General features: G+C 44.6%; 13 protein-coding genes and 1 long non-coding RNA gene across 33 annotated transcripts; 10 read left to right on the top strand and 4 right to left on the bottom strand.

Annotated features, from left to right (window-relative positions):
* The first annotated feature begins 475 nt into the window (after nucleotides 1–475).
* Nucleotides 476–16,024, top strand: LOC310768200 (ly6/PLAUR domain-containing protein 3-like). The gene is made up of 5 exons (XM_083625956.1): nucleotides 476–734; nucleotides 8,944–9,075; nucleotides 9,518–9,688; nucleotides 10,530–10,670; nucleotides 11,707–16,024. The coding sequence occupies exons 1-5, from the start codon at nucleotides 671–673 to the stop codon at nucleotides 12,237–12,239; spliced, it is 1,041 nt and encodes a 346-aa protein (XP_083482082.1). The 5' UTR covers nucleotides 476–670; the 3' UTR covers nucleotides 12,240–16,024.
* Nucleotides 16,025–27,741: 11,717 nt separating this feature from the next.
* Nucleotides 27,742–31,887, top strand: LOC310768866 (chemerin-like receptor 1). Its single transcript, XM_083627746.1, has 2 exons — nucleotides 27,742–28,293; nucleotides 30,448–31,887. Exon 2 carries the CDS (start codon nucleotides 30,456–30,458, stop codon nucleotides 31,497–31,499), a length of 1,044 nt encoding a protein of 347 aa, XP_083483872.1. The 5' UTR covers nucleotides 27,742–28,293; nucleotides 30,448–30,455; the 3' UTR covers nucleotides 31,500–31,887.
* Nucleotides 31,888–34,903: 3,016 nt separating this feature from the next.
* On the bottom strand, nucleotides 34,904–72,611 carry PHLDB3 (pleckstrin homology like domain family B member 3). 8 transcript variants are annotated; one of them, XM_083627265.1, is made up of 16 exons: nucleotides 72,407–72,611; nucleotides 59,375–59,646; nucleotides 56,876–57,016; nucleotides 56,333–56,470; nucleotides 53,730–53,858; nucleotides 52,836–52,991; nucleotides 51,943–52,053; nucleotides 50,948–51,034; nucleotides 48,939–49,037; nucleotides 46,735–46,828; nucleotides 45,409–45,577; nucleotides 43,919–44,006; nucleotides 42,391–42,447; nucleotides 39,812–40,031; nucleotides 37,326–37,411; nucleotides 34,904–35,979 (listed from the first exon to the last, which is right to left on the bottom strand). In XM_083627265.1, the coding sequence occupies exons 2-16, from the start codon at nucleotides 59,621–59,623 to the stop codon at nucleotides 35,845–35,847; spliced, it is 1,959 nt and encodes a 652-aa protein (XP_083483391.1). In that variant the 5' UTR covers nucleotides 59,624–59,646; nucleotides 72,407–72,611; the 3' UTR covers nucleotides 34,904–35,844. The 8 variants fall into 8 exon arrangements, with proteins under 8 accessions (XP_083483391.1, XP_083483389.1, XP_083483392.1 ...); XM_083627263.1 differs by having other exon boundaries at nucleotides 56,333–56,473; nucleotides 72,407–72,582; XM_083627266.1 differs by lacking the exon at nucleotides 72,407–72,611 and adding an exon at nucleotides 71,994–72,278.
* Nucleotides 72,612–88,381: 15,770 nt separating this feature from the next.
* On the bottom strand, nucleotides 88,382–101,800 carry ETHE1 (ETHE1 persulfide dioxygenase). 2 transcript variants are annotated; one of them, XM_083627895.1, is made up of 7 exons: nucleotides 101,765–101,800; nucleotides 94,988–95,132; nucleotides 93,426–93,574; nucleotides 93,032–93,161; nucleotides 91,594–91,683; nucleotides 89,909–90,025; nucleotides 88,382–88,881 (listed from the first exon to the last, which is right to left on the bottom strand). In XM_083627895.1, the coding sequence occupies exons 1-7, from the start codon at nucleotides 101,783–101,785 to the stop codon at nucleotides 88,829–88,831; spliced, it is 705 nt and encodes a 234-aa protein (XP_083484021.1). In that variant the 5' UTR covers nucleotides 101,786–101,800; the 3' UTR covers nucleotides 88,382–88,828. The 2 variants fall into 2 exon arrangements, with proteins under 2 accessions (XP_083484021.1, XP_083484020.1); XM_083627894.1 differs by lacking the exon at nucleotides 101,765–101,800 and adding an exon at nucleotides 99,395–99,611.
* A 323-nt stretch (nucleotides 101,801–102,123) lies between these two features.
* On the top strand, nucleotides 102,124–113,564 carry ZNF575 (zinc finger protein 575). 6 transcript variants are annotated; one of them, XM_083627831.1, is made up of 3 exons: nucleotides 102,124–102,244; nucleotides 107,985–108,098; nucleotides 109,360–113,564. In XM_083627831.1, exons 1-3 carry the CDS (start codon nucleotides 102,166–102,168, stop codon nucleotides 110,055–110,057), a joined length of 891 nt encoding a protein of 296 aa, XP_083483957.1. In that variant the 5' UTR covers nucleotides 102,124–102,165; the 3' UTR covers nucleotides 110,058–113,564. The 6 variants fall into 6 exon arrangements, with proteins under 6 accessions (XP_083483957.1, XP_083483962.1, XP_083483958.1 ...); XM_083627836.1 differs by having other exon boundaries at nucleotides 102,211–103,338; XM_083627832.1 differs by lacking the exon at nucleotides 102,124–102,244 and adding an exon at nucleotides 102,648–104,507.
* XRCC1 (X-ray repair cross complementing 1) lies at nucleotides 112,502–132,545 on the bottom strand. The gene is made up of 17 exons (XM_083627261.1): nucleotides 132,416–132,545; nucleotides 131,399–131,491; nucleotides 129,202–129,309; nucleotides 127,297–127,455; nucleotides 126,198–126,278; nucleotides 125,988–126,099; nucleotides 124,192–124,313; nucleotides 122,581–122,704; nucleotides 121,570–121,795; nucleotides 120,533–120,649; nucleotides 120,193–120,292; nucleotides 119,263–119,455; nucleotides 118,400–118,454; nucleotides 117,901–118,046; nucleotides 116,865–116,955; nucleotides 115,776–115,851; nucleotides 112,502–115,166 (listed from the first exon to the last, which is right to left on the bottom strand). The coding sequence occupies exons 1-17, from the start codon at nucleotides 132,464–132,466 to the stop codon at nucleotides 115,053–115,055; spliced, it is 1,968 nt and encodes a 655-aa protein (XP_083483387.1). The 5' UTR covers nucleotides 132,467–132,545; the 3' UTR covers nucleotides 112,502–115,052.
* A 2,174-nt stretch (nucleotides 132,546–134,719) lies between these two features.
* PINLYP (phospholipase A2 inhibitor and LY6/PLAUR domain containing) lies at nucleotides 134,720–143,011 on the top strand. The gene is made up of 6 exons (XM_083627994.1): nucleotides 134,720–134,913; nucleotides 138,016–138,104; nucleotides 139,952–140,068; nucleotides 141,169–141,321; nucleotides 141,947–142,090; nucleotides 142,400–143,011. Exons 1-6 carry the CDS (start codon nucleotides 134,855–134,857, stop codon nucleotides 142,549–142,551), a joined length of 714 nt encoding a protein of 237 aa, XP_083484120.1. The 5' UTR covers nucleotides 134,720–134,854; the 3' UTR covers nucleotides 142,552–143,011.
* Nucleotides 143,012–148,597: 5,586 nt separating this feature from the next.
* Nucleotides 148,598–155,980, top strand: LOC310769047 (protein RoBo-1-like). Of its 2 annotated transcripts, none has more exons than XM_083628114.1 (6): nucleotides 148,598–148,685; nucleotides 151,208–151,329; nucleotides 152,240–152,350; nucleotides 152,970–153,122; nucleotides 154,171–154,314; nucleotides 155,712–155,980. In XM_083628114.1, exons 2-6 carry the CDS (start codon nucleotides 151,284–151,286, stop codon nucleotides 155,861–155,863), a joined length of 606 nt encoding a protein of 201 aa, XP_083484240.1. In that variant the 5' UTR covers nucleotides 148,598–148,685; nucleotides 151,208–151,283; the 3' UTR covers nucleotides 155,864–155,980. The 2 variants fall into 2 exon arrangements, with proteins under 2 accessions (XP_083484240.1, XP_083484239.1); XM_083628113.1 differs by lacking the exon at nucleotides 148,598–148,685 and adding an exon at nucleotides 148,899–148,915.
* A 2,016-nt stretch (nucleotides 155,981–157,996) lies between these two features.
* On the top strand, nucleotides 157,997–170,637 carry LOC310768846 (uncharacterized protein). The gene is made up of 7 exons (XM_083627704.1): nucleotides 157,997–158,066; nucleotides 163,042–163,154; nucleotides 164,548–164,649; nucleotides 167,287–167,454; nucleotides 168,157–168,297; nucleotides 169,387–169,569; nucleotides 169,684–170,637. Exons 2-7 carry the CDS (start codon nucleotides 163,109–163,111, stop codon nucleotides 170,139–170,141), a joined length of 1,098 nt encoding a protein of 365 aa, XP_083483830.1. The 5' UTR covers nucleotides 157,997–158,066; nucleotides 163,042–163,108; the 3' UTR covers nucleotides 170,142–170,637.
* Nucleotides 169,443–169,816, bottom strand: LOC310769178. The gene is made up of 3 exons (XR_014551489.1): nucleotides 169,736–169,816; nucleotides 169,601–169,654; nucleotides 169,443–169,567 (listed from the first exon to the last, which is right to left on the bottom strand). It is a non-coding gene; the product is annotated as an uncharacterized lncRNA (long non-coding RNA).
* Nucleotides 170,638–178,024: 7,387 nt separating the features above from the next.
* LOC310769006 (phospholipase A2 inhibitor and Ly6/PLAUR domain-containing protein-like) lies at nucleotides 178,025–192,341 on the top strand. The gene is made up of 6 exons (XM_083628035.1): nucleotides 178,025–178,159; nucleotides 183,734–183,847; nucleotides 185,443–185,556; nucleotides 187,152–187,310; nucleotides 190,859–190,987; nucleotides 191,955–192,341. Exons 2-6 carry the CDS (start codon nucleotides 183,802–183,804, stop codon nucleotides 192,179–192,181), a joined length of 675 nt encoding a protein of 224 aa, XP_083484161.1. The 5' UTR covers nucleotides 178,025–178,159; nucleotides 183,734–183,801; the 3' UTR covers nucleotides 192,182–192,341.
* Nucleotides 192,342–196,437: 4,096 nt separating this feature from the next.
* LOC310769031 (phospholipase A2 inhibitor CNF-like) lies at nucleotides 196,438–242,326 on the top strand. Of its 6 annotated transcripts, XM_083628084.1 has the most exons (7): nucleotides 196,438–196,958; nucleotides 205,342–205,432; nucleotides 207,747–207,863; nucleotides 208,613–208,768; nucleotides 209,314–209,451; nucleotides 210,259–210,480; nucleotides 242,302–242,326. In XM_083628084.1, the coding sequence occupies exons 2-6, from the start codon at nucleotides 205,384–205,386 to the stop codon at nucleotides 210,432–210,434; spliced, it is 636 nt and encodes a 211-aa protein (XP_083484210.1). In that variant the 5' UTR covers nucleotides 196,438–196,958; nucleotides 205,342–205,383; the 3' UTR covers nucleotides 210,435–210,480; nucleotides 242,302–242,326. The 6 variants fall into 6 exon arrangements, 4 of the variants coding, with proteins under 4 accessions (XP_083484210.1, XP_083484208.1, XP_083484211.1 ...); XR_014551406.1 differs by lacking the exon at nucleotides 242,302–242,326 and having other exon boundaries at nucleotides 207,602–207,863; nucleotides 210,259–210,643; XM_083628082.1 differs by lacking the exon at nucleotides 242,302–242,326 and having other exon boundaries at nucleotides 210,259–210,643.
* Nucleotides 215,942–223,965, top strand: LOC310768066 (phospholipase A2 inhibitor and Ly6/PLAUR domain-containing protein-like). Its single transcript, XM_083625768.1, has 5 exons — nucleotides 215,942–216,115; nucleotides 217,623–217,739; nucleotides 219,928–220,083; nucleotides 222,735–222,872; nucleotides 223,512–223,965. Exons 1-5 carry the CDS (start codon nucleotides 216,067–216,069, stop codon nucleotides 223,685–223,687), a joined length of 636 nt encoding a protein of 211 aa, XP_083481894.1. The 5' UTR covers nucleotides 215,942–216,066; the 3' UTR covers nucleotides 223,688–223,965.
* A 7,261-nt stretch (nucleotides 242,327–249,587) lies between the features above and the next one.
* LOC310768048 (phospholipase A2 inhibitor and Ly6/PLAUR domain-containing protein-like) lies at nucleotides 249,588–257,422 on the top strand. Its single transcript, XM_083625747.1, has 5 exons — nucleotides 249,588–249,761; nucleotides 251,146–251,262; nucleotides 253,452–253,607; nucleotides 256,154–256,291; nucleotides 256,969–257,422. The coding sequence occupies exons 1-5, from the start codon at nucleotides 249,713–249,715 to the stop codon at nucleotides 257,142–257,144; spliced, it is 636 nt and encodes a 211-aa protein (XP_083481873.1). The 5' UTR covers nucleotides 249,588–249,712; the 3' UTR covers nucleotides 257,145–257,422.
* Nucleotides 257,423–279,554: the final 22,132 nt, after the last annotated feature.

The following is a 279,554-nucleotide window of genomic DNA, read 5'->3' on the forward strand; positions in this document are numbered from 1 at the left end:
CTGACCTTGCCTGGTTTCCTGCCTCGTGTCCTGCCTTGGCCCTGTCGGACTGACTCCTCGCGGAACCCTTGGATTCGGGACCGGACCTGGATCGCGTTACATGGGTTACCCCCGGGCCCAGCACACAGACCTTCCAACCACCCCCCTCTCCCAATGCTGCACCACTCAAGGAGACAGTGGAACTCCTTATCCGGGTAGCCTTACGACAGCATCTTCTGTAACCTCTGCAAGAGCGGTGCTTTCTCCAGGTCCCACTCGCTGCCCAGACTTGCCCACAATTATCTTCCCCTGCCTCGAAGCCCTGGGCTAACAGCATCAAAAGATATCCCACAACTGGCTCTTCAGGTTTCCCCGATGGAGACACCTTCCCAATAACCGGCCTTAAAATGCTGAGGAAGGGAAGTGATGGGCCCTGGGCTGGAGAGGAAACATGAAGAAAGGAGGGCGGAGGGCGGGGTGGAGTGGAGATGCCTTGGGCCATCATCGAAATACTGAGCATCGCAGCTTAGAGGAGGTGTGTCTCATGGGGGAGCCTGAGACGCCCCGCCCAAGCTGTCTGCTCATATTTAATGTCTTAGCTTCATCTTTCAGACATTGACGGCAGCAAGACGCACCCAGCACAGGTGGGGAAGATCTGAAACAAGGCCTGGAGGATTTACCGAGCAGAGCAATGGGCACTCACTTTCTCCTCCATGCATCTGTCTTTCTAGTGGCGGTGACATTCTTCATGAAAGGTAGGGGTGATAGAAGACTCATTCGTTTGGCTGTGGCAACAGGATCATGCCAACATGGAACCCCAAAGAATCTGGGGTGGGCCTGGATGAGTGGCAATGCTGTAGAATGGGGGGGCCCGGGATGATGAAGTCAGGTAGGGTCTCTCTTGTAGGATCTGTGAAAAGTGTATCTGTTTCATCATGATCTCTGTGGGGGGAAATAGGAATTGAAAATATCAATAGCAGAGTGTCTGGCATGAGATACTCCTGTATTATGGAAGAAGCGATTAAGGTACATAGATGTGCATTGCCTGCATTTGTACGTCACATACACCTATTTACCCATGCCTAAATCCTAGCAGAGGACTAAAGAAACCCTCTAGATTTCAGCTGAATAATCATATGACTCAATTGATTCATTGATAAACACTGCATCAATAATATAGAAAGCCTGAGGGATCAGCCCAATGGCCCATCTTGTCTAGCATCCTGGCCTCACAGTGGCCACCCAGATACTTGTGAGAAACTGGCAAGCAGGAACTGAGCAGTTGCCCCTCCAGTAGCTTCCTGAAACTGGTAATCAGAGGAGGCAGCTAATAGTAATCATGGTATAGCATGTAGTAATCATGGCAATCTAAAGATAAAGCACACCTTGTGTTTAGATAACGCATACATGCGACACTGAAAGCTTTATCTTAGACGACGCATTTCCTGTTTAGGAAGATAACGCCTCCAGTAATGGCGGGGGGTGCAAGGAAGCACAGATCTGGGACTTTTTTCAGAGCAGGAGTGATGATGGCACCTGTCACCTGAGTACCAGAGTAACCTAGGGACTTTCCTTGCTCCAACAAGTGAATGAGGCGATAACAAGGCTTTCAAGTTGTTTGTGACAGATTAGCACAGAGGAAGTCAGAGAACGAGATTCAAACAGATATTTCTTTTATTTTCTGTGGGGTTCTTAACTCGTGCTAGCAGTTTCATTGCTTTGAGCATGAGCTAAACACTTCATTGCAGCTGAATAGGGGTCTTTTGTGGACGCTTATTGTGTTTTACAAGTCAAACCTATGAAGTCTTACTCTGTGAAGACTATGCATAATAATCCACTGGACATTATGCTGTTGCTGTGTATGCAACATGCACACACGCATCTATACCAACCTATCTATCATGGATCAAGACCTGCATCAGGGAAGGACTGTGGCTTAGTGGTAGAGCATCTGTTTTGCCTGCAGGAGGTTCCTGGGTTCATTTTATGGCATCTCCAAGTAGGTCTGGGAGAGAAAATCTGGAGGGATGCTGCCAGCCTGTGTGGACAATGCTGAGCTAGATGGCGCAATGGTCCCACTCTGTATAAAGCTTCTCTGCTCCATTTTTTTACTCTGTCATGAAAATTTGATGAGAATAGTAAGGTTGTTGCACTTCATCATTTAACACTACACCACTGAAGGACACATAAGATGGAGCTTGCAGCCCACAGCCACATTAACACAATTTACTTGTTAAAATAAAAGCATGTGGCCTTATGAACTGGGAGCACCTTTTTAACCTCTCAAAATGTTAGCCACCAATGAGTCTAACCACCTCACAGGAGAACTTGTATCCTTAATTATGGCTCTGGTCTGGGCCATAATTACCCTTGGCTAGTCTTATGCAACCTCTTCTTGATGTAGGAGAAGCTGTTGTCTGCTCTCAAGGATGGTATGTAAGTGGCTACTGAAGTTTGACTTGGTAGACCTGGGTTCAGATCTCTCCTAGCTCTTAAGCTTGTTGTGGGGCATTAGGCCAAGGGCAGGGAACCAGTCCCTTGCCCTCAAATGTTTTGGGACTCCCAGCTCCCATCAGCCTCAGCCATCTCAGTCAATCTCAGGGATGATGGGAGATAGAGTTCAACAACATCCACAAGTTCCTCGCCTTATCACAATTTCTCTGCCTAACCTACCTCACAGGGTTGCTGTGAGGATAAACTGGGAGGATTGCCTCATGTCTGTCACCATGAGCTTCTTAAAAGAAGGGTGGAACGTAAGGCTGGTAATTAAACAGCCCTGACCGAGGGCACAATATGGAGACGATTGGCTTAGGTTTCTTTTCCCAGCCCATCACAAAGGCCCATCGGGGCTGGTTGTGAATCCATCCAAGGGTTTCATTTTATCCTCATCACATCTTTGGGAACGCCAAGAGGTGTGGCGAAAGCAGGAAGCCATGAAACAAGCGCAGACTTGTTCCAGTGTACGGTCTGAAGGCACCCAAGGCCACCACCTTGCTGGAACTATGCAGGTCTGCCTCTGGTCAGGGCCTGGATGGGAGCATAGCTGTCAACTTTTCCCCTTTCTTGCGGGGAATCCTATTCAGAATAAGGAAATTTCCCTTTTAAAAAGGGAAACGTTGACAGCTATGGATAGGAGTCTGCCTCAGAAACAACATGTCTGCCACTTTGGGTTCCATGATGGAAGAAAGGCAGGATACAAATGAAAGGGAGGAAATACGTGAGCTTATCAGGCTGGACCTAACAATCCTAAAAGGGCGCTGAACATCTGTAGTGTCCATCCATGTGTGAGGAGAATTTTACCACAAAACATCTGGAGGAGCGAAAGCCTGCCAAGATTCTCCTCACCTCATGGGCAGACAGCAGAAGCTACAGCTCCCAACATGGATAAGTTAGGCTCTCCTCAACAGGGCAAGTGCAAGGCATTGCACTACCTCTGTCTCTGCCCTATTCCCCTCCTTTTCCTCTCCTCTCCTGATCCCTTCCCTGCTTTTGCCATCACAAAAGAACCAATGCTGGTTCTTCCCTCCCTCCGTGTCTTGCTTCAAGAAGGGCCATGGGGGTCCTTCCACAGTGTGAGGCATTCTGGGCAAGGTGGCTGGGAGACATTTTGTGCCCTTCCAATGTTTACATGGTACTTGAGGCTTTCCCCTCCCTATGTTTAAAGAGCGTTTATAGCGACCATTGAAAAAAACCACAATGGCAGCACAGACACTGGTGGAGGGCGGGGGCAGCAGTGCCCGGAAGTCAATGATGCAAGCAATTGGGAGGTCCTGGGGTGGGGTGCCAGTTCAGATACAGTGGTACGCTTCAGGTTCCAGACTCCGCTAACCCAGAAATAGTACCTCAGGTTAAGAACTTTGCTTCAGGATGTGAACAACAAATGCACGGTGGTGGCGTGGTGGCAGTGGGAGGCCCCATTAGCTAAAGTGGTACCTCAGGTTAAGAACAGTTTCAGGTTAAGAATGGACCTCCAGAATGAATTAAGTTCTTAACCTGAGGTACCACTGTACTTGCCACCCGAGACAACTGTTGCAGCTTCCCTCATGAAAGGACCTGCCCTGCCCCTCAGTAAGTTACAGCTTGGCCATTTGTATTGAGTGCCACACAGAGAGAGACAGCTGAGGACAGCTTTCAGCTTAGGCCACTCATGGTCAAACCCAGCCTGTCCTCTTCTGTTTAAATGTCAAAGAGAAAAAGTCAAGGTCAAGAAGGAAGTCTATAATTACGCCTGTGGCCTGTTTGAATAGATTATTTGTAAATAAAAAATGAAAGCAGCATTTTTATTGACAGTTCCAGGGGTTTTTCTTCCCAAGAGGCGGACTTGTAAAAGGAACCTTCCATGGGCCACACTGAGTTTGCATGTCTACCCACTCACTGTTGCCAGCTGCTGTGGCTTCTCTACCTCTTCACTGCTGCCAACTGTTTGCTTGCCAAGTAGAGCCAATGAGCCGCCAGGCAGTGGCAACTGCATCCCTTCTTCCTCACCCCTTGCTTGCTCTTGACCTCTGGGCCAGAGTGAGAGGCAGGTGACAAATCAGGTCACTATGGTGAGGAGGAGAAGGAGGGAGTCCAGAAGCATTTTGCCAGTGGCCTTCCTGCTGCAATGTGGGTTCTCAGCAGCTGCCCAATCTCACTGGCATTAAATGGGGCCAAACATGTATTTATCTGTCGCATTTATACCCCACCTTTCCTCCAAGGAGCTCCAGGTAGCATACAGAGTTTTCTTCTCACAACAACCCTGTAGGGTAGGCTAGGGCAGGAGAGAGTGATTGATTGGCCCATGTGAGCCAGTGAGCTTCATGGCTGTGAGCTTCATGGGATTGGAACTCTGTTCTCTGAAGCCCCAGCACAACACTCTAACCACTTCTCTGCACTGGCTCTTCACTATCCATTACAAAGAAACCTGTCTGCATGCTCTCCCCGGGGGCTTCTCACCTGGTGTCTAATCTGATGAGTTTCAGGCACCAGACTAAGAGTTTTATTTGACTGGGCATTTAATGAACAGAAAGTTTGATGTTGCCATTTGAGGCTTTATTGACAGGGGTTGTGGTTTACTGATGCTAACTGTTTCTTCTCATTCAATTTTTAATTAATTTATTTTTTTACTAAGGGTCAATATCATTTGACTGATGGTTGATTTTGCTTGTTGTAAACAAAACCTGCTTCAGAAGGGGGAGATTTTGCATGGAGAAGCAGTAAGGGGAGGAGTTGCTTAACCCACTCTTCCTCCAGCTCTTCTTCTTCTTCCTCCTCTTCTTCTTCTTCTTCTTCTTGTCCCCCCCCCCTCAAAAAAAAGGGTGTCCCACAAAACTGGAAAGCTGCATGTTTAGCCTGGTTTTCAGAGAGAGAGGAAAACAGTGGCTTTTGCTCTCAGGGCTTAATTTGTCTCTGGGAGAATTACAGTGGTGGATTATTCAAGTCTCACTGGTATTATGCTTTGCAACACACACCCAGCTGCCCAGTAAACCAGGAGCTGGGGAATTTTTCCCAGCCCAACAGCCGCATTCCCTTCCAGGCAACCTTCTAGCCACATGCCAGGATGGGCGGGGCTGCAAGAAGCAGAAGTGGGCAGAACAACAGATGATAATTTAAGCTTTGGGCAGTGGACCAGTTTCTGCGGACGCTCTCAGCACATGCCTCTTTGTCCTCCATCCAGGCAAGCAAAGGGTTCAAAGGCACCTTCCAGCCAGGCAAAAACACTAAAGGAGGATTCAAAGCCACAGCCAGTGAGGAGTGTCACCTGAGGGGATAGGTGCAATTGGTTGGAGCTGTCAGTTTGGGAATGTGCCCCTTCAAAGACAAGCTACCCCATATTCACACCCTCCAACATTTCTCCTATGAAAATAGGGACATCCAATTCTTTTAGAAAAGAGTAACTGATTACACACACACACACACACACAATCAATATAGGGCTGCCTTCAGATGTCTTCTAAAGGTTGTATCTCCTTGGTTCGAGGGACTCATAACTCCATACCCTCCAACATTTTTCTGATAAAAATAGGGATGTCTTAAGGAAAAGCGGGACATTCCAGGATCAAATTAGAAACTGGGATGGCTTCTATAAATCTCAGATTGTCCCTGGAAAATGGGGATACTTGGAAGGTCTGCATATTTCATATCCTTCCAGAAGGCCTGGAGTTTTGGAGGAGCAGCCGTGGATGCCATGGGGAGAACAGAGAGTGCAGTGGAGCTTGTGACTGAAAGCTGTCCGGGCAGGCCCTGGGGTGCTATTACACAGCTGGGAGCATCTCTATTAATATTAGCCCCACCCTAGGGTGGGGTCTTCTCAGAACCGGAGCAGACACGGCCCTGCAGGAAGAGGGATGGAGGAAAGACAAGGAAGAAGGAACTGGGAGAAGGGAGTGGATGGGGAAGATGACTGCAATGCAAGCAGGATCAATTTGCAGGTGGTCGTTGCAGGGTGGGCAGAAGCAGGCAGAGCCGAGACTGACAAAGGGGCAAAAGCACAGGGGAATGAGGCATAAAGTGAAATGACACTTTAAAAAAAAAACCCTCCTCAGATTTTAGGTTGAGGAAGTATGCACACAAAGGCAGCACAGTGACACACTTTTGCGGGCCTGAGCATGTGCCTGACCTGGCAGACTGCTGGCGCCACCCATGACGTGGAACCGAAATCTGCACTTTGCTCAGCGGCACATTCCTTGCCTGGTGTTAGCGCCCTGTCCAGAGAGAGGGGTGGGGGAGAGAAAAGGAAAGTCCACACAGGGCACAAGGTCAGCACAGGCTTGGTTTGTTTATCGGCCATTTTCCTTTCCCAGGGAAGTTTTTAATGTGTGATATTTTAGTGTTTTTTGGTTTCTATGGAAGCCGCCCAGAGTGGCTGGGGAAACCCAGCCAGATGGGCGGGGTACAAATAATAAATTATTATTATTATATTATTATTCCCAGGGAACTGTTGTTCCGCCGAAAGGCTTAGGGCAGGGCAAGCTGACCTGGGGCCCTCCTAGTGCCCCAGTTCCCATCAGCCCCAGCCATCAACTCAGTGGGCAGGGAAGGGGGGAATCATAGTCCAAAACATCTGGATGACATTTGGCTACCTCTGAGCTAGCAGTATCAGAGAATCCTCTAGCAGAATTCTCAACATGGTTGCAGCTTGGTAAACAAACAGAGCTGCTATGCAGAAAATAATTCCCGATCTCTGTTTATTATCAGAGCCAATAAACTCAGTTTCCAGAGGCAGCTCATGAGAAGAAACCACAGAATAAATAAAAGAATGAGTACAATTTGTTATGCTGCCTCTTTATCATATTAGTGCATGTTTATCACTGCCCTAGCCTTCCCTGTGACACAGGGTGCTGCAGAAATCAAGTTGTTGTTGTTCCTCACATGAGGTAAAGCAAAGCAAAACAGTTACAAGGACAACATGTCTGCTCACAGGTAAATCCCATTGAGTACAATGGGCCTTACCCCTGGGCCAGTGGGTATAGCAGGAAATATAGGAAACGTTGCTGGACTCCAACTCCCATTATCCCCAGCCAGAATGGCCAGTGATCAGGGATGATGGCAGCTGTAGTCCAGCAACATCTGGAAGGCCACAGGTTCCTCATCCCTGGAGTATTGGATTGTGCCTTCCAATATATAAAAAGAACAAAAGCAGCACAGGTTGTCCAAACCCTCGCCAACCAAACAAAATACTCTCTCAGAGAATAAAATATTTAAAACCATCTGCAAATCTTGCTGGATGAGAGTCTCTATGATAAAAAAAAAAATCCATTAAGATTATTGTCAGTCCCCCTTTGACCCTGTGTGGGATTGCCTCCCTATTACTGGAATTTGCCTGCTGGGAGAGACACGAGCTACGGTAGTTTATTTGTTCCGTAAAGTGGTAAGATGTTCCCTGCCCTGTACCACTTCAGACTGCAGAGGGCAGTGTAGTATGCTGAGGTTTGCAAGTTTGAAATTGACTCTTACAGCACACAGAAAACAGGCGTCAGGGAGAAAGGTTCAGGCTGGTGCCTTTTGGACACATTGCAACCCAGTCGCAGCAGCAATGATGTCCTGTTCCACCATGTGTGCATGTTCTAAGATGACAGAGTTGTGCAGAGGACTGTGCTGCATGCTTCCCCCCCCACCCCAAATGCTTTGTATCAGATCTCTGCGCCAGATGTTCCTTCAATCATTTGTATCAGTGTCCAATTCTGTTTGGTATTGAAACAGGAACAGATCGATTCTTTATACACTTGGAGCTGTACTTTACTGACTTCTTAATTAAACAGAACTAATAAATAATATTGCTAAAGTACATAGTACACCCTCCTAAAGTATGTCTTACAACTTACGTGATATCCCAAGAACAGAGTTTGGGAGTACTTGGGTTTTATAGCTAGCCATATATCTGATCTGTTTCAGGGTTTCTTGCCAAATGTCTTCCAGCAGAACATATGAAAGTTGTCAGATGTCAGCGTAAAGGGTCCCGCTCTTTTAACACCAGTCATTCTGCAAATTATAAAAACATGTTTTTGTAGTGTGGGAAACCGATACCAACAGAGCTAGAGGTGTGTTTTTTAATATAAAAAAATTAAGCATTACATTAGCCAAAGGAGGAATTGTTTTGTTCTTTTGCAATGTTATCTCACAACCATCTCTTTCATCAAACATCATTTCTTCAGAAATGCTTGATATCAATTATTTTTGTTGTTGTGGGGCAGTAATGCCTCTGAATACAACTTGCTGGAAACCAAAGGAGAAGGAAAGTGCTGTGTTTCTTGGGTCCTGCATGTGGTTGGCCACTGTGAAAACAGGATGCTGGACTTGATGGGCCAATGACCTGGGCCAATCTTGTTTTCCATTGAGAAAATCAAATGACACCATTTTTTAAAAAAAATTTTTTTTGCTTGGTAATCCTCTCAGTCTAAGAGACATACTAGTTCTGCTACAGGAGAATCGTAAATCTACTTTTCTTTTTGTACATCTTCCCCCTCCCTGCCCTCTCCTTTACAGATGCCCTGGCACTGGAGTGCCACAGCTGCGTCGACTTGGGCGATGGTGGATGCAATGCAGAGAATATGAAGAAAGTGGAGTGCCCGGCATCTACCCACGTCTGCGTGGAAACGGTGGCAGCTGTGGAATGGAGTAAGTAGGCAGCCCGTCATCTTCAGGCTCTAAACCAGGGTCGGGGAAATTTGTGACCTTCCTGCTGTTGGACTTCAGATCCCATCAACCCCAACAGCATGGAGATGGTCAAGGATGATATCTCTATCTTCCACAAAAGGAGAAGCGCCAGAAAAGTTCGGCACTCCAATCCCTTTCCTCTGTTCCAAGTTGGACTGGAGGTGCTGGTTGTAATTGCTCCATGCTCAAAGGAACCGAGCTATTTCACACCTTCCAGGGAGAAGCTGTTGGAGTGAAATCTGAACTACTAACTACTGGCTCAGATTTGAGCTGGACACCCAAAGTTGCTGAGTCCTGCCTTTTGCTCCCTTGAAATGTGCAGTTTAGCCCTCTGAGTAGATCAGCCTTTGGGAAGTGCCTCTTTGTTGTCTCCCTGTGTAACCTCTGCTTGTCCCGTTTGCAGGCCATGGGAAGTTCTCGGTTGGCGAAAAAGGCTGCGGGTTGGGCATGCCAGGTACCAACGACAAAGCAGTAGATGTGCACGGCATTCTGGCCTTCTCTCAGCTGCACCAGTGCAACAGCAGCCACTGCAACACCAAACTGGACATCAAAAACCTGGAGCTGGAACCCATCGGTGAGAATCTGAGTCCCGTGCAGGAATGAAGGTCCTCCTTTGGATGAGAAATGGAGCTTATACCTTCTCATCCTGTTGGGACAAGGAGTTGAGTCAGAATACTGTTGTGAGTTTGGGGAGGGGAGATTAGGCAGTGGCGTAGGAAGGGAGGTGCGGTGGGTGCGGACCGCCCTGGGTGTCATCACTGAGGGGGTGACAAAATGGCTATGGGCTATGTGAGTCTGTGGCATTTTTAACTGTCAGGTTAATTCAGAGAAGCAGTCAGCCCAAAATGAATGCAGAACAGAACAACAAACTATATTGCTGGAATCAAGAGCAAAGACACTGGGTGCCACACCACAGGGGGCAGCATTTACTGTGGGGCCTGCAGCGTGCCCAAGCCACGGATCTCTCCTGGGAGTGACACAGTGGCTCGGGCACCTGCAGGCTCCACACTGCCCAAAATGGCAGCATGGGGCTTGCATCCACTCGCCTCCTCTCCCTCAGCCACCCTGCAGCTGGGGGGGCGGACGGTGGCGAGGCTCAATGCAGTGCGCCCTGCCTCAGTTCGCCCCACCCAATGGGTGGCTTGCCCCGTCCCCGGGCAGAGGGCACATGCGACACTGTGGGCACCTTAGCGGCTAGCTACGCCGCTGGGGTTAGGCTGTATGCCTGATTCCTGATTCCTGGATCCAGCAAGGATTCAGTTGTTGGAATAGCTAGGCCAGCACTGGCTGGAGCAGATGAGAGTTGTAGTCCCAGGTTGGCAAAGTTTGATTTACAGTATGCAGCCAGGTGTTTCATCCATGCTAGTGCCTGTTGCTTTTAAAATATATGTATATGCATCCTTGGTTGCTTCTAGGTAACGAGAGTGCCAGGGTTGCAAATGGCGTGGAATGTTACAGCTGTTACGGCAATGAGTGTTCACTGGACAACTCTACCACAGTCAAATGTTATGACTCTTTCCGGGGCTGTTTCCATGGAAATGTCACAATGAAAGCAGGTAAGGGCTCCGTCGGGGATCTAATCTAGCTATCATTGAATCTGGCTCCACTATGCATTTGCAGGGTGAAGTTCTCACCCTGGACCAGCAGGGGGATATTGTAGATAGTTTTCACTCAGGTCCGCATATGCAAATAAGGGATTGAAAGTGACGTTCAGTGATTAGATAGTTACAGAAAATGGTTACTGTTGCGTTCTAGTGGAGCTCTATATAAGCAGGCTGGCTGAACCCTTCAGTTCAGTTCTGTTCTAGCCTGTGAATAAACAAGAGCTGTTTGAAGAATCACTGTGTCGTCTGATGTGTTCACCCACAACTTAACAGGCCTGGAGAAATTTGGCAGGTCAGATGCTGAAGGTTCGATCGATCAATCTCTTTGGGACAGTCAAGGACCAGCAGTATTCAAAAATGAAACTATAAAAATAGTACCTAACGAAACAAAACAGGGGACCATAACAATACAATTACTAGGAACTGCATCAGGCAATAGAACACTAGGCATCAAAAGCAAAATTATGACTTTGCTAGAATTAGTCCCTGGCAAGTTTTACATGCAGCGGTACAATATCTAGCCACCCTGGAAGGAGTGGATACATTATTCTGATCTGAAATGAGTTTTAAAAAAGGGCTAAAATGCATCCAGACGCCTGGGAGTTTCTGTAAGAGGGTTTCCATAAAACTCTCAAGTGCTGGAGTTTCTTACCTGTAAGTAATCTTGTTGATTTTGCTGGTTTAAGGGGTATGTTGTACCCCAGAGCAAGGGAGGACTTGACTGATGCCTCTTGTTTTTGGGGTGAGAGAAAAACACTGGAGTAAGAGGGTCAGACCTCATGATGTGTTTGACACTGGACTGGATAGATTTGGGCTGAATCAAGCATGTGCAAAAGAGATCAGTTACCCCTCTTCATGCTGCCATTATTTTTATTTATTTATTGAAGTTCTATGCCGCTCTTCATCTGAGGAAAACAGGGCGGTTTACAATATTTTAAAAAACCACAACCCAAAATGAATAACATAGTAACATCGCGATCTTTTCCAGGCAACTTCTCACTGACCAGGCCCCTCAAGGGCTGTGTCCAAGATGAGGACTGCACCAAGGTCACAAAAGGTAGCCCAGCTATCACCGTCATGGGTTCCTGTTGCTCTGGAAGCCTCTGCAATGTCGACCTCTCCAACAAAACTTACTTCGCTCCCAAGATCCCACGACTTGCAGTCATGCCCGGGCAAGGTACCAACGCAACTGTGGCTGCCACCACTGCCGCCACCACCACCACCACAACTTCCGCACGCACTCGCAACAGTGCGCCAGCCCCTTCCACGGCCGGCAAGCCAATCCGTTCCGTTGCTGTGAGCCCACCTTCAAGTAGTCGTGACAACCATGACCATGACCACGACCATGACCACGACCATGACCATGATCATGACCACAGTGAGAGCCCAGTGAGAGATGGGAACAGAGACACTGCTGTGAAAGTTGAAGGGCGTCAGAGCCAACATCCTACAAAGGGGGGTGCTGCAGGCTTGGGGGCGTCAGTCTTCCTGTCCTTGTTGCTGGCTGGGTTGCTCCTTTGAATGAAAGGAGAAGAGATAGTGTTCAACCTCCTTCCTTTCCCCCTTGCTGTTTCAGTCTTGCCCAAATACATTTGGCCCTTGTCTTTTCATACAACTTCCCCTACTCGAATTAGGCTTCTGCCTACACATGCTTTGAAACCACCGGTTTTGCAGTTCACATGATAAATGCTCTTGCATAACACACTTTGCTTATTGGAAGCATGCCCTTATTTGCACACTTCTTCTTCATATTTTTTTAAACCTTGCTTTCCTCGCAGACACCTTGTAGCACATGACAAGGGGTAGCTGGAACTTGCAGCCATTTTACAAGGCAAAGTTCTTCTGTGTTATGCTTAATGTGTATCCTAAGTCAGTTCTGCACTGAGAAAGCAAAATCGAGTTCCATTTGTGTGAGAGCCTTTTCATGGGCTCATGACATTGTGTTTGGTGCCAAAACAATGGCAGCCATTTTGTACCCATCTTTCTCGATGGCGTTTACCTTGAGTCATTCTTTAGCTCACCAAATAAGTTTTCTCTCATGGTCGAGAGGCACTGCTCTCCTATGCTCCACCTGTATCAGTGTACACTATCAGATTGTTATCAGAGGGCTGTATTATCTCATGCGGGCTTTGGGGGCTGACAGAGGGCTGCTAAGTTGGCCTCCAGTGGCCAGACAAATGCAAGTCTTAAGGCAAGATAGTCTGATGGACTGCCAGATTTCCTTGGAATCCATGAAGATAATTTGCCTTTTCCAGAGTGTGATATGAATAGTTCCTGGAGGTCTATATATAACCATTCTAGGGCTGGGCGATATATCAATATATAATCCAAAACTGGCTTGAAGTCCATATCATGATATCAGCTTCATAGTTTTTGATCTGGCAATATATTGCAAATCATGGTGTGTGTGTGTGTGCTATGCAAAAATCGCAATGGGGGAAAACCGTGAAGCCAGCCAGTGCCTCTACGTAGCTCCATCCTTATTTCAGCCATTGGGATATATCCGTATATCGCAATGTCTACTTGGTGATATATTGCGATGTTGAAAACCAGATATCGCCCAGCCCTAAACCATGCTGAACTCTTCCAACTTTTAGCGTTTGAGCATCGGTTGGGTTAGGAACCAGCTAGAGTGACTGCTTCCTTTCTCTCCCAATTCTGTGCATTGCTGAGTAACAGTGCATCCCCATTCGCTCTCATGCATATGTTCTCCCTTTCTCTAATGAAGGCCACCAACTTGGATGGCTTCAAAAGAGAATTGGACAACTTCATGGAGGGTAAGGTAATGTTCTACCTCCAGTGTTGGCCACTGTGAGAATAGGGTGCTGGAGCAGATGGACCTTTAGCCTAATCCTGCAGGGCTCTTCTTATGTTCAGCTAGATGCTATGGAAATCTTTCATAGTAACAGTAATAATTTAGATCAAAGGGCCACTGTTTCCATTTCCTTTCCTTCCCAGTATTTTATCTTTTTAGCATTTGACAGAGGTCAGAAAAAATATGTTTTGGGTTAACAACAAAAACACAAAGCTATGAAAAAGACTGAGCTGTTGATATGGGACCCAGCGATTTAGCTATTATTATTATTAATGCTGGATTTCAAAATACATCTGCAATCCTGGATGCAGAGAGGATTGAGTCCAGTTTAGGGCTGAAACAATAAAGCTGCCTTCGCCAACCTGGTGCCCTCCAGATGTTTGGGGTAGAAATTCCCATGAGCCTCAGCCAGCACATGTAATCCAAGCTGGAGGGCAACAGGCTGGCAAAGTTTGAGATAAAGAAATGGCAAGATTTCAAAATTAGGAGCTCTTTCCCTTGGGGGTTTGATCCTGAAATATGACAAGTTCGCAAATCATAATCTGAAATATATTGAGTTCAGCTTTTCACCTGTTCAAGGGAAACTTTCCTGACTGGTTCAATTAATGACGCTCATCTAAATTTTGCTAAAGTGAAGTCAGGTGCTGTCATATACTGACGGCCACCGAATTGAGTGCTGCTCCTACTTGTGTGGATATAAATTGAAATGATGATGATAACAATGCAGAATTTTCAGAAACTTATACTCAAATATTTTCACATCCAGAGAATATACATCATCATTGGGACACGATTCCTGCATTGCAGGGGATTGGAGTAGATGACTCTTGGCGTCTCGTCCAACTCTACGATTCTATGATTTGCAGAGGGTCATTGTGAGGTGCTGAGGGGAAAAGTCCACTCCAGTTGTTGTTGGATTCAAACATGAACCAACAAAAAACACACATTTAAACTCAGACCAAGTCAGTGCAGCCCCAGATCAACGGATCAGACCATCAGTTGCATTTGGAGAAGATTCAGATAGTTGCCTCACCCCCAACCTCACCTCACTCACATACATGTACAGTAGCCCTTAATTTAGGAATTCCCTCTGTTAAAATGTTTGACGCTCTCTTCCAGAACACTGTTTTATGCCATATTCTCATGGGGAAACATATCAGATTTCCAGCAGTTCTTTAAAATGTAGCCAGTTTCATAGCTATAAGTCAGGAATGGGGACCTGTGACCTTCCAGGTGTTGTGGAGTTCCAACTCCCATCAGCCTCAGCCAGCGTGTCTGGTGGTCAGTGATGGTGGGTGTTGTAGTCTGCCAACATCTGGACAGCCAAACGCTACCCAGCCCTGCTCCAAGTGGTAGGAAAGGTTGCTGCTCCTTTCTCCCACATGTAGAAAGCTTTTTATGTTTTTGTGGTGCTTTTTAATATATATAAATATTATTGCAAGTCTCACATTGTGTATTTGAAGGGTAGATTATAAACATAAATAGTAAATCGATAAATGCAGAGTAAGCCCATTAAGGGTGGTAGACCACACCCTCCAACATTTCATCAATGAAGACAGGGATGTCCTATTCCATAATAATAATAATTTTACTATTTATATCCCAACCATTAGACTGGGTTGCTCCAGCCACTCTGGGCAGCTTCCAACATATATAAAAACATAATAAAACATTAAACTTTTAAAAAAGACCTTCGCTATATAGGGCTGCCTTCAGATGACTCGGGGGGCAGATAACATCATACCTTCCAACATTTCTCTGATGAAAATAGGGAAACATGGGACATTCTGGGATCAAATCAGAAACTGGGATGGCTTCTGTAAATCCAGGATTGTCTCTGGAAAACAGGAACAATTGGAGGGTCTGGACTGGAAGGAATGTAGGCACACAGCACATCAGAAAGTTCTCTCAAGAAAACGCCACAGAAATGGAAGAGAGAGGCACCAAACTGGGGCCAGGCAAGACACACAAGATGGTGGGAAAGCTGTGACTTTTGGACACTAGTTCCCATCAGCCCCGGCCAACATGGCCAGTGTTCAGGGGTGATGGGAATTGGAGTCAAACAACAGCTGGGGGTCCAGAGGTTTCCCACTCCTACTGTTCTGTTTGCTATAAAGCCCTCAGAGTCTTAAGATAATTTTCCTAAAGACCCCCAAGCTGCCTCTTCAAAAAGGGTTGCTCACATCCAAGAGAAATATTGCACTGAAGAAGTATTTTAACCATAAGTTCCTGGACTATACTTTTTAAATAATGCTTTCTGCAGGCCATATCCACCACTTGTTGAATCTCTCTGACAACCCTTTGCTGTGTAACACAGTCCTTCCTGATCTCAGTTTCTTGGGGTCCTCAGGGATCTAGACATGTAAATGAATCAGCAGCTTGTCTTCTATTGCAATTAGTTTCTGATTCCTCTCTTGTCAAGGTTGGGAATATCAAGGGAAGCATGAGCTGGAGAAGGTGGAACAAATAAAGATATTGCACTTTGGCTGATGGAAGTCTGCAGTCTACCATTTTTTTAAAAAGAAAAAAATTAAATGTGTGGGGAGCTGGGAGACCCATATCAAGCTACAAGGAAGGGCTGCCCACTTGTGGCAGGCTGAGGGCAAGTCAGGTCGAGGGAGCAATTTTGGAAGGGAGCTGGGTAGAATCAACATCAGACTTCAAGGAAGGCCTGCACAGGCCATGGAGTGCTCACCTGTGCCCTAAAGAGTGGTTTTCACATGATGGGCTGGTGAAACGATGTTGAGAAGCTTGTTTGTATTGTTCCATGCACTCCAATCTCTGAGTGGTTAGACTCCAGAGCAAACCCAGGGTTTCCATGGAATGAAGGTCCATGGAGACTGTGATGCTTTTATACATATATACATACATACATACATACATACATACATACATACATACAGCCTGAGCATAGAATAGAGGGGAATCATGGTAGATCTTGGCTCCCCATGACTATACATTCACAAGGAGATCTCCAAGCCACAACTGTGGGTCCAGGACTGAGGAAGACAAGCTTATGTGTCTCCAGCTTCCAAAAACAGCCCAAACTCTCACACACTGCCTCCCATTCTATTGTTCTCCATCCTAGGATGATGTGACAGGTGAGGTGGGAAATGGCCCAGCCATTTGTCTCTATGGCAGCAGGGCAACACTTTTGGTCATGTAAATGGTGGTACCTTTATCTTACAGCTGGTTGGACTGGTTCAGTAGGTTTCCTCATAGATTCTAAACTCGCAGAGACATGATCACAGGTTTGGAAGAAACCCATGGGAAGAACCCCACCCAGAAATCTTATAACAATGTTATATGTCTTACCTGACCTCTATGCTGTCAAGGACAGTATACACACTCGTTTTATATTGTAAGTGAGGTTAGGGTGATTGACAGCGAGAGAGAAAAGTTCCCCACCTTGATCGAGAAGGTGTTGTCAGTTCTCTCCTGAAACACACCAAAGCTTCAGGATTTGGGTGGGGGGGCGTTGAACAGTTCCTTGGCAAACGGAGCAATGCTGGATCCATTCCCTTGAGGTAGAAATTGCTGATATCCAGTTCCAGTGCAAACCTGCCTCCCCCGCTCAAGTTTCAGTTTCACACCTTTTGCTTTTAATGTGGCCTGTGGTTGACAGACCCCTGCTGCGTCCTCACACTTCACACAAGCCAGCGCAGCTGAATAGAGGAGACTATTCAAACCACTTCCTGAGCAAGTTTCAGGTCTCGACATGAGTTTAACTAGTATATGTATATAAATAAACACAGAGACACAAACACAAACACAATAATCAAAAAAAGAAAAGTTTAGCTAGATCTCAGGTGCTGGGTCCTTTTTTGAAAGGGGTAGAAGCACACAGTGCTTTTTCTGGGGGGGACACAGGGGTACGCATACCCCTAAACATTTCGTGAATCTAAGTCTGGCCTCATTGACGGGAAATATTTCAATATGAGTAGGAAAATGAGATAGAGAAAACACAGGAAGCATACTTTTTTGTTTTGTTTTATTTTGTTTTGTTTTGTTTTGTTCTGTTTTAGCAAGCAGCTGATGTGGCAATGGGAACTGGTCGTTTTTTCCCATTGGATCAAGAGTAGCTTGGGGATGATTCAGAGCTGGCAGAGAGGAAAGGCTTAAAATAATGCCCCACCCACCCGTAATTCTCACACCAATCTCCTGGTGCGGGTTGGGAAAAAAGGAAACAAATAAAATTGACAGATTTGCCCATCCTTAGTTGTGGCACATGTGTGGTGTCCTCCATTAACAGTTTCTACAGTTTGCAGGTGTGCCCATGGTCCGCAAAGGGTTGGCAACCCCAGTGTGTCCCATTAGTGCTTCTAAAGTAAGGACCAGCAATTTCATTTTATTTACTATGCTTATATCTTCCTTTCCTTCCACCATGGAACTCAAGTTAACATAGACAGAGTTCCTGGCTGGCCTCCCAACCAGGCACTGATCAGACACCGGACCAGCTTACCTTGACCAAGGGTTGCTGCATTAAGGTCCCCGAAGAGCCCACCTTGGTCACCAGTGGGATGGAACCTCCTCACTGAGAGGTGCCACCAGATCCCTCAATGGCCCTGTTTAATGACAGAACGAGGGTATGGGAAAATACATAAGAAGATCCATTCGCTACCATTCTGCTCCCCACAGTAGCCAATGAGGTGCCTCCAGGGAGTCCACAAAAATAGCCCCCACCCCATATTGTATCTGAAGTTAGAGGCTCCAATGAGCTCTCATGAATCTGTCTAATCCCTTGAAAACTAATGGAACTAGTCACCATTGCATCTTGTGGCAGGGAGTTCCATAGGTTAAAGCCCACAAGACTCCTGCCTTCCTCATGGCGAAGGCTCCACAATCCCCTGATCATTTCATTTGCTCTTTTCAGCACCTTTCCAGCTTGGGATGGGGTGTTCCCAATTGTGCACGCTATTCCAAATTTGGTCACAACAACCTTTCATTGGGTCAAATGTCGGTAAAGACAAACTAAACAAATCCCAGGGTGATTCTTCACAGGACAAGCCTGATTTATATGACTTTTACAAAGATTAAGGTGAGCAGGAATTATTGGCAAGATTCAAATAGCTCCCAAAGAGGGCAGAACAATCTCAGGCTCACATTAAGCCAGGAATGGAGATCAGCTAACATATTGGCTGCAATATCAAAAGAGCGCTTAGCTAAGGAAGAGGGAAAGAGACAACAGGGTAAATACAAAAAGGGGGTAAAAATGAATGACATGCCCACAGCGTACCTGGAAACTCTGCCATGGCCAACCAATCAGAGACTGTGCTGCTGCTGCTGCCCAAATGCTGTCCACCAATGGAGGGAGCCAATGAGCTTACAATGACGGAGAAACACATCAGGCACACAACCCTTTATCACAGGAGAGAGGATCCTATGATCCTCCAGGAGTTATTGGACTCCAAGTCCCATCAGCCCCGACCAGCACAGCCAATCAGGGATGATGGGAGTTGGAGTCAAACAAGATCTGGAGGGCCACAGGTTTCCACCCCAAAAAATAATATGGTGCATTACATCAGCCCTCATGACATAGCCAACAATGGCCCTAGTACTGCCTGTCCCCAACTATCCCTAAGGCAGGGACTGGCAGAAAAAGGCAACCAAAATCCATTAATTTGTGTGATATATTTGTCGTTATTCTACTGCATTAATTGTATGATTCCAGTTACCGCAATCTGGTTCATCTGGAAAAGAAGCAAAGCATTGGAGGCTCTCTGATTGGCTTGATTTATGTATGACACAGGTGGTTAAGGGGCTGTCAGGAGGGACTTGCTGGATCAGACCAAAGGCATCCTGGTCTCAGTGGCCAGCCTGGGGGAAGGCCTGCAGGCAGGAGCTGAGTGCAACAATGCTTGTCTCACCTGTGATTCCTAGCAGCTGGTTTTCAGAGGCAGGCTGCCTCCGACAGTGGAAGTAGCATGGCTAGTAGCAAATAGCCATTGACAGCCTTAGCCCACCCCTGAGGAGGAAAATGGTATAGTAGGAAATAAGAGCATAAGGCCAAACTGGACCATGGTCTACAGGGAGGGCTGGGAATGCCCCCTGCCTGAAACCCCGCAGCCAGGGGTTTATTTATTTACTTACCGGTATTTATACATACGTACATACATACATACATACACTACCCATCTGGCTGGGTTCCCCCAGCCACATTGGGCAGCCCCCAACAGAATATTAAAAACACAATCAAACATCAAACATTAAAAACTTCCCTAAAAAGGGCTGCCTTCAGATGTCTTCTAAAAGTCAGATAGTTGTTTCTTTCCTTGACATCTGATGGGAGGGCTTTCCACAGGGTGGGCACCACTACCAAGAAGGCCCTCTGCCTGGTTCCCTGTAACCTCACTTCTCGCAGTGAGGGAACCGCCAGAAGGCCCTCAGAGCTGGACCTCAGTGTCCAGGCTGAATGATGGGGGTGGAGATGCTCCTTCAGGTATACTGGGCTGCATAAGACAAACCGTAAAACAATTTTATAAAAATAAAAAAATCAAGAAAATTTTAAAAAATGAACTTTTATTGTAACATGCAGCAAAACCCAAATTCCTCACATTCTTTCATTTTATGGTAGTAGGACACTTCCTAGTTTAGGTGGGGAAAGTAATAAAAGGAGAGCAGCGAAATGCGGGAAGAGTGTAATGAAGTCTAACAAAGCGTAACCTCCAACATTTCTCCGATGAAAATAGGGATGTCCCAAGGAAAAGCAGGAGATCCTGGGATCAAATCAGAAACTGTGACAGCTTTTGTAAATCTGGGAATCATTGGAGACAACTCCTAGGGGCCGTGGGGGCTTTGACCCCCCCCCCAAAGTTGATAGGAATTCCCATTCAAATGCTGTGTGCACACTGTGTTGTGTGATCAATTATGTGGGGCAGGGCTTACCTGCCCCCCCACAATATTTTATTCAGGTTGGCACCCCTGCCAGGAATGTCCCTGGAAAATAGGGAAACTTGGAATAACTGACAAAGTTCTGGCTTTTCCCATGATGGCTATTATATTAGGTTTTCTTGTTGTTTTGAAATATCATATATCAAATTCTTCTTTTTCTTTAAGGCTGGGTGTGAGTGTGCCCCTGCCTTGCTGGTGCCCTAAGCACTTGCTTAGCCTGCCTATTGGGTACCCCAACATGGCTGCAGTCAGAACTGGCGGCGCCAATCACTTTGGCCACTGCTGAGATAGATGCGCCCTTGGCCTGAATGGGTAAAAGGAATCTTCCCATGTCCCTGTACTAACTGGGGTAGAAAGAGGAAGGAAGAGAAAAGGCCAGCAAAACAGAACAAAGCATGATGGGGGGGGGGGGAGTTGCAATGCTGCCTTGGCTTGATCTAGAAGTGCTTCTCCATCCTATTTATAGGGATGTGTGTGGGCTGGCTGTTGTTACTCAAGCTCAAACTACACATGACTTCAGCAGGACTTCCAGTCATGTGTTGGGATTTTTCTTCTTCCTCCTAGTCTCTCTCTGTCTTTCTCTATCTTACTTGCCTAGTAAGAGAGGCTTGCCTAGGCTGCAATCATGATTGAGAGACTAATCTGGGGATGAGGGTTGATAGAGAGGCATCTCAACCCTCTCCCTTCTGCCTCTTTTCTATCTCTGGCTGCTACACGAGGAGAACAATAATGGGTACCAGTCAATTTCTCCCATTAACTCAAGAGTAGCTATGGGGTCGTTTGGTGCCGGCAGAGAGAAAAGGGTTAAAGCACCACCGCCATCGACAGCACTTGTGGGTACCTTGCTTGAGATAAGAAAACGCTGTTGGGGAGAACAGGGAGGGGAATCCGATATGAATAATCTCATGCGTAGTTTGAGATTAATCATCTCAGTAGTGATGAGGTGGAAAGAGCAATATTTATATCTTATGTCTCCCAGAGCAGAGCCCTGGCATTAGGAAAAGGTCCTAGGGTTAAGCCTTTGCCATAACAAAAGCCGTTCTGTTCCTGTGAAAAGTCTACACCCAAGCAAGGAGAGAGAGAGTGTGTGCGCTAGGCAACATCCCTTGGTCACCATCCCCGTCACTCTCCAATTTGTAGAGGGCAAAGTTCAAGAAGGGCTGTAGCTTGGTTGGAGACCATCTGCTCTGCATGTACATCTCAGGTTCAATTTTCAGAAATTTCAGGTATGGATGGGTGACTCCAACCATTTCTGTTTCTCTTAGTTTCTCATTTTCCCCATCTTAAGTCCAGTTCTCTACATTTCCACCTCAGTTTGTGGCAACTCAAAAAAGGGGCCTTTACAGTGGTGGCTCCCTGCTTATGAAATGCTCTCCCCAGGGAGGCACGCTTGGCTCCATCACTTCCAACTTTGAGTCACCAGGCAAAAACATTTCTATTCAGCCAAACATTTAGATAATTTTAGATAGTGCAGCCTCCTTTAATGGGCATGTGTTAGATCGGCTTTTATGTATATGAATGTTCTGAGATTATAGTTGTTTTAATTTTTGTATTGTTTACTTTTTGTAAAAAGAGAAAGGGACTAATAAGTGTAATAAATCATAATCTATGACTTAGATGGGCTCCCCCTTTTTATCAATTTACTCTATCAGTTGGGTGTAGGTTTTTCATGTGAGCAGAAAGCTCATATAGGACTGAAGCCAAAACCAAACCCACATGTCTGACTGACACCCCCCTCATCTCTGTTCTCCATTAGTAGAAAGAGCTGAGCAGTCTCCTTGCTATTTTGGGATGGGGCAGCCAGGGGAGGATGTCACGCTGAGTTCACAGCATCTCTCTGTGAGGCGCAACTGTTGGGTAGCTAGGAGCTTTCTTCTCAGGACATGAAAAAGGAAGTAGCTACGGAGCAGCTTCCTGGATGGTGAAGGTTTCACAGAGTGAGATGGAGCAACCAGACTTCCTTTTTCTCTACCTGGAAAGTTTGCGGAACCACAGAAAAAGATAGCAAAAATATGTTGGTATTGCATGAGCAGGGTACGAGAGGTAACCTTCCAGAAAAAAACCCAACCCTCAGTCTTGGGATCAAGTTACAGGTAGGTAGCCATGTTGGTCTGCCGTAGTCGAAACAAAATAAAAAAAAATCCTTCCAGTAGCACCTTAGAGACCAACTAAGTTTGTTATTGGTAGGAGCTATCTGAAGAAGTGTGCATGCACATGAAAGCTCATACCAATAACAAACTTAGTTGGTCTCTAAGGTGCTACTGGAAGGATTTTTTTTTTAATCTTTGGATCAAGCTTTGCATGCACACCAGTCTGGGGTAATTCAAGCCAATGCTTGACCCTATGACCTGTTTTCCAGGCCAACAAAAGCCCTGTCCAATGAGAGTATTCCTGAGGACAAGCAGAGTGACTTTCTGTCTTCGCTGGCTGGCTCCAACCTGCCCCATCACTTCTGTGATGAGGGGCAAAGGATCTGCAGGTGAACTTAAACCCAGAGGGCTTCTTGCTTAGGTGTTTCATTTCCTACTGAGCTTTAGCTCTCCTGGAGCACTGTGAGCCTAGAAGTGTGTATGAGAAAGAGCAATGCATGCTGGGAATCTTCTCTCAGCAGGGCTGCCCTAGAGCAGGGCATGCTGGGAATTATCTTACTTAGCTCTGGCAGAGCAATACATTTTGGGTTCTCTCTCTGTACAAGTTCCAATGATCAGGCAGCCATTGCCACTGCCTTCCGGTGAGGTGGAGCCATTTACAAATATTACCTGCTGCTGCCAAGCACCAGCAGTTTTGACCCCATTTTACTGTCCCGCTCTTTCCCCCTGCCAAGATGCACAGGCTGATGCTGTTTGGATGCCCACCAAATGAGACATCTCGTTTCTTCTTGAGTGTCTCTCTAAAGACCTGAGAGAACTTTCAGAGAGCGCCACCACCTCCTTCCTTCCACATCATTGGAGGTTGTTTTGAATTTCCAGGTCTGGTATTTATTGTCTATTCTGACTGGTAGCAGTCCCACACGGTCTCAGAAAGAGAAGGGTCTTTTCCAACAGCTACTGTCTGATCCCTCCAACTGAAGGCAGAGCTGTCCTTAGGCAGAGGGAGGTGGCTGCCTCAGGTGGCAACTGTAAAGGGGCTGGGCAACAGAAGCAAAGCCTTGAAGGAGAGGGCTTTCACTCGGTCTGCCCAGCAACCGTCTAAACTAGCCTGTCGCCTTCAGGCACAAGGAAGGATGCTTCCTCATTGCCAGTATTGAAGAAATATTTAACTGTCAGTCGAGCCAGTTTCTGTACGTGAAAGTTGTTGTGCCCTTTCCTCGGGCAACTAAATGTCTTGGGCTAGCCCTTTGGAGATTTTATCTCCACGGTTTTAAAAGGCACATGCTCCCCACCCCTTTGTAGTTTGATGCTTTGCTCTGGATCATGAACAATAGGTTAAAAGGTAAGTAAAGGACCCCAGTCAAAAGCAACCATGGGGTTGTGGCGCTCATTTTGCTTTCAGGCCGAGAGAGCCGGCGTTTGTCCACAGACAGCTTTCTGTGTCACTTGGCCAGCATGACTAAGCCACTTCTGGTGCAATGGGACACCGTGACGGAAGCAAGAGCCCACGGAACGCCGTTTAGCTTTCCGTCACAGAGGTACCTATTTATCTACTTGCACTGGCATGCTTTCGAAGGTTGCAGGAGCTGGGACAGAGCAATGGGAGCTCACCCTGTCATGGGGATTCAAACCGCCAACCTTCCGATCGGCAAGCCCAAGAGGCTCAGTGGTTTAGACCACAGTGCCACCCACATCCTCATGAACAATACAATCAAGGTGAATCACATATTCATGGCAAGTCTGCCTGTCAGTCACAGACACATGCAAACACATGCCATTCTGCTCCAGCTCCAAAAGTTGGCATTTCATGGGAATGCTGGGGTGGGGGACCTCTGAGTAATCTTGTTTTAATTTGCTTGTGACAAAACATCCTAAAAGTAAACAGCTGCAGTTTTTTTGGCATCAGCCCTCTATGCAATGACACTTTCTTATAAACAGTGAGAGACCCTAGGAAAGCTTTCTCTTGTGCACTAGCTGTCTTCCCCCTTCCCTTCCATAACAGCTGGAGGGGGCTCTGGACTTTGCTCAGGCAGCTGCACCAAAGCTTTCCTAGCTTTAAATATCACCCTTATTTGTCATTGCATTTATATCCCACCAGGAGCTCAAAGTCGCATGCAGAGTTCTCCCTCCCCACTCTTTTTTTCCCTTCACAACAACCCTGTGAGGTAGATTAGGCTGAGAGACTAGCTCCATGAGGGTAATAGGACTCTCCTTATGACTCTCAGCACACTTAACAAATTACAGCTCCCAGAATTCTCTGGGGGAAACCCTGGCTGCTTAAAAGTGGTATCATAGTGCTTTATATGGATTGTGTGAATATGGCCTTAGACAATCTCCATTACCGTTTACTCCAGCTCCAGTGTGTTGCTGATTGTAATAATAAAATTTAAGGTCTTATATATATAATAAATGTTCATAAATGTACCAACCAAGCACGTACATAGATCAGCACAGGAAGACCGACCTGAAACCATTTTGACTCCCAAACTGACCAAATGTTTTCTCTGCAAGGAGGGAGGGGGTCAGGGAGCCTTCCCATTGTCTCAGGAATTGGGAAATCACTATCTCAAAGGAATGGGCAGACTACCAGGAAAGGGAATCAGATAAGGCATTATCAGATAACCTGACAGACAGGAAAAACAACAACATTCAAATGTCTGTTGTAGACCACCTTTTCTTTGATGTAGGTATGGTGTTTGTGGGGGGTGGTCTTGGGTTACACTTGGGTTACACCCCTTCTGTGATGTACGTATGATGTATGGAGGGGTGGTCTTGAGCTCCAGGGCCGGGAATTTAAAATGTCTATATAAGGGCAGGCACACCTTTGTTCTGGGTCCTCCTCCTTTCCTGCGTATGAGGGGAGCACCCTGTTGCAACAGATCAATAAAGATCAAACTTACTAGCTGCTTTGCTTCTCAATATTCTCTGGTTGGCCTTTGTTATTTTCTCCGACTGTTGGAGAACCTACAAAGGGCTCTTGTGTCCCCCATAAGGGAATAAGGGCAGATTTTTGTTTATAACACTGGTGATGATGTCTGAACACACATGGCATTGACCCCAACCCATGTGCATCCTGCAGTTTGCTTGGAAATACCCTATATCACAGAATCATTGTGTTGGAAGGGACCCTGAGGATCATCTAAGTCTAACCCCCTGCAATTCCAGAATATGCAGTTGTCGCATACGGATGATCCAACCTGCAACCTTGGCATTATAAGCACCATGCTCTAACCAGCTGAGCTATCCAGGCTGACTCGTGTCTGATGTGTTTTCCCTCACACCAGCTTCCATCTGATTTGAAAATGTCAGCCACAGTTAAGCTAAGGTGTGAACATTTGAAACAGCCAATGAACAATGAAACAGCCGAGGACAACTTCAATGAAGGAAGTTCAGCTCAACAAAACAAATTAGGTAATGCACAGCGAGTGAAGACATACTTGACTTTCTCTCCGGTGCATATAGCAACATTAAAAATAGAAACTCAAAATGCAGTGGGGGGAAACAGAGAGTTATGTTTTAAGTTACAAATGTGTGCATAGCCTCAGACTGCAAGCAGACCTCATAACTCTAACATGCAGCCTAATCTTCAGCTATTACAGCAACAGGAAAGAGGAGCTGCTATCTAGTTTGACTGCCTATTCAATTTAGCTGCATTATCAGTCAAACTAGATAGCGGCTTCGGTTTCCTGTGAGAGCTGTCAAAAGGAGGTTTGTTTTTTTAGGGTCGTCCTTATCTGTGTTGCATTACATCTGACAGTTTATACCTGTAAATCTGTAATGCTTGAAACGACTATGTGTTTGTGACACACTCCTTGAAATTAATTTTAAAATTGAAATGTTAAAATGTTAAAATAAAAATAATAAGCAGAGAGCCCGAGTCCGCTGTCTCCAATGCATTCATTATGTAATGGAACAGCAGCATCACCTCTTCCATAAAGTATCCCTAACAGTGGCTAAGGCTGAACAACCTCCGAAAGGACGAAGGGGCTGCTGGATCAATGGAACATACCAAACATTACTAACACAGAGACACTCCTGTCCTGGTTGTTCATTTGGTGTATGTTGCATTTGTTGAATCTACAACTGCCGCTCTGTGTTGGCACCATAGTTTTAGTAAAATTACCATTTTTTTTGGCCCCATCTGCCCAACACACTGAAAACAGTGTCATACTACTTTAAAGAGTCATAGCTTCTCCCCAAAGAATCCTGGGAACTATAATTTATTCTGGATAGTAGTAGTAGTATAATTATAATTAGTGGTATTATTATTATTATTATTATTAATTACTTATACCGCACCCATCTCGCTGGGCCTCCCCAGCCACATTGGGCAGCCCCTGACAGAATATTAAAAACACAATAAAACATCAAAAATTAAAAACTTCCCGAAACGGCTGCCTTCAGATGTCTTCTAAAAGTCAGATAGTTGTTTATTTCCTTGACATCCGAAGGGAGGGTGTTCCACAAGGTGAACACCACCACTGAGAAGGCCCTCTGTCTGGTGCCCTGTAGCTTCACTTCTTGCAGGGAGGAAACTGCCATAAGGCCCTCAGAGCTGGACCTCAGTGTCCAGGCTGAACGATGGGGGTGGAGACTCTCCTTCAGATATACTGGTGTTGAGAGTCGCTAGGAAGCTCCTATTCAGAAAGCTGCAACCCCCAACGTTTTCCAGGGAACTGTTAAACTTCTTCTGAGAACTGTAGCTCTGTGAGGGGAATAAGGTCTCCTAACATCTGTCAGCACCCTTAAGAAACTCCAGGACCCAGAATTCTTTGAGGGAAGCTAGGACTTTTTTAGAATGATGCTGCTTTTAGTGTATAGTGCAGAGGGGGGGGGGTTGTACTATTTCTTTCAGACAGCTTTGCCTCCTTGGAGGCCTGATTGTCATAGAATCGTAGAGTTGGAAGGAACCCCAAGGGTCATCTAGTCCAACCCCCCTGCAACTCAGGAGTTTCCTTACAGGATATGTGCAATGCAGACACATTCAGCAACATTTGCTATGTGGCTGGGTGCTTATGGGGAGGGGTGAGCTAAAATGAAACGTGCAAGAATTGTCTCTGTATGTGTGATATCTGGAGGGTCGGACCTTTCCCAGCCTCATAACTAAGAGCAGAATACAGAACCAATTACAGAATAAATCAGGCAAATGTGCTTTCATTCAAGTTGCAGAATCCAGCTTTTCCTTGTTGCAGAAGAAAAAAAAATACGGACTAAATCAGGTTGCGGAATTTAGCTGTTTCTCATAGCAGAACTTGGCTGAACTTTTGCAAAGAGTGCACATCCAGCCCTGCCCACTGTCGACTCTGCAAACCCGCTCTCTACTACAAAAGGAACAGCTCACTCCTGAGAGAAAGAATTCCTCTTCAAGACAAGCATCGGGTGAAATCTCTGACTCCCATGAATCATTACACCCTGCAGCTTTAGGAGAGCAATTGGATTTTTTTCTTTCTTTTTATGGATGCCTCGCCTTGCTTCCACAGAACTCTTCGTTAGAGGGGTTCCTGCCTTTCCTGGTGCCTCAATTGGCCGCTGTTATCTCGGTCTACAAGCAGAGCTTCCCAAACACACACCAGCCTCTGTGTTCCCCCCTCTTCCACGCAAAATGAAGTAAACATATCACCGAGTTCCCCTTTTCATCAGGAGCTAATCTTTGTGTTGGCCAGAGACCAAGGTCTTAGCCCAGCAAGGAAGACAAGCAGCAACCAAGAAGTCTGCAGTTTCATGCACAAGGACACCAACGAAGGACCATAGAAGACCAGAGTCCTACAACCTCTGACAGGTAAGAGTTGGGTCCAAGATGCTTCATCTCCTTGGACATTGTCCTTACATTTTCAAATCAGATGGAAGCTAGTGTGGGGGAAAACACATCACAATGGTCTTTCTCGTCTCTGCGGCTGTTCCAGTTGCTTTGGTCTTTTGAAGCAAGGTAAATGTGCCTTTATCGTCCATCTGGCGAGATTGTTTCTTCCCTGCATAGATTGCACCTCTGTTGCGGTCTGTGGCCACCAACATTGTGCTCTGTCTGCATTGTGGTTTGCATCGCAATGTGTGTCATAATGGCATCCCAATGTGATTTAGGTGTGTGGCCTCAGCGGTGTGCTTAGGATGGAGTGTTTGCCTCTCACTTTCCCTGTATGTGGTTCATACCTTCGTGTAGAGAAAGCTCAGCTGAGTGGAGGCAGCAACAAGGTCCCGGGTTCCAATCCTGTCATTCCCGATTAAAAACAACCTCATATGGCAGAGCTGGGAAGGATCTGTGCCAGAGACAGTGGGGAGCCATAGGCTGAATGAACACCATACATTTAAAGCACCCCACCACCAAAGAATCCTGGGAATTGTAGTGTTTGAAGGGTGCTGAGAATTCCAGCTCTGTCAGGGTTAAACTACAGCTTCCAGGGCTATTGCAGGAGGTGCTTTAAATGTACTTTAAATGTATGATGTGTATGCAGCCTAAGTCAATCAAAGCAGATGGATATTTCCCACTGTTCTAATAACAGAGGCACTCCCTTTTTCTAGGAAAATAAAGATACCATTTGGCAAAGTGAGACAGCCACTTCAGGTGGCAGATTTTTTTCCTCCACTTTTCTTCCTGAGGCCCCTCCCTCCCAGTCATTTCCCTCTGTTATCACCAGTTCTCCACATTTCCACATCAGTATGTGATTTTAAAAAAACAAAACTTGTGAAAATCCATCAGTGTTTTAGTGTGAATTTCTCTCAATAGACATTTTTCTTTTTCTTTTTTACAAAGTCATTTTGCCTACTATAATAGATTTTGGTATTTGGTGTTCACTAATCTCTGCATTTGCACACACACCCTTATCCTAGCGTATGCATTGCTGTACGCATTACTTGCCTGAAAAACTGCATTGCAAAATTCAGATAAATTTCAAAGGATGGTAGTGTTTGGGTTTGTATGTTGTTTATGAAAATGCAGATTAGGCAGGCTCATCTTGAAATGTGAGCTGGATTGGTTTTCTGGGTGAGGACGTAAATTCAGTTCACATTTACAGGCAAATTGTATCAAATTTGCACATTGTGAAACAATATGAAAAACAAAATGCAGCTCTCCTTCTAGATATGCACTTATATGAATTTTGCAATGCAGTTTTTCAGCCAAGTAATGTGTACAGAAATTACCCGCTCTAGATCGCACAGCTAATTCTCCCCTGGTCTCCTCACTGGCCCAAATAGGACTAATTTAGCCAGCTAGCCCTGGTGATCATCTAATGTTTATTGGATGGATTTTCCCCCTAAATTGATTTTTGAATTCTGAATTTATTGTTATTCACGTTTTATACTGTATTTTATGCTGTTTTTTGTTGCATCAATTAAGTGTTTTAAATTTGTTGTTAGCCACCCTGAGCCCGGTTTTCTGAACTGGGAAGGGCAGGGTATAAATAAAAATTATTATTAATTATTATTATTATTATTATTATTATTATTATTATTATTATTGCATGCAGTCCCTGGGAAATGCAGAAGCCCTTCAGATGATGGAGGGCTGTGGGCAGGGGAGGGGAGACCTTCCTGCTTCTTGCCATGATTTGTTCCTGCTCCTCAAAGTTCCTACCTAATGCAGAGAGGGGTTGAGGAATTGGCAAGTGGGGGGGGGGCAATTTGGAGAAATGAATCTGAGGCGTGGGCTGCATTTTGATTGGCTTTCATAGCTTGACAGGCAGGCTTGAATCTGTGAAGAGTTCACTCAGCATTCGTTTGCAAGGATAATTATTTCTTTCTGCTTCTCTCTTCTTTTTTATCATTTTTAAAAATAATAATAAAAATATTTTTAAAAACTCTCTTTCTCAAGTCACCTATAGCAGGGGCAGCTAATCTGTGGCCCTGCAGATGTTGCTGGGGCACAAGTCCTCTCCTTTCGAGGTTCACATACCTGCCTCAGGAACACCTGACTTCCTATTTCTCTCTCTTTTCAAAGGTTCCATCATGGACGTCAATGCCACTGCCCTGTGGCCTACCAGTGTCTCCTTGCAGCTGCCTTCCAAAGCTAGAAGCGAAGAGAGCAAAATAATGGACGCGATCCAGATCTTCTTCTACAGCGTGGTTTTCCTGCTTGGCTCCCTCGGCAACGGGACCGTGATCTGGATCACAGCGCGCCAGGTCTTACGTACTGTCAATTGTGTTTGGTTCTTCCACCTTGCCTTGGCCGACTTCCTGTTCTCAGTCAGCCGGATAGTGCCGCTGCTGAAGAACGCCTTCTACGAGGGGTGGCCCTTTGGGAGCTTCCTGTGCCAAGCCAACAGCTTCATCAAGTACCTCAACATGTTCTGCAGCGTCTTCCTCCTGGCTGCTATCAGCTTGGACCGAGCCGTTTCCGTGTCCTACCCGGTGTGGTTCAAAAACCACCGGGGCCCCCGCATGGCGTGGCTGGCTGCTGCTGGGGCCTGGTTTGTGGCTACTGCCGCAAGCCTCCCTTTCTATCTTTACCGAAGAGTGGTAGCAGAGAAAGGTAGCACCAAGTGTTCGCTTGCCCTGGGGGACCAGGTTTCAGTGAAGTGGGCCTTGTATCTTCTGAGGTTGATCTGTGGGTTCCTGGCTCCCTTTGCCATCATTGTAGTCTGCTACGGGATCATCACGGTGAAATTGAGGAAGCGACAGACCACCTTTCGCTCCAACAAACCCTTCAAGGTCATCTTGGCTATTGTGGTCACCTTCTTTCTCTGCTGGGCACCGTACCACATATTCCTCATCCTCAAGCTGGTGGAAGTGAAGGGTCAAGGGATGTCCATTGGCCTTCCCCTCACGTCTTCTCTGGCCTACCTCAACAGCTGTGCCAACCCCATCCTTTACTTCTTCCTGGGCCTGGACTTCCGCAGGAAGCTGAGCCGTTTCAACTTGGTTGGGGCTTTCAGGAGAACTTTGCTCGAAGAGAGCGGCTACTCCTTCAGAAGGCCTAGCAGATACCAGAAGGAAGCTGCTTCATCCGTCGCTGAGCCGGTCCAATCCATGGTGGTTGATAGAGTGTTGTGAGCAAATTCAAGGTTCTGGAGACTTGTTGGCTTGTGAGGTCCATGAGTCATCGTTTGCTGAAACAGTATTAATCCATCACATTCCTTACCAAATCAAATTTTGGACTGCCCGTTTCTGCCCCCAAATTGCGGAGTAGAATGAAACTTCACCTTGTGGTACACAGCAATGTTTTCTGAACATTTTCAACTGCGGATAGCAGGTGTGAGGTTCATGGCAGATCCATTTCTTTATCCAGGTCAGGTTTTTCATAATGCCCCGGACTAAGGACAGATAAGTCCACCCCAGGATTTATACTAGACTGACAGGGCAAGGGCAGTTCTGGAAAGAAGAATGAGAGTGCACCCTGGGGCAAGGAAGGAACTCTAGAATAAATCCCTATACCTACTAAGCTTAGTCTGAATGCTGATTCTTACAGTCTCAGGTCTCTGAACATAACTTGTGTGTGTGGTTGTTTGTGGTCTTTTGTCCTATCATTGGGTCTGAAAGCAAATGTGGAGTCACTTGAGGGACAAACAGAGTTCTGCTTTTGAGAACCAGGCTCTGGAAATGGATTGAGGAAAAGTTTCCGTAGTTCAGCTTAGCAAAGCGGGAAAACCAAGACCCTTAAAAACCTGGGGAGAATGTTTGCATGGTATTGCAGACTCCCCCCCCCTTCCCTGAGCAGTGAGACTATCCAGGGAACCAGGGCTTCCTGGGTTTAGGTGAGTCAGCATTGGAGACTTAAGGTGTCTTTGCAATAGATGCCTGCAACAACAGCCCTGCAGAATCAAAGAGTTGGAAGACCTGCTCTGGTTGACAGAAGCACGTGTGGTCTGTACCTGTGATGTACCTGTGATGGTGCAAAAATTTATTAAATACAGTCATCAAACAGGCTTCCTAATCCTGGGATTGTAGAAGTTGCTCAAAAGAGACACACCTCTCCCGAGGATTAAGCGACAGCTTTGCTCAACGTTTCCTAGTGCACAAAACAAGTTATTCATCCAGCTTCCCCAGCCCAAATAGGAGACAGGCAGTCTTAATCATGCAGGCTCTATTTCTGAGCTGTTTTGTTGTAGGTGTTGCTGTCTCAAGGAGTGCTGCTGGGTCACATCTAATCCAGCATTTTGTTCTCACAGTGGCCATCCGGATGCCTATTAAGGAAAGCCTGCAACAAGGATGCAAGGACAGTAGCCCTAGTACACCATTGTTTCACAGTGATATATAGGCAGTATAACCTGGCTGCAATATAACCACCATGTCTGATAACCTATTTGACCGTCTTAATCGCCTACTGAAGCTACCCAGCTGGTGGCTGGGTACCCACCACACCCTGTATCAGAAAATTCCATATTTTAACTAGGCGCTATATATGGAGCTTCCTTTAGTCTGTTCTGAATCTCCCAACATTCAGCTTCATTGGACAGGCCTGGGTTCAAGTCCCACAGCAATGGGTTACTGGAGAGGAAAAACTAGTCGAGTGACCAGGGTCACCTTCACACCAAGCCAGATACCACCTTAAACAGTCATGGCTTCCCCCAAAGAATTATGGGAGCTGGAAATTGTTAAGGGTGCTGAGAGTTGCTAGGAGGAACCTAATCCCCTCTCAGAATTACCAATTCTCACGCGCGGCTTAACATTCAATCCCACTTCACAGGGAACTCTGGGGACTGAAGTTCTGTGAGAAGAGACTCGGGGACCTTAACTACAGCTCCCATAATGCTTTGGGGAGTTCATTAACTGCTTAAGGTGGTATCATAGTGCTTTAACTTGGTGTGAATGCAGCCTAGGACTAAACCAGGCATAGGCAAACTCGGCCCTCCCCATGTTTTGGGACTAGAGTTTCCATCATCCCTGACCACTGGTCCTGCTAGCTAGGGATCATGGGAGTTGTAGGCCAAAAACATCTGGAGGGCCAGAGTTTGCCTATGCCTGGACTAAACCATCCCCATTTCTCGGCACTATATGTAGGTGGTGATATTGTATGTGCTGGGTATATGCATTTCACTGAATATTCTTCAGAGGTGGACGAAAATTCTTCGACAGGTCAGGGAAAAGACAATTTTCGCCTCCCCCATCTTTCAGAATGTTGAAGGAAGCTGTTTTGCTGGCTCATATTGGGGGATGAAGGGAGTTGTGATCGAAGAGAGGGCAGGAAGGAAAAGGGGCAAAGTCTGTTGAGCAAAAGCAAATTGCCTATAAACGAGGCTGTTTGGGGTCAGTTAAAGATGTGACTGAGCCAAAGGGGGTTTGCAGGTCCTCTGTGCAGTGCAATGCAAGGGCCAACAATCAGCTGTTTGTCAGGGCTTGCGACACGCTATCTGTGGACCTTGCAAACAGTGACGATCAGCTGATTGCTGAGGCTTGCACAGTGACATGTGGCGTTTCACAAGCTGCAGCATCATCCGCATGGGCAGGAAAAAGGCATCACTCAGACATCTGGCAATTGACAGGTATGAGAGGAGCCATGGGACACTCACAGGAATGTGGGAAGCTATCTTATAAACTGCTTTTAGGCTCTTTTCCAAGAGGCGTACTACTTTTATGAAATAAATAAATACTGAATGAGGCTGTGGGTCCATCCAGCTCAGTACTGCTGCCACTCACAACACTTAGGTAGGAGTTTCTCCCACTCCTACCTGGAGATTGGACCTTGTACATGCAAAGTTGATGCTCTGCCACTGAGCTACGCTCCTTCCTCAGCTGCTGCTGCTCCTTCTACTTGTCACTGTGCTTGGAGAAAGCAGCTGACCAGGCACCAGAAAAGACTGAAGAGGAGCAAAACTAGCAGCCCACTGTTGGGGAGTGGGCCTGGGCAGGTGTCTCATGATTCCAAGCCCTGATGACATCAACCTTGATATCAGTCACTTGTGCACGGCAGATACGTAGTCATGGGAACAACTGGATATTCCATATAAAGTAAAGGTAAAGGGACCCCTGACCATTAGGTCCAGTCGTGACCGACTCTTGGGTTGCGGCGCTCATCTCGCTTTATTGGCCGGGGGAGCCAGCGTACAGCTTCCGGGTCATGTAGCCAGCATGACTAAGCCGCTTATGGCGAACCAGAGCAGCGCACGGAAACGCCGTTTACCTTCCCGCCGGAGTGGTACCTATTTATCTACTTGCACTTTGACGTGCTTTTGAACTGCTAGGTTGGCAGGAGCAGGGACCGAGCAACGGGAGCTCACCCTGTTGCAGGGATTCGAACCGCCCACCTTCTGATTGGCAAGTCCTAGGCTCTGTGCCACGGTGCCACAGTGCCACGTGGGTACCAAAATAGGCTCTGGCTAGTGCCTGGTGTACTTCCAGGCAGGTGCAGGAGAAGAGCAGGATTCGACACAGAGAAGTTTGCAGGGGGAAGGAGGCTGGGCAACTTAATTATCACAAGTGAAACCTTCTTATTGCAGGAGGGAATAACTTGAGTGACATTCAGATCTGTTTCCACTTTAAAGGTTGACATAATAAATAGCCCACAGTTTTATACATGGTTGCCCCTTTAAGCAGTGTCCCAGGTATTCCAACAAAAGAAAGAAAGACCGAAGCACACAATAAATACTAGGAGGTGTATACAGCGTGGGCAAGATGCCTTGCTTTTCCGCATAGGGGGTGCAGCAGAGTTTTACCCCCCAAACACACATATTAAGAACCTCTTCCACAATCCAGTCAAACCCACGTGAATGCAGTGTGACAAAAACACTACTGGGTAGGGGTGGAAATGCCACATGGTTGAGCGAGTCTAAACAAGTAGCAATGATGGAAATAAGATGTACTCCTAAGGGTTCCAACCAGGACCAAATCTCAGCTGGTTGGGGCTAGTGCAAGCCCTGACTTCTACAAAACCAGCAGGAGTCTACTTGTGACTCATGGAACGTCCAGCCAACTCATAAAATCCACATGAAGTCCAGATGATTTGCTTTGTTCGGCAGGAGCTACAAGTTCCAGAGAAGTTGGTTTTTATCCTTCGGAATGGAAGTCACTTTTATTTATAGAAGAGTTTCCATCTGCCAAGACATCGCCCTAAGTCTTTTCTGATAGAGGGGATACTCAAAACTCTCTTTGGAGCTGGTCCATTAAAAAACAAACATCAGTATTCAGGCAATTAGTATGAACAAAACAGGCACGGCCAACCATTCTTATTGACTGATTATCCTGTTATAAGGTACTTGGATTCCACCCTGTTGTTCCAAAGATCAGACAGGCTGCACAGCCTTCTGACTGAACATGAAAACACTTGGCCTCTCCTGTCTTGCCATCAGTCTCTGTACTGGGGAGGAGCCATATTTTACAGCAGAGGAGTCCTCCTTGGAAAGAAGTGCCAGGCCCCATAGTCAAGCATGGGGAGCCACGTGTCCACAGCAATCAAGGCCCATCAGTAGCGAACATTTTCCTCTGCCGCTGTGACAATCGCATCCATCCAGATACGCATCGCCTCCGGGCTGGGCGCCACCATGCAGAAAAGGCGGTCATAAGTCTTGACACAGAAGGTCATCTTGGGGCTGGGGCTCTGGCGGAGAGGAGAGTCGAAAGAACAATGGAAACACAAAACTTTCTCATGATGCGCTTTTTAGAAATCCAACCCTTCCTCCTCCAAGGACCTCGCGGCAGGGCACGTGGTGCTCTTTCAACACCTCCCCCCCCCACTTTCATTTTATCCTCATTGCCATTTTGTGGGGGGGCTCAATTACAGGAGAGCAGCTTTGCAAAGCCACCACATCTCAGTGGTTAGAGCAGGTGCTTTGCACAAACCCAATTTCTGTAGACTCCATGAAAAAAAATGGATCTAATATATTTGCATTTGTTAATATCATCCACTCTTTAAGCCATATTATGCATGCTGCTTCATAATACAATTTGAGGTCTGGTAGTGCAAACCTTTCTCTTTCTTTTATTTCCGTTGGCAGTTTGTACTTTATCCTCGGTTTTTTGCCCTGCCGTAGAAATCTTGCCAAATCTCTCTGCCATTCTTTAAAGCAATTTAGTCCACTTATTACTGGGATTGTTTGAAAAAGAAACAACATTTTCGGTAGCACAGTCATCTTTACTGTAGCTATCCTTCCCCATAATGATAAATTTAGCCTACTCCCGATTACACTGGGGTAGCTAAGGGGCAGAGAACTGAAAGTGGCTCACCTAGCCTCTCTTATTTCACCCCGGGATTCTCCCTAGGTCACCCTCACCCCCATTTGCCCTGCTTCACACTGTCCTTGGGTGGTTTTTGCTTAGCTAGAATGTGTCCATTTGTTTGGTTATTTGTTTATTATCCTGCCCAAAGGAACCTAGGGTGGCAAAGAACAACTCTTCCCAGTTTACAAACCTTCACCCCCAGAGCTACACTCCTCAATGACCCCTGCTCCGTGACTTCCTGACATGCTTTTGGCTGCCATTTGCCTGAATAGAGAGAGCCACCGGCCATTTGCTTGAATGGAGAGAGGCCACCGGCTACTGTAAGCAAAGGTTAAGGGTCACACCTGTGGCTCCACCCACTTTTGCCCCCCTGGTCCTGCCCAACGCTGGCATATGGGCCCCAGAATTTTGCCCGTGATGGAACTTAGTAACATAAGAACCTATAGCCCACATGGTCCGGCATCCTGTTCTCACAGGGGCCGGCCAGATTCCCCCAAGCACAAAAACACTCTCCCCTCCTGCTGTTTCCAGAAGTGTTACTGCCTCCAAATGGCTAGTAAAGCCATCGATAGCCGTCTCTTCCACGAATTTGTCTAATCCCCTTTTAAAGCCATCGGAGCTGGTGGCTATCGCTGCTTCCTGTGGCAACTAGTTCCAACTATGCTCTGCATCAGGGGATTTCACGGCGAAGAGAGTTTTAAGGGGGGGGTCTGTGCTTTTTGGTACCTTGAAAGCACTGCGGAGATGGTCGTAGTACACCTCTTCGATGGCCTGGAAGTAAATGACGCCTTTAAGCTTGGTCTCCTCTTTGTCTGCAACGAGAAAGAAGCAGAGGGAGACATTAGGAAGCTGAGAGCGGCAGGGAAAATACCAAACAGAGGACAGGCATGAATTTCTAGGGCACATCACATTGACCCCTCCACAACACAAGCATAGAGGCATTCTCTAAGGGAATCTCGGACATTCCAGGATTGGGTGCCAGCTGCAATTCCTTAGGGAAAATAGTACTGGGTTGCAGACTGCAAAACTTTAATTTCTTCATTTTTATTTTTTTATTTTAAAGAGAGAGTTTCTAGTCCTTACAGATGTGAAACAAGTGAATGGCTATGGCTTAAGAGAGGAAGCCTGGTGGAATTCAAGAGCCTGAGAGGGAGATGAATATGCTTTCCAGTATATTTCATTTTTGTTAGCAACTTGCTTTCCCCATGGATGATGATGATGATTTTCATTTTTTATGCTTATATGCAAATTCTCACATGCAAATAAGAAATATGCAAACAGACTTGATTTGTATGTTCTACACATACCAGCGGTTTGAGCTTCAATCGGCATGGGGAGATTTAATGCTGTGTACAGACTTTCGGGATCAAAGGAAGGTGCTTTGTTGCAATAAATGGATGCTTCTGCCACACACACACACACACGCACACACACGCAACACAAATTGTGCAGGATCTGGATCAGTGCTGTGGCAGAGTCAAAGGGATAAAGCCCACCCCAAGGTCCTGATCCAGATTGGAGCCATGCACTGTCAATTTCTGAAAGAAGAAAAGGCTGCTCATATGATTAACACCACATGCAGTTTGGCTCTAAGTCTGCCCATTGAGCCTAAAACTTTCTGCCCTGGATGGCAACAGCTCTCTTTCCTGTTTCTGCTGCCTGAGACCCCTTTGACTGGAGATGCAAGGGAGGAATTAAAACAGGGACCTTCTACAGGCAGAGCAACTGTACTCCAACAGTACATAGCTTTCAGAACTGGGGGAGGCAAGAGCCATCCCAAGCAGCAGGTTCCGATAACAGGTGAGCACCCAAGTAGCTAATCGGGGGATAAGCAGGCTCACCCTACTGTAATCAAAACCCCAAATTACCCCATCCTCTAAAAGGTGCCAGTCTTTTAAATCTCAGCAACAAACCTATGATTACATGAAACATACTCAGTAAACACACAAGACGTAACCGGCTGTACTTTTGAATAAATAAGGTATTCTGTTCATTGTATCAAATTGTAGATTTCAACGGAAGTTTCATAAAGTTCAACAAAAAAAGCAGAAGACCCAGTGGATCAGTTCATTCTCTAGTCTGTTCATGCATAAGGTCCATACAGGCATAAGTGTCTATTGCACCTGTCTGTTCATAGAGTCCAATAATCCACATGAAGGGTAATATTACAGGATAGTGGATCTTATAGCATAGTAGTGGTTACATATGAGCTTGTTCTTCTGATGGATGGCGAAACAACACTAATATTCCGGAAAGCCTTGCCTTAGACTCTGTGAAAGGATTCTGTGGAACTGTAACAAAAGCTCTTCTGCTTTTGAACTTTATGAGACTTCCGTTGAAATCTACAATTTGATACCTTATTCATTCAAAAGTACAGCTGGTTACATCTTGTGTGTTTATTGAGTCTTTTAAACCTCTGCATGCAAATGAAATAAAGGTAAAGGGAGCCCTGATCGTTAGGTCCAGTCGCGGACGACTCTGGGGTTGCGCGCTCATCTCGCTCTATAGGCCGAGGGAGCCGGCATTTGTCTGGGTCATGTGGCCAGCATGACTAAGCCGCTTCTGGCAAACCAGAGCAGCCACGGAAACGCTTTTTACCTTCCCTCCGGAGCGGTACCTATTTATCTACTTGCACTTTGACGTGCTTTCAAACTGCTAGGTTGGCAGAGCTGGGACCGAGCAACGGGAGCTCACCCTGTTGCAGGGATTCAAACCGCCGACCTTCCGATCGGCAAGCCCTAGGCTTTAGACCACAGCGCCACCCGCGTCCCATTGCAAATGAAATAAATACATCCAATTTTTTTTTTTAGCTTTTCATTTCTCCAGAGAACATTTATTTCAAGTTGGACAGCTCCGTAAATGCAACATAAGACAGGGTCATGGGTTCAAGGCCCACACTGGGAAAAGATTCCTGTATTGCAGGGGGTCAGACTAGATGAATCCTCATGGCCCCTTCAATTCTCTACAATTCTGACTCTATGGACATTTTTGCATGCACTTCATGCATGTTTGGGAGTTTTGCTCCCAGGTGAGAAAGCCTTTCTTCCACCCCACTTCAAGCCATAAAAAGTGGGAGCAACCTCACAGGACCAGCCTGTTGGATCAGGCCACTGTGAGAACAGGATGCTGATCTAGGTGGGCCTCTGGCATGATCCAGCAGGGCTACTCTTACATTTTTTACATGGCGGTCGGTCGTGGACTCTCCTTCTCACCTGCATAGTAAGCCAGGACACGTTTCTGACGGTCAAAGGTGAACCACCGCTTCTTCCAGGTCTTGATCCTGCCACCCATCTTGACCAGGTAGCCTTTGCAGGACTTGTTGGTCACCCGCACCTGGGAGCAGGTGTCTACGCTGTGCCCCGATGCCTCCAGGTGTTTGCGCAGGTCGAATGTGGCTGGTTTTTGCTCCTGGATCTCGGCTGGGTTAGGATCCTGCAGGACAGCAAGCATGGCAAGGGTTAAATTTGGAAGTGGGTTTTTTTGGGGGGGGTGCGCGTTCAGAGCAGCCTGTACTCTGCGACTGCACCATGTAAGCACAAGAAGCCAAACCGGGCACAGAATTCAGTTTCCTAAGGTTCTCGGCTTTATGCTTTTGCCAAAGCAAGTTTCTAGTCCTTATGGAGGCAAAGAGAAGCTTGAAATACATGTGAGGGAAGGTTGACTGTCTAGAGCTGCTTTGTATGCTTCATGAAAGCCAACAGTTACCCGGCAGAACACCCAGGGAGTTATACCAGCGACGCTGGGACAAAAAGAACAGGAGAGGACTGTTGTCTTCAAATCTAGTACACCAGCTTACTGTAAGTATCTGATCTGGTCACTGTGGGAAACCGGCTAGATGGACTTTTGGCAGAGCTGTTCTTGCAGTCTTATAATGAAGCCTCACATTCTCAGGCTAGTGGATGGGAGCTGAGCAGAATTTGCATTTGAAGCTTGAGTGCCTTGTAGAACACATCTCTCCTCACTTCCTATATGCAAATGGTGTTTCTCATGCGGAATGGTCCAGCACTCTCCCCTCTAGAAATTGGCAGTTCCCTCGCTACGAGAAGCCAAGTTACAGGGAACCAGGCAGAGGGCCTTCTCGGTAGTGGCACTCGCCCTGTGGAACGCCCTCCCACCCGATGTCAAAGAGAAAAACAACTACCAGACTTTTAGAAGACAACTGAAGGCAGCCCTGTTTAGGGAAGCTTTTAATGTTTAACAGACCATTGTATTTTTAATATTTTGTTGGAAGCTGCCCAGAGTGGATGGGGAAACCCAGCTAGATGGGTGGGGTATAAATTATTATTATTATTATTATTATTATTATTATTATTATTATTATCAGAAGCATTACTGCCTCCAACCAGGGAGGCAGAGCACAGCCATCTTGGCTAGCAGCCAATGATAGCCTTCTCCTTCAAGAATTTGTATAATTCTCTTTTAAAGCCATCCAAGTTGGTGGTCATCACTGCCTCTTGTGGAAGAGAGTTCCCCAGGTTAACTATGTGCTCCATGAAGAAGTACTTTTGTTTATCTCTCTATAATAGAATTCAAATTGCAATACAATAAAAGAAACAAAGGGAGCACTATAATTACTATTGTTATTATTATTATTTATTAATTTACATACCACTTACATGCCAAATGGCTTCTAAGTCATATTTAACTACATAACCATTAGAAGACATCTGGAGACAACCTGGTTTAGGGAAGCATTTTATAGTTTTATTATGTTTTTATATATGTTGGAAGCCTCCCAGAGTAGCTAGGGCAACTATTATTATTATTATTATTATTATTATTATTATTATTATTATACTATAAAATCAATAAATAATTAAATTACACAGTCATAGTTCCATTGGGGCATTACAACATCCTTAATTAAAATATCTCCGCTTCTGGCATCTTCAAGCAGGACTGGGAAACAGACTCTCAACTAAACCTCTGGACAGGAGCTACTTAAATAAAAAGCCGATTAAGAGATTTAAAAAAATAAATAAAATAAAATAAAGCATCTGCCACAGAAACATTGCTTCCGCAGAATTCAAATTGCAACGCCATGAAATACAATGTAAGAAATGAAAGAAGCAATAGTGAAAAATCAATGTGAGCGTTTAATGAGGGCATGCCACGGACCACTTGAAGGATGCTTGTGGGCCACTCATGGTCCACGGACCACAGTTTGGGAACCCCTGACGTAAGCTAAGGCTATCAATGGCTACGATCGCATGATCTCTATTTGCTAACTGCAGCTCGGCTCTGAATACCAGCTGCAAGGCAGCAAGAATGAAAGTGTGTTATTTACACTCCTGTCCTCCTTGTGAGTTTCCCGTAAGCGCCTGCTTGGGCACTGAAGGAAACAGAATGCCAAAGAGCAGATCAGCCTTTGGTTTGACTCAGCTCTTAGGAAGAAGCACGGGCTTGCTCACATGTTCACAGAAGCTACCTCCTCTGCTCAAAAAGCTGAATTGTTGTGCAACAAGCACACAGAGTGCAATGAGACAGTGTTTGCGGGAGGGAGGCTTGATTAATTTCATTGTACACAGGTTGTACATTGACAATAAAGGTATTATTATTCTTAAATCATTTCCCCATCCCCCTGAGGTGTATGGTGGCTGTCCGGAATGCGCTCTGTGCATGCTCAAAGTCCTTCCCAGTTCACAAGATGCATACCAGAAGCAAATTTGCAACAGGCTCCAGGCTTAGTCTTGGCAAAGCCTGTTTGAGCTCAAGCCACCTTCCCGCCTGGGATCCAAAGACGAAAAGGGATTGTAAAAGCTCGTTTTTGATTTTGCAGAAGTTCTCCTACCTTGGTGGACGGGGGCACCTCCATGCGTTTTGCCTCCTCGGCTGCTTTCTTGGCCTCCTGCAAGGAAAGAGGGTTGAGCGGGCGATAGGCAGCGAAGCGCCAGCAGCCACAGGCATACCCCAAAAAAGACAAACATCACATGGGCACATGCACACAACCCCAAACCGCAAAAGATAAAAACCAAACGGACTCCCAGACTCCTCCCCTCACGCTCTCTCTCCGTGAAGACCAGGCGAGCAGAGAGCTGACATAGTGAAACCTGCAACTTCCTTGTCCTCAGAGGCACATGTCAGGCAACTGAGGTTACTGTGATTTATGTTCGCTTTCCCCCACTGCCTGCCCACCGGCTAGACCTCACTACTAACAAGATGTTGCGGTGTTCCGTCTCAAGAAAAGAAAAGGGAGTTGAGCAGAACAATGATGTTGTTAGTTAATGTTAGATTCTGGACTTGACGCTCTATCGCCAAGGCTTCCTGCAGCTGTTACTGGGGAGTTTTGTGTTATGTTTGTTTTGTTTTCATGGCACAATATATTTATAGTCCTATTCTTCTTCTTTTTTAATGTGCCACAAGTTGCTTGGAGCCCTTCCGGTAACAAGTGGCTAACAGACCTATTCATTCATTCATTAGCTAATGAATAGCAACCAATATGCAACTCCTAGTCATTTTTTAAACAATGCTTTGACATTCCTGCGTTCTAGGGGGTTGGGCTAGATGTCCCTTGGCAGTCCCTTCCAACTCTGCAATTCTATGATTTTCTCTACATTGAAACGAATAGCAGAGAAAGCATTACGTCATTAATTATGTTAAATCCGTAAAGTTGTGTAGCTTAGCATAAATAATTCCCCAAATTACATGAAAGAGCAGGCTACGAGAGCCGCATTTGGCAGAAACCGAACTGCAGCAGAACGGAAAGGGCGTCTCTTGCGACAGAGATAGGTCGGAAGGAAAACTGCTACCTTCTTCTCTTCCCAACTTCAACACCCATTACCCAGATCTAGTGGTAGTCTGGCAGTCTGATTCCCTCTGAGCTTCATGGCTAAGTGAGGATTTGAACCCTGATCTCTCCAACCCTGGCCTGATGCTCTGCCACTCTACAACTCTGAATTGCATTTAGGTGCTTTAGCATTTATGGCCTCATATGCAAAGAGTATATGGGTGATATTGTGCGACGAAACCCCATAATGCTGCTAATAGGGGAATCAGGTCCAGTAGATTTCATGGACCTGAGTATGCATGTCAGTTTATTAACCCACCCACCCCACTGCCTTGGCCCCTACCAAATTCTGCCTCATCCCCAAGCTCTTTTTACATCAGAGAAAAATGCAGGCGATGTACATAATGTTTAGCTTGGTCCTCATGCTCTTACACTTTGGGGAATGCGTGTGTGTGTTTGTGTTGGGAGAGCTGGAGAGACTTGTGGTATGTATACATGAGTGACATCTTCCCACCCCAAATACCAGGGATTATTCTGAAACCAGAGGAAGGCCAACAATCTTGGCCTGGAATTCGTTGATCTGACTTCTTACCCTTTCCTGCAGCAGCCGCTCTCTCTCGGCCATTGCCTCCCGCACCCTCCGTTCCATCTCGGCCAACTGGGTGACACAGTTCCCAAGGCTGTCAGGAGACATTTCTGGTTAGTGACGGTGGAAATGAGCAAGCAGATATCAGGGTGTCAGCCTGAGCCTGTAGTTCAGGACTGGCTGACATGCTTAGTCCCTCCAGATGTCGCTAGACTACAATTCCCATGAGCCCTAGAGAGCACGGCCAATGTTGTAGCTGTAGTCAGAAACATCTGGAGGGGACCACATTGGCTGCCCTGTGGTGGTGCATCAACATCTGGCGGGCCACACACAGTTCTAAGTATTTCAAGAGACACAGCGCCTCTCTCCACCTCTCTCTCTTCCGCAGGAGGGCAAGTGGGAGATCTCATGAGTCCTGCTGGATCTGGTCAAAGGACCGTCTAGTCCAGCATCCTGTCCTCACAGTGACCAACCAAATGAGAAACCCACAAGCAGGACATGAGTGTGACAGCTCTTCCCCCTCCTGCGATTCTCAACAATTGGTATTAGAGGCATACTGCCTCAAATGATGGAGGGAAGAACATAGTCACTGATCAAGCCAAGTAGACTTGCTAAGATGTATAAGACTGAATCAGATAAGTGCTGGAGATGCAATGAGGTTAAGGGTACGTTCTGTCATATGTGTTGGACCTGTAAAAGGGTAAAAGAGTATTGGGAAATAATTCATAATGAATTGAAAAAAATGTTGAAAAACACTTTTCCCAAAAAAAACAACAACCCCAGTGTCCTTTTCATTGGGGATAATTCAGACGGAATTTCCCAGGTGCCCAAAAAAGTTATTTATGTATGCCACCACTGCGGCCCCTGGTTTGTCAGCCCCCAAATGGAAAATGAGCAGGGTGCCAGCTAAAGAAGAATGGCAACTTAAACTGATGGAATATGAGCAGCTTGCGGAACTAACAAATAGAATAAGAGAACAAGAAGAACTTACGTTTAAAGAAGATTGGAAAATGCTTGTTGAATATATGGGGGGGGGGATAGTGTACACTTGAAAACGTTGGCAGCAATAAGATAAATTCAACAGTGTAAATAAGTTTCAATGGATGTAATAATGGAATACTGAATGGTTTAGTTTATGTAAAATATGCAGGGATTTATGTTATGCAAAATGAACCATGGAAAAAGAAGAAGGGAAGTCATTGATATTTTAAGGTTGTTCAAATGAATATTCTAAATTGCAAAACAGAAAATTTAATAAAAATTATTTTTAAAAAAGAACATAGCCACTGACGTTCTCCACAAATTTGTTCAATCCTCTTTTAAAGCCATCTAAGTCTGGGGCCATCACTGCCTCATGTGGATTCCCATGGTTTAATGTACTAATGGAATGGCACCTGCTGAGTGGAGAAGGCCGGACTGCCAAGGAAAAGGCAGCTGTCAACTGGGGAGGTGTTTGTTGGGACAGGCTGAGATTAAGGAAAAACGGATGTGCTCACCTATAGGCTCCTTGGCTGGACCCTCCTAGCTGCCCCACAGCTCCTTGGCCGGCCAGCAGCTGGTAGAGGGGGTTGTTGAGACGTGAATATTGCAGGTTTGGGCTGCCTAGGTAGGGCCTGTTGCCCCCACCTGAGAGCTGTGCTGCCAGCATGCTGGGATCCAGAGCACCTGGAGGGAGAGAGGAGGAAAGTGATTGGTTCAGCATCTCCCGAAAGACACAGGGCACATGGTCCTCATCAGAAGACAGTGAAACAGACCATTGATCCTCTAGCTCAGTACACTGATTGGCAACGACTTGAACCAGGGAAATTCTGCATGCAGGGCAGATGCTCTCTCTCTCTGAGCTATGGCCCAATACCCCCCCCCCAAAAAAAACCCTCTCTGGAAATTTTGGATATAATTGGTCACAACATAGGGTTCAAATCGCCACCCAGCCAGGATGCTCCCTGGGGAGCCTTGGACCAGTAACTATCTCTCAACCCTGTCCTACCTCACAGGGTTGTTGTGAGGTTAAAATGAGAGGGGAGAACCATGCGCACACCACATTGAGCTCCTTGGAGGAACAGTGGAGTATAAATGTACTAAACAGATAACAGGTCCATTTGTTTTCCTGCCTCACCATTTAGGTAAAAGAGATCGAGTTCCTGTAAAACATCTTATTTCAAACCTCTTGGTTCACTGCTTAGGTGTGGTTTGTTTGTGTTTTTGCCAGCCACTATGAAGTTCAAACCATGCCATCAGTGAAAGAATGGCTGATGAAAGGCTAAGAGTTGCCTCCCCCTGGAAACATCGTGGCTTTAGGTGGTTTTGGACTACAATTCCCATCATCCCTACCAAGGATCATGCTGGCTGGGGCTGATAGGAGTTGTATTCTAAAATGCCTGGAGGGCAGAGATAGGTTTACCACTGGCTCATACTTTTTGGAGGTGAAAGGGGCTTTTCACATCAATGGGTAAGGTGGATAGCATTCACTGTTTACTGGAATGGGTGTTGTACTTTTCACTGGATAGAAGTCAGTTTTTTGTGCTAAAGTGATAACAACAACCTCTGCAACCAAAATGTCATGTATATGAACCTTACCCACCCACCTCCAAAAACAGTATTCCTTGAATTTTCCCCTTTTTCTTGTCTCATGCTTTACGCCCACTCCAAATAACTGGTTGCTAGCTCATTTCTGGGCCCAATCCAAGGTGCTCACATTCATGTTTAAAGCTGTAATTGACTTAGGCCCCAAATACCTGAAAGACCACCTCCTTCTTTGATTGTTGTAACCCATCCTAGAACCTTAGGGTGAAGGGTAGGTAATTAATAATAATAATCCGTACCATGCATAGAAAGGGGGCGCTGTGCAGTCCTGGTCATGAGGCGTTCTCCTCTCCTACGGGGGAGACTTGCGGTCCTCTGCAATCCAATTGATCCCTGGGCAGAGAAAACAGGAAGGTAAAAATTAGGGTCGAAGCTCCCACTCCACTTCTCCCCTCATGCTTTGCAAAGAGCCAGGTTTTCGTTTGTTCGTTTGTCTGTCTGTTTGTCTGGTAATTTCTTAGGCAACTTTATGAGAATTACATCCAGTAAAATCCATCACACATAAGCAACAGCACTTACCTCTTGAGCACCAGAAATAGAGGGAATGATTCAACAACGTGGAGGAAGGGTCTATTAGCCACAAGTGGCATCTAACTTAACTTCTTCCTTCAATGGAAGGATTTAGAGCAAAATATACTGTGCATCAGGAGGCTTGGTTTGGTCAGAATCAAGTAATCACTTCTGCTAAATGAGCCACCACAGCTGCTAGAAGGCCATGAAAATTTGTGCCCTGGGCTTTTTAGATTTGTCTGCCCACATACTACCTGGAACTAAGGGGACGCATTGGGTGCCAGATGTGAAATATATTGGCATTATTTTCAGCTCTCCTACCCCACTGGGTTCCCTTGCTCCAAATCCTTTACAGGGGCTTCCACAGCAGCTAAACCAATGTTTACAAATTGTTTCCCCAAGGCAGTGCCTTCGAAAATCACTGCTTTGAAAAGAACCCCTTGTTTCTACTTTCCTTGTTGTTTGGTTAATGATTCCTTGCCAGAAGGAGGTGCTGGAACTTGGTGTGTGAAGTTCCCCATAGAATGATCCATTTAAACCCCAGGGGATAGCTTTGCAGTGAAGATGCCTTCAGGTTTTGACTCCACCTACCCTGGTTGACCACTGGATTCCTCTGGCCAGGGAGAGAGTTTCCTGTGCTGGCTGAGACTCACAAGAGCTCCTTGGGGCCTGAGCAATAGCATATTCCTGAACTACGGATTATTTGTTGATCCTAGCTTGCTCCTCGCACCTTACTCTGGTTCGCCCTCTGGCTGCAATTTGCTCTTTGGTCTTGACTGACTGACTGATCTCATGGCCCCTGGTTCACCTCCTACTGCCTTGCAAGGCTCAGCCCCAATTTTCCCCTAGCAAAGGGCAATCTCATATTCCCAAGTCTCTGTCCTTTTGCCCCTTGAGTCACTGCCATGTCTACTAGCCACGATGACAATGCACTACCCCCAGTTGGAGACAGTAATGTTTCTGAACATCAGCAGCTGGAAACCACAGGAGGGGAGAGTGCTCTTGCGCTCAGTTCCTGTTTGCAGGTTTTGGCCACTGCAAGAACAGGAAGGTGGGCTGGATCCAGCCTGATCCAGCAGGTTCTACTTGTGTTCTTATGCCAACATGCCATCTTTGTTCCAGAATCTACCTTGCAGTGGTGGCTGGTGCCCATTGGAACTGGTAGGGCAGGAGGGCAACAGTGGAACCACAGCCAGAAGGCAGGCATGTGAGGACTGGATAAGGGCAGGCTGAGGTTCCTGAATGTGTCCTATTTGCCCTAACAGACCTCCACTGCAGCAGTTAAGCCATTGGATATCTGCTGCCTCTACTGCTGGGACGCGGGTGGCGCTGTGGGTTAAACCACAGAACCTAGGGCTTGCTGATCAGAAGGTTGGTGGTTCAAATCCCCACGACGGGGTGAGCTCCCGTTGCTCAGTCCCTGCTCCTGCCAACCTAGCAGTTCAAAGGCACGTCAAAGTGCAAGTAGATAAATAGATACCGCTCCTGCGGGAAGGTAAATGGCGTTTCCGTGCGCTGCTCTGGTTCGCCAGAAGCGGCTTAGTCATGCTAGCCACATGACCCAGAAGCTGCACGTCAGCTCCCTCGGCCTACAGAGTGAGATGAGCGCCGCAACCCCAGAGTCGGCCATGACTGGACCTAATGGTCAGGGGTCCCTTTACCTTTACCTTACTGCTGGTCCATGATCCAAAGCACCCTGAAAAGATGCAGATGCCCCATTCTCTCCCATCAAAGACAATGCAGATCCAAAGGAGCTATAGCAAACATCTCACATAACCTGGTGCCCTATGGATGTTTGGGAGTTGTAGTCTGCTAACATCCAGGGGGCACTAGGTTGGGGGGTGGGGGAAGCACAGCTGCAGAATCACGTCTGTACACATAAAAGGAAGATAAGACACTGAAAATCAGCACAGACCAACAGGACAAGACAGACCTTGACAGAACTGCGGACGGAGAAGACACAGGAGGAGGAGTCTGATTGGTCGGAACCCAACACAATGACCTTCCGGTCCGTCTTTTGGGTGAAAGTGAGCTGCAGGGAGAGACAGACACAGATAAAAGGATGGAAGCGGTGTTTCTCCTTCCCCCCCCCCCAAAAAAAAACACACCTGAAATACTAAGTCAATCCTCTGTTGCTTTTACCACCAGAACCAATCAAAAAGGTGTGAGATTTTTCAGCACAGTCCCAGAAAGCTTTTCTCATGTGGTCTGGCAGCATACACGGTAGTTTACATTCCCCTGCCCTCCTCCCCTGCAAGGTTGGAGAGGCTGAGTTGACTCACAAAAATTTAACCTGGTTAAACTTCCCTAAACAGGGCTGCCTTCAGATGTCTTCTAAAAGTCAGGTAGTTGTTTATCTCTTTGACATCTGATGGGAGGGCGCCACTACCGAGAAGGCCCTCTGCCTGTTTCCCTGTAACCTCACTTCTCGCAGTGAGGGAACCGCCAGAAGGTCCTCGGCGCTGGACCTCAGTGTCTGGGCTGTTTGATGGGGGTGAAGACGTTCCTTCAGGTATACTGGACCAAGGCCGTTTAGGGCTTTAAAGGTCAGCACCAACACTCTGAATTGTGCTCAGAAACGTGCTGGGAACCAATGGTAGGTCTTTCAGGACCAGTGTTATATGGTCTTGGCAGCCACTCCCAGTCACCAGTCTAGCTGCCGCATTCTGGATTAGTTGTAGTTTCTGGGTCACCCCTAGCCCTTAAATATAGGTTTTGCTTGGTGCCCACACAACACACTCCTCAAAATGATGTTTCATTGTATATTCCTGTTTAACTGGGATTTAACATTTCTGTAGAAAATCAGATCAGCACATAGAAATGGTGAATCCAGATTGAACAGGGAATAAGACTATAAAGATGGCATTTTGGGGAGTACTAAAAAAAATGAGCATGCCAGAGCAGCACCAAGTCTTACATTTCAGAAGGCTGCCCCCCTCTCCATGACACTTGTGTTTGGTTCATGCACTAAAGGGGCTAACTAGGAGTGGCACCTTTTCTCTTGCCCTGGTTTCTGTGTTGTATGCAACAGGCAGAAATTCAACAGGCACAGCCTCCCTTAGATTTGCACCATTTGTTTATTCAAGTTATTTATATGCCACTTCTTTCAAAATGTTTCCAGATTGCTTTGAATACATTTTATTTTATTTTATTCTATTCTATTTTACACTGCATTGTTTTACTGTGTGGTTACTTGCAGCCCTGGGCTTCTTTGAGGATGTCAGGTGCACAGATAGATAATGAATAAATAAGTAACTTTGAATAAATAATAAAATTCATCCCGGAGTAGTTTATAATGCAATCTAAAACACAGCAATAATAATAAGTAAGATCAGATCAATTAAAAGAAATACATTAACATAATGCACAGATTAAAGCAGGAATTAAAACAGCCATGCAAATACTTCAATGGCAATGTTTTAAAATGTGGGATCGCTAGGCTGGAGGAATGTTGAATTTCTGCCTGTTATACAGCAGCAACTTTAGAGCTGAGATCTGGGGTCCCCCTCTGCCACCCCTGTGAATTTGCACCCACCTGGGTACAAAAACACACACAGAATCCTGGCTGATGGGAAACTTGGGTCACTCTCATACTGTCACTATTTGCAGGTGGGATCCCATCACCAGTTGCGCTATTAAAATAGATTTGGAGCTCTTGTAAAACAAACCCTTTCCCAAAAATAACTGGACTTTTTACAGTAAGGAAAGTGACGAGGAAATGCACCAGAAGGGAATAAATAACATTTGCTTGAGGTAATGTTGCAAAACCTCCCTGTAAAAAAAATCAGAACGAATGCTCAAGAAACCCTATAACATCCCCACAAAATTTTATGCACACAAATCTGGATGACCACTCAATAAGCAGGCTGTCTGGAAGCGGATTTGGTCTTGGATGGACACTGGCGGATGGAGAGACAAAAGGGAGCACCTGAAAGGGCTTACCTGAGTGACACCCTGCTTACTTTCAGAGGAGTCTTCTCCACCCTCCTCCGAATACTCCGGGCCCATGTCCATTAGGCGATTTTTCTCCTACACCAAGAACGACAACAATTCATATATATATAAGGGTCTGGTGACTTCTGTTTCAGTGTATCTAAAGAAGTGTGCATGCACAAGAAAGTTCACACTTATAACAAACTTAGTTGGTCTCTAAGATGCTACTGGAAGTAATTTTTTTATTTTGTTTCGACAACAAGTCAGTTTTGTAGACAGGTAAATTCCAGATGCAAAAGTTGCTTCAGGTCAGCTTGACCCATGAATGGATCTGGTGCCCCATTCATTTCACCTCCTCCCACCACCCCACATATTCCTACTATCAGTTCACCCACAAAAAATAGGTACTCTTCAACTGTCCCAGTAAAACTGGAATACCCACTTTTTTTCATGCGAGAACACAATGCTCGTTTTGGGTGCCATAATCTTGCTCCCCCCCCAAAAAAAAAAAACTGCCATGATCTCACTCAGCACCCCATGCAGGAGCACAGCCCTGGAAAAACTGTGTCTTTCAGGGGCCCAATCTCATGCACGTAACGTGACTCGCATGGACACACACCCTGGTTTTTCACCTTGCCGTGCTGGAAGGTATGAGAATAGCATCACGGTGTATTTAGTGCCCTCCCTCCTCACAATAAAACCCCTGGTCTCCTCCATTGCCATTGGGTCTAGCGCCACCTGCTGCTGGGTTTCCTTGTCTTCAGCACCACCGAGTCCCAATGGGAACCAGCCACCACTGAAGCCTAGGAACCAAAACCTCTGGTTTCCACCCCCAGAAAGTAGCTTAGTGGCAGGGAACTGAAAGCAAGACTTTGCATTAGTTGTTATCGTTGGGCATGGGAAGAAGACTGGTGTGGGAGAACAGGGAACCTGGGATCCTGGGTGTTTGCCTGGCTTTCAGCCAGAAATTCCTTGCTGCGCCAAGATTCCTGGGAATTCCTTACCGCGTTGAGATTCCTGACAGCCTCGCCTTTCTCTTGCGCAAATCGCTGGCTCTCGCCCACCATTTGCTCCTGTGTCAAACGGGCCTGTCCTTCCAGCCTCTGCACCGTCCTCTGGATACGGGGGAGAGAACCTGGTTAGAATCCTCAGGCTTCAGGGCAACACAGAGCTCTATTGCACCTAGAATAATTATACACAGGGAGCCCCTCTTGTGTCGTGGTCAGGTGCAGTAGATGCAAAAACACAACCCCAAGGTTATTGACTAATTAAATAACGCTTAGCTGATGACTCATCTGCCTTTTCACAGATTTAACTATCACGTGTGCAGAATACCCAAGCTAAACATGGATCTTTTTTAGATAGCAAACAGGTGAATTTTGTGCTCCTTTACTGAAAGGAAAGACTATCTTCTTTTTCATCCTTTATTTTATACATATCACAGCAGGTGGGGGGAGGAGACAAATAACACCCTTCAAAAATATACTTAAGAGCCTCTAAGTCTTGATCCCTCTGATTAAAAGTAGGCACCACTAGTTCAAAGGTGACTCCTGCATCAATTGAGCAACTAAAATTTCAGTTGGTTGATCTACTGATTGGACCAGATTTAAGTGTGCAGTCAAAAGAAAACAAAAGGAAAACAGAAGTACCAGATCTGTTTGCCGTTGCCTTGGCAAAGCAGCTTGGAGCACACAAAAAACCACCCATGCTACTTTTCAAAGAATAAATGTGTAAGAAATAAATGCTGTGCACATGAAAATGGCAGGATAGGAATGTCCCTCCTCATCCTGAAAAGAAAAACACTACAGCCCTGTCAGGGCCCCAGGTCAGAGAAGGCTACTATAGAGTGAGACAAACCCTGGAACTCTATTTATGGGTCATCAGGACTGCCACTTACCTTCCTTTGGTTGATGCTGTTCTGCAGCTGAGTGATCTCTTGGGCCAGAGCCTGGCAGATGGCCTCCTTCTCCTCTTCCAACCGGCTTTCCCGCTCCAATTGCTGGAACTCCAGATCTTCATAGCATCTCAGGGCTCCATCTAGCATCTCAGATGTCTGGGTAGAGAACCAGAGTCAAGATAGACTTCTGGGTCCCATCGCTTATTGCCAGAAGGACCCAGTGGTCAGGGAACTTATGCTACCTGCCAGATTCCCACAATTTGCAAGCCAGTAGAAGTTTCTTCCTGGCTTGGATTTTTTTAGGCCTGCATTGTGGAGACCAGCCTTCCCCAACCTCCTGGTGCCTTCCAGATGTTTTGGACCACAACTCCCACCCAACCCAGCTGTGGTATTGGGGGCTGATAGCACTTCAAAGCCCCCTAATTAGGGGAGCCTGTCCTAGATTTCACCACTTGAGATCGTAGGTTGGGAGAAACCACATTTTGAAATGCACACGGCACAGAGAACCCTATTAGAAACATGCAAACACATGGAGCTGCTGCCTTATACATCAAGCTCAGCATGACCCACACTGACTGGCAGCAGCTCCCCAAGGCAGGAGGTGTCTCCCAACTGTACCTGGAGACACTGGGGGTTGAACCTGTGATCTTTTGCACGCATGTGTTCTGCCAGTGAACCACTGCCCTTCCCTAAAGGTCTAGGCTAGAGCCCTTCTCTCCCTGATGCCTATCTTCCTATAAGCAGAGAGTTTGATGCATGCCTTCAAATCGCACCATCTGCCCCACTTGCAATCTGAAGTGGTAGAAACCAAAGAGAGAAATCACACAATCTGACCTGCTTTTCGCACGCCGCCATACCAGACCTGTTTCTGGCAGCTCCTTGCTGCACACTCACCTCCTGAAGCTGCTTCTGCATCCGTTCCCGCATGGATTCGGGCTGGTTGTCCAGGTGGATCTGTGATTCAGCGTGCTGCCGCTGTAGCTCCTCTACCTTGTGACGCTCTCTCTGCAGCCGCGCCTTCTCCTGCCGAAAAAGAGGGCAGGGAGAGCATTACTACATCTCCATGGGCAGCAAATATCCAGCCACTTTTGCTCCACCTAGCAAGTTACCAGATTAGGCGTTCCTTTCCCAACTGTGATCGGCGCTGCGATAAGCGCCGCTTGGGAGGCCAAGTTCTCACTGATGAAATAAAGGTGAAGTCCAGGCTGCAACACTTCAGAGTGCAGGCAAGCGTGCAGTTCAGGGTAGGGTCACCTGGGTTCAGTCTACCCATCACTTTTGCCAGCATGGGAAGATTGGAAGCTGCCTTGTGCTAAGTCAGACACATTGGTCCATCACATTGGTGACACTGCCCAGCAGTGGTTTTCCAGGAGTCCCTCCCAGTCCTACCTGAAGATGCTGGGATTCGAACCTGAGACCTGCATGCAAAGCAGATGCTCTACCGCTGAGCTATGGCCCTTCCTCTTCTCCCACTGGGGAATGGAAAGATATAACTAGTCGCTAAATAATCAACATTTTCCTCCTTCCCTGTGTTCTCTTCCTTCTCGTTGTGCTGTTATTCCTCACTGCTTCAGGCACTTTGACCTCCCAGCCCATCAACAAGGTGTTGTGCTCTGCTAGGAGCAGACTTTGGACATCAAGGTGGAGATTTAGCGCCCTCCTGTGTGTCAGCTACCTGTTAAGTTCCTTGCACTATTTAATTACAGGTACTTTTGAAGATTTTGGAAGGACTGCTTTTTACGCACATATATTCCTGGCAACAGCTTGTTGTTGTTATGCAGAAGTCCTGTGATGTGGGCTACTTGATGACAGCATTGGATATTTATTTATATAGGAAGAAAATATCTATTGCACCTGTCATCATAAATGATCTCAGGGCAGGACGCAACCATTTGCCATTTCTTCCCCCTACCACACACACAAAAAGCTGAGAGACCTAAGACAAGCAGGGAGACAGTGGGGGTGGCCTGCGTTGCAAGGGGCTGAGCTAGATGACCCCTGGGTTCCCTTCCTACTTTAAGTTCTATGAGTCTAGGACAAGAAAATGCATAAGGAGGAATATAGACAGCTGCCTTACACTGGTTTATCTAGCCCAGTATTGTCTTCACTGATTGGCAGTGGCTCTCTAGGGTTTCAGGCAGGAGTTTTGCCAGCCCTACCTGGAGATGCCAGGAATTGAACCCGGGACCTTGTGCCTATAAGGCAAATGTTCTACCAATGAGCTACAGTCCTTCCTCCATTCTGTGTGTAGGTGTGGTGGGTTTTTGTTTTTGTTTAGCCAAACACCGCTTTTCTGTCAACTTAAGCTTTGCTTTACTGTATTATATAACACTAAAAAGCCCAAAGTGGTGAACAATAATAGGGATGATGAGAAAGCCTTTGAATTTCAGTTTCAGTCTCCAAATACAGACAAACAAAGAGCCTCGTGGCACTTTAAAGGCTAACAAATTTATTATGGCATAAGCTTTCCTGACCAACAATGCGCTTCATCAGATGTGGAAGGTATATACATCCATAACATGTGTGTGTGTGTTTTAAAAGGAATGTGCATTGAGAGGTTAATGTGCATAGCAAATGGCCATTGTGCACATTAACCAGGCCTCATAGGGAATGTGCATATAATCTTTCCAAGAAGAGGCAATAATGTACATTTCCCATCAACAGACATACTCGCCAACTGCCCTTGCGGAATGTGCATATGTTGACTACATTTTGCACATTCTCTGGTCAGAGGTGTGCAATCGGTCCGCTGCCCAGGCTGCTTCCAGACCACTGCCTGATCTTACATGACACACAACATACCCTCCCACTGATCAGCAGAGCAGTAAGAAGGACAGGAGGCTCCAGATACAGATTAACTTTTTTCTGCAGTCCATCCTCCGCCACCTTTTTTCACCTGTTCACCAATCAACTGAGGAGCAGAAGGAGGATTGCAGGGAGATGAAGAATGCAAAACTTCCCTCCCCTTTCCACAGTCGTGATGGACCTTCCCACCATCACACAGTAGGGAAGAGTCATCCAACTGGAAGAGTTACCCAGCAGGGAAAACAAAGCTGGCAGAGAAAGGGTGTGATCCTACCCATCCTACCTGTGCCATTCATCATCAGCTCAGGATGATGCTATCAGGGCGACCACACATGATCTGACTTTCAGGGAGGTCGCACTGTTTCATTTCCAATCGGTGCATATCCTGCAACTTCCTACTGAAATCACATAACAAATATTCCTGCACTGCAGGGGTGGGTTGGGCTAGATGACCCTCAGGGTCCCTTCCAACTCTGCAATCCTATGATTCTGTGTCCCAGTTGATTTTTGCCCTGCTTTTGTTGCACTTCCACCCTTCCGGACAGCAATCATGCAGAGGCATCCAAGGAGCACCTCAGAACAAACGAAAGCAGGAGAAATCCACATGTTGCAAAACACACCCGCAATAAATCACCAGCCTGAAGAGGCCCCTGGAGGCTGACGAGAGGAAGACTTAAGAGAGGAGGCCTCACCTTCTCTCTTTCGGCGTGGCACCTGCGCTCCGTCTCCACGAGGCGTTTCTGCAGCTCCAGCAGCCGCTCCTCTTCCCTTCTCAGCTCCTGCCTCTCCTCCTTTAGTTCTCCTTGCAGCAAGGCTCCTTCCAGGTCCATCTGCTGGGGAAGGGGGCCATGTCAGAGGCGAGGTGCCCAAACATCCTGAATGGCAGCCAGCCAACCACTGCACAGCCACCAGGGGGCAGACGGGCAAGCGGAATCATGGGATAAGAGCAATCGAGGAATGCAGGGGAAGTTCTAACTTCCAGGCTCATCTGATCTGACCATTAGAGAACGCTCCTGAGAGCACCTTGGGAACTAAACACCGTGCGGCGAGGGATGCCCCGTTCTGCAGAACCAGCAGGTCCTGCTCTCTATGTATCTGTGACGTGCCTCAAGCCTTTCCCCACCTGCCTGGGTGTGGTGCCTCCACCATACCGGTTTTACAGGTGCCAATTGTCACCCATCAGACACCCCTTTCCTCGTGAAACAGGGAGGGGATTATAGGAGACTGAGGCGTACCTCAATGTTCACCTCCTTCTTCCGGTGATGCAGCTCCTTGATCCGATTCTCAAGAGCCGAGATCTTGCTCACAGTGTGAGTCGGCCGCAACTGCTTCTCCTTCGTGCTGCAGCCGATTCTTCCTGTTTGGGGACTCTCATACTGGGAAGGGAAACACGATATATAAATCAGGGTTTGCGTGTACACATGCAGGCTGCATTCGCACAAACGAAACCCTGTGGGTGGTTCTGATCCCCACACTGTAAGAGCTTAAGAAGGGCCTATATCTAGCTGCTGGAAATGTGGCAAGGATAATGCTTCAGATAAAACATACATTTGTACAACGTCCTACATTGAAAAAATTCTGGCAGGAGGTAATAGAGCCAATCAACATGACTGTATGGAGCAATCTTAAATTTGCAGAGGAAAAATATCCTTTTGAATTATGTACGCAACACATGGAATCTAACAAAGGGACTCTATGTGCCCTTACTATGGCAAAAAGACTGGTCTTGATGATCTGGAAAAATAAAAATGCAGCTCCCTTTAATGATTGGATTGAAGACATGTACAAACTTGCTGCACATGAGCAAGTTGTGTACAAACACAGATTTGCCATGGACAAATTTAATGATATTTGTTATAAATGCCATATTAGATGAAGGTCTGGTTAACTACAATAACAACAACCCCCCCTTTTTTTGTAATGTACATAATATCTTTTGTTGTTGCTGTTCTGTTTTGTTTCCTACATGGGTACTATTTCTTGTTTCTTCTTTTTGTGTCTTCTTTTACTTTGAGCACTTGTAATTTGAATATGAAATAATATGAATATGAAATAAATAAAGAACTTAAGAAGAAGTTGGGAAGCCTGCAAGCAGGATCTGAGCTCAAGAGCATCTTTCCCCTCCTGTGCTTTCCAGCAACTTGTATTCAGAAGCTTTGCTGCTGCGTCTAACCATGGACTTCCTTTTCACTGGAGGTACCAGGTGCAAATCAAAACAGTGACCATCTTTGTTCAAATGAGGTGCTCCAGCACTGAGCTACGGTGTGTTCCAATAACTGTGCCAAAAGGTGTGGCTGAGATTCCCTACCAGGGTTGCAAAACTGAAACTGAAAATGTCAGCTTGGGAGGCAAGAGATTAACACTAGTCCCTTCGCGAGAGGAGAGATTTTGTTCTATCTGAACTCTTCCTCCCAGCCCTGTTCACATCCTTTAGCCCTTTGTCCAATTGGTACTTAACTAGGAGCTATGAAGACCTAAGCATACCTGAAAACCAAAACTTCTGTTTTGGGAATCCTTCCAGTGACTACTTACAGTCGTATCTTGGTTCTCGAACGCCTTGCGACATGAACGTTTTGGTTCCCAAATGCTGCAAACCCGGAAGTGAGTGTTCTGGTTTGCAAATGTTTTTTAGAAGCCAAACATCCGATATGGTTTCCGTGGCTTCCGATTGAGTGCAGGAAGTTCCTTGGTTTTCGAATGTTTTTGGAAGTTAAACGGACTTCCAGAACGGATTCCGTTCGAGAACCAAGGTACGACTATAGTAGGAAACTAAGAGGAGGTGTTGACCATTCACCACAAAGATGCGCTTCGTAGAGGGAGGAGGAAAAACCTGCTCACTTCCCTCTCTATAGCAACACCCAGACTAATGGTTTTAGGCACCAGTGGCAAAAGGGCTTCTGGTTAGCTGCCACATAAGAACTTAAGAAGAGTCCTGCTGGATCTGGCCGAGGGCCCACCAAGTCCAGCATCCTGTCCTCACAGTAGCCATGCAAAGCTGATGCTCTACCATTGAGCTCCCAAACTATATAACTCTAATGCTCAAAAATTTGCACCGGCAGCCCCAATCTCTGCCCAAACACTGAGTCTCCTGGGTCACTGTTTGTGGCCCCTATGGCTTGGATGCATGGTTTGTATTCATTGGGAGCTGTGCAGTTAATATTGTGGGCCCAACTCCCTTCTAGTTGGGGTTAGCAGGCCTCATCCCTGTTGATCTTCCGGTGTCTACTGAAGACTTTCCCCCCATTAGCTGATTGTGTCGTTTTAGTAAAAGGTGAAAGATTTGTACGATCTGAAGAGAAACCAGAGTATCTGATTGTGTGGTTTTAACTACCTTTTCTGTATTGCATTGCTTGTGCACCGCTTAGAGACGATTGCACTTCTCTACCCGTTGTTTGATTAAAAGAAAAACATTGGGAGCTGCCTATAGACATTGGTCCGTCTATAGCTCAGTATTGTCAACACTGACTGGCAGCAGCTGTCCAAGGTTTTGGGCAGGGCACATTCCCAGCCCTGCCTGGGGTTATTAGGGATTGAACCTGGGACCTTCCGCTTGCAAAGCATATGGGGCTGGCGAGCAGAGAAAACAGAGGAGGCAACCCTAGCAAATACATATGCATATTTACCCCTGTCATTTCTGTTAAAAACACCCCTCTCCCACTTGATGAAGGAAAAGGCTCAAAAGCCAATTAAGCCTCAGATGAGAAATGAGACCCTAGACATTTGCTGCCACTCACCCCATTCTGGGCACTCTCTGTGCTGCTGGCTTCATCCTCCTCCATCCCGTCACTGGAGTTTCCACCTGGACTGGAGCCGCCTTCCAAAGAAAGGGCATCTTCTATGCTACACTGGGCTGGGGACCCCTCCTTGTCTGGTGACTGGCACTTGGGCATATCCTCCAGGCGATCCTTCTCCGATTTGGTTGAAAAGGGGCACAGCTGCGCTTGGCTCAGCACCCCCATGGCATCCGAGTTCTGGAGCACCATCACTCAACAAGGCATGATATCCGCTGCGAGGATAAACGATAATAACAAAGACCCCTTGTTATTTAGTCACCAGCATCGTCTATTTCTTTACTGACTTATGATTCTGTTTGGGAATCGTTTTCCGTGGTTTTGTAGCAGGAGAGAGTCACGCTAAAAATAATCCCGCATGTGAAAAGCAACAGAGAAACAGTTCCGTGTATATAAAAACAACAACTCATGCATGAAAACAATTTCAAATCCAACACAGGTACAGACAGGGATAAAGATCTCCGCTTGAAATGATCTTCAACAGGTGCCAGAAAGACCACAGAGGTGGTTTTTGCTTGATATATAACTGCCAAAGGATTGGTGTCACCAAAGGCTGCATTTAATGTAGAGCTAAGATGCGCTTTGCATGAGCAGAACGATTTCTACTGCATGGCGGGGGCGGTGTCCCCCTCCAGGTACCCCGTAAACCTGTCCTGAGTTTTTCCCCAAGCCCCAAGCCTAAAGTGGATTCGGCGACAGTGAGGGGGTGCCTTTTGTTGCAGTGTGGTTTTAGCTTGCTGTTGTTCATTCTTTTCTTTGTGTAATTTTTTTTAAAAAAGCATTATCTGTCATTTAGTACATTCTGGACCCCAAAGGTGTGGTACAAGTATTTTAAGGCATGAAAAACAGGTGTAATGCCCTGAACTTCTGAAACACACCCCATGAATGCTAAGTATTTTTCCCCTCCCTGTCTTACGCAAAGGTAGAAGGCCAGCCCTGTTTATTGCAACTCATTACCATAAGTTGGGCCCAAGCCCTCAGGGACTTCATATGTCAAAGTCAGCATCCCATAATGGACTCCCTGCAATTCATTCTTTTTAGGGGAAAGAAGAAGAAAAGCTTACCAGGAGCCTGGAAGCGGAAAGGAAAGGAAATTCCTATTGCACCAAAGGCCAAGGGAATCCCAACTGCTTCTCAGCCTGCTGTCGCCTTTCCTTTGCCTGACATAATCCAGTGGCAGGGCTAGGCACCATGTTACCTTGAATGCACCAATGCCAAATTGCCCCTAAGGGGCCCAGCATGCACATGTGATGCCACATGTCACCTGTGACGTCCCATGCATCTCCAAATGCTGGGTAGACCGGTGCCACCTTCCGCTAAAGTGTGCCAGTCCCTGTAGCATCAGGAGATGCTGTGCAAGCCGGTGTGACCTCGTGCCATGCCCGCTGGTCCCCTTGGCATCTCGAGACACAGTGCAGGCCAGTGCAGCCTTCCGCTGGCTGCAGGTAGGCCTGGCAGGGCCCAACACAGCTGTGGGAAATAATAATAATAATTTATTATTTATACCCTGCCCATCAGGCTGAGTTTCCCCAGCCACTCTGGGTGGGTTTCAATCGAGTGTTAAAAACAACAAAGCATTAAATATTAAAAACTTCCCTAAACAGATGTCTTTTAATTCAGATGTCTTTTAAAAATAGGATAGCTGCTAATTTCCTTGACAAATGATGGGAGGGCGTTCCACAGGGTGGGCACTACTACTGAGAAGACCCTCTGTCTGGTTCCCTGTAACCTCACTTCTTGCAATGAGAGAACTGGCAGAAGGCCCTCGGAGCTGGATCTCAGTGTCCGGGCTGAACGATGGGGGTGGAGACGCTCCTTCAGGTATACAGGACCGAGGCCGTTTAGGGCTTTATAGGTCAGCACCAACATTTTGAATTGTGCTCAGAAATGTACTGGGAGCCAATGCAGATCTCTCAGGACCAGTGTTATGTGGACCCGGCAGCCACTCCCAGTCACCAGTCTACCTGTCCCATGTAGAGTGCATTACAGTTGTCTAAGCAGGAGATAACTAGAGCATGCACCACTCTGGCGAGACAGTCCGTGGGCAGGTAGTGTCTCAGCCTATGTACCAGATGGAGCTGATAAACAGCTGCCCTGGACACAGATTTGACCTGTGCCTCCATGGACAGCTGTGAGTCCAAAATGACTCCCAGGCTGCACACCTGGTCCTTCAGGGGCACAGTTACCCTATTCAAGAACAGAGAGTCCTCCACACCTGCCCGCCTCCTGTCCCCCCAAAACAGTACTTCTGTCTTGTCAGGATTCAGCCTCAATCTGTTAGCCGCCCTCCATCCTCCAACCGCCTCCAGACACTCACACAGGACCTTCACTGCCTTCACTGGTTCTGATTTAAAAGAGAGGTAGAGATGGGTGTCATTTGCATACTGATGAACACCCAGCCCAAATCCCCTGATGATCTCTCCCAGCAGCTTCATATAGATATTAAAAAGCATTGGGGGAGAGGACGGAACCCTGAAGCACCCCACAAGTGAGAGCCCAGGGGTCTGAATACTCATCCCCCAACACCACTTTCTGGAAGCAGGGTCACTGAGGGACGTGGTTTGAGGAAAGGAGGTGTGGCCTAGATTGAGCTGTGGAGGCCATAGAGAGAGTCCTGCAGGGCCACATTTGCACCCCAGACATGGGACACCCTATCCCTGACAGGTATATTGTGCTCACGTACGCAGGGCAGGACATTACACACCACATCAGCGACAGGACTGGCTTAAGATATTTCATTGCCTGAGGCAGAAAATGAAATTGTTTCTGTTCATTAGAGTTTATTAAATATTTCTAGATTTGCATTAATACATAAACATCAGCACGCGCACATTCCATGCAAATCTGCATCCTCTTTCGGCATCTTCTTTGGTGACGCCTTTCCGATTTTTGGGTGACACATGAGCAGCCGCTTTCGTTGAAAAGAGTGGCTGGGAAAGTGTCACAGCCTCACACCTTTCGGGAGCTGCTGCTGCCAGTCAGAGTAGTCAGCACTGGGCCAGACAGTCTGGCCTAGTCTGAAGCAGCTTCCTGTGTAATAGCAGAGGAGGAACTCTGGTTGGCCAAGTCTTCATTGGTGTGAGAATAATAAAGATGTTTCCTCTGCAAGATATGTGGGGTTGGGGGAGGGGGGAAGGTATGAACCTCTTAGATAACTGTAGACCCTCCAAGTGTCCCTATTTTCAAGGGACAGTCCTGGATTTACAGAAGCCATTCTGGTTTCTGATTTGATTCTGGAATGTTCCGCTTTTCCTAAGGATGTCCCTATTTTCATCAGAGGGTATGGAGTTGTGAGACCCCCAAGCTAAGGAGATAAGTAATGATACAACCTTTAGAAGACACCTGAAGGCAGCCCTATTTAGGGAAGTTTTTTTTAAATGTTTAATGTTTTATTATGGTTTTATATAAGTTGGAAGCCACCCAGCGTGGCTAGGGCAACCCAGTCAGATGGGCGGGGTATTATTATTATTATTAATCAGTGCTTTTTTTCCTTTAAAATGTTTAGGGGTACTCTCATTTTCCTACTCATATTGAAATACTGTCCCTCAATGAGGCCAAACTTAGATTCACAAAATGTTTAGGGGTATGCATACCCGTGCGTCCCCCCAGAAAAAAGCACTCATGATGATGATGGTGGTGGTGATTGAATAGGACGTCCATATTTTCATCAGAGAAATGTTGGTGGGTATGCAACTGATGACCTAATAACAACATCCAGTTTGCTTTAGATGTCTAGTGAGAGAATTTAAGACAGGCATCCCCAAACTTGGCCCTCCAGATGTTTTGGGACTACAATTCCCATCATCCCTGACCGCTGGTCCTGTTAGCTAGGGATGATGGGAGTTGTAGTCCCAAAACATCTGGAGGGCGAGTTTTGGGGGTGCCTGACTTAAGAAGAGTCTGGCTTCTGGATCAGGCCGCAGGCCCATCTAGTCCAGCATTCTGTTCTCACAACAGCCAACCCACAAGAAGCCCCCCAGCACAGCTGCATCTTCCTCACTTGTGACACCCAGCAATTGGCATTCAAATGCCCAGTGCCACATTCAGTAGAGGTGGAGAGCATTTCCATTGCGGCTGGTAGTCATCCAATAGCTTTCTCCTCCATGAATTTGTCCAGTGCCGTTTGAAAGCCTTCCAAGCTGTGGGCTGTTGCTACCTCAAGTGGGAATGCGGAGGCAGAGACCCACCACTTCAGCAGCCCACTTATCTCTCCTAGTTCTCTCTCCCAGCTTGTTTCCCTCTTCGCTAAGAGACACTTTCACATCAGACCAAAATAACAGCAAGGTCAGGTTTTTCCACAGAAGCGGGTAAGATGCCAATGAAAAGGAACTGAACACAGCCAGGAGGTCTGCTGAGGCAGCACATGGGCTTGCCAACAGCCAGAGCGTGCCTTCAGAGACACTTCGTTTCTCATCGTTCCAGCTCACAAATGAAGAAGGGTTGTAGCTCAGTGGAAGAACATCTCCTTTGCATGCAGAAAATCCTGGGTTCAGTCCCCCTGGAGACCAGCAGTGGGGAAGGCAAGGAGGTCAACAGCGGATGGAGACAGGGCTAATAATAAGCAGAGCCAACTAATTGTAGATTGACCCCAACTCTCCTGCCTGCTGAGTTCTGCAAAAGCAACACTGAGGTTAAGGAGGAAGAAGCTGACAGCCAAAGCCACCCCTTGGACTGGCTGTAAATAAGAAGGCAGGTGGATGAGGCAGAATGAGACTGATGAGGAAGAGCTCCTTTTGTCCTAATGGATGGTGCTCCCTTGCTATGCTACCTGAGGGAAACTTCTCCTATTTTTCAGGACGTTTGTTGCAAGGCCGGCTGCATATCCTGTGATCACACAGCAAACGAGTTCCATGGTCCTTAACAGCTACAGGTCTCTTCCCAGCCTTTGGAATGACACGTCTTTCTGCTTGCATTTGGTCAGAGAGGGCCTGAAAGCGGGATTTGAGCTGGAGTTTGGGAAATTGGGAATAATCTTGGGCCAGGCCTGGAGCCGTTCCACCCCACCCCCTCACCCCAAAAACCTGCTGCAGAGTAATGTTTGTGCCGTCTGTATTATTATTATTATTATTATTATTATTATTATTATTATTTTGTATTCATCTGAAAATCACACAGTGGTTCACAGCATGAAAATGCAACATGTGAACACAAGATACATAATACATAATAAAACAAAAATCCAATAATCCCCGCCTCTCACAAACTCATTAAAAAAGAACGCCTGGTTGAAGAGAAACGTTTTTGCCCGGTGCCTAAAGATATGCAATGAAGAAGCCTGCTGCCTGTTTCCAATATACTTTGCCTGGGTTGATATTAAAAGGGCACCACAGCTTTGCTCAGGCATTTTAAAGTTTGTGATGTAGATTTTAATATTATATTCTGAAAACGGGATTTCATCTGGAGCTCACTAGATCTCAGCTCTGGCACCTCTCAGGTGGGCACTACAGTGGTACCTCTATGGTCACCTCCGGTTACGTATCCTTCGGGATACGTACACGGCAAACCCAGAAGTATTTTTCCAGGTTTCGCCACCCGCGCATGCGCAGAAGTGACCCCTCTGGTTGCGGAAACCTCGGGATCTGAATGGAAGTCCGGAACGGATCCCACCCACAACCTGAGGTACCACTGTACTGCCATTCTAGGAGAACAAGGGGAAAGTTCATAGTGAGCTCCGGCACCTCTTTTTATAGAAAAATATCATGGGGATTTTAGCTGGGCAAAACTGAGATTAAGGTGGAGGAGGCAGACAGGCAGAGCCAGGTGGGTGAGAGCTGGCGGAGGGCACAGTCTTAGCAGACTAGTCCATACATATGTAGCAAGCTGCTAACCCTTCCCAAACATGCCTCCTCCGCGGCTTCTTTTATATGGTAAGAAAGGTAAATTGTTTTATGTAAGTTCTTCTGTCAGCAATCTCGCTCAGTGCCTCACCCACAATTAGGTGGGGCCCGCCTTATTAAGTCCTGTTTTTCCAGAAGGAAGAAGTGGAATCAAACGAGAGGAAGGAGAGTGGACTCGGCAGAAACTACATGAAAATGGGGCAGAAGCCTGGAGTTGCATCCAACATTAGTCATACTCAGAGAAGACCCATTGGAATCAGTGGGCATGGCCAATTTAGCCCCAGTAATTTTTTAGCAGCTCCGCTTAATTGGATACAATCCCTGGTTCCCAGAAGCCTTCGCGGGGTGTTCACACATTACATTCTTTGAGTGTACAATCTGTGCACCTGGATACATAAATAGTTATTGCTATTATTATTATTAATTTATTTAGTCTTTTAAACCACCATCTCAATATGATTTACATATGAGACAATTAAAAGCAGTTAGAAACACTGGTTTAATTGAGATTTGTGCATTGTAGAGGGTTGGGCTGGATGACCCTCGGGATCCCTTCAATTCTACGATTCTATTAAATACATTTAAAAGAAGACCACAGCCCTAACAAATGGGCAATCATGGTAAAGACCCATTTATCCAGTTGAGAAAGCCTGTCTTAGCAAAACTGTTTTTAATAGTTTCTGGAAAATGCAGATAGCAGCCACCTGTTGTATCTCAGCAGGAACGCTGTACAGGGGAACATTGGTTTTTGAATGTAATCCATTCTGGAAGAACTTTCTAATTCACAAGGCCAGGAGACCGTATTTAAAGGACTATGTTGTTGGACATGTAACACTGTTGGTCTAATGGAAGTATGTGAAATGTAACCTAATTGTGCCTAATTGAACCATTATGTGTAGTGCTGTATATAAGGAAACCATTACGATTGTACAGTGGTGCCCCGCAAGACGAATGCCTCGCAAGACGGAAAACTCGCTAGACGAAAGGGTTTTCCGTTTTTTGAGCTGCTTCGCAAGACGAATTTCCCTATGGGCTTGCTTCGCAAGACGAAAACGTCTTGCAAGTTTGTTTCCTTTTTCTTAACACCGTTAATACAGTTGCGACTTGACTTCGAGGAGCAACTCATAGAACGCAGTGTACATAGTAGCCTTTTTTGAGGTTTTTAAAGACTTTGGTGATTTTTGAAGCTTTTCCAAAACTTCTTTTGCAGCCATTTGGTAAGTTAAGCTTTTAAAACTTTTTTTGGGGGGGTTGGATTTTGGGTTGGGGTGTTTGGAATTCAAGGACTTGGTGTTGGGGAGGGGTTTCCAAGAATCTGGAAGCTTGTGTGTTTTTTTCTGCATTTTTATGATTTTCTGTGACCACTGGGCCACTCTGCTGTTTTTTTAAAAAAATTCTGGAGTTGAATTTTGAAATGCTCTTTACAGTATGTGTGACTTTAAAGAGCACTTAATAAACTCTTGTTGTACTAAATTTGGCTTTGTTTGGACTTTTTTTGACCATAGGAACGCTTTAATTGATTTTCAATGCATTCCTATGGGATTTCGTGCTTCGCAAGACGAAAAATTCGCTAGACGAAAAAATTCGCGGAACGAATTAATTTCGTCTTGCGAGGCACCACTGTAACTAACGCCTTATCTCGGTGGGGAGGGGTGTTATGTATTGAAGTTCTCACCCTGGCCACCAGGAGTATCGTGTATATAGTTTTCACTCAGGTCCATGTCAGTTATTTTAGGCGGGAAACCCTGGGTTGTTGTTGCTACAATGTTGACAGCCGGCTGCCTATAAAAGCAGGCCGGCTGAGCTGCTTGCTGTTCAGTTCTGTTCCAGCTTACAAATAAAGAGCTGCTTTGGAGAAATCGCTGTGTCGTCTGCTATGTCTACCCACTATTCAACACTTTCGACTTCCGAAACATTCAAAAACCGAGGATCAAAGGGCTGTCGGCAAATTCAACTGAAAAAATTGAGAAACATGCCTAGGAAGCCATTCAACTTCCAAGGCATGTTCGAAAACGGAAGCATTCACTTCCGGGGTTTTGACGTTCGGCTTCTATAACGTTCGACAGCCAAGATGTTTGAAAACCGAGGTCCCACTGTACCCCAGAACAGGGGCAGCCACAGTAAAAGCCCTGCTCTGAGTCACTTGTAGAGCGGGCTTGCAATTTCAAATTTGCAGGGTGTTTAAGGCAGTCTTTCAAGCGACCTGGTCCTGAGCTGAATAGGAACTTGTACGTCAGCTGAACTAGACACACTTGTACAGTTTTTCACATGTATTCCTCCACATGCTCCTTCTTAGCTCATCTTTCTCCTCCCTCTCTTTCCTCAGTGGCAAGATACCACAACTCTAAAGCTGCAACAGTATCCTTTGCATGTGACTATGGCTCAGAAGCATCTTTGGCCAACTCTGATTTGATCTACATGCTGACGGAGCGTTTTGTTATGAAGGATTAAAACTGGCCTCATGTTGTTTGCATGCGTGGCAAAGGTATAAATCCCTCTGCTTAAGAAACAAGGGGAGGCGGTGTTTGTAGGTGAATGTTTAATCTGTGCCGATGGCTTGAGTATAATTATTCTTATGGGATATTGATTTATCCTTTTCTTCACCTCACTTTTCCGAACAAAGGGCCCTCAAGCCAGCTTAGAAAGATAGCAACATCATACATACTGTAAACCCATTTACAAAAGCACAGATACCAAAATGAAAACAAAGAACGGTTGGCAATGCAGGCTATGTACACGCCATACGTCCAAATTGCATTTAAGGCACATTTTTCCATCAAAGTAACCTGTGAAATGAAGTTTGTCAAGGGTGCTGGGAATTATAGTTCTTTGAGCTGGAGCTACAGTTCCCAGGCTTCTTGGCGGAAGGGGGAATGTCCTTAAAATGTGCAACATTGTGCGCAGCCTCAGATAAGGTGGGTTGGCAACTAAACAGGAGGGGGGAAACCAGATTATCTTGCTCCTGAGGCTTGAGTGGCAGGTTGAATTGCAGAAAGAAGGCAAGGCTTTCACAGGATGAAGATTTAGCATTATCGCCTGCTAACGCCTGCAAATTAAGGCTGCAATCCTAACCCCAGTTACCTGGGAGTAATTCAGTTGGTCTTACTTCTGAGTTTACAAACAATTGCAGCCTTACTGCCTCTAGGCTGTCTGAAGCAGCAAATGACTTGCGTACGGACAGTGCAGAGAAAATAAAAGTAATGAGGCGTCTGTCAGGACAGCAAAAATTACACCTCAATAAATAAGGAATATTGTCAGGATTGTGCTGTACACTGCTGAAGAAGGCACAGGAGCAGGGCTCAGTTGGAAATCTGGCAATTCTAAGTGTTCTGGTGTGAAAGAGCTTGTGCTAAGCTCTCAAAACCCAGAGGAGTAATAATAATGTTTAAATTGCTTTGCAGACTCTTTAAGAAGAGAAAAGGGGTCCATAGCAAACAGAGCCCTTATCCTGCTAGGTTTCTGCCTCATATCTGACAAAGAAGAAGCCTAGAGCCAGACCCTCTAGGTCAGCGTTTCCCAAACTTGGGTCTCCAGCTGTTTTTGGACTACAATTCCCATCATCCCTGACCACTGATCTTGCTAACTAGGGATGATGGGAGTTATAGTCCAAAAACAGCTGGAGACCCGAGTTTGGGAAACACTGCTGTAGGTGAATATCTCAAAATCTAGAAGGGTTCAAATAAAAAAAGAAAGAAATCCTAACAAATACTCTTAAAACACACACAAACACACACTCTTCGTCATAACTGCAATAAAAACTGCTTCACCCCCTTCCCTCTCCAACCCATTTTCCTTTCGTCTCTTATCTTTCATATGGCAAGCTTGTGAGCAGGCACCATGTTATTTTAAGCAGTCACATGCAACCCATTCTGGAAGGCTTTTAAAACTGAAGAGCAGGTTAATAATAATAATAATAATAATAATAATAATAATGCTCTAAATAAACAAACATAACCCAAAAGGGGCCTTTAAAACTTGCTGGAAATTTGGCTCATTGCCTTCTCCTGGAGTCTTAAACAGCACCCCTTGGACTCCCTTAGCCCTTGGAAGAAGGAAAACCCACCATCCAACCTCCCAGCTTATTCTGCCAAACCCGCAGAAAACGAGTGTTACGTGTGCTTGCTTTTGCTTTGGCTGTTGCTCGACAGAAGACAGCTTGGTCAATTAATCATACGTATTGTTGAATGGGGTCCTCACTCATTAAATCTGCATGCATTTGCATATCAACTAACACAGCCGTCCGGATTTTCCTTTTTTAAACACTTCCCAGTTCACCAGCAGTGCATCCATCTATCTGTGTGTCACGGCACATCAAGCGTCAGAAAGGATTTCCTTCTGTGTAAGAGAGAAACTTGCCTGCAACGCATGGAATTGTGGAACTAAAAGGGACCTGTCTGTGGTCTTCTCATTGGCATCTGACTGGTGACTGTGAAAATAGGTTGCTGGACTAAATGGGCCACTGACCTGATCCAGCAAACTCTTCTTACATTCTTTTGTAGGTCCAACTAGGGAGATCCTAGCTGATTAGGAACATAAGAATAGCCCTGGCTTGGGTGGCCAATGGCTCCTCTATCTAGCTTCCTGTTCTCACAGTGGCCACTCAGATGCCTGTAGCAAACCCTCAAGCAGGACTTGAGCACAACAGCATCTCTCCCCTCTTGTGGTTTCCAGCAGCTAGCATTCAGAAGCATGACTGCCTTCGGTTGTGGAGGCATTGCATCGTCATCGTGGCTAGTAGCCACTGATAAGCCTTCTCCTCCATGAACCCATCTAATCTTTCAAAGCCATCAGAGCGATTTCCATGTTTAACTGTGTACCATGTGCTTTCATCATTGCAAGGCCCCCCACTCCTGGGGAAAATGGGACATTGCTTTCTCCCACTTGCCATTTCTAGCAATTGGGATTCAGTGCCATGTTGCAGAGGTGGGTCAGAGCCGATGACCGCATTCCCAGACCTTCCAAGCATCCCTATTTTACAGGGACATTCCCGGATTTACAGAAGCCATCCTGGTTTCTGTTTGATTCTGGAATGTCCCGCTTTTCCTTAGAATATCCCTGTTTTCATCAGAGAAAAGCTGGAGGATATGGAGTTATGACACCCAAGTCAAGGAGATAACTAATTATACAAACTTTAGAAGACAGCTGAAGGCAGCCCTGTTATAAGGAGGTTTTCCGATGTTCAATGTTTTATTATGTTTTTATATATGTTGGAAGCCGCCCAGAGTGGCTGGGGCAACCCAGTCAGATGAGCAGGGTATAAAATAATAAAGTTGTTGTTGTTGAATAGGACGTCCCTATTTTCATCGGAGAAATGTTGGAGGCTGTCATTCCCCTTGTAGGGGGCTGCATGTCAACTGTGGACAGGGCCAAAGCCAGAGGTGGGCAGGGGTACCCCTTTTGCCACCCCTTCTCTCTCGCCCCTCCGCATCCAGTGAATGTCCAGGGGAAGGCCAGATTGCACTTGTCTGAGGTCTGAGCTGACCACTTGCAAAGAAGCTTCCAAGATCAGACCGAGGGCCATATTAACATTTGGGCATGGGCTGCCCACGCCTGCCATAAACTAACAGTGGAGTACAACATAAGGGTTTGGCTGCACTGACCTGATTTTTGCTGTGCATTTAAAGTATATCCCCCCACCCCATTAAAGAATCCTGGAAACTGTAGTGTGTTGTGGGTGCTGGGAATTATAGCATTGCGGAGAGTACACTACAGATCCCAGGACTTTCTGCCAAGTGCAGGAAGTGGTCAAGCGAATAGGGCAGGGGTCAGCAAACTTTTTCAGCAGGGGGGCGGTCCACTGTCCCTCAGACCTTGTGGGGGGCTGGACTATATTTTGGGGGAGGGAAGTGAATGAATCCCTATGCCCCACAAATAACCCAGAGATGCATTTTAAATAAAAGCACACATTCTACTCATATAAAAACACGCTGATTCCCGGACCATCTGCAGGCCAGATTTCGAAGGCGATTGGGCTGGATCCAGCCTTAGTTTGCCTACCCATGGTATAGTGTGTACACTGCACCAGACAAGCAGGAAAGATCCTATTCTGGTTCACGTCTAACCCCACTTCCTTATGGCGCAACACCGGTGACCTTTTCCCTGTACCTGGCACGCTCTTGATCTTCAACCCCTCCAAAATTAACCCCTTTCCGCACCACCCAAGTGATACAAACACACACCAGGTCCTAACGTTCCCAGGAAAAGCACTCCCACTCGCTTCTAAAAACAATCCCTTTCCACAACCCATATTTTGAGACCCTTCTTGCGTACCATAGAACTGACACTCTTAACCTCTGCACACACACACCCCAATTCCTATATGGAACCCCCCCCCATGGTGTTTGCAGACTGCAAATCCCACAAACAATCCGTGCACCAATGGAAAGTTTTGTCACAGTTCAAAAAGAAAGAAAAAAGTTGGCTTCCATCAGCTTCCCACCATTTCAGATTCTTTCAGTCTGTCCTGAAAGTCATTTTAGCCTTCATTTGATAAGATTCCAGAAATGGGGGGAGGGGTAAGCCCCCTATTGCTTGCCCTTTCCTGCCCCTCTCCCCAAATTTAAACTTGACTACAGGGGAGCAGGCAAAATGCCCCCATTTGGAGAGAAAACAAACCCAGAAAAACGACAATAATAAGCACATTTGCTCCCTATTCCTCCCCCCGGGGGGGGGGGAGCCACACAACCTTCCCCACTAATCCAAGGTCAACACTTCTTGACACTCACTTTCTTCTGGGCCTTGTCACTCCGGGGGTGTAAAGAGGGGAAATCTGTCCCAAAGCAAAACCTTCAGTTTCTTGGGGTGGAGGGCAGGGTGACCCCGGCGCCTGGGTCTTCAGTCGATCCCAGGAGAAGGGACCACAGATAAGTGAAAAACAAACTCCCAAATTTGAGGGCGCCCCCAGTCCAAGCAGATGCTGTCCCTTGTGATCCCAGATAGGGAAAAATGATGGTGGCGAAGATGATGATGGGTGTCTCTCCCAGGTTGTCCTAATGTCCTTCCTGGTTCCCTGAGTGTCCCTCCCTTGCTCCGCCCCCATCCTGGATCGTTCCCTTGCCTATGTCACCCAGCTCCTGGCTTCCTCTCTGCACCATCCTGGCTCCTTGCTAACTCTAACAGCTAGCTGCCTGTCACTCACCTGGATTGACGGGGAGGCTTTCCCCCGATTCTCTCGGGCTATTGGACAGAGAGGACCCCCTCCGGTTTCAAGGCGCGCGCGGGCGCGCAGACCCCTCGTGCGCTGAGCTGCCGGAACGGCTTCTTCTGCTGACTTTCTGCTTGCAATGTCGAGCCTGCAAGCGGTTATGCTCCTGCCTTCCTGGTGTTCAAACAAGTTTTACAACCCTGCTCGCTGGCTTTGGCTTTTGCTTTGGAAAAACAAAAGCTGTGACATCAGAGGCCGAAAGAAGCGGGGCGGTTGGGGGGGGGGACGGAACCCGGCCTGCAGGGAACCAGCTTTGAGATAGTGAAACCAGGAAAATCCCACGAGTGCAGAAGTTTGAAGCTTTCCCAGCTGAGAGCAGCTGCCCCTTTTATTATTACTAATGTCAGTGGGGGTTTTTTTCTGGGAGAAATGGTGGGGGAACTCACCAGAAGTTAGTTAGTTAGTTAGTTTGCTTGTTTGCTTGTTTGTTGCGGGGGGGGGGCGCACACACCCCGTAGTATTTAAGTGTAAGATGTGATTAATAAACTCAAGCAGACAATAATCTGGATTAGAAATGGCCGCAACTTTATTGATTACAGATATAAGTGGATTTTTGGTTCAGGCATTGGGTTCCAGCCCCAGCAGACAAAAGTTAATTATTATTTAAATTTTAAAAGGTAAGGGAACTCAGTTCCCCTGAGTTCTGCTAAAAACAACAACAACCCCTGACTATTATTATTAACAGCAGCGGGACTTTAATAAAATCTACCATTCTTTTGTTCCTTCCCAGCTGTGCCAAAACCCTTTTATTTCTTGGTTGTTTTCTTTTTTATATATGATCAGTTTTTAATTAAAAGTTTCAGAATACAATAAAAGCAAAACAATAAGAATTGGAAAGAAAGAGCACGGAAAAAGAAAAAAAATGAAGAAGAAGAAGAAAAGTAAAATACAAAACCCTCTATGAAGATTGTATCTTTACTCTTCATCCACACAAAGGGAGGCAGGCCATCCCAGCTCACATCTGGGCACTTCCCCCCTCTTACCACAGCCTCCCACCCTGGAAGATCCTCTCTGCCCTGCATCTCACACATTCTATGAGTCTATAACTTGTTTGGCAGGCAGACGTTCAGCAGGTGAAGCTTCTCTTGTAGTGCAGGTGGAACATGTCATTGGTATGACCAAGCCTCCCAAGTTTATCTCCAGGCATCTCCAGCACAAAGATTTAGCAGCAGCTGTCCGTTAATAAACTGCTTGGCAGGAAGACGCTCAACAGGTTAAGCTGGTTTGTTTTGTTTTTGCAGGAAGAGACTGTAGTTCAGTGGCAGTGTGAGTCTTTTGTATGCCTAAGTCTCCCAAATTCAATCCCTGGCATTTCCAGTTTAAAGATCATTACTTCAGAGAGTTGAGGGTTAGATTGCAGGGATAGATGATGCAATGCACTCTGGACATTGATGGACTCCCAACTCCCATCAGCCCCAGCCAGGATGGTCAATGACGGGGTGACGGGAGTTGTAGTCCAACAAAAGTCTGGAGGGCACCAGGTTGGCTATCCCTGCAGGGAAAGTTCCCAGCCATCTGCTAGAGGCAGAGACCAACAGTCTGCCTGACGCTATGGCAGCTTCCTAAGTTCAAAACCTTTGGAGTACCTCTCAGTCTTGCCGTTCCCTTTGCTCCACAGTGGTTAATTTCCTAATGAGACAGGTGCCAATTATGCCAGGGCAGAAGGTGGTTTGAAACCAACACCCTCTCATTTACTCACCTGTCCCTCCCCTTCAGATTGCTGCTGGCAGTTTTGCACAGTGATGCACAGGAGAAAGGCACTCTGTCTGTGCTCAGAGACACGTTTTCAGTCGTTATGTCTTACTGATCATTTACACCCATTAAAGCCTGCTTTGGTGTGAAGCCAGCACAGTCCTTAAAATACACAACAACTCATAACCAGCGTAGTGTAGCAGAAGGAGTGTTGGACTAGGACGTGGGAGACCAGGGTTCAAATTCCAGCTCAGACATGAAACTCACTGGGTGACCATGGCCCAGGCACTTTTGCCTCTCAGCTTAACCTACTTCACAGGATTGTTGTGAGGATAAAAACAGGTCTTTTTTTCAGCTAGAACTCGCCAGAACTCGGTTCCGGCACCTCTCAGGTAGGTGCTATTGCCATTCTAAGAGAACAAAGAAAGTGTTCATAGTGAGTTCTGGCATCCCTTTTTCTAGAAAAATAGCACCGGAACCCAGTCTGCCATCTTGAGCTCCATGGAGGAAAGGCAGGGATGCAAATGTAATAAACAAGCAAGCAAACGTTTTGGAGAGGCAGTGTGGTGTAGTGGTTAGAGTGTGACCTTGAGCCAGTCACAATGTCTCAGCCCGACCTTCCTCACTGGGCTGTTGCAAGGATATAGCAGGAGGGGAGAAAGAGCTTTGTTCATCACCTTGAGCTCCTTGGAGGAAAGGTGGCATATAAATGCATTAATAAAAAGAAAATTAAAAATTCATCCTGATTTCTTTGCAAGGCGATTAGACAGTGTGGTCTATTTAATGAGCTGGTTTGTTTGCAAATGGCAGAACCACGCATGGCCCATCTAATTCAGCCAGTTCCCTGTGAGAAACCTGTAAGTAGGACTTGAACACAAGAGCAGTCTTACCCGTCTGTGGTTCCTGGCAACTAGTATTCAGAAGCATTACAGCCTCCCACTGTTTGAAAACCTTGCATGGACTCTACCACTTCAGACTAGATCATATGACGGGGGAGTGGCATGTTGGAATTGCTCATCCATGGGGTGGAGGGCAGAAAATATACGTAGAAAACTTGTGTGCTGTTAGGCTTTTCCTTGACATTTTGTTTTTCCAGATGGACAAGTTTTTTTGTTTTTTTTTAACGTGAGAATAATAATTTTTAAAATGAGGGAGTATTCAAATATGCAACTCCCCACCCCGCAAAGTAGTACAGTCCAGGAAGTGCTGAACCACTTGATTCTGTTGGTGGCAGAATTGGTAGCCTATTGGCTGAGTCTTGCAGCCTGTGGGAAATCGAGTTGATAAACCTCAGAGCCATAAATGTCTGTCAGTTTCCTGAAGTGGGTTTTGCGTGTGTGTACATTTTCAAGCTGTCTTTCTTTCATTATATAACTCTTCTGCCAGAAGCTATATAGGCTGAAATAATATTTGTTCTTCGGCTTGGCACTTGGAAAGATTGACATGCAGGGATGGAAAATCTGCAGTCCTCCATACATTTGCTGGACTACCGCTCCCATCATCCCTGGCCATTGGCCATGCTGCCTGGGGGCTGATGGGAATGGGATTCCAGCAGCTGCTGCAGGGTCACAGGTTCCCCACCCCTATTCTTAGGGAGAGGGCAGAGAGCAGAGTTTATTGGCACCCCGCATTTAAAGCGCTATGTTCCGCTTAGAACAGTCACGGCTTTCCCTCAAAGAATTCTGGGAGCTGTCGTTTGTTAAGGGTGCTGAGACTTCTTCGGAGGGTCTTATTCCCCTTGCAGAGCTACAATTCCCGGAGTGCTTTAACAATGCATCTCTCTTTCCAGGAAACCTGTGAACTGTAGCTCTGTCTGGGGAGTAGGGACCTTTAGAGCAAATCTGTGGACAGTGATGCAGGTTGCAGGGGGCGTAGCTTAGTGGTAGAGTGCATGTTTGTGCATACAGAAGGTCCCATGTTCAATCTCTGGCATCTCCAGTTAGATGGATTCAGTAAAAACAGGGAACAGAAGCACTGTGGCTCTCCAGATCTTAGAATCAGAATTGTAGAATTGGAAGGGATCCCAAGGATCATCTAGATTCTAGCCCAACTCCCTGCAATGCAGGAATCTCAGCTAAAGCATCCATGACAGATGGCCATCCAACCTCTGCTTAAAAACCTCTGAAATATACTCGGAGTTCTGTAGTGATTTCATGCTCTTTACTGCAGCTTGTAAAACAGTGATTGAATCCCCCAAAACCTCAGGCTTTTATATACATTGTTTACACAATGAGTCCTGTCTGATTGGCTGATTCTGCTTCCCTCCTGGAGCCTGATTGGTCTTTTCCTGCAAGCCAATCAGTTGCTGCATTCTAGGATCCTACTTGCCTATTGTTCTAGGATCCAAGCTTAGTACATAACAGCCTCCAAGGAAGGAGAGTCCACCACCTCCCGAAGGAGACTGTTCCACTGCCGAACAGCTCTTACCTGTTGGTTCTTGTTGGACTGCAGCTTTCATTATCCCTTACTATTGGTCATACACGCTGAGGCTGATGGGAACTGGGAGTCCAGAGACACCTGCAGAGTCACAGGTTCCCCAACCGTGTGGTACAGGCAGGTGATGAGAAAGACCTCTATTGAAGAGTCACTGCCTGTCAGTGTATTAGGCAGTCCTGGACCAGAAGAAACAAGTCATCTGACCTAGTGCTTCCTGTGTTCTTTGCAGACTCATTGGGATGATATCAGAGTCTTGTTTGTTGTCCTTTCATGTTCGGTTATCTTTGTTCTCACAGCATGGTCCATGGCTAAAACCATAACACTGGCTGGTCAGGAAAACGGATCTGGGGCCTAAGGGTCTTCGCACCATTTTGGCTCCAATGTCAATAGAAGCAGGTATTCTGCTGATACAGATAGATCACCCTGTGGGACACACACAAACGCACAGAGCACTCCGCCCTGTCTGCCTCCAACCCAGAAATAATACCTGAACAAAAACAGCCACTCCCCTCTGTCACAACAACCGCTCGGGAAGCACGATGTCTTTGCAGACAGAGAAATCCTTCCGGCAGAGATGGAATGCTGGGTGGCACTCCCAGCAGTCAGGGAAACCGGAATTGTCAAGGCACCCGTGAATAGCTCTAGGTCCCTGTGTTGTTTTGAGGCGCATGTTGGCGCTTGCAAACTGTGCTGCGGGGAACCCTAGAGAGGTTCCTTAGAGTTTTATCTGAGCATTCCTCAGTCACTAGGTGGGACATGGCAAATAAGCTTCTCTGGAAAAGCACTGACATGCCCCCCAACCATCCACCCTATTAACCAGCATAACGTAGAGGTTAGGGCATCAAGCTAGGAATGAAGAGGTGTGAGAAACAGCAAGCCAGCCCATGCAAATTGTTTAATGGAGGGAGGGGAGGCGCTTCACACAGCAGTTTAGCAAACCGCTCTGTGAAGTGCCTCCTCACTTTAAAAGGGGTGGGGCTAGGGAAGAGATGGGAGGGGCTTGGGGAAAGTTGTGGGGAGAGAGGCAAGGGGCAGGTGGGGTGTAAAGGGGGGGGTAAGTGGGGCAGACAGCAACAGGGTAAGTGCAGTTATTGAGCTGGAGCAGCAGCCCCAAGTTATAAAAAAGAAATTTGATGGGTTGCTTGCAACTGTAGCCATACCTAGAGCAGACCATTTGAAAGTAATGGAGATGACTAGCATTTGATTCAGTGCGTCTACCCTGAGGACGACTTAGTTGCCTGCAGCCCATTAGAACTATTTAATGCATTTTTTAATGCTTCTTCTGCTTGTGTGTTGTAGGGTTTCTGTCCTGACTCTTCCCTCAGTGGTTCCTTAACCTCTTCATTGCCCACTCTTCCAAAAAATTCTAGCTGTAATAATAATAATAATTTATTTCTTTTCTATTCCCCACCCATCTGGCTGGGTTTCCCCAGGCACTCTGCGCAGCTCCCAACAGAACTAATGCAAAAACATTGACCATTAAAAACTTCCCTAAACAGGGCTGCCTTCAGATGTCTTTTAAAAGTCAGATAGTTGTTTGTTTCCTTGACATCTGATGGGAGGGCGTTCCACAGGGCGGGCACCACTACCGATAAGGCCCTCCCCCTAGTTCCCTGTAACCTCACTTCTCGCAGTGAGGGAACCGCCAGAAGGCCCTTGGAGCTGTATCTCAGTGTCCGGGCTGAACGATGGAGGTGGAGACGCTCCTTCAGGTATACAGGACAAAGGCCGTTTAGGGCTTTAGAAGTCAGCACCAACACTTTGAATTGTGCTTGGAAACGTACCGGGAGCCAATGTAGGTCTCTCAGGACTGGTGTTATATGGTCTCGGTGACCACTCCCAGTCACCAGTCTAGCTGCCACATTCTGGATTGGTTGTAGTTTCTGGCTCACCTTCACGTAGAGAGCATTGCAGTAAGCGTACTGGCGAACAGGATCAGCCAGGACACGAAAACAAGTGCTTAAAATGACAACAGGTACATGCAGGCGGAGACTTGCTTTCTTTTCCTCTCCATCCCACCCAAAAGCCTCACTGTGGGTTATCTCAACTCCACCATTTCCTGTCTCCTTGGAATATTTTGTCAGGAAGTTTGAATTTTAATTCCCCGCTGGGGCTGACCCCCAAACAGCGGATCAGCCCAGACATTCCCTGCCCTTCTAAACTAACTCTGTCCCCAGTCATGGTGCATTACAGTCAATGTTTCTCAAACTACCCTTCCTTGGCTGACTCCTGTGGTCCCTCCTTACCCGGTAAGTCCCAGGATGTAATAATTCCATCTGAAGATGGTGAGAGCAGTTTGACAATGGGACTCATTAGCTACAGGGCTGATGGGCTCTCCCTTGCTGGCAGCCTACAGGCACAGGGAGGGCAGCCGTCCGTTGCGGGTTCCCTAGCTCAGCATCTCATGCATCGACCATGGACATTGGACCAGAGAGTCTACAAGATCTTCTCCAAGCCCGTGACTCTGTGATTCATGTAACATTGGCAGCTGCATTTATTAATAATATCAATATTTTATTAAGAGAGTTTCAGTTTTAGAAAATAAAGTGGCGAAAGGAAAAAGGAAAAAAGAGGGAGAAGAAAAGTGAAAAAAAATAAGAAATATATAATATGAAGCAGTAGCTATAATCAGTTGCATTTCCATAGAGAAATATATAGATAGATGAATAATATTACTGTCCTAATACATATATGATTATTAATAATCTAGTATATTCTGTATAAACTCATTCCAAATGTCAATATATTTATCTGGAAAAGCCTATAAGCGGGCTGCATGGATGTTACTGGCCCAGAGATGGAAAGAAGATAAAGTCCCTACCAGAGAAGAATGGCAGATGAAGCTAATGGACTATGCTGAAATGGCTAAAATGACCGGAAGAGTTAGAAATCAGGAAGACCAAAATTTTAATAAGGAATGAGGAAAATTTATGACATCTGAAATACCATTGTAAACAGCTAAAATCATTAGTAGGATTGGAATCTCACTTGTAGGTTGAATTCAGGACATAATGGAAGAGGCAAAGGATTTGGAGTATCATAAAAGACGCGGGAGGAAATGATTAATAATAGGACCCACAAAGGGCAGGATGGAAGTCCAAGAGATTCCTTGGAATCTTGTTTTTATTATTTATGTTTGATAGACCTCTGTAAAATTTTAATTTGAAAAACCAAATTAATAAATTTTCAGAAAAGTCTGTAAGCAATCAGTTCACATGGTGCAGGTGTTGTCATGCCGTCAGTTCATTGATTAACGGGGATCATATCTTTATTCTTCCAGTTCATCAATACCAGTCTCTTGGCCACAGTTAGGGCATGTCTTATACTGAGTCAGGCCATTGGATCCATCTAGTGATGCCTACACTGACTGGCAGAAACTCTCCAGGGTTCCAGGCTGGGACTCTCTCCCAGTCCTGCTTCCGAGATGCCATCGGGGATTGAGCCCAGGATCTCCTGAATGCAAAGCAGATGCCTTTCTGCTGAGCGACAGCCCTTTCCCAATTCATGGAAGTCCTGGAGGCGACATGGCAATCAGGGTCGTGACTCCACTGCTCCCGTTCAACCATCCCAGTGGCAAAGTGACTCACAGTCTGCAGAGCCCTGAGCCGCCCTTCAACTGAATGTTTGTGAGCCGATTGCCAATACGATAGCCAGCAATGCTTTCAAATGCTTACCGCACCCCAGAAAGTTCACTGAGGGCATGATGGTGACACCTGTCTCCTGCTGTCTCTCTCCACGAAGCGTGAGGAAGAGGAAAATGGTCCTCTGTGGTATACTACCCCTGAACATGGAAGCTCCATTCCTAGCTGAAATATACTCAGAGTCGAGAGTGGATTTCATGCTCTTTATTCAGCTCATAGTGGTGGTGAGGAATGGAAGTTCCCCCACAATATATGCTTTATATACATTATTACACAATGGGCTGCACGTGATTGGCTAATTCCGGGATTCTCCTGTAGGCCAATCAGGTTGTGGATTCACTTCCACCTGGAGCTGGATTGGGTGGCTCCTGTGGACCAATCATACTGCTGCATTGTTCTAGGACCAATCAGACTGCTGCATTTTGGATCCTATTGTTCTAGGACCAATCAGACTGTTGCATTTTGGATCCTATTCAACTCAGTACATAACACTAGCCATCACAGTAAAAGGATTGCTGGGGGGTGGGGGAGAAAGCTAAATTTCTCTAACCTGGGGGTAGAGGGACTATGGCCCTCCAAACTATCGACTAGCCATGATGAATATGTTCCACGGTGTCAGAAGTATTATGCCTCTCCATACCAGTTGCAGAGAATCACTGATGGGCAGAGTGCTGTTGCTCTCAAGTCCAGCCTGTAGGCTTCCCACAGGCACCTGGTTGGCCAAGGTGAGAACAGGATGCTGGACCAGGTGGGCCATTGGCCTGATTTAGCAAGACCATCTTATGTTCTTACGTTGTTGGACTTCATCAGCTGCAGGCAGCATTCCTTTAAAGCAGTATCATGCCTTTTCAATCAGTCATGGCTTCCCCCAAAGAATCCTGGGTGATGTACAGACCCTCAAAGTGACTCTATTTTCCAGGGACAGTCCTGGACTTAGAAGAAGCCATTCCGGTTTCTGATTCAATCCCAGAAGAACATCCTGCTTTTCCTTAAAGGTAAAGGTAAAGGGACCCCTGACCATTAGGTCCAGTCATGGCCGACTCTGGGGTTGCACCGCTCATCTCACTTTATTGGCCGAGGGAGCCAGCGTACAGCTTCTGGGTCATGTGGCCAGCATAACTAAGCCGCTTCTGGCAAACCAGAGCAGTGCACGGAAATGCCGTTTACCTTCCCGCCGGAGCGGTACCTATTTACCTACTTGCACTTTGACGTGCTTTCGAACTGCTAGGTTGGCAGGAGCAGGGACCCAGCAATGGGAGCTCACCCTGTCACGGGGATTCGAACCGCTAACCTTCTGATCGGCAAGTCCTAGGCTCTGTGGTTTAACCCACAGCTCCACCCGCATCCCTTTTTTCCCTTAGGACGTCCCTATTTTCATTGGACAAAAGTTGGAGGGTATGGAGTTATCCTGTGTAGGGAAGGTTTTTTTTAATGTTTAATGATGTTTTTATATGTGTTGGAAGCCACCCAGAGTGGCTGGGACTACCTAGGGTGGAGTAAAATTGTTGTTGTTGAATAGGACGTCCTTATTTTCACTGGAGAAATGTTGGAGGGTATGGATGTAGTTTGTTAAGGATGCTGAAAGTTGGTAGGAGGCCCCTATTCTCCCCACACAGCAGCATTTCCCACAATTCCCTGGGAAGACAGATGAACTGTTAAACCACTCAGATTTCTTTAGCTTCAGCAACAAACAAATCCAGTGATGGAGAGCCTGTGGCAGCGCTCCGGATGTCGTTGGACTCCAACTCCCATCAGCCCCAGCCAGCATGGCAATGACCCATAGTCCCAGGGTTGATGGGGGTTGTACTCCAACATTAACTGGGGGGTGGGTGGGCACAGATTCCTCATCCCTGTCCCAGGCCAACTGGTGCAGATCAAAGGTGGGAACCTTCATCCCAGGTTCTCGTTCCAGCCCCTGGGGAAATGAGACCCTGAAACAATTTCGCAAGGCATTGCAGGATCTCACCGCCTGGGCTGTGGGAAAAAACCAAAACATAACAGAAAACTCGCGTCCTTCTCAAGCCAGCTATGCTGAGTTGATGGCAGATCGAAACATGCCAGATCTTGCCTGGTTTTGCTCTTGTTTCGCTGCCTTTTGGTTTCCCTTGGGAAATGGCTGGGAAACTCAGGCCTGTCTAGGGAAAGTTGTGCAGGTGGGGAAGAAGGCGGGGAGAGAAACAGCTTCCCACCAGCTTCTAATTTATATATATTTATATAAAACCAGGCAAGGAGGCAAGGAGGACAGCCCACTCCCTTTGAGTATTCAGGCAAACAAACTGCCACCAATCACAAATGCAAACCCTGTTGATTTTATCTTCAGTTCCTTCATCACTTCCCCCTGCACTTAATCTGGGTTTTGAGCATAAGAACATAAAATCCTTCTGGATGAGGCCAATGACCCACCTAAACTAGCATAAATTTCCACAGTGGCCCGCAAGCAGAATTCAAGCACAAGAACCCTCTCCTATAACTGGTATTTTAGAATTATTGCTGCCTCCCACTGTGGAGGCAGAACATAGCCATCATAGACAAGACAGCCACTGCATTCTAATGGATTATTGTATATTGCTTTTTATTGATATAAGTTGTTTATTTTAAAGTTATGTTTTTATTATGGCTTTTTTTTATTGGATCAGATAGTGATTAGGTGTGTGATCTTTGCTGTCTATTCTGTTGTTTCTCCCGCTTGAAAACCGCCTTGCGTATAGTAATATAGAAAGGTGGCGGTATACAAGTTAAAAGTGAAATGAAACATGATCTTCCATGCATTTGTCCAAACTTCCTTTAACAGCCATCCGAGTTGGTGGTCATCTCTGCCCATCCTCCCGTGGGAATGAATGGGAGCCGTGCTGGCAGGACACACTTCTCTGCATGTTCAAAACAATCCATTTGTGAGATACAATCGGGACATCTGTCGGCATGCAGAAGCACAACTCTCCCCAATTGCCCCATGGGTGACAACACTGGGTGGTTCCGCTGGAATTATGGAGTGAGAAGCTGGCAGACAAATTCGTCACCATGGCCAAAATGGTAAAGTGGAGAGGGAAATAAAGAGAGAACAGAAAAAGCACTCTGAAGGATGCTGCGCTGTTCAAAGGGAGCAATTAACGTAGGGTGCACAGTGCAAAACCTTGCTCAGATATAAGTCTCACGCTGTTTAATGGAGCTTTGTTTGGGGTATGGATGAGTGTCGTGGAATAGGGTTTGCATTTTCATGTGAGATGGCCTAATACTTCACTGTAACACACCTGTCCTTCGAAAATTGCAGTTCTCAGAATTTTGTGATGCTGTTCTTCAACCAAGAACAGTGTATAAAGATGCGTACATTAGGGGGAAGAGTGCAGAAAAATGCATGTGCTAATGAATAGAAAACATGAATTGGGGGAGATTGCTTGATTAAACAAATGGGCAAAATTGCTTGCAAAAATGTGAATATTAGGATAAATGCGCAGTTTACCTTTCACAGAGCTACAATGCCTAGCAGCCTTAACCAGCTTCATTCCTAGGATTCTTTCAAGGAAGCCATGTGCTTGAAATGTTTGGTGTATATGTGACCAGGGCTGGTTTCTTATAGTACAACCAATCCCTTTAAAAAATGACAGTCCATTTATTTATAATGGTCTATTCTATGACCGATATTCAGAAAGAAACTTTGTATAAATATATAAAATAATACCAAACAAAACAAAGCAGATACCCATCACAATAAACGGATTGGTAATTGTATTGCCGGGCATAGAGAGCAAAATTGTGAATTTGCTAAAATTATTCCCTGGTAAAATTTACATGCTGCTCCACAAAATTTAGCAGCCCTGGAAGACGTGTTCTGATTTGAAACGAGTAAGTAAACACAGAAAGTATCTGATCGGCCTGGGAATCTCTGTAGAAAGGGTTAGATAAAAATGTTACATACATCACAACAAAAATAGAAATTTGTAAGTACGTGAGTTAGCAATTCTGCCTCTCCAGACTGACAGAGACATTTATGTTGACAATAGGGGATTTTTTGGAAACTCCCCTCCAGAACTAATAATGGAAGAATATTTAAATACACTAGAGTAAACACAATAAAAAAAACCAACCCAGACTTTTCGTGATTTGGAAAGTAACGAGGAAATGCACTGATGAGTGTGGAATGACCAAAAGTTTCATGGGAAGATATGTAAACACGCCACAAGCAAACCCAAACGAATGAACATTGTCACAAAACTGCCCTGTAATCTGTTGAGCATTTGTTCTGACATAGTCTACGCACTGTGTAAGCTTTGTGCAAACAAATCAGGTTGGGTGCTGAGTAAACAGGTCAGTGGTGGAACTGACTTGTTCCACCTCTAGAAACTGGAGGTGTCTGGAAACTGGAGAAGTTTCTTTAGCTCTTAGCTGGGCTGGCCTCTAAGTACAGTTCTGGCTATTATATCACTGATGTGGCACCTAGGAATATGGATTATTTTCCCCAGCCCTGCCCGCATCTGTCATGCAGGAAACTAAGCCTGTTTTGCTTTGTATTCTTGCATTCTGGCATGTTCTTGGACTCGGCCCCAGAACCTCTTTTCCATGGCAGGAGCCACCCTTAAACATGTGAAGTAAAGAACATTGTGTTTCTGAGCATACACAGAGTGTGACACCCCCTCACTACTGAGTAACCAAGAGCCCCTGAATGGTTAAATATCAGGGGATTAAGGGATTCACGGAAGAGATTGGAACTCGCAGGCAGGCTTGGGCTGGGCCTCATTACGTCATCATTTAAATTCTTAACAGCAGCTGTTGACTTAATGCTCCCCTCTTAACCAACAAGATATCTGGAGAGAGAGAATGGTTTAGAAATGGTGGGGGGGTCAGTGCCCCTCTAGATGTGGCTGGACTCCAACTCCCATCATTCCTGGCCATTGGCTCTGCTGGCTGGAGCTGATGTGAGTTGGAGTCCATGCAGTTTTGCTGCTTGAAGCTACAACAGCAGCACAGAAGGGACTTGTACTCTTTCCGGCGAACCCCTGAGCAACCACATCACTCTGTACAGCTGGAAGATCAAGGGGCAAAGTATCCAGCTGCTGATAACAGGATCTAAGGGCAGTGGTGCACCCTGGGACACAGGAGGGTGCGGGGAGAACAGAGAAGAGAATCATATCCAGTCAAAACACCGCAACTTTAGGGCTCATTAGGTCAGGCCTGGTTGTACAGGACAGTCTGCAACAGGGCTGGGAGGGCTTGAGGGATAGGAATAATAGAATTGCCATTATCAGCACCACATTCTAACCAGCTGAGCTAACTGGATACTACAGTGGTACCTCGGGTTAAGTACTTAATTTGTTCCGGAGGTCCATTCTTAACCTGAAACTGCTCTTAACCTGAAGCACCACTTTAGCTAATGGGGCCTCCCGCTGCCACCGCGCCGCCACCACACAATTTCTGTTCTCATCCTGAAGCAAAGTTCTTAACCCGAGGTACTATTTCTGGGTTAGTGGAGTCTGTAACCTGAAGCGTATGTAACTTGAAGCATATGTAACCCAAGGTACCACTGTAGAAGAAGAAGAAGAGTTTGGATTTGATATCCCGCCTTTCACTCCCCTTCAGGAGTCTCAAAGCGGCTAACATTCTCCTTTCCCCACAACAAACACTCTGTGAGGTGAGTGGGGCTGAGAGACTTCATAGAAGTGTGACTAGCCCAAGGTCACCCAGCAGCTGCATGTGGAGGAGCGGAGATGCGAACCCGGTACCCCAGATTACGAGACTACCGCTCTTAACCACTACACAACTCTGGCTCTCGTACTTTGTTGTTCTGTTGTTTGTTTGTTTTAAAATAAACCAGAATGGGTTTATTTTATCCAGTTTTTGTTCCATTGCCGTCTTGTGCTTCCCTCCAACTCCTTGGTCTTTGGAATCACCTTAGATCAAAGCCGTGGAAAGCTAGTTGTGCTGCTTTTGGGGAGCCCTCTTGCTCATCCTGCTGAGAGGGGCCCAGGATCTCTGCCCCAATGACCTGCCCAAACCGTTTAGGTTCCCTGAGAAAGAGAACTCTGAACACGACGCAGTGGAAAAGTCAGAAGGGCTCCCTCTGTGCCCCACCCCTTTAAACACTTCAAACACAACATCTAGCAGCAAGCAATACATTCCACATTCTATCCACAACTTCTGAAAAACCCCAAGGCTGCAAGGAAACCCAAGCTGGAAAACCCCAAACAGCACAATAGCATTTGAAAATGAAACAGTCAAGTCAGGGTCAAGTTGTGATCTGGCAGCTTTCCACCCCAACAGTTCCTTCCAAGAGCCCCAAACACAGAGATGCTACATCCCCTCCTCTGCTTGTTCCTCCTCTGGTTCCCTTAACCTAGGCTTCCTCAACCTCGGCCCTCCAGATGTTTTGAGACTACAATTCCCATCAACCCTGACCACTGGTCCTGCTAGCCAGGGATCATGGGAGTTGTAGGCCAAAAAACACCTGGAGGGCTGTGGTTGAGGAAGCCTACCTTAACCCACCCGCCCACTTCCCCTGCATACTGGGACCACAGCAAGGTATTTGATCCAGACATTGATGTTTGTTTGTTTTTTGTAGATTTTCTGTTTCTGGATGCTCCCAAGTCAATATTTGAGAAAGGAGAGGAACAATATTCATGCAAAACTCAGTCCCGGATGAGGAAGCAAAGAGTGCACATTCCCAGAACCATGTCTCCGCTCATATTTGCAGACAACCACCTGCCCCCATGGCAATTTCATCTTTAAAATGCTTAAAAAAAAAAGTAGTCATCAGAAGATCCAAGAAATGCCTTTCAGAAAAGCTACCTGTTATTGTTAACAGTTGCTGGCAAGTCACCCCAGTGAGCAAACAGTACTATCTAGCGGTTAGAACTTGCAACTACAAGCCAGCACAAGTCTCTGAGCCGAGACTTGTAATGGCCAAAGATTATTATTTCAGCCCCTTCAGTATGAACAAGGGTGCATCAAAAAAAGAGAGGTCTCTTCTTCCAAGTAGCTTACAGTTGCAACAGAGATGGCCACCAACTTGGGACAGCTTTAAGAGGGTTGAATAAATTCATGGAGGACTATGAATGCCCACTAGTGATGACAGCTATTGCTCTGCCAGTTGGAGGCAATAATACTTTTGGACACCACTTGCTGGAAACCACAGGAGGGGAGAGGGCTCTTGCGTTTGCAGGTTCCCAGAGGCATCTGGTTGGCCAGTGTGAGAAGATGCTGGACTAGGTGAGCAGCCGGCCTGATTTAAATTATTGGACAATGATTTCCATCCCTCTCCGCCAACATGGCCAATGGTCAGGGATGATGGGAGTTGTAGGCCACATCCACTGGAAGAAGCAAAGATCACCAGTGTCGAAGCAATGATTCTTCAACATCAACTTTGTTGGACTGGTCATGTTGTTTGGATGCCTGATTATCGTCTTCCAAAGAAACTACTCTATTTTGAACTTTAAAATGGAAAGCGCATTGCTGGTGGTTAACAAAAGAGGTTCAAAGATGCTCAAACTCAGGACGAAATGGAGAAATGCGCTAAGAGGTAGGCTCGCTTGGCAACCCTCACCGTGGTCAACTCCCGCCCGGAAACCAATGTCCCCATTGTGGAAGGATGTGTGGATTCTGAATTGGCCTCCACAGGCATTTATGGACTCACTGTTAAAACCGTGTTCATGGAATACATTCTTACTTGGCTACGAGTGATCGCCAAAGAAGTAGTAGTAGTTAGATTGTGTAGTGTAGTGCTTAGTGTGCAGGATTAAGGACTCTTGAGATCAGGGCTCAAATCCCTACTTCAGTACATGATTGCCAATGGGGTGATCTTGGGCCAGTCGCTGTCTATCAGGCGAACAGAGTTGTTGTGAGTATAAAACGAAAAGCGGGGCAGGAAGTGCTTATGCCACCATGAGGTTTTTGGAGGAAAGGTGAGACAGAAATGTGATGATAATAATAAATTAAAGCACACTGATTCCACCAAATGCTTCTGGAAAGTGTAGCTTAACTGTCCCAGAACTACAATTCCCAGCACCATTTGCAAACTACAACTCCCAGGTTTCCCGTGTGTTTTAAATGCATGGTGTGGATGTGACCATTGGCTAACACCATCCGCAAGGACAAGATTTCCCATTGCTGCTCCAGAAAAATCAGCCCCATCCTATTCAGAAGTGAAGCCGACTAACAACAAATGCATTTTATTTTTTCTCAGCAACAAGAGTTTCTCAGGCACAAAACCCGAGTTTTCAGAACATTCACAGTGCAAGGGACTCTGTCTTCTGGCAAGGAATTTCGAGGCCCAGCAGAAATCTTGACACAGTGCATACTTGGAAAACAAAAACATCACGTGGGTCCTGGTTGAGCTGGGAATGTCCAGCCAGTGCAAATCAACAAAGAAAAGTGGGCCACTGAGGTCATGGAGCTGGAATTAAGAGGTTGACGATCACAATAGGCAGGATGATCAGGAACCAAACCAAGTTAGGGTGTATCTGAAGACACACACATCTTTCCAAATAAATCACTGTCATCTTCCTTCAGAGTGTAATAAGGAGATTGTTTGTACGCCATGAAACCATCCCATTGCTGCAAGGGATGCCTTAGGTCATCTTTGGGAAGTCAGAAGGTGCATCTAGGCAGCTACATCTTGGACCCCACACTTGAGGTTAGCAGGAACCGCGAAATCTGCAGGAGATGAGGGGGAGCAGAAAGATTATTTTCCCTGAGTTCCTATAGGAATCACCCTCCCTCTGTGGCTGGGCACAGAACCCAAGAAGCCATGGCTGCCCACCCCTCAGACCAGCCACCAAGCACCCCGGCAGCCCAGCCTAATTCTGGTTTACTCTGAAGCAAGTCCTACAGAGAGCAACATAACTTGCTTCCAAGTTAAAGTGCCAAAGGAATTGAGCCATACAGAACTTATGGGCCTTCAGATTCTGAGGGTCTCCAACACCCATCACACCCAACAGTCAGGGATGATGTGAGTTGCAACCCAGCCAGTGTGGCATAGCGGTTAGAATGCCAGACTAAGACCTGGGAGACCAGGTTTCGAATCCTCACTTGTCCAGGAAGATCGCCAGGTGACCTTGGGGGCCAGTCGCAGCCTCTCAGCCTAGCCTACGTCACAGGGTTGTTGTGTGGATTAATTGAGGAGGGGAAGAACCACGTATACCCCCTTGAGAAAAAGGCGGGATATAAATGCAAACAAACACACATCTGGAGGGACACCATACTCAGTGGGACATCTATATTCTGTTTAGTCATACGCAAGTCCCACTGTGTTCTATGAGACTTATACCCTAGGAAGTGTTTGGGGGGATTGTGCTTTAAGATGTCCAGCACAGGAAAAGCCAATCCCTTGGATATTCCTTAAGGGAAGTGCTGTGGCTCAGGTTTGATCTTTGGCATCTCTAGGCAAGGCTGAGAGTGTTACTCCTGCCTTAAATTCTGAAAAGCTGCTGTTGGCCAGTGTAGACAACGCTCAGCTAGGTGGAACAACCATCTGGCTCAAGATAGGGCAAGCTACCTACATTTCTTGGCTCAGCAAGTGGAGGAGGTTAGGAAAACGAGATAATTTTCTGCACTGTTTCCAAACCACAGTCCCCAGGATCCTTCTGAGGAAGACACAATAGAGGAGCAGATACTTGCTTGCAGCTGAGAAAAGGCAGCCTCCAGATAAATGCTGCTCTGCTGTACCAGAAACCAGCCTCACCTATTTGTTTTGGCTTGGGTAGATTCAGGTTGTTCATCAGTTCAACGAAGGCCTCTCGGGGCAAGGTGAGGCGAGGATTCAGGGTTTTTTCTTCCTCTACTGTGGACACTGTCTGGCCTGCAAGGGAGGAGGAGATGCATCAAGGGAGGCTAGGACAGAAAAAAATAGAGTCTCGCGGCACCCGAAAGGCTCACATAGATTTATCGAGACAAAGCTCTTTGGGCCTACCAATGTGGGAATTATCTTCCTCAGTTGGCAGGCGGACATTTTGAGATTTCCATAGCACAGACTTTGGCCTCATTCAGGAGTTCTACTGTCGTGACTATAAACAAGCAGGCAGCCCTGTCACCAATATCCCTGCATGCTCTGGCCCTTCCTGCTCCACCTTGGGGCTCCTCACATCGCTTAGCTCAACACACTAGCAACCCTACCTTTCCTGGCCAATGTGGCAAAGTCTCTGGTGGAGCAATGGGGCCTTCGCTAGCCTCTTTATGCATCCATCTCAAATGCCTGAACAGAGCTACTGCCTCTCACATTTCATGACCTCTCGACTCCACTTTTACAAATGTTTCCTTCTACACCTATGTTTATGTGTCCCTGTACATACAGTGTATATTATAACTTTTTGACTTTCCCCCTCAACCCCACCCCCAATGATTTCCTGCATCATAAAGGGATGGACTTTATGGTGCTTGCAGCAAAAGGAAAGACAAACCACAATCTCGATTTATGACAGCCAATAAGAAGTGATGTGCATTGTACAATGTACAAAACATTGTACAAGTAATTTGCAAGCTCTGTTTTTCCTGTATTATAATAAATGCTATGCATATTACATGACACATTATAGTTACATATGCAAAAAATTGACATTTATTTCGGGGTGACCTGTTTTCAAAAGATTTGGAAATGAAAGTTCATTCCTTTTGTTTTTAACCAAAGGTTCATCTAACTACACAACCGGAACATGAGGTTGTAAAAAAGTTGTAGCCCTAATGTGTATATTCATTCTGTGTGTGTGTGTGTGTGTGTGTGTGTGTGTGTGTCAAGTGTGCACACCCCGCCCCGATCTGAGAAACACCCAGATCAACCTGAGCACAAATGAAGTCAGGGTGTGGGGTTAACGTCTAAATAGGGTTCTTTTAAAACCCTAATTAAGCATACAGTTAACCCTAATTAAGCATATGGCCCACCCTCACTTCCGACTGCACTGAAGAGAGGAGGGTTCAGTTCTGCTGAGTGCTGCTTCACTCTCATGTACAAAACACACTAGTGAAGCAGTTCTTAGTCTGGAGACGTTTATTTAAAGAAGCCTTCCTATGAGTTGATTCCAGCCATGCACACTGTGAACTGTAGAACAATCTGCCTTCCTTTCTATCTATATACTGCTCAGTTGCATACTAATGTTTTAAATCCTCGTACATCACTTTTGGGGGGATATGAAGCGGTTGATAAAATTTCATTCAATAAAACAACAACACAACACTTTGTGCATCTGTTGAAGGGGGTCTCCAGTTTCTAGCACAGTAAATCTATCGGTCTCTAAGAGAACCACAAGGCACTGTGTTGATCGCAACAGAAATATTTAAGGAAAATGAGGAACTGAGAACATGTATTGTCATCCATTGTCCGTTGTAGCACAGTGATGCCCGCCCACCAGCAGCAAATCTAAGACCCCGACTTACCGGTATAGTCATGGGCAGGGTAGATTAGGCAGTGGCCAGGGAGTGTGAAGATTTTTTCGTGGACCGACTGATACAGGGTCTCTGGATTGCCTTGGATGAGACAGAGAGCCTTGCTGAGCTAAGTTTCCTTCAACATCAGCTATTTTTGCCAACCTGATTCTCTAGGACAGCTGCTTTAGACAAGGGTCTTCAACACATTCCTCCCATTTGTTCAGTGAATGCGTAGGCAGGCAGGGGGATGGAAAAGCACTATGCATATAGGCCCTGACTCCAACAGTACGCCCCCTGGCCATGCCCTTGACACCTATGTGTTAAGTATTAGTGCAAATAAAGCATCTATGGAGCATATACGGGGGCACCGGCTGCCCACGCTGTCTACCAATTTGCCCACTGACGTTTCCCCATATCTGACCAACCACCTTTACACCCACCCCCTTGTCACCCATTTTTAACAGTGGGAGGGGGGCCTTTAGAGCAGCTGACTAAAGCACTCTGTGAAGCACCTCCCCCTCATCTGTTAAATGTCTGCCATCAGTGCTGCTTCCTTGCTCTCCTGCCTGCTGTTTGTCATGCAGTTGGTGTGGCTACCTGAACTGCACAGCATGACGACAGCATTAGATTTTTATGTATATAGGAAGAAATGTGTAAGGCTCTTTCATGCATTCAGAACCTAGGCAATCTGCATTTCTGGATGCATGGAAGGTGCATAAAAGCCCATTTCACATTTATGGGATGTGTGCTGACATTAGGGGGTGACCAGTGAGGTCCACTCCGGGCATTAAGTGTTCATTCGAAGTGGGGAGGAAGAAAACACATACACCCCTTACAAGGCTGTTCTTTTGCAGAGGTGGCTGCACATTTCTACACAACTTATTGTAAATCTTATCCACAACACCCACATGATGTTGTCTTCATTGAAACATCATCCCATATTTTTCCCCTTCAGAGAGCTACAATAAACAGAGTGGTCTAACAACCAGTCCCACTTCCTCAGGGACTCTGGGAATTGTAGCTCTGTGTGAGGGAAATAAAGGGCTCCCAAAAACTCTCAGCACCTTTAACAAACTACTGCTCCCAGAATTCTATGGGGGAAACCATGACTGTTTAAAGTGGTACCATAGTACTTCAAATGTATGGTCTGAATGTGGTCAGAGTGCTACAGTGCTATTGTAGGTAGACACATTCAGATTAACACATTCAGATACAGTGCTATTGTAGGTAGACATATTCAGATTAAGGCAAAAAAAAAAGGGGGTATCATTTGTCAAGTGGAACACGACAGCCCATGTCTCCCCATAAATCTTGAAGCTGCCCTCTATTCCAGATGGCAGCCATTAAGACTCAGATCCCATAGCTCCCTCCCCCTTGCAACAGATCAGAGTCCACCCTGATATGACCACCCTCCCTGGTTATAACTGGATCCACAAGGCCTCTGTACCTTGCTGGAAGTCTGTCCGTCCACAGCCCCGGATCAGCAAGGCATCGCCAGTGAAAGCCATGCCCTTATCGTTCAGCACATACGTCAGGCATCCGTCTGTGTGTCCAGGGGTGGAACGAGCTTCCAGGGCCTGCAACGACAGCAAGGCAACATGCCATGAGACTCAAGCCTTGGAATTGCCAGTGTGATATAGCACTTACAGTGGGAGACCAGGGTTCAAACCCCACTCAGCTGTGAAACTCGCTGGGCAGCCTTGAGTCAGCTGGAGTCTCTTAGCCTAACCAACCTTGCAAGGTTGTTGTGGGGGTTAAATGAGGAGGGGGAGAGCCGTGTGTACCTTGAGCTCCCTGGAGGAGAAGGTGGGGTGTAAAATCAATCAAACAAACAAACTCACAAAATCCCCAAATTTGAGGGTGTGCCCTTCCTGGATTAGGAGGTCAGCTGAGGCACCACTATGTTTGGAGATGACACTCCGGCAGCCTGGGAGAAGCTTCTTCAGCAATCCGGTGCCTGTGATGTGGTCTGCATGGCAGTGAGTGTTGACTGAGAAAGAGGAAAAGAAGCTTGAGGTTATTATTGCAAGACACAAAAATCAAAGCATTTAACAAAGAAGTGGGGAGCCTGTGCCCTGCCTCAGATGTTATTGGGACTCCAACTCCCCGTTGGTCTCAGCCAGCAATGCCAACGTTGAGGGATGATGGGATTGGTCCTCTAAATGTTTCTGGAGAACCACAGATCTAACGCCTCAGTCAGGCCAGGCCGTTTTGCCACCTCAGGTGCCAAAATGCCTTGGGCCAGTGTGGTTACCATCTCCTTCCTGATTCAAAGGTACGATTCTATTATTCTACTCTTCCACTACCTAGTGGTAGAAAGTGGAATATGCCATTTCTTTTCTGTTCCATTTTAACCTAGCAATACCCAGGAAGGCCAGGTTTGACCAAGCTGCTCTTGGGAGCTGAAAAAAAATCCACTTTTATTTTTGCAATTTCATTATATGTACAGTTGTACCTCGGAAGTCGAACGGAATCCGTTGCGGAAGTCCGTTTGACTTCCGAAACGTTCGGAAACCAAAGTGCGGCTTCTGATTGGCTGTAGGAAGCTCTTGCAGCCAATCAGAAGCCGCGGAAGGCCCACTGGACGTTCGGCTTCCAAAAGAACGTTCAAAAACAGCTTACTTCCGGTTTTCGATTGTTTAACAACAAGCTGGAACGTTTGACTCCCAAGGTGTTCGGGAGCCGAGGTATGACTGTATTAAAAAATTGTTTTTAATAAAGATGTTATTGTGTTAAAAAACAAATAAACAAGGACAAGTACATATAACATCTCTACTTTCAATTCATAGAGTCTTTTTCACACTTCATTTACATTCCATACGAGACCGTATTGTCATAGATGTTGTGTGGTTGAGGGGGAAAAGAAGGAAGGGAGAGAGGGAGCTAGGAGGGAATAATGAGGTTTTATTCTACTTCAAAAAAAGAAAAAAAATCAAAGTGATTTACAGCAATGGACACACACACGCAATAAGAACCAAGTAAAAAATTAAAACCACAGCTCATTTGCTAACCATTACAGGGGATGCTTTCTTAATTGTCTGCATAAGCCTGGCAACATAGCTGAGTTTTCATCAAACATTTAAAGGTGGAAAAAGAGGATGCCGTGCTGAATCTCTCTCGGAAGAGCATCCCATGGCACTGGGCCAAGGCATGTTTTCACACTGATGTCAAATGAGTGTGCCCATCATGGAGGGTGACCAGAAATGCTCCTACAGGTGATCTGAGTGATGAGGCTGAGCTGTAAGGGTCCAGGTGGTACCTAGATTAGTCAGGAACTAAGTTGCCCAGGGTGTTGTAAACAAATGCAAGGATATTCTGAACCTGTGGGCTTCCTTGGGAGCATGTTACACTACTCCAACTGCCTTGATCCATCCAGGACCGAAGAAAAACCTCCTCCTCTCACCTGCATATACCAAATTCAGACCAAGCTGCTTCACCAGTGTCGAATCCCTCTTGGCTGTCTCCAGAACTGGGTCTATTAGAACCGCCTCCTTGGTCTTCAAATCTGCCAGCAAGTAGGTATATGTGGAACTCTCTGATTCAAAGAGCTGGGGGGGAAATGCAGAGATATCTGGTTAGTCCATGAAAGGCAATAGGTGGGAGCGTCTGAGGACCCCTTTCCCCAAAGCAGCCCCCTCCTCCAGTGGCCCTTGTGCTTAGGAAGAAAAGGACCCCTGCCCCAATAACAACAACAACTGGGGTATGGGTGCACAGTCACATGGAGAAGAAGCTGGAGGCTGTAAGCCAAAGGCAACATGAAGTACATCAGCACATAAGCCAGAGTGCCTCCACTCCAAGCCTAGTGGTTAAAGCAGGAAGCGGGCTTCTAATCCCTTGCCCTGGCGAATCTCTTGATTTATATTCTTTCCAAATTAGCGTCCACAAAACTACTCCCGCTACAGAAAAATATTTTACGTGCCTTCGTGTGTAAGGAGTTGGATCTTTTAGCGTTGGTTCTTTTATGCTCTGGGTCTGTTTTATTTTCTTTATTTCACAACATTTATATATGCGACTTGATTGTGAAACTAAACTAAACCGCAAAGCGGTTTACAAAAAGAAAAAACAAACAATAAAATAAACCAGTTTAAAACAACTATTTAAAAGATTTGAAAAAAAATATTTACAATCAATGATAAACTAAAATCCAGATTTTAAAAACACCCACCAAGCGTTCTGGATAGGTTTGCATAAGCAAGCATGTTTTTAGCAGGAGATGTAAAGAGTACAGTGAAGGCGCCTGCCTGGTGTCAGGGTAGTATTAGGGAGGTGCCTTCGTTGTACTGCTTTAGGCACTTGCTAAAAACAAACAAACAAATCTTTTGTTTTGGCCAGCCTACCCAGACATGTGATTTTTATTCCATATACTTGCTATAAAACAAAAACAAAAAACTCTTCTGGTTTTTCTGCAGTTTTAAGAAGTTACATACATACAACCATTTAATTTTTTTGACTGCGTCTGACTTTCTTATTAAATATTTGCATCATTTTATGTAAGCTGCTTAAAGATTCTTCTTCCTTCCTTTGATGAAGCGGTCTATGAATTGTGTTAACCGGCTATATAAAAATACCCACATTACATTTGGAATTATATTATTTAGGAAAGTTGCTTGCCTGCCCGTTGTCTATGCGTTGGGACACCTCGTAATGCACTGTAGCCACATTATGCATGACGGCACCTGAGATGAGGGAGCTGGTTTTTGACTATGCTTGAATATGCCATTTTGAATCAAGATGTTGGACCGAAATTCTCAAAGCTGCGCTGCTTTCTTTGAATTCTTACAATCCCAGAAACGTACTGGGTTTGAGGCTGTTTGTATACAATGAAGAAATGGCCATGATCTTTTAAATGTGCCTAATTGCTCCCTGCTCCCTGCTCAGGTGTAACACAATCTTCCACTCTTGCCCAATTTGGCTACTCTCCAGATCTTAGCAAGGCTTTCTTCCAATGGCACAGCACTTTATATTCCTACCACTGACTTCTCTATCAGTATTCTTGATGCAGGTCGTAAGTTCCAGACCTACTCACAGAAGAACTTGCTTCCTAACATTGCTTATATCCAAGCAGGCTGGACCCAGGGGTCAAGAAGGTGCAGTTAATCATCAAACCGATTACAGCCCCAAGAATCTAGCAGACACTCCAGTACTGTGTTGCATTTCGAACACAGTTTGCTTGTTTTATCATCCTGAAAGTTTTAAAAGTCTGCATAACTGTAGATAAAATGGCTGCAAATTGTTCCGGCGATTCAGAAGTTCAATCTGAAATTAAGATAAGCTTGTTGGTATCTCTGGTATCTTTTACAGCATGGATGCATGCTCTGTATTATTTTATTGGTATTATTCTTATAAGGCCTTCAGCTAGAACAATAAAATAAAGGTGTATTATGTTGTTGTAAACCAACCTGGGACCTTATGAGGAAGGGCAGGTTAAAAAAAAAGGGGGGGGGGGAGAATCAGGGATTTGGAATCCAACTTTGCTGTTGTATTGTTGACCACCCTGACATTTTTAAAACAAGTGAGACAGTAATATGACAACCTAAAAAAAGGGACCATACACATCAAAACATTTAAATTATGGCAATTATTTCAAGACAAATATATCACAACTACTTTTAAGAAAGCACAGTAAATTGAAAGACAATGTATCACAACTTAGCAAAATAAATAATGAGTAAATATACACTTGTATTATACCATTTGTATTATGCAGGATTCTATCCAACCCTAGTCCAGTCTGGACTCTGCATTTAAAGCAGAATAGCACTATAGACAGTCCTGGATTCCCAGTCCTGGGAACTATAGCTTGTTAAGGGTGCTGAGAGCATTTGGGAGACTCCCGTTCCTCTCCCAGAGCTCCGGTTTTGAACTTGGTTTAACAATCAGTCCCTCTTCCTTTGGGAGCTCTGAGAGTTGCAACTCTTTTAGGGGAATAGGGAGGTCTCCCAGCGATTCTCACGACCCTTAACAAACTAGAGCTCCTGTTATTCTGTTGAAGGAAACTGTGACTGTGGTATCATGGTGCTTTAGCTGAGTCTTACTTCAACGTGGTACACACAGCCCTGTCTCCCAGTATCCCTCAGCATCTGACACCTTAATTTTAGGGCCAGCTTTGCCTGCAGTCAAGCACATATATGCTTACATTTCGGGTGCAGAGGGATGAAAGAGAAAACTAGGATGCACTCCTATATGCTGTTACTTATTTATTATGGGAAGCCTCTTATGACCTTGGGCCTCTCACTGCCTCTCAGCCATGAGTGCCAACTTGAATCTTTAGCAATCACTCGTAGCTGAGTAAGATTGTCTTCCATAAACACGGTTTTAACAGTGAGTCCATAAGTGACTGTGGAGGCCAATTCTGGATACACACATCCTTCCACATAGGTTTTCCAGACGGGAGTTGATCATGGTGAGGGTTTGCCAAATGTGCCTTCCTCTTAGCACGTTTCTCCGTTTTGTCCTGAGTTCGAGCGTCATCAAAGCCCATGACACCTTTGGTAAAGGCTGTTCTCCAATTGGAGCGCTCGCAGGCCGGTGTTTCCCAGTTGTCAGTGTTTATACTACATTTTTTTTAGATGTGCCTTGAGAGAGTCTTTAAATCTTTTTTGTTGACCACCAGCATTACACTTTCCATTTTTAAGTTCAGAGTAGAGTAGCTGCCAACTTGAATAAAATATGGGGGGCAGGTAAGGCCCACTCCACATAATCTATCATAAGACATGCATACTATTTAAATGGCAATGCTTATCAACTTTCGGGGGTGGTGGTGGCTGGAGCCCTCAAATATTTTATTGGGAGGGTCGAGGGGACCTCGGTCCCTAGGAGATGGCTTGTATGTGCTCGTCTCGGCCTAACAGGGTTGCTGTGAGGGTTACATGGGAAAGAGGAGAATGATACACACCACTTGGAAGAAAAGATTGCATATAAATGTACTTGTTGTTAGCTTTGAAAAGCAGGGTAGAAGTTACTCGGAAGGAAGCTCTGTGGAACTCAGCTGAATTTGAAGCCTACGTGCCCAGGAACAAGTGGCGAAAAGGAAGATAAGGCATCCAGGAAACGGAACCCAAAATCCCAGCTCCTCTGCCCAGTGGCGTAGCGTGGGTTGTCAGCACCCGGGGCAAGGCAAGTAATTTGCGCCCCCTAACCCGTGGATTTGCGCCCCCTAACCCATGGATTTGCCCTAACCCCAGATGTTGCGCCCGGTGCGGCCCGCCCCCCCTGCACCCCCCACGCTACGCCACTGCCTCTGCCCCCACAATGTAGCTGCCCAGAGAAACATGCATGCATGCTGATCCCACAACACCACCCCTTGGAAGTACCCTAGGCTTCCAGTTATCTGGAACAGCAAACAAAAATCCAGCCATTGGAGCTTTTCAGCAGAGCTTTCCAGCTGCACACATACTGTACATTCAAAGTGCATTGCCCCCCTCCCTTTCCTTAAAAGAAAGAACGAACCCTGGGAACTGTAGTTTGGCCCTCAGAGAGCTGCACTTCCCAGCACCCTTAATACAACTACACTTCCCAGAATCCGTACGTGTGTGTTTATGTGCTTTAAACGTACGGAGAGGGCAGCTTCGCAACTGTAAAAGTTCTGCTTGCCTTGCAGCCCTGCACAGAGGCAGAGGAGCCCTATGGGATGGGAAACGTTGGCAACCCACAGAAGCACAAACACACAAACACACAAACCAACAGTACTGCCAAATAAATTCAATGTAAGGTTGCTGCTGCTGCTATTGTTTCAAGAGCGGGGTAGAAGGGTCCCGATCCTGCCTGCCACCCTTCGGGGTGGAGGACGGGGCGCCTCGGATCAGCTCACCTGTCGGAAGAGCAGCCCCTGGCGCTGCGCGGTGCGGACGCAGTAGCATCGCCGGGGAAGGCTGGCCCGGGCCGGAGCGGCGCCCAGGACCCGCAGAGCAGCCGCGGCTGCAGCAGGGCATCTCCGGGACAGAGACATTGGGCGCGCCACATTTGGTGGAAATGAAAGGAGAGGAGCGACGCCCTTTAAAAGTTCAGAGGCTGGGTCAGGAGCGGCGGCGGAAAAGTGGGCGGGCTGCGAGCCTCCTTAAAGCGCCACGCACCGGCGGGAGCCCTCTCCTTGTTTTGGTTTTTCCTGCCAACCGATGAACCTTTCTATGAATGCAGGAGCAAGAGCTGGCGTGCCAAAAAGTCCTGTTTAATGCTACTGTAATCACAAGATTTACTGGCAACAAACTCTTAACCTGGGCTTTGGTCCCAAGGGCAAAGCACAGAACCCTTGCCACAAGTCGCGATAAGAGCTAAAGAGCCGACTTGTCCAGATAAACACATTCTAGGAATGAGAATTCTTATGGACTCCACCAGATTGACTCCGCCAGATGATTGATTGCACAGATAATACATTCCAGAGAAACCCATTTGGCGGAGTTCACCCCCTTCAACACACATTCATGCACACAGTCCATTCATGCACACATGGGTAAGAATGAAGAACCTTCAGCGTTTTGCTTTGCAGTGTATTATATCTTCCTTCGGCTAGGATTTATTCAATCCTCTTCCTGCCTAAGGTTCCTACCTTTCCCACCTTCTGCAGTCACTGATCAGTACTGTCTTAGGGACTGGCCACTGTGAAGTATTTAATTGAATCAGAGCACAAGGCTAAGACGCACTGTTGAATGCTATTTGCATGTGTGTGATTATTTGCAAAGGTGTATGTTTAAGTCTCTGGCTGGCTGGGACATCACCAGCACTGCACTTTGCAGCATGCATTACCATCCTGTAAGCAAATTAAAACAAATTAAAAAATAAGGTTTTTTTTTAAAAAAAGGGGGGGAGCCAAAAAATCTGGGACTTGGGCCTCCCACCCCTGAAATGCAATGCACCTGTCCCAGGTGCTAAGACTATAGCTAAGACTATATATTCTTTCACTCACAAAGTAGGGTAGTCTAATCCACATTCACAAAGTGGGTATATCATTCATATCAATGAACTACCATCACTATAACACTTTTAAAATCAAAGGTAGGCAAAGGCACCTGGCTAGCTCAAAGTAGAGCTGAACCGGCAGATGTAAAGTCTACGTGCAGGGAGGTTCTCGTAAACAAGAAGCCTGCAACGATTACATGCTATCGTTCTTTGTGCAAAGGGCAGCCTCGTTTTTCTGTTTTACAACGCTAAAATGTGTGTACTTAAGCTACATGGATATTACTGCAGTTTGCTGTGTGACTTGGGGGACGCTGTGCGAGCACTAGAGGGTAGGGCATGTCTGTGTGTAAAAGGTGAGGCAGTGGGATTTGTTGGTGAAATACAATATGGAGGGATATGGATATACATAGCCAGAGCACACAGTCGAGGTGTATATATACATTATCGTTAGGGTGGGGAGCTGGAAATCTTTAACTAGTGCAATTACGCTTCAGTTTCAATGTTTAACACTGCCGTTTTCTATAGCCCAAAGGGCAAGAGATGTACAGTATTCTTGCATGAGACGGGGAAATATATTTTAATTTAATTTATTTTATTTTTTGCATTGTGTGGGTGGGTACTTTTGATAAAGAGAGAGAATGGGGAAAGAGGTTTTACCCGCAACACAGCAGATCATGGTAGAAAAAGTGGTCTCTTATTGGGCTTCCTTCCTTATTTATTCCATTCATATCCCACTTTTGTATCCAAGGAGTTCAAGGGGCATACATGGCTCTCCGCCTCCCTCCTCATTTAATCCTCACAACTACCCTTTGAGGTAGGTTAGGGCGAGAGGCAGTGACTGGCCCGAGGTCACCCAGTGAGCTTTGTGGCCGAGTGAGAATTTGAACCCTCTTCTCCTAGGTCGTTTTTGGACCAACTAAGCACTACACCACCACTGACTTACACACAGCCTTCTTTTTTTGCAGGTAGAAATGCCCCTATTCTTTACTTACTTATTAAAAAGGCTGCAAACTGACATTCCCTGTTTTATCTAGGGGGCGGGGCAGGGATGTCTGTATAGGAGGCAGAACAGGTTCTGGCAAATTTCAGCACCAAGTCTAAATGCCTAGCTTTCATCCCTAGTAAAAACGGCCTTGATCTAATGTGAGAATATTCTGGAACACAAAGAGATTTTCCAAAGGCGATTGTATATAATAATGCTCACACATCCATCCATCCTAATACAGCATCAGTAAATAGCTCCCACCCTTTTAAAACGTTGACCCGCTCCTAGAGTATGACTAACCCTAGCTTGAAACACAGACATTAACGAGGGGAAAGAGCTGCTGCTCAGTGGCTGAGCATCTGCTTTGCATGCAAAAGGTCCTGGGGTTCAATCTCTAGGCTGGGTTGGGGAAAAAACCCTAGTCTGAAATCCTAGATGGCTTGCTGCCAAGGCAGTGTGGACAATACTGAGCTAGATGGACCAGTGAAAAGCAGCTTAGATGTTTGCGTGCCAGGAAAATGCTGCATTTACTACACGTCCAGGCTTTTCTACCCTGGACAGCATAGAACTCAGAACAGCAGCTCATTGGCCAAAAAAAAAAAAAAAAAAAAAGGCGATTAGGTTTGTCCGTCTCCAGCCACCGTTAAACGTCGTTTATCCGCGCTCCTCTGTGGGCGAAACCATTCGGCGGAGGGGTGAATATGAAATCATCCCTGGATGTGGTTCTGCCCGGGCGTGCTCATTTTGCCAGCAAGGCTTGCTCAGTTGATTCTGCTGCAGGTAGTTCCTCTTCTGTTCCGTATAGATTGCTTCTGGTTTTTGTATAATCGCGCTTCCTTCGGCTGCTTGTGATTTAGTCTTTTTTAGAAATATATTTTTATTTTCGCATTTTCCCGTCTGTTTGCGCGCGCGCGCACTTCTAGGCAGCGCGGAGTTTTGCATTTCAATGTACGGTACTTTCCAAAACTAAACCAAATTGAAGAGCTCCTCGCTGCTCCCGTTGCCTGTGCTTCTTCAGCTTCATTCGCCTAGTGTGCTTTCTAAGAAGCAGCTTAATAATAATAATTTATTATTTACATGCCCAAAGCATAAAAATCTATGCGTAAAAGAAAAGCGGGAGAATAATACAGTTCTTTAGAAGTTTTTTTTTTAAACCAATGCAAGAAATTGCACCCACCCCCTTGATGCAATATGATCTTCCAAAGTGGGTCTCTCTGAAACTCTGGCTTCTTGATACTTGAAATGCTGTCTGTTTTTAAGGGTCCTGGGACATCATGGCCTAAAGGCATCTTGTTCCAATAGTCTCGGCTCAAGTTACGCAGGTTCTGGTCTGGTCAGTGTCCAGATCATGAGGAATGTTTGGGAAACGCCTCCCCTGGACTTCCATGGAAGAAAGGCGGGGTAGAGGTGTAATAACATTTCCTTCCTTCCAACACCGCCTTGCCTTAAAGTCTGTATCCGTCTGCAGGGCTGCAGCCTTAATAGTAAGCAATAATAATGCAGAGAAAAGGTGGGCCCCTCTCTTCCCTGAAAATTAGCACCTTTCTCGAGTTAAGGAGCAGGCATTAAAGGAGTAAAATTCTGCAGCCCCAGGGCAGACTTAAGGACCAGCTTCCTCTCTTTAGGAACGGAGGCTGCGAAATAAAACACCCACGCAGCCTTCTCACATCCAGGTTAGTCCTCGAGGCAAGTACCTTGCTGCATTCAATGAGCTTCCTGCTTTCTTGGAAGGAAGGAAGCCACGTTGAAATCAATGGGCCCTTAAGCACAACCTGGCCGGTAGTGCCACATCGTGGAGGAACTGAAACCACACACATTTCCATCCTGAAGGAGGTGCGTGTAAGAGGTTAAGCCCAGAGTCTCCCTACTGCTAGGTAAGCCTGGTTAGGATATAAAAAAAATCCTTTCAGTAGCACCTTAGAGACCAACTAAGTTTGTTATTGGTATGAGCTTTCGTGTGCATGCATGCACACGAAAGCTCATACCAATAACAAACTTAGTTGGTCTCCAAGGTGCTACTGGAAGGAATTTTTTAATTTTGTTTTGACTATGGCAGACCAACAGGGCTACCTACCATAACTGTCAATGTTTCCCTTTTTTTAAGGGAAATTCCCTTATTCCGAATAGGATTCCTCACAAGAAAAGGAAAAAGTTGACAGCTATGCTACCTACCTGTAACTGGTTAGGACATGGCCTTGAACGGAGAGGTGGTGGTGCATTTGTTGGGACATTTGTTGGGCAGTAAGATCTAGCGGGTCTTCTTTCCGAAATAAGTCTGCATGGAAGCACCTGGCCACATGTATATAATTGCTTAAGCTATAAGTGGCCCTGAACTCAGCAGGGCTTACTTCCAAGTAGCCCTACTGCATAGGCTGGTAGCAGCATCCTCTGACGTCCAGAGGGGTTTTGTTTTGTATATTTATTTAGTAGGTCTTAACTAACCAGTAACCATGCATGCGTGAGATTTTGCAAGAGTTTGCTTTCAAGTAACATTGCTAACAAGAGTATTTTTAATAATAATAATAATAATAATAATAATAATAATAATAATAATACTTATCCAGCTCCCCACTCCCCTTCACCCAGCTCAGAGCAGACCCATTGGAATGAATGATTTCTGTTCTAAACAGAATTTAGTTGCATGCACGATGGTGGGGGTCTAGGTCTGCAAATTGAAGAGCTCCCAGGGACGGCCGTTTCCGTCATCGCGACCTCATCACGTTTATTAACCCCCCCCCTTTCCCAACACACACATACCCCTACTTTGCAAAATAAATAAATAAATACCGGGGAAGGCGCGGATTGGCTGAGGAAGCTGCGAGTAAGGAAAGACCCCTCCTCGCCAGCCCTCCAGCCGGATTGGTGCTGCTGCTGCTGCTGCTGCTGCTGCTGCTGCGCCCGCCCGTCGCTGGGGACCGGCCTGGGAAGGGATGCGGTGGGGCGCACGACCTGGCCCCCCGCGGGGACAGCATGACCCGGCGCGATCGGCTCATGAAGGGGAGACCCCAGAGGCAGCCTGAGGCCGGGGGAGGCTCCCGGGCCGGTGAGTGGCGTCTGGGGGGAGCGAGGGGGCGGGCGGGCAGCAGGAGGAAGGCCCAGCTGCTCAGCTGCATACATAGATGCGGTGAAAAGGCGAGGGATGCCCAGCGGTGGGGTGCCAGAAAATGGGGAGTCCCCGCTGCATTCGTATTTGAAGGCGGTTTTGCATTTGCTCCAGGCCTTGGTGCGTCAGGGTGAAGAAGGGGGCAGTTTTTATTTTCCTCTCCGCCCCTCCCCCCAAAAAAGACTAAACCGGTTTGAAAGCACACACCCCAATATGGTGTGAAGCCGGGTGCATTGCACCAAACCCAGATTTCCCTCGGTGGTAATACGAATCATATTTCAAGCTCCTGATCTCCTGTCCACTGTCTGACTGGTTTTGGGGAAGGAGGGCCAGCTGTAAGGGAAGGGGGCTGCCCCATAGCAGCAAGAGCTGTTGTCTGTGTTACTGGGAAGTAAGTGCCACTCTGCTTCATGGGGCTTACTCCCAGGGAAGTGTGCAGAGGATGGCTGCCTTGGTTGCATTTTTTTTTTAATGCTTTGATGAAAACATTGTGGTTCGTGGCTGGTGCAAACTCTACATCCTGCACTCCCTCTTCTTAAGGAACTAGGTCAGGGGGCTCATGCTTAAATGATTTGGGCCCAGCACCAAACAACTCTGTTCCACCACAATCCTATGTGTGCTTATTCACCCATGGTTTCCAGTGGTGCTTGCATGCAGAGAAGTGTCTCTGGGATTTCAGACTGTGAAACTGAACTTCCCTGGAAAGCCAACAGCTTGCTCTTTAAACATACTGTATATATAAGCTATTTATATATAATAGTTTATATAAGCTGTTTTGCTTGTAATTGTTGCATATACAAACATTTGCCTTGCTAGATCCTGAGGCATCGCTCCCCCCTCTAGAAATAAAAAGGCCTGTTCTTGAAAGAGGTACCTGCCCAAGTCAGAGCCATTCTGAAGCGACTTACTCAACTGAGTAAACATATGCAGTGATGTGATTTCTGCGAATTACTGTTATTATTATTAGCAGTAATTGAATTTCTATCCCGCCCTTCATCCGGGCATCATGTGGTGGTTTACAATATAAAAACACAAAAAATACGCAACAGAACAAACGAAACACCAGTCCTTTTTCGCAAGGAGCTTTGGGAACTGTAGCGCTGTGAGGGGAATGCATTGCCAACAACTCTCAGCAGCCTGAACAAACTACAGTTCCCAGAATTCCTTGGGGGAAAGCCATGACTGTGTGAAAGGGCATCTCGGTGCTTTAAATGTGTGGACGTGGTCCCAATTCATTGCTGGCCTCCCAACTGTCTCCAGTGCCAGCCAGCACGGCCAGTAGTCTGTTTCCAGCATATATTGTTTCTGCAGTTTCCTGCCATCAGGAAGGGAGGATATTGGGGTCCGGCCCTCTTTTCATAGGGCACCATCTGATCTGAAAGCTTTCCCCTGTAATACTTGGTTTGCAAATGCTGTTAGTTTTCTTTCTCCTCTCTGCCTTATCCACCAACTCCTCCTCTCTGGCCTGTATTCCAAGCGAGTTTCCATAGCAACTCCACACTTAGGCCAAGAGCAGAATCGAGCAGTAATTGGATCCCGGGGCCTTTTGGGAGACATGAAGCCATGAGGGAACCCTGCGATTGAAGTACCATTATTTAACACAGTTCTGATCCATACGCTGCCCGCCTGACCTGTGGCAAAACCAAGGCCAAGCCTGTAAATGAGGGCGCAGGAATAACCAGCCCGTTTGCCCGCGCATCCTCGTAAAGTTTATGTGAGGCTTGGAAACGGGGGGAAAGGCCTATTTGCACAGATCTGGCCTCCCTAGTCACCTCAAGCTGCTTCTCGCTCGCCATAGGCGACCAGGCATGGGGCTGTTTACAAGCCTGTACAAGATGTGAGGGGACTGGATTTCTGCATTTTATTTTTAAAATTAAACGTTGTTGTGAGTGATGGGAGTGGGGTGGCAATACATTTTCCCGTTGCTATATATTTCCCCGTTAAATCTCTATCTACAGTGTTTGTTTCATTAAGATTAATTAGCAACATAATAAATGGGATGCCAGCGCTATATCGAGTCCAGTTGGCAGCTTCCAAGGCACGCTGAAATGAGCGTATTAACAGGTTTTCATTTGAAAAGAGAAGTGTGTGCGATTGAGCTATGTGTAAGTATTTCGACAAGAAATAATCTGGAAGAAACTCGAAATTGGTTTGATTGTAACATTCTCCTATTCTGATCATGATTTGTTGTGTTCCCCCCACCCCCGACAATAAATATGTCAGTTCAAATTTTATTTACCATTGTTATTTATTAAATTTGTATACCTCCCTATACCCGTAGATCTCAGGGCAGTTACCATTCTCTCCCCCCCCCCCAATACCTTCTTTAAAAAGCTACTAGGAAAAAAAAACACTTTTGAGCTACTTATACAACATGCAAAATGAACATAGGGTGCATATTTTTAGAAATGTTGTTGACTAAATGTAAGTCAAGCATGCTCAATCGAATCCCAATCGCTTTGGGGCATCAGGACATAAAATGTCGCAGAAAGCTCACATCACTGGCAGGAGAGCGAGCGAGCAGTTTTTATTCAAATTGCAGTGCCAGGGGGTCGCTGGCAGTTGTTTTCAATTTTTTCTACCTGCCCTCTTTTCTCCAGTCAAAATCCCCATCACCACTGCTACTGGTATTAAAAAATGCATTCCTTTATTCTACCCTCCATCCCTTTCAAACAGGGCTAATAACTTCTGGAGGGAAAATCTCCAGGGGTGGTGGGAGCCTTCAGCCCACCTTGGAGCAGCTCTGCTCCTCCAATCAAAATCGGAGCCACTTAAGTTGGTTTTTGAATTTATTTATTTAGGGAATCTAACGACTCCTGTTTTGCACACAGATGCCTTGTGCTGGCAGCACCAGGAATCTCTTACTGGGTGCCAAATCGAGGTTCTTAGCGAGGAAATAAATATAAAAATACATTTTTTTGTGTTTTGTTTTGTTTCAAAAAGCCCCACCAAGTTCCTAGTCCTTAGGCCTAGATAAGCAGGCTTGAAAGTGCACAAACAATCAGAGAGTGAGTGGCTCTGTAGGGCTTCTAGCAGCCAAGGACAAGGTTTCAGCAGTGGCGTAGCGTGGGTTGTCAGCACCCGGGGCAAGACAAGTAATTTGCACCCCCTAACCCGTGGATTTGCGCCCCCTAACCCGTGGATTTGCCCTAACCCCAGATGTTGCGCCCGGTGCGGCCGGCCCCCCCTGCACCCCCCACACTACGCCACAGGGTTTCAGTCTCCCTCTGCCCCCCCCAATGAACAGAAACGGAACAAACAATGTAATAGGAACATCTGACTGGATGTAAGGCAGTTTCCTGCGTTTCTGTCTTGCGCTTCTCAGAACATTGATTCCCAAGTTTCTCTTTATATATTCTATCTTCACGATGGATGACCGTGCCACGGTGATAAAACCATTTCCCTCTGTTTGTGCAGGTTACATTCTTGCCCGACCAAGCCTTGTCCTGATGCTGGAAAGGGGGGAACAGCCTTGCATGAGCAACAGCAAGATCAGCGTGGGCACCAACCCTCTGAGCAGCAGTGTTGCGGGTAAGGGGGCGTCTGGAAAGCCAGCCTGGAGCATCCTGACCTGATCTCCTAGGACTTAGGTCATGTGCGCACCATAAATCTAAAGCCCTGTGATATCACTTTAAACAGCTATAGCTTTCCCTCCAAAGGGAAATGAATGAAGTTGAGACACTTGGATTTAAAATAAATATTGTTTAACAGAAAGTGGAGAAGATGGGTGTTAACCATGGAGTGATGCCTTAAATAAATTTTTTAATGTACCTGGAAGATGGAAAATGGGAATTTTTTTTCTTTTTCTTTATTACTTCTTTTTTCTTTCGTTTTCTCTCTTTTCCCTGCTTCTTTCTTTTTCTTTTCTTCTTTGGTGTTCTCTGTTTGGAAATTTTATTAGGGTCCAGGGATTCTACACTCTTGAGGGTCGTAGATGGTTGATGGAGGGGCCCTGGGTGGGAGGCCGGGAAATATTGGTTGACAGGGAGGATAAAGGGAGGATAAAGATCCCAGGTGAGAGCTGGGAGGGCTTACGACCATCTGCACTAAGGGCTAAGAACTACTTTTAAGAGAAGACTTTGTATGCTATTACAGTGGTACCTTGGTCCTCGAACTTAATACATTTTGGGAGTCCGTTCGACTCCCAAAATGGTTCAAAAACCAAGGCGTGGCTTCTGATTGGCTGCAGGAGCTTCCTGTACTCAATTGGACACCGCGTAAGCTGTGTTGGACGTTCGGCTTCCGAAAAACGTTTGCAAACCGGAACACTTACTTCCGGGTTTGTGGCGTTCGGGAGCCAAAACGTGCGAGTACCAAGGCGTTCGAGAACTAAGGTACGGCTGTATTACATTTTGTAGCTGTTTTTGTTTTTTATTTACCTTAGTGTTTTTCCTTTACCCTGGTAGCTTAGTGTATCTCTTACTGTGTCATGAAAATACTTTAATAAAAGTATTAAGAACTAGAGTTCCCCCCCCCCTGCAAAGAATCCTGGGAGTTATAGCTTGTTCAGGGTGCTGAGAGTTCTTAGGAGGTCTAGTTCCCCTCCAAGAGCTACAATTCTTAAAGAGAATTAGCGATCAGTTCTCTTCCACAGGAAACTACAGGGATTGTGCTGACTTCGGGAGGTGAGTGGCAGCAGGGTGCATCAGTCTCCCCAGTCCATGCATTTAGTGATTGGACTGATGAGAAGCTAGAGAGGTGGGGCAGAGAAATGGCTAGGAGATGTGGGAATGGCCCCCTGGTTGCTAAGGATCCCCAGCTTCTGACACCCTCCTTTCCCCTCCCCTTCCAGACTCGCAGGCCTTGAAAGAGAACGCCAAGTCGCCTTCACCCACGGCTCTGTCTTCGCCGCCCGCCACGGAGTCACCCAAGCCTGCCCGCCCCCGCCGCCCCCGCCCCCCGGCCGTGCTGCCCTCCGAGCGCCCCTACCAGTGCAAAGACTGCGGCAAGCGCTTCGTGTACCGCTCCAAGCTGGCCACGCACCAGTGGACCCATTGCGCCGAGCGCCCGTACAAATGCCCCGACTGCCCCAAGAGTTTCAGCTACCCATCCAAGCTGGCGGCCCACCGCCGCACGCACACCGGCGAGCGGCCCTACCCCTGCACGCTCTGCCCCAAGCGCTTCGGACACCGCTCCAAGCTGGCCGCCCACCAGTGGATCCACACGCCCGAGCGCCCGTACAAATGCGCCGACTGCCCCAAGAGCTTCTGCTACCCTTCCAAGCTGGCCGCCCACCGCCGCACGCACACGGGGCAGCGGCCCTACCCCTGCAACCGCTGCGGGAAGAGCTTCTGCTACCCTTCCAAGCTGGCCGCCCACCAGCAGATCCACGCGGCCGCTGCGGCGGGGCGGCCCTACCCGTGCATGCGCTGCAGCAAGAGCTTCCGGCAGCTGCGCAACCTCACGCTCCACCAGCGGGTGCACGAGGACGGGGAAGTGGGGGATGACTTGTCCCAAAGCAAAGGCCACAGCAACGGAGAGAGGCCGTAGAGTGGAGATCTGAAGCGACTGGACAACGTGGGGGTGCGGGGAGGAAATTGGCTAACTTGGATGCTTGGTGGGTGCGGGGGGATCATTGTAAATAACGGCAAGGGAGAGGGGGTTTGGGGTTTACACAGAGATGCGCTTTGAGGACCCATAGCAGCTCAGCTCTTTTGTTGCGGGTCTTGCCGCTGTTTCCCCCCCTACAGTGCCAAGTTGATGTGTGTGTACTCTCCGCCTCCCCATAGCCCAAGCTGTGTATACCATGCTGAAAAAAAAGCCAAAGTGTGTGTGGTCAGAGAACCCCGGTTCAGCCCTCAGAAACGGCATATTCTGCAACCTGACTAACTTGTGCATTGCTGAGATGTGCGCCTAGGAGGGGCAGAGCGCCACGGCCTGCAACCTCAGCACTCCACTGATTCTGCAAAACAAGCCCAGCCACCTTTGAATCTCAATTTCACAAGAAGCTTGCATAAATTCATAGAAAATGGATGGATATGCACAAATCTTCTGGAGAGCAGAATTCTGCCATTGCTTTGTACGACCTCCGACCATTGCCCAGGCTGTCCCATGTCTGTGTTCAGTTGGTGCATGCTTACATTGGAATGCAGAGATCAGCATCTTCACAGTCCAAGGCTCTGCTAAGTTAGGCCTGTCAAACTTGGCATTTTCTGGGTTGTACAACATCTGCCTCCTGTGGCTTATCAAACCCTGTTTGTGCCTCCGGCCTGTGGCTAAAGAAAAGGGGGACCGTTTTAACAACCTGGCATGCCACGCACACACTGGTGTCACACAGTGTGTGCAATAGAAGTTGCTAGTCTTTATGAAGGCACAGACAAGTCTGAAAATGTGGTTGTGGCATCTGCAAAATTGCCAGGGGTAGCTTAAGCCGAAATGCCAAGAATCCATGAATTTTTTGGGGTGTGCTCGCACACTACATTCTGTACAGTGGCGGGCCCTCCCAACAAGTAGCAGTAGAATAATTTTGCAAATGTTATGTGTTGTGTTCATCTGCCATTTTTAAATTTTTGCTTCAGTTGGCATGGAATCTTACCTCTCATCCAGCTGCTGTAAAAACTGGTGGCTCCGGGCTTCTGTCCCTGATCGCATCAAAATATGTCCCTAGCCATTTACAACATGTACTGAAAACTGCTTAAGCACACAGATTTCTAGTGCTGGATTTGGACGGCTGGATTTCCCACCCCCACCCTCCATCACTTGGTTTACACAACTTTTACTGCCCGGTTCCTTTCGCTTCATCCGTGTGACCGTTTCACCACATGCCTAGAGAGGCAGTCCCACAAACCTGCCTTCCTTTGTTACGCCCCCCCCCCACAAATTCCCCACTTTTGGGGGTTACTGTCTTGCCTCTTGGTTCAAATGTTGGATTTCTAAGACGCAGTGTGTTCCAATCTCCCACTTTTTAGACACATGTCCACCTTTCCACCCCGCTTTCTTGGATGGATGAATTCTACACACACACACTCCTTGTCCTTGTACCGTTTGCCAAAGCATCTTTTGCCTTCTCACCCCCCACCCCACCCCAAAGGCATTTGTTCAGATTGTTGCAAGGGAGGCGGGGGGGGGGTGTTGATTGATCCATGGTATGTTTGTAGTTGATACTAAAAAAAATGGGACTCCCCTGGGAGCCTGGAGTTTTTTTGTCTTATTTTTCTTGGAAAAAAATAATAAAACCTATAAAAGTTTAGTTAACCGGGTTAAGTTGAGCTTGGAGCATATGACAAATGCAGAATTTTGGGGAGCAAACTTTGCAGTAGACAGGTGTAGCATCATTGGCCAAAAGAGGGATGTGCCCACTTTCAAAGCATTTTGATACGAGAAACAGGTAGCTAGATTAAATTGGACGTCCATTAGAGCCAAAAAGGCAGTTACTTCACTGTTGTTGCTGGTACAGATCAAAGCACTTGTGCCTAAATATTCCAGATTTTGTAAGCGCTTTAACAAAGCACAGACCCAAGTCAGATATCTCTTCCACACATTAAGTTAGACAGAGGAAGGTGGAGGGAGACAAATAGTGATGTCAATCCTAGGGGTAACTGCCTTGGCTTGAACTTTTAAATGGTTTATACAAATAGTTTGTGGGTTTCTAAGTAATGCAATTATGTCAGAAAGAAGAGAAGCATTTGGGGCTGTATGAGCAGGGCAGAAGGAAGGCAGGGAAAGGAGACCTCAGGGGGAAGGAGCCAGTCGTTTTACTGTGTTTTCAAGCAATTCCACACCACCCTCAATTGCCACATTATAAGCCAAAACTGCCACTATTAACATCAGGAGTCTTTAAAAGCTTAGATGCATGACTTCCTGTCCAGAACTGTTGAGACCCTGTTAGAAATCATCATGTGAATATTCTGACACCTGTTTCTTCTCAGTAAGATCTTAGGAGGTTGTTACAATCTCTCTGTTCTGTGGCGCAGAAGAGCAGCTCGAGACTGAGATTTTGTTTTCATTTCATTTATTTTTTATTAAAAAAAAAAACCCCACAACAAACCAGATTGGAGGGGGAAAGAAGACATGAATACATCCCTGGAGGAGATTCGTCACAACTTTTGGAACCTCATGCAAACTGTAATGAACCATAGGTATAATTCATTTTTAAAAACCAAGAAGCCCTTAATCTTGGGACATGTGAGCTGTGATGCAAACTTGATACAGTTTAAATGCTACGCCTCCCCCACCCCCATAGCAACCCTGAACGTGGCAGATTTTAGAAGGGCTGTGTGTGAATTCTCATTGCACTCCCAAAGCTAGTTCCCCTCTGGTGAGTAGTCAAGATAGCTTATTAAAAAAACACCATTGCCCTTTACTGTCACCTGAAAGCCATCACCAGCTTCTTGGGAATCATAGCTGAGCAAACACTCCAGAGCATCCCATGCTTTTCAACAATTTCTGGCTAACACTGTAATGCCCCCTACCTGGGGACAAGCTAATCCTCCCTGCCAAAGAGGCAGTGGAGTAAACAGGAGGCCAACATGGTACTGCCATCTTTTGTTGTTATAGCTCCTATCAATGCTATCCGTTGGTCGTGCTGATTGAAGCACCTCATTGGTAGGCTTCTGCTTACTTCTTACCCACGCCTGTGATCTCTGGGCTTCCACATAGTAGGAGCTAGAGGAAAATGGAAGGTGGTAGCTGACTTCCCATTTAAGCATCAAAGCTAAGGGTTCAAGTGGAGAACCTCTGTATTGGAGATGTTATATACACTGGGGCCAAAGAGTAGTGTCCATAGAAATGGGCCATTTGCAGCCCTTTCCTGAAGCTGGGAAGCTCCTGTGAGCAATCAGCTTATTTACTGTAGTTTATCCATGAACGTAAGGACAGAGAAGAGTTGCTGGCTTGATCCCCAGCGCTGAGGGCAGCACCAATGATGTGGGGGAAGAGATGGGCTGTAAAAACGAGGTAGATTATTCAAGGCCTCTCAGTCCAGTTCACAGCCAGGGAAAAGCAGGAAGGAACATGCAATTTTGGGGGGTCTGGGGCTGAACACCACTCCCCCCCCCCCCCGAAAAAAAGCTCACCAGGAAGCTGAACTAAAGGGTGGGTTTTTTCTGCTGTTTCCCTTCCAGCGAAATCTGAAAAGAGTTCTTTGCCCAGGGTAAAAAGTAAAGAGTGGAACTGACAACACCCTGCTGAAATGAATCAAATCATAAGACAATTAACTCCAGCTGCTTTTTTTTGCTTCCTATAGGAGAAATCTGAGGCTTGGGCCATAAGAGCTGCAATATAAAACTTAGTATGATTTTAACAGTCATAGTTTCTCCCAATAGCAACCCTGAACACTGTTTAAAGCAGTTGTGTGTGAGAACGCTTAGCATTAAAACATCTCTGTACCTGGGCCAAGCATGCCACTTAGGATTCTATGCTAGGTCACTGTAGTGCGTCTACTCCAAATACCACATGCTTATAACGGAGCTGTGTAAGACAGCGCAAGTACGCTGAGCTTAAAAAGGAATGTGAACTCAGGGACTGGATATTATACTGCGGGCCTCATTTGAACATGATTTTCCAGAGGTGGTCGTAGAAATGCAGGTGAGCAGAATGTCAACCAACATGGTAATGCACACTTGTGAGTGGTTAATTCCTGAATTCTAAAAACGGGCTTGGATTTGCCCCATGGTCAGGCCAGCATACCACTGATCGTTCATATGCTCAGGTCTGCTGAATCTGCAGATGGAGGAACAAATTTCGTCTGCAAAAAATGGAAGCTTGTGATGGGGTGGCCTTAGTCACAAAATGAAAAGGGGTCAAGGAGCAGGAGGCAAACATCAACTCCTGTAAAACTGGGAGCAAGGCAGAGCTTGTATAGAGGGACAGGTGCCTCCGTTCTAAGGACAACGTTTGTGTCAGAATATCCACCTTGAAATGGTTAGTGTCCTCAGCTATATACATATAAAGATAGAGAGATAGAGTAAAGTTAACTGACTGGCAAGAACACACAGAGCCTCCTAGGAAGTGATGGGGGGGAGGGAAAAAGAGAGGGGAAAAAAAGAATGAAATGAGAACCAGGGTCAGGAGAGGGTCCCAAAAATAAAACGATTGTTTGGAGGATGCATCTTGCTTTCCCAGTTGCACCCTCGCCCCTTATTAGTCCAAACTAAGTTCCCACTCCACTTATTAAGCCCTTGAGAGAGTTGACACTAGCCCCAATCCAGAGCAGCTCACCACTGCCACTGTGCACCATGGAGGCTATCTACACTGATTTCTCCAGAGCAGCTCGAGTTATTTCTGAAAATGAAATCGTGTCCCATGTGAGCTGGGGTAGCTACTGCTGGAGCAAGTGATAGTAGAAAAAAGGCCCTCAAAACCCCATCTTGTGTGTGAGTGTAGAAACAGGGCTGCTGGACAAGGCCCTTGAGAGGAAGGAACGTCCCAGTGGAAAACAAGTGAGAGATAGCATGGTGTCAAGTGGCCCCAAGGAGAAGGAGAGCTGTTTGCTCCAGAGGGAGTATACAGGACCCACAGGGACGTGCCTGCAGGGAGGAGGCTGGCCTACACTCGTGGTACCACAACATAGGGCTGGTGGGGGATCAACTTCTGCCGCTGGTTGCAGTTGTAGATCCAGCGGGGGCGCACGAAGGAGAGGTTGGCATTCTCATTCAGAGCCTGCAACAGAAAGGAGAAAACGCTGGCACTTGGAAGTCCCTGGCCCCACCCCAAAAGGCGGAGCCAGTCCATCCTGATGCGATGCCTACCTGTTGTGGACTAGCACAAGCATTTAAATGAGGTTGCCCCGGTTCACATTTTATCTTGGTCACAAAGTGAGAGACGGCGGGGTGCTGTGGTTAGATCCAGGTTTCCCCACTCCTGTCTGACACTCTAATTCCCTACTGAAGCACAGAGCTTGCTGGTTACTTTGGGCTAGTCAAAGATGGGCAGGGTATAAGTAAAATTAAAACAACAAAAACAAACATCAACAGGGAGTATTATTCTTCAACCTCAGCCCCCACCTCTACAGCAATGTACCATTAAACATGTGGGACTACCTTACTGGGTCATTGCAAGGATGCTGAAAAGCTCTTGAAGCATTTTGAAAGCATAAAATGCTAAAAAGTGCTACTATGATAATCTGTTTCTGCCACAGTTGCCTTTGGAACTGGCGTCCTGTGTTTATCTCCATCTGTTATCTACGGGGCCATCTGAAAAGTGTGTCATGGCTTACAGAGGATGGGGCTAGACCAGTGCAGTCCTACACAGCTGGCAGGATGAGCTCACCTCCTCAAACGTGTCGTCCCACTCTTGAGCTGTGATCACATAATTCACTCGCTCATTCATATAGTCCTCCACTTCCCTGCAAGCAGAAGAGAAGCATTCCCTTCACAATAATTTACAGCCACCTTTTCCTCCTCCCCTAAGAGCAGAAAGAAGTGATCTTGAAATAAATAATAATAATAATAATAATAATAATAATAATAATAATAATAATAATAATAATTATACCCCACCCTCCCCAGCCAAGGCCGGGCTCAGAGCGGCTACAAATACAATCTCAAATACACTTGAGATTGCAGAATTGGCACAAATGGCTGGTTCACATGACTTACTAAGCCAACCTGGCTCCCCCTCCAGATGTTTTGGTGAGTTGGCTGGGGCTGATGGGACTTGTGGTCCAAAACCTCTGGGAGGGGGTGGCAGGTTGGCAAAGGTTGTACTAAGCCAAACTTGAACATATGGGTTCCTAGGGAAGACCTTGCACCCACTTTGCACCTTCTCCCAGGTCACCTTTGCTGCCACACTAAACTAGGCAAGGTTTGGCCTAGCATGGCCTCTGAACCAGGACTTGTGGCTAAACTCTCCCTCAATTAGCCGCAAGCTGTAGCCAAGGTTTGTTCTAAATCCGACATCTCATGGGCGTCCTCTCACCAAAAAAGGAAAAGGAAAGAGGTAGATTGTATCCAGACCCACAGAAATTAATGGATATGACTAACTTAATTTCAATGGGTCTACTCTGAGCAGTATTTTTAAATGGGTTGATAAGTTTGTATGCAAGTATACTGTGCTAAATGTTACAGTATATTGTCTGAATTGTGCTTTTTAAAATTTAGCCAGCCCTGACAAAATGAGTATGATATATTCAAAGCATGTTAGGCATGAAAGAGTGGACAGTCAAGCCTCTACGTAGTTTCTGGTTTCTCTCTTCCTAGAGAAGCATCCTTACAGAAAAATATGGAATTGTGTTTCAAAATTTGGCTGCTAAACTCAGCTTACACTCTTTTAGGGGCTGCCTCTGATGACAGCATGCATTCAGCACGCCACTTGGGCCACAGCAGGCACCTACTGCAATGCTACCGCAGCAAAACTCACCCGTTAAAAGCCACAATGTACCGGTTCAAGAGGCGTCGCTCTTGAGAAGGGAATTCGCCATAAAGGAAGAAGTGTTTGCCCACGAATAAATCTGGCAAAGACAGAGAAGAAGCTGAATGAAGACTTGAAACCCCAAACTCGTCCCATAAATGAACCACATAATTTCCAAGCATTGTGTCTATTGATGCAGTTCAAGACTAGAGGGTTGCATCTAATTAATTGATTTCAATGGGTCTACTCTGAGTATACTAACATTGGATGCAAACCAGGAACTCTCAGGTCCTAGTCTCATCTATACGAGCAAGGGAAGAAACAGCATGGTTGCATCTCATCTCCTGACTTCATTTTTCCAGTCTCTCCTTGCCTTTAGAAGTCATGAGGCCTCCTTAGCAGAGAAGGGAGAAAGCTGGGGCTGCCCACCAGTAACTTGCTACTAAAAAACTTATCATTAAATAATTTGCACTAAATAAGTCTCAATATATCTCAGAGATACTGGCGGCGGTGCGGGGGGGGGGGGGGAGATAATCCACCGCTTTAAAAAGCTACCACTCTGGTGAAAAGAAAAGGTAATCTTTAATATTTTCTTCTTAACTTCCTTTTATAGGAATACTCAAAAGTGTAACAGCAGCCCTGCTGAATCAGGGTAAGTTAAGCATCCTGTTCTCAAAGTGTCCACCCAGATGCCTGTGGGAAACCCACAAAGAACAGGACCAAAGCGTGGGAGCACTCTCCCCTCTTGTAGTTTCTAGCAACTGGTATTCAGAAGCATTTCTGCCTCTGACTGGGGGTTAGTGGCCATTGATAGTCTTCTCCTCCACAAATTGGTCCAATTCTTTTTAAAGCCATCCAAGCTGGTGGCCTCCTGTGGCAGCGAGTTCCATAGTTTTAACTACGCACTGCATAAAGAAGAAACAAAATAGCTGCACAAGATGAACGAGTCTTTCACTCTCAGCCCCAATGAGCAATCCATCCAAGTGGGTTAAACAACAAAAGCTTTAGCTGACTGATCAGATCTAAGCTCACAGTCCTGACATACCTGGTAGCTCTGGGATGGGCTGATCTGGTTCCTCTTTTTCTTCGACATCCGTATTCTCATCTGTGGAGCCACCATACGGATCGTCATCTGGCTCCGGGACCACCCTCCGCCCCCCTTGTTGCTTTTTGCGGTGCTCCTCTTCCACTCTAAAGCCATGAGGAAATGGGAATATGTTGGCACAAAGGACCTGATATCCCCGCCCTACAATCAGCGTCACGCTTCTAGTCCTCAAGGACAAAAGTGCACATTGGCCATTACAACTGAAGGCTTAGAAACCAGGGAACATCTGCGCAAAGGACTTCCACTGATGGGGTACAGCCTCTCCCCTTTACACCACAGCTTCAAGTCCTGTTCCACCAATCTCTAACCATCTTCTCCTATATTTGCTTACCCGCTGGCATCATAGGTACCCAGCCACTATTCCAAACCCTTTAAAACAAAAAATCCTTCTTCCATCCCTGAAGGCACGGCTTACAAAAGAACCATTCACTTGACCAACCTCCTCAGCTCATCATCAGTGTCACCAGAGCCCTCATCTCCATTGTCTTGAGCACCTGAGGGGGCGAGAGGGGTAGAGAAGGAGAGAGAAAATTAGTACAAAGGGCCACTACTGTGCCATTACATTTGAATGGGCAGATTAATGCAGCCCCTGACTCACAACACAGGAGCACTGCCTGCTCCTTCCAGCTCCTTCGTAGCTGCCAGGGATACGGGGTTTCTTTACAGCATTGCACAAAAAGCTGAAAGACAGGTGAGCAAGTGGCAATGGGAAGCAAGGAATCAGAGGCTTGGTGGCTCAGGAAGGGAACACTCAAAAGGCCTGCTGGGGTCCAGAGATAAGACCCACAGCTTGGACAGCTCAATTGGTGCTGATAATGCCTAGGTTGTGGTTTCATCCCTGGATTGAACAACTAAGTGTCCCTGCATTGCCTTGCAGTGTGTTGGGCTCAGTTTGGCCCTTCAGCTGTCTGGGCCCAAAGTAATTAGGGATTTATATGCTCAAGTCAGCACCTTGAATCGGGCCTGGTATACACAGATAAAAATGGTTTATAAAACTGCCTAATAACTTGAGCTTCATGCAGTCGAATTTATCAGCAGAAGGTTCAAGATTGCTCCTTTAATCATAATCATTTCATGGATTTCATTACCCATGGGTGCGGGGGGGGGAGGGTGGCCATCACATTTGTGAGCTTTCCAAGAGGCCCCTCTCTGGCTGTTGGTGGAAATAGGATGCTCAATGGGAAGGACCTTTAGTCTGACCCTGCAAGGTGGTTCTTACAGGAAGATGAAGCAGGAGGGGGAGTCTGAAAGTGAGCTCTCTTGCTCCAACACGCAGGTAGAACCAGGGTTTCTCAGACCTACCTCTGGGATCCTCGTCACTGCTGGATGCTCCAGAGTCAGCTGCCGGGGCCTGCGAGTTGTTATGGATGCCGCTGCTCCGAGAGGTAGTGGGCTCCTCCTCTTCTTCAGAGGATGCCCTCTTCGGTGTCCTGGGTACAGCTTTGGGGCTGGCAAGGGTCTTGGGCTTGTGGTTAGAGCTGGGCACGTCAGCTCTCTGTCAAATAAAAGCAGTGCTCATGTCAGAGCAGTTCTCCCCTTCAGTCTCATGAAGGAGAGGGTGCCTGTAAGATGGCACCTGCAATCTTATCCTTTATTAAAAAGGTATACAGCACAGAGAATTTTAAATGCATTGCCCAGTTAACTAGGGAACATTGTCTTCTCAGTTAATTAAAAAACCTTTTTGAACAACAGAAACAACTGACCTGCTTCAACTCAAAGTAACCAATGTCACACTTTGCGGGGGGGGGGGGAGTTTTATTCTCTAAAGCAGTGCCACAGTTCAGTTTTGTTTCAAAAACCACATAAGGTGTCATCGTCCCCGCTCCCCCAGTATGTTAACACTGGCAGGGACACACACACAAAAACCCCTCTAAAGGCAAAAAAATCGAGAGACTTCTGGGGATATATTTTTTGTCTCATGCAGATAGAAAATTGTAAATGTAAAGTGGCTCAAATATCAGGATACAGTTTACTACCATGCAGGTAATATCCTAGGCAGATGGCAATGTAGTAGGTTTACTTCTGTGTAAATTACGCAATGAGAAGTAAACACATGGTTTGATTTTACCCCCTTTCATTGGAAGAACCTTATAGGAAGAACCCTACTTTTCAATCAGAATGTGTGTGCAGCCCTGATCTATTAGTGCCAGTGGGGCGATAGCAACTCCTCTCAGGACAAAAGAAGTCTGCCAGAGCTGTGCCTACTCCATATGAACTGAGGTGCTCTATTACCTGTGGATGTGCAAGGGGTTTGTGGTGTCGGGCAGGGGTGTCTTCGTCGCTCTCATCCTCCTTCTCACTGCTGGAAGATTCTGGGCTTACCATCAGGTAGCTGGCAAAAGGAACACACCCGTTGCAAACCCAGATGTAGCTGAAACCAAACCTCCCACCCCAATGCAGTGGGGAGAGGAAGACTCTCTCGATTTTGTTGGACTCCAAATCCCATCAGCCGCAGCTACCAGTGGATGACGGGAGACTGGAGTTTTAACACCACAGGTTCCCCATCTCTGCAATGCTGCAAGGATCCTTGACAGAGCGGCCCTTTAGGCTCAGCCCCCACCCGCCAACTCACCGCTTGCAGGGAAGGCACCGCTTTGTGCGGTAACAGTCCAGGATCCACTCCTTGCGCACAATCGTGCCCCCGAGCCCTTTCACTTGGCTGTACTTGGGCGTGTTGGCAAAGGCACAGCTGGAAGGGGAGAGAGCACAGCAGGGCACTCAGGGCACAGTAACATGTTTCTCACTACTAACCAGTGCTAAGAGCAGAAGAGCTGGCAGAAAGCACAACCATTATAAACTGGTCGCTTCAAAAGGCAGATCGTTGTGGTGGAAACTGGAATTAGTTCTAATGCACTCAGCTGCAACTTTAACCTTTGAGCAGACCTGCACAGGATCAGGCTGTACATCTACGTAGTTCCCTGTTGGTTAGCAGCCCGAGTTTACTGGAGCTACCCTGCAACCGCCTATAGCAGCCAGCATTAACTTGATGCCTGGAGATGTGTTGGACAGCAACTCCCATCACTCCCAGCCATGGCTGTGAGGCCTGGAGGCTGATGGGAGTTGTAGTAAAAAATATATAGGTTACAGGGTTGATGCAGGCTGGTGTCTAGCAACTTTCCCATGTGTACAGAAGGTAGAGTAATACTTTTATAAAAAAAAAAATGGGATTAATATTATTGTGCTACTGTTAAAAATCACATGTGCAATGCTGATTTGCAAATTGTTTAGCTTGTTGCTATTGCATTTTATGATGTGTAAGATCCCTAAGCTTCCTTTTGTAGGCTATATTAAAAAAGGTGGCAGCCTGTGAGAATTATAAGCAGCAGCAACAGCAAGGGAACTCTCCCCTACTACCCCTTTCCAAGACCTGGCAAAATCTGATCTTTTTTTGGGAGATGAGGTGCAGGGAAAGAAGTAGTTGCATGTTTTTATGTACTTCTTGTACCAAAGACTTGCTATGTTTCTGGTAAAGCAGCAAGTCGAGAAGATACAAACTAATGTCTGGTTGAAGCCTTTGGGACTGTACAGTCTTAAAAACCTAGGGCTTGGGTAGAGAGAAACAAAGTTTCAGAAGGCACAGGGAGATCCAGTGGTTTGCAGGACACCTACATGAGGTGAGTGCTGTCAGGGGTCCAGTCTGGTCGGTACTTTGCACCCATCTCTAGGGCTTTGTCCCGCAGCTCAGAGCGGAATGGGTTCTGGAAGCCGCTCAACACGAACACAGTTCCCTGCAGGAGACGCTGGAAAGACACGTTTGCTGTCCCCTCTGAAGGCTGAGTTTGCGGAGGCTTTTTGGAAGGTGGCGTCTTTGGGGAAGGTAGTGCTGAAGGAGAAGCTGGTAAAGGGGGGGAAAGAGCAAATCAAAGTCATTTAGGAGGAGAAGGGGATGAACCGATCTGTAGCCATTCTTCCGTACGAATCAATCAAAATGTGATGCTGAACAAGCTGTGTCCTAATCCCTGTGCAAATAGTTGCTGGAAGTGGATGATTCTGCATGGAATATTGAACTAGGAGCAGCATATGACATCCTGCTATCTCAACATTCTTTTTCTAAAGAACTTAGTTTCTAGTCCTTATGGCTGTGAAAGCATACGGGCAACAGCTGGTACTGCTGGACATCAGAAAAGCATTTGGGAGGGGGTGGGGAACGAAAAGGGACTTCCAGCAGTTAAGAACTTCAGTCTCTTCCGTAGTATCAAGATCATCTGCAGAGGTCAATGTGCCCTCAAGGTGTGTGGTTGTCAGGGACCAGCCATGTAAAACCTTGATAGAACTATCTTCCAAAAGCCTGAACAAATAGAAAAATCCTTAACATTTCTCAAGAATGCAGCTAAAAAGGCAGACTATCTGATTTCTGTAGGGAGGGAATTCCATAGCTGGAATACTACCACTAAGAACAAGCATAGGCATATTAAAGACTCAGGATACAACATCATGCACACTTAATAAGAAGCAATGTGGAAGGATTTAACTGCTGAGTAAATGTGTTAAGATCTGCACTGCAAAGTTACTTATCAATGCAAGTAACTTACAGTAACCCCAAGTTTAGCCTCCAACTTCTGCCACCATAAGAGAGGACTCCCAAGGCCCATTTTCAAAATGCAGCCCCCGCATACACACCTTTGAGTTTCTTGGAGGCTGGCTGTGCAGGGCAGGGAGTATCGGGGTGGGGTTTATTGGCTGCAGATGAGAGACCAGAATTTTCCTTGCTGAATTCAAACTTCCTCTTGACCGGCGTGGGCTCCTGTGAGCAGAAGGAAACATGCAGTGCAAAACAATGCAGGCCTACCAAAAGGTAAGATGCCCAGATGCCACGGGGACTTACTCATGGTATAAGAAGGCAACCTGTGGCCTTCCAGATGTTGTCGGGCTCACAACTCCCATTAACCTCAGGAAGAATGACCAGTGGCCAGGGATGATGAGAGGAGTAGTTTAACAACCACGTAGAGAGGAAATGCAGTGGATCATGGGATGGGACAAACCTACAGTAAAGATTTGTATACTTCAGGGGTTGACTTGCTCCTGGTTTGTTTGTTTTTAAATTACATTAGCAAAACAACAAACCTATGGTTATGTGAAACATACTCAATAAACACACAAGATGTAACCGGCTGTACTTTTAAATAAATAAGGTATACTTCATTGTATCAAATAGTAGATTTCAACGGAAGTCTCATAAAGTTCAACGAAAAAAGCAGAAGACCCAGTGGATCAGTTCATTCTCTAGTCTGTTCATGCATAAGGTCCACACGTCTATAAGTGTCTATTCCACCTGTCTGTTCATAGAGTCCAATAATCCACATGAAGGGTTGTTACAGTTCCACTGGGTCTTCTGCTCTTTTCGTTGAACTTTATGAGACTTCTGTTGAAATCTACTATTTGATACAATGAAGAATGCCTTATTTATTTAAAAGTACAGCCAGGAGTAGCTAAGCATTTTCAGACCCATGGCAAACCGCCTGGCGACAGGGCAACGTGTAAAAGTGAGCTTGGCTAATCCTCCATCCAAGCACACATATTGGCGGCCTTAAAATGGGGCCATATAAAAACTTCTGGCATCACAGAATCACAGCTGGGGACATGCAGGAGATGCCAGTGAAAAGAATATTGTTTTTTGATGGATAAATTTGAGGGTACGCAAAAATAAAACAAAAAACATTTTTGGCATCACAATAAGCAATCTATAGGAGCAGTCAGTAAAAAGTTTTTAAATAAGTTTTTAAAAGATATTTTCATTTTTTAAAATGGGAAAAATTGGAATCTTGGAGGAGAATTAAAAAAACTCTCTTGGAGGGTCTGTACACAGGTCTTAGTCTTAAATCTTAGGGTCTCAACTGCTGTGCAGGGGATAATAATAATAATAATAATAATAATAATAATAATAATAATATCAGTTTTCCTTAAAGCTGGGGTGGGGAGCCAGTTGCCCTCCCCATGTTCCTGAGCTCCAACTCCCATCATCCAACCATGTTGGCTGAAGCTGAGGGAAGCTGTAGTCTGACAAACATCTGGAGGGTCACATATTCCCCACATCTGCTTTAAAGGGTTGCTGTAAAGATTACAACTAGATAATGAACGTGAAGCAGTTTGAACACACAAAAGTACTATAGAACTATTAATCAGAGCATAGGTAGTTAAAACAATAAAGAAACAACTGGCAGTGCTACTTTAGGCTAACACGCAAGGATAAAGTTTGGCACCCAACTATTCACCCAGAAATCAGATTTTAACCTTGGGAGAGGCTTTGGTGGTGGGTTTTTCAGCGGCTGATGGCGAAGGATCGGGGGAACTGGACACGCTGGTTTGCAACGAGGCAGCGGCATAACTGGGTGAGGGCTGGTTGTTCTGAGAGGCTGCAACAACAGTAATGAATAATCATTCTCAATGTGTTATGAAATGCAGTGCTGATGCTATGAAGTGTGCATGGCAGAAGAGCCCATTTGGGTTTTCTGTTTGTTTGTTAAGGAATGCTTTTTCAGGGATGGCACGAAAAACCTTTTGTCGTCACAGCATTGCAGTGGGAGCACACAGAGCTTTGCATGTGAATGTCTCTGGTTCAACCCAGAACCAACAGAAAAGCGACCTCTCTGCCCCACTGACACAAACTTGATTAAGACTCTCCTTGCTAATGGCTATTAGTAACAATGGGTAAATGGAACCTCCATGTTCGGTGGCAGTACAATAAATAAATAAATAAATAAATAAATAAATAAATAAATAAATAAATAAATAAAAATAATATTGATATCCCACCCATCTCACTGGAAATATGTGTTTATAATAATGTCAACGATGGATGATATCCCTTAAATTAATGTATGTTTCTGATAAGATTTTTCATTGAATGTTCTTATTTTTTTTCTTTTTTATTATTGCTATTTTTCTTTTTTTCTTATCCCTTTTTCTTTTCTTTCTTTGATATGTTTCAATATGTGTAGCTTTTATTGTGCAAATAAAGCTTATTAAAAATATCAATTACTATTATAAATAAATGAACACATTGCTGAATAAAAGAAAAGAAAAAGAAAAGCCACCTCTAGGCCCCACCGACACAAACTTGCTTAGGACTCTCCTTAGTAATGGCTATTAGTAACCATGGGTAAATGGAACCTCCATGTTCTGTGGCCATATTAATATTATTATTATTATTAATAATAATAATAATAACATTGATACCCCACCCATCTGGCTGGGTTTTGCCAGCCACTCTGGGCAGCTTACAGCACATAAAAAAATTGTAAAACATTAGACATAAAAAACTTCCCAATACAGAGATGCCTTCAGGTGCCTTCTAAAAGTCAGATAGTTGTTTATTTGCTCGACATCTGATGAGAGGGCATCCCACAGGGTGGGCACCACTACTGAGAAGGCCCTCTGCCTGGTTCCCTGCAACCTTACTTCTCACACTGAGGGAACTGCCAGAAGGCCCTTGGAGCTGAACCTCAGTCCCCAGGCTGAACAATGGGGGTGGAGACGCTCCTTGAGGTATACTGGGTCGAGCCCGTTTAGGGCTTTCGGACACCATTCAATACGAGATCCCAAGGAGAAATGGTGAGAGAGTGCTGTAGCTTTCATGCCCTTCTTGCGAGCATCTCAAAGGCAGCTGGTCGGCCACTGAGGAAAACAGAAAACTGCATGCAATGGACCCGTGGCTTGATATAGCAACCCTCATTAAGTTATTAGCCATAAACCAAGCATAGGGCCTCTCGGGTCTGTGGCCTCCTCTGGCCTCAGAACCCTCCCCTGGCTACCAAATCATTTCCCCAGACCGCACCCCTCACTAACTCTGAGTGGTTTTGAGCAATTGACCTCTGATAATGTTTATTCCTTATCTGGATGGAGGCTAGAGAGGAGTGTGTGCAGAAACTAGCCTACTGTACAAAGACAAGACTTATATTCAGGGCCCCGTCCTCTTTTGCCCCTCTGCCCCCATAACGGCATATGGGCCTCGAACATCTGTCCAGAAGGGAAATGCAGCCCTTGAGTTGGAAATAGTTCCCCACCTATGCTGTAGGTACTGTGGCTACCTTTAGGTGGAGAGACGAGGGGTTTGCTGGCACGGCTGAAGAAAAGCGCACCAGGCTTCAGGGAGTCGTTGTCGTCTTCCTTGACCTTGAACTGCCCCAGCTTGGTGAGCTTCTGAATACACACAGCAGAAAGGAGAGAGCGAGGGTTTCAAATCAGCCAAGGAATGGCAGCAAAAGAGGGGACAACATTGAGGTCATTGGAGCACTTACTGGCGAAGCGGTTTTGGAATGAACCTCGTCATTTTCTGGAGGAGAGTGGAATCTCACAAAGGAGAGGCCATAAGTCAAGGACTGAGAAGGAAAGCAAGAAACTCAAGTAAAGGAGTCAGGTTTATCAATCAGGCAGTCCCAAGCACTTGTCGGCCCCTCCTCCCAGGCGGCACCTCTCTCTTATCATCACCACACACTCTTCAGGAACCAAAGACATCTCAGTTAACAGAACCTGCTTACTGGTATGTTAGGCGTACATCACACTGACACCACCTACCAGGAATTGCTCTCCTTGTAAACAATCACCCTGATAAACAGTTGATACTATATTTTTCATGCCAAGAATATGCACAACTCTGGAGTTTACATGTTCTTCTGCTGGAGGTTAGCCCAAGTAATGCTGTTACACACTTACTTGGAAGTAAGTTCCACAACTCATTGGAATTTCAGAGTAAACATAAATAGGAATTTGCTCAAAATAATATCCCTATACAAGAATTTAGTTATTTCCATCCTACATTAATGTTCTCTGATTTCACCTCATCTCTAGATGGGGAACCCATAGTTAACTACCTAAAGCAGTTAAAAATTTGCATCCTCTGTTCACCAGATTAGTAGAGATGCTAGCCATCAGCCTTTTCATGCTGCTGTTGCTGTTATGATTTTTGGCATTTGTACAGCACTCCATAACATAAATGTTCTTTGAGCAATTACAATAATCATTTCTATTGCAGAATGCAAAGTACTTTACCCTTTCTCAGCTTCAAACCACTCCTGTAATACCGGCCAGAATGAAACCCATTTCACAGATGGGCAATGGAGAGAGATGGTAACTAACCCGTGACTGGCTAGCACAGCCTTCACCAACCTGGTATTCTCCAGGTATTTCATACTACAACTCCTGTCAGCTCCAGTCAACATGGCTGTGATGGCTAGAACTGATGGGGGCATGTTGGAATCCTAAGTAGCTGGAGAGTATCAGGCTAATGAAGGCAAGCCTAGTAAGTCTCTTACCAAACTGAGAAACGAATGCAGGAACTCAAGCCTGACACTGGCCAGCATCCCTTATATCCTGTATCATTTGTACTTCCACACAAACCTTGGTATAGGGCTGGGTACAGATGATTTTCACCCGGTCCCACTTTCTCTCAGCTGTGGCCTTCACAAGCTTATCTGGTCCAAACATACGAACCCTGTTGAGGTTGGTGCCGCTCTTGCTCTCCGAGGGGGACATGAAGGAGGATGTGACCAGCAGCACCTGAGGTGAGAGGGAAAGGACTGGGGTGGAGGTCAGGGTGCACTGCAGGCTTAAAGGAATTACATTTTAGCCTCTAACTTGACAGATGCCAGCCTAATAGGATTAAAATATGGGTTCACAGAGGTAGGAGGTGGTGGTGGGGAACTAGAGAGGAACATTGAGTCATATTTATGGCTTCTGATGAAAACTGCCAAATGCACAATATACAGGGTGCTCCTCTCTACCCACATGCCCTCCATGTCTCTATGGCACTTTCTTTGACTTGTCTAACATTGTTTTGCATGTGGCTGCATTCAAGTGGCCCCTAGCCTATGCTGCTGGACTGCCACTCATGTGTGACTCTGGTCCCCACTCCCACTATCTCTAGGTTTGGCCTTTCTTTAAGTAGGTTTAAGTACCACTTTCAGCCTCGGGGGGCCACTAGGTGGCGCATCGGAAGATGGCTGACAATAACATCTCTCCGACCCACACGAGGTAATTTGGAGGTTATGATGGGGGTAATTAGCCTCCTTAACCCCCCCAGGATGGTGGGGGGGACGGCCCTTGCCTGCTGTGCCCTATACCACCCCCGAATTTGTGGGGGTGGGGGCACTAGGCACAAAGCCCTCCTGTGGGATTTCGGCACTCCTGAACACCGTCCCTGATTCGCGCTGCTAGTTGCAAGCATCTTCAAAAGAAACAATTTGGACGAGATAAATTGCACATGCTTCAAGGAAAAAGGGGAGTAAAGACTGCTGACAGAAGAGATCTCTGATAACAAGACAAGAATAAAATATGAGAAGATACGTCAAGATACGGTATGACTTGAGGGGGGAGGGGGGGAAAAAACCTGCCTTTCATTATGTGATTTAACAAGAATCCCCTCCCCAAATGAGTCAGGAACTAAGGACTTAAGCTGTGGATTTAAGGCTGTGTGGAGATAAACTTTCGAACCAAAGCAATGTTTCAAGACGAAGCTGGAAAGCTAAGAGTTTTGGAATGACGCAGTTAAAAATGCCGTCGCCATTTTGGGAGGCATTGTTGGAGCTCTTGGGTCTGGGAGGAGAAAGAGAGAAATAGAGTTGTTTACATACGTCTCGGTGGGACTCAAGAGCGAAAAATGCCAAATTTATGATGGAAAGAGCAATGTTATCTACGAAGGAGATATATGGAAACCATCTGGACTTAGTGGAGGAACGGGAAATCCACACAGGATTATTATTTTGCTTATCAGCTTAAGGAGACTAACAGAAGAGATCGTAAAGGAAAAATAGAAATTATATGAACAAGATATGATGTGGAAACACCAAGATAAGACTGAATAGAATTATGAATTTTGTTTGGACTGATTGGGATTGATTTGGACATTAACGCAGTAATAAGAAGATGATCTGAATCCCCCTTTGGATCTTGAAGTATGGGTTCCCCCAACAAAATTTAAAAATTTGGCTTTGTAATTTGGAATCTATGTGATGTGATTTAATTTGATGTGATTGGCCAGTTAATAAAAATTATTTTTTAAAAAAAATAAGTACCACTTTCAGCCTCTGTGAAATGGACCCCCCTTAGTAGACTGCTTCAACCCCACAGACTAGGAAAATAGTAGGGGGGAGCCCAATGAGACAGCCCAAACAAATTGCAAGGAGGACACAACTTTGATCCTGCAAAGCCCCAAACCACCAGCCTTTTGTTAAAAAACAGCTTGCTTTCAGGTTGGGTGAGGAATGAGGCCCTTCCACAGTCTCTCACACACAGGCACTCGCTCACCTCATAGTTCTGCTCACTGGAGGAGGCAGAGCTGCCAGCCAATACTTCAACAAACGCAGAGCCTTCATTGCCAATGTCAATGCTGTGAATCTGCTCCTCTTTCTCAAACTGTGGGGAGACATGACAGCCTCAGCCAAGTGTTGGGGAACACACAGAAATGTTGTATTTCAGCCCAAGCTTCTAAAGTTTCTGACAAATTGAACACAGTGTCCCATTCATGCATGATTGCCGATATGTATGTATGCATGCACATACACTCACCTCATACCAAATCAAATATTATATCAGCCTTCCCCAACCTGGTGCCCTTCGGATGTTTTGGGATTGCAACTCCCATTAATTTCAGCCAGCAGAGCTGTGCTAGCTAGGGCTGATGGGAGTTGTAGTCCAAAGCATCTGGAAGAGACAGGGTTGGGGGGAGGCTGTCTTATACCACAGAACTGTCTACTCTAACTGGCAGTGACTCTCCAAGCTCTCACACAGAATCCTTCCCTTCCCAGCCCTGGTGCCCAAGATCCTTCTAACCACAGAGAATAGGGATTGAACTTGGAACCTTCAGCATGCAAACAATGTGCCCTACCAAATGGCTATGGCTTTCTCACTGAAGGCCTGTCACACTTCCTATTTTTGTTGTGGGAAATATGGCAGTGGGGATGTCAACCACTGGTGGTCACAATGCACAGCTGCTGGGCTGCATTCAGACTTCCGACTGCAAGTGATCCACCAAGCTATGACATAAAGATGAAATGCTAATTTACTGCCTGGTTTTGGAGTTGACCTCTCAAGACTGCTTGCATGACTTCCCAAAACAGGGCTCCCCCCCCCCCAAAGGGACAGATGGGTGGCAAAAGCAGCTCAATGGGAAGTGTGGACATGAGGACCTGGCAACCCACTGAGCACACCCAAGCCAACATAGTACCATTTTTTAAACAATGCAACCACAGTAAGCCAAATGCCAATAGCAAATCAAGCAAAGTCAAGTTGCACACATGAGGTTTGTTATTTGCCAATGCTACAAATATTGCCAGTTCCCACAGTACGTTTTCTCCTCCACAGCCACTAAATAATAATAATATTAATAATACCTTTATTGTCAATGTACAACCTGTGTACAATGAAATTAACCGAGCCTCCCTCCCCTCCCCGCAAACACTCAATCTCATTGCACTCTGTGTGCTTGTCGCACAACACACCAACCCTGAAAGTCAGTTGCACTATATTATTTTCTGTTCAGCAGCCTAATAGCCCACGGATAGAAACTGTTTTTTAGCCTGTTGGTACGACTGATTATACTTCTATATCTCCTGCCCGAGAGTAGAAAATTAAAAAGGTGCTGACCAGGCTGTGAATCATCCCTGAGAATTTTTCTCACTCTCCTAAGGCAACGATCCCTTGCAATGTCATCTAGCGAGCTCAGGGGACAGCACATGATATCATGTGCTGTGTTCACCACCTTCTGTAAAGACTTTTTGTCCGTGGCTGTCAAGCCAACGTACCACACTGTGATACAATATGAGAGAACATTTTCTATTGTGGACCGGTAGAAGGAGGTCATCAATTGTTTAACATTATTCTTTCGCAAGACCCTGAGGAAGTGGAGTCTCTGTTGGGCCTTCCTAACCACCTGAGTTATATTGTTTTTCCAAGTGAGGTCTTCACTAAGGTAAACTCCCAGAAATTTAAAATTTAAAGGAAGAGACTCTCTCCACACAACCCCCACCCCCGATATACAACAAGGCTAGTTCCCCTCTCTTCCTCCAAAAGTCCAACACCATCTCCTTTGTCTTGCTAATATTTAGGTGCAAGTTATTCTCTAGGCACCATGTAGATACTTTGCCTGCAATCACTTGGAGACACAATAGCACAAATCAGGGTGTATGAACATATTTCCACCAGCAAGCTCCATCACCATGCCAACATCCTGTCACACTCTACAAAATCAAGACAGCTGTTATCTAAGCCTACAACCTGATTCAGTTTAGCTTCCTTCCAAGTAAGGTATTTGCGTAGCCAAGAAAGAACTGCAGGTGCTTAAGTACACAAGAATCTAACTGTGCAAGCCAATCCCAGGTATTTTAGCCCCAAAGAAATTGCACCACATGCTTCTCGCCCCGTTTACATTCCTAACAGTCCTGCAAGGTGCTGGTGGGGAAGCTGAGGCAGATTTCAAGCACTCAGGAGGTTAACTAAAACTCACCTGTAGTATGGCAGAGATGTGCTTCTCCCCAGCCTGTGCAGCCTTCCACTTGCGATAGGTGTCGGCCTTAAGCAGGTTCTCAGCACAGTGCGTCTGGGGGTGGGGGTGAGAAGAGAGATGAGATGGGAAGGGTAAAAAAAGAAGGGGCACGAAAGAATCCCTCAACCAGAGCAGGTATTACTTGCCTACATCATCCGCATTGTGATTTCTTCAGCTGCACGCACACTGTACATTTAAAACACAACCCGCTCCTCTCACTCCCAAGAATCCTACAAACTGTATAGTCTGCCCCATTTGTTGTTGTTTAGTCGTTTAGTCGTGTCCGACTCTTCGTGACCCCATAGACCAGAGCACGCCAGGCACTTCTGTCTTCCACTGCCTCCCGCAGTTTGGTCAGACTCATGTTTGTAGCTTCGAGAACACTGTCCAACCACCTCGTCCTCTGCTGTCCCCTTCTCCTTGTGCCCTCTATCTTTCCCAACATCAGGGTCAGTCTGCCCCATACAGAGCTACAATTCCCAGGACAAACTACAGTTCCCAGGACCCTTGGATGTCCGTATGTGTTCTTTGAATGTATGGTGTGTACACAGCTGTTCTCCCCATCACTCCCCACCCCCTCCACTGGAACTGTAGTTTGCCTCACAAAGAGCTACAATTCCCAGGACTCTTGGGTCTACAATTTCCCTGCACAAGCTACAGTTCCCAGGACTCTTGGGTCTACGCTTTCCATGTATGGTGTGTTGTCCTCTCCATCACTCCCCACCCTATCACTTCACCCTACATATGGCCTCACTCAAAAATCTCCTCTGGTCTCCTATCTCTTAATTTATCACCCACCTCTCTCCCCCCCTCCAGAATGGGCTCTTCCAGGCTCCACCAATCAAAACCCAACTCCCCCCGACCACCCCCATCCTAGATATGAGTGGTTGCACTCAACCGCCGAGGGGAAATAACGGAACCTCCCTCCCCTCCCTCGGCCACGGAGCGTCCTTTTTAGAAAGGCGGCCTCGCCCTCACCGGGTCGGAGCTGCTGGCAGACACCACATGTCGGATTGCGATCTCCGGCATCTCCCCGCCACTTTCTGTCACCACTGTGACCCGGTAGCAAAACTCCCCTGGCCGGCCGGAAGTGCTGGATCCCGAGGACGCTCAGCTCTATGGTATGTTCTCGCCCGCCCGCCGCTCATAGACTCCTCCCACCTGGACGAGTCCGCCAAGAGCTTTTGCGCAGGCGCCTAAGGAGGGCAAGGCCGCGTTGGCTCGGAGGCACGAGCGCCCCCTGCCGTCGTTTCTTTTCTTTTTTTTTCTGTTCGAGTCAGGTTTTGCTTCCCTACGAGCGAGTCCCGCCGCCTCCTGTAAGCGCATGCGCTCTCGCTCACTCTCAGAGCGTGCGCTAAACTGGCGGGAAATTTCTTATTAATTGCAAGCAAGCAAGCAAGCAAGCAAGCAAGCAATAAATAAATAAATAAATAAATAAATAAATACCAAGAGCAACCCTGCGAAATAAATGATATAACATGCAGTTCCTAATGTATTCAGCACTTAATTAGATGTATTAATTCAGTTGTTACTGCCACATGATTAGAAAGTTAAGGAGATCTCAATCTGCTTTAACTTTAAAGTGTTGTAGATTTTTCTCATTTCCCCCCTGCTTTTTAGCTTTTTTTTTTTTTTTTTTTGGCAAACCGTGCTCGTTTGCGTTCGTTTGATTCATTATTAACACCATTATTAAAACCATTGTCTTAGAAAAAGCAGGTGACAGGAACTAGTTTTATGAGGTGTGAAAGCAAAGCCATTGCTTTCTATTGCTGCTTCTTTGACATTTTATGATTAATCCGAGCCTTCAGAAGCGAGTAGAGCTGGAAGAGGAAGTAGGAAAGAGAGCTACTTTTTTCCAGCTTCCTTCTTCAACTCTTTGTGCTTTTCCATGGATAGAAGGACAACCAGCCTTGCCAACTCATGACCCAGGGGGCATTGAGGCAGGTAGACTCAGGAGGGAAGATGTGTGGGGCACCATGTTGGAGACCCCTGCCCCAACTGAATACACTTGAGACCTGCTTCCTAGTGCTGTACAGTGAGGCGAGCGGGCAGTGCTGGATTTATGTATAAGCTTAACAAGCTATAGCTTAGGGCCCCACTCTCTTGGGGGCGCCCAAAAAATTTAAAGCAAGAACAAAACAAAACAAAACAAAACTGGATGTACATTTCCAAAATTGTATTTCAGTTCAACAATTACTTTGATAAAATACATATTTTGTTATGTGCAAATGGCTTTAGATACCTATTACGTCCATCAATTACCACATAGCATATATTCAACGCAAAAAACAGCAACAATTTGTTGTTGACAAAGGACAGCTGGACATATAAAGGACCCCATTACCTTCAGTAGATTAGTGCCTCATCAAACCTAAATCTGACCCTGGGAGCGGGTGGCGCTGTGGTCTAAACCACTGAGCCTCCTGGTCTTGCGGCGGTTCGAATCCCCACAATGGAGTGAGCTCCCGTTGTTCTGTCCCAGCTCCCGCCAACCTAGCAGTTCGAAAGCATACCAGTGCAAGATGGTACCACTGCATCCCATAGTCAATTTTAACTGGATTTAACCATCCAGGGGTCTTTTACCTTTATGTATTCAGTATTGCCTAAATGGGCAGCTGGATGTCACAGTAGATGATCCAGTAGCATAAAAGCTTTTTTTGGGGGGGTGGCAGGTACTTTGTCCAGGTACCAGATGGAGCAGACCTAAGAAACCCCACTGTTTGTCTCCTGCCCCAAACGTATGTGCCAACAGAAACAACTCTATCAGCCCTCAATCTGAGCTTGTTTCTCTTGACTCATCCACTTCTACTGTTACCCGATTCCTTTTGGAACAAGCTTCAGCTCAATTCCTCCCTCAGAGTCTCTGCCCAAGCACTCGGCCCCTTTCAGAATCTGGCAACAGGCTTGCCTCCTGGAAATAGCATCCCATTGTGTGCCTCTTTGGAGCCATTACATCCCTCCAAGCTTCATTTACAAACATAAATGCTGAGCCATCCTTCTGCAACCCGATGCCCTCCAGAAATTTTGGGCTACAGATCCCTTCAGCCCCAGCAATGCAGGCTAGAAAATTGGGGAGGTCTGTAATAAGCACTCTCGTTCAAAGAATCTCATAAAAGAAACAGTCGCTTCCGGAGCAGGTGCTCAGATGCAAAGGAGGTTGGGAATCCTGTTCCTTTAGCAGACTTGCAGACAAATTCCCCCAACATGGTTGCTCAGGCTTCATTTGTGAGCATGTCTGAAAAATTGAGTCTAGCTAAAATACGACCCTCCCCTTTTTTAATGTACTTGCTCAACCTAGCTGCCATGGGAGGTGGTGAAAACAACCAGAAAAGCAGACTAGAAAAATGAACGCAAATAAAACCCATAGAAAATCTGAGGCAAAAAGGTTGGAAATTAGAACACCAGACAAAATTAAAAATGGAACAACTAAGCCTGGACTCAAGGGAAAGTGTGGATGAGCCCCAAGAGATGGGAAGGTAAATGACCATTTATTGTGCAGTGTGCAAATAGATAAAAGCACAACTAAATGGATACAATTGCCAAATTAATTAAAAACACAACAGAGGGCAACAATCTTTCTGCATCCTCAGCTGCTAAGGTGTATACAGCCTTATTTGCCAGTTGTAGCCTTATTTGCCAATTGGAATATCATAAGGGGGATGGATTTGAAGTAGGGGCCTTTCATTTCTGATCCCACTGCCAGTCCAGACTGGGTTCAAGAGTCCCTTACCCAGCAAAATGCTCTCTGGTGGGCCCCCATCTACATGCATGTCTGCCGCAGCAGGCTTATGGCTCCACAGTTTGAGATAGGCAGCTGCAAGCAAACCACCATGGCAATTACAGTGGTACCTCGGGTTAAGAACTTAATTCGTTCTGGAGGTCCATTCTTAACCTGAAACTGTTCTTAACCTGAGGTATCATTTGGCTAATGGGGCCTCCCGCTGCTGCTGTGCCACCGCCACACAATTTCTGTTCTCATGTTGAAGCAAAGTTCTTAACCTGAGGTATTATTTCTGGGTTAACAGAGTCTGTAACCTGAAGCGTCTGTAACCTGAGGTACCACTGTATCCACAAAATGCCTCTGCTGTAGTGTTGCCCCAGGGCATTGTGGGCGATTTGAATGTTGGACTTGCTCACAGACGTAGCTGACTGGAGTCAACGGTGGGCCCAGTTGAAGGGTGTTGTGTGCTGATTCCATCATGGCCCCAAGTATTTGGGGTGTCCTTCAAGGATTTTTACATCAAGGTCATGTTAATACTTGACTGACATCCGTCTTTGAAAAAGAAAAACACCCAATCTTGTTTGAAATAACTCCTCCTTCTCTTGGGGAAAGCCAACACTAATGGATCACCTTCATTATTCTTCTTTTTAAAAAAGTGACCCTGGACCATTGAACCACTGAAATTGCAAGCAAGTAACTGGAATCCCTCCAATCTCAGTGCCTAACAATTGGTTCTGTGTTCTTTTACTTGAGTGTGCATATTTTTTGTTCCTGAGCAGTCTGGAGGTCAATCAACATTTCAAGGTTTTATCATCAGGGATGGGGAATCTGTGATGTTGCTGGACTGCAAAGTGCATCATTCTTGACCATTGGCTAAACCACTGGCTGGGGCTGATGGGAGCAGGAACCCAGCAACATGCCTAAGGTCCATCCTTGTTTTATGTCAACAGCAAGGAACCTACCGTATTTTTTGCTCCATAAGACGCACCTGACCATAAGATGCACCTAGTTTTTAGAGGAGGAAAGAAAGAAAAATGCTCCCCGTCCCAATTTGACAGAGCGCGTGAGGGAGAAAGATCCCCCTCCGCGCTGGCTCCTGGCTGCTCTCATGCAAGTCACAGAGCACATCGGACGAAGGGAACTCTAAAGAGTGTTCTAAAGCCCTATTCCCCTGCCTCGCCTCTCCCCACCCCCTCGTGCGGGCGGGGGACGTTTGCGCGGGCGCTGCCATTAGGACACTTGCACAGGCCACGCCCACGCCGCTCCGGGAACCAAAGTCCCCAGCTCCACCGCTGCCAGGAACCACATATTCGCTCCATAAGCCACACAGATATTTCCCCTTACTTTTTAGGAGGAAAAAAGTGTGTCTTATGGAGCGAAAAATACGGTATGTTTGTAAGCTTCACTAGGCACTTGGCTGGCCTCTGTGAGAACAGGATGCTATAACAGATAGGCTGTTTTGGTCTGATCCAGCAGGGCACTTGTGTACTGGAACCTGACCTGAATCCATGGGATAAGGATTCTGTGAGACATCAATTAAAATAAGCCAATTACAGAGTTGACTTTTGCTTGTGATGAAGCTTTCTTATGAATGGAACTCAGCACTGAAACCATGACTCAACATCCTGGGGGTGGGGGTAGGAGAAACAACCCAACAACAACAACAAAGTTATTTATTTACATTTTTTATTGTGTATGTGTCTGTCTGTCTATCTATCTATCTATCTATCTATCTATCTATCTATCATCTATCACCATTGTTACCAAGGCACCCAAGATAGTTCACAAGTTTAAAACACTAATGCAAGTACTTTATATAAAACAAAGATTGACAGAGCCCTCTTATGCCAGCTGGGAGCTGATGGTATGTGTGCTGCCCTGCTGGGGTGAAAAGCAGAGCTGAGCCAAAATTTCTCAGAAGTGATGTTACTGAGGGAAATCAGAATTTTCTTTTTTCTTCACCCTTTTTCTCAAATCTCGGGCGGTAGAGCATGAAACTCTTACTCTCAGGGTTGTGGGATCAAGTGCCACGTTTGGAAAAAGATTCCCGCATTCCAGGAGGTTGCACTAGATGACCCTTGTGGTCCCAGTTCTACAAATCCACGATTCTATGAACAATTTCTCTCTCTCATTGCCCAGGAAAAGGGTGGAGAATCTTGGGAGAGGTCTTTTCCCCTTTACAGCTCTTTCTGTAGGCAGAGACTATTCCTTGTGAGGAAGGGCTGTAGCTCAGCAGGAAAGCATCTTCTTCGAATGCAGAAGTTCCCAATTTTAATCCCCAGCGTCTCCACATGGAGCTGAAGGAGACACCATTCCTGAAACCCCGGAGAACAGCTGCCAGTTTGTGTGGATAGTACTGAGCCAGATGACCTGGGCATCTTTCCTAATCAAAGGGCTGTGTCACCACTCCAAAAACTGGAGTGAAAACTCAGCTCACTGGGACTCAATCCCAGCACTGTTAGAAGACCCTTTCTATTTAAAAGAAAAAGGAGTGCAATGCGCTTTTAGATAGGGAAACATTCCTCTTTCCATCAACTCTCTTTGTATCCCACAAGTTGAAACTCAAAGCTTCCCACTTCGTTGCCAGGAGTGGGAAAGGTCGGGGTGGAATGAAGGTGGCTGTGTGCTCCCTTGGCTATGGGAGAGCGAGCGAGACCCAGCTGGCTCACAAAAGGACTCCTTGAGGCAGTCAATAGACAAAGAGGATCAGCTGTCAAGGGAGCTTGGGGGCTGCCCAAGGATTTTAAGTGCCTCTCATCAAAAGCAACAAGCCCGACGCCAAGCTTATATTTACCCGTTCACCCCCTTATGTAACTGCTGCGGCTTATATACTCCCACTTGGACTCTTCATTGATAGAGGCAACAGCTCGGCAGAGATCCTGCGTCCCATCACGATGAAGACTCTGTTCAACCTCGGCCTCTTCCTGGCTGCTCTCCTGGGTAAAGGTGAGTCCATGTCATGAGGGAAATGCTGTTCCCTGACCTGCCTATTTGGTGTAATAATAATAGTAATAATAAATAATTTGTACCCTGCCCATCTGACTGGGTTGCCCCAGCCACTCTGGGAGGTTAGAATTAAGTACAGTGGAACCTCGGAAGCCGAACGCCATAAACTCAAACATTTCAGCTCCTGAATGATCAAAAACCGGAAGTGATTGTTCTGGTTTTTGAATGAATTTCAGAAGCCGAACATCCGGCGTGGCTTCCGATCGGCTGCAGGATGCTTCTGCAGCCAATTGGAAGCTGTGCCTTGGAAGTCAAATGTTTTGGAAGTTGAACAGACTTCTGGAACAGATTCCGTTCAGCTTCCAAGGTACATCTGTATGTTGTAATTTGGATCCAAAGACCCATCCATGCTACTTTCTGGTTTGGAGGTGTGTGGTCAGGGTCCCTAAGAAGTGCCTGCTGGATCAGGCCAATGACCCATCTAGTCCAGCATCCTGTTCTCACAGTGGGCAATGAGATGCTTGTACGAAGCCTACAATCAAGACCCAAGCACAAGAGCCCTCTTCCCACCTGTGGTTTCCAGCAGCTGATTCAGAAGCATTGCTGCCTCCAACTGTGAAGGCAGAGCCGAGCCCTCATGACTAGTAGTTATTGATAACCTTCCCCTCCATGAATTGGCCCAGTCCTCTTTGAAAGCTATCCAGACTGGTGGCCATCGCTGCCTCTTGCGGGAGCAAATAAACAAACGCTATGAACAGAAAACGTAATGCAAAACAGTGATGTCCAACGCAATATAAAAGCAGCAAGAAGAGTTAAGAGCAGTGGGCTGGATCCATGCAGAGGGTGCAATGAGAGGCATACCCTACTCAAGGAGTAAGTCTCATTGAATTCAGGGAGGCTTACTTCCCTTAAGTGGGTATAGGATTCCACCTTGGCAGAGCATTCTGAAATAGCTGCAGGAGAGAGAACAAACTTGTTTTCTCCTTCTCTGGAGGGTAGGACTCGAACCAATGGCTTCAGGTTACAAGAAAGGAGATTCTGACTAAACATCAGGGGAGAAGCTTTCCGATGCTAGGAGCTTTTTGACGGTCTCCCTTGGGAGGCTGTCGACTCTTCTTCTCTAGAAGTTTTTAAGCAGAGGTTGGATGGCCATCTGTCACGGATGCTTTAGCTGAGATTCCTGCATTGTAGGGGGTCGGATTTAGTTGACCATTGGGGTTCCTTCCAACTCTACAATTCTATGACAGGGAATCCAAGGCAAAGGATCTGCCAATACTAAAGTTGGACTTGTATCAGTGGAGTAAAAGTGTGTGTGTTCAGGGCGGGGGGGGGGGAGGATTTCCCTTCTTCCACAAGTTTTTTCTTTTAATTTTTTCCTGTTGATCACCACGGGAGGTGAAATCAGCACAAAAGCTCTGGAGGATTGCAACCCTCCTTTGATCTGCTCCCCCCCCAAATGCCCCCTTTTGCCCTATCTGCCATCAGAGCCCCGTGGTCAGGAGGAGGGGCAGCCCCAGAATGAAGAGGCCTCTGGGGGTGGATGTACTGCTGCAACCATGGATGACACAAAAGGATACTCAGAAAGCCCTACAGCCCTTGTGACACCCTCCTAGGGACCACAGGATTACGTCCCAAGTTAGTTGAACTTAGTTTGCATTAAACACAATGGGAGAGAATGCCACACTTTTGATTTCAATGGCCCCTGAGCCCAGCTATCTCAGTCTGGAGGACCTCACCCAGTGCATCCACTGCAAATGCAAATATTCTGTTGAGTGTCCTCATTTCTAATTAGCTGACCTCATTCATACAAGCTTGTCTCCTTCCGCTTCCTCCGCTCCTTTCCGCAGGCTCCTGCCTAATCTGCGAGACCTGCATCAGCCCCGGTGAAGGCTGCACTGGCCTGGCTCATCCCTGCAGAATGAATGAAGACACCTGCCTAACCATCGTGGGAATGAACTCTTTGGGTGAGTGATGCAAAGAGGGACACGTAAGTCCCGCCTTGGCCCAGTAGAGGTAGAAAGGGGGTCTCTGATTCCCGCAGATTTTAGGCTTCAAGAAACATTCATTTCCTTTTCCTGTGTGCTATCCATAAATTTTCCTTTAAGCTTGCAAGCTTGCAGGCATATCTCTTTCGGAAGTCTGCAAGGAGGATGTGAGGATAACAGTGATCTGCTGTTGTTCCCCACAGACTTAAGGCAACACCTGCACCTTCACTGCATTCTTTTCAGCACTTGCTGAAGTTTTAGACAAGCCTACCCAGATGTTTAAAAACTTTATATGAGTTTTAATTGGTTTAAGTCTATTCTGTTGTGGTTTAAATTTCTTGTATGCTGTGTTTTTTTTAGTCGTTTCATTGTTTTATCTTTTTTTGTAAACTGCTTTCAAGTTTCCTTCCCCCTACAGTCAAGCAGTATATAAATTTTATGAAAGAAATAAAATATTCATTTAAAGCAGTATCATAACGCTTTTAACAGGCATGGCTTCCCCCAAAGAATCCTGGGAGCTGTAGTTTATTAAGGGTTCTGAGATCTTTTAGGAGAACTCCTATTCCCTTCACAGAGCTGCAGTTACCAGTGTTCCTTGGGATGGGAAAACCATACAATCACAGAATTGTAGAGTTGGAAGGGGTCACGAGGATCATCTAGTTCAACCCCCTGCAATGCAGGAATCTTTTGCTCAAGGTGGGGCTCAAACCTACAACCCTGGGATTAAGAGTCTCACGCTGTACCAACTGAGCTATTGATGGTTAAAGCTGAATTGTAGCTTTGTGAAGGGAATAGGGGTCTCTCCTACCAATCCTCAGCACTCTTAGTGCAGATGGGGTCTAATATTCAGTGGCCTGATCCTCCGTATTGCTCCCACCAAGGTCCTCTGAGGCAAGAGGGCAAAGCTGAGCAACTGGGACACACACGTTGTGATGGGATGGGAGCAAGCTTTTCTTGCTGATATTTTGCAGATGTGCAAAAAAAGGAAAAAAAAGGAAAAGGAAAATCTTTGTGCAAAAAAAGGAAAAGGAAAATCTACCATGAACCAGCTCTCTTAATGGCTGTTTTTCATTTTCCAGGTGGTGATGATACCACAGAGACCCTCAAGACCTGCATTGCTGCTGAAGATTGCTATTCTGGTTCCATCAGTGTCACCACCAATGCTGGGCTCCACCTTCAAAGCATCTCTAGCTGCTGCCAGGATGACCTCTGCAACCGTTGGGAACTGACCTGTATGGAATGCTCTGCTTCTCTCCTCTGAGCGGTTTTTCCTTGACCCGTGCTTTCTAGGCATGAGTCCCAGCAGCTTTCCCCTTGTCCCATTCCTTTCTCAGGGAAAGCCTGCTCTTTCACTTTAAATTGGAGCAAACGACAATCTGGAGAATACCCAAACTGCTGTTTGCTCCAGTAGAGCACTAAAGAGTCATTTTATGACTTCCTTGTGGAATGCCCTCCCATCAGATGTCAAGGAAATAAAGAACTACACAATTTTTAGAAGGCATGTGAAGGCAGCCCTGTATCAGGAAGTTTTTAATGTTTGGTGTTTTACTATGTTTTTATATGTGCTGGAAGCTGCCCAGAGTGGCTGAGGAAACCCAGCCAGATGGACAGGGGTATAAATAGTTGTTGTTGTTGTTGTTGTTGTTGTTGTTGTTGTTGTTGTTGTTGTTGTTGTTGTTGTTGTTGTTGTTATTTACCCCAGGGGGAAGCAGCCTTCACAGTACCTCATTTCCAAACCCTGCATAGACTAAGGACCTCTGTTATCTTGCACTGCTTAGAGATTGGGGTGGCATGAAACAATATGTTGTGCCTCACTGTTTGGGAGCAACTGGGCTTTACATGGGTTTTTCTCCGCAGTGCCACCTACAAACCTCACCTCCAATGGATTGCAGTGTCCAGCTTGTTCCGTCTTTGGTTCCAGCCACTGCAAGGGGACTGAGATGCTGAATTGCACCGGAACAGACAATCGCTGCATCATGGTATCTGGGACGCTGAATGCCGGTATGAGTAAAAAAGCATATACTGTAGTACTCTGTCCTCTGTCAATTGATTTCAGTCACATAATGCACAACAAGAAGCAACAGACACTAAAACTATGATTTCCCACAGAGTGGCCAGCCCTATTTGCCAGGTGGTAAAAATAAATAAAAATAGAAGACCCCACACCCCCAGCCCTGGAGGTAGTCCTAGCGCTACCTAGAGATTGAGTCTGGGGCCTTCTGCATGTGAAGAAGATGTGCATTTGCCACTGAGCAAAACCCTTCCCCATCAAGCTTTGTGTTGCTAACCAACGTCATCCTCTGCCCGCAGGTGGTCTTCCCTCTACGTTCACAGCAAGAGGATGCAGCACAGAGACGGCCTGCTCATTGCCCCTGGGGACGGCTCTTTACTCAGCAGGAGTGATCTTCAACCTTGACAAGGTGTCATGCAGCCCGGCCCCGAAAGCCACAGAAAACCACTAAGGGGGAAGAAGGTGGTTCAGGAACAACAAGCCCTGTGAAATGCCCAAGGTGGCATCCAAGCCATTCATCTCAAGCCCTCTTAGGCCAATTTAAGAGTCACTGCTTCCCCCAGGGAATCCTGGGAACTGTCATTTGTTGAGGATCTCCGAACAACTCCCAGCACCCTTAACAGCTCCCAGGATTGTTTGAGGCAAGCCATGACTCTTTTTTTTAAAAAAAAATTTATTGAAAAATATTAACAACATAAATTATCAATCAACATAACCAATTACATTTCCCCCCTTTTTTATTCCCTCCCCTCTCTCCATCTCCCACCCCCGAGAGACTTTCCTCAGCTCCCCTCTCTGATTTGTTTATACATATTTTTCTCTGCGTATTATAGAATTGTACATATCATTACCTTATCCATCATATGTTCTACTAATAAATTTGTGGATGTTTATTCAAAGCCTGCCAAGGAGTTCAAATCGTTTTGTTGTCTTTTTAAATAGTTTGTAAAAAAATCCCCATTCTTCCTTGAAGTCACTGTTGTCCTTCTCATGTAGTTTATATGTCAACTTTGCCAATTCCGCATAGCTCATCAGTTTTTCTTGCCATTGTTCTTTCGTTGGGATTTCCTCATTCTTCCATCTTTGTGCTAACAAGACTCTTGCCTCTGTTGTAGCATACGTAAAAAGGTCCTTTATTTTTCTTGGCGGATCTTGTCCTAAAATCCCTAACAAAAATGCTTCTGGTTTTTTTTACAAATGTCATTTTAAACATAAGAGCCATGACTCTTAAAGTGGTACGAAAGTGTTTGAAAGGTATGGCATGGTTATGATCCGAGGATTCCATTGCCCTATTGGCTTTCCACCACAGTTGGATGGAAGCAATGCTTCTGAAAACCAGTAACTGGATGCCACAGGAGAGGGGTCTTGTGTTCGAATCCTCCCACAGGCATCTAGTTGGCCACTGTGAGAAATGGATTTTGGACTAGATGGACTACTGGCCTGATCCAACAGGCTCTTCTTATGTTCTTATGCTTCTCTTCCTCTCACTGTGTTTGGGGCATGATTCCCCACCTCATATCCTTCTGTGTTGTCCTTCAATAAGCTGGCATGGAAAGTAGCAAAAATAACACACATCATTTTTACCTCTGCCTCTCAAGGCCTGGCTGGGGCCAGGGGAGACTGGGTTTTGACCTGGTCCAGGAAGCTGAAATCTAAAGATATCTCTATAAATTTTCTTGTGTTGACTGGAGAAAAGCAGTCACATACCAGTAATAAGAAGTGAGAGCTGGAGTGCGGGGAAGCAAGGAAAGGGGAAGAAAATTTCTTAGGTTTTAGGCCAGTTCTTCTATCAAAGCAAGGGTGAAAGAAAACAGAGCCACCCTTTGCTTTCCTTGTTATTTTAAAAATGTCTTAATCATTTTAAAAATAAATAATAATAATAATAATACCAATTTTACTGTTTATACCCCACCCATCTGGGTGGGTTTCCCCAGCCACTCTGGGCGGCTTCCAGGACATATAAAAACATCAAACATTAAAAACTTCCCAATACAGGGCTGCCTTCAGATGTCTTCTAAAAGTTGTGTAGCTCTTTATCTCCCAGACATCTGATGGGAGGGTATTCCAAAGGGAGGGTGCCACGCTGTTTATAGAGGTTCTTAAGGTTTATAGAGAAAAAATGCAAAACTCAATATCTTTTCTCTTTTTAAAAAACAAAACACAAAAGGGGGAGGAGATAGAAATAGAAAAAGGAAAAGAAATAAATAATAAAGAGTAAAAAATTGGTTAAAAGAAAGATAGAAAAAAAATAAGATTAAGAAAATAAAGAACTTCCCATTCTTCATCTGTCCACTATATAAAAAACAATATTAATTTTGTCCAGTCCTGTGTATAACACTCAACAAAACCGCTTTCTATTAACAAATATTATTTCCAATCCTCAAATCCAGATATCATTATTTCCTTTTCCGGCAAAAGGTCTATAGGAGGTTTCCAATCTATAACAAATGTTAACAATGACTTTTGTCTGATTAAACATGTAAAAAAATTGTCTTAATCCTGATGGACAGATCTGTCAATTTCAGTTTCTCTCAGTTTATCATTTTTTCCAACACTCAATTCTTCATGTTTACACTTCAGTTTGTGTTCTTTTTTAAAAAAACACACACGCCCAAATGAAAATACATCAGCATTTTAGTACAAAGTTCTAATATACAGTGGTACCTCGGGTTACATACGCTTCCAGTTACAGACACTTCAGTTTACAGACTCCGCTAACCCAGAAATAGTACCTCAGGTTAAGAACTTTGCTTCAGGATGAGAACAGAAATCATGCTCCTGCGGCGTGGTGGCAGCAGGAGGCCCCATTAGCTAAAGTGGTGCTTCAGGTTAAGAACAGTTTCAGGTTAAGAACAGACCTCCAGAACGAATTAAGTACTTAACCCGAGGTACCACTGTACACATTTTTTAATGCAATTTTGCCTTTTTGTATGGCATTTTCACCAGTATATGCATTAATGTGCACACTTTCCACTAGTATATGCATTTTTTCAGTACACATGACTTGGTTGGAGAACTGCACTGCAAAATCTGGAGAAATGCGAATTTTTAATAACGGCTGTGTTGCAGGCTGCATATTATTTCAGAAAGTGCAGGTTAGGAAGGTTCTCCTTTAAATGTGAACTTGAGTTACATCTCTCCCCCATCCATGTGATTTTCTCCAATTATTATTATTATTATTATTATTATTATTATTAATTATTATTTATTTATACCCCAGCCACTCTGGGCAGCTTCCAACAAAAGATTAAAATACAATGATTCATCACATATTAAAAGCTTCCCTAAACAGGGCTGCCTTCAGATGTCTTCTAAAAGTCTGATAGTTGTTTATTTCCTTGACATCTGATGGGAGGGCGTTCCACAGGGCGGGTGCCACTACTGAGAACTCTGCCTGGTTTGTACTATGATCACAGCCCCCTATGCAACTTCCCACATTTACTGTGTGGCTTTCTTGAGAGAATATCTCATCTGAAGTCTGAACAGGGCACATGGCAATCACTGAAAATAGGTCCCCCCCCTCAGTTTTGTGGGGGGCTGCCAGAAGCAAAATGGTGAGGTTGTGATCTGATGATGCAGGAGGATGGTGATAGAGATGTCACCACTGAAATGTCACCACTCACATAACCAACTCCCTGCCCCCTCCCCCAAAACGTGCAAACAAACTTCCACACTAGCAGTGGCTGTGGATAGATAAACTTTTTTCTTTTTTTAAAAAAAATGTACAGTGGTACCTCAGGTCAAGAACTTAGTTCATTCTGGAGGTCCGTTCTTAACCTGAAACTGTTCTTAACCTGAGGTACCACTTTAGCTAATGGGGCCTCCCACAGCCGCCGTGCCACCAGTGTGCGATTTCTGTTCTCATCCTGAAGCAAAGTTCTCAGTGGCGTAGCGTGGGGGGTGCAGGGGGGGCCGGCCGCACCGGGCGCAACATCTGGGGGTTAGAGTTAGGGGGCGCAAATCCACAGGTTAGGGGGCGCAAATCCATGGGTTAGGGGGCGCAAATTACTTGCCTTGCCCTGGGTGCTGACAACCCACGCTACGCCCCTGAAAGTTCTTAACCCGAGGTACTATTTCTGGGTTAGCGGAGTCTGTAACCTGAAGCGTCTGTAACCCGAGGTACCACTGTACTGGATTTGTTGCAAAACAGGAAATCTGAATTAGATGGGGAAATATGATGGGGACGCCAAGGGGACACTAGAAAAAGCTTGCATGCATGAGCACCACCACAATAAACTGCCAGGTGGAAGCAGCCCACATGATCACAGAGCCAAAGGTCCAGCTGAGAGGTCAGGGACTCCAGATGGAGAGCAGGCGACAGCCAGGTCTGGCCAGGAACTACAGGTGCCGATTCCAGCACCTGACTGCTGCTGAGAGCTCTGTTTATGAAACCTTGAGATAGCTGGTTCTCATCGGTGCCTTCTGCTCTGTGACCTTGAAGGCTGGTCAGGTACAGGTGGAGTCGCCTTTGCCTTCTCCCCCTTCAGGTTGCTGCTCAGCAGGCGAAGCTGACTCCTGGCCCATGACACTTAATTGGATGTTTTCTTTGGCTGCAAATCATTTCAGCCCTTCTTTTATATATATAATAATTCTTAAACTTTCTGTTTTATAATTTAGAATATTCATTTAAACACCCTTAAAATATAATGACTTCCCTTCTTCTCTTTTTATGGTTCATTTTGCATATCATAAATCCCTGCATATTTTACATAAACTAAACCATTCAGTATTCCATTATTACATCCATCAAAACTTATTTACACTGTTGGATTTATCTTAATGCTGCCAACATTTTCAAGTGTACACAATTCCCTCCATATATTCAATAAACATTTGCCAATCTTCTCTAAATGTATGTTCTTCTTGTTCTCTTATTCTATATGTTAAAAGTCTGCAAGCTGCACATATTCCATCAGCTTAACTTGCCATTCTTCTTTAGTAGGGACCTCGCTCATTTTCCATTTTCGGGCTAACAAAACAGGGGCCGCAGTAGTGGCCTACATAAATAACCTTTTTTGACACCTGGGAATTTCTGAATTATCTAGGGTGTGTGTTTTTTGGAAAAGTACTTTTAAAACATTCCCCCCCCCCATTCATTATGAATTATTTCCCAAAACTCTTTTACCCTTTAACAGGTCCACCACATATGAAAGAACGTTCCTTCAATCTCATTGCATCTCCAGCTTTTATCTGATTCAATCTTATGCATCTTAGCAAGCCTACTCGGAGTTAAATACCATCTGTAAATCATTTTGAAGTAGTTCTCCTATTTGACCCTTCTTTTAGTGGGAGGCAATATATAAATTGAGTAACACTAAAGAGCACTAGGAACCTGCCTCAGGTCTGTTTTGAATCGTGACTAGGTTGCAGCAGCAGGTCCAACTACTGTGGGGATGGTGGTGTAATATGGACTCCCCACACCAAGTCCATGAAGGCACTGATGAAACATGGACAGACTCCTGCTAGACAAAGGAGGCTAAAGCCCCAGTCCACAGGTCAGGGTTGGGGGACCCTGTTTCAGGATATCAGCCTCAGCCGGCATGGCCATTAAGCAGGGATATTGCTGCTGTTGGCGCCTTTCTGTTTCAAGAGACAATGACGTGTGCAGGGCCGTCTTACCCATAGGCGCTAGGAGTACGGGGCACCCGGGCGTCGGGCTCTCAGGGGCGCCTGGCCGAGAGTCCGGGGTCCAAGAGTTGAGTCTGGGGAAGAGCCCACCCATCTGTCAGAGTGCTGTGGCAGGCTCTTCTGCTGCGGGCATCTCTGTGCCGCGAGTTCGGGGGCGACTGAGCCAGCGAGACACTGAGGCGGCCGGCTGGCTCCACCCTCCTGCACGCCTGGGACTGGGCAACCTGGGGAGGGGGGGCACCGGGTGGATCTTTGCACCTTGGCACCACATATGCTTAAGACACCCCTGGGCATGTGCCTCCAGGGGTGAAGACAGACCACTGCTTTAGCAGCACCGAAGTAGCCTCCCTGGGGCGCAAGCCTGGGCAACATGTAGGGAAGTCCTGGGCTGCCCAGACAACAAGACCCCCCCTCACAGCCTCTTTCCAAAGGAAAACAGAGCAATACTTTGGCCTTTCTTCAATGCTTTTTTCTTTTAGATGTACCAAAAACAAAAAACCGCCCACGCCTATTCAACATAACATCTATTAGCAAACAAAATCGAGGTCTCCAGTGTTTATTTTTGGAGGGAACATGAGTGGGAGTCAGGGGTGGGAACAGGGTGACCAAATGGCCGATGTTGCCTAAAACGTCTCTCCAAAAACTGGCATGAGATCAATTGATAACAACATCTCTCACAAACCGCAGCCTCTAGTTTCTTATTTCCTTGTTCCACTGAATCGGAATGTCCCGTTCCCCTTTCTCATCGTTACTGCCACCCCATCCCCCGCCACCTAGGCTCTCCTCTGCTTCCTGTATCTCCTCCCTCCCCACAGAGAGCTGGTACTTACCCTTTCCTGAACAGTGCATGCATCTATAAATACAGGCAGCATCAGCCTCACACTTTGCAGCTGAGCCCTTCAGCAACAGGCATCAGTTCAACAAGGAACTTGAAGATCTAGGAAGGGGAGAAAAACAGGTAAAAGATGAATCCTTAGCAGATAAAATACTTGTGAGCTTCCCAGTTAAGGCTGGTTGGTGTTTGAACAGGGTTTGGAGTAAGGCAAATGTGACCTTAACGAAAGAAAGAAAGAAAGAAAGAAAGAAAGAAAGAAAGAAAGAAAGAAAGAAAATTTGATTGATAGTTGAAGGATTTAGTCATTCCACTAAACCTAGGAAGGTTTAGATCTAGGAAGGGGAGAAAAACAGGTAAAAGATGAATCCTTAGCAGATAAAATACTTGTGAGCTTCCCAGTTAAGGCTGGTTGGTGTTTGAACAGGGTTTGGAGTAAGGCAAATGTGACCTTAACGAAAGAAAGAAAGAAAGAAGGAAAATTTGATTGATAGTTGAAGGATTTAGTCATTCCACTACCTTACAAACAGTCATCCTTAATCTTATCAGTGTTGTTTGATTTTACAACACATAAAGTTGTTGAAGTGCATGAGCAGTCCCCCCAGGCAGCATACAGTTGGATCTGGCCAAGTTAGCTTTCATTTATCCCTTCATCCCTTCCACCTGTGAATAAACAGAACAGCTATTGATTAATAAATGTTTTGTAGATTTTTAAAAAAAAATTATTGCTGGAACACTTGCTGTTTGATTTGCTGCTTGATGTTACCTGGTGCGCACTGAACAATAATACATGATGCTGATCCTATTCTCATTGTAGTTATTTGTTTTGGGATAAACCTTCTGATTTTCTACAGAAAAGTTATTTTATTTTTCTTTTGAACAATAATTGCATTTTTTTGTATTTATTGCTTGCAATTTATGTTGTTCTTTTTTATCTTGCATATCTGGAATACACACACAGAGAGAGACACACACTTAAATATTCATGCTTACACATAAACATTTCCCAGCTCAGTTTGTGTTTCCCAGATTTCTCTTACAGCTAACTCTTTCCATACTAACCTATGTTCTGAGGGATACAAGGTTTCTGGAACATATTCTAGAAGAATGGGGAACCTTTGATATTCCGGAAATTGCTAGACCCCACCACCAACATGGCCAGTGGTTAAAAATGATGGGAGTTGTAGTCCAACAATGTCTAGATGGTTGCATGCCTGCTCTAGGTTGTAGAGCATATACTCAGTGTATGCAAACCAGCTGGTGCATTTGATTCCTTATTAAATTTGTATACTGCCCTTCATCCGAAGATCACAGGGCGGATCACAACATGACAATACAAAATGAGAACACAAAATACAGAATAAACCAACGAAAAGCATAGCAAAGTGATTCTGAACCTGGGTGGTTATGCCAGTTCCATTTTTATTGAACAGCCATTGCATAAATCTTAGTGTAATAAATTAAAACCCCAGATTCGAAAATCAGTTGGGTTATAACCAACCATGGCTCAGAGTAGGCCCATAGAACCAAGTCCAGTCATGATCATTAAGCCCAACACTTCTTCTCTGAGTAGGAGTTGGTTGGATGCAGCTGGCTCTCTTCAGAGAGCTCTGTGGCACGGACAGTTACATCTTAGTTTAATACATTCTGCTTTGTGCCTTTGCCAAGTAATAAAAGAGCTGGCATTCTGAAGTGTGGGCAGCTGCCCAAGCTGGCCAGTCAATTCCTGGCAGAGCACTCTGATCTGAATTGCAAAATTGAGGAACTCAGTCAATGCTCTTGGTCTCAATTTACAGCTTGGAATCACCAAAGTGGAGAGAGATGATTGCTTAAGCCAGCCAGTGCAACTACCATAGCAGAAAACACAGACAAACCCACAGTGAGAGTGAAAGAAAAACATACAAGAGACAGACAGGAAGCAGGCAGAGGGTTCAAGGGGAAAGCTGCATGGACACCAACCATTTAAAGCACATTCATTCCTCAGAAGAATTCTCACAGCTACAGATCCCAACATCCTTAACAAACCGCAAGGTGTGTACAAAGCCAAAGAAGGGACAGGCTTCTGAGAGCACATGTCACAGGCGAAGGGAACAGTAGGCATGTGAGACACAGAATAAACTTCCATTTGCATCCATATTAGGAAAATGGTAATAATAATAATAATAATAATAATAATAATAATAATAATAATAATATTATTATTTATACCCCACCCATCTGGCTGGGTTTCCCCAGCCACTCTGGGCAGCTCCCAACAGAACACTAAAAACAGAATAAAACTTCAAACATTAAAAACTTCCCTAAACAGGGAATGCCAAAAAGCCATATCAATTGTTTTTCTTTTTTCTTTTTTCAATTGGGTTTTATAAACAAGAATAATGTTATGCAAACAAGTATACCAAGTTTTTTCAGATCAATTGTTGATGTTTCCTATGCACACTGAACAGGCAAGCCACATTCCAGATTAAACATTAATCAGTTGTGTTAATGAATATGCCGAGTGGGCTCATATCATTCCACAGGATTTGAGCCACAAGGTGGTGGAAACCTCCAAGGTATTAGAATGAGGTTTTTCCCAGTCTCGCCTGACATTCCTTTGAACACCGTTGTCCTTGTATGTTGGCTTAACCTGTCCCTTACCTTTTCTGTCCTGCGGCTGCAGAAACCACCTGACCCTGTTGTTTGGCCATTGTTCAAGCCAGACCTTTCCGGTTCCCAGAGACATGAAGCTGTTTCTCCTCCACCTTTCTGCTGCCCTTGTAGCTACAGGTGAGGCCAACAGGATGCTTCTTCACGAAGCTCATCATTAAACTATGGAACTCGCTCCCACAGGAGGCAGTGATGGCCACTTAGATGGCATTAAAAGAGGATTAGACAAAATCACAGAGGACGAGGCTATCAATGGCCACTGCCCACGATGGCTTTGCCCTGCTCTTGTGGTCAGATGCAGTAATGCTTCCGAATGCTGGGAAGCATTCGGAAGCCGCAGGGAGGGGTGGTGGAGAGCGCTTGCCAGTTTCCCACAGCAACTGAGAAGTTTTGTGAGGAGGATGTGAGCAGGAACGAATCCATGCATCTCACCTGGAATTATTTGAATGCAGCAGCTAGACTGGTGCCTGGGAGCAGCCGCCGAGACCATATAACACCGGTCCTGAAAGACCTAAATTGGCTCCCGGTACGTTTCTGAGCAAAGTGTTGGTGCTGATCTTTAAAGCCCTAAACGGTCTCGGTCCAGTATACCTGAAGGAGCGTCTCCACCTCCACCGTTCAGCCCAGACTCTGAGGTCCAGCTCCAAGGGCCTTTTGGCAGTTCCCTCACTGCGAGAAGTGAGTTTACAGGGAACCAGGCAGAGGGCCTTCTCGGTAGTGGCAACCGCCCTGTGGAACACCCTCCCTTTGGATGTCAAGGAAATAAACAACTATCTGACTTTTAGAAGATATCAGAAGGCAGCCCTGTTTAGGGAAATTTTTAATGTTTGATGTTTTAGTGTATTTTTAATCTGTTGGGAGCCGCCCAGAGTGGCTGAGGAAACCAGCTAGATGGGCGGGGTATAAATAATAAATTATTATTCTTATTCTTATTCAATATTAAAAGCATACTTTAAAATTTAGGAAATGAAATAATGAAACAATGTTGCTTTCTCTCCTCCTCTCTATCCCTATTTTCTTTTTCTGCTAGCAAACTCCCTAAATTGTGTCTGTACTAAAAGCCCAGCATGCAGTACTGGTACCTGTTCAATTCCAGAGTCAGAAGCCATCTGCATAACAGTGGCCCAGGAGAATAACATGGGTAGGTATATGCGTATTTCCCTTGTGCTTGCACCTGTAGCCTGCTCAATTCTGGGCTACATTCACAGGAGAAGCTTCCAGGATCAGTCCGATCCAGGGAAAACTGAACTACCAGGCCTGGCCCTGCTGTTGGGCACATGAGGCTTTTAAAGGAGGCTCTGTTTCACGCTCTCCTACCTCCTGAAGTCAGGCAGGTACTCACAAAGAACAAGGATGGGTAAATCAACCTGTTTTCACTAATGCGTTTACAGAAGTCTGTTCTGTCTCATTTCTGTATCACTCTGCAAATTATTATTATTATTATTATTATTATTATTATTATTATTATTATTATTATTATTTTAAAGAAGCCCTAACCCAAAATAGTTGTAAAATGTATTTTCCTATCAAAATATAGGCAGGAAAATGTCCGCCTTGCAGAAGGGTCCCCTCACCCCTTTGTGATTTTCCTCCATTTTTATGTGTGCAATTCTGCTCCATCCAAATTGTCTTCAGCAATGGGTGGCGACGGTGACATCTTGTCCTTTTCCTCAGGCAGGAAAATGTCTCGATACGACCTTGTAGGCACGTTCCCCAACTCCTTTATGTTTCCCCTCTGTTTCGTTTTGTTTTTTAAACAGGAGGAATTGCTGCCACAGGAATATCCAGGGACTGCCAGCAGGCTTCTCAGCTTTGCAATGAAGCCATCTCTGTTACTGTGGCCGGAGGGTTTTTTACGAGGACCGTTTCCAAATGCTGCATGACAGAAAACTGCAATAATACTCCCCTTGAATGTATGTGAAGGGAGGTCCAGACCTTGAGAAGTTTGCTTTGGGAGCGGGGACAGTTAGCCAAGGACATTAGGACTGTGGCACCTGCCATTGTGTGAACAAGGTCTGAGGTTCATCCCCAGCATGCCCAGGCAAGACTGGGAAAGGCCTCTGTCTGAGACCTTGGAGAGCTGCTGCCAGTAGTGTAGACAATACTGGCCTAGATGGCCCCATGGTCTGACATGCTTCTCTGTTTGCTCTCACAGCATCACCCTTTGCCACAGCCCACAACAAAAGGACCTGTTGCTAGTTTTCCATTGAGTGGCTCTCAATGGCAAAGGGGGTTAATGATCCCTGATGGCTAATGATTTATTTCAACAGCTTCTCCCCTGCCTTTGTATGCCAAGTGCCTGTACGGTGGCTCAAGACAATCAAAGGCTTGATGTCGCTCTCTGACCCTTACAATGTCACAAACGTAAGCTAATGGTCTGGGTGTCAGGCAGCAGAGGAACCAACCCCCACGGCAGGTTGCCAGGAATGGACAAGACAAGGGAAAGTTTTTACCAACTGCATTTTGTTCAATAGTCACAGAGAGAGATGCTTAGAAATGCTGCCTCTAGGAATAATGGCATTTCTGCCAGTAAATCTCCCCTTCCCTTCTCTTCCACTTCCTCATTCGTCATTCCTTCCATGGATGGCACTGAGGGCCCTTTGCTTCTGAGCCCTTTGCTCTCCTAATTTGAAGGCTCACCAGGTTCTGGGAGAAGGGGGGCGGTCTGGAATGCTTTCTAGTGATAATGTAGACACACACACATGGGGGGGGGGGTCCAATAGATCGAGAAATGTTGGGCATATGGATGAGGTTACTACTGAATATGGGAATTGAATTGGGCCACAATTGGCTGGCAGGCCAGAGGTTTTACCCACCCCTTGGCATGCACAGGTGCTTCTGTCTGAGTGTTTTGGGCTTCCAATAACTTGGGATTCATTTATTTATTCCCATTTGTACCCTCTTTGACAATTGCTGTTTTATTAACGCGGTCTGCTTTCTCTCTTTCCTGCGTCCCTCCAGTACAACCCAAGAACCTCACCAAGAATGGAGTGAATTGTCCCTCCAGTTTTGTACTTGGCTCTAATCGCTTAGAAGAACCCGGGACTCTGAGTTGCACAGGAGATGAAAATAATTGCATCTCTGCGGCCGGGGAGCTAACTGCAGGTAGGTCTCAATTTAAGCTCCTGTTGGGTCCCAGAGCACCAGTGTTATCTAGTATTGCAAAAGATGGATGTCTTGCATGTACTTCCCTGGAGAATTCAAGCACTAAGTCTCATAAGTGAGCTGCTCCCTACCTTTGGAGAAGCAAATTTCTTTCACCTATTTTGTCAGCCAAGAGAATCAAAGGACCATCCCTTCCTAACGGCTGCTGCAGGAAAGTCCACGCCTTCTCATTTTGGTCTGTTTGGAATAATATGATTAATTTTACTGCTGCTCCAGAGAAGCGGACATGGAGCAATGGATCCAAACTACAAGAAAGAAGATTCCACCTAAACATTAGGAAGAACTTCCTGACAGTAAGAGCTGTTTGACAGTGGAATTTGCTGCCAAGGAGTGTGGTGGAGTCTCCTTCTTTGGAGGTCTTTAAGCAGAGGCTTGACAACCATATGTCAGGAGTGCTCTGATGGTGTTTCCTGCTTGGCAGGGGGTTGGACTCGATGGCCCTTGTGGTCTCTTCCAACTCTATGATTCTATGATTCTATGAATATTAATACTAATAATATTCCCTTTTCCTAGTCCAGGACTCAAGACTTTTGCAGAAAAATTAGAACAAGCTAAAAACATAAAAAGTCAATTATAAAAATGTAATTAAACACTAATAGAATTGATATTGTACTCTCTGCCAAGCTGCAGCAAGATTCCAAGAGATACCAGGCACTCACCCACAGTCCATGCTCCTTTGGAGAACTGAGACCCTGCAGAGACTGTCATGGCTTCAAAAAACATGCCTTATTCACCTATTTACACCTTCAGTCTGCATGGAGTAATAATAATATTAATAATAATAATAATAATAATAATAATAATAATAATAATAATAATTATTTATTTATACCCCATCCATCTGGCTGGGTCTCCCCAGCCACTCTGGGCGGCTTCCAACAAAGTATTAAAAATACAATAAAATACAAAACATTAAAAACTTCCCTAAGCAGGAAGTCCATATCTTACAGCATGGTTATTTCAATAGCGGCTTGTCCCCCACACCCATTGCAGCAGCCTGCCCAAGATGGACTCCAGTCATTCTTCTTCCTTCTCCTTCCCGGAACACATTCTTCTACAGGGACCCAGGCAAAGGGCCTTCTTGGTAGTGGTGGCTGCCCTGTGGAATGCCCTCCCATCAGATGTCAAACAGATAAACAACTATTTGCCTAAAATTGTGTTGGAAGCCGCCCAGAGTGGCTGGGGTGGCATACTACAACAACAACAACAACAACAACAACAACAACAACAACAACAACAACAACAACACACCCTTTTGTTTTGGAAGGTATGTGTCAGGGCTGACTTTTAATGGGAACTGAATCAACTTTTGTCTCCGTCTCTATTCTCTGCTTCAGGAGATGCTCCCGCTCTTCCCTTTATAGCATCAGGCTGTGCCTCAGCAACTGCCTGCAATTTGCCTGTGCAGACGTACCTCGTTACTGGAGCCATGGACTTCCTCCTGAAGAAAATCAAGTGCAGCCCATCCCCAACCACCAACAGCGGCTGAAAGGAGCAAGCGGAAGCAACTTTCTCCACTTTTTGCAGGGTCACTGTGATTCTTTGTCATTCCCTGTGCTGTGAATTCTTTGAATAAACTAGCATCAAAAAGAATGCCCCCCTCAAATCGCTACCCCAGTTTACATTGCTTTAAAGCAGGCATGGAGAACCTTTGGCTCCGAACTACAATTCCCATCAGCTCCATCCAGTAAGAATGGCCAGTGTCCAGGGATGATCAGAGATGTAGTTCAGCAACAATCTGAATGGCCAGAGCTTCCTCACACCTGCTTTACAGTTAGGAAGCTACATCTGATCTGCTACTCAAGACTTTCCCATAATTATCAGGGCCGTCTTACCCATATGCACTAGGGGTGCAGGGCACCCAGGCACCAGGTTCTCAGGGACGCCAGGCCAAGAGTCCGGGGCTGAGAGTTGAGTCCGGGGAAGAGCCCGCCCTTCGGTTGGAGTGCCGTGGTGGTCTCTTCTGCTGTGGGCGGCTCTCCACCCCAACTCCCTGCCCTCTTGCCCAGCGTCTGCTGGCAGAGTCGTCGTCAAAATCTTAAGGTGCCGCGCCACCAGGGGACCAAAGCGAGCAGGCGTTTCAGGTCCCCAGACGGGCTTTCACGAGCCGCCCACAGAGGCTTGCCACTTGGATGCCCGGTGGCTGCCAGCCTTAACTTTCCTCCTCCCCTTTCTCTGCCTCCCAAATTTTAGGCGCCTTGTTGGAGATGGAGGGCAACATATGAGCAGGGAGGGCAACACAGGCGACAAAGAAATCGGTTCAGCAGAGTCCCTGGCCATTTTATTTGATTTGTAACCCCCTCCCTGTTGCCAAAACCCGGCATCTGATCAAGCTCCGGCTGCAGCAGCTCTGTCCAGAAGGCGGCGGTGACAGGGTGTGTGTGCCGTTTGCTGCTCCATGTTTCTTTTGACTGAAGCTTCGCTCTTCTGCTTGGTCTGTTTTAAGGGTCATTGTTTTAGGCCCTGAATTTTCTTGGAAGTCGCTTAGAAACATTTTTTGCAGCAAGTGGCTTAAATACGTCAAATTATAATGACAATAAGCATCAGAGATGTGCACCATTTCACCTGTGCCTTTTGAAAGCAAGCTGCAGCCCTGAGTGGCCACTGTGCCCAAATCTAGTTTGCGAAGCTCTGATGGATAGAGCTTGAATGTCCGACTCCAGGGGGTGGGGAACCTCAGGCCTGGGGTCCAAATGTGGCCTTCTGAAGCCTCTTAGGTTACTTTTGCCTGTCTGGCATGCGTCCTTGAACTGTGGCTCATGTCTGTGTGGATGGAGGACAGAGAAGGATATGTACAATACTGCTGGGCAGAGGTAAAATTTACAGGGTTGTCCTCGGATGCACTTTCACTCGGCTTGTGCATTAGGCCTGACATCTCAGGTGCATGAGGCAATAGCTTTGCCAAACAAGAATAACTCTTGATTGCAACTCATGGTTTCTCTGGAGTGAGACAAACCACAAGGCCAGGTCCGGATGTACTGTTAAGCCAAATCATGGCTTTCCCCAGGGAAGGACAGCAGTAGGAACAGGGGAGAAGTACAGCAGTCTTGATCCTCCGTCCAGGAACCTGCTAACTTGCTCATCTGATTCGAACCCTGGTTTGAATGCATGATGTGCAAAAGTTGGCCATTGCCATTCGGAGACAGGAAGTTTCTACGTATGGCGTGTGCTACAGAAATACTGAGTACTGGGGTTGTCACCACCGCTTGCGTGGTTCGTCAACACTGCCTTTTCCTACCTACTTTGCCAATCTCTTGTGCAAATGTGGAGAATTTGATTGGGGGAAAATGAGAAACAGAAAGAAACCAAACGGACTGATTCACCTGCACTTACTTCATGCCCATACTTAGAAACGCTACTTGTCAGGGCAGCCATTTGCTTCCTTCTGGTGACTGGAGGAAAATAGTCCTGAACAAACAAACAAAGACACAAGACACACCGGCACATGTTGGCCCTCTTTCCTTCTTGGTCACACCTCCCTGTTTCCTTCTTTATCACATATTTCTCTCCACCTTAAAATGCCCTCCTCGAAACTGCCTTTTCTTTTCATATCTTCTCCCTGCCCAGTGATAAGGCTACTTACTCACCTTTTGCTGGAGAGTATATATATCTCACACCACCAACCTAACGCCTCTCAGCTGGTGCCTCTGCATAAAGATTTCCTGCCAACAAAGCAAGGGATAGAAAACCAGGTAAGGGAGGGATGCTTTGCTAGGGATATTAGTTCGCCTTACATCCAGGACATGCTGGTTCTTGGGAAGGGGTGATTGCATAAGACTTCAGTGGCAAAGAGGAGATATTTGGGAAGGTCAGCATGAAGCTGTTCTGTGGCATCCCTGAACAGCTTGGCACTTCTGCTTACAGGGAACAGCAGATTCCACGGAACATTCTAGGGTGCACATGCCATTTCTGTGGTTCGTTGCCAGGCCACTGATCCTGCCACAAGTGCATCCTAGAACACAGCACATACCCAGAGCCCTGCATGGCCAGGGATGATCAGGAGTGGTAGGCAAGCTGTCTTTATGGGCACAGTGGAAAAACAACAGCACTGGCCCACTCACTCTAAATGCTGCTGGTTCACTGACTCCATATGTGCTTTCTTCATACGCACTCAGTTTTGTCAACTTTTTGAAAGGGGGAGGGGTAAGACATCATAGGGAACAGCCCCATCCTCTTCTTTCAGATCCTGAAAAATGTGCAAGGTGGTGAAACCACAGGGAGAGAATTGTGTTTTGTATACCTCAAGGACACCGCTCCTTTTTACATTTAGCATGCCATGTCACATACCAGCAGTTTGCTCTGTTCGAAAGGGATATAGGAAGTTGCCTTAGACTTCTCCATCTAGCTCCATCCAATATTCCATCTAGCTCACTCACCTACTCGTGATCCCCAGGGACTGGTCTTGAGAAGACCTGCACAGAATCAGAGAATTTGTAGAGTTGGAAGGGACCACAAGGGCCATCTAGTACAACCCCCTACAATGCAGGAATATTTTACCCAGTTTGGGGCTCGAATCAATGATCCTGAAATTAAGAGTCTCATGCTCTGCCAACTGAACTATCCCACGAACCTGTGGCTTTGGATACTGGAGGCCCTGTAGCCTTCATGAATAGTAGCCATTGATGGTCATCAGTCATTGGTTTCTCCATCCCTTTTAAAGCTTTTCAAGTTGGTGGTCTCCCCTGGCACTCACAGGGCCCCCTCCACACTGAAGTAATAATAATAATAATAATAATAATAATAATAATAATAATAATAATGTAATAATAATAATAATAATAATGTAATAATAATAATAATAATAATAATAATAATAATAAAAATAAATTTATTGGTTTTCATAGACATGTAACAAAATATAACTAGACAGCTAAGCATAATCGTAACACCCCTGCCCTAATCTTCTCACCTGCAAATCAATCAATCAATCAATCAATCAGCTTAGTATTGTTTTCATGGGGGAGCACCAACCAGAACTTAGTTTCATCACCTCTCAGGTGGGTGCCATTGCCATTATAAGAGAACAAGGGATGTATTCATGGTGAGTTCCAGCACCTCTTTTTCTAGAAAAACAACACTGGGGAACACCAAAATCTTTTCAGTGCTTCAGGCCTCTAAAAGTCTTAATATGGCCCTGATTCTGTCCTCACAGCAGCGAACAACCTATAAAATAGTACTCTTACACTCAGGATCCCCAGTGGCTGGTATTGAGAGGTGTGTTGCCTCAGATCATGGGGATAATGTAGCCATCATGATGAGCAGCATTGAGAGTCACCCTCCATTCATTTATCTAATCGTCCTTTAAAACAACTAAAGTTGGATGCCTTCTCTGGTGCTACAGGGCCCCCCCCTGAAATTATCATTATTTTATTATTTTGTAAGTATTTGGGTTGGTTTTAATAGCTGCACATCAAAATACAACTAGCAAACTAAACATAATCCCGCCACCCCCTTCCCTCTGCCCCCAACATCACCCGTGTTTATAATATCTTTTATCAAGGTTGTATGGAATTGTCCATCCACCGGTCACAACATCCAGATATGTAGCGATGCAGCCGAAAACCTATTTCACAGATCCTTTTCCCTAGCATAGGAAATAAACTGCCAGCAGGTGGCATAAAAGGCATCTGCTTTCTTTTGCTTTCCTTTCAGCACCATTACATTGCATGTTACATTACAGGTATAGCCAAACTGCACACATTTTTACATCATAGGTCTACTATCTGACACATCTGGGCAACAAATAGCATTGTTGCAGCAAACACAAATATCAAGAAATCTCTTGTCTATACAGACTTATCAGATCCTTCAAAAAGTGAAAGTAAATGCAACTGTGGTGTAAAATTAATTTCCCCCATAAAATATTAGAGTTATTTTTTCTTTGCATGCATAAGGTCCCAGATCCAGCTGAGAAGGCCTTCTTTCTAAAACCTTCAAGAGCAGCTGCCAGTCCATGTAGTTGATCCTGAGCTAGATAGATGATCTGATGTGGTGTAAAAATACCTGCCCATAGTAACCCAGGACTTAACCACTCCAGAATGAAAGCTGCAGGTGCGGCGAACCTTTGGCCCTCCAGATGTGCTGAAGTACAACTACCAGCCCCAGCAAGCATGACCAATGGCCACAGATGATGGGGAGTTATCAACATCTGGAAGGCCAGAGATTCCCCACACCCACAACATGGAAACATTTTGGCGAAGGCTCCACTGATCTTTTAAAATGCAGAACATCTGATAAACATTAAGTGCTGTGATGCCCCATGGTGGCAGAAGGTGTTTTGCAACACTTGGGGGATTTCAGGGGTGGAGTGCAAAGCAGCATCATGGGCTTGAGTTAAACATCTGGGGTGCACCGCTGTACTTGCAGCCACCCTGAAAATTCCTTTGTTTGGACAACCTCCTCTTTCTTGTCGAAGTATCCTTATCCGGGGCCCAACTTGAAATGCAGCAAACTGGTTTCCATGAAAGTGAGCTCTGTGTCGATTTATCAGCATTGCAGAGATGCATTTCCCAATAAAGGCTCAAATGCCAACATTGCAGTACCATTTGCCACCTCACTCCACTCACTTTCTCCCCTCCAACCTCACTTCTCCCCCTCAATTCAGACGACCAGCTGTGGCAGCCTTGAATGTCTTCCTTCCTCCTTGGCCTGCTGCCCCATCCATTCCTGCCATCTCCGTTACATGGTTTTCAGCTGAAATGTTCTCCAAACCACCCTCTCCCAGAGAGATGTGTTTGCTATGAGGGTGTGACCCTCCTCTTGCTCTCAGGTGCTGTGTGTTCACATTCTCTTTGCATACGCACTCCTCGCAGCACATGCCCTGGGGTCCTGCCTCAAATTGTTTAGCAAAGAGGGCAGGACAGCCCTTTGTCTACTGACCTTGCCCAGATATTCTTTTGGGTGGGAGCGAATGGGATTGCTACCTGAGCTATTGTCATGCAAACCGCAGAGAGCAGGTAATTTGGAATGGGCAATTCTGTCAATTTCAGTTTCAGTTTCTCATTTCCAACTTTTCTCTCCTGAAGAGTTATCAGCATTTGGGTGTGGCTTTTGCCTGATACACACGTTGCTATGCAATTTTGCATGACGTACACAATTCTGCAAAGCATTTCCCCACAATATACAGGCAACTCCCAATGTACATATGGGTTGCATTCCAAGTCACTGTTTGTTTAAGTGAAATCATGTATATTTGAAACACCACTGAAAAAAGCCTGCTCCCCCTCCCCGCCTCGTTCCATCCCTTTTTGTGACGTTTCTGGGTTCTGTGCAATGTGCACACTTATTGAACTCATGTAAATGGGGACTTGCCTAAAATGCATTTTTGTATGTTATTTTCATGAACAGATGCATTTTCACACACTCTTTACCCTAGTATATGCATTTATGTGCAAAATATTTGGCTGGAGAATTGCATTGCAAAATTCAGACAAGTGTGAATTTCAAAGGATGGTTGTGTTTTGGGTTGCTGATTGCTTTTCAAAGTGCAAATCAAGCAAGCTTGCCTGGAAATGCAGACTAAATCAAATTTCTCCCCAATCCCTAGAGGTAACCCAAGGTAGGCTTGACTACTCTTACTTCAGGACTTAGGAAGCTACTTTTCCTCATGTCAGACCATTGACCCATCTAGCTCATTGCTGAACAGTGTCCTGTCTCCTTGCACACTTAGTATTCACCAGCTGGTTGCCCCAGAGCCATGTTTAGGCAAGATTTTCACCATTATTGCTGAGCCCACAAACCTCTCCCTCTCTCCACACACACACAGATCCACGCAGATCCACTTCTGGTTTTCTTCTTGTCCCACTTCATTTGAGAATGTTTGTTTAAGGAGCACAATGACGTTGTTCCTTTGCTTAACACTTTCCTCTTGAAGTTTATCGGATAAGGTGTGGCTGTGGAAGGCTGAAGGAGCCTCAAAATTCCCTTTAAAATTGCCTGAATCCTTGAAGCCTCATTGCTTTTCTGTAGACAATATAGAGACTGGTGGCTTGTCATAATGCAAGTATTGATGTTACTAGGGCTCTTGCAATCCATGGGTAGCTGCTTTCACCCAGTGGGTGGGGGAACAGAAGACAGATGAGAGAGGGTGTTCCTCTAAGAGATGTCCAGCTCAACCAGCATACATGAAAAGAAGGCTTATTTGTCCAGGTGTTAAGGTTTCACAGGCATCCTCTGTTATGGGGATAATGTTGGTCCGTTTCTTCGTCACATTGATGGGACTTTGCAATGGAAGCCTAGAGCAGCAGAATTGGGAATGCTCTGATCTGCACATCCCCAGCAGGTGCAGGGAAGATTTGGCCCAGCAGATGTTGCTCAACTACAAATCTCATCAACGCTGAACACTGGCCATGCTTGCTGGGGCTGGTGGGAGTTGCAGTTCAGCAACATTTGCAGGACCAGAGGTCCCCCACCTGTGTAGTAGACCTTTAAAGTGGAGAGATCAAGGGGGTGAAAAACAAATTCTGCCCCAAATAGAGAGGGGTAATCTGCAGACCTCCAGATATTGCTGGTCTCCAACTCCCAGCAGCTCCAGCCATTGGCACTCCCTGCTACATGACACACTACAGCTCCATTTGCCTGGCTGTACCTCCAAACTCTGTTTTGTTAGGTTGTCCTCATGTTGTTTCCAGCTTGCTGTTTTAATCACTCATCATTTTGGTCCGGCAGTCACAGAAATCGCCTCACTGGAACGTTTCCCCTCCATTCAAACCAGACCTCCTCAGTTCCTAGAACCATGAAGCTCTTTCTTCTCTACCTTTTTGCTGCCCTGATAGCTTCAGGTGAGTTGAGTTGTATAACTAGGGGTATAACTAGCCTCTGTCAGAGCAGGCAGCTCAGAGTCCTCTCACCCCAGCTCTCCCCCAGATGAAATTAGGAATGAAAGCAGGATTCTACTCTAATCAATACGGTGGGGTAGGAGAGCTGGGGAAAAATTCTCACCTGGCAACCAATGAACCTATTTGGTTTCAGATACAGTGGTACCTTGGGTTAAGTACTTAATTTGTTCCGGAGGTCCGTTCTTAACCTGAAACTGTTCTTAACCTGAAGCACCACTTTAGCTAATGGGGCCTCCTGCTGCCGCCGCGCCACCAGAGCACAATTTCTGTTCTCATCCTGAAACAAAGTTCTTAACCCAAGGTACTATTTCTGGGTTAGCGGAGTCTGTAACCTGAAACGTATGTAACCTGAAGCGTATGTAACCTGAGGTACCACTATAGTACATGGGGAGACGAGTCCAAAAGGCATGGGACACAAATTTTCATGGCTATGGTGGCTCATTTACCAGGAGTAATGCATTTAGTATTAACTCTGGAAGTATATGCTTGATTCTGATGAAACTAAGCCTCCTAGAGCAAAATATACATTAGGAGGCTTCGTTTGGTCAGAATCAAGTAAACACTTCCAGAATTAACACTAAATACATCACATCTAGTAAATGAGCCACCATAGTTGCTAGGGGGCTGTGAAAATTTGTGCCCCGGTCTTTTTTAGACTCATCTACCCAAGTACTATCTGATACCAAAGGGGTGCATTGGTTGCCAGATGTGAAGAATATTGGCAATATTTTCGGCTCTCTTACCCCCTAATAGACTGACATACCTCACAGAGCTGTTGTGAGAATAAAAGTAACTGGAGAGGGGAAACCCACATACACCAAGAGTGATAATCCTGTAGTGCTGGGGAGCTTCAGGTCATGGCTTCCCCCAAAGGATTGTGGGAGCTGTAGTTCATGAAGGCTACTGAGAGTTGTTAGAAGGCCCCTATTTCCCTCATAGAGCTCCAGTTCCCAGAGCTAGATGGCTGCTATTCATACAGTGGTTTAACAATCAATCCCAGGGAACTCTGGGAACTGCAGCTGTGGGAGTGGAACAAGGGCCTGCTAACAACTCTCAGCACCCTTAATGAATCGCAACTCCCAGAATTCTTTGGGGGAAGCCATGACGGCTTAAAGTGGCACCACAGTGTTTTAAATGTGTGGAGCAATTGTGGCCTAGGTTGTGCTGGTGTGAAACAGCAGTTTCTCCAGCACATCCCCCTGAATTCCTTGGAGGAAAGGTCGAGTTCAGAAAGTAAAATATAAACAAAAGAAATAACAGATCAGGTTGTTGCTACCGCCATAATTGCAGTGGTTGTTGTCATTTACTGTTATTGATATTATTATTTCCCCCTCAGCAAAATCCCTGAGTTGCGAATGTACAAACTGCACAAGTGGAACAACTTGCACAGCCGACAAAGAAGGAGCGTGCATCGCTGTGACAGGGAACATTAAAACTGGTAGGTGAACGCACCTCTGAGGGCATTTCCAGATAACACTAACCGAAAGCTTGCTGGAAACGTAGGTTTTAAACAATGTGGTGGTGGGAGAACACAGCCAAGATTTTCATGATATTGAATCACATGTCCAATACCAAGCTCTCCATTTGAATGGTGCAAACTTGACAGCGTATTACAGATTGTAACAGGATATCAGGCACTGGCTGGATGAGGAATAGTGGTGGGAGCCGCCCACTCAAGAGCCTCCCAGCGAGTGCACAGAAGATGCCAACTTAAGATTCTGGATCCTGGTGGTGGGACACAGAAAAGCAGTTTGCAGAAGGGTCGAGCTGGGAGGTGCTGGGAGAAGGGTGTCTGAGGGGTCAGGAGAAGGGTCAGGAGAAGGAGGGATAGAGGCTGAGCGTCACAGACTCAGATAGAGAGGAGTCAAAGATTGGCTAATTGCCTTCTATGCATGCTGTGTGTGTGCCTGCCCTGTGGTTGACCTGGCTCCTTGACAGCTCCTTGACACAGGAGCACTACTGCCCTTGTACTAAGAATCACTGCTGACCAGAAGTGTAAATGTATCCGTGCTTGACCATGGGGCTTCTTCTTCTTCTTCTTCTTCTTGTTAGAGTGTTTATTAATTTTCCATTAAGAACATCCAATTAACATTCAATTCATAATCCAAAAAACCCCTAGAATTAAAAAACCCCAATTGTCTTCCAAATTTGATTCTTGTTTTACGGCTTCCCATGGCCTGAACTTCAAAGCAACTCTGAATTCTTAGTTCTGCCTCTCACGATCTTTCCATATTTCCATATCTGACTTTATCTCTCCAAACTTCTTTGCCTCTGGCTCTGCGATCTTCCACACATCAAAAAACACGAATAAACTTTCCACCTCCGAGTGTGGACTTGTTTATATTATGTTCCCTTCCACTGCCCCCCCCCCCCGCGCCGCTTCAGCTGACCCCATCCAGTCCAGGCTTTTGTCCAGTTCTTTGAATCTGATATCTTGGCAGCTCCCAAATCATTAATCTTTCCTGTCCGGCTGTTATCAAGTGTTGAATTGTTTTTAAGCAGTCTGTTCATTTTGTTGCATATGTATATATCAATCATTTGGCGATCGATCAGCCTTCCTGGAAACCACTCAACCCCCCCTTTGGGCCCTAGATGGGGGGCCGCTAGACATCCATTTAGCCTTTTCCCTTGCTCAAAATGAAAAAAATAAATCCTTCAGAAACAGCTGCATTGTATGTTATCCGAAATGTTATCTCAAATTGTTGTTGTCAGCCGGCAATTAATTCCTGTTTATCTTAATCGGAGACAAATTCTAAAACTGTGTAGTAAGGAAGCGCCATCTTATCCTTTCTTCTCCTTTCAAGTCTTAAAAAGAGCTGTGTGTGAGTCCCAATTATAAATAAAAGTCCATCTGCACTTAAAAAGCAATTTAAGTTCCTAACGAGGGTTGGCATGAAAAACCAATTGTTGATCTTAAAGAGGGAAAAGAAAGCATACCAATCGCCTCCACATTCCACACACTGTGCTGAAGATCTCATTGAAGTCCGAGCTCATACGCCAGAGACTGTATTTTCTGCAGGTTTTTTCCTTCAGCTTTTCCGAATCAGACCACGTCTGTTTGTTTTCCAAATATATATATACTATCCCAAACAGATGTGACAGGCTAGATGGGAGTGGCATCGGAGAGTGCCAACCGTTGTCGTGCTCGTTGACCCAGTGTCCTGCTGGGTGCATCTTAATGCACACCGGCAATCTCAGGCAAACTGCGGGTCTTTGAGACAGTCCTCCCCTGCCCTGGGGAGGCTGCCAGGGCTAATTACCCCCATATCAGCCCTGAATTATCGGCACGGTCGGGGTCTGGTCTCATGGGAGTCAACCATTTCCCACCGCCGGAAACAGGAAACCTGACCCATGGGGCTTCTTGAAAGTATGCTTTAATGCAGAGGTGGGGAAACCTCAGGTCCAGGGCCCCAATGCAGCCCTCCAGCCTTTTTAACCCACCCCTTGGGGCTCTCACTTGGCTCAGCCGCCCTTTCCCAGGTCCCCCCTCTTTCCATAGGCCCCACTCTTCACTGGCTGTGCTCCAATTATGAGCAGTGGCTGAGCTTCATGCTCTGGCACCGGGGAGTGGAGAGCAGGTGGGGAGAGGGCTGGCTCATGTCCTGGGGGTGGGGCATGCCACCTGCAGGGGTGTGGCACCCAGCATGGGCGGGGGGGGGGCAGCTGTGATGGCACCCTGCCGGGATTGCACTGCCGGGGGCGGTGCGCTCCCCTTGCACTCCTCTTCCTCTGCCAGTGTCTTTGAGTGCTTTTGCCCACTTGGAAGTGTCCTTGGCCAGCGATAATACCTCTTTGCTTGCCTGGAGGCAGTGAGGTCTGTGTAGAAACCCCTGACTTTTGCAAGACTGGAATGCAGTTGAGCGTACAAAGGGAAGAATGCTGTAGCTTCACCCACTTTTGCCCCTGCCCCACTGGCTACTGGAAGCCAGCCCATGATGCAATGCGGCTCTCAGGCTGGAAAATGTTTTTCTTCTCTGCTTTAATGGACAGGTGATATTGCTTAGCCATTGGTTTTAACACATGTTGTTGTTATTCTGATGTCTCTAACTCCTTTCTGATTTCTACTTTTTCGAAGGTGAAGACTCCAGTGCAACACCAGGTATATTCAGTAGCTGTTGGAGCAGCCAGACCCCTTTGGCGTGCAAAGAGGAGGAGATGTTCATCACAGCGGGGAAACAATTTTCCTGGAACACTAAAACCATATGCTGCCACGAGGACAACTGCAATGCTGTTATCCCTGAAGGTATGTGGGGTCCAGGACTCATTAAGGCTAAGGAGGACTCTCAGAAATGGATAGGTGTATTTTCATGCAAAATACCCTGGGAATTTTTATTGAAGGGCATTATGAAAATTATTAACAATGTATATAATAAGTCAGGAAAATGAAGGATATAGCACAAGAGCTTTTTTGTCTTGTTGATTGTGAATAAAGCTATTGCCCTGGCTTTGCACAAGCTGCCAAAAGGGCTTAGAGTTCTTTACTGGTTGGAAGCCTCTCTCCAAGCTTTGCAATGCTCAGGTAGCATGGGAGGCAGAATACAGTGGTACCTCAGGTTACAGACCCTTCAAGTTACAGACGCTTCAGGTTACAGACTCCGCTAACCCAGAAATAGTACCTCAGATTAAAAACTTTGCTTCAGGATGAGAACAGAAATCATGGTGCGGCAGCAGGAGGCCCCATTAGCTAAAGTGGCACCTCAGGTTAAGAACAGTTTCAGGTTAAGAACGGACCTCCGGAATGAATTAAGTTCTTAACCCGAGGTACCACTGTATGTTTTAAGCTGGTCCAAAATTGGGGAGTCTATCTGGAGAAATGTCTGTGATGCGCCCAGTTGAAGGCTACAACTTGCACTTTGGAGATCTGAAGCAAGTCAGCTTGTCAGCTGCTGAGCCGGCCACTGCAGATGTTCTTTCTCTTTACTTACTCATTTCATCACTCCTGCAGCGCTAAAGGAAGACACCACTCCCAGTGAACTGATGTGCCCAACATGCTTTGTTTTCGGCTCTGAGTCCTGCAATGCCACCACGATGAAATGCGCCAAATCCCAGGACCATTGCCTTACCATTACTGGAGTTATCACAGCAGGTAAATTAGAATGTAGAATCATAGAGTTGGAAGGGACCCCAAGGGATATCTTGTCCAACCCCCTGCAATGCAGGAATCTCAGCTAAAGCATCCATGAGAGATGGCCAGTATGATGACTGCGGATTATTACTATTCATTTCATTTTAATCCAGCTCTTCTTCCAAGGAGTTCAGCCTCTCCCTTGCTCTCTCATAAACCTTATGAGGTAGGTTAGGCTAAGAGATAATAACTGGCCCAAATCCAGTTATTTTAGCCCAGAATCTAAGTGGATCTTCTAATCACTGCACTGAACTGGCTCTACAATGGGTGAGTCTGGGTTTATTTCCCCTAAAATTTGTTATACACACTTCCCCCTAATACAAGGGGTTAAAAATATATATTGAGAACTGCATTGCAAAATTCAGAGAAGTGAAAATTTCAAAGAACAGCTGTGGTTCACAAAAGAGACTCAAATAACTGGCTTGGCAAGAACTCACTGTTAGCCTGTCTCAAAATGGTGACATTTCTTTGAGGTGCTGCTTATATTTGTTTGCAGCATGTCCCAGTTCCCCATTGAGAAGACCTCAAGTTAGCATATAACTTGGCATGCAGGTATATAGGGTGACACATTAAGGTAGACGACAAAGGTTTTGTGAAGCTAGATTAAAAGCTGACCAAAAGGATAAAAAAGGTTGTTCTTAGGGAAAAGGTTTAAAAATACGAATGGTTACGAGCACGCAAAGCAAACCCCTAAAATGGAGTAAAAGTGCAGAAAGAAATGGAGGATGTTTGCAGCTTTCCCTCTAGACACAGTTCCTATAGTGAAAGAATGGTTGGTTTCTTGCACCCACCAGCCCTTGGCATTATGACACCTGTCTTGACCTCTTTCTTTCACCTGGTTCCCCAACATGCCCTCTGAGTATGTGATGCCCTTGGTTCCCAGTTGACAAAAGCAAGGAAGTATAAGCTCTTTAGTCCCAACTGCCTGTTTAACAGGTTAACCTCATAATCCCCAAATTAACCCAGATGCAAGGCTTTTCTTCATCAGAACGGGCCATTTCCTTTACAGCAGGGATGATATAATTTCTTTCCCCTATTGTCCTTTTGCAGGTACTACAATTATGTCCTTTTTTGGGGAAGGGTGTGCTACCCCTACAGCAAGCAATCTTGTCAGCGGCACAAAGCTGACCTTTGGAGAGGTCACTTACATGATTACCAGCAGCCACATAGAGAAAGCTAAAGAAGGGGCCAGCCAGGACATCCCCACATCCTCCTCTAAACCCTCCACCACCTTGTCTTCCTCCAACTCCAACTCTTCCACCACCTTGTCTTCCTCCAACTCTTCCACCACCCCAACCTCCTCTAAACCCTCCACCACCTTGTCTTCCTCCAACTTTTCCACCAACATGTCTTCCTCCAACTCTTCCACCACCCCAACCTCCTCTAAAACACCCACCACCTTGTCTTCCTCCAACTCTTCCACCACCCCAACCTCCTCTAAAACACCCACCACCTTGTCTTCCTCCAACTCTTCCACCACCCCAACCTCCTCTAAAACACCCACCACCTTGTCTTCCTCCAACTCTTCCACCATCCCAACCTCCTCTAAAACACCCACCACCCTGTCTTCCTCCAAATCTTCCACCACCCCAACCTCCTCTAAAACACCCACCACCTCGTCTTCCTCCAGCTCTTCCATCACCTCATCCTCCTCTAAAACCTCTACCAACCGAGCCTCCGACAAGCCCCTGAGCAAGTCTACTAAACCTGCAACCACCTCCACCTCTGTCACCTCTACTAGTTCTGTTTTCACCATCCTACTGCCAAGTCTCCTTGGGCTCCTGCTGGACGAATTTCTTTACTGATCTCATTTGGCCCAAGACACCTTCTCTACCCAAGTTAAGAAGAGCATCTTCAACACGATACAAGAACAGAGGGCCCCAATCCCAGAAGTTTAATTTCCCCCCAATATACCTTTTTGTAAACATTTTTTGGTGGGTGAACTGCATCACAAAGTGAGGAAAAGTGTGAATTTCAAAGGACAGGTGCATTTTGATTCACGTATTGGTGGATTTGGTGGGTTCTCATTAAAATGCGAACCAAAGCAATCCCCCCCCTTCATCCCCTGGTGGAAGTAGCACCAAACCCAATGAGACTTCCTTCAGAATTGATGTGCATAGGCTTGCACTCTTAGTCTCCTTACAATCACCTCTGAATGCGGAACTATTATTATTTTCCCTAGGGATTGTGAAAGAAATGACCCAAAATTTGTAATTCATTTTATTTTGGGGTGTGTATGTTTAATTTTAATTCAACTGTGTTGGTGTTTTTCTTTAAGTCTTTATTTGTGAGCATCATTAAATTATATATTCTTGATTAAATAAAATAAATATTTTTAAAACCACGAAATACCTCTGAATGTGGAGCAACAACCGCTTTTGGTCAAAAGAAATATAAATTCTATAAGATGGACTCATAAACACAAAGAGGGAAGTATTCCTCATCCTTTAATAGTTGCATTTCTCTCTTTAACACGACTATTAAAGATACATGGGCCTTGCCCCCCCCCCTGCATCTAACCACCCTAACATGCTGACGTGTCTCTTTTCATCAATAAGCAAATATCCCTTCAGTAAACAACGTCCTTTGCCTGGTCCAGCTTTCTCGAGTTCTGCACAAGTCCAAAGTCCGAGGGGAAAGGAGACGGGTCTGCAGTGGAAAATGTTTACCTTTCCAAGGGAACACAGAGCTGATTTGCATCCTCCCCAGGAGACCTGCTCAACAATCATTAATATCTGCAGACACAGAGAATTGGTAGTCCAGGATCTCAGTTTGGCTTTCAAGGGCTTCCCAAACGTCTAAACTATGGCAGGAGAGCCTGTGGCCCTCTAGATGTCACAGAATCACAGATTTGAAGAGTTGGAAGGGACCGCGGGACTCATCTAGTCCTACCCCTGCAGTACAGGAACTGCAGCTCCCATCATTTCTGATGGGAGAAGGAGTCCAGCAGCATTTTGAGGACCACAGGCTCCAAATCCCTGCTCTAAAAGATACAAGTTTCTACATATGAAGAATGCTATGGAAAACTGAGTATTTTAAAATATGCCTAATGAAACCAAGCTTTGTAAACATTTTTCCCCCCTTTTTGCTTCTTGGATTTTATTTTATATATTGCTTTGAGGCACATGTGGACGGCAATAAATAAATAAACAAATAAACAAATAAATAACAATGTTAAAAGCAAACTCTTGTTAAGGAAACAGACCCCTGGTCTCTCTCTCTCTGTGTGTGTATGTATGTGTGTATCTTCCTATATGCATAAAAATGTAAGGCTGTCTTCACGCAGCTCCTGTTGGAGGTTTTGTAGTGCCACATCACAATCCTGGAATTACATGAAGTCAAGGTGGGGCATGGGAGCAAAGGAGAAAGCAGACTGCTTTCTGAGTGGTCTTTGGCTGAGGGTCTGGGCAATTTCTAAAGTCTTTAAAAGTTCTTACACACCTTTGCCCTGGGTGCTCACTGTTACGAAAAAGGAGCAATGCTGCTGAGTGCTCCAGATGGCTGGAAAGCCAAACAGGATGTTGATGTTTTGGGACTGTACCGTGGGAAGAAGGGACAGTCTATTATGTGCACTGAGCACCGGATGTTAGCTCAGAGTGTCACATGACCCTGTACTGGAAGTACATGGGTGGAGATATTCTCTCTCTGCAGCTGGGTATCAGAGAGTGCAGACATGTTGTTCTCTGCACTGAGGAAAGACAGAAATAAAGGCATGTAAATACATTTCTGTCTGTCTCTTTCCCCTCCCTGGGGATGGCAGGGAGTGAGGGAGGAGGAGTGGCTGTGTTCTTCTCACGTTTGAAGAAGGATCGGCCGATAAAGACCTCACCTTGTCTTGCCGGGAGTCGCTGACGGGGGAGGCCAACAAGGAATCAAGCCGGGCACCTGGAGAGTGCCAAATGTCTCTGAATGACAAGGCTTGATATCAACATATGGTAGCAGGCGCTGCTGGTTATCTGATCCATGGGAATCAGCATGAGAGGTGAGAGGTTGATGGATCGTGTGCCATCCTCTGCACCAAGGAAAGAAGATAACGTCTGCAATTGCAGCCAGAAGCTGAACAGACGGCTGGCCCCAAGAGGGGGTGTTTTCCAAGCAACAGAGCCCCAAAAAGGTATGCTGAATATCGGGCTAAAAGTGTGAATGCAGATTGATTTATTCTCTGGTTCACGAGAGCTGCGTTTGAAAAAAAAAAAAAAACAGCTCTGAGAGTAAAGGCTTGCATACCACAGATTTTTGTGGTGAGATAACGAAGAGGTATGCACAGTTGCTAAGCAACGACAGTCAGGCCAGTGGAAAACTACTGACACCTGGGGCTGGCTCAGTCAGAGCCGGGAAAGCGAAAGTTTGTTTTGACTTTGAGACAGCTTGGAGATTGCCTGCCTGCAAGAGAGGTAGAAAAACAGCTCAAAAAGGAGCTTTTGGATTTTAACTAGCTCGAGTGAGAGAGCTGAGACTTGGATTCAAAATGGATGCCAAGGACAGGGGGAGGGAAGAACGGAGTTCTAATTCCCCCACTGATGTAGCTACTGGAGAGGATGCTGTAGCTTTGAACGCTGTCCGATGTTACAATTGCGGACAGGCTGGGCATCTTCAGCGGAACTGCAAGAAGCCACGCCAGCCGAAAGGAGCGAAGGGCCGCTCAGCAAAGCCTGAGGCAACAGGCAAAGGTCATACCAAGTCTTCGGTGAAACCTGCAAAGGCCCTGATGGCGAAAGGAACCACGCCAGATGTTGGACACTCTTTTGTAATCGATACGGGCTGTAATTTTCATATGTCCCCGCACAGAGGACTCTTTTCGACGTTTAAGAAGCAAAGCTTCGCTGTGGAACAAGCCAACGGTCAGAAGCTGGAAGCGACCGGGGTTGGCACTGTCTATCTTAAGAGTCTGAACTTGACAATAAACAATGTTTACTTGGTTCCTGAACTGACGTTCAATCTGCTGAGTGTTTCGCAGATTGCAAAGAAAGGACTGAGACTGTCCTATGATGATAAGAGCTGCGAGATCTTCAAAGATGGAGAGTTATATCTTTCTGCCAGACAGAAAGATGGACTGTATCTGTTGACTTTTGACCAAAGTGATTACATGGAATGTAATTCTGAGTCTAACATGATTTCTCTTGCAGGTGTGACCAAAACGAGCACCAAGAAGGTGGCCAGGGTCGACAGAGCGTTTCAGCGGGTGTATGCTGATGTGATTGGTCCTCTAGAACCATCTAGAGGCAATGCAAGATTTTATCTTGTGTGTGTGGATCATTTCTCTAACTTTGTCTGGGTTTATGTGTTAAAGAAACCACAGGAAGCCTTGGAAAGGTTTCAAGAGTTTTGTGACAAGGTTAAAGACATGCATGATGCTAACATTGATTGTCTATTCACAGATGAGAAGCAGATTTTTCTTTTACAGGATTTCCAGAGGTTCCTGCAGAAGAAGGGGATCAGACACAAGATTGCTGTTTCAGCGGAAGCGTGGAACAGGGGTGTTTGTGTAAAAGTGAACAAAGAATTGCAAAAGGGAATGAATGCGCAATTGCTTAGTTCACATCTGCCACATGAGTTCTGGGCGGAGTCACTCATGTCGTTTTGTCATGCGTGGGTGAGAAAGGTTTCGAAAGAGTTGGGAAGTTCTCCTTTTGAGAAACTGTTCCAGAGAAAACCTTCTGTTGCCCATTTCAAGGTTTTTGGGTCTCATGTGAGGACAGAAGCTCCAGGTGGAGTAAGGAATGCCAGAGGCATTTTTGTGGGATATGAAAAGGGTCTCTACAGAGTAATTTTGTCTGAATCTGGTCAGGTGATTCTCACAAAATTTCTAGAGAGTGCTCCTGAACAGGAGAGAGTGATAGCACACACATTTCCCACAGAGGACGATTCAGATGATGATGATGATTTCACAGAGTACAGTGGTACTGAGAGTGACAGTGATAGCTCAGACAGCTCTGTTGTCACAGTCATTGAGAGGAAATCTCACACAATGGATAGACCTTCACAGGTGAAGGATGAACCACTGTTTGCTGTTGGAACTGGTTCTCCTAAGAGTCCTGAGACAGAACCAGTGAGCAGAGAGGATCAGCACCTCATACGCAGGTCTGTGAGAGTCACAAAGGGTGAACCACCCAAAAGGTACTCAGAAGAGTATGCCAATTTAGCTGTTGCATGTGTTGCTGTTGTACACAACCGAGGACAGGTTGGAGCTGTGTCTAAGTCAGAGACAAAGACACAACAGAAAGTTGCTAGCCAAGGTAATGCAGATGCACTCATTCCTTGGAAGCCAGACAACCAGAGAGGTACACTGGGGAAACCAGTGGTGGGTAGTTCCAAGGGTGGAACTGAAACAACAGGGGAGTGTTATGTGTATAACAACTGTTTGTTTTCTTCTCTGGATCACGCTTTGCTTGCCGCAACATGCATTGATTCTTTTGGGGGAGGTTGTTACGAAAAAGGAGCAATGCTGCTGAGTGCTCCAGATGGCTGGAAAGCCAAACAGGATGTTGATGTTTTGGGACTGTACCGTGGGAAGAAGGGACAGTCTATTATGTGCACTGAGCACCGGATGTTAGCTCAGAGTGTCACATGACCCTGTACTGGAAGTACATGGGTGGAGATATTCTCTCTCTGCAGCTGGGTATCAGAGAGTGCAGACATGTTGTTCTCTGCACTGAGGAAAGACAGAAATAAAGGCATGTAAATACATTTCTGTCTGTCTCTTTCCCCTCCCTGGGGATGGCAGGGAGTGAGGGAGGAGGAGTGGCTGTGTTCTTCTCACGTTTGAAGAAGGATCGGCCGATAAAGACCTCGCCTTGTCTTGCCGGGAGTCGCTGACGGGGGAGGCCAACAAGGAATCAAGCCGGGCACCTGGAGAGTGCCAAATGTCTCTGAATGACAAGGCTTGATATCAACACTCACTTCCTTGCAAAGGTGTGGGGGGGGACTCAATTGCAACAGGAAAATAAAGTTCTTCCTTGCTTTCCTTCTACTGGTTCCTGTTTCCAATTTAGCAGATATACTTTACTAACAAGCAAACACCCATATATGTATAAAATTCAGCAATTGAACTTAACCTTCAGTAATTGAACAAGATAACTGACAGCCTTGCTTTTAAGATTGCTTCTGCTAAAACAGCCCTTTAGGACTGCAGCCAACCAGAATGACAATAGAGTTTTGCTAAGTTTCTATTTCCCGTAACAACTTAAGTTTCAGTTTCCTGTTGAACTTCCTGGCAAGGACTGCCTCTAGCCTCCTAGACCACTGTCTTCAGCTGAAAACAAAATGGTTGAACAGTTTCATTCATTCACCAGGGGATTAGAAAAAGTCATAGAGAATATGTCTATCAATACCCACCAGCCATAGTGGCTATTTGTCTGTTTGTTGGACATGCCTCTGAATACCTGAGGAAGAATAGCAAGGGAGAAATACTTACAGCATTTATACTCCGCCATTCATCTAAGAAGCGTGGCTTACAAAAACTAGCTCCTTAATGTTCTGATTGTGGGCTTTCCCTTGCTTCCTGTAGGAAACAGGAAGTAGGACTAGACAGGCTTGTGGCATGATCCAGGAGGACTCTCCTTATTAGTTATTAAGTTTCTACCCCACTCTTCCTTCCCAAAGAGCCCAGGGAGACAAACACCAACATGTTAAAACAGTACAGTAGAACCTCGGTTTTCAAGTGTCTGGGAAGCTGAACGATTTGGAACCCGAACGTTTTTGAATGTGCCTCAGAAGTCGAATGGCTTCCAAGGTGTGTTTCTCCATTTTATCAATGGAGTTTGCTGACCGCCCATTGATCCTCGGTTTTCGAACGTTTCGGAAGTTGAACGGTCTTCCGGAACAGGTTAAATTCGAAAACCAAAATTCCACTGTACAATATAAATATATCTGAAACACTCAGGCCCAATCAGTGCTATACAGTTAAGCTACTATGGTGCCATTTTAAATAATAATAATAATAATAATAATAATAATAATAATAATAATAATAATGTTTTTATACCCTACTCAACAGAGTATTAAAAACACGTTAAAGCATTAAACATTAAAAACTTCCCTAAACAGGACTGCAAGTCAGATAGTTGTTTATTTCCTTGACATCTGATGGGAGGGCGTTTCACAGGGCGGGCACCACCACTGAGAAGGCCCTCTGCCTAGTTCCCTGTAACCTCACTTCTCGAAGGGAGAGAATCGCCAGAAGGCCCTCGGAGCTCAACTCTCCTTGGTAATGGCTATTACAGTGGCACCTCAGGTTAAAAACTTAATTCGTTCTGGAAGTCCGTTCTTAACCTGAAACTTTTCTTAACCTGAAGTACCACTTTAGCTATTGGGGCCTCCCACTGCCGCTGCACTGCCGCTGCCGCTGCCACGCGATTTCTGTTTTCATCCTGAAACAAAGTTCTTAACCTGAGGTACTATTTCTGGGTTAGCGGAGTCTGTAACCTGAAGCGTCTGTAACCCGAGGTACCAGTGTAGTAACAATGGGTAAATGGAACCTCCATGTTCAGAGGCATAATAATAATAATAATAATAATAATAATAATAATAATAATAATAATAATATTTATACCCCACCCATCTGGCTGGGTTTCCCCAGCCACTCTGGGTGGCTTACAGCACACACACAAAATGTAAAACATTAGACATTAAAAACTTCCTGATACAAGGCTGTCTTCAGATGTCTTCTAAAAGTCAGATAGTTGTTTATTTCCCTGACATTTGATGGGAGGGTGTTCCACAGGGCAGGTACCACTACCGAGAAGACCCTGTGCATGGTTTAAACAGTCATTTTAAACAGTCATGGCTTCCTACCACAAGAGTCCTGGAAACTGTAGCTTGTTAAAGGTGATGAGAGTTTTTAGAAGATCCTTAGACCCCTCACAGTTGGAAGTCAGCTAGGGTCAGGAAGGATGAGACTAATTCCTTCAGATTATTCTCCCCCCCCCCTTTTTTTTAAAAAAATGAGCTTGCAGGCATGGCTTGCTGCAAAATGAGGGGACTTCTTTAGTCAGAAGGGCTACCTTACCCTTACATTCCTCTTGCAGGCACTGCCCTGTCCTGGAAACCTTTTCTCATAATAAGGATGGGGGAGAAATTCATTTCAGTTTGCATTTTGAGGCGAGCCTCCCTAAACTGCATTTTCCGATGCAATATGCAAACCATTGAAATTCACAGTTCTCCAAATTTTGCAGCGTGGTTCTCCAGTCAAGGAACATTTACAGAAATGTATATAGTAAAGTATGCACCTTTGCTGTGTGAAAGGTGTGTGTCTTAGGCACAATTCCATCCAATATGTGTATATTTAGAAACAGTTGCATTAAAATGCTGATGAATGTTTATGAGAACTTTTTTTTTTAAAAAAAAATCTGCACACTGATGTAGAATTGTGAAAACTGAACTTCAGGAAAAAATCAGAAACTGGGAGAAACCAAAATTTTCAGATTTTCCTGTCCCTATCTCATGTGCTCCACCTTAAAACCTCTTCAAGTCAGGGCAGCCCCTCACTTCCTTCTGGTGTTTGGAGGAATACAGTCCTAAACAAGCCAAGAGTTATTTTCCATGGCAGAATTGGTTTCTCAGATTTCCCGTCAAGCTTGCCCAGATATTTTAACCTTGTTTCCTTCTTTACCACACCTCACAATGAATCACAACGTCTCTCCTCCACCTTAAAAGTCTCTCACTGAAGCTGCCCTTTCTTCTCATATCTACTCCCTGCCCACTGATAGCGGGCACTTACTCACCTTTCCCTGGAGAGTATATATACACACACAACCAACCTAATGCCTCTCAGCTGGTCTCTCTGCATAAAGATATCACATCAACAAAGAAGGGGGAAAACCAGGTAAGAGAGGAATTCTTTGCTATGGATATTAGTCAACTTTACAGCCAGGACTTGCTGGTGCTTGGGAAGGGATGCTTGCCTAGGACCTGAATAGCAAAGGGAAGATATTTGGGAGGGTCTGCATGAAGCTGTTCTATGACATCCCAGCACAACTTGGTGCATTCACCTACAGGGGACTCTTCAAGGCTGCACGACCCGTTTTTGTGGTTTGCTGCCAGGAGTGTTGAGCTACACAGTCTTCCTACACAGATGTCCTAGAACATACCCTGGTAGCTCTGCATGGCCAGAGGTGATCAGGAGTGGAAGGCAAGCTGTCTTTGCAACATCCTCCCTCCTCTAGGCCATGATGGGCATAACATGGAACCATTCACTTGCTGCCCCATTCACTTGCAATACCACTGGTTCGCTGTGTACAGTACACTGGTTCTTCAGTCCCTGTTAGCTTGTTTACTCCTGCTCCGGAAGGTAGGACTTGAACCAATGGCTTCAAGTTACAAGAAAGGAGATTCTGACTAAACATCAGAATGAACTTTTAAGAGCTGTTCTACCATGGAATGGACTCCCTTGGTAGACTTTCCTTCCATGGAGGTTCTTTAAGCAGAGGTTGGATGGCCCTATGTAATGCATACTTTAATTGAGATTCCTGCATTGTAGGGGGTTAGACTGGACGATGATTCTATGAACTGATCATCCTGATTGGTATTTTATTTACCATGGACATTGCCACCTTAGATTTCCACTAAAGAAAGGAAGGAAGGAAGGAAGGAAGGAAGGAAGGAAGGAAGGAAGGAAGAAGTGGGGTGTGCGTGTTGTACTTCTGCAACCTTACAGCTCCCACGAGCATTCTGATATTTGCCTGTTGTTTCTCAGTGGACTTGTTTTGGTCAACATAGTTTTCAGCCCCCACCAGCTGAGTTTGCTATTAGAGGAGGTCACCAAGCTTTTAGCACCTGTAGGTGGACTAGCAAATCAGGGAAACTGTTGTGTGCAGCACACACACACACAGCAGCCTATTGGCTACTCGATAGCCACCTCCAAAACTGAAAAATCAGTGGAATTTTGATATCGGTGGTTGAAATCAGTGCAGTTTTGAAAGGTTCAGTCTTCTATCTTGATTCAAAATGGCATCCAGTCGTATTCAAATATAGTTCAAAATTTGCCTCTTGATCTCAGGTACCATTTTGTAAAACTGAGTTAAAGTCAATGCGATTTTGATAAGCTTCAGTCCACCCTCTCGATTCAAAATGGTCTCCAATTGCATCCAAATGAAAACTTGATTCCTGTTCTTGAGCACCATCATGAAAGAAAAATGTTTACAATATCTTAAGAGGTGTCCAAATGCACAGTGAACAGGGAAACAACTTCCCCTAAAAAAATGTTTCTTTCAAGTCTAATTTCAGTAGGGAGGGGGAGGTGAATCTCTGGGAACCAGGAAAGGTCTCCAGTCTGAATAGCTTTAAAAGGTGAGGGGTAGATAAACCAATGGTGGATGACTATCAGTGGCTACTAGTCATGATGGCTACATTATCACCAGTATCTGAGATAGCATGCCTCTCAATTCCAGCATTTGGTGATTCTGAGCAGGAAAAACAACAACAACAACAACTTATTATTTATACCCTGGCCATCTGACTGGTTTTCCCCAGCCACTCTGGGTGGCTCCCAACAGAATATTAAAAACATGATAAAACATCAAACATTAAAAACTTCCCTAAACAGGGCTGACTTCAGATGTCTTCTAAAAGTCAGATAGTTGTTTATTTCCTTGACATCTGTTGGGAGGGCATTCCACAGGGCAGGCACCACCACTGAGAAGGCCCTCTGTCTGGTTTCTTGTAACCTCACCTCTCGCAGTGAGGAAATCACCAGAAGGCCCTCGGAACTGGACCTCAGTGTCCAGGCTGAACAATGGGGGTGGATCTTTCAGGTATACTGGGCCAAGACTGTGCTGTTGCAGTCATGTTCTGTTTATCTGGGATTCCCACAGGTACCTTGCCAGCCACTGTGAGGACAAAATGTTGGACTAGATGGGCTTTTGGTCTATCAGGGGTCTATACATTTTCTGAATGACAACCCTTCATCAAGACGCTATCCTGTTCCTCCAGTTCTTCTAACATTTCCTCATAGGACTTGGGGTTGTAACTGGTGGTTTCCAGACCTCTCAACCACCCTGGTCACCCTCCTTTAGACACACTTTATTTTGTTAGTCCTCCTTAGAATGTGAACCACTGTTAAAGACCCAACACACTTATGTATAAATGCATGTGGATTAATACCAAGGTACCATGCAGTGCGCACTCCACTTTCTCATGCTCTGTGATTGCCCATGTACTGCTGATAACACTATTGATAGCCGTATGTTTGCCTAATGTATCTAAAAAGAACAAACGCCTTTCTTGTTTTAAATGACATCAGGGTAACCTACTGCACAGTAAATGATGTTAGCAGCTCACAGCAGTGGGTCGGGCATGGGTTTTGGCTCAGACAATGACATCACTGAGACTGTTAGAGCACTGAGGTGGGCTCAGTTTCCACTGAAATAACCATCCCAGTGGGAAGATGTCAGGGAGAACAAGGCAAAATATATTTTTGGGGGCCTCTGTTGGGGAGTAGTGCTGCAAGGCAGCAGCAGTGCTCCAATTGCAGGTGAAGGGAATCTTCGGTGCTCCAGATGCTGCTGAACTACAACTCCCATCAGCCTCAGGAAGGTTGGCCAATGGTCAGGGCTGACTGGCGTTCAGCAACATCCAGAGGCCAAAAGTCCCCCATACCTGATGCAATACAACCTTTTGTTGAAGACTCCACTTAGCTTTTAAAATACAGTGCATCTGACAAACACAAGGACCGTGAAACCCAAGGTTGGCAGTAGGTGTTTGTTTGACAAATCTTGGGAGGATTCATTGGTGCTGCACAAAACAGCATTATGGGCTTGACATCAAGCCCAAGCCTTATGAGGAACAGTTGAAGGAGGTTGAAGGTAGAACTTTCTGACAGTAAAAGCTGTTCAAGAGTGGAATGGACTCCCTTGGAAGGTTATGGACTCTCCTTCCTTGGAAGTTTTAAGCAGAGCTTGGATGGCCATCTGTCATGGCTGCTTTAGTTGAGATTCCTTCATTGCAGGGAATTGGACTAGATGACCCTTGGGGTTCCTTCCAACTCTGCAGTTCTATGATTCAACATTTGTCCTCAGAGGGGTGCAAATCCCTTTGTTTGGACACCCTCCTCTCTCTTATCAAAGGTTTCTTATCCACAACCCACCCTGAAATCTAGTGACCTGGTTTCCCTCAAAGAGAGTTCCATATCAGCTTATGAGCACGGTAGACACGCCAGTCCTGATAAAGGATAAAATGCCAACATTGCAGTACCATTCACTGCCTCTCTCCAGTCTCCGCTTCTCTTATAAGAACATAAGAAGTGTCTGCTGCATCAGGCCAATGGCCCATCAAGCCCACCATCTAATTCTCACAGAGCTACACAGGTGCCAATGAGAAGCCTGCAAGCAGGACAATAACACTCTCCCCTCCTGTGGCTACCAGAACCTGATATCCAGAAGCATTACTGTCTTAGACCATGGAGGCAGAGCATAGCCTTATACTCCATGAATTTGTCCAATCCTCTTTGAAGGCCACCCAAGTTGGTGGCTATCATTATCTCCCAGGGAAGTAAATGCCATAGAATGTGCTTCCACCTGTCTCGAATCTTCCAACATTCCATTGGATGTCTATGAATTCTAGTGTTATAAGAGAGGGATAAAAAGTTTCCTCTATCCACTCTCTCCATGCCATCTACCTCCAGCTTCATTGCTACCCCTCAATTCAGATGACCATCATACCCAGCTATGGCAGCTTTGAATGTCTTCCTTCTCCCTTGGCCTGCTTGCCATCCATTCTTGCCATCTCCATTACATGGTTTTCAGCCGAAATGTTCACCCCCCCTCCCAGAGAGATGTGTTTGCTGTGAGGGTGTGACCCTCCTCTTGCTCTCAGGTGCTGTGTGTCCACACAAGGCACATTCTCCTTGCATACGCACTCCTCGCAGCACACGCCCTGGGGTCCTGCCCCGAATTGTTTAGCAAAGAGGGCAGGACAGTCATTTGTCTACTGGCCTTGCCCAGATATTCCCTTGGGTGGGAGCAAATGGGATTGCTATCTGAAATATTGTCACACAAACCGCAGGGAGCAGTTAACTATTAGTGGCGGAAATTCACCTGCATTTTAGGGTGACTTTCTTCTAATATGCACATATTTCAATGCAATTTTGTCCGATACACCTATTTGTGCTAATGCATTTTTGTTCATAATTTTCACTAATAGATACATTTTAATGCACATTTTGCCATTGTACCCTAGCAGTGTCTAGGCTAAGGTCCAAGGTATCTCAAAGACTCTATTCTGTCATATGAACCTGCCTGGGTTTTGAGGTCTTCAGGGGAGGCCCTTTTCTCAGTCCTGCTACTCTCACAGCAGTCTTGGTGGGGACACAGAAGAGGGCCTTCTTGGTGGCTGCTCCCAGACTTAGGAACTCCCTCCCTAGAGGAGTGAGACTCACTCCCTCCCTTCCTTCTGCTGGCAGGTGAAGACCTTCTTGTTCCAACAGGCCTTTGGGAATTTACTCCTTTTAATGAAAGAGCTGGTGCTCTGCTGTTTTTATTGTAATTATTTGTATTGTCTTAATAGTTTGTATATATATATATATATAGAGAGAGAGAGAGAGAGAGAGTATTAATTATATCAATGCTTAATTTTTTAATGTTTTTAGCCATTCCTATTTTTGTCTATAAGCCACCTTGAGTTCCTGTTAGGGAAAAATGTGGGGTATGAACATAGCTGTCAACTTTGCCCTTTTCTTGCGAGGAATCCTATTTGGAATAAGGGAATTTCCCTTTAAAAATGGGAAATGTTGACAGCTATGGGTATGAATAAATATGTAATATTAGTAATAACATCTGGAGGGCACACCTGCAGTAAAGCTTTAATATGGAGAGACCAAGGGGGTGAAAAACAATACATTTTTGCAAATTTATTTACCCCAAATAGGGATGGGGACCCTGTGGGCCTTCAAAAGCTGTTAGACTCCAAATACCACCAGCTCCAGCTGGCATGGCCCAAAGTCAGGGATGATGGGAGTTGTTGTCCTGCCTGGGAGACCAGGGTTCAAATCCCCCTATGGTCATGAAGCTGACTTGATACCTTTGAGCCAGCCACTGTCTTTCAACCTATCCTACCTCAAAGAGTTGTTGTGAGGATGAAACATGAAGAGGGAGAACAATCTGTGTCACTTTGAGCTTCCTTGGAGGAAAGGTGGGATAGAAATGTAACAATAAAATTAAACAAATAAATACCTGGAGGGCCAGAGCTGTCTTCCATCCCTGATGTATATTATCATGGATTATTTTGGAGGCAAGCCAAGACTGGAAAGAAAAAAGAAAATACAAAAACAAGACCATTGGAGCTCACAACCACATGACACACTAGAGTGCCATTTGCCCAGCTGTAACCACCATATCATTTACCTTCATGTTGATTCCTGCTTGCTTTTTTTTTTTTTAAATCTCCCATCATTTTGGTATTGCAGTTGCAGAAACCTCCTCTGTGGGATATTTTTTCTTCCATTGACACCAGACCACTTCAGTTCCCAGAATCATGAAGTTGTTTCTTCTCTATCTTTTTGCTGCCTTGATAGCTGCAGGTGAGTTGAGTCATATTACTGAAACCTGGTGAGATGAAACTCATGACTGGAAGGTAGCAACTGAGATGTATAACTTGTTCAAAATGCATAGACCAAACAGGAAGGAAGGAGGAGTAGCATTATATGTAAAGGATGTGTACACTTGTGAAGAAATCCATGATCTGGAGCATGGAAAGCTGATAGAGAGTATAGGAGTAAAAATTGTAGCAGAGAGAAATAGTGACCTTACTGTGAAGGGTCTGCTATAGACTGCCAAGCCAGACATGGACGATGTCTTCCTAGAGCAGATTACCAAACATTCACAAAGGAGAGATATAGTGTTGCGAAAGTACCTGGATACCTATTCAAGGTGCGCTCAAAGACCACAGACGCAGCAGTTGGAGAAATAGAAAGTAAAAATTTTTGCTGACAGCAACAGGTCCAGTGGAGTTCTCTCCCAAAGACTGGACGCTGATCAACAGTTCCATGGGGTTATATACCTTTTTCAGACATTACATATTAATGCACTGCAGCAAAATTAAACCAATGAGCATGAACATCACCCTTCCTAAATCCTCCTATGTCCTTATAAAGATTACTTCTTCTTTCCATATATTTGCTCATTATATTGGCAATTACTCATATACTATTATCAACAAGCAAAGCTAAAATTTCCCTCTTTGGCAGGCAAAGCAAAAACCCCTTCCTTATCAGACATCCTGTGTCCTATATGGAAAGCACCCAACTCGGACATCCTGTGTTCCAGAACATGTAGTGATAGTGCCTTGCCTTGAGACTATGATGGATGCCTTCCCCTTTCGCCTATATTCTGCAAGCACAGCTAAAAATATATTTCTGCTAATCCAGCAATAAAGCGGAGAGAGAGATAGACACAGCATTTGATTCTCAGAATTAGGTACTTTTAGCAGTAGGCACTACAATGTAAAATGAGGTACAGCAAAGGTGAGGTACTGCAGTATACTTTCTTCAGGTGGCCTTGCCACAATAGTAGTCATGGGAAGAGACAGTCTGGAGATAGAGGCTCAAAAGGCTTCAGTCTGCAAACAGCCTTTGTCAGAAGAAGCTGCTCATTGGGATCTGTCCATGGTCCTGAAGCTGCATTCTCTGTGGAGTCTGTCATTGGACCAGAACACAACAGTAGAGTCCTGTTGCAGCCAATAGACAATGGCCACACATCTAAACTGCTATGATAAAACTTTAAACAGCCACGGCTTCGCCCCAAGAATCTTGGGAACTGTAGTTTGGTAAGGGTGCAGAGGCCCCCATTCCCCTCCCAGAGTGGTTTAATCCAGCATAGCTGTGTGAGGGCAACAGGAGCCTCCTAACAACTTTCAGCACCCTTTGCAAACTGCAGAATTCTTCGAGGGGAAGTTGTATCACAACACTATAAATGCATGGAGTTAATGAGGCCTAAGTTGTGCTGTTGTGATTGGGTGTGGCGACTGCAGCAGTGTCTCTGGCACATAAGCCTGAATTCCTCAGAGGAAGGTTGGGATTAGAAAATAAAGCAGAAACAAAAGAAATAAGAACCAGTGTTGCTCATCATCGTGGTAGTTGCTATTGTTTACTGTTTTCAATGTTATTATTTCCCCCAGCAAACTCCCTGGACTGTGACTGTAGTGCTGGTGATAAAGAGTGTCCAGGCAAAGTTTGTACAGTTGATGATGTTGGAGGATCCTGCATTTCAGCAGCATGGAATTATACAAAGAGTAGGTAGATGTGTCCCTGGGGACATTTCCAGAAAACTCTAACAGAAGCCTTTCTAGAAACCTACCGTATTTTTCGTCCCATAGAACGCTCCGTCCCATAGGACGCACCTAGTTTTTTTGGGGGGAAATAAAGGGAAAAATTTTTTCCCTTTATTTCCCCCCAAAAAAGCAGGTCGGAGAAACCGAACCAGGTCGAGGAACAGCGGGATGGCGGCGCTGCGCCTCCCTGCTGTCCCCCGAGCTTGTGAGGCTGGCTGATGTCTGCCCAGCGCGAGGGGCGCTCTGCTTCAGGGCGCCCCGCCCGCTGGGCGGCAGGCTGCTATCCGCAGTGTGGGGAACCCTGTGGGGAACTCCTGCAGGGCTCCCCACGCTGCGGATGTATGCCTGGCGCGAGGGGCACTCTGCTTCAGGGCGCCTGAAGCTCCTGGAAGCAGGCTGCTATCCGCAGCCTAGACAGCTTCGGGAACACATCCGCAGCCTAGGCAGCCCTGCGGGAGTTCCCACAGGGCTGTCTAGGCTGCGGATAGTAGCCTGCTTCCCGGAGCGTCAGGCGCCCTGAAAGCAGAGCGCCCGACGCTCTGAGAAGCAGGCTGCTATCCGCAGCCCAGACATCTCTGCGGGACCTCCCGCAGGGCTGCCTAGGCTGCGGATGTGTTCCCGAAGCGCCGGACGCTCTGCTTTCAGGGCGCCCGACGCTCCGGGAAGCAGGCTACTATCCGCAGCCTAGACAGCCCTGCGGGAACTCCCACAAGGCTGCCTAGGCTGCGGATGTCTTCCTGAAGCCTGGAGAGTGAGAGGGGTCGGTGCGCACCGACCCCTCTCACTCTCCAAGCTTCAGCGAAAGCCTGCATTCGCCCCATAGGACGCACCCAGATTTCCCCTTCATTTTTGGAGGGGAAAGAGTGCGTCCTATAGGGCGAAAAATACGGTAATTAAAAGGTGTGTGCGGGGGGCGGGGAGGAGGAATGCAGCCATAATCATTATGAATCTGAAGAACACATCAAATGCCAATTGCACTGTCTGAATAGTGCAAACCCACCAGCATATTACAGATGGAACCAGTTACACTATCATGAACATGGTTGCCCTTACACGAAAGAGCACCGCTGACCACAAGTGTGAATACACCAGTGATTGATTATGTGCATTTTAATGAAGGGGTGGGTAAATCTCAGGTCTAGGGGCCAAGGGCAGCCCTCTTTCTCTGGCCCTCCGGTCTCTGCCCAGGACCCACTCATCCTGCCCAGGCAACACCCCTCACCGGTCCTCCTCCATGCCCTCTTCAGTTTGGAAGCACCCTTGAACTTGTTTGCCTGGAGGTAGAACAATGTGTGTAGAACCCCTTGACTTTTGCATGGCTGGAATCTAGACTAGGGCACAAAGATACGAGTCACGTCTGCAGTTCCACTCACTTTTACCCCTGGCCCCTCCCATCCCTAGTACTTGTCAATGATAGACTGCGACCCTCAGGCTGAAAAGGTTTTTCCTCCCCTGCTTTAATGGATGGGTGATATTGTTTTGGTCATTGGTTTTAACACGTTATTTGTTATCTCCCTAACTCCCTTCTATTTCCTTCCCCTTTTTTGAAACACAAGATTCCAAAGAAATCCCTGTTACCTTCAAAGGCTGTGAAAGCAGCAAGACCAGTTTCGATGTATGCAAAGAGGGGAACATTGTCTTCACAGCTGGGGAAAATTTTACCTGGAACTCTGCATGCTGCAATACGAAAAACTGCAATAGTGGCCCACCTGCAGGTATGTGGGGTCCAGAACTGATTAAGGCTGAGTAGGAGTCTCAGAAATGAGTATATCAAATTTATTTTCATATCCCATAGGAGGCAACTCCCAGGGGCCAAAGTCCCTTTGGACTCCTCAGTAAAATATTTGAGGAGGCCAGGGTCCCCCACAGTTAATGAGCATTGTCATTCAAATGGTCTTGTGATTAATTATTTGTGGTAAGGCTTACCTGCCCCCCCCCTAATATTTTATTCAATTGGCACCCCTGTATCCAGTTAACTCCTACTCGCTGTAGACCTGTTGAAATTAACAACCAAGTCTAACTTAATCCCATTGATTTCCATGAGACTACTCTGAATATGACTTAAACAAACCAGAGCTTGTAAAGACCCCTTTCCCCTGTTTGGGGAGGGGATTTTCAATAGGAAAATTCCATGGGATGGAAGTTTGACCCCTGCATCCAAATCGTTATCTCATTTGTTCTTCTTCCTAACAACTAGTTTTGGTTAAATGAAAATAAACCTGGGCATAAATCGAATTGAACTCAGCAAGGATTATACTGAGGAGACAGTATTTTGCTGTTGAAGAAGTTTTAGGCTACGGTTGCAGCAGGCAAAATAAAGATGCAAGTTTCTATAAAGCCAGTAGAGGGAGCATGTTGCAAATACATTGTGTCTCAGACATCAGTAAAATTGCATGTTGAAACACAAGAGGCCTCACGTGGATCGGCAGCATAGAGCAAATTAGCCTCTCTGGGGGGGGGGGGGGGATCACTCAGAATATCTGTGTGGCAAAAAGGGAAGAAAGCTTCATGTGCAGCTGATTGGTGCAGTGTCATTGTTTATAGGAACAATAACAAAACAAGCAAAAATTGTTTATAGGAGTGAGAATAATGGAAGAGTTATTTAGAATTACAGATTGTCAAATTTTGGTTGTGCCTTATTTTTTGGTCACTTTGAAATCTTATTCCCTCCTCCTTTGAGATTCCTGAAAGGTGGGGGAAGTTATTACACAACACTGTGTAGGGAATGATTTGTATGGGATGCACAATCTCTGCTGTTCTATATGTCACAGTGTTGCATCTTTGCTGCTTTTGGGACAAATTTAGAAAACAAAATTAATTCTAACAATAATAAACAATAGTAATGATAATGATATACTGCAGACACACTTATTTATGCAAGCATCCCCTTGACTTTAGCCTTCTGTTTTGAATGTTGTGTTATCTTAAAGGGATTGCGTTTTTTATCACATATATTAATCATGCAGGTGTATTTCCTTAATGTCATTACTGGGATTGCCAAATTGTATATTTTGATCGAGGATGTTAACATTTTAATGCTTTGCATGACTGGCTTCCATTCTCCGTGCACTATTATGGCATTAAGCAGTATGTAAATTGATAAATTGCCACAAGAAGAAGAACAGAAAAGGAAGCAAGGTGGAGTAGGACTGAATCGAAACTGCTATTTGGGGAGAGAAAGTCCATCTGGCCACCAACTTTTCTCCTCTAGAGTGCATGGATAATGATTCTGTAGTGTGATGGACCTAAGAGGCTGGCTTAAGCTGTAGGGTTCATCTAGCTCTGTAGGGTTCATCTAGCTCAGTGTTGTCTACTGGGGCGGTAGGCATCAACTCCTAGCGCCCAGCTCTTTTGAGCCCTCCAAATTATTATTTTTTGGGGAGGAGGGCAGCCTCCCAATGTTTAGAACCATTAGGGGGGAGGAGGCCAAGTATGGAGCTGAGTGCACTCAGTGGCGTAGTGTGGGTTGTCAGCACCCGGGGCAAGGCAAGTAATTTACGCCCCCTAACCCGTGGATTTGCGCCCCCTAACCCGTGGATTTGCGCCCCCTAACCCATTGATTTGCCCTAACCCCAGATGTTGCGCCCGGTGCGGTCCGCCCCCCCTGCACCCCCCACGCTACGCCACTGAGTGCACTGCAAATTCAGTGGTCGGCTCCTCCTGCTGCTGTGCAGGGGAAGGAGTGGGAAAGCAGCCCCCGGCCAGTGGTGGTGGCAGGAGGAGGAAGAGGAGGTTGATTGTGGAGCTGAGCATGGCACAGCTTCAGTGGCTGCTCCCCCTCCTGCCACTGCCACGTAAGGGAAAGACGTGCAGCTCCCAACCTGTGGCATCAGCAAGAGACGGAGGAGACTGGGTGCGAGAGAGTAGTGGCACCTGCCCTGTGGAACGCTCTCCCATCAGATGTCAAGGAAATAAACAACTTTTAGAAGACATCTGAAGGCTCTTTAATGTTTGAAGTCTTTAATGTTTGAAGTTGTATTCTGTTTTTACTGGAAGCTGCCCAGAGTGGCTGGGAAGATCCAGCCAAATGGGCAGGGTATAAATAAATAAATTATTATTATTATTATTATTATTATTATTATTATTATTATTATTATTACTGCACCGCTGCCACATTTGGCTCCTGCTGCTGCTGCTGCCACCCTGTCTCCTCCTGACATCCTGATGTCATGCAGTGTCCCAACAATGTGCGTGCATCGTCGTCCCCCCGCCAATCTTCTCTGCAAGTTGGCACCTCTGGGTGGGGCTTTGGCTGGCAGAAACTCCCCAAGGTTTCAGAGTAGGGACACCTCCAACCTTGCTTGGAGAGGTCGGGACCTTCTGCATTCAAAACTGGTGCTCTACCATTCAGTTTGCCCACAAAACAATGGAGGGTCCTGTGACACCATAATATAGGAACATAGAACATAGGAAGATGCATTTTACTGACTCAGATTACTGGTCCATCATGATCTTGCTCAGTATTGTCTATAATGACCGGCAACGGATCCCCAGGATTTCAGACAAGGCTGTCTCCCTACCCCATCTTGAGGTGCTAGAGATCAAATGCAGCACAGATGTTCTACCACTGAGCTCTGGCTCTTAGTAGCATCGGGCAGGACTGGCTCAAGGCAATTTACTGCCTGCCCTGAGGGACAATATTGTCCCCCGCCCCCCTCATTCCAAATAGGCACACAAGAAGAGCCTGTTGGATCAGGCCAATGACCCAGCTAGTCTAGCATCCTATTCTCACAGTAGCCAACCAGATGCATGTGAAAAGCCAACAAGCAGGACTGAAGTGCCTCACTTGTGATTCGCAGCACCAGTGGAGATAGAATGATCTCACTTCAGCCCTGCAGACCAGGTAGCATCCTCCACTGCAACTAAGGGCAGCACCCTAGCTGAGGGAGCACAGGGCAGGTGAAATGGTACACACAGTTCTGTTGCTCAGCATCTCCTGGCTGCTCACTGCAGCTCCTGCCTGAGGCAACTGTCTCGCTCTGTCTCATGGGAAGGCTGCCCACCAGTACGGGAGCCATATGCATTGGTTAAAATAGTTCTTGTTTATTAAAAGGACCAACTACAACCCAAGGAAGTGGAAGGCCTGGACCGTTCAGAAAATATTTGATGCTCACCCCACACCAAATTGAGAAATTCCATGCCTTTTCCATTTTCCCCAACTACAAAAGGGGAGGGTTGGTGTTGTTGTGGTTTTTGTTTTTGCAGAGTGTTTCCCCCTCCAGTTCAGCAGTATGTTTCATCACTCATTTCATCACTGTTGCAGTAAACACCAACGTCACCAGGAAGGTGTGCCCCACATGCTTCGTTTTGAGCTCTAAGCCCTGCCATGGTAACAAGATAAACTGTACTGGATCCCAAGACTACTGCCTGACCATTTCTGGGACTTACCAAGGTAAATGAGAACGCGGTATGCTGAATGAGGTTTATTCATCTTCTTTCCATATTAATCCCAAGGAGTTTAGCTTCTCCCCTATTCTCTTGGCAGTTCTACAGTGGGTGAGGCTGAAAGAGAATAACTGACCCAAGTCCAGTTCTTTCAACCTAGACCTTAAGCAGGTCCTCATAAGTACTGCACCAAACTGACTCTACAATGGAGGAGTTTAGGCTTATCCACAGGTGAACTCTGTGCTAAACCCCAACCCTTGTTCTACATCAAAACAAGCCCTCCTGGTTAGGGATGGACAAGCCCATGAATTGCAGTTTCTCTCAGTTTTCAATTTTATGCTTCTTAAGTTCAGTCACATTCTGCATCAGTTTGTGATTGGAAAAAATAATACTCATTGAAATGGATGTGAGAAACTTAGACCCAGTAGTTTCAGTGAGCTCATTCCAAGTGGAACTTGGCTGGAGACAACCCTTTGCTCCTAGAACGGGTAGAAGCAAAGGAGACCCAATTGCTCAAATGCAGCCACCCATCATTTTAGCTTCCCAGACGTAGCCCTTAAATGGAGCAAAAATACAGAAACAAATGTCAGTTTAAAACACTTGCAGCTTTCCATCTAGAGACAGTCCCTAAAGCCAAAGACTTATGTTAGAATTTGCTGTTTTCTCAGCCCAATGTGTCTTTCTTTTGTATCCTGAGACCCACCATGATCTCCTCAAGTTTCATTTGGTTCCCAAACATATCCTTCAACTCCCTTGGTTCCAAATCCACAAAACTACTTGGGTTTGAGTCCCAACTGCAGACTTTGCCCATGCACAATTTGGCCACCTATTCCTTCCTTGTACAGGCTGGGTTTAAACAAGTTAACCCCACAATCCCCCAATTAAGCTACATGCAAGAATTTTATTTTTCACAACTGTCAATTTCCTTCACAGCAGGGATGATACTATTTCTTTCCTGCATTGTCCTTTTGCAGATTCTACAGTTCCATCTCAGGACTTCTTTGGGCAAGGCTGTGCTACTCAATCAGCAAAAATCCTTGTCAAGGGCACCAACATGACCTTTGGAGAGGTGAAAATCTCGATCGCCACCAGCCACATAGAGAAAGCGACTGATGGAGCCAGCCTGGTACACGGGAGCATTGCTTTCACCGTTCTCCTGCCCTATCTCCTGGGGCTCCTGCTGGACAAATTCCTTTACTGATTTCATTTGGTTCAAGGTGTCTTGCTCAGCAAAGCTGGGAAAAGCATCTCCAATGCACCGTTCCCAGAAGTTCAGGCTCCAGCATCTGCTAATGTCTGTTTGCAGGCTTGCATGTGATTTCAAAGAGCAAATTAGTTGAATAAAGGGGGATCCTAATGCATCCGTCTTTGTGTGTATGTTTGTGTATGTGTGGTGTGCATGCACCCCTGTGTGCATAAGAATGCGTAAGTTGGGAATCTATTTGCCTGAGGGATGATGAATGTGTCATTGGCCCTCCAGATGCTGTTGGATGTCCATCAGACCCAGCCAGTATAGTCAATGATCATGAATGATGTGAACTGTGTCTAACCACATCTGGAGGGCTGTAGGCACCCCATCCCTGCATTACAGAAACATTATGCCTCTCTACTCAGAAGGGAGTCTCATTGGGTTGCTTGGGATTTGCTCCCAGGTAAGTGTGCACAGGATTGCCGTGTTAGCTGTTTAAGTAAATACATTTTAACTGATTTAAACTGATCAACTCAAAGTTGCATAGATTTGCATGTACAGTGGTTCCTTGTGTTAAGAACTTACTATTTCTGGGTTAGCGGAGTCTGTAACCCAAAGCATCTGTAACCTGAAGCATCTGTAACCTGAGGTACCACTGTAGCTAGAACAACAGTTTCAAAAGGTGGAACATATTTTACTTGTTTTTTAGATGGCATGCTTCAGGAGTCACCAGCTTGAAGCACTTGGGCTCACAGACCTTCCCTGGCTCCCACAGAGCTCCCTTCCGCTTCTGAAATTTTGCTTGAGATATATATATATATATATATATATATATATATATATATATATTGCTGTTGTAGCAAATGTTGCAGGGTATGTGAGGTGCCCACAGCACTTTCTCCAATTTGCAAATGTGCCCATCGACCCCCAAATGATGGTGACGTTTAATGTGCATGTGCATGCACACGCACACACAAACATACACCAGTTGCAGCAGGTGCCAACTTAGAAGAGGCATCCCTCCTAAACGAAGCAGAGGGAGGAGGCTTCTTCTAAGATGCTGGCTGCCAGCTGCAGTTTTTATAATTACTTCTATCAAAAATAATTCTTTTAAATAAATGAATGAATGCATCCCTAGATTAACTGGGCAGGCTTTTTTAAAAAAAGGCAATTGAAAAGGTATTTTAATCAGTTAATGTAATGAATTGGTCAATGAAATGAAATGTATTGTGATTTCTTCTGAACTCTGTGGCAGAAAACATGCTTTGCAGATGGAAGGTTTCATGCTCAACCTGCACCTAACAGACCCTGCGTACCAAGATCCATGGTACCACTGCGGTGGGAAGGAAACGGCATTTCTGTGCACTCTGGCTTCCATCACAGTGTTCTGTTGTGCCAGAAGCAGTTTAGTCATGCTGGCCACATGACCCGGAAAGCTGTCTGTGGACAAATGTGGGCTCCCTCAGCCTGAAAGCCAGATGAGCACCGCAACCCCATAGTCACCTTTGACTGGACTTAATCGTCCAGGGGTCCTTTACCTTACCTTTACCAGGACCAGGAATGAATCTCTGCTTTGAGACCTCAGAGAGGACCTGTCAATCAAAAAAGCACATGGAGAGAAGGACTAATGATCTGACTTGACATATATGACAGTTTTGCATGTGTGCTTTTTAGAATTAAATAAATCTCACTTGAATGTTTCCCTTTTTAAAAACTACTTAGAATCACAGAATCATAGCGTTGGGAGGGACCCAAAGGGTTCATTTACCCCAACCCTTGCTGTGCAAACAATAATCATGGTTGTGCAATTTTATGGATGCTTGCTTTTTAAGGAAAGTCCTGTTGAAACAGAGACAGCATAGGAACAGTCACCAGAAAATACAGACTTGGCTTGCTAATATGGGGAAAACAGAGTATATTAATAAGATGGGTTCTGAAGGTTTTGGCTCACATGGGGGGGGTGGAGGAGAAAGCCAAATTAGCTTTGTGAAAATTCAGGGAGGCATAGCCAGGGGCAAGCACTGGCAGTTTGAACCCGTGCTCTTCCCAGCAATGTGGTGAAATCGGGTAGCAGTGAAACAGAGAGGGGCAGAGTTCCAGAACAATATTTCCTCAACTGCCAAGAATGAGCACAAAGTCCTAGTAAATAATTCCACCCACCTACTCGACTGTGTATCCCTGGCACTTGCAGTTCTACAATGCAAGCACTGATGTGGCCCATGTCGGTAACATCACCAGCTGAGCAGTACTTCTGTACTTCAATCAGGCAGGTTACTAGAGTTGTGCATCAGATTTTGCCAAGGCCTGGGCCAAATCAAGCATATTCAGAGGGCCTTGAATGAGGCGTGGACCGCTACAGGTCAGGGTGGATGGCCCAGAGCAATCTGTGGCTGCCTGGGGCTTCAGGTAGGAAGGCAGACCCTCCAAGTGTTCCTATTTCCCAGAGACCACCCTAGATTTACTGAAGCTGTCCCAGTTTCTGATTTGATCCCAGAATGTCCTGCCTTTCCTTAGGATGTCCCTGTTTTCATTGGATAAATGTTGGAGGGTATGGAGTTATGTGACCCCTGAGCCAAGGTGATAAGTAACTATACAACCTTTAGAAGACACCTAGAATCATAGAATCATAGAGTTGGAAGAGACCACAAGGGCCATCAAGTCCAACCCCCTGCCAAGCAGGAAACACCATCAGAGCACTCCTGACATATGGTTGTCAAGCCTCTGCTTAAAGACCTCCAAAGAAGGAGACTCCATCACACTCCTGAAGGTATAGGGAATTTTTTAAAATGTTTAATGTTTTATTATGTTTTTATATATGTTGTGAGCCACCCAGAGGAGCTGGGCCAACCCAGTCAGATGGGTGGGGAATAATAATAATAATAATAATAATAATAATAATAATAATAATAATAATTTTCATTGGAGAAATGTTGGAGGGAATGGGAAGGATAGGCAGGCATTGGGCCAAGACCTACCCTGATCACCAGCTGTGTGAAGGCAGGAGCCGGCCTGCCTGACTCTCCTTCCTGCCTGTTGCATAGTGTTCCTCTGCAAGCAGTTTCTCCGAAGATGTGCAGCTTGCAAACGAGCAGGAATTGTGGCTTTGCTGAGCAGCTCTTCAGCATAATCACAGATCATTCCTGGTGCAGATTGGCCCCTTGCAAGTGCCTTCTGCCTTCTATATTTCAGGCTTCCTAACACAACAAGCCGGTTTGCACAAGAAATAAGCTCAGGAACCAAAGGTGACCCAAGGGATCATTTGGGTGTTCGGGAAAGGATCATCAACATTTTGGGGACCCGTGGCCTCGTATTAAATTTTGAGAGTAGGCAACACCCGATCTGCCTTTCAGATGGACACAGAGAAAGCACAACCCTACTTTGTTCTGTATAAGAATCTGATTCAGTAGAATAAAAGATCCTCTGAAATTTGCATGGTTTTATATGGGGGTCACTTCAAAAGCAAGCATTAGAGAGATAGGCTTCTCCTACAAAGGCAAACCAGAGGCAGAATGGAAACAATAACCAGAAAACAGGGTACAAAAGGCTGGTTCTGAAGAGTGTTTGAAGTGAATGTTGAGAGGGAGCAAAAATAGGTTGGTGACATTCAGGAAGACATGGCTAGGGGGAGGGGCAAACATTTTCAGTGAAATCACATGCAACACACTTGTATGTGCTCTTTCCAGAAATCTGGTAAAATAGGGGCAGTGGAAGAATCAGGGAAGAGCAGAGTTCCAGGAAAGCAGCTATAAACAATGAACTAGAAGTCTTAGTAAAAAAAGCAAAACCCAATTTGGGGAACATTTGGGCCCGGCAAGCTTGGCCAATGCCCAGGGGTCATGGGAGTTGCAGTTCGGCAACACCTGGGGGGGCCAAAGATTCCGCACAACTGGTGTACACCATCATCACTGTGTCTCTCCTTTACTTCTGTGTCTCCTCCTGTGGGTGATCCAGACTTGGGTCCTGTCTAGCATCATTAGTTGATCAGCATTGTCAAACAACCAGTTCCTTATCAGTTTGCCAGCAACATTCCCCCGTGCCTCAAATCATGGTGCTGTTTTGTCAATGATTTGAGCACCCCAAATTATTTAGAAGTGCACTAGTTTGCAAATAACCCTAATGGTAATCATAATCAACATGAACCAACATGGTCTTACATTCTTTCATTTTCAGTGGGGCTGTCCTGCTAATCTAGCCGAATCCTGAACTAAATCAGGCCATTTTTTTGTAAATTTGTGCCTAATAATAATAATAATAATAATAATAATAGCAGTACACTTCAAAGCAAGCTAATGTGGAGAATTGGATCAACAGAAATAGCTACATCAGTGATACCACTTCCCCACTGGCTAAAGGAGATGGTCATGTCACCTGGTTTGTCATTAGAATGATTCCGATTAAAATATATTAAAAAAACTGCATTTAATAATTAGACTGTAGAAGAGTTTGCCATAATCATTAATCATATTATCTTTTGATTCCCTATCTGCCTTTAAAGGGGAAAAGTCTTGAACCAGTTCTTTTATGGGTATTCCAGTATCTGTTAATAACATCTATTAGGGAACTATCTGGGCACATCCTCACTCTAATTTACAGTCCTTTCCAGAAAATGAATCAGTGTCCAGCTCTTTCCAGCTATTGCCACATACCTCCTCTCCTTGGCTTACAAAATACTCCAGCTAAGAGTTGTCCTTGCATTGGTATCACTCTGCTCCAGTTTTGGCCCTTCAGCTATCTGACACCATGAAAGCATTCCTGAGCTCATGCCTCATTTTGGTTCTGCTTCCTCTAGGTGAGTAGAAACCAGAAGTCCTGGGTATTATTTCTAGAAAGGGAACGGGTAGTGGACATGAAACAGGAGCGAGAGGCTTGTGCCAAGAACTGAGGCAAAATTCATTTTTGCTCATATGTGAAGGCAAATCGACATAAGCCACACTTTCTGGAACAATACTCGGACCAAGGCACAGCCACCCTTCAAAATTAACCAACTGTTCTCCAAATTTCTCAAAGCATTTATTTAGCCAAGAAATGTGTACAAGAATGCATGTATTTCAGTAAAGTGTGCACGAAAATGCACGTGTTAGAATGTGAATTAGCTGTGGCCAAATCTTAGGTCCCCCAATTATTAGCTGGGGCAATCAGAATAAGATCCATTATTTGACTGCTGATTCAGGACCCTAAACTGTGTTTTATATAATCATGTTTAATACAATCGACTTTTTATTTCTGTTCTGTGTATATCGCAATGTTCTTTTTTTGCTATGGCTGATGGCTGACGCAAATAAAGTTTCATTCGTTCATTCATTCATTCATTCATTCATTTGTTCATTCTTGGGTCCCCAATCAAATCAGGATGCAGACAGCATGGATTTAGGTAGCCCTCAGTTGCTCTGGATTGGATTGTGTGCACCCAGACTTCCGGTCAGCGCCGGCGACCGTAATGGCGGATTTCCTCTAAACACCGGAGGAAATCGGCTTCGTGGAGCCGGGGTTCTACCGCTACGGCGAAGCGGGGACCCGAAAAAAATCACAGGTGGGGAAGCCTGTGAGCTGAAGGCTCGGCGGGCTCCATTTGTGCCCCCCCTCGCTGCAAAGGAGCCTTTTTAAAGGCTCCGGAACGGACCGGGGGTGAGGGGTGCGGAGCTGAGAGCTGTCTACCCGTCTCCGCGAAGTGAAGCCGCACAGCCAGGGTCGGAGAGCGCTGATTTCTTTTCTGGCTAATTGGACTCGAAAATAACTACCCGTGAGTAGGAATTTGACATATATTGGGAAGAAATTATTAAGAATTCGGCCGAAACGGGGGAAGGTAAAAACAGGAAGTTTGCCTTCCCGGACTGTTAACAGATCAAAGTAAAGAGACTTCAAAGCTGGGACTTGGAAAGAGGAGTTCTCGGGAGGATTAAAACCCAATATCTGAAGAGAATACCTTTTCCACTGTTAGCAGGAACAGTGGATAGATATTTGAAAGATCTTAGACCTGCAAGGAAAGAACTTTTAAAATACATCTGCTGACTTTGAAACTTGGGAACGGACTGCCTATGACAGAGAAGCCGATCAGAGGGATCTGTCAAATGGAGAATGGAGTTTAAAGTTTGACTGCTCTGCAAAGGATACAGTAGCTGGGAAAGGAAAGGAACATTTTGGGACTAAAAATTTGATACTAAGAAACGGGGGTTTTGAACATTATTGGTTATAAAGTTACAACAAGAAGTTGGTTTGAGACCCCTAGTGGTAACTACGTTGCAAAGACATTTTAGACTGTAAGTTTTGCTGTGGGAAAATTCCTATGCTATCAAAACAAATTTCTCAAGTGTGTGACTGACCTTGGGAGTGCATGTGAGTGTTATGGCAGACAAAACAGAGTTGACACAGGAGAAAACTACCAGATCCGGAAAACACTATAAAGTAGATACCACCAGAAGGCCCTCAACGGGGGGTGTAGTGGGCACAGCAGGAGCTGTTGCCCCACAGGCAAAATTAAAAGTTATGTCAACTGATGAACTGTTAGCCCAAGCACTGGGTAAAATTGATGCATCTTTGGAGAAACTGGCAAACAGAGTTGAAGAGACAAATAAACAAGTGGCAGAGGCCTGTGCAAAAATCGAAGCGAACACTGCAAGCATTAATTTGAATACCTCAAGTATAAATGAATTAGGGAAAAAGGTGAACTCCAATACACAGTCTATTGAAAAACTATTGGAGGAATCAGCGTCAACTAGAAAATTGGCTGAAGAAGCCAAGGAAATTGCAACTGCTGCCCAGGAACAGATTCCACCGGCACATAAGAAATTTGAAGAGTATGACTTGACGTTGTCGATGATAGATCTTGAAAGAAAAGCGAGAAATCTAAGAATAAGAGGTGTGCCAGAAAGTGAGGATAATTTGGTAGAATTTCTTACAAAAGAATTTACACAATTTTGGCAAAAGGACCTGGGGGAGGAAGAATTCAATATTGTGAGTGCTTTCAGACTTGGCAGAAGACAAGGAAAGAATAAAGCAAGAGACTGTCTGATAATTTTGAAAACTAAGGAAGAAAGAGACAAGATACTGAACTTACATTACCAAAGAACCCTAGAAATTGGGGACACCTATGTGGAAATCTTTAAAGATATACCCAAACATATCTTGGAGGTAAGGGCCCACTACAGAGACTTGGTTGCCCTGCTGAGGAAAAACAGAATAATCTTCAGGTGGGAATTCCCCCAAGGTCTATCTTTTAAATATAGAGGAAAGAAAATAAGAATAAGGACAGTGAATGATAAGGACAAGTTTTTGAAAGATCACGAAGAGGACCTGCAGAAGGAAGTGGACTCTGCTGAAGACGTATTGATGCCAGGACAAGGACTCTTGGAGATTGCAAATTTGATATCTGGACGCTCCGGCCCAAGGAGAGACAAGCCACCGACAGAAGAAGAACAACAACTTGGTGCAGTAGGAGGGAAAACTGACTAATCAATCATGTCTCTGCAACTTTTAAGCTGGAATTGTAATGGTTTGAACTCCTCTAGAAAAAGAAAAGAGATATTTCATATATTAAAGAAAGAACATTTGGACCTGATTTGTTTACAAGAGACTCATGTCACGAGGCTACACAGGAAAATATTGGTTAATAAAAGATTAGGGCAAGAATTTATTTTGTCTGACAAAGTTAAAAAAAGAGGAGTGGTGATTTATGCTAAGGAGAAACTCTTACCGAAATTTATCCTCAAAGATGAGCAAGGAAGATATTTGGCTATTGAAATTCAGTTTCAAGGGGAGAAATTTTTGATAGTAGGTGTGTATGCACCAAATGAGGGGAAGTCGGAATTTTTCAAGAAACTGCATGAGACTTTGATGGACTTTATGGACTACAATATAATTTTGATGGGGGACATGAATGGAGTTGTATCAACCAATATGGACAAGGCCCAAAAACAGGTAGTTACCAAAGATGGTAGATTACCAAAAACTTTTTTTGAAATGACTGACAATATGGACTTGATTGATATTTGGAGAACTAAGAACCCCTTGGAGAGAGAAGGAACATTCTTCTCTGAAGCCAAGATGACATGGACCAGAATTGACCAAATCTGGATTACTAGAGGAATGGCTCCAAAGATAAAAAAAGTGGAAATCTGCCCCAAAACATGCTCCGACCATAACGCTGTAAAGATGGAGATGAAGTTAACAACAACCGGTACCTTTAGATGGAGGATGAATGACACCCTATTTAGAGATGAAGAAGTATACAACAAGGCCCAAAAGACTTTAAAAGACTACTTTGAATTAAATTTGCCAACAAATGTGGAGAAAAGAGTAATTTGGGACGCAAGTAAAGCCGTGATGAGAGGGTTTTTGATACAACAGAATGCGTTAAAAAAGAGAAGGCAAAATGAGAAAAAAGATAAAATTTTGGAGAAAATTAAAGAAGGTGAGAAAAAATTGAGAGCCAAGCCGAAGTCACAAGAGATTCTGAGAGAAATAAAGATATATCAAACACAATATATGGAATTGATGAACCAGGAAATAGAATGGAAAATTAAACAAATGAGACAGAAGACATTTGAATCGGCGGATAAATGTGGGAAATTACTGGCATGGCAACTGAAAAAAAGACAAAAACTGAATACAATTACAAACCTGGAAGTAGAAGGAAAAGACATAAACAATCCAAATGAGATAAGAAATTGTTTCCAGAAGTACTTTAAGCAACTATACGCACAAGGGCCACAGAATGAAAGGGACATCGATGGATTTTTGAAAACAAATGGATTACAAAAAATCTCACAGGAAAGTAAAGCACTATTGAACTGTAAAATAACAGATCAGGAGATAGATGGTGCCATTTTAAATATGCAACTGGGCAAATCCCCGGGACCGGACGGACTGACTTCCAGATACTATAGATCTTTGAAGGATTGGATAGTACAACCTCTGAAGGAAGTCTGCAATGAGATTTTGGAAGGGAAAAAGGCACCAGAATCGTGGAAAGAGGCCTACATTACACTTATACCGAAAACAGAGACTGAAAAGACCCAACTTAAAAACTACCGCCCCATATCCTTATTAAATGTGGATTACAAAATCTTTGCTGACATTCTAGCCAAGAGATTGAAAAGAGTATTGATTGAAGAGATACACAAGGACCAAGCGGGCTTTCTGCCGGGAAGACACATATCTGACAACTTGAGGAATGTAATTGACATTCTGGAAAAGCTAGATGTGGATATAAATACTAAAGCTGTTCTGATATTTGTGGACGCGGAGAAAGCCTTCGACAACATTTCTTGGAGTTTTATGAAGAAGAATTTACAGGGTATGGGGGTAGGCCAAGGTTTTGAAAATGGTATAGGTGCAATATACTCTGAACAAAAGGCCAAATTAATTGTAAATAATGTGGTTACGGAACAATTTAAGATTGAAAAAGGGACACGACAAGGATGCCCAATTTCCCCTTTACTTTTTATATCGGTCCTGGAGGTCTTGCTGAACATGATTAGAAGGGACCGGTTGGTTAAAGGTATACAGGTCGGAGTCAAACAGTACAAACTGAGAGCATTTGCAGATGATCTAGTTTTTGACATTACAGGAGCCAGAATCTAGTACTAAAAGAGTTTTAGAGCTAATTCAAGAATTTGGTCAGGTGGCAGGATTTAAATTGAATAAGACCAAAACTAAGGTTTTAGAGAAAAATATGACATTGTTTGAAAAAGAGAAATTTCAGAATGAAACAGGTCTGTCTGTGGTGAAGAAGGTGAAATACTTGGGGATTAACATGACATCTAAAAATGGGAACTTATTTAAAAATAATTATGAGAAATGCTGGTCAGAAGTGAAAAAAGATCTCGAAATATGGTCAAATTTGAAGCTTTCCTTGATGGGTCGAATAGCAGCTATAAAGATGAATGTATTGCCTAAAATGTTGTTTTTGTTTCAAACATTACAAATTGTGGACAAGATGGAATGTTTTAAGAAGTGGCAGAAAGATATTTCTAAATTTGTCTGGCAGGGCAAGAAGCCTAGGATAAAATATAAGATTTTAACTGATGCAAAAGAAAGGGGTGGCTTCGCCCTGCCAGACTTCAGACTCTATTATGAGTCAGCAGCATTCTGCTGGTTGAAAGATTGGCTGCTTCTTGAAAACACAGACATTTTGGATTTAGAAGGTTTTAACAATGTGTTTGGATGGCATGCATATTTGTGGTATGACAAGGTTAAAGCTCACAAAGCGTTTAAGAATCACATTGTTAGGAGATCTTTGTTTAATGTTTGGACTAGATATAAGGATTTATTGGAAAATAAAACCCCAAGGTGGTTGTCACCAATGGAAGCGAAAGCTCAGAAAAAACTCAATATGGAGGCCAGTTGGCCAAAATATTGGGAAATTTTGGAGCAAGAAGGAGATAGACTGAAATTGCAGAGTTTTGAGAAATTAAAAAACAAAGTCCGAGACTGGTTACATTATTTTCAGATAAGGGAGGCATACAATTTGGATAGGAAAATTGGCTTCCAGGTGGAAAAATCTAAATTAGAAACAGAAGTGCTAGAACCTAAAACTAAAATTATGTCAAAAATGTATAACTTGCTGCTGAAATGGAATACACAGGATGAAACGGTTAAGTCAGCTATGATTAAATGGGCACAAGATCTTGGACATAACATTATGTTTGCTGACTGAGAACAGTTATGGACCACAGGTATGAAGTTTACCGCATGTAATGCCTTAAGAGAGAATATTATGAAAATGATATACAGGTGGTACATAACCCCAGTCAAGCTCGCAAAAATATATCACTTGCCCGATAACAAATGTTGGAAATGTAAAGAAAATGAAGGTACATTCTTTCACCTTTGGTGGACGTGCCCAAAGATCAAGGCTTTCTGGGAGATGATTTATAATGAAATGAAAAAGATATTTAAGTATACTTTCCTGAAAAAACCAGAGGCCTTTCTCTTGGGTATAGTCGGCCATTTGGTGCCAAAGAAGGACAGAAATTTTTTTATGTACGCCACAACGGCAGCAAGAATACTCATAGCAAAGCATTGGAAGACTCAAGATTTACCCACTCTGGAAGAATGGCAGATGAAGTTGATTGACTGTATGGGACTGGCAGAAATGACCGGCAGAATTCGCGACCAGGGAGAAAGGTCAGCAGAAGAAGATTGGAAGAAATTTAAGGAATATTTACAGAAATATTATAAAATTAATGAACTTTGAAAAGATGTTGGTTTGAACTTTGGTGGTCTCCAGCTGTAATGATTAAGATAATGGGGATTATAATTGTTTTTGTTATTAAATTTAAAAAAGTTGAGTGGAAAATAAGGTGATATTCAAAAAGGAATGTTAAGAGATTAGGATTTGCTGAATTAACAAATTGAACTAGAGAACAGGAAGGGGAGGTATGAGGAAGTCAAAGAAATATGTGACTGAAAAACTGTTATTGAAACTGAATTGTTTTTAATAGTTTTCTTTTTCTTTTTCTTTTGTCTTTATATAAAATTGGAAAATTTAATAAATATTCATTTAAAAAAAAAGGATTGTGTGCACCCAGAGTGAGCATGGGCTGTGATTCAGTTCAGGCTCTGAATCATCCTAGGTAAGAATGTGGCCACTCCTATGTACTGCATCGGACTTTGAATCTGATTGGGGTGGCGATGGCCATAGAAGCTCTGCACAGCCCTATATATTGGTAAAAATAGCAGACAAACAATCATTTCATTAAGGAACATTGCTTTGCAAAAACATGTATATTAGGCAAAATTGCATACAAACATGTGTAAATCAGGAGAAATTAGGACATAAAAAAAATCAACGAATTGTTGGAAATGTGGAGAACTGAACTTGAGATTGGGAAAAATGTGAAACTAAAAGAAACAAAAATTGAGAGAACTGCCCATCCCCACTTGTGGCCCACCCTATTCTGTAGGACTCTAAATCCCATAGCACCAGCTAATATGGCCAATGGTCAGGGATGACAGGAGCAGTAGTCCAATAACATCTGAAGGGCTGTGGGATCTCCAGCCCTCAACTATAGCAAGACGGTCAAGAATCTTTGAGGGTCTTTAAAGGGAAAAGGTGAAGGGAAGGAAAAAGTCTGCATAGAGACTGCCAGTTGTTTTAGTAATGAGGATCAGTGCATAGCCCTTGCTGGCTCTACAGATCTATGTGAGTAGAACTGTCAATCAACCAAGAAAAAGAAGAGAAACAGCTTGCTAGGTTTCTATGTCTCTCCTTCTGGCAAGATCAGAGAAAATCAATGGGGAATGTAAAAAAAAAATGGTATTCTACTCATTAAACATTACAGAATCAAAAAGAACCACACCTAATTTATTTCAATTGCAAGCTTGTACAAAACAAAGCGTAGCACAGAAGCAAGGGAAATATCCATCAATAATAGTATGAGCTCTCTGCTCTTGTGCATTTCCTTGCTTTGTCTGTAAGAACACAAGACTAGCCTGCTGGATCACACCCAATGGCCCATCTTTTTTAAAAATATATTTGGTTTTTCAGAATAAAATTTTACAATCACATATCCAACATACAACATAAAAACAAGATTCCAAAGAATCTCCTGGACTTCCCTCCTCCCCTTTGTGGGTCCTATTGTTAATCGTTTCCTCCTGCATCTTTGGTGATAATCCAAATTTTTTACATTTCCCTGTCCATTTCCATTACACTTTTACATGTCCAAAATTCAGCATTAAACTACAAGTGTTATTCCAATCCTACTAACAATTTTAGCTGTTTGCAATGGTTTTAAGATAAATTATACATTTTCCCCACCCAGTGACCAACACACTGTTCTCACAGTGGCCAGTCAGATGCCTATGGGAAACAGAACATGAGCACAGAACATGAGCACAGATAACGCTCCCCTCCTGTGGTTTCTAATCAATCCCTGTGAATATGATTGAAAATGGTTTCCCATATACAGCGTGAAGAACACTGGGGATAACTTGTCGCTTGGCAAAATTCCGTGGTGTTCCTGAAAAAAGATCGCATCCCGTTTCAAAACTGCAGTGTGTTCCAATATCACATCACAGGCTCTCTGGGAAAACATACAGATTCCATTTGTGCCAGTTTCCACATCTCACTAAACCGGTTGTTCTCAAGTGTTGGCTGAGGCTCCAGTCCCTGACTTATAAAATCCCTGTGTGTAAGCTCATAGCTGTATCCAGTGCCCTTTTTGGAACAGATCTTCTTGAAGTCCTCCCTAGCTTTTGATCATCGCAACACCATGAAGGCTCTCCTGTGCACAGGCCTCCTCTTGGCCTTGTTTTCACTAGGTGAGTAGAAACCAGACATCCTGGGTTCCAGTAATTTACTCTAAAATAGGGAGTGGTTGGTGGAGCTACAGCAAGGAGACTGAAAAGCTAAGGTGCTCTTAGAAATGAAAACTAGCAGATGGGCAAAGCAGTGAAGAGCAGGAGGATTCGGGAAGCAGGGCTACCATCTTGGAGTAGGGAGAAAAAATAAATTACTATGCAGACAACTAGGGTTGCCATATGTCTGGAATTTCCTGGACATAGGTAGAAAATGGCAGCAGAAAACAGTGTCAGGACAGAAATCTCTGAAATGTCCGGGAAAGTCCGGACGTATGGCAACCCATGTCGAAAGTCTAGATAAAAAAGCTTAATAACTTTTGCGTCCAGATTTCCACTTTTTGAAATATGGCAACCCTAAGATGACTATGTTTGGAATTGTGGCTTCTGGGTTACAGTGTCACAAAACTGCTTGTTTCTAGAGCCTTGGAAGCTGCTGTTCTCTGAGGGACGAGGCTCTTTTTCCTAGGCTGCAGCTCTGTGGATGGTTTCCTTAACCCCACTGAAGCTGCAGGGAAAGGGAAGGGGGAACATGTCCTTGGGGGCGAGATGAGAAGAGGAAACGAGGAGAAAACATGAAAGGAATGAAGCAAGGGGTGGTTTCTCCAGCCAAGCCAGCAATGCCTTCCCTGTAGTAGTGGGGGCGGCTATTTGGAGATGATTCTTACTTGGCAGACACACACACACACACACACACACACACACACACACACAGAATGCACAGAGCAGAAATACAGGATCATAGAATCATAGAGTTGGAAGAGACCACAAGGGCCATTGAGTCCAACCCCCTGCCAAGCAGGAAACACCCTCAGAGCACTCCTGACATATGGTTGTCAAGCCTCTGCTTAAAGACCTCCAAAGAAGGAGACTCCACCACACTCCTTGGCAGCAAATTCCACTGTCGAACAGCTCTTACTGTCAGGAAGTTCTTCCTAATGTTTAGGTGGAATCTTCTTTCTTGTAGTTTGGATCCATTGCTCCGTGTCCGCTTCTCTGGAGCAGCAGAAAACAACCTTTCTCCCTCCTCTATGTGACATCCTTTTATATATTTGAACATGGCTATCATATCACCCCTTAACCTCCTCTTCTCCAGGCTAAACATGCCCAGCTCCCTTAGCCATTCCTCATAAGGCATCATTTCCAGGCCTTTGACCATTTTGGTTGCCCTCCTCTGGACACGTTCCAGTTTGTCAGTGGAAATACAGGAAATACAGGGCAAACTGTGTCCTGCATTCAATCACCACATAGCATTTTACATTGAAATCTGGGATGATCCTGTATTTTATAGGATGGGCGGCAACACTATTCCAAAGTGGGTCTATTTAATAAATAATAGTAATATTTGCATTCTCGTTTTGTATTTTTATGTTGTGAAGCACCCTGTTATCTCCTGATGAAAATTGGTATACAAATTTAATAAACATAAACGACAACAACAAGCAGGGATAGCTCAGTTGGTAGAGCACAAGACTCTTAATCTCAGAGTCGTGGGTTCAAGTCCCACATTGAGCAAAAGATTTGGGAAGACCTTTCTGACAGTAAGAGTTGTTTGGCAGTGGAACTGACCATCCTTCAGAAGGTTGCGGCCTCTCTTTCATTGGAGGTTTTTAAGCAGAGGTTGGATGGTCATCTGTCATGAATGCTTTGGCTGAGATTCCTGCATTGCAGGGGGTTTGGACTAAGGGACTGTTGTGGTCCCTTCCAACTCTATAATTCTATGATTCTAATAGCATCTGCCAGCACTGGCTATACTGTTTGTCTGTAGCTGTAGGGTAGGTGTCAGCCCTAGATTGCTCTGCTGGGGCACATGAGCTGGGGAAGGTTCCCAAGCATCCTAAAAACTGATTCCAGACCTAAATAAGTTGGCCTGGAGTTGTGTTTTTGTGGATATCCCAGTACACCTCCCCTGGATGTTCTACTTTTGTTTTAAGAGCGAATAAAGGAACCTTCCAACCTCTTTACTTAATGAAATATAAGGTAACTTTGCTGGCAGAATTGTACCCAGCTTCTGAGAAAGAAGGAAAGCCTACCAGGAGATGGGATGATTGATACAAACTTGGTGCTCATTTATTAAACATAATTTCCATTTTCAAATTCTTTATTAAACTGAATTGCCTTAATTCAAAATAGGTTAACGTGGTTTCCAAAGTCGAGGGAATCTGTCGTTGTCTCCCATCTTAAGCCCAAGACCCTCTGGCTCCAAGGCTCAAAAGAAGATGTGTTGTGGTGTATGTTAATAACACTGAGCCTTTTTGATCCCCTTTCTTGTTTGTAGGGGCACCGCTACAATGTACAACTTGTCAGTATGGGCTGAAAAACTATTGTGAAAACCGAGAGGCACATAGCTGCCCAGCTGATACGTGCCTCAAAGGTGTTCTGGATAACAATATATGTGAGTAAGAAAGGTTTCATTCTTTCTACTGAATGTGCACACAGCCCTTTTCAAAAGACACCTTCTACATGTAGTAACTGCATGCTGGGAAATCAAAGAACTAAAGTGAGGTCCATGCGTAAATCAGACCTAAAATACACAGAGCTGTCATTCTTCATCCTGTAACCTTTCATCACAGAAGGAATTGTGGGGACTGCCATATTGCCAGTCTATAGCTTTTTTAATGTGTTTGTGGGAGGTGCTATTGGTTTTCATTATTATTATGATATGTATTTTGTGTTTTCATTTTGCATTTTAATGCTGTAAACTCCCCTGTGATCTCTGGATGAATAGTGGCATATAATTTTAAGTTGATAGATAGATGATAGATAGATGATAGATGGATAGATAGATAGATGATAGATAGATAGACAGATAGATAGATGATAGATAGATATAGATAGATGATAGATAGATAGATAGATAGATAGATAGATAATAGATAGATAATAGTGCCAGTTCCAGGTGGGGGTGGTGGCTTGGACAATGTGCCCCCAACAAGTGACACTGTCATTTTTTGTCTCCACCTCTATTATTTTCCAATATCCCTAGCTAGGAGTGCCTTTTATCACCTTTGGATGGTGCAGCAGCTGTGGTCACTTCTGTATTTAAAATTCCTCCTTTGGCAACCCTACAGCTTTGAGAGTGCCAAAGTTAATGCCAGGGCAAAGATGATTGACTTGAACCTCCTCCCTAATTTTCTTCCACAGTTTCTCAGTACAGAGAGCAATTTAATTACAGTGACTGTGTTGACTCCCAGGAATGCCACCCAGGCTATTTTGGCTTTGCTACAGCAATGAGGAAATATTTTCGGGTGAAGTTCTCCTGCTGCCATTCTGCTGCATGCATTGAGGATGGATTTGGATGTAAGTACTGTTGGGGGAATATCGGGGTTGAAGCCAGATATCCTGGGCTGCCTGAAATGTCCAATAGAATCCAATTGCCAGTAAAATGGGGCATTTAGGTGAGAATGTCAGCACAATCTCATCTAGCAAGTAGTGACGGGTGTTGCACCAAGCATGAAAACAGCACAAGCATTTATACACTTATAAGCAAAGGAAGCAAAGGGGCAGCTAAGTCCATATATGGCAATACTTCCACATGCTACTAACTTTTGCTGGCTTCTAACTTATCCTGGGAAAATTTGTTGTCAATTAACCTTGGGGCAGGGAAGCGATAACAGCAAATTTCAGCATGGAAGGTTGGCAAGGTCTCTCTCTCTCCCCCCCAATTGTTGTCACAAGTCCCCCTTGAAACTTTTATATTAGATTTGCCCAGCTGGCACATTTGACTGCAGTTGTAGAACACCCTGGTGGATGTCATAATCCTTTATACAAACTGGAAACTAAGGGCCAGAATGGACTTGGCATGCCAAAGAAAACAGAAATCTAACCAGATTTCATTTTGACAGTGCATCCTGGGAGATATGGTCCTCTGGAGTGCCCAGTCTGCTTCTCTAACAGCACCGCTGATTGTGAGAGCATGACAGCCCGCAGGTGTCCTTATAAAGCGACTAAATGTATAACCTTTGGTGGTATTATGAAGCAAGGTGAGTAGAACTGCTGATCAGTACAGGGGAAAACAAGCAGCTGTCAGCCATCAACTACCCACCCCCCTTTTGGCCAAATATGAAGAAAGCAAAGGGAGAAGGGAGATGTGTTTTATTTGAGGGGAAATATTTAATGTTTTCATCAACATGAGATTTCCTTGCTAGAAATGAGTTTGGGGAAATATATCTGTCCCTGATTTCTGTATGTGAGAAAGAGAAATAAAGAGATAAAAGTAGAACCCTAGGAAGGTGGGATCTCCTGATTATCGGGGAGGTACACAATGTTGGCCCCAGTCCTCATTCATTGGCATGCTTTTGGCCTCACTCACAGACTGCCATGATCACATGCAAACAGGCATGCAAACAGCTGTCGTTCCCATTTTGAGTTTCCCCAGGCCCTGGAGGGATGCTATATTGTGGGCCTTATGGAAGATTCAATTGTTAGCTAAATTCACATGTGTGAACTTCACCCAGTAACCTGGATCTGGTCAGAATACCAATAGACAAGGAAGAAAGGTAAAACAGGGCCTGTGGAAGACATCAGATGCAGACTGTTCTCAGGTGCACTGACCCTGACATTTGTCCAAAGATGCCTGACCCTGATGCCAAGCCTGACTCATATTATCCTGCTGCACCTTTCATTTCAGTGTCTTTTTTTGAGTGAAAATATATCTTCTGAATATTCAGAGAACATAACTGGGTTGGGGGTAAAGGGGGACACATGAATCCATTGGCCCTGCAAATTGCAAGCGTGTGCTGGGTCCTGAAATCAACCCTGACTCATATTATCATTCCTCTTTTTTTCAGTGGGTAAAAGTGAAGTGGCAGCTGCTTTCAAAGGATGTGCAACCCCAGATTTTTGTAATTACATAACAACAGTCCCCAAAGGAGTAATGCAAAGTTTGAATAACTGGGTTTCTTTCAATGTCAACCGAGCAGCATGTTTTGATGCCCAGTCATCATCCTATACTTCTGGCCTGTAGATGCGCCCTTCGTGGGACTTGGGAGGAAACTGCTCCCAGTGGCGGGGTGTGTGTGTGTGGAAGATCTCTGAAGATGCTAAAGAGTGAGTGTTTTTCTAGAAGGCAGGTGCAAGAGAGCCGGGGTTTCAGAGCTCTAGTTATAGAGAATATAACACAGGAGTTATATTTCCATTGAATGGTGATCTGAATAAATTCATAAAGCAGACAAATACTGTGTCTTTGTATTGAGGATTTTCCAGCAAATGATTTCTATGCAGATATGGCATGATGAATGTTAATTTCTGAAGGTGAAGAAGGAGTAGAAAACTGAAAGTTGTAATCTGGGATATCAATACGTATTTCCTAATGGCACTTGTGTGTTTTTAATAGGGGGAACTATTTCCACCAGGAAAGGTGGAAGGAGAGAAAAGCATTACTTTGTACTCAGTTCAGATTGCTTGTTTTTCCATTGCACCATTGCAAATATGTAAAGGAACCAGAGATCGGAGCAAAGATCTCAGTTGTCCTGTCCAGTTACATCCTGATGTCAAAATGGTCCTGTCCTCCTGGTGAAAAAAAGTATAATAATAAAATAAATAATTGGCAATTCCCCATCATTTCATGTAACTACAGAATCTGTAATATGCAACGAACTATCCCACCAAGCCTTGGTTCTGCTACTGCTTGGTCAGAACTAGCAGAAGTAACAGGCAGCTACATTGGTTGAAATATGAGGACCTGAGTAGTGGCAAATTTTTTTGGCTCCCCCTCCCCCTGCCCCACTCAAATGCTTCCAGAAACTCAAATTCTGTGCAAGATTCAAGTTGATTATAAATTAACTAGCAGCCTTGTACCTGATAGTGTCCAGAAATTCTGTACTGTCTGGAAAGGTGCGTAGGTTGAAACTTGATCCTTGATCTCAGGTACCGTAATGCCAAATTGTCCCAAGACCATTCACAGGAGCAATCAAAAAAAGAACCAACTGGTCTAACACCGAAACACAGGTGCAACTTGAAAGGCGAGGTCCAGAAACCATCCAAGGTCAAGACACCGTAAGAGCAATGTTTGTCAGAGATAAAGGCACAATCCCTATTGAAAGAACCCTTTGAAAGGCTGTTAGCATCAAGTCCAGTTCTCCATAAATCCCCACAGGCAACATGAATGAAGCCCATGGAGCACCAGTGGTCCACAGACTACAGTTTGGGAACTGTTGCATGTGACAATGTCCACACATGTGCTGTAGAGGGAAGTGAGAGGTGGATGGGGCTCATCAACCTGGGTAGGTAGTCCATCTAGGAGAAGGAAAACTCTGATCCTAAACCTCTGCTGCCTTGTGGGACATCTTTGGGAGAAGAAAAGGCTAAGGAGTAAACCCTACACAAATCTGGACTGGAGTCCTTAAGATTGTCAGATGATGTCTTGTACACCTCCTTCCAGCAACATCTGCAGCTGCTCTGCTTTCTTTTGGACTACATCAGTGAGGCCAAGAGAGGTGTCTTATCCTCTGGGCAGCCCAGGACCTCCATACACACTGCTGAGGCTTGCGCCCCAGAGGCGTCACTTTTGCGGCTGCTAATGCAATGGTTTGACTTCACCCCTGTAGGTGCACTCCATTGTCTCGCAAGATGGATGGATGCATGCAGTAAGGGGTGGGAACAACTGTGATCCCTGCTATGTCATGGGCATGTTGACACATTCCATTGCTGCTTTTCCAAAACATTTTATGCTTTCCCTTTTGCATTGGTAGCCTAGATATTTTTCTGCTACTCTTATCATGTTGCTAAGGTTTCCATTAGTCTTATCTAAAACAGCAAAAATGTGATCAAAGGTCCACACAGCTTCTATAGAAGAGACACAATGAATGCAATGTTTTCAAGCGAAGTGGAGCAAAATGTGGTTCGACGGCAATTGATGGGGTGCAAGCAGGGGAGCCAATCTGTTAGAGAGTATTGGTCGCACTTTGCGATGTTAATCCACCGGCTTGGGTGGGATCTGGACGCTGAACCCATTCAGATGTTATTTGAGGAGGGGTTGTCCCCAACGCTCAAGGATGAGCTTTCCTGTGCGCCCCGCCCGCAGTCGATGGAACAGCTGACCAAGGCTGTGCTTGCGATTGGAGCAGACAGGAAGCGCGGGCTCAGGAGAAGAGCGAAGGGAGAGGGGAACGTTACCATGACTACCACATTCCTGAAATACCGAGGCAGCCTTCCCAGCCGGCTGAGCCAATGGAAATAGATGGCGCGCGCGCGCGCGAGGTTTTAAACACCACTGAAGGGCGAAAGAGGGAGGGAAAGGATTGGAAAACCCACAAGAAGTATTTCCTCTGCCAACGGCCAGGACATTTTGCCAGGGTCTGCCCTCAAAGAAAGGCCTGGCAAGGGATAGTGGGAGCTGCTGGCTGTGAGGGGAAGGGGGAAACGGATCAGGCTCAGGGAAACGGCCAAGCTTGGCTGCCAATCAGCGGGGACAGCAGCCAAGCCAACAACCAATAGAAGTGCCCCAACCAGACCCTCCCAGGGCAGCTTTAGCCATAGAAGTGGTGCTAGAACTCCCAAATGGGCACCCAGTCAAGGTAAAGGGGCTGCTGGATTCAGGCAGCTCCTGCAATTTCTTCAGCAAGAGCTTCGCTCTAGAACACCAGCTCCACCTGCTGCCTCTGGATTTTCCCTTGCAAGTGACAACTATTGACGGCAGGGAACTTCTGGGAGGGGAGGTGACGCACCAGACCCCACCAATGAGAATGAGGGTGTCCAGGCACACAGAGACCATTGCCTTTCACGTAGCCACACTGTCAGGACCCCCAATAATACTGGGAATGAGCTGGCTGGCACTGCATGATCCAGTAGTGGCATGGCATCAGCGGTCAGTCACCTTTGGGTCAGCTTACTGCTTGGAACACTGCATGGGGGGGAAAACCCCAAGACTGGGAGACCCACCCCGCGGGGAGAGATCAGAGCGGGTGGGAAGCGGGTTTTGAATCCTCTGAGGATGGCGACAGCTCCTTCTGGGGATTCCCTGCATCGTCGGCCGAGGACAGGGACGAAGTTGGATCCAAAGGTCGGGCCGGGGGTGGAGGGGGTTCTGGGGGGGAGATGGATGTCAGGGAACTGCCATCGGAACTAGCGGAGGAGGCGAGGCTCCACAGCGATGCTGGAGAGGGGCCAAGCAGGGAGAGAGACAGGTCTCCGGCTGGGGAAGAAAATCAGAGCAACACCAGGGATAGAGGGGGGCCGATGGGGGAAGCAGAGAGGGGGCTCTAGGACTCTTCGCAGGAGACCAGCGAGGAGAGCACAGGTCCTCCGCTGCCCACACCCACCCTGCGCAGAAGACTTCCGCGCAGGGAAAGTAGGCGGTGACTTGTCGTCAAGGAGCTTCTTTGCTGGAAGAGGTTTAAGAAACGCCCACTGACGGATTCTGCCAGCGACTGAACAGCCACGGAGTGGATGGCTGTCCAGCGAGAAACGGTTTAACCAGCCAACCTAGCCCAGAGCGGTGGTAACTTACGCACAAGCAACCCCTAAAGCCATTACATATATGCTCGAGAATTTATAAAGGAAGCCTTGTGTACATGAAATACATGAAAACTTTCTCCATCACTCACCTGGGACAGGACGCTCTGTGGGGCCTCTGAGGAGTCTGTCTGTCTCCTCCCACTCAGCTGCCCTACAGTTGAGGGGGAGGTGGTAGATGGACTGTTTGGGGCAGCAGCGAGTCTGTGGGTGCCCAAGCCACCATGTCTCTCCCAGGAGAGACGCATGGCTTGAGTGCACTGCAGGCTCCGCGGTGAGTGTCACACAGCATTTTGTGACCCCCTCAGTGGTGACACCTGGGGCGGCCCGCCTGTATCACACACCCCTTCCTCCACCCCTGCCATCACTGTGATAGAGGAAGGATGCATAGAGTAAATGCCAAGGATGATTTGGCAGAGGCACCTAAAAATACAGGGATGGTGGCATTAAGCTAGACTGGCCGCTACTTTCACCTCAGGTTTTCCCAGCAATTTCCAGCGGGGGGAAAAAAAATCCTGAAGAGTGGGCCAAGAGATAACAAAGCTTTTGCCACTTTGAGGGGCCCTGGGAGGGAAGACTAAGCTTAGAGAGAAGAGAAACATAGTTGTTATTAACAGAGAGAAAAAGGGAGGAAATGCAGTTTAAGCCAAAGGAGAGAAAGCAATTTATTCACCTTGCTCCCTATCAGCACCATTCACAGTGGATTAATGGTTATGCAGATTTTGGCCTGCATTAAAACCAAAGTCTGTAGTAGTAGGGAAACACACCAACTCCTGTAGTGAGCACTGTGTGGGATGTTTTTTTCAATATTCTTCAAAATTTGCTCCTGCTTGGGACACAAAATTAGAGTGGCCACAACAATTCCTATTTGCAGAGTTCTGGTCTATCTTGAAAAGACTGGTAGTCCAACATCCATAGCAAAGCTCTTATTGCTTAAGAATGGAGAATATTTTTTAAAATAAATGAATTCTGGAATACTAAATAATTGACCATCCGAAGTAGCTTGGCTGAAAGGGTAAAGTCCAAGAGATACCAAACTGTCTGGATGAGAAGCTTGTGTGATGTACAAATTGACCCCATACCTTCCAACATTTTGGGAGGGCAATTCGGGTCCCACAACCACCACCACCCTGTTCTTTCCTCGTGCCCCTTCCCCCAGTGCTCCCCCCTAAAAATGTTTAGGGGTACTCTCATTTCCTACTCATATTGAAATACTGCTCCTCAATGTGGCAAAACTTAGATTCACAACATGTTTAGGAGTATGTGTGCCCCTGTGTCCCCCCAGAAAAAAAGCACTGCACCTACCTTTGAGCACTCTTCCTCCTTCTCAGGAGTGTTGGGAGATGTGGTGGAGTCTGGTGTAGCATGCAGCGGAGGCCAGCACAGCCTTCCAGCAGGCTGCACCAAACCACCCTCTTTTCTGCAGGCAGCAGATTCCAGGCTGGACTTCCGGTAGGCCACATCAAACTGCCCACTTCTCCTGAGATGTGAGCTGCGAAGGCCTGCCAGCCTACGCTGCACCTCCTGATGCAGCGCAGACTGTTTCCTGTTGCAGCGCAGCTATCTTCACCTCCTCCTCTGGTCTTGGAGATGAACCACCACAAGAGGAGGTCAAGGTAAGTTTTCCTTCCATTTTTTGGTCCTGTTTGTGGACTCGCACCACAGCGGAACCCTAAAACACCTGGCGTGACTGGTGCGAGGGATCAAAATTGGGGCATTCAGGATTGGGAACAGAAGCTGGGGTAGCTTCTGCCAATCCGTGATGTCCCAAATAAATCAGGATACTTGAGGGGTCTCTGACCCTTGTGAATATGATTGTGAAAATGCTTTCCCGTATCCACTGTGAAGAACACTGGGGATAACGTGGATTCTCATTTGCCAAAATTTCATGGTGTTCCTGGAAAAGATTGCATGCAATTTCAAAATTGCTTTGTGTTCCAAGATCACATCAGAGGCTCTCTGGGAAAACATGCTGCTTCCATTTGTGCCAGTTTCCACGTCTCATTAAACCAGTCATTCGCAAGTGCTGCTTGAGGCTCCCATCCCTGACTATAAATTCCTCTGTAAGCTCATAGCTGTATCCATTGCCTTTTTGGGACCAGGTCTTCTTGAAGTCCTTCTCAGCTCTTGATTATCCCAACACCATGAGAATTCTTCTGTGCACAGGCCTCCTCTTGAGCTTGTTTTCAGTAGGTGAGTAGAAACCAGAGATTCAGTGTTCCATTAACTTCCTCTAGAATAGGGAGGGGGTCAGTAGAGCTAGAGAAAGGAGGTCAAGAACTTCATGTGCTCCTGGATGGGGTATTGAATAGATGGATATTAGGATGAAGAGCAGGAGAATCTGGGAATCTTGGTGCGATGAGAAAGTGAATCATACAAGTTACCAAAGTCCCCTAACACTATCATAGTTATCTCTACACCAAAGGAGTGCAATCTAGGAATGTTATGCCAAGCAGGCTCCCCCTGCTGCAAAGATCTCCTTCCTGTCAAGGAAAAGTCCCTAAATGGAGTGTTTTGATGTCATGGAGGGGTTGAACTGTCCCAGCCTCCATTGGACTCTGTTCTTGGCTGCTGTGGCCCCCTACCTCCACCTGCTGCACTTGCCAGCATGCTATGCTAGGGTTTTGATTGCTCCATTAGGTAGCAAATTGGGCATGCAGGCAAGGGAGTGGGGTGGAATAAAACTTCTCATTACATATTATTTTGCTTTTAATGAGCTATTGCTCCAGAACTGAAGTGGCATGTTAAGAGTAGAGATCTAAGCAAACAGCAGCTAGCTTAATTCCAGCTGCGTCATTATCTGCCGAGCCAGGGAAAATGACGGAGGAGGATTCTTATACAAACTTGTTGAAGGAAATCCTGGCTCATATTCAAGCCTTGGAGTCGATTCAGGAAGATGTGGCAGAACTTTAAAAAATACTTTCAACAGATGAAAGAGGAAACGTCTCATTATGAAGATTGCTTGACTGTTCACAAAACACTTATGCAAGGAAATCACAATATTTTGAGTAAACAAATTACTTATTTAGAGTCACAACTGCAGGGAATCTTGGAGAGTTTGTAAGGATTTTTTTTTTAAAAAAAAACTTACTAGAACCGAAGCTAATGGATTCAAGTTACAAGAAAGAAGATTCCAACTAAACATCAGGGAGAACTTTCTGACAGCAACAGCAGTTTGACTGTGGAATGGTCTCCCTCTGGAAGTTATGGACTCTCCTTCTTGGAGGATTTTAAGGAGAGGCTGGATGGCCATCCATCATGGATGCTTTAGTTGAGATTCCTGCATCATAGGGGGTTGGAGCAGATGTCCTGTGGGGTCCCTTCCAAGTTTAAAATCCTATGATATTATGTGTGGTCTTTCTCTATGCAATTAAAAGAGGAGAACTTTGGAAAGAACTTAGAAAGTTATATATTAAGGGTTTATTTTGCTATTTTGTGATTTTAAGTTGCTACTGGGGTTCTCTCTTGGCACCCAAGAATTGTCTTTTTATACCTTTTTTTCTTGAGTCAGCAAAATGGAGATGCCTGGGGCATATGATCATGACACTGAGCTTTTGTGATTTTAAGTTGCTACTGGGGTTCTCTCTTGGCACCCAAGAATTGTCTTTTTATACCTTTTTTTCTTGAGTCAGCAAAATGGAGATGCCTGGGGCATATGATCATGACACTGAGCTTTTGTGATCTTCCTTTCTCTCTGTAGGGGCGTCACTACAATGTATGACATGTCTATATCTGTACAATAACACTTGTCTCCTGCGACAGGCACGTAAATGTTCAGAAGAAACTTGCCGTGAAGTTGCTGTACAAAGCGATATATGTGAGTAAGGTTTCTCCCCCCCCGCCCCCATGTACAAAGAACCCTTCTCAACGGAGGCCTTCCGCACACTCAGAAATTACCATGCTCTGTGCGATCAAAGAATTACAGTAAAATCCATACACATGTGACTCAGCCCAAAAGTCTTCTGTAAAATATACAGAAGAGTCTGCCTGCGTGCAACATCTTCTCCTCACAGAAGGAATTATGTGGACTACAACTTTATTAATGGGGATGAAGGATTCTCCAGAAAGATTTCTGAGTTCTATGATGATATTACAAGGGGAGCACCTGACATATTTAGTGATTCATCTCTTAACCAGGATTTCTCCCCTCCAAATGTTCTGTCTTCAGTTGAAAAGCTAAAAGATTGATTTAGGTTTTTTAACACTTCAAGGCTGAGTATGTGGGAGCCCATTTTTCAGGAGCCTCCTAAATATGATACAGTCAGATATTGTAAACCAACAATTCTATATTCTGATTTTCTTCGATGTTCTGCTGAAATTGAGAATGCTGAGGTTGGCTGTTGGGATCAGGCACGATCCCTGGCATGAACCAGGCCTAGAAAAGATTCTAGTGTATAGTCTTTCTGGCCCCCGTCATCTTCCTGCATGGGATGTTGTAGGAATCCACTGACAATGGACAATCAATCAAATGTCCTTCCATCCACCCATTCAATCAAAACATGGCACAGATTCTATAATGAACTACTTTTAAACGTATACACATGATACATTAATAGGTACATACTTTTAAAATGTATATAATTTCCTACTCATTGATGTATAGAGGTGCTTTTTGCTTTTCTTCTTTCTGAAGTGTTGTTTCTGACCAAATTCATGCTATATGCACTAAAATTCAAATCCTAACTATGTGATCTCAGAAGCAAATCCCAATGAATTCAGTGAGCCTTACTCCCAGATGTGTGGGGGTTCAGATTTCAGCCTTAAATAGCTTCCGGATGTAAAATTTAAAAGCCAAGGGAACACATAAATCATTATTGTTCTTGTCAGATGGAAAAAAAATATCTCTTTGGTTACTTCTGAATTTTATCCATGCTCCTCAGTCGTAGCCTCTTTGTCCAATTTTGGAGAACCACCAGGGTATGACTGCCCATCACCCCAATCTCCATTTTAAAAGTGACATTACATTTAAAATGATTTTCCTTGCTCCCCCTAGGTCCTGCTATCATTTTTACATTTTTACAATGTTAAAATTCACTTATCTGAATGTAATACATTTTGCCCAAACCTTGCTATATTCTCTGCAGATTTATATATTCGAACAGCCAAAGTTTGCCCCCTTCCTTCCTTCCTTCCTTCCTTCCTTCCTTCCTTCCTTCCTTATTTATGCTTTGCAGGTTGGCAGCAGCTATTTTTGGGCAGAAGTCATGCAGGGAGGGAGGGAGGGAGTGAGTGAGATCAAGCATATCAGAGAGCAGGAGAGATCGGCCAATTCAGGGAGCAGGAGAGATCAGAGAAATCAGTTTCTCCTCTGTTTCCCTTTTGCTGGTTGGCTGCAGCCATTTCAGGAATAAATAATTGAAAAGGGGTTGGGGAGATCAGAAAAACCCTGGATTAAAAAATGTTCCCATAGGAATTAATGGAAATAATGAACTCATTAAGCCAACGCTTGACTAAGGAATGACCAGGGAACACATTGAGGGACCTGCATGTATTGGCACAAGTCAGCTAACTTTCATCTTGCCCATATTTTCCCCACCATCTTCTTACCTCTCCAGATTCTGGGAGACTGGGGGGAAGGGGAGCTGCCTGGCGCAGGAAGGAGAGACAGCTTGGCTTCCTCGCCAGCCTGACTCATTGCTGCCTCTTGGACCCCATTCTCTTCCGCCTCTGGTTCTCGACTGCTCTCTCCCTCAGATTCTTCCTGCTCACTAAACCCTGTTATCTTTTCAGTTTCTGACACCTCCATCTCCCTCTTATCCCTCTGACCACTCATTGTAGTCCCACAACAAAGCCCCTGGCTCTGAGCCTTCTTGCCTTGGGGGTTCCCCACCTGGTGCTTCCTGCCTTGCCTCTGCATCCAGTCAGCCCATGACACCACTCTTATAGCACCAGTGCACAGCATCAAACTAAACACATTCCATTTTATGTATCTATTAAATCTCCCAATATAAAAATCTGGGGCAAAAATGATTGACTTGATATTCCTCTCTAATTCTTCTTCACAGCTGATGAAGGCATCCTCAGCCTTACTTACAGTGACTGCGCTAACACTCAGGATTGTATCCCAGGCTCCTTTTCTTTTTCTGGAGGAACCCCCCAATTCTTTCGGATGCAAGCTGAATGCTGCAATACTGACCTATGCAATGAAAACCCTATTCAATGTAAGGGCCCTAGTATTTTGGACACTTTCTGTATCAACAATTCTTGCCCAGAGGCAAAATATAGAACTTCCCAAAGACAAAATGTAATAATAAGACACTTATATTCCACCAAGTGTCCATTCCTTTAAATATAGCCTTTCCATAATATATGCATAATATACTTCAGCCCTTACAGAATGTGTATGGAGCTGACTTACCTACTTGTACAAGTGTTTTGCTGTCTTATCATTCCATTGTGGACCGACTGAAAGAAGACATTCAAAACAGAGATTTGCATCCGGTGATCTCATCGTCGGAGTCCCACTTGGGATTTCACACAGCTGAGGATTTATCACAGTGGTTTGAGTGATTGAGAGTAAGGCTACAACACTCACTGGAAAGTGGGTTGTTTTCATCCAGTGTTCTGGATTATCCTTTGTGTGTCGAGGTCCCCAAGCCACCCCAAATAAACTCACACTTCACACATCAATTTTGTTTAAGGTTTTTTGGCATGATTTTGGCCACAACTTTATTTAAATACACACATGTGAGTGGTTGCTTAGGCATTGGTTACGACTATCTGTCCTTGTCCCAGGGACAGAACTGACTTCCGGATTCCAGCGGAAGCCAGTCAGGGAAAACAATATTGGGGAGAAATGAAGCTGGGCAACAGACCCTCACTTCTCACCCGCATGCTCCCGGGGCTTGCACGGCCCAAGCCCGATGCCAGGGACTTGGACGAAAAGGATGGCAAGCCCCTTTAACGGAATTCCCTTGCAGCACCACCATTGGAGGGGTAGGCACTTACCCCTCCACCCATCAATTTTAACCAATGCCTAACTGCAAACCTTACAAGTTGTGACGATTTGCTATGCAGTAGGCAAAAACCAAATGGCACCAGCCAATCAGCCAAATGCACAAAATTCCTACCAGGCCCCTGCCCCAACAGCAGGCGACCCCGTGACAGGCATAGCAAGGTCAAAGCAAGCAACCCCCCAAATTTAGGGAGGGTGGGCAGGTGATCCGGTACACACAGACCAAGAGGACGCCGAAGGTTGCGTGCCCAGTATTTAAAACCTTTGACCCCACTTCCAAATTGGCAACATCGAAGTCTCCCCAGAGACTCAAATTGCCCAATCACTGCCTGTGGACATCCAAACAGGTCTGGCAAGCAACAGTGGGGTGGCCTGCTGGTTGCCACCACAACACGTGCTCTCTGTTAGGGAGAACACGTTTTAGCAACAAGTATATTTCTAGATACAGATAGGTAGGTACAGATAGGTAGGTATATTTCTAGAGGTTCTATTCTCTTGATTGAATGAAGGTACATTTGGCTGGAACTTTGGTTTTGAGACATCCCGTACTGTACTTGAACATGATTTTGGTTTTGCAGTTGCCCCGCAAAAATGCTCACCAACTCTGGTCACTCTTCCCTTAAAAAAACCTCAACAACTCTGGGGAATCCTCCTCCCTCCAACGACAATAAGTAGATCACTGCCATTTTTATATATATACTGGGAGTAGACCACAGTCTCTTGGGAGTTGGACGTGCCTGGCATATATTATGTAAAGGCTATATTTAAAGAAACAGACACTTGGTGGAGTATAAATGTATTGTTTTTACATTTTGTCTTTGAGAAGTTCTATGTAATTGCATACAGAGTCATGTGAGCTGTGTTTATTTCTCTGTATTCCTTTGTGTTGTGTTTTGCTTACTTTGTTGCAGAGGCAAAATATAACTGGGTGAAAGGTTTGTCTTCCTAGTGTCTCTGGAAAGCAGTTGGACTCCTCTTCACGAGTCCCATAAAATCTGATGTGGGGATCTTGTGCTTTTCCATTTGGTGATCAAATTTTGCAGCTCAAAAGCAAGTAATAGTTTTTACATGTCTGGGAAAATCAAGAGATGTGCACACATTTATCAATTTATATATGAGGGTGGGGGGAATTGACATATTTATTAGTGTGACTTTATTTATAACTGGGTGTGTTACTATTGTCACATTCCATGAAGTTTAATGAAAGAAGCAACAACCCTTCTAAAATGTCAAAACTAGATCCTATTTAAGATTTGACTGAATGTTGTAGCATTTTCATTTCATTGTTAGGGGCAGGGCGGCTGTTGCCCACAGCAAACCAGTATGTACCAGTAGCATCATTCCCAACAAATGATCTTGTTAATGGTGATAATCACAATGATCACTCCAAGACTGAACCTGAAACCACTATAAATGCCTATCATGGATAGTAGAAAAGTATCATCTTCCATTCAAAAGAGTAAGCCTGGATCCTAGAATCTGTGGGGAAGCCTTGTTTCATCTCATAGGCTGGTAAGGATCAATGCCAATCTGCTTTTGTCCTGGCTGGCAGAATTGTCAATCTCATTTCACACAATTCAGATCACTCTCATGCAGAAGCATGTAGACACCAAGATGCATGTTCTGAGAAAGACCTGCATATGTTACATACAGAAGCCATACTCATGAGCAACACTCAACAATATTTATATTAGATTTTCCCAGCTGGAACATTTGATGGCACTTTTAGAACACCATGCCGGCGGGGGGGGGGGGAGTGATAACCCTTTGTACGAACTGGAAAATAACGGCCAGAATGGACCAGTCATGTCAGAATAAATGGAATCCATCTGCTAACCATAAATTTCATTTTGCCAGTGCAACCTGAGAGTTTTGGTCCACTTCAGTGCCCATTCTGTTTCAAGTGGCTGGCAAACGATTGTGCGGTCATCGGCACCCATAACTGCCCTATTGGAGAGACTAAGTGCATAACATTTGCTGGTACCATGCAGCAATGTGAGTAGAACTGCCAATCAGCAGAGGGTGGGGGTGAGGGAAAGCAGCTCTCAGCCATCAGCTACTTGACCATTTTCTGACCAAGTGTGATAAAAGCAAAGGATGGGGTGGGGATCTGTGTTTTATTTGAAGGTAATAATTTAAAGTTTTCTTCACACTGTTTGCCCCATTCCTCAGTCAATGGCATGGTGTTGACCCACCCCCAGACAGTCCTGGGAAATTCCTGATCGCATGGAAGCAAACATGTACAAAGCTGTCATTCCCATTTTGAGTTTCCACATGCCTTGGAGGGATGTTGTATTGTGGGCTTTGGGGAAAATTAAATTAATGGCTAAATTCACAAATGTGGCCTTCACCCAATAGCCTTGGGCAGGGCTTGTGGAAGACATCAGAAATGGGCTGTTCTCAGGTGCCATGGTCCTGAAATTTGCCCAAGAATGCCACGCCCTGATGCCAAACCTGACTCATATTACTCTGCTTAATCTTTCATTTCAGTGTCTTTTTGAGGGGGATGAAATTACATCTTGTGAATTTTCAGGGAACATAAGAGGGGTGGGGGTAAAAGGGTCCTGCAGGTTGCCCAAGTGTGCCGGGTCCTTAAGTCCACCCTGACTCATATTAACATTCTTCTCTTTCTAGTGGGTACAACTCAAGCAACAGCTGCTTTCAAAGGATGTGCAACACCAGATTTCTGTAATTTCATAACAACAATCCCAACAGGAGTAAAGCGAAGACTGAATGGCTTGCTGAAGTTCAATGTCACCCAAGCGACATGTGTTGATGCCCAGCCATCATCCTATACTTCTGGCCTGTAGATGTGCCCTTCGTGGGACTTGGGAGGAAACTGTGCTATCAGCGGCAGGGTGTGGAAGATCTCTGGAGATGCTGGAGGCAGGAGCAAGAGGGCAGGAAATTGAGATTTGTGAGCTGTAGTTAGAGAAAATATGGCACAGGGATTTCCATTTGAATTGTTATCTGAATAAATTGATAAAGCAGACAAATTCTGTTTCTTGCACTGGGGCTTTTCAAGTGAATAATTTCTATGTAGTGATGGCACAATGAATGTTAACTTCTGAAGGCCAAGAACGAGAAGAAAACTGAAAATTGTAATCTGGGGTATTAATAGTTTTTCCCTATGGACACAGGTTTTAGTTTTGGTTTTTCTTTAGTAGGGGGAACTAGTTCCACTAGGAAAGCTGAATGAAGAGAAAAGCATTACACTTTACGGCATTGTCTAGAAGGCTCGTTTTTCCATTACACCACTATTATCTGCAAATATGTAAAGAAAATAGAGATCAGATAAAAGATCTCAGTTGTCAGTCCAGTTACATCCTGACTTAACTAGTGACTGATTTCTTTGGCTCACCCACCCCCACCATTCAAATGTTTCCAGAAGCTTTGATTCTGATGAATATTCAATTAAAAATTCACTAGCAGCTTGTACCTGGCGGTTCTCAGGAATTCCAAGGAACCAAAAATCTGTATGGTTTGGATAGGTCTATAGACTGAAACTTCCTCCTTGATGTCAGGAACCCTCAAGACAGATTGTCCCAAGACCATTCACATTCTAAAGCCAAAACACAGGTGTAGCATGAAAGGCAAGGTCCAGACATAATCCAAGGTCAAAAGACAGTAAGTACTTTTTTTGTTAGGGGTAAAGGCATAATGCAAAGTCAGATCCCTTAAGGGTGCCCAGAACCCAATCGTGTTTCTGTATACTTAATGTGGAGTGCATGAGTTGTTAGGGGAGGGGTTTTACCTCTGGTGGAGGACACGTTGCGCTCATTCTGGGGTAGTTTGTCCACCTTTGCCCCCCTTGCTCTCAGCTCTCAGCAAGTGACAGCATCCACACCCCAGGAACTGGCTTTGAATGGCTAGCTAAACCAGGTGAGGGTAGCCGTTGGGTCTCAAACCCTTGTTGAGTTAGGGATTTCCACTGCATGCAAAGGCAAGCTCTGGCGGATTGAGCAGATGAGAGCAATGGTTAAGAAGCTTTTTTTTTTTTTTGCACATGATGTAGAGGGAAGTGAGGGGCAGATGGGGATCAGCCTGGGAAAGTAGACCATCTAAATGGAAAACTCTGACCCTAAACCTCCACTGCTTTGTGGGATATCTTCAGGAGAAGAAAAGGCTTAGGAATAAACCCTACACTAGTGGTTTTCAATGTTTTTGAGTCTACAGCACCCATGACCAACCGCATTCCTTCTGTGGGAGCCACTTACATTGGGATTCCATTACAGGGCATTGCCCTGTTCCACTCCTGTCCCATTCCGCCCCACCCCCTTTCAGTGCAGTTTTGGGTGCAGGTGTAAGTTTTAACTGCATGTGCCAATTGCACACAAGTGGTGATCCCCATGTACCTGGTGAAAACTTGTGTTGTTTGGTCATTTAGCAGTTTTAAGGCTTAAAATATAAGCAGCAGAGCTTTGAAAAGCTTTTCTTTTTTTAAAAAAAGATGAGTCATCCATTTCTCTGCAAAATATTGTATTTGTAAGTTGGGGGGGGGATGGAAACAAACTTAAATAATGAAAAAAATTATTAAGATACTCTGGGAAAAATTACACTAACAGAAAATAAAGACACAAACAAATGTACTTTGAAAAACTGATATACTGCAACGGTGATGTAGTGGGGAGGGGAGACATTTCTTTCTGGCCTGAGATGACTTTGGAGAGGACCAAACTTTGTGTCTTTCGGTTGCTGCTAATATTACCCAAGTATAGGCTCATTTCCGACTCTTCATGACCCCATGGACCAGAGCATGCCAGGCACTCCTGTCTTCCACTGCCTCCCGCTGTTTGGTCAAAAAAACTTTATTAGGCATTACTAATATAGGCCATCGAAAAACGTCCATATATAAAATTATAAAATATAAAGAAATAAGCAGCCATGTAAAAATATGTAATAATTAGGATTTTCACTGGAGTTTCTTCCCACTAAATAGTGCCATTTACCACTCTTGGAGATACTATTGATAAAAACTCAGCCACCTAACTTCCTGTTTGGCTGCCATGGCGAAAGGCTGTCCATTACATCAGAGCCATTTTGTATGGAATATTTGAGGGTGAGATGGGAGTAATCATCCTCACAACCCCCCCCCCCAGGGCTGGGAGGGGGGGCAGCTTCACCCGCAGATCACCCAATACCTGCTCCTAGTCAGGAAGGTATGATGGGGGAAGGGGCGCTGGGTGTAAAGCACCATGTTGGTTTTTGGCATCTCTCCAAAGCCGTCGCCACCAGCAGCAAACACTTGCTTTTTAAGATGAAGTTCAGACTTAATTAACACGTGTGCTCTGGACTAGAGGAAATAAAGTATTCTGCCAATTGATTCAGCCACTGGGTGCCAAGGATTAGACCTGGAGAAGGAAAAGGATTACCATTACAATTGGACTGTTATGTCAGAATCGAAGGGGGGGGGTGAGTCTCCATAATTTCTTTTTGATATACTTTGCATTTGCTATCTGATTTGGCAAATCTCCCCTGGAAAGACTGACTGCCTGACTGCAAAGTACACAAGCAGGATTGAGAGAATACTTTGTTATCATTATGATTATGGTTTTACTATAGAACTGACTATGTGAAACTGGACTACATTTGGTAATCACCTTAAATGGGATGATAAAAAGAATTGATGACAGGATTTATGGGTTTCCGCTGAAGCACCGGTTCATTAATCAGTTGGAAGGAGATAAAAAAAAATTTCTGGATATATATCCAGTTGAAATGTCTGAGATCCAGATTCCTTTCGGTTCTGAGTTGTGTCACATCAAGAATTGCCTCTGAGAGAAAACGAAAGTGAATGCTGAGCATAGATTGTTTGGATTCTAAAAAGGGAAACAAAGGGGAAAACCAGCAAGAAACCTTTCACATAGAACTTTATAGGACTGAGCTGCTTGTTGGACGAATTCAGAGGCTGTTAAAAATAAATGAAGGATTAACTTCAGATTGTTTTACTGGAATTACCACCTAAATAAGGAATGCAGCACTATGTGAGATCATCGCTCCTCGACCCCCAGAGCACGGGAAGCCACCCAAAGATTTATAATTTGGCATAAAATCTGGACTGTTTGATTGGATTATAATTTGGAATGGTTTTAATGTGTTTTCATTTGGATTGTTAAAATGGAAAATTTAATAAATATTATATAAAAAAGATAAAAGATAAAAACTCAGCCACCCTTGCTATTATATCCGGGTTAATGTCAGACATATAGAATCTGATATTTTCATTGTGCCATGATGTTAGACTACCCAAAAAGGGGGATAGCACGTTTTTGCACAGCTGGTTGTACAATGAACAGTAGAAAAGAATATGTTCTACTGTGTCTGGAACATTCAGAAAACATCTGCAATGTCTATCATTTCTGGGGGTGTTTAAATATCTGCCCTTGACAAAAGCTGAGGGGGAAATGTTCAGTTGGGGTAACGTAAAGGTCTTGTCTTGGACTGGAATTATTAATTTCTGAAGTATAAGTGACCCTGTTATCTGTTGCATTTAAACCTTAAAATTTGAGGGAGCAAATTTTATTTACAGCTGACTTGATCCCCCCCCCAATGTCCCTTAATCTGATTTGAATATTACGATAAATATATTGCTCAGTTGAATTATACGAGAGTTCCAAGTCAGTAGAAATCAACCTGGTTTTGCTATGTACGACTTGGAACCATCTGGATTTATAAGAGTCCAAAAGCAAGTCGAAAAGCAGACTCCAAGATTGGCAACGGATATGGCAACACAGCTATATTTTAAAGTGCTAGCCTGCACCTAGTTCTGCACACATTGTCTCACGATTGGTTGAACTAGGGAGCCCCAGGATACGTCTCAAGAAACTTGAGTGTATCTTATCTAAATCACTGTTATATCCTTGTATCCATATTGGGATCCCAAGTAGCTGGGATGACACTTTAGCTTGAAAAATTTGAATAGCAGCTAGTACAAATCGGTTACTTTGCCTGTTCTGTAGCACTAGTATGGCTTGACCAACCTAAGTTGCTCTGGAATAAAATTCCGATATATCTGTGCATCTTTACTTGCTGGATTTCTTGTCCTCTTGAAAACTGAAGTAAACAAATAGTGATTAAAACCATCAGGGGGCCTGGGGCAACTTCAGGGCTTCAAAACTTCCACTTAGCTATGAATTTCACAGTGTGGGTGGGACCTTGGGGGCCAGTCATTGCCTCTCAGCCAAGCCTACCTCACAGGGTTGTTGTGCTGATAGAAAGGGGAGGTGGGAGGGGAAAGAACCACACACCCCACCTTGAGCTCTGGGTAGAAAAGATTGGATATCATTGTGATGATACACACACAATAGTCCTACACACACAAGAAGCAACCAAGTAGGAAGTTCTTTTGCACAAGACCCTTTCAAATCAGTGGGAAGTCAAGCAACACCACAGCTGTGCAGGGCTGAGCTGACACTCTACATGGGTAGCCCCAGCCATCCAGGTGATCTAACATATTCCCAGCTTCAAAGGTTTCAGCTTTTGATTCAAGATTCACCCAAAGCCATTGAACACCCAACTACCTGGAACCATACCAGATTAATAAAATGCACCATGTTGACATTTCAAATAAACCTTCCCCTCATCTTTGTTAAGTTGCAACTTTTTTCTGAATTAAAAACAGAGGTCAGGTAGCCAAACATCTAGTTACCTTTGTCCCAGCAATTTGCTGAAATTGGGTAAGAGTAGAGCACTTTGGGAGGTACAGTGTTTCCATCAAATTGCTTCCATTAGTTTGGAGCCTTAATAAAACAAGGTGGAAACAGTCCTCATGATGTTCTGGACACCTGGTCACAACCCTGTGTCTAGTTTTGTCAGCTGAGAAGTTTCTTCTAACATCAGCTGTTATTTAGCCATATCTCTGGGAAAGCGGAGAACACCTGTCCTGTTTCTGATTATGCAGGAACCCACACAAAGTTCAAATAAAAACAGAGGCAGTGATCTGTGTGAAAGACAGGTCCCCCAAACCCAAGGGCTCAGATCCTTGTGTTGCAACTGGGTCTCACACCACAACCCTGTCAGCTCCCCCCCCCCCATTCCTTCTGTCAACTAGACTGGGACAGGAGAGTGTAAGATTTTGAAGAAGCAAGAACTGAAAACAGGGATCTCTGCTCTCTGATCTTCACAGTTGCAAACTTGCTCAATAGCAAGCAAGAACTGGATTTAGTATCAAGGCTGTACCCAAATCAACACACACAAATTTGACATGAAGTGGGTTTATTCAGAAAGAAGTGATTGCAGTCTAAAATGGGATAAAATGGCCCATAAACCTACAATGAGAAAAACCTTTTGAAAATGTACAAACCAGAGTAAACCAACAAAGCTAACTTACCCATCTGCCATGGATACTTAAGTTGAGATCCCTGCATTGCAGGCAGTTGGACCAAAGCACTCTCTATTGAACATTGAATCTATCAGTTAAAATCCAGAGAAAGGAAGTCACAGCATCCCAGGTGTGGCAAAGTACCACAGTGACAAGGACCGACCCCAAACAATAAGTAGAGGCTTCCTTTGTAGTAATAAGCACAGTAACTGGAGTGAGTCTACTCAACTGATCACATTTCAAAATTGGAATCTTCTGGTACTTTTGCATATACACTTTCCCACAGCTGAAAGTACTTCCCAGTTTTCAGGCCTCATCCCTGGCCTTCAAGACAGAAAACCCAGATAAAACTGCTGACACAGTTCAGAAAAGGCAGCCCTGCCAAAAGTTCACAAATGCCCTTCCAGCCATGAGACTTTCTGCAAAATGGCAGAAACAGGATTATTTAAAAAAAAAAAAAAGAAAGGAAAGAAAACCCCAACCACCTTCAATAGTTAAAGGTTTATTCAGATTGCAGGATCAAGTAGGACCACCTGCTCCAGAAAAACTACAGTTAGAAATGCCAATGGAACACATACAAACCGGACCATATTGACAAAGCTATCTTATCCATCTATCATGGCTCTTTTAGTAGAGATTCCTGAATTGTAGGCAGTTGGAGTAGATGACCCTGGGGATTCATGATAACTCTACAGTTCTATGATATGCATAGCATAGAACATTGAATCTACCAGTTAAAATCCATAGCAAGGAAGTCACAGCATCCCAGGTGTGGCAAAGCCGTGCAGTGAGAAAGACGGACTCCAAACTACCAGTATAGGCTTGCTATGTAGTAATAAGCAGAGTAATTGGGGTGGGTTTCCTCAACCAATCACGTTTCAAAATTAGAATTTCTGGTACTTTTGTCTATATGCTTTCCTAGAGCTGAAAGTACTTCCCAATTTTCTGGCCTCATCCCTGGCCTTCAAGACAGAAAACCAATGCAAAACAGCTGGCTCAGAATGATTGCAACACAATACCAACTTTTAGCCAGAGGCGTAAGTGGGGGAACAATTTTCTTGACACTCTGTACATGCTCACTGCAGCATAAAGAAGCCAGTAGACAATATTTCATTCATTCCCACCTACACCAATGAATCTTTCTTCCCCTTCCTGGACTAGCTGACAAAGTTCAGAAAAGGCTGTCCTGCCAAAAATCCACAGGGGTCCTGCCAACTATTACAACCAGCCATGAGACTTTTTGCAAAACAGCAGAAACAGGATTTTTTCTATGGAAAGGAAAGAAATCCCCAACTGTTTTAAATAATTAAAGAAAGTAAGCCAACTCCTCTCTGTCAAAAGGTTTTGTGCTAGTTTGCCACAAAAAGAATCCTAAAATCCTCTCTCCACCATTCACAGTGGATGAACACCAAAGTCTGTAGGAGTGGAAGAGAATCCTCACTTTTTTAAATAGATAGATGTGCAAACAATAAAACATGGTTATCTTCCCTGTGAGATTCTTCCAGTGAGTTCTGTGTGGAATCCTCCCCACCCCCCCATTCTTCAGAAATTGCTGCTGCAAGGACACAAATTAAGAATGGCCACCACAGGCCCTATTTACATTGTTTGGTTCTCTGTTTTAAAGGTTGGCTGTTTGAAGTACATCTTAAAGATGAAGAGAATCAGATTCATACTAAACTGTATGATTTAAAGAATAGCAACAATGTCCTTGCTTAAGAATGAAAAATATTTTTTAAATAAATGAATTCTGGAAGGCTAACTAGTTGACCATCCAACATAGCTTGACTGAATGGGGAAAGTCCAAGAGGTGCCCACTTGCCTGGACAAGAAGGACCCATGATGTACACATGGACCCTGGGAATATGATTGTGCAAACGCTTTCCCATAGCAAGTGCTAAGAACACAGACTTAACTTGGATTCTCATTTCCCAAATTTCATGGTGTTTCTGAAAAAAGATTGCACTGAGTTTCAAAAGTGATTTGTGTTCCAATATCATGTTGTGTGTTTTGGGCTAGTTTCCACATCTCACTAAACCAGTTGTTTAGAAGAGGTGCCTGAGGCTCCCGTCCCTGAATTATAAATTCCTCTGTGTAAGCTCATAGTTGCACATGTTGCCTTTTTGGGGACCAGATCGTCTTGAAGTTCGATAGCTGTTCGACAATGGAATTTGCTGCCAAGGAGTGTGGTGGAGTCTCCTTCTTTGGCGGTCTTTAAGCAGAGGCTTGACAACCATATATCAGGAGTGCTCTGATGGTGTTTCCTGCTTGGCAGGGGATTGGACTCAATGGCCCTTGTGGTCTCTTCCAACTCTATGATTCTATGAAGTCCTCCTTTGCTTTTGATCATCCCAACACCAAGAAGACTCTCCTGTGCATGGGCCTCCTGTGCATGGGCCTCCTCTTGACCTTGTTTTCACTAGGTGAGTAGAAACCAGACATCCTGGGTTCCTTGAATTTCCTCTAGAGTATGGAATGGCCAGTGGGGCTAGAACAAGGGAGGTCAATAATTTCAAGTGCCTAGAGACAGAATAATGAATAAATGAATATTGTGATAAAGAGCAAGAGGATCTGGGAGCCATGACTATAATCTTGGAAGAAATCTATGAGATAAAGACTTGGAAGCTCCCAGAGATTTCTAATTTCCTTCCTTTGATTGTCCTACTTAGTGGGCTGGAACTGGCCAGAATGTGCCACAGGAACTTGGTCCTTTGGAAGATTAGGAATGGGAGAGAGGATGAGTGATCCATTTAATATATAGTAAGGAATCCTGGATTACCTACAGAAAGCAATGTATTCACCTCTCTTTCTGCTGCGAAGCTCTCCTTCCTCTAGATGAAAAGCCCCCAACTGGAGTGTTCTGACTACAGGGAGGGGCTGAACTGCCCCAGCATCCATTGGACCCTGTTCTTGACTGCTGTGAGCCCTGCCTCCTTAACCTGCTGCACTTGCCAGAATGCTCTGCTAGGGCATAGATTGCTCCATTAAGGAGCAAACTGGGTATGCAGGCAAGGGGTTGTGGATGTTTCCATGATTTACCATGCCATGACTTCATGCCTCTGAAATTTGTGTCCAACACTGGCCTATTTCTGATTTCTGAGTCCAGCAGGGGTTTGGGGGAAAGGGCTTGAGTGACAGACAGAGAGCAGAAATGCCAGGAATGGCATTTGCTGTTTAAACCACAGGCCTCACAAACAGCACAGGAATGTTTGAAAAGGCCTCATTACTTACTTACAAATTACTTACAAAAATAAACATTAAGATTCTTGGTAAAAAACGAAGTTAAGGGATGTGGAAAGGGTGTGAAGGCTGCAGTATGAAATGTTCTGCCTGGGAAGGAAGCCCTATCGAATTCATTTGGGTGTATTTCTTTGTAGACATGTCTAGCATTGTGCTAAGAGGGATTTCAGATGGCCTCTGCATGCAGTGCTGACACCAAGGAGGTGGTGGTGCTTAAAGGCTCATTGGCACCAAATACATGACACGCTCTGCAACCAGAGGACAATTGATCAGTGCCCAACAAAGCATGTCTTGCATTTAAATATGCTTGTAATAATCAGAGCAAAATACTTCCTCAGCTTATTTTTAGGAGGGGGAACTCCCATGACTGGCATTTACCCTGCAGCTTTGAGGCAGGGAGGGGCAAGTGGTAGAGTCTGGCAGTGCTGGCTATACTGCTTGGGGACAGCAGCTGGGTAGGGGCCAGCCCTAGATGGCTCTGCTGGAGCGTACAGGCAATGGTCCATTCTGAGGATCCTAAAAACTGACTCTATTCCTCAATGAATGGGCCAGGGATGGCCCTCTATTCCTGGCCCTCTGAATATTCTACTTTGGTTTCAAGGGGGAATGAAGGAAATTCCCATTCCTTTTATGCAATGAAATGTCAAATGCAGGCAGAATAATACCTAGCTTCTCAGAAGAAGTAAAGCCTGTCTAGAATCGGGATGACATGAAGTAAAGGGAAATGGAGCGAATGCAGGCTGTGCAGCTATCACAGAAGCCAGAACAGCAAGAGGGATTGCTGTTCTGGCTTCTGAGATTCAGAATTTTTTTTTCTTGTTTTCCTCCTCAAAAAAACTAGGTGCATCTTGTGGTCTGGTGCATCTTATAGAGCGAAAAATACGGTAGCTTCTCAGAAGAAGTAAAGCCTGTCAGGAATTGGGATGACATGAGCACTTGGAACTAATCTATTAAATATAATGTAAAGCTCAGGAATTTGCCATCGTCTTCCTCTTCCTTTTCAATCACAGCACCATTTAAATGCCTCTGGCCTCATATAACCAACATACTTAAGTTTAAATGCATGAAGGGGTTAATGCCATATAGTAAGTTGTCCTGCCAATCTTTGCTAGATCAAAAAGGAGGTTTCCTTTTGCTTAAGATAGTGACACCGAGGTCTTGTTACATTCTTTCCTCTCTGTAGGGGCACCACTACAATGTATGACCTATAAATATGATGCCTACAATAAATGCATCTCACGAGAGCCACAGTTTTGTCCAGGCAATGCTTGTCGTGAAGTTGTTATGGAAGACGAAATATGTGAGTTAGGTTTCTTTCTTTCTTTTGTAATATAGGGTTGCCATACATCCAGTTTTCCTCAGATGTGTCTGGGATTCCAGGGGCGTAAGTAGTGTTGGGGGGGGGGGAATTTCTTAAAATTGTCAAAATGGCCAGGTTTTTGCAATCAGAACTTGGAAGTAGATTATTTTGGAGAGATTTTTCAAAAAAAGGGGGGATCCTGTCATATTTCTGCATGAACCTGGGATGTTGTAGGAATCCATTGACAATGGAGAATCAATCAAATATCCTTCCATTCACACATTCAGTCAACAAATGGCACAGATTCTGTAATGAACTTCTTTTGAAACATGTACACACGATGCATTAAGAGGTAGATAAATTGTTTTTTATGTATATCATTTTCATATTCCTTTATGTATAGAGGTGCCTCTTTGCTTTTGTTCTTTCTGAAGTGTTGTTTCTGGCCAAATGGAAGCTATATGTACTAAAATTCCAATCCTGACTATATGAATTCAGCAGCAAATGCCACTGAATTCAATGAGCCTTACTCCCAGGTATGTGGGGGTTTGGATTTCAGCTTTAAATAGCTTTCTGATGTGAATTCCTGATGTGAGGAAATAGCTCCTCAGTGCTAACCTCTTTGTCCAGTTTAGGAGAACCATCTGGATTTCACTCCCTACCTTTGACCAACTCAATCTCCATTTTAAATGTGACATTACATTTAAAATTATTTTCCTCCCTCTCCCTGTGGCATTTTTGTTGTTCACTTACAGCTATATTCTCTCTCTTTGTCTGTTGCCTCCATGAGCAACACTAAACAAGATTACAAGTTTCTACTGAACTATGAAATCAAAGTAGTCAGAGTGGCTGAAATCCCAACCCTTCTTACCCAGGATTATGCCTTCCTTAATTCAGAGTGGTGTACGTCTTAGTAGGGATGGCTAGCTTTGTAGGCATAGGTTTGTCATGTACTGGTTAGGTTTGATGATGGGCCGCTTCATTATGTTAACTTTATTAACCCAGCTGTTTGATGTTTCTCCTGAAAAAGAGGAAATGATTTTAACTCTGAAAATGCATTCACTTTGAAAATGAACAGGTAAGGAGAACAGATCCATATCTGTTTAGAAGCTTTAAAACTTAATTGTAAATCCTGCAAAGACTAACAAAAGTATTCATTTTATATGCATGAAAACATGTATCAGATGCATTTCAGTTTAGAATGTGACTTGCATGGGGGGGCGCTAGGGGCGCCTTGGAAGATGGCTGCCAATACCATCTATCCAGCTTGCATGAGGTAATTAGAGGCTGATTATGGGGAGTAAATCAGTCTCCCTCATCTTTCCTGGGATTGGAAAGATGCTGCCCTTGCCCGCGGTTGCCATAAATCACCCCCGAGTTTGGATGAAGGAGGGGGTGAGAGGCACTGGGCGCAAAGCCCTCGTGCAGGCTCGGAGTTCCCTGCCAGCTGCTTTCAGGAGCGAGCCTGGTTGCGTTGCTTAAAAAGAAGAAATAAATTGGAGAAGTAAACACACATGCTTCAAGAGAGGTCAGGAGTGTTTTTTATCTGCTAATAATTTTACCACTGAGATGAAGAAGATCAGGACGGAAGGACGGAAGGAACAGAGATAACATCAGAGAATCTCTGACATGTTGGTAGGTGGAACGGAACGGAAGGGGGGGAGACTCTTTATTTTTTCATGTGATTACCTAACAACCCTCCCCCTTAAAGAACCATCTCAACGACCAATTTGCAAATGGGATAAAAAATGAACTGTGTGTGTGGGGGGGGAAATAATATGAATTAAAGGTTTTGTTTTGTGAAAGATTTGGAAAGAAACGAGACTCTCTCTGTGACGCAGCAAAAAATGTGACCCGATATGGACAGGCAGACCTTTGCTGCAAGATGGATGGTCTTAGGGAGGAATAGCCGTGTATCGGTTATCAGGCTGGGATCGTAAATTTGAAAGGGCTGTTATCCTCCTGGAGAGACTAATTATGATGCAGCGGGTCTGGAAAGTTAATGAGCGAACATTTAGACTGTATTTCATCGGAGCGACAAGATGGCGAATGTTTGCTCGAATGAAAACCGGGACTATTGGATTTCTGTGAGAGATCTACGAGAGAGCATTACAAAGCCCACACAGAGATATAGATAAGACTGTTTCTTTCAATCCACTTGTGGAGAGAACTCGGAGGTGACTGAAAAGGAAAATGAGTAACGACAAAGAGTTGAGAAGATGGGACTGAAAACATCATTGTAAACAGGAAAGCAGCAGAAATATGGATGATTGGACTCCTGATGATCGCGAAGCATGGGTAACCCCCACAAAAAAATTTAATTTGGAAAGCATTTGGATTTTATGATGTGTATTGATACAATTTAGACTAATTGGTATGATTTGTTTAATTTGGTAAATGGAAACTTAATAAATATTATTCTTAGAAAAAAAATAGAATGTGACTTGCATGGAACAGATGTTTGCAACTTGTGCTGCAATGGAATGTAATACTTTTGGATCTGAAGCCAAAAATCACACTTAGGAGAGAATATGGTGGGTTCTATTTATCTTTGAGAATAAAAGCAAACATGCAAACTCTAATTAATAGTGCCAGTTGCAAAACAGTTAAATCATAGTTTAACTGTTTAACTTCTACATCATGTTGTGATAGCATTATTTTCTGCATGTTTCCCATACGTAGTGTAACCCAAAAGCTATGAAATCCACACAGTGCAATAAAAGTAATACAAGCAGGGTCACTCCCTCGCTTTGTGAAAATTCACTTATCCAAACACAAAGAATTATACTCAAACCCTGGTGATGTGCACATCACGAGGGAAGTGGTTTTTCTTTTAAAAAAATTTATTACATATTACAAATATATATACATATTGTGTATTCAAAAGAAAATTGCATTAAAAAGAATGAAAAAAGAAAGAAGAAAAGAACTTAAAAAAAAGAAAAGACAAATGAAAAAATAGACATTTTCAATTATACATCTTTGTAGGGAATCCAAGCCTTCCTTTTACTACTTCTGGCTTGTCTCCCTGATTTGTATCTTGACTTCCCACCTCCCTTAAACGGTTCCTAATAATTCATAATTTCTTGTTGTCTGTATTCAGTTAGTAAGTCTGTAGAGAACAATCAAATTGCCAGTGGGATTTTAATCTATGCTGAGCCAAGTGAAGTGTTGGGAACCTCCTTTTTTCATGTAATTCATTAAGACATTCCATTTTCTCCTTATTCTCTCATTTTAACGGTTTCTTATTGATTCTGTAAATTTAACCAATTCTAAATATTCACTTAGTTTTAAGAGCCCTTCTTCTTCTTCTTTGGCAATATATTACTTTTCCAATGTTTCGCAATCACAATCCTGGCGGCTATGGTTGTGTATAGAAGGACTCTTTTATTGTCCTTTGGAATGCCTATTGTAAAAATTCCTAATAAAAATAACTTCGTATATCATGTCCCAGAATGCTTTTATTCTGGGGCACGTCCACCACATGTGGGAAAAAAATCCCCTCCTTTTGATTGCACCTCAAACGTTTGTTACTGATTTTCTTATTAATTTTGCCAATTTTGCTGGGGTCATGTACCGCCGATACATCAGGAAATTTTCTTTGATCGTGTAACATGCCGTAAATCTAATATCGTGTTTCCAGAGGTTTTCCTGCTTCTCTAACTCTATATTATGTCTGAAATCCTGATCCCGTTTTATCATTACATCTTTGACTTCATCTTTTAAATGTCAATTTAGTAATAATTTGTATACATTTTGGACAATTTTTTATTATTATTCAAGAGTAGTTCTTTGTCTAAGTCAGAAATTATCTTGTCAAATCCATTTTTTTTTGTCCAGTTTGAAAATACTATTTGAAAATTAAGTTGATGGTATTGCAGCCAACTTTTGCCCATAGGTTTTAATGTGTCATAAGTCTTTAATTTTAATTGACTATCTCATTCTTCTAATAATTTTTTGTATGTCTGCCAATTAAGTCCATATTGGAGTCTCCTTCTGTCATCAATGTCATCGATGATCTTCTGGGTTGTGCCATGGATGATGTTGCAAATGCAAAACTTGTTGTTGTTTGGCATTTCTTTGAGCCCATTGCTTACTCTCAATAGCTTTGGGCTTTGCACTTTACCTCCCCTCTTTTCTTATCCCTTTTACCTTTTTGCTACAGATTAAATAAATAAATGAACTTATTGATCTATCAAATAAATAAGTTTGTTGCTTCAATTAAACTTAGTCCTGGGAAATTTCCTGAGGTTTAGAGTGAATTTTCAATTCCTCATTTACTTTTTATCTAGTTGACTGTTGGTTTCTCCTTCCTGGTCTTTCCCTCTACCTTCATCTTCTTCTTTCTTTCTTTTTAAAAATTATTATTATTATTAGAGGAAAATTGATTTACCCACAATTGATTAGGTAAATTAATTGAATATATTATTATCACAAATCACAATTTAATATATTATTCTAAACCTTTGAATTCTATATAAAGAAGAGAAGGGAGGGCAAAGAAGGAATTGCCTTAGTGCTTTCAGTTCCAATTCCAATAAAAAAGTTATTTAACAATCTTTTTATCTTTTCTACCACTAGATGTCATGCTTCACTATTATGGGAGACTGTTTCTCTTCATTTGCTTCTTATTCCTCTTTGTCTCCCTTTGTTCTACCTGGCTGATTTTCTTGCGATCTCACTTTCGGCGACTGTAGGCTTCTCCACGCTGAGTCATCTCCTCGCTATTTTACCAGCAGGCCTTCTCTATCTCCTCTCTCTGCTGTTTATGATTTCTTTGGGGCTCTTTGTCCTGCCTTTCACACTATCTCCCTTATACTCAGTCTACGAGGGAACATTTTTAATAAGATGTGACATTGTGGCTTTCAGAGGCAGCTGTGACTTCCTTGAAATGCCTAGTTGCCCCTGCACTTGCTTAAACTGATGGATACCAAGGTGGGTCTTTGGAGATTAGGGATCTCAGTGCAGCACCTCTTCACTCTCAATGTGATGTTTCCAGAAAATCACCTCCCCTTTTCTTCCCTGCATCGGAAGACCCAGGAACAGGTATCAGATGTCCCATACAATATTCAGAAAGGATTACCAGACAGAATGCTGAAGCAGAAAAGACATTTCACATACACTTAAAAACTGAATGCCATTCCCAAATGTCATTACAATGTTTAGTTAAATGTCACATTAAAGAAAGAAAGAAAAACAACCTGTGTCATAAGTGCTAGATACTCTTACAGCATCAATGTACAGCTTTAAATTAAAGACTTTCCAAATTATGTACGTATTTAAAATTCTGATTTTGCCACTCTACTTTGTGGCAAAATTAATTGACTTGATATTTCTTCCTAATTCTTCACAGTTCAAGACCACTCCACAATAAAGCATTACAGTGACTGTGTTAACACTGAGAATTGTACCCCAGGCTTTTTTGGTTATCATGCATTTTTCATGGGATTTTTTTCTGATGAAAACGGAATGCTGCTATACTGACCTATGCAATGAAAATCCTATCGAAAGTAAGAATCCTTTTATTTTGGACACTTTTTGTATCAATAATTCTTTAACCACATGCTAACTATAACCGGGCCCAAGATTTGTCTTCCTGGTGCCCCAGGAAAGCAATTGGGCACCTCTTCATAGTTCCCAAAAAATCTGAGGTGGGAGTTTGGTGCTTTTCCATTTGGTAGTCAAATTTTGCAACCCAATAAGCATGTAAGAGGTTTGGCATGTCTTGGAAACTCAAGAGATGTGCACACATTTATCATTTTATATATGAGAAGAAAACGACACCTTCATTACAGTGACCGTATTTATAATTGGGTATGTTATTATTGTCACGTTCCTTGAAGTTTAATGAAATAAGCAATATCCCTATAAAATGTCAAGACTAGAACCTCTACACATTGGATGTTATTTAGGGCTTGGTTGAAACCCTCCTGCCAGTGTCCCGCCCCCCAAATGCAGAGGAGACTTTGTTGTAGTAACCTTTGGTGGGAGGAGTGAGATAAAGGCAAAATTCAGTTGATTGCCAGACTAGTTTACCCCTAGAATGATCCTGAGAATCATTCAGAAGCAGCTAAACAGCAACATGCATGTTCTGAGAATGATCTGAATGTGATACATATAGAAGCTATACTAAGGACAAAATATGCAACGCTAAGAAATATTTATACTAGGTTTTCACAGCAGGCCCATTTGATTGCAGGTGTGTGTGTGTGTCTGTTTGAAATGGAAACTAAGGGCTGACCGTATGCTCCATTTTGCCAGTTCCACATCAATATCACCATAGGACGCTGTGGTGCATTCCTCCAATGGCAGAGAATTCAACTTCTTGCATGGCAAACCTCATGCTCCCTCACAAATCGCTTAAATGTCTGAAACTTGTTGCTATTGTAAAGAATGGAGAGTAAACTGCCAATCAGCTGCCAGCCATCAACTACCTTTTCTGGCCAAATGTGATAAAAGCAAATAGGGGAGGCAGGGGCGTAGGAAGTGGGGCAGGGGTGGTTCACCCTGGGTGCCATCTCTGGGGGAAGGGTGAGAAAAAGGCACACCATAGGCAGCTCACCCTGCCACCCCTGGGTGCAAAGGTGTGAGCTGCTGCCACGCGGAGGATCCCGATGCCGCCGCTGCGCACAAAGGATCACCTTGCCACTGACGTACACGGATCACCGCGCCCCATGGGTGCACGGCAAGGCTGCTGCTCTGGGCGCCCATGCAGCTAACTCCACCACTGGGGGGGGCTGTACCAGATGTTTTCTTTGAAGGGAAATATTCAAGGTTTTCTTTAAAGTGGTATTTCCTTGTTTTGAAAGTACTTTGGGGAAATATATCTGTCCCTGATTTCAGTAAGTGAGAAAGAGAAATAAAGGGATATAAATGCACCCTAGGGAGGTGAGGTTTCCTGGTTATCAGGGAGGAACACACTCTATTTTTTTATTTTTTTATTGATTTTCCAAAAAAGTTTTTTAGACAAACAAACAAGCAAACAAACAAACATAAATATCAACCTTATTTAAACCTAACTTAATAACATTGTTAAGTGACTTACTCGTATCCCCCTGGTTAGATTTCATTGTACATCATTTTGACAGTTTTCCAAAACCAATATTCTTATAAAATTAACTTCATCACTTAACATCTTTCTTTCTTTACAATTCAACATTAAACATATTTAATTCATCACATTACATGTTTAAATCCTAGGCCTATCTGGTATTTGCAAGTTTTTCCAATTAATTTAACTTAACATATTTAACTAAATAGTCTTTGAATTTCCTCCATTCCTCCTGATACTCCTCCTCCTTCTGGTCACGGACTCTTCCAGTCAGGTCAGCTAGCTCCGAAAAGTCCATCATCTTCATCTGCCAGTCTTCCACTGTTGGTACTTCTTGTTCATCCTTTGTATGCCACTCCAACAATAAATTATATATTTTAGTTAAATTTTTAACTTTAGAATCCAACAACTCCGTTTCCAACTGAAGCAAAACCATTTTTCTTATCTAATTTATACAATTCATTAATCTGGTGAAAATGTAACCAATTTATCTTCTCTTTAACTTGGTCAAATGGTTTTAGTTTATAACCTTCTTTATCCTCCAATAATAAATCTGAATATCTCAACCATTTACTATCCATGTTTAACTTTTTCTGGGCCTTCGCCTCCACTGGTGAAAGTCATTTGGGTGTCTTCCTTTCTTAGAGATCTTTATATTTTGTCCATACATTATAGAGAGATTTCCTAATTACATGATTTTTAAAAGCATTTTGGGCCTTTACTTTATCATACCATAAATATGCATGCCATCCAAACAAATTATCAAATCCCTCTAAATCTAGAACATCAGTGTCTTCTAATTGTATCCATTCTTTAATCCAGCAGAATGCAGCTGCAGAAAAGTAGATTTCTCATTTCCCGTTTCTCAGTCACTGGCATGCTGTTGACCCCATTCCCAGACTGCCCTGATCACATGGAAGCAGGCATGCAAACAGCTGTCATTCCCGTTTTGAGTTTCCTCAGGCTCTGGATGGATGCAATATTGTGAGCTTTATGGAAGATCTAATTGATGACTAAATTCGCATGTGTGAACTTCACCCAGTAGCCTTGGTTTGGTCAGAGTATCAGTAGACAGGGAACAAAGGTAAAGTAAGGCTTGTGGAAGACATCAGGTGTGGCCTTGACATTCACTTCAGTCACTCTTTTGGGTGAAAATGCATCTTCTGAATTTTCAGAGAAGCTATCAGGGTGTGGGGTCAAAGGGAACATGTGGACTTAATGGTCCTGCAAGTTGCCCAAGTGTACTGGGTCCTGAAGTCAACCCTCACTCATATTATCATTCCTCTCTTTTCAGTGAATGAAACGATAGAGTTTCTTGATATCAAAGGATGTGAAACACTAGATTTTTGCAATTTTGTAACAACAGCCCCAAAAGATGTGATGCAAATTCTTAATGGTTGGCTATATTTCAATGTCATCAAAGCAACATGCATTGATCCCATTTATTATGAAGGTCAGACCTTAAAGGTTATAGAAGAAATCAATTCCCATCCTGAGACTTACAAGATCTCTGAAGGCTTGGAAGATCTCTGAAGATGCTGCAGAGTGAATGTGTTTCAAGGAGGCAGACACAAGAGGGCATGAAATTTCCCCTGTACATTTATTCTGAATCATGATGAGAATAAAATGGATGAAGTAGATGAATACTGTGTCTTGTGTTGGCTTTTTTCAAGTGAATAATATCTATGCAATGATGGTGCAATGAATGTCAGTTCTTGAAGTCCAAGAAAGAGAAGAAAACTGAAAATCATTATCTGGCCATTGGGTTGCCATATTTTTAGAAGGAAATATCTGGACAGTTGTTGAGCCACTAAGTTATTGAGCTTTAGTTGGTATAGAAAATGAAAACAAAACCTGAATGGCCTGGTTTCTCCCCAAAAGGGGTATGTCTAGATTTCCCAGACATATGGCAGCCCTAAGTTACATCTGATGTCAAAATGCCCCCATCTTCCTGATGGAAAAAGTATAATAATGAAATAAATAATTCCCAATACCATTTCATGGTAAAAGGAATAAATTTATAAAGATAAAAGGAATAGATTTATGAATCAATCCTCACCATTTGAAAGAGAACTTATCGAGAACAATGAAAAAGTAATTTCCAAAATGTATAAATTGTCATTTGAATAGCAAAGAAAAGACGGACTAGTAAAATCAGCAATGGGATATAGGTTATAATATAGAAATGGCAGCATGGGAGAAATGGTGGAATACAGATTTGAAATTTACAGCATGTTATACATTAAAAGAGCATTATATGAAAATGATATACAGCTGGTGTTCGACTCCTAGTAAACTGGCCAGGAAGGATAAATCTGCATCAGAAACATGCTGGAAACGTAAAGGAAAAGAGGGTAATAGCGCTGGGCGATATCTGGTCTTCAACATCATGATATATCACCAGCTAAATATTAAAATATCTTGATATATATCGAGGCCTTGCTGGACCTCCCTGCTGCAGCAGAGGGTCCTGCCATACTTCCCCCAAAGCAGCTGAGGGCCTTGACAAGGCTCCCTGCGGCGGTGGAGGGCCTTAAAATGTAAGGAAGTAGTCGCTTTAATAAAAAAATATATACAATAAACTTCCATATACAGTGGTACCTCGGGTTACAAACACCACGGGTTACAAACAGTTGGGGTTACAGACTCCCCTAACCCGGAATTCGTACCTCGGGTTAAGAACTCTACCTCAGGATGAGAACAGAAATTGTTCAGTGGCGGCACAGCAGCAGCGGGAGGCCCCATTAGCTAAAGTGGTTAAGAACGGTTTCAAGTTAAGAACAGACCATCGGAACGAATTAAGGTTATAACCAGAGGTACCACTGTAATATAGTTAACATATTTTTCATATGGTTTTCCGCATCACAATATATCACCAGCTAAACATCACAATATCTAGATATATATCGAGGCCTTGCTCTTCCTCCCCGCTGCGTATTTTCAACTAATTTCAGATTAGTTTCAGGGATTTTCTAGTCAAGTTGCATCTGCTTCCCCACTCAGAGGTCAAAGTGGAATCTGTGCATGCATAAGCCCCACTGAGTTCAACTAAACTTACTTCTACTTTTCTGGGAGGAAGACTCCTTGAATTCAGTAGGGCTTGTTTGTTTTTTTATTATTTAATTTATTTAACATAATTATTACAAAATATAAGCAAAATATTGCAAATACATACATATATATTTCAGATAAGCACACATATATAAAAAAGAGCAAAAAAGAAGAAAATAAAAAAGAAGAAAAAATAAAGTTGGAAGAATATGAAAATAATAATAAAATTTCATTGATTGACTTCTATCGCTTACACTGCACTTCGTATATACATTTTAAGCAAGATTGTATCTGTTATTCCGTATTCTCCCCATACTATCTCACACAAATATTCTAATCAAAAAGCTCCTAGCATCGGAAAGTTTCTCCCCTGATGTTTAGTCAGAATCCCAAACTTCAAATGGTGCCTTTCTCACTAAATAGTTCGAAATTATTTTGTGTACCTGTATTTTCCCATATGTTAGATAGCCATGCCATCCATAAATTCTGTCCCAACCTACTAATTCCAAAATCTCCATATTTTAAAGTAACATCCACTCTTTCAACCAGCTCCAACATGCAGCTTCATATTATCTTCTTAAATCTGGAACTGCAAAGGCTCCTATTTTTTTAGAATTAGAATCCTCGGGGAGTGCCTAGGGATGTGCATCTCAGGGGCTCCCCCTGCTGGTGTTAACCCTTTCCGGTTCTCATGCCGGATAGTCTGATAGGACTAAGCCTAAGCCAATACCTCTCTTACCTGTAACCAATAAAGTTGTGGCCATTATTTGCCCATTAACCTAAATTAACGGTGTCCTGCGTCTTCATTTACTTCCAACTGGTGGGAGGCGGGAATCACCACGCAACTGTTGCATGTGACAATGTCCACAGATGTGCTGTAGAGGGAAGTGAGGGGTGGATGGGGCTCATCAACCTGGGTAGGTAGTCCATCTAGGAGAAGGAAAACTCTGATCCTAAACCTCTGCTATCTTGTGGGACATCTTTGGGAGAAGAGAAGGCTAAGGAGTAAACCCTACACAAATCTGGACTGGAGTCCTTAAGATTTTCAGATGATATCTTGTACACCTCCTTCCAGCAACATCTGCAGCTGCTCTGCTTTCTTTTGGACTACATCAGTGAGGACTACATCTTTTGGACTACATCAGTCTTATCCTCTGGGCAGCCCAGGACCTCCATACACACTGCTGAGGCTTGCGCCCCAGAGGTGTCACTTTTGCGGCTGCTAATGCAATGGTTTGACTTCACCCCTGTAGGTGCACTCCATTGTCTTGCAAGATGGATGGATGCATGTAGTAAGGGGTGGGAAATAAACAACTGTGATCCCTGCTGTGTCATGGGCATGTTGACACACATTTCAGTTTTTTCCTTTAAATGTATTTTGTAAATCACCCACCAAGGTCTCAATAATACATGCCACATCAGCACCCTTGTCAATTATCAAATCCTGACTGAATAAGGTCTTAATCTGGTATATAGCAATATCCCACACAGATTGATGGACACAGCAGATGAGCAATCAGTTACCAGCTGTAACATTATTACTCTGTTACAGAGAGAAATATTTCCTTCACCTTTTGTAGTTCGCAACTTTTTTCCTAATCATGAAAAGTAATCAGATGACCAAAGGTATAGGGAACTCTTCCCAGCAACCTGGTGAAATTGGGTAGCAATAAAACAGGCAGGTTGGAACAGTGTTCCAGAACAAGCACTTCATCAAACCACAGCAGTGAGCTTACAGTACCAGTAAAAGAGGCTGATGACCATCATCACTATACTCCAGACACTGGTCTCCACCCCATCTAGTTATGCCAGCTGATAATTGTCTCCCAACATCAGTTTACTCTTGGCAAGGGCCTCAGGAAACCATAGAAAGATTGGGCCCCCATGCCAAGTGCTAATAAAGACAGTGGGATTTGAGCGAGGCCATAAACTGATCCTGGATGAAGGAACTATCTGATAGGACAATTTTTCACAGTAGACATGCCTTGTGAATAGTAATGATTTTGCCCCCAGAAAACACATTATTGGCTTCTTTATGGGAATGCTCCAACCTGTTCTACGGAAGGTACTTTGGAATATATTCAGAATGTGTTGCTGGTGGTGATTCCAGTTAAGGGTGGACATGGGTGCTATTGACAAATCCCATTGAAAGGCGGTTGGCTGCAAGTCTGGTTCTCCATAGACCCCCGCAGACAACCTGAATTAATCCTATGGAGCAGCAGTGGTTTGCAGATGACAGTTTGGGAACTGTTGCATTCTTTTCTTAATTAAATAAAGAAATCGGGCAGCCAAACATCTCATTACCTTTGTCCCAGCAATTTGCTGACATTGGCTAAGAGTAGAGCACATGGGTTGGTACAGTGTCCCAGGAAAGAATTCCATCAAATTTCTTCAATAAATTTGGAACAAGGTGACAACCATCATCTTGATGTTCTGGACACCTGTTCACACCCCATTCTAGTTTTTCCAGCTGAGAAGTTCCCTCTAATATTAGCTCTCTTTTAGCCATATCCCTGGGAGAGCAGAGAAAGTCTGTGCTCTTTCTGATTATGCTGGACCCCCACCAAGTTCCAATAAAACCAAGGCACTTGTTCTTGATTAGTAGGGCCTTAATTGATTCAGCATTTTGAAACTGACTGCACTGTCAAGGACAGGTCCCTAGATCCTTGTGTTGCAGCTGTGTCTAATACCCCAAGCCTGCCAGCTCCATTCCCCCCCCCCCACTACTCCTTCTGTCAATCAGACTGGGTCAGGAGATTGTAAGATTTTGGAGAAAATGGGGATCTCTGCTCTCTGAACCTCACAGTTGCAAACTAGCTCTATAGCAAGCAAGAAGTTAGGAAATGGATTTAATAACAAGGCTGTTCCCAAATAAATGCACACTGATTTGAAAGGAAGTATTATTATTCAGAAAGAAAATGTTGCAGTATAAAATGGGACCAAATGGCCCATAAAACTCGTTACAATTTCCAACTGGAAATGTACAAACCAGACTTATGCATCTGTCATGGATGATTTAGTTGAGTTCCCTGCATTGCAGAGAGTTGGACCAGAGGACCCTCAGGGTCCCTTGCAACCAGGCAGTTCCACAGAACATGGAGACCTTATCAATTAAAATCTGAAGCAAGGAAGTCACAGCATCCCAGGTGTTGCAAAGTAGCATGGTGGGAAAGATTGACCCCAAAACACCAGTATAGGCTTGCTTTGTAATAATAGCATATTAACTGGGGTGAGTTTCCTCAAGCGATCAGGTTTCAAAATTAGAATCTCCTGGTACTTTCACATATACACTTTCCCACAGATGAAACTGCTTTCAAATTTTCAGGCCTCATCCCTGGCCTCAAATACAGAAAACCTAGATGAAACAGCTGCCTCAGAATAATTGTCAGCTTTTGGCCAGGGCCCTAAGTGGGCGAACAATTTTCTTGACGCTCTGTGCATGTTCGCTGCAGCTCACGGATGCCAGCAGCCAAAGAACATTAATTTTGGTGGCTCCTTGAGTTCTGAAATGAGATGAAATATGGAACAGCACAACCCACCCTTAACCTAAGCCAAAGTTCAACCCATTTTAATTAACTTCTGAAAAGCCTCCAAACTGGGATTTCATAGAGATGTAAAAAAAGCTATAAGGCCATCTAATGGCTCAAATATATATGCTCGAGAATTTGTAAAGGAAGCCTTGTGTACATGAAATACATGAAAACTTTCTCCATCACTCACCTGGGACAGGACGCTCTGTGGGGCCTCTGAGGAGTCTGTCTGTCTCCTCCCACTCAGCTGCCCTACAGTTGAGGGGGAGGCGGTAGATGGACTGTTTGGGGAAGCATGGAGTCTGTAGATGCCCAAGCCACCATGTCACTCCCAGGAGAGACGCATGGCTTGAGTGCACTGCAGGCCCCGCGGTGAGTGTCACCCAGCATTTTGTGACCCCCCCTCAGTGGTGACACCTGGGGCGGCCCGCCTGTACAACACACCCCTTCCTATGCCCCTGCCATCACTGAGATAGAGGAAGGATGCATAGAGTAAATGCCAAGGATGATTTGGCAGAAGCACCTAAACATACAGGGATGGTGGCATTAAGCTAGACTGGCCACTACTTTCACCTCAGCTTTTTCAAGCAATTTCCACCAAAAAATAAAAAAATTAAAAAATCCTGAAGAGTGGGCCAAGAGATAACAAAGCTTTTGTCACTTTGAGGGGGCCCTGGGAGGGAAGACTAAGCTTAGAGAGAAGAGAAACATAGTTGTTATTAACAAATGCAGTTTAAGCCAAAGGAGAGAAAGCAGCTTATTCACCTTGCTCCCTATCAGCACCATTCACAGTGGATTAATGGTTCTGCAGATTTTGGCCTGCATTAAAACCAAAGTCTGTAGTAGTAGGGAAACACACCAACCTTTTTTAAACACACACACCCACACCCACCCACACCCACACACAAACCCGAACAAACACAGAGATAGATATAGACTAAAAAAACACACTATGATCTTCCATGTGGGTCTCCTATAGTGAGCACTGTGTGGGATGGTTTTTGCAATATTCTTCAAAATTTGCTCCTGCTTGGGACACAAAATTAGAGTGGCCACAACAATTCCTATTTGCAGAGTTCTGGTCTATGTTGAAAAGACTGGTAGTCCAACATCCATAGCAAAGCTCTTATTGCTTAAGAATGGAGAATATTTTTTAAAATAAATGAATTCTGGAATACTAAATAATTGACCATCCAAAGTAGCTTGGCTGAAAGGGTAAAGTCCAAGAGATACCAAATTGCCTGGATGAGAAGCTTGTGTGATGTACTAAGTGACCCCATACCCTCCAACATTTTGGGAGGGCAATTGGGGGCCCACAACCACACCCCATTCTTTGCTCGTGCCCCTCCCCCCAGTGTTTCCCCCCAAAAAATGTTTAGGGGTACTCTCATTTTCCTACTCATATTGAAATACTGTTCCTCAATGAGGCAAAACTTAGATTCACAACATGCTTAGGAGTATGTGTGCCCCTGCTTTCCCCCAGAAAAAAGCACTGCACCTACCTTTGAGCATTCTTCCTCCTTCTCGGGAGTGTTGTGAGATGTGGTGGAGTCTGGTGCAGCCTTCCCCATGCAGCGGAGGCCAGCACAGCCTTCCAGCAGGCCGCACCAAACCACCCACTTTTCCGGAGGCAGCAGAGGCCAGGCTGGACTTCCCGTAGGCCACATCAAACTGCCCACTTCTCCTGAGATGTGAGCGGCCTGGTGCAGCCCACCAGAAGGCCTGCCAGCCTACGCTGTACCTCCTGATGCAGCGCAGACTGTTTCCTGTTGCAGCGCAGCTATCTTCTCCTCCTCCTCTGGTGTTGGAGATGAACCACCACAAGAGGAGGTCAAGGTAAGTTCTCCTTCCATGTTTTGGTCCTGTTTGTGGACTCGCACCACAGCGGAACCATAAAACACCTGGCACAACCAGTGCGAGGGATCAAAATTGGGGCATTCGGGATTGGGAACAGAAGCCGGGGTAGCGTCTGCCAATCCGTGATGTCCCAAATAAATCAGGATACTTGAGGGGTCTCTGACCCTTGTGAAAATGCTTTCCCGTATCCACTGTGAAGAACACTGGGGATAATGTGGATTCTCATTTGCCAAAATTTCATGGTGTTCCTGGAAAAGATTGCATGCAATTTCAAAATTGCTTTGTGTTCCAAGATCCCATCACAGACTCTCTGGGAAAACATGCAGCCTCCATTTGTGCCCACATCTCATTAAACCAGTCATTCACAAGTGCTGCTTGAGGCTCCCATCCCTGACTATAAATTCCTCTGTAAGCTCATAGCTGTATCCATTGCCTTTTTGGGACCAGGTCTTCTTGAAGTCCTTCTTAGCTCTTGATTATCCCAACACCATGAGGATTCTTCTGTGCACAGGCCTCCTCTTGAGCTTGTTTTCAGTAGGTGAGTAGAAACCAGAGATTCTGTGTTCCATTAACTTCCTTTAGAATAGGGAGGGGGTCAGTGGAGCTAGAGAAAGGAGGTCAAGAAAATCATGTGCTCCTGGATTGAATAAATGGATATTGTGATGAAGAGCAGGAGAATCTGGGAATCTTGGTGTGATGAGAAAGTGAATCATACAAGTTACCAAAGTCCCCTAACACTATCATAGTTATCTCTACACCAAAGGAGTGCAGTCTAGTAATGTTGATGCCAAGCAGGCTCCCCCTGCTGCAAAGATCTCCTTCCTGTCAAGGAAAAGTCCCTAAATGGAGTGTTCTGATGTCATGGAGGGGTTGAACTGCCCCAGCATCCATTGGACTCTGTTCTTGACTGCTGTGGTCCCCTACCTCCACCTGCTGCACTTGCCAGCATGCTGTGCTAGGGCTTGGATTGCTCCATTAGGGAGCAAATTGGGCATGCAGGCAAGGGGGTGGGGTGGGGAATAAAACTTCTCATCACATATTATTTTGCTTTTAATGAGCTATTGCTCCAGAACTGCAGTGGCATGTCAAGAGTAGAGATCTAAGCAAACAGCAGCTAGCTTAATTCCAGCTGCGTCATTATCTGCCGAGCCAGGGAAAATGGCGGAGGAGGATTCTTATACAAACTTGTTGAAGGAAATCCTGGCTCATATTCAAGCCTTGGAGTCGATTCAGGAAGATGTGGCAGAGCTTTAAAAAATACTTTCAACAGATGAAAGAGGAAATGTCTCATTATGAAGATTGCTTGACTGTCCACAAAACACTTATGCAAGGAAATCACAATATTTTGAGTAAACAAATTACTTATTTAGAGTCACAACTGCAGGGAATCTTGGAGAGTTTGTAAGGATATTTTTTTTAAAAAAACTTACTAGAACCAAAGCTACTGGATTCAAGTTACAAGAAAGAAGATTCCAACTAAACATCAGGGAGAACTTTCTGACAGCAACAGCAGTTTGACTGTGGAATGGTCTCCCTCTGGAAGTTATGGACTCTCCTTCTTGGAGGATTTTAAGGAGAGGCTGGATGGCCATCCATCATGGATGCTTTAGTTGAGATTCCTGCATCATAGGGGGTTGGAGCAGATGTCCTGTGGGGTCCCTTCCAAGTTTAAAATCCTATGATATTATGTGTGGTCTTTCTCTATGCAATTAAAAGAGGAGAACTTTGGAAAGAACTTAGAAAGTTATATATTAAGGGTTTATTTTGCTGTCTATTTTGTGATTTTAAGTTGCTACTGGGGTTCTCTCTTGGCACCCAAGAATTGTCTTTTTATACCTTTTTTTCTTGAGTCAGCAAAATGGAGATGCCTGGGGCATATGATCATGACACTGAGCTTTTGTGATCTTCCTTTCTCTCTGTAGGGGCGTCACTACAATGTATGACATGTCTATATCTGTACAATAACACTTGTCTCCTGCGACAGGCACGTAAATGTTCAGAAGAAACTTGCCGTGAAGTTGCTGTACAAAGCAATATATGTGAGTAAGGTTTCTCCCCCCCCCCCCGCCCCCATGTACAAAGAACCCTTCTCAACGGAGGCCTTCCACACACTCAGAAATTACCATGCTCTGTGCGATCAAAGAATTACAGTAAAATCCATACACATATGACTCAGCCCAAAAGTCTTCTGTAAAATATACAGAAGTCTGCCTGCGTGCAACATCTTCTCCTCACAGAAGGAATTATGTGGACTACAACTTTATTAATGGGGATGAAGGATTCTCCAGAAAGATTTCTGAGTTCTATGATGGTATTACAAGGGGAGCACCCGACATATTTAGTGATTCATCTCTTAACCAGGACTTCTCCCCTCCATATGTTCTGTCTTCAGTTGAAAAGCTAAAAGATTGATTTAGGTTTTTTAACACTTCAAGGCTGAGTATGTGGGAGTCCATTTTTCAGGAGCCTCCTAAATATGATACAGTCAGATATTGTAAACCAACAATTCTATATTCTGATTTTCTTCGATGTTCTGCTGAAATTGAGAATGCTGAGGTTGGCTGTTGGGATCCGGCACGATCCCTGGCATGAACCAGGCCTAGAAAAGATTCTAGTGTATAGTCTTTCTGGCCCCCGTCATCTTCCTGCATGGGATGTTGTAGGAATCCACTGACAATGGACAATCAATCAAATGTCCTTCCATCCACCCATTCAATCAAAACATGGCACAGATTCTATAATGAACTACTTTTAAACGTATACACATGATACATTAATAGGTACATACTTTTAAAATGTATATAATTTCCTACTCATTGATGTATAGAGGTGCTTTTTGCTTTTCTTCTTTCTGAAGTGTTGTTTCTGACCAAATTCATGCTATATGCACTAAAATTCAAATCCTAACTATGTGATCTCAGAAGCAAATCCCAATGAATTCAGTGAGCCTTACTCCCAGATGTGTGGGGGTTCAGATTTCAGCCTTAAATAGCTTCCGGCTATAAAATTTAAAAGCCAAGGGAACACATAAATCATTATTGTTCTTTTCAGATGGAAAAAAATATCTCTTTGGTTACTTCTGAATTTTATCCATGCTCCTCAGTCGTAGCCTCTTTGTCCAATTTTGGAGAACCACCAGGGTATGACTGCCCATCACCCCAATCTCCATTTTAAAAGTGACATTACATTTAAAATGATTTTCCTTGCTCCCCCTAGGTCCTGCTATCATTTTTACATTTTTACAATGTTAAAATTCACTTATCTGAATGTAATACATTTTGCCCAAACCTTGCTATATTCTCTGCAGATTTATATATTCGAACAGCCAAAGTTTGCCCCCTTCCTTCCTTCCTTCCTTCCTTCCTTCCTTCCTTCCTTCCTTGTTTATGCTTTGCAGGTTGGCAGCAGCTATTTTTGGGCAGAAGTCATGCAGGGAGGGAGGGAGGGAGGGAGTGAGATCAAACATATCAGAGAGCAGGAGAGATCGGCCAATTCAGGGAGCAGGAGAGATCAGAGAAATCAGTTTCTCCTCTGTTTCCCTTTTGCTGGTTGGCTGCAGCCATTTCAGGAATAAATAATTGAAAAGGGGTTGGGGAGATCAGAAAAACCCTGGATTAAAAAATGTTCCCATAGGAATTAATGGAAATAATGAACTCATTAAGCCAACGCTTGACTAAGGAATGACCAGGGAACACATTGAGGGACCTGCATGTATTGGCACAAGTCAGCTAACTTTCATCTTGCCCATATTTTCCCCACCATCTTCTTACCTCTCCAGATTCTGGGAGACTGGGGGGAAGGGGAGCTGCCTGGCGCAGGAAGGAGAGACAGCTTGGCTTCCTTGCCAGCCTGACTCATTGCTGCCTCTTGGACCCCATTCTCTTCCGCCTCTGGTTCTCGACTGCTCTCTCCCTCAGATTCTTCCTGCTCACTAAACCCTGTTATCTTTTCAGTTTCTGACACCTCCATCTCCCTCTTATCCCTCTGACCACTCATTGTAGTCCCACAACAAAGCCCCTGGCTCTGAGCCTTCTTGCCTTGGGGGTTCCCCACCTGGTGCTTCCTGCCTTGCCTCTGCATCCAGTCAGCCCATGACACCACTCTTATAGCACCAGTGCACAGCATCAAACTAAACACATTCCATTTTATGTATCTATTAAATCTCCCAATATAAAAATCTGGGGCAAAAATGATTGACTTGATATTCCTCTCTAATTCTTCTTCACAGTTCCTGAAGGCATCCTCAGCCTTACTTACAGTGACTGCGCTAACACTCAGGATTGTATCCCAGGCAGATTTTCTTTTGCTGGAGGAACCCCCCGATTCTTTCAGATGCAAGCTGAATGCTGCAATACTGACCTATGCAATGAGAACCCTATTCAGTGTAAGGACCCTAGTATTTTGGACACTTTCTGTATCAACAATTCTTGCCCAGGGGCAAAATATAGAACTTCCCAAAGACAAAATGTAATAATAAGACACTTATATTCCACCAAGTGTCCATTCCTTTAAATATAGCCTTTCCATAATATATGCATAATATACTTCAGCCCTTACAGAATGTGTATGGAGCTGACTTACCTACTTGAACAAGTGTTTTGCTGTCTTATCATTCCATTGTGGACCGACTGAAAGAAGACATTCAAAACAGAGATTTGCATCCGGTGATCTCGTCGTTGGAGTCCCACTTGGGATTTCACAGAGCTGAGGCTCTATCAGAGTGGTTTGAGTGATTGAGAGTAAGGCTACAACACTCACTGGAAAGTGGGTTGTTTTCATCCAGTGTTCTGGATTATCCTTTGTGTGTCGAGGTCCCCAAGCCACCCCAAATAAACTCACACTTCACACATCAATTTTGTTTAAGGTTTTTTGGCATGATTTTGGCCACAACTTTATTTAAATACACACATGTGAGTGGTTGCTTAGGCATTGGTTACGACTATCTGTCCTTGCCCCAGGGACAGAACTGACTTCCGGATTCCAGTGGAAGCCAGTCAAGGAAAACAATATTGGGGAGAATGCCAGGGACTTGGATGAAAAGGATGGCAAGCCCCTTTAACGGAATTCCCTTGCAGCACCACCATTGGAGGGGTAGGCACTTACCCCTCCACCCATCAATTTTAACCAATGCCTAACCTCAAACCTTACAAGTTGTGACGATTTGCTACGCAGTAGGCAAAAACCAAATGGCACCAGCCAATCAGCCAAATGGACAAAATTCCTACCAGGCCCCTGCCCCAACAGCAGGTGACCCCATGACAGGCATAGCAAGGTCAAAGCAAACAACCCCCCCCCCCAATTCAGGGAGGGTGGGCAGGTGATCCAGTACACACAGCCCAAGAGGACGCCGAAGGTTGTGTGCCCAGTATTTAAAACCTTTGACCCCACTTCCAAATTGGCAACATCGAAGTCTCCCCAGAGACTCAAATTGCCCAATCACTGCCTGTGGACATCTAAACAGGTCTGGCAAGCAACAGTGGGGTGGCCTGCTGGTCGCCACCGCAACACGTGCTCTCTGTTAGGGAGAACACGTTTTAGCAACAAGTATATTTCTAGAGGTTCTGTTCTCTTGATTGAATGAAGGTACATTTGGCTGGAACTTTGGTTTTGAGACATCCCGTACTGTACTTGAACATGATTTTGGTTTTGCAGTTGCCCCGCAAAAATGCTCACCAACTCTGGTCACTCTTCCCTTAAAAAAACCTCAACAACTCTGGGGAATCCTCCTCCCTCCAACGACAATGGGTAGATCACTGCCATTTTTTATATATATACTGGGAGTAGACCACAGTCTCTTGGGAGTTGGACGTGCCTGGCATATATTATGTAAAGGCTATATTTAAAGAAACAGACACTTGGTGGAGTATAAATGTATTGTTTTTACATTTTGTCTTTGAGAAGTTCTATGTAATTGCATACAGAGTCATGTGAGCTGTGTTTATTTCTCTGTATTCCTTTGTGTTGTGTTTTGCTTACTTTGTTGCAGAGGCAAAATATAACTGGGTGAAAGGTTTGTCTTCCTAGTGTCTCTGGAAAGCAGTTGGACTCCTCTTCACGAGTCCCATAAAATCTGATGTGGGGATCTTGTGCTTTTCCATTTGGTGATCAAATTTTGCAGCTCAAAAGCAAGTAATAGTTTTTACATGTCTGGGAAAATCAAGAGATGTGCACACATTTATCAATTTATATATGAGGGTGAGGGGAATTGACATATTTATTAGTGTGACTTTATTTATAACTGGGTGTGTTACTATTGTCACATTCCATGAAGTTTAATGAAAGAAGCAACAACCCTTCTAAAATGTCAAAACTAGATCCTATTTAAGATTTGACTGAATGTTGTAGCATTTTCATTTCATTGTTAGGGGCAGGGCGGCTGTTGCCCACAGTAAACCAGTATGTACCAGTAGCATCATTCCCAACAAATGATCTTGTTAATGGTGATAATCACAATGATCACTCCAAGATTGAACCTGAAACCACTATAAATGCCTATCATGGATAGTAGAAAAGTATCATCTTCCATTCAAAAGAGTAAGCCTGGATCCTAGAATCTGTGGGGAAGCCTTGTTTCATCTCATAGGCTGGTAAGGATCAATGCCAATCTGCTTTTGTCCTGGCTGGCAGAACTGTCAATCTCATTTCACACAATTCAGATCACTCTCATGCAGAAGCAGGTAGACACCAAGATGCATGTTCTGCGAAAGACCTGCATATGTTACCTACAGAAGCCATACTCATGAGCAACACTCAACAATATTTATATTAGATTTTCCCAGCTGGAACATTTGATGGCACTTTTAGAACACCATGCCGGCGGGGGGGGGGAGTGATAACCCTTTGTACGAACTGGAAAATAAGGGCCAGAATGGACCAGTCATGTCAGAATAAATGGAATCCATCTGCTAACCATAAATTTCATTTTGCCAGTGCAACCTGAGAGTTTTGGTCCACTTCAGTGCCCATTCTGTTTCAAGTGGCTGGCAAACGATTGTGTGGTCATCGGCAACCATAACTGCCCTATTGGAGAGACTAAGTGCATAACATTTGCTGGTACCATGCAGCAAGGTGAGTAGAACTGCCAATCAGCAGAGGGTGGGGGTGAGGGAAAGCAGCTCTCAGCCATCAGCTACGTGACCCTTTTCTGACCAAATGTGATAAAAGCAAAAGATGGGGTGTAGATCTGTGTTTTATTTGAAAGTAATAATTTAAAGTTTTCTTCACACTGTTTGCCCCATTCCTCAGTCAATGGCATGGTGTTGATCCACCCCTAGACAGTCTTGGGAAATTCCTGATCGCATGGAAGCAAACATGTACAAAGCTGTCATTCCCATTTTGCGTTTCCACATGCCTTGGAAGGATGTTGTATTGTGGGCTTTGGGGAAAATTTAATTAATGGCTAAATTCACAAATGTGGGCTTCACCCAATAGCCTTGGTCTGGTCAGAGTACAAGTAGACAGGGAAGAAAGGGAAAGCAGGGCTTGTGGAAGACATCAGAAATGGGCTTTTCTCAGGTGCCATGGTCCTGAAATTTGCCCAAGAATGCCACGCCCTGATGCCAAACCTGACTCATATTACTCTGCTTAATCTTTCATTTCAGTGTCTTTTTGAGGGGGATGAAATTACATCTTGTGAATTTTCAGGGAACATAAGAGGGGTGGGGGTAAAAGGGTCCTGCAGGTTGCCCAAGTGTGCCGGGTCCTTAAGTCCACCCTGACTCATATTAACATTCTTCTCTTTCTAGTGGGTACAACTCAAGCAACAGCTGCTTTCAAAGGATGTGCAACACCAGATTTCTGTAATTTCATAACAACAATCCCAACAGGAGTAAAGCGAAGACTGAATGGCTTGCTGAAGTTCAATGTCACCCAAGCGACATGTGTTGATGCCCAGCCATCATCCTATACTTCTGGCCTGTAGATGTGCCCTTCGTGGGACTTGGGAGGAAACTGTGCTATCAGCGGCAGGGTGTGGAAGATCTCTGGAGATGCTGGAGGCAGGAGCAAGAGGGCAGGAAATTGAGATTTGTGAGCTGTAGTTAGAGAAAATATGGCACAGGGATTTCCATTTGAATTGTGATCTGAATAAATTGATAAGGCAGACAAATTCTGTTTCTTGCACTGGGGCTTTTCAAGTGAATAATTTCTATGCAGTGATGGCACAATGAATGTTAACTTCTGAAGGCCAAGAACGAGAAGAAAACTGAAAATTGTAATCTGGGGTATTAATAGTTTTTCCCTATGGGCACAGGTTTTAGTTTTGGTTTTTCTTTAGTAGGGGGAACTAGTTCCACTAGGAAAGCTGAATGAAGAGAAAAGCATTACACTTTACGGCATTGTCTAGAAGGCTCGTTTTTCCATTACACCACTATTATCTGCAAATATGTAAAGAAACTAGAGATCAGATAAAAGATCTCAGTTGTCAGTCCAGTTACATCCTGACTTAACTAGTGACTGATTTCTTTGGCTCACCCACCCCCACCATTCAAATGTTTCCAGAAGCTTTGATTCTGATGAATATTCAATTAAAAATTCACTAGCAGCTTGTACCTGGCGGTTCTCAGGAATTCCAAGGAACCAAAAATCTGTATGGTTTGGATAGGTCTATAGACTGAAACTTCCTCCTTGATGTCAGGAACCCTCAAGACAGATTGTCCCAAGACCATTCACATTCTAAAGCCAAAACACAGGTGTAGCATGAAAGGCAAGGTCCAGACATAATCCAAGGTCAAAAGACAGTAAGTACTTTTTTTGTTAGGGGTAAAGGCATAATGCAAAGTCAGATCCCTTAAGGGTGCCCAGAACCCAATCGTGTTTCTGTATACTTAATGTGGAGTGCATGAGTTGTTAGGGGAGGGGTTTTACCTCTGGTGGAGGACACGTTGCGCTCATTCTGGGGTAGTTTGTCCACCTTTGCCCCCCTTGCTCTCAGCTCTCAGCAAGTGACAGCATCCACACCCCAGGAACTGGCTTTGAATGGCTAGCTAAACCAGGTGAGGGTAGCCGTTGGGTCTCAAACCCTTGTTGAGTTAGGGATTTCCACTGCATGCAAAGGCAAGCTCTGGCGGATTGAGCAGATGAGAGCAATGGTTAAGAAGCTTTTTTTTTTTTTTGCACATGATGTAGAGGGAAGTGAGGGGCAGATGGGGATCAGCCTGGGAAAGTAGACCATCTAAATGGAAAACTCTGACCCTAAACCTCCACTGCTTTGTGGGATATCTTCAGGAGAAGAAAAGGCTTAGGAATAAACCCTACACTAGTGGTTTTCAATGTTTTTGAGTCTACAGCACCCATGACCAACCACATTCCTTCTGTGGGAGCCACTTACATTGGGATTCCATTACAGGGCATTGCCCTGTTCCACTCCTGTCCCATTCCGCCCCACCCCCTTTCAGTGCAGTTTTGGGTGCAGGTGTAAGTTTTAACTGCATGTGCCAATTGCACACAAGTGGTGATCCCCATGTACCTGGTGAAAACTTGTGTTGTTTGGTCATTTAGCAGTTTTAAGGCTTAAAATTTAAGCAGTAGAGCTTTGAAAAGCTTTTCTTTTTTTAAAAAAAGATGAGTCATCCATTTCTCTGCAAAATATTGTATTTGTAAGTTGGGGGGGGATGGAAACAAACTTAAATAATGAAAAAATTATTAAGATACTCTGGGAAAAATTACACTAACAGAAAATAAAGACACAAACAAATGTACTTTGAAAAACTGATATACTGCAACGGTGATGTAGTGGGGAGGGGAGACATTTCTTTCTGGCCTGAGATGACTTTGGAGAGGACCAAACTTTGTGTCTTTCGGTTGCTGCTAATATTACCCAAGTATAGGCTCATTTCCGACTCTTCATGACCCCATGGACCAGAGCATGCCAGGCACTCCTGTCTTCCACTGCCTCCCGCTGTTTGGTCAAAAAAACTTTATTAGGCATTACTAATATAGGCCATCGAAAAACGTCCATATATAAAATTATAAAATATAAAGAAATAAGCAGCCATGTAAAAATATGTAATAATTAGGATTTTCACTGGAGTTTCTTCCCACTAAATAGTGCCATTTACCACTCTTGGAGATACTATTGATAAAAACTCAGCCACCTAACTTCCTGTTTGGCTGCCATGGCGAAAGGCTGTCCATTACATCAGAGCCATTTTGTATGGAATATTTGAGGGTGAGATGGGAGTAATCATCCTCACAACCCCCCCCCAGGGCTGGGAGGGGGGGCAGCTTCACCCGCAGATCACCCAATACCTGCTCCTAGTCAGGAAGGTATGATGGGGGAAGGGGCGCTGGGTGTAAAGCACCATGTTGGTTTTTGGCATCTCTCCAAAGCCGTCGCCACCAGCAGCAAACACTTGCTTTTTAAGATGAAGTTCAGACTTAATTAACAGGTGTGCTCTGGACTAGAGGAAATAAAGTATTCTGCCAATTGATTCAGCCACTGGGTGCCAAGGATTAGACCTGGAGAAGGAAAAGGATTACCATTACAACTGGACTGTTATGTCAGAATCGAAGGGGGGGGGTGAGTCTCCATAATTTCTTTTTGATATACTTTGCATTTGCTATCTGATTTGGCAAATCTCCCCTGGAAAGACTGACTGCCTGACTGCAAAGTACACAAGCAGGATTGAGAGAATACTTTGTTATCATTATGATTATGGTTTTACTATAGAACTGACTATGTGAAACTGGACTACATTTGGTAATCACCTTAAATGGGATGATAAAAAGAATTGATGACAGGATTTATGGGTTTCCGCTGAAGCACCGGTTCATTAATCAGTTGGAAGGAGATAAAAAAAATTTCTGGATATATATCCAGTTGAAATGTCTGAGATCCAGATTCCTTTCGGTTCTGAGTTGTGTCACATCAAGAATTGCCTCTGAGAGAAAACGAAAGTGAATGCTGAGCATAGATTGTTTGGATTCTAAAAAGGGAAACAAAGGGGAAAACCAGCAAGAAACCTTTCACATAGAACTTTATAGGACTGAGCTGCTTGTTGGACGAATTCAGAGGCTGTTAAAAATAAATGAAGGATTAACTTCAGATTGTTTTACTGGAATTACCACCTAAATAAGGAATGCAGCACTATGTGAGATCATCGCTCCTCGACCCCCAGAGCACGGGAAGCCACCCAAAGATTTATAATTTGGCATAAAATCTGGACTGTTTGATTGGATTATAATTTGGAATGGTTTTAATGTGTTTTCATTTGGATTGTTAAAATGGAAAATTTAATAAATATTATATAAAAAAGATAAAAGATAAAAACTCAGCCACCCTTGCTATTATATCCGGGTTAATGTCAGACATATAGAATCTGATATTTTCATTGTGCCATGATGTTAGACTACCCAAAAAGGGGGATAGCACGTTTTTGCACAGCTGGTTGTACAATGAACAGTAGAAAAGAATATGTTCTACTGTGTCTGGAACATTCAGAAAACATCTGCAATGTCTATCATTTCTGGGGGTGTTTAAATATCTGCCCTTGACAAAAGCTGAGGGGGAAATGTTCAGTTGGGGTAACGTAAAGGTCTTGTCTTGGACTGGAATTATTAATTTCTGAAGTATAAGTGACCCTGTTATCTGTTGCATTTAAACCTTAAAATTTGAGGGAGCAAATTTTATTTACAGCTGACTTGATCCCCCCCCCCAATGTCCCTTAATCTGATTTGAATATTACGATAAATATATTGCTCAGTTGAATTATACGAGAGTTCCAAGTCAGTACAAATCAACCTGGTTTTGCTATGTACGACTTGGAACCATCTGGATTTATAAGAGTCCAAAAGCAAGTCGAAAAGCAGACTCCAAGATTGGCAACGGATATGGCAACACAGCTATATTTTAAAGTGCTAGCCTGCACCTAGTTCTGCACACATTGTCTCACGATTGGTTGAACTAGGGAGCCCCAGGATACGTCTCAAGAAACTTGAGTGTATCTTATCTAAATCACTGTTATATCCTTGTATCCATATTGGGATCCCAAGTAGCTGGGATGACACTTTAGCTTGAAAAATTTGAATAGCAGCTAGTACAAATCGGTTACTTTGCCTGTTCTGTAGCACTAGTATGGCTTGACCAACCTAAGTTGCTCTGGAATAAAATTCCGATATATCTGTGCATCTTTACTTGCTGGATTTCTTGTCCTCTTGAAAACTGAAGTAAACAAATAGTGATTAAAACCATCAGGGGGCCTGGGGCAACTTCAGGGCTTCAAAACTTCCACTTAGCTATGAATTTCACAGTGTGGGTGGGACCTTGGGGGCCAGTCATTGCCTCTCAGCCAAGCCTACCTCACAGGGTTGTTGTGCTGATAGAAAGGGGAGGTGGGAGGGGAAAGAACCACACACCCCACCTTGAGCTCTGGGTAGAAAAGATTGGATATCATTGTGATGATACACACACAATAGTCCTACACACACAAGAAGCAACCAAGTAGGAAGTTCTTTTGCACAAGACCCTTTCAAATCAGTGGGAAGTCAAGCAACACCACAGCTGTGCAGGGCTGAGCTGACACTCTACATGGGTAGCCCCAGCCATCCAGGTGATCTAACATATTCCCAGCTTCAAAGGTTTCAGCTTTTGATTCAAGATTCACCCAAAGCCATTGAACACCCAACTACCTGGAACCATACCAGATTAATAAAATGCACCATGTTGACATTTCAAATAAACCTTTCCCTCATCTTTGTTAAGTTGCAACTTTTTTCTGAATTAAAAACAGAGGTCAGGTAGCCAAACATCTAGTTACCTTTGTCCCAGCAATTTGCTGAAATTGGGTAAGAGTAGAGCACTTTGGGAGGTACAGTGTTTCCATCAAATTGCTTCCATTAGTTTGGAGCCTTAATAAAACAAGGTGGAGACAGTCCTCATGATGTTCTGGACACCTGGTCACAACCCTGTGTCTAGTTTTGTCAGCTGAGAAGTTTCTTCTAACATCAGCTGTTATTTAGCCATATCTCTGGGAAAGCGGAGAACACCTGTCCTGTTTCTGATTATGCAGGAACCCACACAAAGTTCAAATAAAAACAGAGGCAGTGATCTGTGTGAAAGACAGGTCCCCCAAACCCAAGGGCTCAGATCCTTGTGTTGCAACTGGGTCTCACACCACAACCCTGCCAGCTCCCCCCCCATTCCTTCTGTCAACTAGACTGGGACAGGAGAGTGTAAGATTTTGAAGAAGCAAGAACTGAAAACAGGGATCTCTGCTCTCTGATCTTCACAGTTGCAAACTTGCTCAATAGCAAGCAAGAACTGGATTTAGTATCAAGGCTGTACCCAAATCAACACACACAAATTTGACATGAAGTGGGTTTATTCAGAAAGAAGTGATTGCAGTCTAAAATGGGATAAAATGGCCCATAAACCTACAATGAGAAAAACCTTTTGAAAATGTACAAACCAGAGTAAACCAACAAAGCTAACTTACCCATCTGCCATGGATACTTAAGTTGAGATCCCTGCATTGCAGGCAGTTGGACCAAAGCACTCTCTATTGAACATTGAATCTATCAGTTAAAATCCAGAGAAAGGAAGTCACAGCATCCCAGGTGTGGCAAAGTACCACAGTGACAAGGACCGACCCCAAACAATAAGTAGAGGCTTCCTTTGTAGTAATAAGCACAGTAACTGGAGTGAGTCTACTCAACTGATCACATTTCAAAATTGGAATCTTCTGGTACTTTTGCATATACACTTTCCCACAGCTGAAAGTACTTCCCAGTTTTCAGGCCTCATCCCTGGCCTTCAAGACAGAAAACCCAGATAAAACTGCTGACACAGTTCAGAAAAGGCAGCCCTGCCAAAAGTTCACAAATGCCCTTCCAGCCATGAGACTTTCTGCAAAATGGCAGAAACAGGATTATTTAAAAAAAAAAAAAAGAAAGGAAAGAAAACCCCAACCACCTTCAATAGTTAAAGGTTTATTCAGATTGCAGGATCAAGTAGGACCACCTGCTCCAGAAAAACTACAGTTAGAAATGCCAATGGAACACATACAAACCGGACCATATTGACAAAGCTATCTTATCCATCTATCATGGCTCTTTTAGTAGAGATTCCTGAATTGTAGGCAGTTGGAGTAGATGACCCTGGGGATTCATGATAACTCTACAGTTCTATGATATGCATAGCATAGAACATTGAATCTACCAGTTAAAATCCATAGCAAGGAAGTCACAGCATCCCAGGTGTGGCAAAGCCGTGCAGTGAGAAAGACGGACTCCAAACTACCAGTATAGGCTTGCTATGTAGTAATAAGCAGAGTAATTGGGGTGGGTTTCCTCAACCAATCACGTTTCAAAATTAGAATTTCTGGTACTTTTGTCTATATGCTTTCCTAGAGCTGAAAGTACTTCCCAATTTTCTGGCCTCATCCCTGGCCTTCAAGACAGAAAACCAATGCAAAACAGCGGGCTCAGAATGATTGCAACACAATACCAACTTTTAGCCAGAGGCGTAAGTGGGGGAACAATTTTCTTGACACTCTGTACATGCTCACTGCAGCATAAAGAAGCCAGTAGACAATATTTCATTCATTCCCACCTACACCAATGAATCTTTCTTCCCCTTCCTGGACTAGCTGACAAAGTTCAGAAAAGGCTGTCCTGCCAAAAATCCACAGGGGTCCTGCCAACTATTACAACCAGCCATGAGACTTTTTGCAAAACAGCAGAAACAGGATTTTTTCTATGGAAAGGAAAGAAATCCCCAACTGTTTTAAATAATTAAAGAAAGTAAGCCAACTCCTCTCTGTCAAAAGGTTTTGTGCTAGTTTGCCACAAAAAGAATCCTAAAATCCTCTCTCCACCATTCACAGTGGATGAACACCAAAGTCTGTAGGAGTGGAAGAGAATCCTCACTTTTTTAAATAGATAGATGTGCAAACAATAAAACATGGTTATCTTCCCTGTGAGATTCTTCCAGTGAGTTCTGTGTGGAATCCTCCCCACCCCCCCATTCTTCAGAAATTGCTGCTGCAAGGACACAAATTAAGAATGGCCACCACAGGCCCTATTTACATTGTTTGGTTCTCTGTTTTAAAGGTTGGCTGTTTGAAGTACATCTTAAAGATGAAGAGAATCAGATTCATACTAAACTGTATGATTTAAAGAATAGCAACAATGTCCTTGCTTAAGAATGAAAAATATTTTTTAAATAAATGAATTCTGGAAGGCTAACTAGTTGACCATCCAACATAGCTTGACTGAATGGGGAAAGTCCAAGAGGTGCCCACTTGCCTGGACAAGAAGGACCCATGATGTACACATGGACCCTGGGAATATGATTGTGCAAACGCTTTCCCATAGCAAGTGCTAAGAACACAGACTTAACTTGGATTCTCATTTCCCAAATTTCATGGTGTTTCTGAAAAAAGATTGCACTGAGTTTCAAAAGTGATTTGTGTTCCAATATCATGTTGTGTGTTTTGGGCTAGTTTCCACATCTCACTAAACCAGTTGTTTAGAAGAGGTGCCTGAGGCTCCCATCCCTGAATTATAAATTCCTCTGTGTAAGCTCATAGTTGCACATGTTGCCTTTTTGGGGACCAGATCGTCTTGAAGTTCGATAGCTGTTCGACAATGGAATTTGCTGCCAAGGAGTGTGGTGGAGTCTCCTTCTTTGGCGGTCTTTAAGCAGAGGCTTGACAACCATATATCAGGAGTGCTCTGATGGTGTTTCCTGCTTGGCAGGGGATTGGACTCAATGGCCCTTGTGGTCTCTTCCAACTCTATGATTCTATGAAGTCCTCCTTTGCTTTTGATCATCCCAACACCAAGAAGACTCTCCTGTGCATGGGCCTCCTGTGCATGGGCCTCCTCTTGACCTTGTTTTCACTAGGTGAGTAGAAACCAGACATCCTGGGTTCCTTGAATTTCCTCTAGAGTATGGAATGGCCAGTGGGGCTAGAACAAGGGAGGTCAATAATTTCAAGTGCCTAGAGACAGAATAATGAATAAATGAATATTGTGATAAAGAGCAAGAGGATCTGGGAGCCATGACTATAATCTTGGAAGAAATCTATGAGATAAAGACTTGGAAGCTCCCAGAGATTTCTAATTTCCTTCCTTTGATTGTCCTACTTAGTGGGCTGGAACTGGCCAGAATGTGCCACAGGAACTTGGTCCTTTGGAAGATTAGGAATGGGAGAGAGGATGAGTGATCCATTTAATATATAGTAAGGAATCCTGGATTACCTACAGAAAGCAATGTATTCACCTCTCTTTCTGCTGCGAAGCTCTCCTTCCTCTAGATGAAAAGCCCCCAACTGGAGTGTTCTGACTACAGGGAGGGGCTGAACTGCCCCAGCATCCATTGGACCCTGTTCTTGACTGCTGTGAGCCCTGCCTCCTTAACCTGCTGCACTTGCCAGAATGCTCTGCTAGGGCATAGATTGCTCCATTAAGGAGCAAACTGGGTATGCAGGCAAGGGGTTGTGGATGTTTCCATGATTTACCATGCCATGACTTCATGCCTCTGAAATTTGTGTCCAACACTGGCCTATTTCTGATTTCTGAGTCCAGCAGGGGTTTGGGGGAAAGGGCTTGAGTGACAGACAGAGAGCAGAAATGCCAGGAATGGCATTTGCTGTTTAAACCACAGGCCTCACAAACAGCACAGGAATGTTTGAAAAGGCCTCATTACTTACTTACAAATTACTTACAAAAATAAACATTAAGATTCTTGGTAAAAACAAAGTTAAGGGATGTGGAAAGGGTGTGAAGGCTGCAGTATGAAATGTTCTGCCTGGGAAGGAAGCCCTATCGAATTCATTTGGGTGTATTTCTTTGTAGACATGTCTAGCATTGTGCTAAGAGGGATTTCAGATGGCCTCTGCATGCAGTGCTGACACCAAGGAGGTGGTGGTGCTTAAAGGCTCATTGGCACCAAATACATGACACGCTCTGCAACCAGAGGACAATTGATCAGTGCCCAACAAAGCATGTCTTGCATTTAAATATGCTTGTAATAATCAGAGCAAAATACTTCCTCAGCTTATTTTTAGGAGGGGGAACTCCCATGACTGGCATTTACCCTGCAGCTTTGAGGCAGGGAGGGGCAAGTGGTAGAGTCTGGCAGTGCTGGCTATACTGCTTGGGGACAGCAGCTGGGTAGGGGCCAGCCCTAGATGGCTCTGCTGGAGCGTACAGGCAATGGTCCATTCTGAGGATCCTAAAAACTGACTCTATTCCTCAATGAATGGGCCAGGGATGGCCCTCTATTCTTGGCCCTCTGAATATTCTACTTTGGTTTCAAGGGGGAATGAAGGAAATTCCCATTCCTTTTATGCAATGAAATGTCAAATGCAGGCAGAATAATACCTAGCTTCTCAGAAGAAGTAAAGCCTGTCTAGAATCGGGATGACATGAAGTAAAGGGAAATGGAGCGAATGCAGGCTGTGCAGCTATCACAGAAGCCAGAACAGCAAGAGGGATTGCTGTTCTGGCTTCTGAGATTCAGATATTTTTTTTCTTGTTTTCCTCCTCAAAAAACTAGGTGCATCTTGTGGTCTGGTGCATCTTATAGAGCGAAAAATACGGTAGCTTCTCAGAAGAAGTAAAGCCTGTCAAGAATTGGGATGACATGAGCACTTGGAACTAATCTATTAAATATAATGTAAAGCTCAGGAATTTGCCATCGTCTTCCTCTTCCTTTTCAATCACAGCACCATTTAAATGCCTCTGGCCTCATATAACCAACATACTTAAGTTTAAATGCATGAAGGGGTTAATGCCATATAGTAAGTTGTCCTGCCAATCTTTGCTAGATCAAAAAGGAGGTTTCTTTTTGCTTAAGATAGTGACACCGAGGTCTTGTTATATTCTTTCCTCTCTGTAGGGGCACCACTACAATGTATGACCTGTAAATATGATGCCTACAATAAATGCCTACAATAAACGAGAGCCACAGTTTTGTCCAGCCAATGCTTGTCGTGAAGTTGTTATGGAAGACGAAATATATGAGTTAGGTTTCTTTCTTTCTTTTGTAATATAGGGTTGCCATACATCCAGTTTTCCTCAGATGTGTCTGGGATTCCAGGGGCGTAAGTAGTGTTGAGGGGGGGGGGATTTCTTAAAATTGTCAAAATGGCCAGGTTTTTGCAATCAGAACCTGGAAGTAGATTATTTTGGAGTGATTTTTCAAAAAAAGGGGGGATCCTGTCATATTTCTGCATGAACCTGGGATGTTGTAGGAATCCATTGACAATGGAGAATCAATCAAATGTCCTTCCATTCACACATTCAGTCAACAAATGGCACAGATTCTGTAATGAACTTCTTTTGAAACATGTACACACGATGCATTAAGAGGTAGATAAATTGTTTTTTATGTATATCATTTTCATATTCATTTATGTATAGAGGTGCCTCTTTGCTTTTCTTCTTTCTAAAGTGTTGTTTCTGGCCAAATGGAAGCTATATGTACTAAAATTCCAATCCTGACTATATGAATTCAGCAGCAAATGCCACTGAATTCAATGAGCCTTACTCCCATGTATGTGAGGGTTTGGTTTTCAGCTTTAAATAGCTTTCTGATGTGAATTCCTGATGTGAGGAAATAGCTCCTCAGTGCTAACCTCTTTGTCCAGTTTAGGAGAACCATCTGGATTTCACTCCCTACCTTTGATCAACTCAATCTCCATTTTAAATGTGACATTACATTTAAAATTATTTTCCTCCCTCTCCCTGTGGAATTTTTGTTGTTCACTTACAGCTATATTCTCTCTCTTTGTCTGTTGCCTCCGTGAGCAACACTAAACAAGATTACAAGTTTCTACTGAACTATGAAATCAAAGTAGTCAGAGTGGCTGAAATCCCAATCCTTCTTACCCAGGATTATGCCTTCCTTAATTCAGAGTGGTGTACGTCTTAGTAGGGATAGCTAGCTTTGTAGGCATAGGTTTGTCATGTACTGGTTAGGTTTGATGATGGGCCGCTTCATCATGTTAACTTTATTAACCCAGCTGTTTGATGTTTCTCCTGAAAAAGAGGAAATGATTTTAACTCTGAAAATGCATTCACTTTGAAAATGAACAGGTAAGGAGAACAGATCCATATCTGTTTAGAAGCTTTAAAACTTAATTGTAAATCCTGCAAAGACTAACAAAAGTATTCATTTTATATGCATGAAAACATGTATCAGATGCATTTCAGTTTAGAATGTGACTTGCATGGGGGGCGCTAGGGGCGCCTTGGAAGATGGCTGCCAATACCATCTATCCAGCTTGCACGAGGTAATTAGAGGCTGATTATGGGGAGTAAATCAGTCTCCCTCATCTTTCCTGGGATTGGAAAGATGCTGCCCTCGCCCGCGGTTGCCATAAATCACCCCCGAGTTTGGATGAAGGAGGGGGTGAGAGGCACTGGGCGCAAAGCCCTCGTGCAGGCTCGGAGTTCCCTGCCAGCTGCTTTCAGGAGCGAGCCTGGTTGCGTTGCTTAAAAAGAAGAAATAAATTGGAGAAGTAAACACACATGCTTCAAGAGAGGTCAGGAGTGTTTTTTATCTGCTAATAATTTTACCACTGAGATGAAGAAGATCAGGACGGAAGGACGGAAGGAACAGAGATAACATCAGAGAATCGCTGACATGTTGGTAGGTGGAACGGAACGGAAGGGGGGGAAGACTCTTTATTTTTTCATGTGATTACCTAACAACCCTCCCCCTTAAAGAACCATCTCAACGACCAATTTGCAAATGGGATAAAAAATGAACTGTGTGGGGGAAAAAATAATATGAATTAAAGGTTTTGTTTTGTGAAAGATTTGGAAAGAAACAAGACTCTCTCTGTGACGCAGCAAAAAATGTGACCCGATATGGACAGGCAGACCTTTGCTGCAAGATGGATGGTCTTAGGGAGGAATAGCCGTGTATCGGTTATCAGGCTGGGATCGTAAATTTGAAAGGGCTGTTATCCTCCTGGAGAGACTAATTATGATGCAGCAGGTCTGGAAAGTTAATGAGCGGACATTTAGACTGTATTTCATCGGAGCGACAAGATGGCGAATGTTTGCTCGAATGAAAACCGGGACTATTGGATTTCTGTGAGAGATCTACGAGAGAGCATTACAAAGCCCACACAGAGATATAAATAAGACTGTTTCTTTCAATCCACTTGTGGAGAGAACTCGGAGGTGACTGAAAAGGAAAATGAGTAACGACAAAGAGTTGAGAAGATGGGACTGAAAACATCATTGTAAACAGGAAAGCAGCAGAAATATGGATGATTGGACTCCTGATGATCGCGAAGCATGGGTACCCCCCACAAAAAAATTTAATTTGGAAAACATTTGGACTTTATGATGTGTATTGATACAATTTAGACTAATTGGTATGATCTGTTTAATTTGGTAAATGGAAACTTAATAAAAATTATTCTTAGAAAAAAATAGACTGTGACTTGCATGGAACAGTTGTTTGCAACTTGTGCTGCAATGGAATGTAATACTTTTGGATCTGAAGCCAAAAATCACACTTAGGAGAGAATATGGTGGGTTCTATTTATCTTTGAGAATAAAAGCAAACATGCAAACTCTAATTAATAATGCCAGTTGCAAAACTGTTAAATCATAGTTTAACTGTTTAACTTCTAACTCATGTTGTGATAGCATTATTTTCTGCATGTTTCCCATGCATAGTGTAACCCAAAAGCTATGAAATCCACACAGTGCAATAAAAGTAATACAAGCAGGGTCACTCCCTCGCTTTGTGAAAATTCACTTATCCAAACACAAAGAATTATACTCAAACCCCGGTGATATGCACATCACGAGGGAAGTGTTTTTTTTTTTAAAAAAAATTATTACATATTACAAATATATATACATATTGTGTATTCAAAAGAAAATTGCATTAAAAAGAATGAAAAAAGAAAGAAGAAAAGAACTTAAAAAAAAGAAAAGAAAAATGAAAAAATAGACATTTTCAATTATACATCTTTGTAGGGAATCCAAGCCTTCCTTTTACTACTTCTGGCTTGTCTCCCTGATTTGTATCTTGACTTCCCACCTCCCTTAAACGGTTCCTAATAATTCATAATTTCTTGTTGTCTGTATTCAGTTAGTAAGTCTGTAGAGAACGATCAAATTGCCAGTGGGATTTTAATCTACGCTGAGCCAAGTGAAGTGTTGGGAACCTCCTTTTTTCATGTAATTCATTAAGACATTCCATTTTCTCCTTATTCTCTCATTTGAACGGTTTCTTATTGATTCTGTAAATTTAACCAATTCTAAATATTCACTTAGTTTTAAGAGCCATTCTTCTTCTTTTTTGGCAATATATTACTTTTCCAATGTTTCGCAATCACAATCCTGGCGGCTGTGGTTGTGTATAGAAGGACTCTTTTATTGTCCTTTGGAATGCCTATTGTAAAAATTCCTAATAAAAATAACTTCGTATATCATGTCCCAGAATGCTTTTATTCTGGGGCACGTCCACCACATGTGGGGAAAAAATCCCCTCCTTTTGATTGCACCTCAAACGTTTGTTACTGATTTTCTTATTAATTTTGCCAATTTTGCTGGGGTCATGTACCGCCGATACATCAGGAAATTTTCTTTGATCGTGTAACATGCCGTAAATCTAATATCGTGTTTCCAGAGGTTTTCCTGCTTCTCTAACTCTATATTATGTCTGAAATCCTGATCCCGTTTTATCATTACATCTTTGACTTCATCTTTTAAATGTCAATTTAGTAATAATTTTTATACATTTTGGACAATTTTTTATTATTATTCAAGAGTAGTTCTTCGTCTAAGTCAGAAATTATCTTGTCAAATCCATTTTTTTTGTCCAGTTTGAAAATACCATTTGAAAATTAAGTTGATTGTATTGCAGCCAACTTTTGCCCATAGGTTTTAATGTGTCATAAGTCTTTAATTTTAATTGACTATCTCATTCTTCTAATAATTTTTTGTATGTCTGCCAATTAAGTCCATATTGGAGTCTCCTTCTGTCATCAATGTCATCGATGATCTTCTGGGTTGTGCCATGGATGATGTTGCAAATGCAAAACTTGTTGTTGTTTGGCATTTCTTTGAGCCCATTGCTTACTCTCAATAGCTTTGGGCTTTGCACTTTACCTCCTCTCTTTTCTTATCCCTTTTACCTTTTTGCTACAGATTAAATAAATAAATGAACTTATTGATCTATCAAATACGTTTGTTGCTTCAATTAAACTTAGTCCTGGGAAATTTCCTCAGGTTTAGAGTGAATTTTCAATTCCTCATTTACTTTTTATCTAGTTGACTGTTGGTTTCTCTTTCCTGGTCTTTCCCTCTACCTTCATCTTCTTCTTTCTTTCTTTTTTAAAATTATTATTATTATTAGAGGAAAATTGATTTACCCACAATTGATTAGGTAAATTAATTGAATATATTATTATCACAAATCACAATTTAATATATTATTCTAAACCTTTGAATTCTATATAAAGAAGAGAAGGGAGGGCAAAGAAGGAATTGCCTTAGTGCTTTCAATTCCAATTCCAATAAAAAAGTTATTTAACAATCTTTTTATCTTTTCTACCACTAGATGTCATGCTTCACTATTATGGGAGACTGTTTCTCTTCATTTGCTTCTTATTCCTCTTTGTCTCCCTTTGTTCTACCTGGCTGATTTTCTTGCGATCTCACTTTCGGCGACTGTAGGCTTCTCCACGCTGAGTCATCTCCTTGCTATTTTACCAGCAGGCCTTCTCTATCTCCTCTCTCTGCTGTTTATGATTTCTTTGGGGCTCTTTGTCCTGCCTTTCACACTATCTCCCTTATACTCAGTCTACGAGGGAACATTTATAATAAGATGTGACATTGTGGCTTTCAGAGGCAGCTGTGACTTCCTTGAAATGCCTAGTTGCCCCTGCACTTGCTTAAACTGATGGATACCAAGGTGGGTCTTTGGAGATTAGGGATCTCAGTGCAGCACCTCTTCACTCTCAATGTGATGTTTCCAGAAAATCACCTCCCCTTTTCTTCCCTGCATCGGAAGACCCAGGAACAGGTATCAGATGTCCCATACAATATTCAGAAAGGATTACCAGACAGAATGCTGAAGCATACACTTAAACATACACTTAAAAACTGAATGCCATTCCCAAATGTCAATACAACGTTTAGTTAAATGTCACCTTAAAGAAAGAAAGAAAAACAACCTGTGTCATAAGTGCTGGATACTCTTACAGCATCAATGTACAGCTTTAAATTAAAGACTTTCCAAATTATGTACGTATTTAAAATTCTGATTTTGCCACTCTACTTTGTGGCAAAATTAATTGACTTGATATTTCTTCCTAATTCTTCACATTTCAAGACCACTCCACAATAAAGCATTACAGTGACTGTGTTAACACTGAGAATTGTACCCCAGGCTTTTTTGGTTATCATGCATTTTTCATGGGATTTTTTTCTGATGAAAATGGAATGCTGCTATACTGACCTATGCAATGAAAATCCTATCGAAAGTAAGAATCCTTTTATTTTGGACACTTTTTGTATCAATAATTCTTTAACCACATGCTAACTATAACTGGGCCCAAGATTTGTCTTCCTGGTGCCCCAGGAAAGCAATTGGGCACCTCTTCATAATTCCCAAAAATCTGAGGTGGGAGTTTGGTGCTTTTCCATTTGGTAGTCAAATTTTGCAACCCAATAAGCATGTAAGAGGTTTGGCATGTCTTGGAAACTCAAGAGATGTGCACACATTTATCATTTTATATATGAGAAGAAAACGACACCTTCATTACAGTGACCGTATTTATAATTGGGTATGTTATTATTGTCACGTTCCTTGAAGTTTAATGAAATAAGCAATATCCCTATAAAATGTCAAGACTAGAACCTCTACACATTGGATGTTATTTAGGGCTTGGTTGAAACCCTCCTGCCAGTGTCCCGCCCCCCAAATGCAGAGGAGACTTTGTTGTAGTAACCTTTGGTGGGAGGAGTGAGATAAAGGCAAAATTCAGTTGATTGCCAGACTGGTTTACCCCTAGAATGATCCTGAGAATCATTCAGAAGCAGGTAAACAGCAACATGCATGTTCTGAGAATGATCTGAATGTGATACATATAGAAGCTATACTAAGGACAAAATATGCAACACTAAGAAATATTTATATTAGGTTTTCACAGCAGGCCCATTTGATTGCAGTTGTGTGTGTGTGTGTGTGTGTGTGTGTGTGTGTGTGTCTGTTTGAAATGGAAACTAAGGGCTGACCGTATGCTCCATTTTGCCAGTTCCACATCAATATCACCATAGGACGCTGTGGTGCATTCCTCCAATGGCAGAGAATTCAACTTCTTGCATGGCAAACCTCATGCTCCCTCACAAATCGCTTAAGTGTCTGAAACTTGTTGCTATTGTAAAGAATGGTGAGTAAACTGCCAATCAACTGCCAGCCACCAACTACCTTTTCTGGCCAAATGTGATAAAAGCAAATAGGGGAGGCAGGGGCGTAGGAAGGGGGGCAGGGGTGGTTCACCCTGGGTGCCATCTCTGGGGGGAGGGTGAGAAAAAGGCACACTATAGGCAGCTCACCCTGCCACCCCTGGGTGCAAAGGTGTGAGCTGCTGCCACGCGGAGGATCCCGCTGCCGCCGCTGCGCACAAAGGATCACCTTGCCACTGACGTACACGGATCACCGCGCCCCACGGGTGCACGGCAAGGCTGCTGCTCTGGGCGCCCATGCAGCTAACTCCACCACTGGGGGGGGCTGTACCAGATGTTTTCTTTGAAGGGAAATATTCAAGGTTTTCTTTAAAGTGGTATTTCCTTGTTTTGAAAGTACTTTGGGGAAATATATCTGTCCCTGATTTCAGTAAGTGAGAAAGAGAAATAAAGGGATATAAATGCACCCTAGGGTTGGTGAGGTTTCCTGGTTATCAAGGAGGAACACACTCATTTTTTATTTTTTTATTGATTTTCCAAAAAAGTTTTTTAGACAAACAAACAAGCAAACAAACAAACATAAATATCAACCTTATTTAAACCTAACTTAATAACATTGTTAAGTGACTTACTCGTATCCCCCTGGTTAGATTTCATTGTACATCATTTTGACAGTTTTCCAAAACCAATATTCTTATAAAATTAACTTCATCACTTAACATCTTTCTTTCTTTACAATTCAACATTAAACATATTAATTCATCACATTACATGTTTAAATCCTAGGCCTATCTGGTATTTGCAAGTTTTTCCAATTAATTTAACTTAACATATTTAACTAAATAGTCTTTGAATTTCCTCCATTCCTCCTGATACTCCTCCTCCTTCTGGTCACGGACTCTTCCAGTCAGGTCAGCTAGCTCCGAAAAGTCCATCATCTTCATCTGCCAGTCTTCCACTGTTGGTACTTCTTGTGTTTTTCAATTCTTAGCTAGTAAAATTTGAGCAGCAGTTGTGGCATACAAAAATAATTTAACATCTTTCTTGGGCAGACCCAAGCCTGTTATTCCAAGAAGAAAGGCCTCTGGTTTCTTAATAAATGTGTATTTCAACATTTTTTTCAATTCATTATAAATCTTCTCCCAGAAGTCTTTCACCCACCTTGGGGCAGGTCCACCACATATGATAGAAGGTACCCTCTTTTTCCTTACATTTCCAATATAGATTATCACTGTTATGGTAAATCTTTGCTAATTTTACCGGAGTCAATATCATCTGTACATCATTTTCATTATATTTTCCTTTAGCACTGTACATGCAGTGAACTTGACCCCTTTCTTCCACAGTCTTTCCCAGTCTTCAAACATTATGTTATGTCCCACATCTTTTGCCCAATCTATCACCACTGATTTAACTTGTTCATCCTTTGTATGCCACTCCAACAATAAATTATATATTTTAGTTAAATTTTTAACTTTAGAATCCAACAACTCCGTTTCCAACTGAAGCAAAACCATTTTTCTTATCTAATTTATACAATTCATTAATCTGGTGAAAATGTAACCAATTTATCTTCTCTTTAACTTGGTCAAATGGTTTTAGTTTATAACCTTCTTTATCCTCCAATAATAAATCTGAATATCTCAACCATTTACTATCCATGTTTAACTTTTTCTGGGCCTTCGCCTCCACTGGTGAAAGTCATTTGGGTGTCTTCCTTTCTTAGAGATCTTTATATTTTGTCCATACATTATAGAGAGATTTCCTAATTACATGATTTTTAAGAGCATTTTGGGCCTTTACTTTATCATACCATAAATATGCATGCCATCCAAACAAATTATCAAATCCCTCCAAATCTAGAACATCAGTGTCTTCTAATTGTATCCATTCTTTAATCCAGCAGAATGCAGCTGCAGAAAAGTAGATTTCTCATTTCCCATTTCTCAGTCACTGGCATGCTGTTGACCCCATTCCCAGACTGCCCTGATCACATGGAAGCAGGCATGCAAACAGCTGTCATTCCCGTTTTGAGTTTCCTCAGGCTCTGGATGGATGCAATATTGTGAGATTTATGGAAGATCTAATTGATGACTAAATTCGCATGTGTGGACTTCACCCAGTAGCCTTGGTTTGGTCAGAGTATCAGTAGACAGGGAAGAAAGGTAAAGTAAGGCTTGTGGAAGACATCAGGTGTGGCCTTGACATTCACTTCAGTCACTCTTTTGGGTGAAAATGCATCTTCTGAATTTTCAGAGAAGCTATCAGGGTGTGGGGTCAAAGGGAACATGTGGACTTAATGGTCCTGCAAGTTGCCCAAGTGTACTGGGTCCTGAAGTCAACCCTCACTCATATTATCATTCCTCTCTTTTCAGTGAATGAAACGATAGAGTTTCTTGATATCAAAGGATGTGCAACACTAGATTTTTGCAATTTTGTAACAACAGCCCCAAAAGATGTGATGCAAATTCTTAATGGTTGGCTATATTTCAATGTCATCAAAGCAACATGCATTGATCCCATTTATTATGAAGGTCAGACCTTAAAGGTTATAGAAGAAATCAATTCCCATCCTGAGACTTACAAGATCTCTGAAGCCTTGGAAGATCTCTGAAGATGCTGCAGAGTGAATGTGTTTCAAGGAGGCAGATGCAAGAGGGCATGAAATTGTGGGTTGGGAGCTTTATTTACAGAACATTTGGTACAGGTGTTACATTTCCCCTGTACATTTATTCTGAATCATGATGAGAATAAAATGGATAAAGTAGATGAATACTGTGTCTTGTGTTGGCTTTTTTCAAGTGAATAATATCTATGCAATGATGGTGCAATGAATGTCAGTTCTTGAAGGCCAAGAAAGAGAAGAAAACTGAAAATCATTATCTGGCCATTGGGTTGCCATATTTTTAGAAGGAAAAATCTGGACAGTTGTTGAGCCGCTAAGTTATTGAGCTTTAGTTGGTATAGAAAATGAAAACAAAATCTGAATGGCCTGGTTTCCCCCCAAAAGGGGTATGTCTAGATTTCCCAGACATATGGCAGCCCTAAGTTACATCTGATGTCAAAATGCCCCCATCTTCCTGATGGAAAAAGTATAATAATGAAATAAATAATTGCCAATACCATTTCATGGTAAAAGGAATAAATTTATAAAGATAAAAGGAATAGATTTATGAATCAATCCTCACCATTTGAAAGAGAACTTATCGAGAGCAATGAAAAAGTAATTTCCAAAATGTATAAATTGTCATTTGAATAGCAAAGAAAAGACGGACTAGTAAAATCAGCAATGGGATATAGGTCATAATATAGAAATGGCAGCATGGGAGAAATGGTGGAATACACATTTGAAATTCACAGCATGTTATACATTAAAAGAGCATTATATGAAAATGATATACAGCTGGTGTTTGACTCCTAGTAAACTGGCCAGGAAGGATAAATCTGCATCAGAAACATGCTGGAAACGTAAAGGAAAAGAGGGTAATAGCGCTGGGTGATATCTGGTCTTCAACGTCATGATGTATCACCAGCTAAATATTAAAATATCTTGATATATACCGAGGCCTTGCTGGACCTCCCTGCTGCAGCAGAGGGTCCTGCCATACCTCCCCCAAAGCAGCTGAGGGCCTTGACAAGGCTCCCTGCAGCGGTGGAGGGCCTTAAAATGTAAGGAAGTAGTCGCTTTAATAAAAAAATATATACAATAAACTTCCATATACAGTGGTACCTCGGGTTACAAACACCACGGGTTACAAACAGTTGGGGTTACAGACTCCCCTAACCTGGAATTAGTACCTCGGGTTAAGAACTCTACCTCAGGATGAGAACAGAAATTGTTCAGTGGCGGCGCAGCAGCAGCGGGAGGCCCCATTAGCTAAAGTGGTTAAGAACGGTTTCAAGTTAAGAACAGACCATCGGAACGAATTAAGGTTATAACCAGGGGTACCACTGTAATATAGTTAACATATTTTCAACTAATTTCAGATTAGTTTCAGGGATTTTCTAGTCAAGTTGCATCTGCTTCCCCACTCAGAGGTCAAAGTGGAATCTGTGCATGCATAAGCCTCACTGAGTTCAACTAAACTTACTTCTACTTTTCTGGGAGGAAGACTCCTTGAATTCAGTAGGGCTTGCTTGTTTTTTTATTATTTAATTTATTTAACATAATTATTACAAAATATAAGCAAAATATTGCAAATACATACATATATATTTCAGATAAGCACACATATATAAAAAAGAGCAAAAAAGAAGAAAATAAAAAAGAAGAAAAAATAAAGTTGGAAGAATATAAAAATAATAATAAAATTTCATTGATTGACTTCTATCGCTTACACTGCACTTCCTATATACATTTTAAGCAAGATTGTATCTGTTATTCCGTATTTTCCCCATACTATCTCACACAAATATTCTAATCAAAAAGCTCCTAGCATCGGAAAGTTTCTCCCCTGATGTTTAGTCAGAATCCCAAACTTCAAATGATGCCTTTCTCACTAAATAGTTCGAAATTATTTTGTGTACCTGTATTTTCCCATATGTTAGATAGCCATGCCATCCATAAATTCTGTCCCAACCTACTAATTCCAAAATCTCCATATTTTAAAGTAACATCCACTCTTTCAACCAGCTCCAACATGCAGCTTCATATTATCTTCTTAAATCTGGAACTGCAAAGGCTCCTATTTTTTTAGAATTAGAATCCTCGGGGAGTGCCTAGGGATGTGCATCTCAGGGGCTCCCCCTGCTGGTGTTAACCCTTTCCAGTTCTCATGCCGGATAGTCTGATAGGACTAAGCCTAAGCCAATACCTCTCTTACCTGTAACCAATAAAGTTGTGGCCATTATTTGCCCATTAACCTAAATTAACGGTGTCCTGCGTCTTCATTTACTTCCAACTGGTGGGAGGCGGGAATCACCACGCAACTGTTGCATGTGACAATGTCCACAGATGTGCTGTAGAGGGAAGTGAGAGGTGGATGGGGCTCATCAACCTGGGTAGGTAGTCCATCTAGGAGAAGGAAAACTCTGATCCTAAACTTCTGCTATCTTGTTGGGACATCTTTGGGAGAAGAAAAGGCTAAGGAGTAAACCCTGCACAAATCTGGACTGGAGTCCTTAAGACTGTCAGATGATGTCTTGTACACCTCCTTCCAGCAACATCTGCAGCTGCTCTGCTTTCTTTTGGACTACATCAGTGAGGCCAAGAGAGGTGTCTTATCCTCTGGGCAGCCCAGGACCTCCATACACACTGCTGAGGCTTGCGCCCCAGAGGCGTCACTTTTGCGGCTGCTAATGCAATGACTTCACCCCTGTAGGTGCACTCCATTGTCTTGCAAGACGGATGGATGCATGTAGTAAGGGGTGGGAAATAAACAACTGTGATCCCTGCTGTGTCATGGGCATGTTGACACACATTTCAGTTTTTTCCTTTAAATGTATTTTGTAAATCACCCACCAAGGTCTCAATAATACATGCCACATCAGCACCCTTGTCAAATTATCAAATCCTGACTGAATAAGGTCTTAATCTGGTATATAGCAATATCCCACACAGATTGATGGACACAGCAGATGAGCAATCAGTTACCAGCTGTAACATTATTACTCTGTTACAGAGAGAAATATTTCCTTCACCTTTTGTAGTTTGCAACTTTTTTCCTAATCATGAAAAGTAATCAGATGACCAAAGGTATAGGGAACTCTTCCCAGCAACCAGGTGAAATTGGGTAGCAATAAAGCAGGCAGGTTGGAACAGTGTTCCAGAACAAGCACTTCATCAAACCACAGCAGTGAGCTTACAGTACCAGTAAAAGAGGCTGATGACCATCATCACTATACTCCAGACACTGGTCTCCACCCCATCTAGTTATGCCAGCTGATAATTGTCTCCCAACATCAGTTTACTCTTGGCAAGGGCCTCAGGAAACCATAGAAAGATTGG

The sequence above is a fragment of the Podarcis filfolensis genome (assembly GCF_964270895.1).
Source record: "Podarcis filfolensis genome assembly, chromosome: 8".
Taxonomy (NCBI): Eukaryota; Metazoa; Chordata; class Lepidosauria; order Squamata; family Lacertidae; genus Podarcis; species Podarcis filfolensis.

Coding starts and splice junctions, on each gene's coding strand:
- LOC310768200 (XM_083625956.1), top strand. CDS start 671: ATGGGCACTCACTTTCTCCTCCATGCATCTGTCTTTCTAGTGGCGGTG. Junction 9,076..9,517: donor GGTGGCAGCTGTGGAATGGA/GTAAGTAGGCAG, acceptor TCCCGTTTGCAG/GCCATGGGAAGTTCTCGGTT. Junction 9,689..10,529: donor CCTGGAGCTGGAACCCATCG/GTGAGAATCTGA, acceptor GGTTGCTTCTAG/GTAACGAGAGTGCCAGGGTT.
- LOC310768866 (XM_083627746.1), top strand. CDS start 30,456: ATGGACGTCAATGCCACTGCCCTGTGGCCTACCAGTGTCTCCTTGCAG.
- PHLDB3 (XM_083627263.1), bottom strand. CDS start 59,623: ATGGTGCTCCAGAACTCGGATGCCATGGGGGTGCTGAGCCAAGCGCAG. Junction 40,032..42,390: donor AGGTGCCCCCGTCCACCAAG/GTAGGAGAACTT, acceptor GCTGTCCTGCAG/GATCCTAACCCAGCCGAGAT. Junction 35,980..37,325: donor ATCTCCGCAGTGCTTTCAAG/GTACCAAAAAGC, acceptor CCTCTCCGCCAG/AGCCCCAGCCCCAAGATGAC.
- ETHE1 (XM_083627894.1), bottom strand. CDS start 99,532: ATGTCTCTGTCCCGGAGATGCCCTGCTGCAGCCGCGGCTGCTCTGCGG. Junction 93,162..93,425: donor CCCTCAAATTTGGGGATTTT/GTGAGTTTGTTT, acceptor CTGTCGTTGCAG/GCCCTGGAAGCTCGTTCCAC. Junction 91,684..93,031: donor ACGGACAGACTTCCAGCAAG/GTACAGAGGCCT, acceptor GTCTCATCCAAG/GCAATCCAGAGACCCTGTAT.
- ZNF575 (XM_083627831.1), top strand. CDS start 102,166: ATGAAATCATCCCTGGATGTGGTTCTGCCCGGGCGTGCTCATTTTGCC. Junction 102,245..107,984: donor CTCAGTTGATTCTGCTGCAG/GTAGTTCCTCTT, acceptor CTGTTTGTGCAG/GTTACATTCTTGCCCGACCA. Junction 108,099..109,359: donor TCTGAGCAGCAGTGTTGCGG/GTAAGGGGGCGT, acceptor CTCCCCTTCCAG/ACTCGCAGGCCTTGAAAGAG.
- XRCC1 (XM_083627261.1), bottom strand. CDS start 132,466: ATGCCGGAGATCGCAATCCGACATGTGGTGTCTGCCAGCAGCTCCGAC. Junction 126,279..127,296: donor GTACCCAGCCCTATACCAAG/GTTTGTGTGGAA, acceptor TTTCCTTCTCAG/TCCTTGACTTATGGCCTCTC. Junction 120,293..120,532: donor CGGTGCCTTCCCTGCAAGCG/GTGAGTTGGCGG, acceptor TCCTTTTGCCAG/CTACCTGATGGTAAGCCCAG.
- PINLYP (XM_083627994.1), top strand. CDS start 134,855: ATGGAACAACTAAGCCTGGACTCAAGGGAAAGTGTGGATGAGCCCCAA. Junction 134,914..138,015: donor GAGCCCCAAGAGATGGGAAG/GTAAATGACCAT, acceptor CTTCATTGATAG/AGGCAACAGCTCGGCAGAGA. Junction 141,322..141,946: donor CAACCGTTGGGAACTGACCT/GTATGGAATGCT, acceptor TTTTCTCCGCAG/TGCCACCTACAAACCTCACC.
- LOC310769047 (XM_083628114.1), top strand. CDS start 151,284: ATGAAGCTGTTTCTCCTCCACCTTTCTGCTGCCCTTGTAGCTACAG. Junction 152,351..152,969: donor GGCCCAGGAGAATAACATGG/GTAGGTATATGC, acceptor TTTTTTAAACAG/GAGGAATTGCTGCCACAGGA. Junction 153,123..154,170: donor CAATAATACTCCCCTTGAAT/GTATGTGAAGGG, acceptor GCGTCCCTCCAG/TACAACCCAAGAACCTCACC.
- LOC310768846 (XM_083627704.1), top strand. CDS start 163,109: ATGAAGCTCTTTCTTCTCTACCTTTTTGCTGCCCTGATAGCTTCAG. Junction 164,650..167,286: donor GACAGGGAACATTAAAACTG/GTAGGTGAACGC, acceptor ACTTTTTCGAAG/GTGAAGACTCCAGTGCAACA. Junction 169,570..169,683: donor CTCTAAACCCTCCACCACCT/TGTCTTCCTCCA, acceptor TTTCCACCAACA/TGTCTTCCTCCAACTCTTCC.
- LOC310769006 (XM_083628035.1), top strand. CDS start 183,802: ATGAAGTTGTTTCTTCTCTATCTTTTTGCTGCCTTGATAGCTGCAG. Junction 185,557..187,151: donor AGCATGGAATTATACAAAGA/GTAGGTAGATGT, acceptor TTGAAACACAAG/ATTCCAAAGAAATCCCTGTT. Junction 190,988..191,954: donor CATTTCTGGGACTTACCAAG/GTAAATGAGAAC, acceptor GTCCTTTTGCAG/ATTCTACAGTTCCATCTCAG.
- LOC310769031 (XM_083628084.1), top strand. CDS start 205,384: ATGAAGGCTCTCCTGTGCACAGGCCTCCTCTTGGCCTTGTTTTCACTA. Junction 207,864..208,612: donor TGTTCTGGATAACAATATAT/GTGAGTAAGAAA, acceptor TTTCTTCCACAG/TTTCTCAGTACAGAGAGCAA. Junction 209,452..210,258: donor TGGTGGTATTATGAAGCAAG/GTGAGTAGAACT, acceptor TCTTTTTTTCAG/TGGGTAAAAGTGAAGTGGCA.
- LOC310768066 (XM_083625768.1), top strand. CDS start 216,067: ATGAGAATTCTTCTGTGCACAGGCCTCCTCTTGAGCTTGTTTTCAGTA. Junction 220,084..222,734: donor CAATGAAAACCCTATTCAAT/GTAAGGGCCCTA, acceptor TCATTTTGCCAG/TGCAACCTGAGAGTTTTGGT. Junction 222,873..223,511: donor TGCTGGTACCATGCAGCAAT/GTGAGTAGAACT, acceptor TTCTCTTTCTAG/TGGGTACAACTCAAGCAACA.
- LOC310768048 (XM_083625747.1), top strand. CDS start 249,713: ATGAGGATTCTTCTGTGCACAGGCCTCCTCTTGAGCTTGTTTTCAGTA. Junction 249,762..251,145: donor CTTGAGCTTGTTTTCAGTAG/GTGAGTAGAAAC, acceptor TTCTCTCTGTAG/GGGCGTCACTACAATGTATG. Junction 256,292..256,968: donor TGCTGGTACCATGCAGCAAG/GTGAGTAGAACT, acceptor TTCTCTTTCTAG/TGGGTACAACTCAAGCAACA.